At 42.4% G+C, this 288358-nt stretch overlaps 2 protein-coding genes across 3 annotated transcripts; one reads left to right on the top strand and one right to left on the bottom strand.

The window, feature by feature from the left end:
* Positions 1–106848: 106848 nt before the first annotated feature.
* RNLS (renalase, FAD dependent amine oxidase) lies at positions 106849–233063 on the bottom strand. Of its 2 annotated transcripts, none has more exons than XM_063132948.1 (7): positions 232926–233063; positions 231787–231892; positions 228171–228313; positions 220284–220445; positions 142963–143136; positions 124573–124748; positions 106849–107118 (listed from the first exon to the last, which is right to left on the bottom strand). In XM_063132948.1, the coding sequence occupies exons 1-7, from the start codon at positions 233044–233046 to the stop codon at positions 106966–106968; spliced, it is 1035 nt and encodes a 344-aa protein (XP_062989018.1). In that variant the 5' UTR covers positions 233047–233063; the 3' UTR covers positions 106849–106965. The 2 variants fall into 2 exon arrangements, with proteins under 2 accessions (XP_062989018.1, XP_062989019.1); XM_063132949.1 differs by having other exon boundaries at positions 220284–220442.
* Positions 233064–245597: 12534 nt separating this feature from the next.
* LOC134402968 (gastric triacylglycerol lipase-like) lies at positions 245598–283403 on the top strand. The gene is made up of 10 exons (XM_063132947.1): positions 245598–245607; positions 246776–246888; positions 251516–251633; positions 254148–254346; positions 275180–275289; positions 277873–278009; positions 278883–279029; positions 279344–279415; positions 281631–281699; positions 283170–283403. Exons 1-10 carry the CDS (start codon positions 245598–245600, stop codon positions 283401–283403), a joined length of 1209 nt encoding a protein of 402 aa, XP_062989017.1.
* Positions 283404–288358: the final 4955 nt, after the last annotated feature.

Here is a 288358-nt window from a genome sequence, read left to right as displayed (position 1 = left end):
ATTGCCATGCTGGATGAGAATTATAGGAGTTTCAGTCTGGAGGGAACCAGGTTCAAGAAAGCTGATTTAGGATTTAGGCTGAGCCTGAAAGTGAATTCATAGCTAACGAAAACGGTAGTGGAGCAATGTAATCCAAACTTAAGTCTCCAGTTCAAATTCTGACCACTGCATTTTTCACCTACTTCACTGAAGATTCCAGACTGCCTATGAAGGCAGCCCAAATTTGGATGTAAGTAACGCATGCGTGACAGAGGCCATTCTGGAATTTGCAGTAGTGCAAGATTGCACAGCTCTTTCTCTCACTGTGTGGCACCATCACATCCACACTATTTGCATGTACACACAAAGTAGAAGAGAAGTGATTCTTAGAAACGTAGTCCCATGGTGTCCGAAGAGCCATTGAGGACCACATGAAACTAGGGCATGGACCACAGGTTCTCTGCTCCCAGCTTAAACTAATGATGCCTTTCTGGTGCAAATCAGATGACTGCTCCTGGGGCTTAGCAATAACGTCCTTCACAACAGAAGACCCTTCTTGTGTGTGTGTTGGAGATAAAACTAGTTGCAACGCATGTTTGTGATCGGGTGGTCAACATGCAGGCTGCATGTGGCTTCTACCGCCACTGAGTTTTGCACCGGCCGCAGCAAAAATAATAATAAAAAAAATAGAGTTGGAAGAGGCCTATAAGGCCATCGAGTCCAACCTCCTCCTCAATGCAGGAATCCAACTCAAAGCATCCCTGACAGATGGTTGTCCAGCTGCCTCTTGAATACCTCTAGTGTGGGAGAGCCCACAACCTCCCTAGGTAACTGGTTCCATTGTCGTACTGCTCTAACAGTCAGGAAGCTTTTCCTGATGTCCAGCTGGAATCTGGCTTCCCATAACTTGAGCCCGTCATTCCGTGTCCTGCACTCTGGGAGGATCGAGAAGAGGTCCTGGCCCTCCTCTTCATGACAACCTTTTAAGTATTTGAAGAGTGCTATCATGTCTCCCTTCAGCCTTCCCTTCTCCAGGTCCCTCAACATTGCCCTAGATATTGCCATTAAGGATGTGTATTCAGTTAACCCACATTCTAAACATTTGGACCAGAATCCTGTTGTTTTGGAGCTCATTTAGTTGCAGCATTCTCCTTCTGCTCCTCTTCTTCCAGTTACGTGGATGGCATCAGCTTTTAAATCATCTTTAACTTTGAGCAGATTATTATCAATGATGTAGTTACCAGGATTGGAATACTTCTTTCTCCCATCCCTGTGATTTGCCTTTGAAAGCATCCTTTAATTCCCCCATTATCAATAAATACTTGGCATTCACTCCAATGGGAGAAAAAGGGAAATGCTACACTTGGGAATATGAAGTGGGCAATTCCAGCGCTACACCACAGATTCTGGGAGACCCAGCCCTCACTTATTGGGATCTGGCAGGGGAGTGCAATGCGTTCTATGCATGGAACATCTAGAGATGCACTATGCCCCATAGAAATACTTACAATATAAGAGCTTTCCTGCCACATGAATTTCAACCAACCTAATGACTAGCAATTTGCTTGCGGACTATGATCTCCAGATGGTCTTAGCTTTACACCGAGACCTCAGGAGGCAACCAGATGGAAGGGGAGTTGCGTTGGTCACCATAAAGGGTTACTTCTAGGCTGCTGCTGGTAGGTAGCTTGTTCCACTCTTGGGAGCAAGGAAAGAGAACACCCACTCACTTCCAAGGACTCCCTTCCTCTACCTGATCATGAATGAGATTGCTGCTCAAAGCGATTAGGCTGTCTGAATTCTAAACATAACCCCCAAACATGTTAGGATTTCATTTGCCTTTGTTCCTAGATTGATGTTGTAGTGCACAGTTTGGGAAAGCACAGGAAGGATATAAAAAAAAGGCAGATGTGTTCTCCATTCTCCCTCAGGACTCTCTTCCTCTTGTTATGGAAAGCCAGGTAGCCAGTACCTTACCTGGATGGACTGTATGAACTGGATGTGTTTAAACCACACATGTGATCCCTAAGGCAGTCACATCCACATCACCCACAAAGTGGACCAAAGAGAGCATAGATGTACACATTTTGCATATGCTCATTTGCATGTATAGATGAATAATTAGAAATAATTACTATAACTTAAATAGAAATATACTATATCTTGCCAATATGGAGGACTGTGATCTAGAGACCTGTGTTACTCCTCAGTCTGCTCTCCATGGGCTAACTCTTGATGGGCAGTTTCAAGGCTCCTGGGCTCTTCCTTCAGGTTATCATTATCTTTAACCCAGACTTGGACTCGACAGCCCAACAAACTGAGGACACCTTCCAGACAGAAGATGGTTCTGTGACAACCATTCAACTAAAATTCTGTAAAATTGTTTATTTTTCAAAGTTTTGCCCTGTGGCGTATATTTTGGGGGCTTCTTCAGGGGTTAAACTTAGCAAATAGCTTACAGCAATCTCTAAAAAGAGGTCAGGAAAAATCCATCCTGCGGCTGGTCTCGGAAAAGAGGTCTGGAAGAATAAAACCTGTGACTGGTCATTATTTTTCAAGACCTCTTTTCAGAGATCTCTGCAGGCTATTGACGAATGTGAACCCCTAAAGAAGGGCCAGAAATATATGCCACAGGACTGAAACAGATTGGGCTACTTGGAAGAATAAATCTTTCTTTTCCTACACCCTGAGGTGTGCTCTCTCTTTTCCATCGGGTATTTTGGATGTTCTCCAGTTTCTTTGGACCCTAGGATCCTCTTAGAGCCAGTCATGTGGATATATCCTTAATTAATCTCTCTCTCCCTGGCCTTTTTTTCCTTGCCCTTTTCAGCACCCGTTCCCAAGCTCTGGAATCAAGAGGCTTGTTCTCTGGAGAGTGTGTGATAGGGACAGATGTTTCTGTGATGGTCCAAATAAATATGAGGTGTGTGCCAATTCCAGATTTAGGACTAGTTTCCACAAGCCATGTGTGCACTTGGTGTGCTAATTTGTCTGACAGTGCATTTGTCTTAGCCTGTATTGGTTTAGGAACTGCCTGTCAAAGTAGCATGAGAGGGCAGAGAGCTCGCTGTTGCCAACTCCGCATGTGTAGGGCTGCATGGCATTTTAAAATACAGAGCTGGAGAACAACAAAATGTATAACTATATAGAACTGGAACCCACAGATCATGGCAGGACCCGTTAGGCTGTGGCTACATCGTACAATGCCCTAGGGTTTGTCTGTGCTGTGGTTTTGGGTTTGTGCTGCTTACAGCACCACTGATGCTACCACCACCACCATGGTCTGGCTTCTTACATATTTCCCCCCTTTGTCCTCCTAGCTTGTTGGTACTGTCAGTGCCTGGAATTGGGCAGTTACTGAATGAGCAAATGAGGTTCTCTTAATAGCTTGTATGCGTAAGGCAGAGCTCACTCCCAGAAGCTACTTTGCCTGTCAGTATTTCCCATCCTTCCTGCTGCCTCCCCCTGGTGTATCGTTTTTAAATCAAAACTATCTATTTCAACAGTCTGTGATCACTTTCAGCACAGTCACTCCATTGGTATATCCATCCAGGTGATAGTTTGTCCATTGTTGGTGATAGTTTGTCCAAACTAACCCACTGTTGTTGACACTGATTGGCATCAGCTCTCCAGCATTTCAGACAGGAGTTTCTCCAGCCATACCTGGAGGTGCCAGGGATTGAACCTGGGACCCTCTGTATGCAAAGCATGTGCCCTACCACTGAGCTACGCTCACCATGAGCCCACCTGGTGTTGTAAGGAGAGCCAGTCATCAGCTGGAGGCTCTCGCTATAAAGTGGGTCCAATTTTACAAAATTCCCTAGCCCCCTCCTCATCAGTCCTCAACCTTGCAGCTTCCCACACATGGTTGCAGTTACTTTGCAAGCAGCAACGAAAAGAGAAACGGTCACACGAAACTGTCTTATACCAAGTCAGACCTTTGGTCCATGAAGCCTAATACTGTCTAATTTGAGTGGCAGGAACACATCAAAGTCTCAAAGAGGGGTCTATCCCACCCATGATACTTTGACCCTTTTAAGAGGGGTGTGTGTGCTGGATGTATTGATCCTGGGTCCTTCTGCATTCAAAGCATGTCCATTTCTTTTAGGCCACTCTTCCCCAGCCTGGTGCTCACCAGATGTTTTGGACTGCAGCGCCCTTAAGAACATAAGCTGAGCCATGCTGGATCAGACCAAGGGTCCATCTAGTCCAGCATTCTGTTCACAGAGTGGCCAACCAGCTGCCCATGGCAAACCCACCAGCAGGACATGACTACCACAGCACCCTCCCACCAGGGTTCCCCAGCAACTAGTGTACTGCCTCTGATACTGGGGATCGCACATAGCCGTCAGGACTAGTAGTCATCAATAGCCTTATCCTCCATGAATTGGTCCAATCCTCTTTTGAAGCCATCTGAAGTGGTGATCATCACTACATCTTGGGAAAATGAATTCTATAGTTTAACTATGCGTTGTGTGAAGAAGTACTTTGTGAGAAGCGTTTCGTTTTATCTGTCCTGAATCTCCCACCAACCAGCTTCATGGGATGACCCCGGGTTCTAGTAGTATGAGAGACAGGCAGAAAAAAAGTCTCACTATCCACTTTTGTACACCTCTAGCATGTCTCCCTTTATTTGCCCTTTTTTCTAAGCTAAACAGTCCCAGGTTGCCCATGATGGCTTAAGCTGATGGGGTTTGTAGTCCAAAACATCTGGAGGACACCAGACTGGGGAAAGCTATATTGGACTATGGGTCATTTTGACCTAGGCATTGGCAGGCACAGAGAAGGAATTAAGAGCGAAAACTGACAAGCAGAAGCCAGATGTATCTGGTGCTGGGCTCTACCAGGGCTGCAAACTGATTTAAAGAAACTGGAACTGATTAATCATATAAGTGCTGAGTTTTTGCACATGGGCAAAACAGTGTTTCTGGAGCAAGCACAGTAGGCTTGTTGCTTAGATTATGCCCACATGTGTCATAGAAGGCATTGCCTTGAATGAGGCGTTCTTCTTGTGGGCCTCTTTAAAGGCCATGCTTCTTCCAAGACAGCACGTGCCACATGAGTTTATTTGTAATAAATATATATATGCTTATATAAATATTCCCTGATTAATGAAGCACATTGTTTTAGTTAAGATCGCAATCCTATGCATGTTCAGAAAAAAGTACTACAACTCTCAACATCCCTAAGCTAGAGTTATAGGACTTTTTTTCTGTCTAAACACGCATAGGATTTCACTCTTCTAAGTTTTAAATCAGGATGTGGAACCTCAGGCCTGTAGGCCAAATCCAACCCTCCTAGGATCCCAATCCATGCCCTTTCTCTGGCTCCACCCCTTCCCCTCAACTACCAACCATTTCCTAGAATCATAGAATCATACAATAGTAGAGTTGGAAGGGACCTAAAAGGTCATCAAGTCCAACCCCCTGCTCAATGCAGGAATCCACTCTACAGCATACTTGACAGATGGTTGTCCAGCTGCCTCTTGAATGCCTCTAGTGTGGGAGAGACCACAACCTCCCTAGGTAACTGGTTCCATTGTTGTACTGCTCTAACAGTCAGGAAGTTTTTCCTGATGTCCAGCCGGAATCTGACTTCTTGTAACTTGAGCCCGCTATTCCGTGTCCTGCACTCTGGGAGGATCGAGAAGAGATCCTGGCCCTTCTCTGTGTGACAACCTTTCAAGTATTTGAAGAGTGCTATCATGTCTCCCCTCAATCTTCTCTTCTCCAGACTAAACATCCCCAGTTGTTTCTGTCAGTCTTCATAGGGCTTTGTTTCTAGACCCCTGATCATTCTGGTTGCCCTCCTCTGAACACGTTCCAGTTTGTCTGTGTCCTTCTTGAAGTGTGGAGCCCAGAACTGGATGCAATACTCTAGATGAGGCCTAACCAGGGCCGAATAGAGAGGAACCAGTACCTCATGTGAGCTTTTCCTAGCTTTTCTGCTCTTTTTTTCCTGTTCTCAAAAGAATGAAATGACTCTCCTAAGGCTTAGGGCATGGCTAAATGAGGGGGATGATCTCGCGAGACTGTCCCTCTCATCTACATGTGGTGTGCAACATCTCAAGAGGAAGAGGACGTCACGGCCGCCACTTTGGTTTTTTTTTTTTTTAAATTGGAAAAGAGTGCAGGAGTGCTCCACCAAAAAAGTAAGTTTTTTTTTAAAAAAAATTCTCTTATTCCCGTTCCCCCCTCCCCACCCCTGATGGGCACAGTGCTCCTGCCTGGGTCCCAGCTCCTCACGGTAACTCAGGAGGAGCCGTGACAAAACTGTGACGGCGGGCCACATGTCCCGTGGTCTTGGGATCATCCTGGGACCGCGGGATGGAAAGGTAGGGCGATATCCCGGGGAAAGGGAGGGATCCTCCCTCCCTGCTCCTGGGATGCCCTGTGCCTCATGTGGACACACAGGGACGATCCCAGGATGATCCCCGGGATATTGCCTTGTCTAGACATGCCTTGAGTTACAGGCAATATGAGCTTTAACATATAACGTGCTGGTATTTTTTGCAGGTTTTGGTTCTCGCCCTTTTGCCTTTAGTATCCCTGGTGTGGGGTGTTGGCGAGCAATGCATATGGAGGAAGCAACACAGTCTTTTCAGTAGCCATTAGGCTTGCTGGGCCTACCCCCTGCCCAGGCAGTTGATGACCAATCAGGGGTCACCATCTGCCCAGCCACGCCTCTGGAATGAGAGGATAGATGGCGGATGCGCCTACTCACCTTGCTCTGGAGAAAAAAGTTGAGGTTAAGTCCCCGACTTTTTTCTATCGCAGCTTCGTGGAAAAGGCCCTCTGTGTGTGTGTGTGTGTGTGTGTGTGTGTGTGTGTGTGTGTGTGTTGGCTGCTGCATCATATAATCAATGCAGCGCCACCGTGCACCCACCCCGGGGGCTTTCCTTGTGTTTAGACAGGCCCCAGGACACCACTGGAATACGCCCACCTGAGGGCTTTTCTGAAAATGAATTTGGCCTTCAGTCTGAAAGAGGTTCAACAGCCCTGTTTTAAATGGATTAATTGAACCTTGCAGCATTTCACCCTGCAGGTGGCAAGTGAATGTTTGAATGCTCCTATTCTTTAGCCCATCTCGAGAGTTATGCCCGAACAGGGGGCGTGAGTGTGTGCTGTCCTCTTAGTCGCGGCTGAGTGGGAAAGTCTGAGGGAGGCTTCTTCTGTGTGCATTCACTTGAATGTGGGTAAAAGCCTCTGTGCAATCAGGAACTTTGATAAAGCAGGGTTCCTGATCATGCGGACTCTTCTACTCATGTTCTATGAATGGGCATGGAACCCATTTCAGATCTTTCCACTCAACATGGGAAGGTTGAGTAGGTGGGAAGGGGACGTTGGGAATGGGGGCAACACGCAGAGTTCCATGCCCCACACTTGTGTTGCTATTCCCTGTTCAGGCAGAATGCTGGAATTAGGGCTGTACAACACCAGCTTGATGGGCGAAAGTTCTAGACAAACTCTCTGATATTCAAGTTTTGAATACACAACAGGGGTAGCCAACCTGTGGCCCTCCAGAAGATTTGTCCTACAATTCCCACAAGCCCTAGCCAGCATAGCCAATGGTGAGGGACAACGGGAGTAATAGATCAAAGCAACTAGAGGGCTAGCAATAGTTCTTGGAGAGAATTTATGAGAGGGGCTGACCATTCCAACTTGATCCTCCACCTGCAATATGAAATGGTAAGCCCAACAACAAGTATTTCATTTCAGGCTGCTGTTTTAGTTTTAAATTCACAAATAATCAAGATGTACGCACATACTGCCCTAGCGAACACCAGCCCACAATTCTTATTCAGTCGCTGCTATCTAATTTTTAAGTCGGCCTTTGCCCAGGCAAAGCAAGCTTAGGTTATTTCACTCTACCCACGCTTGCTTGTGTACAGGGATGTTTTCCAGCTTCTCTATTATGCTTTAATGTTTATGAACCTTTCAGTGCTGTAAGCTTTTGGCGTGGGTCCGAGGACAAGAATAACACTTTGTTAAAGTGACAGTGTTCGTCTAAACCTTTCGCCTCTGAGTCTCCAAACAGTCACGTGTCCGCTTGACCATCTGCTGTTGGGAATCTTACTTTAACTTTGCTGTTTGTTCCTCATTGAAAACACACACGCACAATTTTCATCACGCTGTCTAGTCTCGGTTTTAGAAGGAAGGAAGGACAGAGAAACGTTCCGCAAGCTTCTAACGTTCTGACTGTAAAGGTGGTGGTGGTGGTGGTGGTGGGAGGGATGGAATCAACCATTCAGAAGGGCACAGCACTCTGGAATCTTGGTGATCCTGTTGAAGCCCCCATGGGTAGCGCTGTAGCCAGCTGTGGAGCCAAACAACAAGCCTGGGGAGAAGCCAACCAGATGCTGCTCTCGGAAAAATGCATGCCAGAATCTGACATCTGTTTGTGGTCTCGGTGGCTTGCTCTTAGGCTAGAGCAGACCCAGTGAGAGGAAGAAGAAAAAAATAAGGGCAGAATGTTCTTCCCGACAACTTACAGGCACCAATGTTTGCCTGCTTTGTGCCACTGAGTTTTAGGAATGTACTTTTATGGATTTTGCTGCCATTTTGTGCTGGGAGCTTCTAGCAGGGTTAAAGAAATGCCCCCCCCCCTCGCTCTGCCTCTTTTCTCTCTCTTGCTCTCTAGGTGGTTTTGTTTTAGGGTTATGCTTTGCCAAAAGAAGATTGTGCGTGGGGGGGGGGGAAAGAAAGAGCTGCACGATATAAATTAGGTAGGCTTTAAAGAGTGATTAGGGGATACATAAAACTTTACAAATACTGTGCTATCCATATCTTGGCCTAGTTGAAGACTGTTCTTGCCAGCACACCTTGGCTGTAAGGTCTCTTCACCGAGCTTTTCAATACTGTCCTAAGCAGTGATTGTAAAATAATTATGCAATAGGGACCATATTGATCTAACATGGTTGTTAATGTGATGCCAAAGCGATGTCTGTCGAATGCTTAATGGGTTCCTCTTTGTGTAGGGGGGGGCATGACCCCCCCAATACTGCATATACCATGTTCTGACTGGAGAGTATAATACACAGGTGTTTCATGCATTCTTTCACCACTTTTGAAGGAGTAGAATTGTACAAATGAGATCTTGTACAGCCCTACGTACGCATGCACAAGATCTCACTTGTTCAAGTCCTACAGAATGTAAGTGGTTGTGATCTGTCTCCGGAATGACCCCAGCCTGAAGCCGAAGCAAGGTCACCACCAACAGATGACCTCACAGCAAAGCAAAAAGTTGTAGCAAGCCCTCGACTTTTTAAATGGGCAGCTTTGGGGGAAAGCCCTGTGACGGCTGCAAGTTAACGGCTGTGTCATATAACTGACATAGCGCCACTGCGCAGCCACCATGGGGTAAAAACAGGGCATATAGGCAGCCCCTCTGTTTGCTTTTCTGTATTACTTTATGATGTCTTAAATATATTTACTTTAGCAATATGCCATATTTTGGCTAAGCAGTGTTTCCACTCTGGATTATCAGCACTTCACTGCTAACTAGCTATGATTATCTTTGCAGTAATCAGTACATTCCTGGCCGTTTCATGGTATAAGGAATACACCAATTGTTCTGTATAGTCCCAGAACAAATAGAAGGTCTAGACCAGCCTTCCTCAACCTCAAACCTTCCAGATGTGTCAGATTAGAACTGCCATCATACCTGGCCAGCATGGCCAATGCTGGCTGGGATTATGGGCATTGTAGTCCAAAACATCCGGAGGGCACCAGGTTGAGGAAGGCTAGTCTAGGGACACTGCATATCCTTCCATTTGACTAATAATGTGAACCGCCCAGAGAGCTTCGGCTATTGGGCGGTATAAAAATGTAATAAATAAATAAATAAAATAATGAATTCCCAGGGAAACATAACCTCAGATTATGTCTGACATCTACGCACAAAGTCTGCATTTGATTCAGTACATCTCTGCTGACTTTCACTAACATTAGTATAGATTTTGTTGAGAAATGCAGGTGTCATAAATTAGCTATATAGCACTTCATAGTGGCTGTCTCTGATATTCGAACATGGTGATTGTACTGGTCTCTCTTGTGGAGACACAATGCCAAATACTTCCAAAGATTAATATCCCTAGTATTTTTCCCCTATTGGGCCGTATTTTAAAGACTTATGTCCTGCTTCTAAATGATCCCTGAGGCAGCTTACAGCATAACATACAGTTCAGTGACCCTGTTCAGACAAAACGCTGAGCCACGGGGGTTAAGCATTTGGAGTTAAATGTTATGGCTTAGCATGTCGTGTGAACCATGCCTGCCCATAGTGGCTGCATAACTACAGTGTAAAGATGCTCATTAACCATTTGCTGCAAAAGGGTTAGCAGCCTAACCATGGCTTCATGCAGGTCTACATTGGGGAAGGCAATGATTCACCAGTTAACGCGGGCCAAAGTTATTCAGGGCTTTATATGCTAACATAGGGTGACCATATTTTGGAAACCAAAAAGGAGGACAACATGGTCGCCTCCCAAGGGGGCGTGTCCAGCACCAAGGGGGCATGCCCACCCGAACATAGCCTTGGTCGCATGTCTGATTTTACAGCACACATTTAAGACAAAACTGTTCTACATAACATCTTAATGTTAAAATCACTGAAATAAAGAACAAGTGAGAGATTCAGTGTATCTGAAATTAACTTCACTCACTCCTACTTTTGTAGGTTTTGCTGTACTTTGAAGCGTTTGCTATACTCTGTGTGTTACATTCTCCCCTTCCCTCAAATATCTTTTCTGACTGTATCTTCACTCATTGCAAGCTGCTGTCGTTGTTAACAGGGTTTGCTACTGGCCCCAGATCTGTTTCAAATTTGGTATGGCTAAAGCTCTACCTAAAAGCTATCATAGTGCCAACTTCAGCTCTTTATCTTTAAAAATGACAGTTTTAAAAATAATAATTTTAAAACCTCATTTTTTAAAAAATTCCTTAAAAATCAATAGATGAACGGATCTGTTTCAAATTTGGTATGACTAAAGCCCTTCCTAAGAGCTACCATTGTGCCAAGTTTCATGCCTTTATCTTAAAAAATGACAGAGTTATAAGCATTTATGTTAATTCCCATTAGAGCTGTTCTTTGGGAAAAATCCGGATTTCCCCTCCCCCTCCCGGATTCGCCATCAAAAAGCACGGGCAAATCCGGGCAAATCCGGTCATATGGTCACCCTAGCTAACAGCAAGACCTAGAACTTGGCTCAGTAGCTAATATGTTAACAGGGCAGTTGCTTCAGCACTGATATAATAAGTTCACAGCCAGATGCCCCATTTAGCATCCTGGATACTGCATTCTGCACCAACTACAGCTTGCCATCCAAGCACAAGGATAGTCCCACATAAAGCCATTACAGTAATTTAAACTCGAGATTACCAATCCATGGACTGCAGTGGCTACTTATATCTAATAATTATCTGGTTGCTGCCATTCTCTCCTCGAATATTCCTCATATCACTATTCAAAATACACTCCTGCAATGTTTCTCTAGTGCTTTCAAAAGTACACAATTCATTAACTTCCTCATGGGTCAAGCCAGGCATGGGTGTGCCATCACTGAAATACCGCATGTCTAAAAGCTCCAGGGGTCAGCGGATTTGTATTGGGACTGTGGCTTGGGGGAGAGGTCTAGCTCTTGTGCTCACATTGTGGTCCCAATCCAAATCCCCCCTCTATTCCCATGGCATTTCTATTAGCTGTGGTGTGTGTGTGTATGTATGTATATATATATATATATATATATATATATATATATATATATATAAGTGTAAAGGCATTAGGAGTTAACAGAGCTGTGTCTCCCATGTTTCTTGATGAGGGAGCAGCCAGTCTTTATATTCTGAGTTGCAGAACAGTTTAAAGGAGACTGGTGCAAGAATAAAGCTGAATGCTGTTTTCACACTGGGACACTCTCCCATAATTATGCCACAGCAGAAAGTTGGATTTGGCTTGGGCCTTCAGCTATAGCTTATTCAGCATTGTGGTTAATCCAGCCCTGTTGAAGAGCTGACATTATGAAACACGTTATGCATTTTCCTTAGCTGTTGGATGCCAAGACACTAGTCACTACAAGCCCTAATCACTTGGAACTGTCTACTTAATTATAATCAAGATCAAATGTAGCCCCTTTAAAAATACATTTACTTACATATTCAGTCATTTGGCAGGATTTATTTGGTGTAAGATGTGCAGCGTGTGTGAGTTAAACATGTTATTTGGGATAATAGATGCTGCATGGATGCAATAGACTTGGATTATGTTTCTACTGCAGCTATGTTCTTAAGCACTTAGTGTCTAAATGTATACTGCAGAACTTGAGCCAAAATAATAAAACAAATAAAACAAAATCCCCATTATGGAAATGAAGCACAGTGAAGTGGCCATACTTCTGTAGATACCCAAAATTGGTGTCAAATAGATGGGTGTTTTGCAACAGATAGAAAAGAATACCAGACGATGGTTTTGTCTGACGGTGGCAAACAACTTCTACTGGACAAATCTTGCAGCCTTAGGATTAATGAATAATACTTCATGTTTTGAAGCACTGATTCAAAAGCAGTCGTCAACCAACCATACTGCTCAAGGGACAATTTCAGTTCCCCCTGAATAGAGTCTCACCTCTAGTGAATTATTTCAAGCCAGAAGTATCTTTAGATAACTGCGGTAGTCACAGGCTGCAGTGTCTAGCAGAAGTGGGTGACATGTCTACCTCCAGAGATTTCGGCCTACAACTTCCATCACGTTTTACCATTAGATGGAATAGCTGGCAACAACAATACAAGGTGATTAATGGAATATTAACAACAAACAATCCTCAAATACCCTATTTTACAAATAGCATGAGTGAACAAGGGATGTACATGAATGAAAAACGGTTCAGTGAGCCTGCAATTTGATGCTCCACATTCAGGTGGGAGTAAACCGCATTGAACTCTATGGGGCTTTTATTCTGAGTAGACATGTATGGAATTGCACAGTGAGCCTTTCTAATGGGAGTAGAAAGCATAGTTCAACTTTAAAGCCTGGGGTTGTCTATATGACGACGCCTTGGAAGGGCATCAGCTCAAAAGCCTGCAGCCTCGCTGCTGCGAGGCTAAACCGATAAAGCTAGACGGGGCAGGAAGGCTATCTGGGTGGAATAGTTTGCCCCCTGGCCTGCATTCCTGCACTTGCTGGGTCATTTAAACCATGCATTGCCACTGCACAGCCACTATGGGGTTAATAGAGCATATAGATAACCCCCTGGTTCACACATTCAAAAGCAGTTTCTGAATTTCTTCTTGGGATGCTTTCAAGGAATGGAAGTAGGAAGATAGGACATATGAAGAAGAAAAACACACTGCGCAGAATGTAATGTTGTATAAGTGTAAGCACCATGTACATTGATGGTGCTATAATAATAATAATAATAATAATAATAATAATAATAATAATAATAATAATAAGTGGAATTCAATTCATGTAACAGGACTTTCTCCTCTTCTCTGCCCCGGAGCGTCTCCCACCCCTACTGAGAAGCTTTTGATAGCATGCAGGGGGGAAGGGGAATTTCCCTTTCCCCATGCCACTAGTGGAAACAATTCCATCTGTGGAAGGCTCGAATTAGATTCCACCCATAGGAAGAGCACTAAGAGAAATAGATAGGAAAAGAGCAGCGTCCTGAAAGCCTAATGAGGCAGAATGGAGAATTGAGTCTAAAGCAGCTGCCCAGGCTCTAAATCACTTTTTCCCCACCTGATGCTCTCCAGATGTGTTAGGCTTCAGCTTCCATTATTCCCAAGCTAGTATGGCCATTGGTCGTCCCGCCTGGGGATCCTGGCAGTTGTGGTCCAAGATATCTCGAGGGTGTCAGGTTGGGGAAAGCTTTCTAAGCAGTGGAATAGAAGATATTATCTGGTTACAAAAGGTCAATAGAAAAACATATGGAAAGCTCAGAAGAGTGGTATGCACAAAAGATTTATTGAGGGTATCAATAAGCACTTAGGAATATATAGGGCTTATTCACGTGTTTCTTTCTTTTTTTAAAAAAAGTGTACATCTAAAAATATAAAGCAACAAGTGTGTCAGAAAAACGTGTGTTATGCTGATAAGAGATCCATAGTTGGTTATGGCTCCAGCTCAGCTTGTTGATGTATAATGTGGGAAATGGCCCAAAATGAAACCTACAGGGCCGTAGGCCACATGGTTGATGTCCGAAGAAAAGAATATGGCAGTCCCAGATAAAATCTGATCTCGCTATTCAAACTTTGGCTAATCCTGATTGGACAAAGCATGGCCTTTGGATTGTGCCCTAGGCAATAAGCTAAATATCTAATTGCTCCTTTGTCTTCCTGGCTTGCTTGATACACTTGGCTCCAAAGATCCTGCTTTCTCCTGTGCCACTTCATCCCTGGTTGCATCCGGCCTCCTTTCAGCATAATATTGCCTACATCGTAGAGCGTCATCATATGGGGAGGGGGGAATCGTGTTTCCCTACTGCCCCCACCCCCGCTTCTGTCCCACAATATTTCCTCTTTCTTTACACGGGGATTTTCTGGTTCTTTTTTTGTGATGGGAAAATGAACAGAAGGGGTGAGAGAGGTTCGGGAGGCGGACATCGTCGTCAAAAGGACCCACAAAAAACTGTGAGTGGCCAGTAACGAGAGTGTGATAAAACATTCGTCTGATGACGCTCTTAGTCTTGCTCAGCTCTAGCTTTGAAAATCATGGTGGGGAGGATCAGGGCAGATTTCTGTTCTTGGTGAACTCTTTTAACATTACTCAAGGAACCCTGTGTGTTCCAGAGGATTCTGAGAAATGTTGCAGGGTGCACTGTCCAGAAAAAGTTACTGTTGTCCTACATCAAGGACAAGCATGGTAGTGCCCTCCAGATATTTTGGACTACAACTCTCATCAGCCCCAGCCAATGTGCCCAACGATCAGGAATTATAGGGCTTGTAGCCCAAAACATCTGGATGACACCAGGTTGCCTACTCTCTGTCCTACATGAACTTATAGTACACCTTAAAATATACACCAAGTTCTCATGTGTGCATTGCTGATGAAGACTAGTAATGGCAGAACCTAGTCAAGATGTCTTTCAGGGAGGATTGTCTGCCACTATTAACCTTTTCTTCAAGGAAACTTGGATAAGGTTCAGTGGAAGCCCGACCTTCCTTGAACCACAAGTGTGCACACAGTGTGCCCTTCAAGTTCATGTTCTGAGCTGGTTAAAGCCTACAGTTATTGTTGGCCACGATCCTTCAAAAGTCTGTCTACATTCTGTGCCTTTCGAATGGTAGATGGGAGTTGCTTGTGAATGATACTTCCTGTGTGTTTGTTGACATTTGTGCCAGATTTAGGTTGTGGTATCATGCTGTGTTCTTCTCGAATCCCCTCATGCCTATATAGGTCAGCCAAAATAATCTTGCGTCCAAGGCAAGATCTGTTTTAGTTTTAAAGCTGTTGCTTCTGCAGGTCATGCAAAGTTTGCAAAAAGCTAAAATTAGAATTATTTAAGATGTATTTTTATTTCTGATGTTCCTTTGGTAGTGCCTGCTTGTTATGGTGGTTCTGTTTCACGTGCAGCTTTATATCAAGGAAAGATATTTGCTAACTTCAAACTGGCTATGCAACTTAGCATGTTGTTGAGCAAAGGTGTGCTTCCTGATTAGAATGTAATCTTCCATTCGGAGATACTTTTTTAAAAAGATTTGGGTTCTTTTATCCTTTTAGCTTAAAGTAAACTATTCCGTACCAGCCTCTTAAGTACAGCCCTTCCTGTCATGAAGATGCAGTCATTAGGAAAGTTGCACCTGTTGGATTTCTGCATGCTATACTGCTGTTAAAGGCACAGGAGTCTTGTCAGAAAAAAGCATGAAACTCATACTGGTATTTACTTCATAGGTGGCACAACTCAAGGGAGTAATGCTATAATGAGTGAGCTGTAGGTCCCCATGTCCTGGATATGCACTTGAGCCTGTATGATAAATGTTAGTGAATGAGGTACCACACTCAGTATGGGTGGCACTTCTTTGTAGTATCTGTGGACTCCCACAGATGGTGATTGGGCATATGGACATCATGGAATCCTTCAGACCTTCTGAAAAGATGGTGCATTCTGAACGAATTCACACCACTGTTTACCAAATGGTAACGTACCACTTGAAGCTATTTGGTAAACAGTTAGCTCTATTGTTTAGCATGCTGGTGGGGAAAATATGTATTATTTTAGGAAGTTAGATCCCACAATTTATATCTTACCTCTTATGTACCTTTTATATCTTACCTAGGCAGGCAGCCAACGCAACAGGAATAACAATAACAACAACAACAATGACTCCACAGCTAAAATCCTTAAAAAGCAAAGGGAGACAGCAGTCTCGCCTGCATTGGGATCACTGGCAGGATCTACACTACTGCTTTAAAATGGTTTATAACAGTAGTGACAACTGCTGGGGCCCAGGACACACTCCATAGACAGTTTTCAAACTGTTTTCAAAGTGTCATATCCTGCTTGGTATAGATCTGGCAGGTTAACCCTCACTAGGCAATCCTGATCAGGAGATCACCCTTGATGCTGGAGGGGAGCAAGAGGCTTTAACCGATCCTGATGAAGATTGGTGGAGGAAGATGCATGTGTGTGTGTAACAACCCTGTAAGGTAAGTTAGGCTGAGAGTCAGTGACTGGCCCAAAGTCACCCAGTGAGCTGAATGGCCATATGGGGACTAGAACCTGAATAGCCCGACTCCCAGCCCAATACTCCAACCACTACACCACACTGGCTCCACACTGAATGAATAGGAACGCGTGTATGTGAGGGAGAAGAGGTATATGAATGGGCTGCTTCACACCACACAAATGTGGTTAATAAGCTGCCGTGGCTTGTTAACCACCCTACTCATGCTGGTCATGTGCTGGCACAATTTACTTCATCAACCTCACCATTCAGAACTCTTGACTTGTCATTTGTTAATCACCCCAACAAGCCACCCTTGCTGGGTTCAGATGACATGAGAAGTCGCAGCAGGGGCTTGAATTGGCAACCTGGCAGCTCACAGTAGCCTGTGGTGATCATGCAAACCGGGTCAACGTGTCTGTGTGTGTCCTGACCCCACCCGCCTGTTTATTATAGCCACATGTATGGTTGCATTCTTTTTACATAATGTGCTGCGTCCCCCGCTTTCTCCCCCCTCGCTCCACACACACTTTGATCCTAAGCACCTTGGAATCAAATCCTGCTGATATTCTGTTGAACTTACTTCCAAGTCAGAAATCGTAAGACTGCAGACTTAATTGACATTCATTGATCTGATCTGTATCATAAACTTTAGCAAAACAAATTCTTCCTGAGTTGGGGATTAAAGTTAAATCGAAATACATGCCATCCGAGGAACCATAAAGCAACCTGAATCAATGAGAGTAATAACAATCTACATTGTGAATGTTTTAAGGTTTGTCCTTGACTCCCCTTCTATTTTCCTTCTATTTAATGTTCTCGGTTTCCCTAACGCGTTGTAATAATAATCCCATTTCTATTCTCTTCAATTTATGCTGGAGTTGTTACTGCTTTAGCTGGTATTCGAAGGACCTACTCCTGCCAAATCTGCCCCACTGGTCCCAGTCCCACCTGAGAGACAAAGGGACCAGTGCTTGGAAACATGGGGAGATTTCAGGATCACAAGGCTACAATAATATGGAACTTGAGAAGCCATTTTCTTCCCTGCTCTTACTATAAAGAACACCCCTTTGCCATACCCAGAGCTGTACATATTTATTTATTTATTTTATTACACTTCTATACCGCTCCCATAGCCAGGGCTCTCTGGGCGGTTTACAGAAATTCTAAAATTAAGATAAAAACGAGTATACAAAATTTTAAATTCTAAAACACAGAACATACACGCATAAAGCATTAAAAACAGTTAAAAAAAACTAAACATGTGGGTGATTAAGATGTGCCGCCATATGCCTGAGCAAAGATGTGGTGGTGGATGATCTACCCAGTTTATAAACGATTTAAGTTTAACAACTGGCAGAAGTTGTAGAGCTGTAGGCTAGAAAGGAACACCAGCTCTTGAACCCCATGTTGATTTGGGAGGTCCATGAAATAGGTTTAACAGTCGTCATTCTGTATGCAGTTTTGAATACCTCATGGAAAGAAGGCATGGAAAAAGCTTTGAATCTTCTTAAACTCCTAGAAGCCACTCCCTAGAAATAGTACATGTATATTCCTTACTAATTATATTTATACCCTGCACACACATACACACACCAGCTCATAGGAGCATATACACTTCTTTCCCTTTCCTCCCATTTTATCCTCATCATAGCCCTTTGAGGTATGTTAGGCTAACAATAGTGAATGGCCCACGATCACTTAGTAAGTATCATGACTATGGGGATTTGAACCTGGGTCTGCACAGTCAAAGGCTAGTTCTATGCTACTGCTCTATACTATGCACTAACTACAGTTGGGGTGCATAGTGAGTATCCTCAAATGGGGGAAAATTGCATTTCCTTACTGTCGCTTTTCCTCCCACTTCTGTCCCATGATATTTCCTCTTTCTTCACGCAGGGAAGAAACAGGAAGTAAGCAATGACCACGTGGCCCTTTCAGTGGGCGATTTTATCGCAATGCTTTCCCTACACACAGCAGGAAATGGCAGCACATTTCGCTTCCTTCCCCCCCTCCAAAAATCGGATTTACCTGGGTCATGTTGTTGTGGAAAGCAGACCAGAAGGATCAGTAGACACACGGGAGTCAGACGCCATCGGCAAAAGGACCCGCAAAAAACCGTGAGTGCCCAGTAATGAGCGTGGGCTTGTCTGATGAAGCCGACTGTTATTTCCTGCTTTTTATTCCACATTATCCAAAACACCACAACAAATGTCATTGTGTGTCCTACGAAGTATAAATGTGCAAGAGGGCTATAGCGTTACCATGATGGGTTCGTAATGATTTGGCACAAAAGGTGTAGATCTGGCATAGTTCAGCCCTCACACATCATGGCACAATGGTGGTGCTAAATGGTGGTGCTATCTCTCCCACTTGCCTGAGTGGTAGGAGACGCTCCCAGGGTTGTCTTGTTTAGGGCTAGTGTCCTTGTGAGAAGAGAGCACCTGAGACTTAGGAGGTTTTTCTGATTTCTATTTATTTTCAAATATGCAGCATGGTGGAGCAGGTAAGCTCCCTAACCGACAGCGCTAGGGGTCGAAGCATCATCAGTTCCCCCAAAAGTAAACAGCATGCTTTTAGACACCTCCCCCTCTATCATTTGTGGCCAAGACACAGGTAACCAGAGAGTGCAGCACTTGGCAACTGGCAATGATAGGTATCAAATTGGACACCTGCCATCCCTCCTCTTCAGGCAGGTGATGTTCCTTTTTCTATATATTTTTTGTTGGAATAGTGATGGTGCCCCAAAAGCTGCAAGCTAAGGGTTATTTTTTTTAAGCCTTTAGCAGGTGGAGTGACTGGAGTCACTCAAGGTGCAGAGCTAATTAATAGGTCTGGAGGCATCAGAGAGCCTTGAGCGCAAACGAGTCATGAAGAGGGAGGGAATGTTGCTTAGCAGCCAGGTGGAGCCAAATAAGTTTTCTTTTTAGGCTGGCTTTTGTGTGTGTGTGTGTGTGTGTGTGTGTGTGTGTGTGTGTAAAAAGACTAGTACGTTCACTATGCAGTTAGAGGAATAATTCCATTTTGTAGGAAACCTGGGCCAATTTTCTCTGATTTAAAGTTCTGATTGCTTAACCAGAGGACTGTATGTCTGTGGCTCAATAAAGTTTGCCAAGCCCTCCACTTTCTGGATTCGGTCTGCTTTATTCAGCCACTTCAGCTAACATTTTGTACGTACCACATGTACATTTATTTCATGCTATCAATATGTGCACCAGTCAATATCATGCATGTGTGTCTTCTGCTGCAAACTTCTTTTTCCTCCCCTAGAGCTTAACCCTGGAGTGGAAAGGCATGTTTGGACTGAATGCAGTGAGGGCACTTATTTATTTGGAGTATTTATTATACCTCACTTACTAACTCAAGTTCAATCAGCCCCTCTGCTCTAAAAACATTATTCTTCATTCTCAGACATCTGCCATCTTTGCTGGTGATACATTCCATCTGCCAAACTGTTTCTCTCCAGAGTCCAGTCTCCACCAGTTGGGAGGTATGTCCAGTAAGAAAGAGTCACCAAAATCTGTTAGGATAACATCTTCTAACACTCAATGTCCCTATTGATATGTGGTTATGATAATTATGAAGAGTGGAGGGATAATAGAACCACTGCAAGCAGGCACACCACACCTGGAAACCATGTGGCATCATGTAATTCTGCTACACCCTTCCCATAGTTAGTGAACATACACACATGGTTTAATCATACATCCTGGCATCCTCTGCAGCGCAAATGAGTTCCCGATAGCTGCACCATTGGAAAAAGAGAAAAGGAAGTGGCAGTCACTCTTGCCAGCGGACTCTATGGTCACTTCCATTTTCTCCCTCCCTGGAAGGGCGAAAATAACCATAGAATTCCCGTCATGTGACACAGGAAACACCATGGAAGCCCGCTAATCCCACTGCAGCAGGTGGTTAGCGTGATGTCTGAACAGGCCTAATGGCTGGGTTTACACAATACAACACAAGAGTACAGGTTGAGTGTGGCTTGTTGAATCATGGGTTGATGTGTTGTGTGAACCCGGCTGTGTTAACCAACCATGAAGAGAATCCATAGTTTGTTGTTGGGTTATGAACTGTGGGTTGTTTTGGGTTAACAAACCATAGTTTGTTAGCTTAGCAGGATTCACACAACACAACAGTCCATGGTTCAACCCATACTCGACCCATAGTTTGGCTTGTCGTTTTGTGTGAACCAGATCACTAAGAAATCTTTAGTTGTTACTTAAACAAAAGCTTAGATATTATACTCTCTTCGCCTGGCACCAACCAATAGAATTCCAGTTACAATACTTTGATCCTAGCTACCGGTAGAGCTCTAGCTAAAAGCCCTAGCTGTGGTAGATACAGTACATTAGTTCTGGCAGAAAAGCAGTTTTGCTTTAAAAGAATACGAAAAATGTTTACTTATAAAAGGAACATTTGTATTCCACAGTAAAAGGATATTTACCTAGCACTTAATTAAAAAAAATGACAGCTATTCTACTTGGGTGTGTACAGTGAGTACTCTTTGGAAGAATTTTAAATCCAAAGGCTTATAAGTAAACGTTCCTTTGGTTTAGGTCTTTGCTCCCTATTCCCACTCTGATCTTTCTCTAGCACTCCGTTGGCTCTCTCTGTAATAGATTTGTTTTAGCACTGGGTATTGTTCAACGCCCACACAAAGTGTTATGGGGGCTGCATTCAGTAATGGCAATCCAGCGCTTTGATTTTTAAAACATCAAGGAAGCACTGATTCTGAAATTTTCAAAATATTCACATGGTGTTGACTCTTTAAAGACCTTCCAGGATGTTTATGAAAGAACCACATACACACACCTCTTACTGAATGTGCTCTGCTAGACATGCCTTCAAATTTGCGTACTTTCTATTTTCACTCCAAAAGTATAGTTGAACATTGGCAATAGAGCATTTGGCAATACCAAAATGACTGACACTCTCTCTCACTCTTCAGGGAAACACCTCTTGCCACATTTATTGATTACAACCATGAATTTTAAAATGCACAACTTGATTCTCAGGAGACTGTGAAGCCACGATGAGGTGTATAGACAAGCGCCTATTCATAAGACTTTGAAATATTGTTATTGTTGGACATCCAACTTGAGGAACAGTTGACGTTTAACACCTAGGACCTGGACCTCGCCAGAGTTGGAAGGATATAAGCACATGCCCATCTCTTCTCATTGAAATGTTAAACTTTAGTTTGTTCTGTTTTAAAAGATGGTTGCCACGGCTGTCGAAAGGCAAATCTGTGATGATCCAGTATCTAGATTTGTTGCTGATATATTAGTCCACCTTTGTGCCTAATTTGGCGCTTTTATAATAAATAAATAAAGTCCACAATTGTTTTGCTGCATTGCTTCACTACTAAATATGTCATTTGACTACAGCTATTTTTGGTCTGCATGAAAAACCAGGGCTTTTGCTAAACAGGACATTTTCTTCAGTGGTAAAAAGGAGTTAAACAAAACCACTGATTTCAGTAGGATTATGCTGGATTAAATTTAAGCATGTCAGATGAGTGTTTTGTTGATTGGGCTGGGTCACATTGCAGTGCTGGGTTATCTTGACCTCTTCCTATTTGCATGTTCAGTCATTTTGCTCCATTATATATCTAAATAGCTAAAGTGACTGGTGCCCCAGACCTAAGGAGCTTCATTAGCCTATCTGCTTGCAACTATGTTGTAATATCAAGGGAAGCTTCCAGGGAAGGGAAATCTCCTCTTGGTCCCAGATAATCCTGCTTTCATAAAAGGAAGACAATTATATGAACTACATAGCTTTAACAGGTTCCAGACTCTTCTCTCTCCGCCATGTGGGCTGTAGCTGCCAGCCTATGTATAGCATGGGGATCAGACTATTATTTTTTATTTTGTTGGAGTCAATTCTTTAGGGCCAGAGAGAGCAGACTTTTGGCTTGTGGGACCTACTTTTTTTCTCCTTTTTTTTGCCACGGCTTTGAAATTCACTATCCAGAGCCAGGGGCAGAATGGCAGCTTTGGGTGGTACTGGTCACAAAATGGCAACTTGGGAGCAAAGACCGTTGCTATTACCTGCTGCATTCCATGATGACTCATACACTTGAGTTGACGACAGTTTATATATGAGTTGCTACAGGTAAGTGTTTCAGGCACCCAAACCTCAAAATACTACAGAAATACCTGCTGATAGTGAACAACATTTAAGAGCATTGTTTCAAGGGCAACAACAACAACAAGTAGACCTCAGCAAGTCCATAATACTCACCGCCCCCCTCTGATTTTGACTGCATGTATAGAGCTTTGGATAGTAGTAGGAAATAGGAGAAGGAAAGAATTATTGGTTTTCTCAACTTGAAGACAAAAATCCATGTCCAGATAGAACTCTTGCGCCCCACCTCAAGCTCCATCAGATGGGGAGAAATCACACTTGTCTACCGTCGCTTCTCCACCCCTGCTTTTGTTGTTCAATACTTCCTCTTTCTCTCAGGGAGAGGAAGTAGGAAGTAAAAAGTGCATGTGGTCCATTCAGGGGTCATCTTTATCGCGCCACTTCTCTGGCACACAGCAGGAGGTTGCGGCAACTTCCACCTTTAAAAATAATTCGGACTTACCGGGGGCTATTTTTGTCATGCAAAGAAAGATAGAAGGGCTGCGGCAGGTGCGCAGGAGGCAGACGACATTGTGAGAAGGACCCACAAAAATCCGTGAGTGCCCAGTAATGAGCGTGTAATAAAACGCTCGTCTGATGATGCCCTTCATTTGCAAGTTGGTCTGTAATGCTGACAGCTAATCTCAAGCCAGCAGTCCAGGTGTTCATCTGTGAGATTGCACCAATACGTTGACTTTGTTATGTTCACTGAAATCTCATTTTCACTACTGCAATACTCTTCTGAAAAGAAAGATCCGGTTTTTGATCTGGTATCTTCATCTACGTTTCAAAGGCACAGCACATGGAAGCGATCACTTTCTCAAACCTTGTAAAAGCTTGGAAACGCCCCTGAACTTCAGTGGCAACACTTCCCCAGCTGTCCAGAGTATTGTTCCTTATTGTGGAGTTGTTTGGTTTTTGTCTGCTCTGCCAATGCATGGATCTAATTTAAAAAGTTATTGAGCTCTCGGTCTCTCTTTTGGAGCTAGGAAGCCAATATCTTCAATTTATTTTTAAAGCAGCACATAGATCCCATCATTACCACAACAAATTGTAAGTTAAATTCATTTGCAGTGCAATCCTATGCATGTCCACTCCAAGGTAAGTGTGTATAGGATTGGAGCCCTTCTAGTGGAGTCTAACAGCCATCACCACCATCAAACTGTGAATATTTGAGACAAAAAGAGCTCCTTGATTTCTGCTGGCAAGTCTTCAAAACTTCATTTTAAAAAAATGTCCCATGCTTAGCCACCTCAGTTATATTCAGCATTTTGTCATACAAAGCCTGCTGATGGATTATGCAGTGATAAGAGTGAAATTCAGGGAAATAATCACCACTTTGAGAACAAGAAACTCACTTTATCAGTCGGTCATGGAAGAAGCTCCTCTGTGACAGCCTTCTCCAACTTGGTGCTCTCCATATATTTTGGACTACAACTCCCAGAGTTCCTCACCATTGGCCATGCTGACTTGGGGTAGATGGGAGTTGCAATACAAAACATCTGGAGGGCACCAGGTTATTCTGTGGTGATAGAGACTAATTCATAGATGGACAATTTGCTTTCTTCTATCAACTGCTTAAAAGCATTATATTCCCAACCTGGTGTCAATCAGATGTTTTGAACTACAGCTTCAATGATCCCTCACCATTAGCCAAGATGGCTGGATCTGATAGGAGTTGTCTGATGAGCATGAAGGTGGGAAGAGGGCTTTGGAAGCAGCACCCTCACCCGAACTCACTAATCAAGCTCCCATGATTGGAAACTCTAATAAAACAGGGGTTCTAACCACAGGAGCATTTTGAGAACAAAGACCTCTTCAGACATTCATGCTCAATGGCAGCCAGGCATGTGAAAACATTGGTGGTGGGACTTACATGCACATCCATATCCCCCTTCCCATTTTAGCCCTATGTATGTGCAAGGCAACACCTGGACCCAGCTACATCCTTTCTATTTTCCCAGGTATTTTTCACACCTTAGTCTTTTACAGTCGTGTGAAAAAGAAAGTACACCTTCTTGGAATTGTATGATTTTACATATCAGGACGTAATAACAATCATCTGTTCCTTAGCAGGTCTAAAAATTAGGTAAATACAACCTCAGATGAACAACAACACATGACATATTACACTGTGTCATGATTTAACAGAAATAAAGCTAAAATGGAGAAGCCAGTACACCTTATGATTCAATAGCTTGTAGAACCACCTTTAGCAGCAATAACTTGAAGTAATTGTTTTCTGTATGACTTTATCAGTCTCTCACATCGTTGTGGAGGAATTTTGGCCCACTCTTCTTTACAACGTTGCTTCAGTTCATTGAGGTTTGAGGGCATTTGTTTATGCACAGCTCTCTTAAGTTCCGCCACAGCATTTCAATCGGGTTGAGGTCTGGACTTTGACTGGGCCATTGCAACACCTTGATTCTTTTCTTTTTCAGCCATTCTGTTGCAGATTTGCTGGTGTGCTTGGGATCATTGCCCTGTTCCATGACCCAATTTCGGCCAAGCTTTAGCTGTCAGACAGATGGCCTCACATTTGACTCTAGAATACGTTGGTATACAGAGGAGTTCATGGTCGACTTACTGACTGCAAGGGTCCCAGATCCTGCGGCTGCAAAACAAGCCCAAATCATCATCCCTCCACCACCGTGCTTGACAGTTGGTATGAGGTGTTTGTGCTGATATGCTGTGTTTGGTTTTTGCCAAACGTGGCGCTGAGCATTATGGCCAGACATCTCCACTTTGGTCTCGTCTGTCCAAAGGACATCGTTCCAGAAGTCTTGTGGTTTGTTCAGATGCAACTTTGCAAACCTAAGCCACGCTGCCATGTTCTTTTTAGAGAGAAGAGGCTTTCTCCTGGCAACCATTCTAAACAAACCATACTTGTTCAGTCTTTTTCTAATTGTACTGTCATGAACTTTAACATTTAACATGTTCACTGAGACCTGTAGAGTCTGAGATGTAACTCTTGGGTTTTTTGAAATTTCTCTGAGCATTGCATGGTCTGACCTTGGGGTGAGTTTGCTGGGACGTCCTCTCCTGCAAAGATTGGCAACAGTCTTGAATGTTTTCCACTTTTGAATCATCTTTCTCACTATAGAATGATGAACTTTAAATGGTTTGGAAATGGCCTTATAACCGTTCCCAAATTGATGGGCAGCAGCAATTGCTTCTCTAAGATCATTCTGATGTCTTTCCTCCTTGGCATTGTGTTAATACACACCTGGATGCTCCAGACCAGCAAACTGAAAAAACTTTGGCTTTTATAGAGGTGGTCATACTTGCTGATGATCAATTAATCACGGGCATTTGATTAGCAGCACCTGTCTGCTACTTAGCATCTTAATTCCTATGGAAGCAGTAAGGGTGTACTTACTTTTTCGCACATGGCTTCTCCATTTTGGCTTTATTTCTGTTAAATAAATCATGACACGGTGTAATACGTCATGTGTTGTTGTTCATCTGAGGTTGTATTTACCTAATTTTTAGACCTGCTAAGGAACAGATGATTGTTATTATGTCCTGATATGTAAAATCATACAATTCCAAGAGGGTGTACTTTCTTTTTCACACGACTGTAGCTCTGTTTTAAATCTGCTATTTTATTTTATATCTCTGCATTACTGCTGTGTTTTATTCTGGTTGCAGTTTTATGCTTTTCTATTTTATACTATATTTTGTGGTTTTTATTTTTGTGTGAACTCTTCACAGATACACTCCATCTCATTGTGCAGGGATTGGGAGGATTAGACCTCCCATCCCAGTGCAGAGATTCCTTTCTGCCTCACCTCTACTCAGCTGAGTGGCACTGGGAACAGCTGAGGAATGTGAGGACCGGTGTGCTCCTCAGTTGTTTCCAGCTCCAATCAACTGGGGAGTGGGGAGAGGTGCATGTTGGGATTGCTGAGGTCCCATCACACACCTGCTTCTTCCCTGTTGCTCAGGTAATTGGTGCTGGGAACAGGTGGGATGTTATTTCCAGTGCCAATCAACCATGGAACCAGAAGGGAGGAGGTGACGCAGCTGGGATGGGGATCTGCAAGCCACGTGGAAGTTGGCTGCAGGTTGCTCATGCACGCTTTAAAAGCTTATCCCCACGGACACAGGGCCTAGAACAAGTGCATTTCAGCTCCCGATGGGCTTATAGAGGTGCTGGAGCAAATCCCCCAGATTCCCTGCTTTTTGATATTGGTTAGTTTGATCTCTCTACCTCCCATGATGTGTTCACCTGGGTTCTGATGTTGGAATCAGAACCAGATTAGATAGTGCTTTAAATGTGGGAGTATTTAGGATGTCTGTTGTTTCTTTAAAAACAACACCACTGCTGTGGGAAGAGGAAGATCAGAAACATAACATAGGGGAGGTAGGTCAAGTCCCCTCCAGTGGCTGCTATCTTTAAGGAACCCCTCCCCTCCTCAAAAAAAAAAAAAAAAAAAAAAACACCATTTAATGCATTCACTTCCCTTGCCCTGATACATTATGTATCGTCTAGTTTGTCCCTTACACTGTGTGTACCACAATAAAAAGGAAGGGGATACAGTCATGTTTCAACCAATCTGGAAGCTTCTCCACCATCCCACCCTGGTTTACGCAAGGCTGTCTCTGTCAGTAATCTCTTTTCTTTTTGTGTGAGTGGCTAGGTTATATTTTAGCCTTGCCATGACTCTTTCACTTTCACGTATTGCTCATCTTGAAAAGCCACCATGAAGAGATGTCTTAAGAGCTTTTAACAAGACCATTTTTGATTGGGCGGATGAGGGGGGAGGCTATCTGCTTGTGAGAGCAGCTTTCTCCAAGTGAGAAGGCAGTGCAATGTCCAGAAATCACCTGGAACCAAACAGAGGTGTAGCCATGACTTTGCTCCCATCCTCTGTTGAGAGTCAACCTGTACAACTTGAAATAGCGAGTAACAGGGTCGTCTAGTGCTCTCAAAGCATTAATCTAGATTTACGTCTGTCTACCAAAGATCAAATGCCAGGGCGCTGATGAATACAAATCTTGCGGCTGGCTAGCGCTCTCTCTCTCTCTCTCTCTCTCTCTCTCTCTCTCATGCACATTATTATTAGTTCTGCCATGCTGCAAAATTTTATGGAGTACATCGAACTGTAAATACATTCTTTGTCTTGCACATAACTCTGCATGCTGTCTAAGTGCTGCTTTCTGTCAGGCAGATAACTAGGCAGAGTAGCAAAGCATCTGGTTTCCATGGCTCCAAGTGCTGACCGAAGGGGAATTGATTTCAAAGTACATAAAGTACTTTGGCATTCTAGACTCCGCCCTTTTGCTCCCCTCAAAGCCTGTAGTGATTTTTTTTAAGCAAGCGATGAAAATTTCAGTTTTTGTTTTGATATTGATATAGAAAATTCCTTGCTATCATTCCAGTTGAAGTTGGTGTGTAGTATTGGGTTCTAGAACTTCTGTTTCTCAGTTTTCCAATCTTAATTTCATTTTGGCCCATTTCTGCTTCATTTTGCAATATTAAAGTCTGCATGAAAATCATATGCATTTTTGTGTGTACTTCTCCAAATATATGCAATTTTGCCTAATGTGTGTGTTTTTGCAAGCAACATCAACTGATATGATGAATTTTTGTAGGTCATTTTCACTAACATGTGCTTTGTTCTGTGCACTTTCCCCTAATATACACATTTTGTACGCATTTTTTTAAATTGGAAAATGGTATTCCAAAGTGCAGAGAAGTGCAAATACCAGAGGACAACTGTGGTTTGGTTCAAGTTCTAGTCTGAGAAGTGCAAATTAGGTAAGTTCACATTAAAATTAGAGCTGAACCCATTTCTTCTCCATCCCCAATATGGACAGAAAAACTTAGGGCCTGTATTCACAGCGCTGAGATGGCATCACATTTTCCCCAAACCCCACCATTTTGCTTACTGGGTTGGCAGTGGATGATTGCTATGCCAAGGAGGGAGTGTGGGGTTCTCCGCACCAAGGAGGGAGCTGCCTCCCCAGCCTCTTCCTAGCCTCCAGCCATCCACTAGGACACACACACCCCTGGATTGGTCACAGAGAAGGTCTGATGGCAGCACAGTCAGAGCGACCTCGCTCCCACCGAAAAAGTCAGGGTAAGTCTTGGCCTTTTGTACTGTGCAGCTTCACAGAAAAGCCCCATGGTGGCTGCAAATCTGCAGCTGCGTCATATAGCTGATGCAACGCAGATTTGCAGCCACTGTAGGACTTTGAGTGCAATTAGACAGCTCTACAGTAAAGAGAGAACAGAAAGATAAAATGAGAGTAGGGAAAAATAACTATCATAGTTATTGCATCATAGATCTAGCTCTTGAAGAACTCAGTTTTAGGAGTGATTTCAAGGGCAAAAGGAAAATGGTTTAGTGAGTTAAGATCATTCTTCCCAAGCTGTCTGCATACAGGGCATTTGCTTTCTATATATTGGAGCTATGACAAAGTTAGCCCTTGAATTAACATGTCCTCCAGTTTGGGCCTACCTATTTACTTGGCTCCTCACTGAAGTTCCAGCTTTGTGTTCCTCTTCCTCTCATCTGAGGTAAGCCTGGTGGCCAGGCAGTCTAAGGCCTTTCTTGGAAGCCTGTTCACCCCTTCACTCATTTGTGAAGATTTTAAAAAATCTCCCAGAAACTGGATTTTGCTGAAATGAAAATGCCATGCTGCTGCACATCCCAATATTCTCCTTGCTGTATTTAATTTAATATATCTATTTCTTTAGGTATTTATATGCTGCTGTTCAGGTCTATCATCCCCCAAAGTATTTACAACATGTGAAATGATACAGCCTAAAGAAAGACTTCTCCAGCCAGGGCCACTGCCTTGTCTCCAGCATATAGGAATTGGGTATAAAATCTCTGCAGAAGCACCACAAAAAGACGTGGGAACTGATTTTGAGGGGGAGGAAGTGGAAGAGTTGGATGAAGCACCAAGATTGAAGAAGACTTAAGAGTCTCAGATTGGTGCAAACTAACCAGTTGGAAAGTAGCCAGCTGTGGGATTGCCAGAGTTTAAGGAGCAGGAGCAAAAATAACAGATCCCAGATCCCAGGGTGAGACATCATGCTAGGTGGGATGAGCAATACCAACTCATGAGGCATTCCAAAATGCTGGCCGTGCAAGGAAGGTCTCTCTGGAAAGACCCACCTTAAGGGAAAGGCTTAACTAGCCACTCAGGTTGTCAAAGAGATGACCAGTTTTCATGTCAACTATATAACGTAGTGCATTAACCCAAGGAAGTTGCTTGTAGCCTAAGAGGTCCTGTGTTATGCAAAGCTGCCTAGAGACTTAATGCTTAATTGTTGTTAATAGATTCTGATTGTAACTTGTAGCATTGTTGATTTGACTGCAGTTTGCATAATAAAAGCCATTGTTTTGCACGTCAACTTCTCTGGTTGATCATAAAGGAGACCTGAGCCGAAGCCCTTGACACAGCCCAATCAAAGAACATCATAGCAGAAGAGCACTTTAAAAGCCAGATAAACCTACCAATTATATCCTAAGAAGCCGGAATGAGTAGATTATACCAAGTAGATAATGGAGATCACACCAGGTGAGCTGCTCAGGGGAATGAGTTCCACAGAAAAATCCCATCCTTGTATCTGACCATCAGGATATTGACTGTTTTTAATATGTTTTTGTTATTATGATACTTTACTTCTGGGGGTGGGCTTTCTAAAAATTGCCACCATGAATATGTAAGGCTGCAATCCTTTGGTCCCTGGGATGGGATCTGCCCTTGGGATCCATTTCTAAACTGAATGCTGATCTACACCAGCCCTGGAGCTGGCATAGATCAATTTCCTCCCATTGATTTCAATGGGAGGGAATTTGTCTTTTAAAGATGGCCTTGGGTGGGGTGGAAAGTGGAACCACTGCTTTTCCTTCTCTTCTGCCCTGCTGGGCTTTCAAATCACCAGACGCTCAGACATCAGAGCTCCCCATGACGAATTGGATTGCTCTGTAAGTGACATAAGGCAGGATATTAAATTATTTTAATAAAATAAGAATAATATAGAAACATTACAAGTAGCTTGCACAGGGTTGACATTCAAGGGAAAATACAGACATAGTGACAAGGAGAAAAGATATTTACAGAACTGCTTTTACTTGTCTGAAATGACAAGATGGGACTTGACAGTGGTTTGGTTGTGGATGAACAGAAGAGGAAGGAATTGAGGACTTTGGGAAGGAGGAAAATGGGCTGAATCTCCAACAGGGTGAGAGAGGAGATCTATGCCAGAAACGAAGGCTGCGATCATAGCGCACACTTACTCGGGACTAAGCCCCATTGAAATCTGTGTGGCTTACTTCTGACTAAACATGCCTACAATTGCAGTGTTGGACTGGTTCTCTGTAACCCCAGGAAACCTTTGGAACTGTAGGAGAATGAGGCTGGAGTAGACCTTTCATATGGAGAACTCTCAACACCTCACCAGATGACACTTTGAAGCATTCTTTGGAGAGGGGCCATGGCAAAGAAGCATGTGTACAATTAATACCACTTTGTATGCCCAAAGAGTGGAAAGAGGCATGATTTGGGCTCAGAGGAAAAGCTCAAAGCCATCCACAATGCTGCACATCAAAGCTTATGTTGGAATCCAATCCTTTGTTACTTATGTCGAGATCCCAAAAGTATTCCTTCTGGAATAGTCCCGTTGAGATCCAGCCTGTTTGTTTGTTTTTCCTACAACCCCTGTTTCTTTTGTTGGAACTCTCTCCCACAAATGCAACATTTGACTTCATTCAATTGAACCCGTTTTAATTTGGCCAGGGTGTGAGAGGCTGTAATGGTAGTTTTGGAAGGGTGAGGGGCGTTTCCCTTCCATCTGTTATTTTTAATCCACTTGTCAGGCTCATATATATTTGTCACGGCTTTCCCCCCTTCTCTTTCTGTCCCCCCATGTCGAAACTAAAACAAAAACACAAAACAAAACTTGAAACGCTTTAATCTTCCACATTCCAAACTGAATACACAAACATCTAAAAGACTTGTGTCTCATACTCCAAGCAGTACCTTTTTAATTCTTCCTTCTCTTTTTGGCAAGGCAAGGCCCAGAAAAATCAGAGGCCCCATCATAGGAATCGTGAGTTTTTAGAGCACTGTTTGAATGGGCTAATACAGAAGTTTAGTTTTAATCCGACTGTGCAAAAGGAATGTACACTTTAACCTTCAGATTTCTAGCTGGCATGTTCCTCCCTGTCTCATACTGCACAAAGAGGGCTTTTGTTTATCATGAAATTTCATGGATCTGCCTCAGCAGAAAAAAGGATGTCCCTATCTTTGTGTAAGCTGCAGGAAAGGCCAAATTCTATGTATAAAATCTATTCTAGTAGGACTGGAGGGTCTTTAGAAGGCATTCTAATGACTTCACAGGGCCATGAATTTAGGTAGGAAAACAATCTCTCTCTGATATTTTAGTTTTGACCTTTGTTTCTAAGGTCTTTTGCCTTCTTCCTGTACTGTTGGTGTGACATGGGGTGGCCATGTATCCTCTTTTACAGTCCTCTATTTACAGGGCTACCAGAGGACCGTCCTTTATTTGAAGGCATCCTCTATTTGAAGGAAAGTCCTGTCCAATTCCAGTCCAAAGATGAAGAACCATAACAACTGTTGCCCATCAACAGGAAACACTTGGACAATGGATGGAGTAGGCAGGCACACAGGTTGCACTCTGCCACACTACAGTGGGATTTACTGTACTTCTATTTAAATAAAGATTTCTAAATTTGAACCTATGCATATAAATCAGGATATATAACTTTTATGCAAATTGCGTTCCTCTTTTGTCTTTATCTTTGGAACTCCATTCTTTTTTTTTAGCAGTTCTAAGCAGCCACTGTACATGAGAAATTCTGGACCACATGGGAAGAGCTTGCATTGGAGCTCATCCTTAGGCAGCAGCAGCAGCCTTTACTTAACAGGCTACCTGTGCTTTTTGAAACTAGCCTTGGGAAAGCCACACTTCAGATGTTACCTGGTGATACAGGAATGGGAAGTGTTGCAGTGGCTCCTAGGCAATTGAGCTAAGATAAGTGAGCCTGTATGCTTCTCTAAATAGATGTTTGGGATGAATCTGCTAATCTATAACACTTTCTAGTATTACTTAATTGGGTTACATCATAGAGGTACTTCACTATAAGCTAGGGCTGTGCTCCACTTTGGGACAACCTCCCGAATCCAAAGTGAGGTAGGCTGATTCGGCCTGCTTCAGCCCGAATACATGCTATTACTGGGTTGGCCCGAGGCACCCCGAGGTGTCATGCCCCAAAAGTAAGGATGGGGAAGGACATATAGGAGATAGTGTCTACAGGCCTGATCAGAAGACAACTTAAACCCTGCTGGTTAAAGATTTTGGTTAAGCAGCAGGGTTTAAGGTGTCTTGTGCAATGTGTTTTTCTAAATCCTGCTCATGCACTAACCCCAGTCGGCCTGTCTGCAGCAGGGTTAGTGGTTCTAACCATGGCTTAAAGTGTTTTGTGTGACAGCACAGTGCTAACCCCAGAGAACCACAGTTTTGCTAACCAAAGAGCCTGAAGTGTCATCTGAACAGGCCCACCTTAATCATGTTTGATTTCAAAAGAGGAAGCCTCAAAAATGAGGGGATTAGTTTAAAAAAATTGAAAGGCAAAGTCAGGAGGGTCAAATCTCTTTTGGGAGTGATGCAAAATCTCAAGAATAGGAGATCACCAAGAATGTATGAGGAAAGGTACTAACATGTCTAAGAGATCATCAGCATGGTTAATTAGTGCTGCCAATGAAGCTAGCAGAGAAAAGGAGCTTCATTCAGAAAATGGAAGTCTTGCCAAACTGAGAAGAGCAAAAAGGAACACACACTCGTACAAAAGAAATGTAAGCAGAGAATAAGGGATGACCAAAAAAAAAAAAAAAAAAAGATTTTGAGGGGCATATTGCTAAAAATATTAAGGCCAAAATTTAAAAAAAATGCTTGAGTAGTTGGACTACTGGATGGCTTCAACCTAGCTTCAGTTGTCCATACTCTGGTAACATCCAAATTAGATTACTGCAATGCCCTCTACGTGGGGCAGCCTTTGAAGATGGTTCGGAAGCTGCAGCTTGTGCAAAATGCAGCGGCCAGATTGATAACTGGAACAAGGAGGTTTGAACATATAACACCGATTCTTGCCTGCTTGCATTGGCTGCCTATACGTTTCCGAGCCCAGTTCAAGGTGCTGGTTTTAACCTATAAAGCTCTACATGGCTTGGGACCACAGTACCTGACGGAATGCCTCTCCTGACATGAACCTACCCGTACACTGCCCTCAACATCTGAGGCCCTACTTCGAGTGCCTGCTCCAATAGGCTGCCCAGACCCTCCGGGGAATTCCGGAAACCTCCAGAGAGATCTGGGGGACCGGAGGAACCGGAGTTAGGGCCCAAAGTACCGGGGTTGCAGTTACTGGGCCCACGGCAACCGCAACCCCAATGTACCAGGCCTAAATTTCCCCGGTGGGTGGCGGCAGCCATCTTGAATCTCACCAGAACTCATGCAAGATCTCGGGAGCTGGCTGGGAACTCTTGCGAGACTCAGCCTGCAGCCGAGATCACGCGTGAGTTCCGGCGAGATTCAAGATGGCCGCCATGAGGGGTGGGCGGCAAGAGCAAGGTGAGAGCTAAAGAAGAAGAAGAAAAAGAAGGAAGAAGCAGCAGCAAGAAGCAAGCAGCAGAAGGAGGAGAAGAAAAAAGAGAAGAAGCGAGTAGGAGGTAAGACTGAGGTGTGTGTGTGTGTGAGAGAGAGAGAGAGTGGGAGAGAATGTATGGGTGGAGGTCTTGGAGTGAATGCATGTCACATGTGTGCATGCATGTGTGCATGCGTGTGTTTGGAGTGAGTGATGCTGAGTGTGTGTGTGCGCGCACGTTTGCTGGCAGTGTATGAGTGTATTGATGTCTGAATGGGATGCGTGGTTTTACTATGAATGGATGCATGTGCATGTTTGCAGTGTGTGTGTGGGGAAGGGCTGTAGTTTTCTGTGTGTGAGTTGGGATGATTTGGAGTGATATTCCTATTAAATACTGCATTTTAAACCCATAGACCTTCCTTTCCAAGTTGTATGACTGCTTTCTGGATGTTGGCGTGCATGTATTTTGGTAGGCCTAATTTCTGAAGGTTTTCTGTAAAAACAAACAAACAATGTCATGCTGGTGACTGATGTGACTAACAAATAATTGTACGGTTTTCCTGTTGCCATAGTTCTTTAACATCCATAGCCAGTGGTGTATATTTTTCTCTGTATTCCTCTTCCTTTTCTGCAACCTTTTTGTCATTAGGTACTGCAATTTCAATGAAGTAGGTGTGTTTTTCTTGGTTGTTTTCGACTGTTATGTCTGGTTGAAGTTGAAACAAGTTAAGAGATGGTAGCCTTTAGCCCATTTTGTTCCACGGCTAACGTTTGCAGGCTAATAGTTTATACTCTTTCTGAATGCTTGGTTGTTGTACTAGATTTTTCTCTACTTGTCAACTGCTTCATTTGTTCAGTGGTAGCAATATGCAGTATAAGGTGATGGGGAAACAGTGTTAAATGTTAGGAAATGTTAGACTATGGTCATCCAGTGAAGGATTTGCAGTCAGAAAAGATATTTGAGGGAAGGGGAGACTGTATCACACACAAGGCTCATCTACACCAAGCACGATATTCCACTTTGAAGGCAGTATAGAAAAGGCAGGAGCCACACTCCTGCTTTATAGCAGTATTAAAGTGTACTGACAACTGTTGGGCCCCATGACACATACCATATACCACTTTCATACCACTTTCATAGTGTTATATCCTGCTTGGTGTAGATGTGTCATAGGCACCAACAGTTGTCAGTGCACTTCAGTACCACTAAAGCAGTAGTGTAGCTCCTGCAGTGCAGTTCAAATACTTCTATAAAGTAATAGTGTGGCTCCTGTCTTTTATATACCGCTTTCATAGTGGAATACCCTGCTTGGTGTAGCTGAGCACAAAGTATAGCAAAAGCTTCAACGTACAGCAAAAGCTACAGAAGTAGGAATGAGTGAAGTTAATTTCAGATACATTGAATGTCTCACTTATACTTTATTCCAGTGATTTTAACATTAAGATGTTATGTAGAACAGGTTTGTCTTAATTGTGTGCTGTGAAATCAGACCTGTGACCAAGGCCATGTTTGGGTGGGCACACCCCTTTGGGGGCTAGATATGCTGGTGAGCACGCCCCTTTGGGGGCCGGACATGCTGATGGGCACGCCCCCATGGGGCGGCCATGTTGTCCTCCTTTTTGGTTTCCAAAATATGGTCACCCTATACTCCGAGGGACGCTCGGAGGATGGCAACAAGGGAGACTGCCTTTTCGGTGGTGGCCCCCGACTGTGGAATGATCTCCCCGATGAGGCTCGCCTGGCGCTGACACTGTTATCTTTCAGGTGCCAGGTCAAGACTTTTCTTTTATCCCAGACATTTAATAGCATTTAACAATGCTAAGTTTGTTTTTTAACAGACCCCAGAACTGTTGTTTAAAAGGATACTTCTGTTTTTATACTGTTGTTTTTGATGGTGTTAAATTTTATATATTTTGAATGTTTACTGTTTTTAACTTTTGTAAACCGCCCAGAGAGCTTCAGCTATGGGGCGGTCTATAAATGTAATAAATAAATAAATGGCAAGGGAGTTGAAGGAGATTGCAGAGAAGCCCAAGATATTTGGCTTCATTGGCACCATTATCAAGTTTGTGGATACAACCAATCTTTTGAGTTGTTTCACAGCTAAGCTATCCTACACCAGTTTGGACCTCTGTTTTATTCAGCCCCCCTGAAGCCACAGTTGTGTATCTGCCAACATTTGGAGCTCAAGATTGTTGCCTTTTATCAAACTCACCCATCCCAGATTCACAACAGGATTATCATAAGGATTACAAGGATAACATATATAAAACATGTTAAACATTTTCTAATGCACTATGTAAATGCTATGTATTATTATAAGTATCTGTCGCCTCATCACTTGTAAGCTAAGCCATAGGCTCGATAAACAAGCTCTTTAGACTGGAACCATACTTGTCCTTCTCCTCTCCTGCTAGTTTTTTTTTAAATAGTTCTGTTCAGTGAGTAAGCTTGCTGTATTTAGTTGAATTAATCATTCTCAGATCTTCTTTTTCATACAGTGCAGCACTGAGAAGTCGTACACATCATGTTTTCTTTGTGTATCCATTTCATTATGGAAATTCTTTGTTCCCTTGAGATTTTCTTCACTTTCCAAACTACACTCATCATGTGTCAGGACTCACCAATCCCTGCCAAGAGTTTTGATGGTTTCAGTAGTGACTAATGTATCTTCCTGCTGTTCTATCCATGTGGTATCTTCCTTTACACACCTGTAACCTGCTTCTTATAGGATATCAATCTACTTCATGTACAACTATTGTAACATGGGCTTTTCTTTAAGCCAGTTGTTCCTGCTCATTATAATGCCAGAATACACACACACACACACACACACACACACACACATCTCTCACTGTGTTTCTGTTTGTCTGCCTGGGGCAACTTCCCTGTTTATTGAGCTATATGACCTTGAAAGTGCCAAGCCATCGTGGATCATCAGGAAATCTGCAGGGCTGACACCACCCACCTGAACATACTTGCATATTCAGATCAACATTGGAAGCCTGGCCATGTTTCTATCCCACCCCTGGCCATTGGACATGTAGTAGGCAGGTGCTGGAGGCAGGTTCTTCTGAGTCACAGAGCCTAAATGGTGGAATGTCCTCTTTTGAACGTTTTACCCTCATGTCCACTGCTCTAGAGTCTTGTCTTAGAAGTGGAGTGGCATAGCAATGTTGTTGTCAATAAATAAACAAATAATGAATTGGATCCAGACTTGGCAAAATCCCATTGATTTAAATAGATCTATTCGAAGGATGACTAAGGGTTGGACCCAGGACTTGCCTTCCGTGAGAGAAAGGGTTCTGCTTGTGAAAGAATCCTTCATGTGATTTTTGGGAATTCCCCCTTTCCCCTCACACCACAGCTCACCCCATTCAGCAAGGTTTTCTGACTCTGCATAGCGTTTTCAGGGGTTGGGGAGGCTGCTGTGGGAAGGAGGTTTCAGGGGAATCCACTTCTGTCAGTGCCATTGATCCAGCATAAATATGGATCCAATCCAATGATTGCAAAAGGCATTGGTGCCTAAAACCCATTCCCCTTTTAACTTTACATATCATATCCCAATACTAAATTAACATGAAGTTACCATGTATCTTGCTGAATGTGGTACAAATATCGGCTCCAGCTTTGTCCAAAACTGGGGTCAACACAGTGATGATTTGGGGCTATGACTACTGCGACTGTTGAAAGGAACATTATAGTAACAGAAAGTTTGAAAAATTAGCTATTAAATTTCAATGCAAGAGTTAAAACATGAACCAGAAATTCAGTAATCAAGCATGTCTGCTTTCTAAGAGTTTGTTAATCTCAGAGAATATATTGGTTTTGGTAAAATATATTATATATATTTAATTAATAATATATATATATTTAGCATTATAAATACCCAATTGTTTGTCATGCGCATGTTCAGATTCTCACATTTCAATAGACCCTGGACTAATAAAATACTATGTACTGAATGCAGTTGCCTCACATTCTTTCCATTCTTTCTTTTTCTTTCTTGTTTGGAGTGAGTCAGAGTGCAAAGATTCTTGGACAAGCTGAAAAGAAAGAGATCTGTCTAATTTCCATGGGCACACAGAGTACCCGCATCTGGACAAAGTTAACAACAGTCAGAAATTGCATGCAGCATTTAAATATCAGCACGTGGAGTCTCTGTTTCTTGACCATATGAGGCCTTGGGTAGTAGTTCTGTCAGTCCAAAATTGTAAAAAGTTCAGCTTATTATTAAATGAGGTTCTTTGGTGACAAGTTTTAGTTCTCTGGGAGGACGATAAAAGAAAACAACAACAATCCAGTCATCTGGCAGTTTCAGTAGCTGGAGTTTTTGTTGTCGAATGGAATTTTCTTTTGGGCCACAAAGATGTTCTCTGCGAGCTTGGAGGCATGCCTCCTAAAATCAAGGGGATTCCTTCTAGTCTTTTTGATGTTGAACCTCATGCACGATTGTCAATAACGACATAGTTTTTAGGATCTAAAATCCTAGCCATTTTAAGTCCCACTGATCCAAATGTATGACTTAGATCAGACTAGCAATTTAGAGATCCAACAGAATATCCTCGCCATTTTGGGCTTCCAATGATTAGTAGTGGTGCCTTTGGGGAGACATCCAGGGCCCCATTCAGCAGAACGAACAGGAGGCTTCCCAAGCAGGAGGCCTCTGGGAAGGGCTGGAGATGTGTTCCCGGAAGTGCAGGAACACGTCCTCCAGCCCCTCCTATTCAGTGATCCGGGGCTTTTTCTTGGTCCTGCACCATTGCGCAGGTCCAGAACAAGCCCTGGATGGCTCTGGGAAGGGCTGGAGGTGCGTTTCCATATTTCTGCAATTTTCCCAGACATTTGGGGTGGGTGGGATTTTGAAATCTCCCCCGGATCCCGGTTGGGGGAAGGATTTCTGGATATGTCTGGGCAAATCTGGGTGTATGGTCACTAGGGATGTGCTCCGCTCCGATTAGAAGCGGAGAATCAGAAGCGAATTGGCCTGCTCCGCCTTGCCAAGAGGCAGAGTAGAAGTGAACCGCGGACCCCTAGAAGCAAGGCGAAGAGAAGCGCCCATAGGCGGAGCGCTTCTCTTTCCGCGGAGCGCTTCGATCGCCATTTTGAAAAATTTCGCCCATAGGATTGCATCGCGGAATAAGAATAGGGGATAACTGTGTTGTTTTTAAAGCTATCTTTCTGAAACTTCTTGTGCTTAGTGAGTCATGGATGGGGGTCATTTTGAGCCTACTCTCAGCTCTCTGCGTGCTGCGGTTCGCTTGCTATAATTTTTGGAAAAATCGGGTAAACAAACCAGGACAGTGGATAAACCGGTGTTGTTGATTTTTTTTGTAGCGCTGACAGGCACATTCAACTCCCAATCCTGATGAGAATTGATCACCTCATGAAGCATCCTCCAATCCCAGCGTTGGAGGGGGGGACTAAGGCAGAGCCACCCTGAGAGCTTTGAGCTCTCAGCGTCTTTGTGGGTTTGGCGATCATGGGGAGAGGAGTTAGTTAGGTGCTGCCGCTGATGTGTTTGTTGGAGGAGATAGATTAGGATTTAGTGTTTTGTTTGCTTCTTTCTGACTTTTTGCTTAGTTTGCTCTGTGTTTTTCCCTTTCTTTGATTTAATATAAACTTTGTTTTTAAATTTTGGAGAGTTTGTTTGTTTGTTTGGTTCCCCCCCCCCGCTTCCCTCTCTTAAAGCCTGACTGTGTTTCATCTTCCTTCTTTGTTCTATATACAAAAAACCCCCCCAAAAATATTATTCTCTATTTCTTCTCTCTGTTACTTGGACTGTGTGTGTGACTGTGTTATTGTGTGAGTGTGCTGTGTGCACTGTTTGTGAAGTGCAACAGCCACAGATTGAGCATTTCAAATCGTGTTTGGGCAAAGCATACACACTTCTTGTCCCATTTCCCTACATACAGTATTAGTAATATTCTTATACATATTATTATTATTAGTAGTATTATATTCTTATACATATTATTATTAGTATTATATTCTTATACATATTATTATTAGTATTAGTATTATATTCTTATACATATTATTAGTATTAGTATTATATTCTTATACATATTATTAGTATTAGTGGGGTGAGTTAAAAGGTTTAAGCCCCGCCAAAAACCAGGGGATGATGGGATTTGCTTGAAACTTGGCATGATTGTGGATCTAGATGGCATCTGTGAGGGTGCCCACTTCAATTTTTTTTATCTGTCAAAATGCCGGAGAACAGTCCATGTCTGCAAATTGGGTGTCCGATTTTCATAAATTCCCCCAAAATCAGGGGATGATGGGATTGGCTTGAAACTTGGCGTCCATGTGGACACATGGATATACTGTCACAGGACTGAACGTGAGGTTTCTGACATGTAAATTGACGTAGTTGTAGCATGGGACTTGATTTGGGGTGAGTTGAAAGGTTTAAGCCCCGCCAAAAATCAGGGGATGAAGGGATTTGCTTGAAACTTGCCATGAATGTGGATCTAGATGGCATCTGTGGGGGTACCCACTTCAATTTTTTTTATCTGTCAAAACGTCGGAGAACGGTCCATGTCTGCAAATGGGGTATCCGATTTTCATAAATTCCCCAAAAATCAGGGGATGGTGGGATTGGCTTGAGGCTTGGCATGCATGTGTATCCCTGGATAATCTATCATGGTGCCAAGTTTGAGTTTTCGAACGTGAAAATTGATGGAGATATTGAAAGGGGTGTGAATTGGGGTTATGGGTGGTGGGTTAGAGGTTAGAGCCCCGCCAAAAATCAGGGGATGATGGGATTTGCTTGAAACTTGGCATGATTGTGGCTCTAGATGGCATCTGTGAGGTTGCCCACTTCAATTTTTTTTATCTGTCAAAATGTCGGAGAACAGTCCATGTCTGAAAATGGGGTGTCCGATTTTCATAAATTCCCCAAAAATCAGGGGAGGCTTGGATTGGCTTGAATCTTGGCATGCATGTGTATACGTCCATGAGGTGTCATGGTGCCAAACTTGAGGTTTCTAACTTTAACAGAAAAAAAGTTGTATACTTTTTTGACTTTCAATGCAACCGTATGGGGGAAAAGCGGAGCTCCGATCCGGATCTGGAGCTCCGCAGTGGAGCGGAGCGGACTATAGGCGGAGCAAAGTGGCCCGATCAGCAAATTGCGGATCTGGAAGAGAAGTGGATCGGGGGGTCCGTGCACACCCCTAATGGTCACCATAGCCAACCTACCTTTTCAAGTCCAGTCTCCCCCACCTACTCTTTAGAATTTATTTATTATTTATTATTTTATTTATTACATTTTTATACCGCCCAATAGCCAAAGCTCTCTGGGTGGTTCACAAAAATTAAAACCATAATAAAACAACCAACAGGTTAAAAACACAAATACAAAATACAGTATCAAAAGCACAACCAGGATAAAACCACGCAGGAAAATTGATATAAGATTAAAATACAGAATTAGAACAGTAAAATTTAAGTTTAAGTTAAAATTAAGTGTTAAAATACTGAGAAAATAAAAAGGTCTTCAGCTGGTGACGAAAAGAGTACAGTGTAGGCACCAGGCGGACCTCTCTGGGGAGCTCATTCCACAGCCGGGGTGCCACCGTGGAGAAAGCCCTCCTCCTAGTAGCCACCTGCCTCACTTCCTTTGGCAGGGGCTCACGGAGAAGGGCTCCTGTAGATGATCTTAAAGTCCAGGCAAGTACATGTCCGGGCAGACTTGTCAGAGCCCCTCTGCTTAAGCTAGTTGCTCCCTGGTATGAGCAGAGAGACTATAGTGGCTGTCATCGGACATAGGTGTGCAGACCCTAATGTGTCAAGCAATAAGCACCAAATTGTGAAGGCCATTGAATAGGGATCCATAGGGGCATCCAGACGCAATGAGAATAGTCTTCTGGCTGCCTTCTGGCTGCTCTGCCACTATGCCGAAGAACCACTGCCTCCAAGAGGACACTGTTGCTCCTGGCCTCAGAAGCAAAAACAAATCGCTCTGCTGGGAGCCTCCCCGCCAGGAGGCGCACTGCCTCGACCAGTAGGCCTCCGCTGGAGCAGCTGCGTTGACCAACCCCATGCCAACAGATGATACCGGGCACATGCCGTGCCAAAACTTATCCCACGTGGTGGGAACAGCCTTCTGGCTGCTCCACTGTCAACACCCCAACAGTGTGCCATTGCTTCCGGCAGCAGGAGTGAAAAGGAATTGCTCTGCTGGGAGCCTCTGTTCTAGGAGCCGCGTTTCAATGAGGCTAGGAGGAGCCCCCAACCCAAAGCCTAATATTGCCTTGTAAGCTTCTCCTCTGGCCAGGATCACCACAAAGCCCCACCAATGCTGAGGCTTGAGGAGCGTCTCCTCATTCCTCCCCCTCACCTGCAACGCCCCCCCCCGCGCCCCGTGTTCAGGCAAGCTGAATGAACCATGTGTGGGCAGTGAAATTGGAGAGGAGAAAAACATCATCTTCTTCATCCTGTACCTCTTTACAAACTACAAACATTTTTGCGGATTTACACTTGTTACTATTACATCCCAATTTTCCCCTCAAGTAGTCACATGGAAATTTAGCCGACGAGTTTTATGAATTGGCGCCTATTTTGCACCAGCGGAAATAAACTTAGGAAGGCATTTGTATACAACACATCCTTTAGTGAAAACAGAGTCAAAGCTCAGAGTAAACTCAAAAGTGAAAGTCTACATGCCGTGTTCCCATTAACTCTCTTTCATTTATGCAGTTGATTATCCTGTTTATAATATCTTATAAATAAAAAAACCCCTTTGATTGTATTTCACTATTTAAGCAATATGAGAAGCTGGAGCAGGCATAAAACTAAGGATGTTGACCCAGGTACTTGCACATTTCGTTTTTGCTCCTTTAATGATTAAAAAACCAAAACTCCCCTTCACGAATGGCTTAATATAGTCCTGTGAAGGAGATCCTTTGTAGAAAAAATCTTCCTTAATCATCATTGTTAGGATACCAACAGTTTGGTTCTGCCTATTCAGTATGTTTTATCATAGAACTGAGTCATCACAGGAAAGTTAGGTTAGGCAGAGACAGAGCGGTTCAATGGCTCAGTCAATTTTCTTGACTGATAGAACATGACAAAATGGCTGCCATCCTCAGAATGTGAAGCAATCCAGGAACAAAGAAATTAGCAACTGAATTTACTCAGTAGTTTTGCAAAGAATTGCATGCAGATAGCAGCCACCACCATGTGCAAATGATATAGGGGCCATGGCATGCTGCTAGGAGCAGAGTGCATATTTCTAATGAATTCAACAATTGTGCATATTTAAGGGAATGAGCTCATGGCAGACAACTGGGGGAAAGGAACTGGAAAAAAATTTTTTTTTTGAGAACATGGACTATGGCAAAATGTTCAAATTAACCTATTATATGAGGAATTGTAACAAAGCACAGAAAGATATATTTATAGAAAGCGGGATGGATTCATAATGGACTAGAATAGCAAGTTTCAGGATCCTGTTTGTCCTTTGTATTTTTCTCCTTATTTCTCTTATTCATGTTATCTTGACTTTTTGGACTTTTCTAAATTAGAACAAACAAAGCTCTTACAGAAAAAGCCCTACTCCAACTCTCAGTCAACTTGTCCTCTCATGGATGGATTCTGAACAACTCCTCCCTTCCAGAGCCTAGCATTTTGGAGACTTCACTGTAGACACTCAGGAAAGGGGGTGGGAGAGAGAGAGAGAGAGAGAGAGAGAGAGAGAGTGCTTACATGCATCCAGTGCTGTGAGATCATAATACTCTTCTACCGCTTTATCAGAATATTTTCACAGAGAGAGAGTTAACCTTTCTAAGAAACAGATCATAAAATGTCTTGCTCAACTCTGCATCTTTAAAATAGCCATGGTACAAATCATAACATATAAAGAACACAGGAGATAAGCAAACTGCTGAGGCTTCCAAGAAAGTCAGCTGGTGAAATGTGAAAACATGATGGTAGAATAGTTTAAACTAGGGAACAAAAGAGGTAAATTTCCAGGACAACCTTATCTCACCCTTCCCCAGTGGAGTTAGTGGATGACATGTTGGCCCCAGACTTAGGAATGGGACAGTTATCAAGTCTGCTAGAACATAGTATGGGCTACTATTCACAGATGTGGTATGTAGAAGAGAGTAATGAATAGGCGAAGAAGAAAGGGATCCAAAGCAAGAAGGGGAAGAAGGTTTCAGCAGAGAGGACAAAGGAAGTCTGAGCCCTTCTGGAGGGTATCTGCAATAGTTGCAGACCAGACTCGGGACATTTATATACCACTTCTAAGCCAATTAGAATGCTGGGCTAGATTCCAGTCAGGGCTCACAAAACCCCTGAATGAATGGATTTGCACAAAATTGAGAAAGCCATGCGCCAGGCTTTCTTCAACTGGTTTTCAGTTTCCTCACTTAGGATACATGTATTTTGTAAAAAAAATGTTCTGTCTGTATTTCGCAGATCATCAGGTGCCTTTTGTTCTGTTAGCTACCCATTGGCAGAATCAGATTTTTTTACCATTTCCCAAAGTTGCGTAAATTTGCATTTGCACAGATTCGCATTTGCACTGGCAAAAACATGCAAATCCCTCCCATGTGCATTTTCATACTTCAGACTATGAGGAAAATATGCATTTTCAGCCAGGTTTTTTTTTAAAAAAAAATTACATATTTTTCTATGACTAGATTTGTGTAAAATTCCCGAAAGTAAAACAAAACAAAAAACTGGTCATAAGTCTGAGGAATCTGTGTGACTCAGGAAAAACTTGTCTTCTGTGGAATCCATTCATCGCATTCATAGAGATCTAAACTCATTTGATTCCATCATGGCGGCCAGAATGGTAGGAAGGTACAGAATGCAAAAGCTAAATAGGCTGGAGCCAGCACTGGCACAAATTCTTCCCCCACCTGAGTGAGGAGAACACAAACGTGTCTTTGCTATTGCTGTTAATGATAAATTAACATGTAACATGGAAGTTAGAAGAGGAATGATAAAAACGAATGATTTTGAAGGAATATGGAAACAGTTCTTGGAATTTGTACTATTAAAGGGGAGAGGGAAAACACCTCCAGAGGAAGTAATGAGATTTTGGAAATATGAATAAGATCCCGCAGTTGGGGGGAGCACACTTTTGTTAATTATGATTATGTTAAATGGAATTAAGTTAGAAAATATGTTTATTAAATTGTTTACTTTATATTATTGTGAATTATGGGGTATTGTTTTATATTGTATTGTTGTATTGTTTGGATGTTTTTTAAAAATAAAAATTATTACAAAAAACAAAAACAAAGAAACGTGTCTTTGCTGCATATCAGTCCCCTTCCCCCACGCACCCCATTGTTGCCCCGTTCTCCCATCACCTCTGGTTCATTCTAAGGATCCTTTAAGGGCAAGTCAGAGGGAAAGCAGGCTGTCTGAACAGCCTCATCAGCCAGAAAAATCAGTTGGTGGAGCAGGCCCAAATGCCTGGCTCTTAGTGTGCGTGTGGGGGGGTCCTTCCTCCAAGCCAGGCATTGTGGGAGAGTTGTTCCAGGAGATTGTCTGTACCACAGAGACACAGGCCCAAATGAGGAAATTAAAACAAGCAACAAGAATAGCAATTCAAGCAGGTTTAAAATACTAACAGGTCATAGCAGAATGAATGATAAAACAGCTGAGCGTAGCCATTAAAAAAAGTCTCAGATGGCTGGTGACTTCTGGCTCATACAAAATTGGTCAGCTTTATCATCTCTGCAATTTGCCACATTCTTTGGAAGCACTCATAAAAAGGTGGTATCATTTCACTTCTCTAGTTGGTTGTGTTTGCCATTCTGATTGCATAACACATTTTAGATCATATTATTCCAGGACAGTGACCAGATCTAGGGGCAAACAAGATTCTGTCTTGCATAATCTTGATATTTATTCCCCAAATCACTAATTTATTAAATTAATTTTATAGTCTGATGCTTTATCTGAGTTGTCTATTGCTGACAGTTCTTTCAAAGACTTTTCAGGGTTACACCAATGTTGCAGGCAGTCATATTGGCTCTATTTGGAGGGTGGTGGTGGAATACAATCAAATACAACTCAAAAGCCATGTAGTAGCAAGCAAACTGTTCAAATGTTTGTACCCAGCATGATCTTATATAATTAAGTTTGTATAACCCCTCCTACATTCCCTCTTGAGTTTGTTACAGATGGCAGACTTTGGACTTTTTCCACCATGGCCAACTTTCTCCCCTCCCCTTATTTTTTGCTTAACGTTGAGCTAAATAATAGCACCAGGATCTTAACACCTTCGCTACTAATTTGTGATATTTCACTTGGTCTTAATAAAAGTATTACTCTACTATTTATTCTGGATTTTGGCACCATAAGTCTGGGCTAGGCCCAGAGTTATGGTCTTTTACAGAAGACAGTCCTCTACTTGAAGGACTCCCAGAGGACCATGCTCTATTTGAAAAGCTGTCCTATCCAATTCAGGGGGCTGTCTTGATGATGACACATTGGGGCTGCAAGCCCCCCAAACCCTGTGCTTGCGCTTCCATGGGGTTCTCCCCATGCGAAGGGGTGAGTGCGGGGTTTGCATTGGAGGATGAGTTTCCACCGCCCCATGCACCGTCATGCCACTTTGCATCGCTGCGCATCCCTCCACTTTTTAAAACACTTTCCCCCCACCTTGGCTTTCCCTGCCAAGCATTTCCTTCTCCCCATGCCGGAGAAGCAGAGAGGTGTTCCAGCAGCCATTCAGCTCGTTGGCCCACCCCCTCCCCCCTTTCTGGGAAGATGGCGACCAATCAGGGGTCGTCATCTGCCCGGCTATGCCTCCCCGCGAATCCAGAGCGGTGACAAATGGCAGATGACTGTCATTGTCTCGCTTCCGAGAAAAGAAGTCAGGGTAAGTCCCCAACTTTTTTATTTCGGAGCTTCAGGGGAAAGCCCTGGAATGGCTCCGCAGTGGCTTCTGCATCGTATAAACAACACAGCGGCACTGCAGAGCTACCCCGGGGCTTTCCCCATATATAGCCATCCTACTAGTTTAAAAATCAAGAACTTCAAGAACTGTTGCACATCAATAGTTAGCACCTGGACCTTAGTCTGAACAGGCAGGCACAAAGGTCACCTGTCATGGTCTTCTGCACTGTGTTGAGATTTACTGCATTTCCTTTTAAATTATAATAATAATTTCTAAATGTATATATAAATTAGATATAAATGAAATACATATAAATTAGCACGTGCAAATAGCAAGCACATTTGCATAATCTGTGGTCTGCTTTTTTTTAGTGATGCGTTTTCTCTTTCTTCGGGATTCATATGTGGCCACCCAACTTGGGGACACTGATGCTGAGTCAGATCATGTGACACTTGCAATTCATACTGGAGCTGTACTGATCCTGGCTAAAAAAATATTTGAAAGAGACTGAATGATATGCCTCCCATCATTATCAACTATTCTGTCTTCAGTCATAAAACGATGTGCCCTTGTTGTTATTTTAGTATAGCAGCCCACCCCACTTTCTTTTAGGGTTTGTGATACGCGTACGTGACCTAAATTTGACAAATTTAGGTGATGCTGATCTTTTTTAATACATGTTCCTTGGAGGAAAATAAAACTGGCTTTCCATTTTCAATAAATGTTATTTTCCTCCTTTTAGTTAGTGTCATTATTTTAACCATAAATATTTACTAATACCGTTTGTTTGGTATGCATCTTTGAGAAGTAGACGGGCCAAACAGAAGAGAAAAGGAATGAGTTTTTTTTGGGGGGGGGGAAATTGTGGAGGGGAGGGAGATGGATGGATTCCCCCATCCCATTTTGGATGAAAACAATGTTTTCTTCTCTCTCCAGGCTCTCCAGGATGCAGCTGAAATGCTTTTAATTAGTACTGAAATGCTTTCCCAGCTACATTTCTTTTTAAATGAAGGAGAGGTACAGCACTATAACTGCATAATGCTACAATGTTTTTCTTTAAATGATTTTAAAAAGTCCTTTCTAATCACCACCATTAATCATGGTGTTTTTTTTATAATGGCCATAACCTGAATGATTTTAAAATCATGTTTTAAAAATGAACAGCATTGTATTTTAGTTTTGTAGCAGTATATCAAAGTAATGCAAAATGAACATTATAGCATTATGGTGCTAAGGCACGATACCTGTCTATCATTAAAAAACACACAAAAGCAAAACAAATATCTGAAAAATCATTTTACAGTCATTAAACGAATGATAAAAAAAATAAACAGGGTAATAAAATGGTGCCCAGCACAAGGGTTATAATGGATGTGTGCTAAGCTACAAATTGCTCCACCTACAGCAGCTATGTCACACCACCAGTGTAGATGGAACATAGCAGGATGTATCTTTCCACTATTATTATTATTATTATTATTATTATTATTATTATTATTATTATTATTATTTATTTATTTATTTATATAGCACCATCAATGTACATGGTGCTGTACAGAGTAAAACAGTAAATAGCAAGACCCTGCCGCATAGGCTTACATTCTAGTGTGAGAAGTCAGTACATTTCTGCTTCTAACTTACAATGGAAAAGCAATGATTGGGAAGCAAGTGGGGCCACCCATCTGGAAGCAGTCAAAGTAGCCCTAACAATGGTAAGTAGGACCCCCCTGAATTTACTAGGATTTACTCCCATAAAGGTATGTCTAGGACTGCAGTGTAAGTCTCTTTCCAACTTAGTTGTATCTTGATTTTAAATAATAAACTATTGTTCTAAATGGAGGAAGGGTGAAATTTTGTTCCCATTCTTTCTTCATTTAAGTTTCTTTGTAAAAGAACTATGTAAAACTAGATTGTATTAGATTAAGATTATTACCTTTTTAAAATATGTGCCCTGCTGAGACATGTAATCCTGAAGATGAGCAAACAAGCTGAACGTTATGGGTGTGTGAAGTGAGGAAGAAGGGTTGCCTTCCTGCCAAAAGAGCTGTCTGGTAGTATGGTACCTCCCAAACTGTAGCTCAACAACAGCAACATCTGATGCAACCATGGCTTCACTGGAGCTTGTGTTTCTTGGAAAATAGGCCAGTTCTGTTGTACCGTATTTCTTCGATTCTAAGACGCACTTTTCCCCCCATATAAACATCTCTAAAAATGGGGTGCGTCTTAGAATCGCGGCTGCGTTTATTATTTCTTAGAATCAAAGCTTTTTTTTTCTGTTGGTGGTACTGAAATTAGTGTGCGTCTTAGAATTGATGGCGTCTTAGAATTGAAGAAATACGGGTAATTCTGTTCTCAAAAGAGGGTGGCTGGGAAAGGGCAGTTGTGATGGTTTACACCCAGCTATAGGTGTATATTTGTTTTCTCAGCCATAGAACCCACTCCATATACAGAAACTGACTGGACAGGCAGTTGACTCTTACTTGGCGAGCTTAGGGGGCACAGTGTAGGCCTTATGGTACACATACAACTATCGGTCTTCCAACATCTTATCTTTGTTCCATGTCAACCAGCATCTGCTGCCTGAATCATTCACCTTACTCTGCCTAATGGTAGGGCTGGCCCCATCTGAATCGAATATGCTTTCTCATAGAGACATGTTTATCCAGGAAATTGGAAGTATGATGTAAACAAAGCCCGGCTGGAAGTGACATGTTGCGTTAGTGCTGGTACAGTGGTGCCTTGACCAATGCTGCTGGACACAAGCTGCAGTTAAAGACTTCCCACAGGAAGGACATGAGGGAGACTCAGGAAACCTCAAAGGAAGGAGAAAGAGAGAAGAGTTTTTCCAGCCCCCATTGCAGTCAGTAACCTTGGCAACCGGCCCAGTTGCTACTGCTTCAGATACAGCCCCAGACAGAAGTTGAGTAGTCGGCCCAGTTAGAGTGAACTGTGGAATTAGGGCAGGGCCTGCTCCACCCCATGTGCTAGAGGAGACACTATTGTAGAGATTTTTCCTGCATCAACTAGATAAATTGCTCCTCACAACCAGTGGAGGCTGATGTCTCCGATGTCAGTGGGGCTGTGAATCCGCTCCAGGTTTCAGTGCTGAATTAGGGGTGCCACCTCTTTTTTATCTGGCAGGCTCCTTATCTTTAACAGCAACCAGGTAGAACATGTGTGCTCCAAGTTGGGAATAACGTAGCTATTGGATTTGGCCAATAGCTGGTAATGAGAATTTTGTTCAGGTAGTTTTTTTTTTCTTCTAAGAATTTTCTAAGATTTTCAAATTTTGTCATAAAAGGGACAGAAAGAACTTGAGATATTTTTTAAAATGAAGATGCTTGATTAATTGAATGTTCAGTCAGATCCAGCAGGTTCTTCTTATATTCAAATCAAACGACATAGAGGCCTTAGGTAGAGCTACCTGAAAGTCTGGGGCAGAGGAGGGGAGATCTCACGTTGTGATTAATGCAAGATCTCTGCCCTGTTTACACGTAAGGTGTGACAACCTCAGGAAGAGAGGTGTCACGCCCGCCATTTTTTATTTTTTAAAGAGGACGCAGCACACGAATGCTTGTGCACTAAAGGTAAGTCTTTTTTAAATTTAATTTGGTTTCCCTGCTCCCCCCACCCTAACCCCAATAATCGTGCGGAGTAATCGCGCGGAGTGGGGTCAAGCCACGGAAATGGGCAGAAAAAGTGGGCCCAAAGAGGAGGGCTATATCCCAGGGCAAGGGAGGGATGATCCCTCCCTGATCCTGGGATCCCCTGTGCATCATCTGGACGCACAGGGACAATCCTGGGGTTCATCCTGGGATATAGCCTGGTCTAGCTAAGGCCTCAGAGTAAGTTATTCCTGATTATAAAATAAGAATTGAAAAAGTAAAATAAAAATAAAAAACCCTTAAAAAATCAAACCCCACCAGTATTGATGTGCTTATTTCAAGCCTTGAATACAGCAAGGGTGTTTTGTTTTGTTTTCTCTTAAGGGTCTGAAACCAAATACTTCAAGCAAACTGAAACTTTGCTTTAAAATGTTTGTAGCCAATCCACCCTCACCAGCTATGAATAGAAAGCATTTGGACTAAAACTCACAGGAGGTGCTGCTATTTGGATGAGAATTGGTCTGCTAATATGAATATCTTCACATGATTCAGGCTGATGTTCTTATGCAAGTAAGGTAGGGTGACCATATTTCGGAAACCAAAAAGGAGGACAACATGGTCGGCCCCCAAGGGGGCGTATCCAGCACCAAGGTGGTGTGCCCACCCGAACATAGCCTTGGTCACATGTCTGATTTTACAGCACACATTTAAGACAAATCTGTTCTACATAGCATCTTAATGTTAAAATCACTGAAATAAAGAACAAGTGAGAGATTCAATGTATCTGAAATTAACTTCACTCACTCCTACTTTTGTAGGTTTTGCTGTACTTTGAAGCTTTTGCTATGCTTCTCAGTTGCTATGCTTCTCGGTTGGACTACTGCAACCTTCTTCTCACTGGCCTTCCTTCTTCTCACATCAGTCCGTTGGTTTCTGTTCACCACTCTGCTGCTAAGATCATCTTCTTGGCTCGCCACTCTGACCATGTTACTCCACTTCTGAAATCTCTTCATTGGCTTCCAATTCAAATCCAATATAAACTTCTCCTGTTGACCTACAAAGCTTTTCACTGTCTAGCTCCTTCCTATCTCACCTCTCTCATCTCACACTATTGCCCCGCTCGTGCTCTTCGCTCTTCTGATGTCATGTTTCTCGCCTGCCCAAGGGTCTCTACTTCCCTTGCTCGGCTTCGTCCATTTTCCTCTGCTGCCCCTTACGCCTGGAACGCTCTTCCAGAACATTTGAGAACTACAAGTTCAATCGCAGCTTTTAAAGCTCAGCTAAAAACTTTTCTTTTTCCTAAAGCTTTTAAAACTTGATTTTGTTCTGACTTTATACTGTTAGTTTTACCCTACCCAGTGCCTGTTTACCATACCCTGTGCCTGTTTGCATTCTCTTCCCCTCCTTATTGTTTTATTATGATTTTATTAGAATGTAAGCCTATGCAGCAGGGTCTTGCTATTTACTGTTTTACTCTGTACAGCACCATGTACATTGATGGTGCTATATAAATAATAATAATAATAATAATAATAATAATAATAATAATAATAATAATAATGCTTTGTGTGATACAGTCTCCCCTTCCCTCAAATATCTTTTCTGACTGTGTCTTCACTCATTGCAGGCTGCTGTTGTTAACAGGGTTTGCTACTGGCCGGTCGGATGGCTGGCTTTTTTTAATTTCATTTTTTTAAAAAAAGCTTGTTTATAATTGTCACAAGTTTCTCTACTCTAACATTAGGGTGGGTGTTGTGGCAGTTTACCTAAAGACTGGAGATCCACTTAATGCCAAGGGCTGAAACTGCTCAATATGCAATACCCCAAAGTTTGACAACCTGAGTTTGAAGGATATGGCTCCAGCAGTTTTAAAACACAATAATTGTAAAACTGAACTTTTAAAAAAATCCTAAAAAAAAATGGATGAACAGATCTGATTCAAACTTGGCATGGCTAAATCTCTCCTTAAGAGCTATCATGGTGCCAACTTTCAGCCCTTTATCTTTAAAAATGTCATTTTTAAAAAATAATTTTAAAACCTCAAACTTTAAAAAAAATCCTAAAACTCAATGGATGGGCAGAGCTGTTTCAAACTTGGCATAGCTAAAGTCCTTGTTAAGAGCAATCAAAGTGCCAAGTTTCATCTCTTTATCTTTAAAAATAACATTTTTAAAAAATTAAATCTTCGAATTTTTTTAAAAATCCTAAAAATCAATGGATGAACAGATCTGTTTCAAATTTGGTATGGCTAAAACTCTACCTAAAAGCTATCATGGTGCTAACTTTCAGCTCTTTATCTTTAAAAATGACGGTTTTAAAAATAATAATTTTAAAACCTCAATTTTTAAAAAATTCCTAAAAAATCAATGGATGAACGGATCTGTTTCAAATTTGGTATGACTAAAGCCCTTCCTAAGAGCTACCATCATGCCAAGTTTCATGTCTTTATCTTAAAAAATGATGGAGTTATAAACATTTTTGTTAATTCCCATTAGAGCTGCTCTTTGGAAAAATCCAGATTTCCCCTCCCCCTCCCGGATTTGTCATCAAAAACCCAGACAAATCCAGGCAAATCCAGTCATATGGTCACCCTAAAGTAAGGAAAGGAACATTCTTAGATGGTTCTATCTGTTTCGGTGAACTGGGACTATAACGTAGCTCAGCCTTCTCCAACCTGGCACCCTCCAGATGTGTTGGACTACAGTTGTAATCTAGCACAGCTGGGAGGTATCGGGTGGGGGAAGAATGATCAAACTCAAACTATATATTATTTTATTTATTTAATCAATTTATATATACCACTTAGTATAACCCCAAAAATCTGTGTTTACAAAATTAAACAAATTACAAAATTAGAATACATCATAATAAAGGCATAATTATGTAACATAATCAGTTACAATGTTTAAAATATTTGAAACGAAAACTAAAAACACAATGTCCTGGTTTGCACACAACGGCAATTCGTGGATTGCCAGGATACAGTGGTAGTGAGCGAGTTCATTGGTTCTGCTTTACATCTGGTTTTATGAACTACCCAGGAATGCCCTCTCCTGTTCCTGGGTTGTTGCTGTGACATATGAACCCAGCACTCTGGGTTGTTTAGGGTTAAATAACTGAGAATTTTAACCCAACAGCTAATCATGGGTGATAACGAGGTTAAAACGCTGGATTGTTTAACCCTAAACAACCCAGAGTGCCGGGTTCACGGGTCAAAACAACAAAGAAGGTTCAAACACTACAACAACAAAGCAGAAGCAGCGAGCGCTTAGGAGGCAACGTGCTTGCTTACTCTGGTGCAACCACAGCAAACTCTGTGTTGTTTAACCCATATTAAGTTGTGATGTGCAAACTGGGTCAATAAGAACTAAACAAACTAGCTGAGCAGCACAATCATTCAGGGAAAGCTAGGGTAAAGAGATGGGTCTTTAACTAGCATCGAAAATGCAACACAGTTGGTGCCTCCTGAATGGAGAGGGCATTCCATAAGATGGGCACTACTATGGAGAAGGATCACTTCCGGGTTTCTGCCAGATATCTCACTTGGTTTGAATAACTTCAATAGATATATCTGCAACATATTAAAAAGGCACCCTAAGAAAGTTCACACCATTTAACATCTTTGAAAACTCTTTCATTCATATGTGGCAATTATTTTATAACAAAAGCTTCTGTTAACCACAAAAGAACCTTTCCTTTCTGCTTTGCAAAAGCATCCAGAATGCCATGGACTTAGCTATTAAACCACTAGCATCTCTCTGCATTTTCAGACCAGTTTCACCCTTTTCTGCAGGATCTTCTCTCTCTGGCCGTTTCTAAACCAGCCCTATATCCCAGGATCGTCCCTGTGCATCCAAATGACACACAGGGGATCCCGGAAGCAGGCGAAGACGATCCCTCCATTTTCCTGGAATAATCCTTAGGTGTAGAAAGGGCCTCTCTCTCTCTCTCTCTCTCTCTCTCTCTCTCTCTCTCTCTCTCTCTCTCTTTGTGGAAAGTCGTAAGTGGCTTTCAGACTTCATGGGAAAGAGTATTGACTCTGTATTTCAGCATAATGAATCTTTAGAGGCAAGACACCAAAAAAACAAAACAAAAACAAAACTTTTAAAAATTCCCCAGCAGACTTCATGTCCTTGGCTAGATGACTGCAACCAAGCCTTAATAAAGTTAAATAAACAAACAAAAACTACATGGAATGATCCAAATGCAGGGAGCTTAAAAGAATGGCTGATTAGCATTTAGCTTTTGGAACCATTATTAAAGTTATGATTGGATTAATTTAATCCGCGCTTGTTGCGCCATTTTACTTGCGATCCAACCAATTACCAGTTGGACAATTTGGCTCCCAAGGCTGGAGCTAGATGTAATGGGAGTCATGAGTTGCAGCCGTCAGAAGAGCAGGCCCACATCTCATCTTCCTCTCTCACACAATAAATCTAGCAAAACAATGCATGACTTGGCTCAATTGTGTCCATTTCTCCTGTCCCTCCAAGAGGCAGATGATGAAGATGGGGTGGGTGCGTGAGGGCATGTGAAATTATACTGCAATGACAGCAGCCCCTGTGTTTTATTTTATTACTCTTTATAGGATAAAACGAGAAATCATAGGCCTGCTGTTTGGGATAGCAGCTATGTGCTACTATAATGCCTAGTTCTGGCCTGAGGTAGTTTTCTCCTTCCATGATGTGACATCGTAATTCTGTATTCCTTGCTTTCTTCCACTGAGTGCTTTCTGCATTCATCCTGGTTTTATGTGGCATGAGCCAATCTGGTGTAGTGGTTAGAGTTTTGGGATTAGGGCTAGAACTAGAGTGTCATCAGATGGAGGGGTCAGGTGGAATTGCGTTTCCCAGTCATCGCTTTGTCTTGTGCTTCTGTCCCACAATATGGACAAACAGCTTCCTCTTTCTTCACATAGGGGAAAAAAGAGGAAGCAAACAACAAGCGCATGGCCCATTCAGTGGGTGTTTTTAGCGCGCTGCTTCTCCTGCACACAGCAGGAAATGCTGGCAAGTTTAGTTAACAGCCCAAATAATTGGATTTTCCATGTCTTTTTCTGTGGTGGAAAAAAGAGCAGAAGGAGCAGCAGACAGTGGGAGGCGGACGGCATCATGAAAAGGACCCATGAAAATCCGTGACTGGCCACTAATGAGCGTGCTATAATATGCTTGTCTGATGACACTCTTATAGCATTGCTTTATGTCTGTATTGAAGTTCACAATAACTGTTGGGGCACAATCCACACTCCATATACCACTTTCATAGTGTTATATCCTGCTTTTTATTCCACATCTGTAATGGTTTTATACAAGGTGTAGATCTTGCCTAGGACTGGGGAGGTCTGGGTTCTAGTTCCCACTCTACTCACTGGGTGACTTTGGGCCAATCACTGACTCCTACCTCACAGGGTTGTTGTGAGGATAAAAAGAGAAGGAGGATCATGTATGCTCCCTTGGGGCCCTGGGGGAGAGGTGGAGTATGAATGTAATAAATAAATAAAAATAAATGTAAACTACATAATGGAGATGCTTAAGTGACCAAAGGATGAAAGCTATGAGACGAAAGGCCTGTTTTATGGCAGTGACTATGCACCCAAAGCCACTCATGGTGTGGCCTACTCTAGGGTGGTCAAAATGGTTTCCCAACTCATTAAAGTACAGTTGGTAAAGTTGATCATTTTTTAGAGACCCAAAGGTAGTATGGTCAAGCTGTTGTTTCCCATAGATAGGGATGTTAGTGAAATCAACAACAGATTCAGATGAGTTTGGATTTCTATGAATCTGATCTGCAATCCCTACTCAACCATGAAGCTCACTGGTTGACTTTGGGCCAGTCACTATCCTACTTCACAGGGTTATTGCAAGGATAAAGTGGAGATTACGGAAAAGAAGAAGGAAAATGAAAATAATTGCTACCTACCTGACCCAGAGATCTGAGGAAGAGGTTCCTATGCATCCAGGTGAAGATCAAAGGAGACCTCTCCATGGGTGTGAGCTGTAGGCACCAGCAAAATCCAGATATACTTAATCCAGGTAAGATGGGAAGGAAACATTTTAAAATGAAAAAGGTGGTGAAGTCTGAGTCACTTCACTAAGTGAAATAAAATAAAATTAAAAAAATAAAATACTGGACAAAAACTGAATCTGTTCCACGCTACTCAGGGGCCAAGCATCTAGCCCCCAAAGGCTAGTTCAGAAAAATATGGGCAGGAGCAGCCTTAAAAACTGAAAGAGGGTCATGGTCCAAGTTAGAATCCATCCTTCTTCTATTAAAAAGAAAACAGAAAATTGTTAACAAAAACTGGAACTGTGCAAAAAGGGGAAATTAAGTCAAATGAAAAGAAAGAAGTGAAACCCCTTTATTAGGGAGCAGTCATTTTTTGAACTACCAACAGCCCTAAACTTTCTTGCCTTCTGATTGGCCTTCTGTTCTCTTGCCTCAACTAGAATTTTGTTCTGGATTAGTGAATGACATTTGGAGGGGGAGGAGAGCAGGCAGACCTGGGGGTTGACATTTCCCTAGGCCTTATCAGGGTTCAGAGGAACACTTCTGAAGCAAAGTTTTATTCTCATTCTATTCTAGGACTTCTTTATAAAACCTCTGTCCCCAACTCCTGAACCGCCCCTCACCAAAAGAGACCTGATTATTCTTACCTGGTTTATGGTTGCAAATTTGGAACACTGTAACATGAATTGCTGCTGTAAGTTACTTACAATTTAGGAAAGTTATGTCAAGATTCTCTCAAAATGCTCAAATGGAATAACAGCTGTCAAATAGTATGTGTGTGTGTGTGTGTGTGTGTGTGTGTGTGTGCATGTGCATCCATATGTGCACACACGTCTGTATATTTGTATCTGTAATATTTATATGGAAGGCACTTTTTATAAAATCCCCTGAACACATAGGAACTGTGACGCTGTCTTTGGTATACCGTATTTCTTCGATTCTAAGATGCCATCGATTGTAAGACGCACACTAATTTCAGTACCACCAACAGAAAAAAAGCTTTGATTCTAAGGAATAATAAATGACCTGCGATTCTAAGACGCACCCCGTTTTTAGAGATGTTTATATGGGGGAAAAAGTGCGTCTTAGAATTGAAGAAATACAGTAAGTGTGTATATATGGCATGATTTCATCATAGGGTAGAGAAAATCTCTCGAGCAAAACTATGGTGACACGATATCAATGGTGATGCTATGAGGCAAAAAACAGGAACCATGTTGTTGTTAGTTAAAGAAACGTGTTAAGGGCTAGCAGTTGGGAAAGTCAAAGTAGTAGAATGTAAAAGTATAGCACTACCACATGCTATGCATCATTTTGAACAGTAATGATATCTGAACTGAAGGAGTATGATAAGTTACAATATGGATATATAGGGCTGGCTTTGGGAATTGAGATCTGTTCCATATGCTTGCCACATACAAAAGCTAAAAATAATATAGAAAACCTCATTGCTGACTCATCTGAATTACGCTTTGTGAAGGATGAAGGGATAGTTTTGCTTGTATTGCATGTTCTTTCTCAAGAGCTCAGGGAGCAAAACGGGTGAACTGTTTGTCATAGGCAGGTCCCTTTAATGAGGGCTAGAGGGTGACCTTCCAACCTCCCACCACCTGCAGGCAGACTCTTTAACCCCCCTGGCCATGGAATTTCCCAGAGTTCCTCTGAGTTACTTAGGGTAGGCCACTGGGAGAACGGCAATGTAGGGAAAGTGGCGAATCATGTTATCTTTTTCAACTAGCCTTGTCAATTTGGGGGCGTTTGTTTGCACAGCTTTAGTCTCCTGAGATTTCTGGGAAGAGGAAGTAGAGCTAAGAGATCAGCTGGAGTAATTAATGATGGCAGTGGGGGGAGGTGAAGCAAAGGATTAGTCTTTTGTAGTCATGGTACACTAAAAATACAGTTCTGACCTTTGATCTAGACGTTTCAGAAGCAAAAGTAGGGGGGGTAATCTGCCAATAACACCATGATGGCCTGATCCATACATGGCTTCATGCAGTTATTTACTTTTTAAAGCAAAGTCAATAGAAAGAGATCAAATCCCACTTGCTGTTAATACTTCTCCTACCCCATCACAAGTCCCATTAGGTTACAATCATTTTCTTCTATTCAGTTTTTCATCATCTGTCAAGCAAATGATTGAGACAAAGACCGTGGTAGATAATCAACTTCATTGATCAGGCAATCAACATAATCAGTTGTTAGGCAATCAGTGTTGAGTCAACATAGTACTAACTTCAGCAGCCTATGACAAGCATATTCAATTGGTTTTACTCACCACTGATCATGACTTGGACAAACCCATATAATATATAACATATAACAAATGTTGGAATATATACTGGGTTTTACACCAATGGTTGAAGGCTCAGACCAAAACTTATGGAGTTTTACCATAAACTTGAGGTTTTGAACATTAAAGAAATAATCTAGAAATAAGAAGGCAGAGCTGACAGCAGGAAAGGGGCTCTGATGCATTGGGGGAGGTTATTGGAAGAGAACTATTAATGACATTTGTGTCAAGCATAATAACATTATGCTCGAATTGCTCTGTTGATCCACAAGGATGAAAGTGCAGGATCAATAGCTCCACCCATCTGCCAGTGCCCTCTCCTAGCAAGAAGCTCATTGGTGATTTGAGGTTGTTGACAGCATAGCACAGCAACCAGGGGGCATACTTAATTTTAAAACATTTCTCATGGTGAGGTTAACTGTGTGGTTCCGAAGTTGCTTTAAAAATGCACACACTTTAGCCTGGTTCAAAACAACTGGGTTGCAGTCCAAGCATTAAGTGGAAAGGAGTTGGTTCATATAAACCATCATCAGAAGGTATTGTGCTAGTGTCTGCTGACTTCAGAACCAGGAGGTAGGCATACCAACCCTTGAAATAAAATGTTCTTGTTCCTGTTGTGGGAGTGGGTGCCATGGGGGTGTACTTCAGATGTGTTTGACTAGAACTCCCACCAGCCATAGTCAACACTGGCCATTCTGAGAGGGTGATGGGACTTGTAGTACAACACATCTGGAAAACACTGGGTTGGGGAAGGCTAATGGCCTCAAAGCAACATCCCACGTTACCCACCTCGACCCTGGCTAGGCGATTTCCCCCCTGCTTCATTCCCAATAAGAAGTTGATGAATCTGTCAATTTCACTTTCTTTCAGCTTCTCATTTTTCCAATTTTAAATTTAGTATGAAGTTTGAGATTTTTTCCATTTTTTTTTAAGTGTTCGTGAAAATTCATAAGTATTTTCGTGCATATTTCTCCTAATACATACATTTTTTCCTAATATGCACATTTTTTTCAAGCAGTTCTCCTTAAAAAAATGACTTTATGAACATTATTTTCCCTAAGATACATATTTTGAACACTTTTTTAAATTAGAGAACTCCATTGCAAAATTCAGAGAACTGCAAATTTTGAAGAATAACTCAGTTTTGGTGTGCATGATGGTTTGAAAGTGCAACATTTGGTAAGTTTGGATTAAAACATGAACTGAATGAATTTCTCCCCCATCGTGTTGTTAACCCTTATAAAGAAGGGCACCATGTGGCCTTATAGGCCCCTTCCAACTCTACTGTTCTATGAATCTATGATTCTATGTGATGTTGTAGAACTCTGTGAGAAACTTCCCATTTCTCACCTTGTTCATCTACTTCTTAGGTCAGCTTAACCTGGGCCAAAGTGTGGATTTTTACCAAGCACATATATTTTACCTGGTCTTTATTCTAATGATGAAAAAAGTGTGTCAAATTCTCCAAACACGTAAAATTATCTTGTCAACCGTTTCGTCTAGAAAGAAAATTAAAGGAATAAGTGAAGGAAGAATTCTTATCAAGACGTTGCACAAATTTTAGACAGGAGTAAATAAGTATTTCTAGGGATAGAAAAGTAACAATAAAACAAACAGCATTTTAGAAAGATCAACAACAACTGCCCCCATTTGTATTTAGTACATTATTTTCAGCAGAGCAAGAAGAGTACAGTTTCATTTCTCCTTAATAACAAAATATCTCATTGGTGAAACAACACGTTCATGATGTCGAGTGAGCACATCCATATTCTCATGCCTGTTTGTTTGAATACTTATGGTATCTTCTGCAGAACTTTGACCTTTTCCTTCTGCAGATCAGCCAGCCATTCTGTCCCTCTCCCACAGACTGACACAGCTGGAAATGCACCCAGAATAGAACAATCGTAACATTCTGCTTTTTTTCCTATTAAGGACCACATCGGCCCTAGCTTTAGGTCGCCTCTGGATCTAGGACCTTGGCTTAACAGATGGAGGTGGAATGATGCCGTCTATTTTTCTTTATTGCTCTTGTTCGTATCAAGGAAACATACAATCAAATACACATGGAACCAACCAGAAGATGCCACCTCCTTCCCATTTTTCCTAGCAGGCCTTGTAAGACAGCCCCAGAGACTATACATGTAACCAGCCCCAGAGATGACAGCAAGGAATACTTAGGGTAGGTGACTCCTAGATTGGACCTGTTCTTGAACCTCACCCAGGAAAAAATAATAACCTTGAAAGAGTAAAGAAATATTTCCATCTTTAATCAAGATGATACTTCCTATAATATTTGCAATTGCAAACAAAACAGAATTACTAGGCATTCCCACCATAGATGAGACAATATCCTTAATGGATGGAAAACTTTCCAGCAAAGAGGACTATGGTGAGGATGAATTGGATGGAAGATTTGACATACCAGTAACTAATAATGTTATATTCACCTGGTTCACATGAGACAGCGCGGCTCGTTGTGTGCTGGGTTCTAGGGTTATGCGAGGCTTAATGTAAATCCCACATAACCCACACTCTCTGGGTTTGTACAACATGACAATCTCCGAACAGAGGTTGGATATGCAAAATGGTGGCTGCACATACCCTGCGTGCGCTGCAGCCTGACCGTGGGTTAAACAACCCATGTTGGGCTATATCGTGTGATGTGAACAGGCCCATTGTGTAATTGGTTGAGTTCTATCAAAACACACTGCAAGGGCTTGGAATCTAAGCCTTAGATGGAACAATGCCCTGGACCATGAGAGGCCAAAGCCGACTCAGTGAAACCTATAGCTTGATTATCAACACAAGCTACAGTGGAACAAGTCATGTTATGCCAGCACAGCACTTTGGAGCCTGCAGTTTTTTCTCACATTCGCCTAATATGTACGGCCAATTCCACAGTGACATTTTATATATGGAATTTTGTTTTCCTTCCTATGCCAATTTGTATCTACACATTTTCCTTACTGCCAATCCTACAGCCACATCTCTCAGTTAATCGTGGGACGGTTTGACTGATTGCCATAAGATAATTTTAACCACCACTTCAGAGTGTGTATTGTCCATGAGAAAATGTTGACCCCTCTGCCAACCATTCCCAGCCCATGACAAGTCAGTCATGTGCACATTCCACCACATATGGGATTCTCTTTCTGTCACGCTACCGCAAACCACCCTAAATGTGGGCTATCGGTAGCATGACTAAAGCTGAATCCTGAGCGCAATAATAGGCTAGAAGTGGTTGAAATCATGTGGCAATTGTAATGAAACTGGGTCACCCACAGCTTGCTCATAAGATAATCCCAAGGATTTGGGATGGGTTCTAGAAAGTTTTGGTTTATCAGGTTCTTGACGAGCAAGCAGCACAGATGATCTACTGAAAGACATCTGCCACCACAGGAATGAATCCAGGCTGCTATTCTGGCATTGGTTCTTACAGAAGTGGATCCTAAAACTAACTGCGCCCTAACCCTTTAGGATTCCACATGAGCGAGATTTCAGGTTTGTGGTCTTATCTAGCATGGTAATTCTGTAATCATGGGTTTACTCCAGAGTATATAATTTATGGCTCATACCCTATGTTATTACCATGGTTTTGAATTATCTTTGGATTAGAAGAAAGAGCAAACCAAAAAAATAAAATAAAAATAAAATCCAAGCTTTGCAGTTTTCTTAGCAAGTTAGCACCTTTCTAGATCCAGGAGGCGTTTTCCTCCAGAGAACCAAATTGCTGATATTACAACGTGCAAGAACTGAACTATTGCATAATGACTTTAAAATAGTCCTATCTGTCTAGACTTTAGAAGCAGAATTAGTTCTCCTCACAGAAGGGCTGACTATACAGGTTAAAAGCCCTGTGGTGGTTGCACAGTGGTGCTGTATTGGTTATATGATGCGCAGCAGTCACCTCACAGCCACCGTGGGGCTTTCCTACGAAGCTGCACAGTAGAAAAGTTGGGGATTTACCCGACTTTTCCTGCCAGAACGGGGTCAATACAGCTCTTCCACCATCTGTCCTTCCTCTGGTGCCACACCCGGGGCATTCCCGGGAGAAAGGTGTCCTCCCATTGGTTGCCGGAAGCTGGGTGAGGAGGACGGGGCTGGGACAGCGAGCCTAATGGCTGCCAGAAACCTGTGCTCCCTCCTACGTTGGGATTACCTGACACCACCCCACAACAGCAAAAGCAGTATGTGTACGTCAGAAAGCGGAGGGAACCCGGCACCGTCAAGGCAGCCCCAGATTTTAGAGTGGCCACTTCCACAAAAGAGGACACAGCTTTGTATCATTTTTTCATAAGCTAATTTATATGTATTGACTCAAATTTAAAAATAATTACTAGAACTTCAATAAAAATACAACTCATCTTGGCAAACTGGGGAAGACTGCTGTCTGCTGTCCAGGGGCTAATTGTTAACTGGCAATTTCAAGGCCCCTGTTCTCCCTTCTGCTTGTGGTTTTTAAATCTTTAAACTGACTTTGGACAGGATATTGCTTCAAATAGAGGACATCTTCAAACTGATAACTGCCCTCTGTAAAATAGAACAAATGGCCACCTTATCACAGACCAATCCTATCTTTTTTTCTCCAATGTTCTGTTTTAATTAGTGGCCTTCAGATGCTTCTGAAAGCCCACAATAGGATATATAAAGGCAGGGCTGGCATTACCATTTGGCAGGGGTATGGTGTCAGATTTTGGGATACCATTAGAGGACCACCTGTTTCTAGGTTTTTACAAACATGGAAGGAGATGCCATTTAGAGAGAATAGAAGGGTGTGGCAGTTGGGAGCAGAAAGGAAGCAGTAGCCAGGCATCTCTCCATCGTGCCTGAGTCCAGCTCCAACTGAGAGCCCCCTCCCTCCTGCTACGTACTGTTGCTACTGAGGCCATTGGAGGGGAAGGAAGCAGCTGCTGAACTTTGCAACTAAGAATCAAGTGCCTGAATTTGCTTTTCCCCCCCTCCTACGTCCCAATCCCCTTCCATAGAATCATAGAATCATAGAATAACAGAGTTGGAAGGGGCCTACAAGGCCATCGAGTCCAACCCCCTGCTCAAGGCAGGAATCCACCTTAAAGCATCCCTGACAGATGGTTGTCCAGCTGCCTCCTGAATGCCTCTAGTGTGGGAGAACCCACAACCTCCCTAGGTAACTGATTCCATTGTCGTACTGATCTGACAGTCAGGAAGTTTTTCCTGACTTTCCTTTTGTGTCATTTTTTAAGATTGTAAGCCTGTGGGCAGGGACTGTCTTAAGAAATATTTTTGTAAGGTGCCTTAAGAGTCTTTTTTGCTAAAGGGTGGGATAAAAGTACTATAATAAATAAATATAAATAAATAAATTTGGATTTACCATTAGGCAAGGTTTGGTATCAGATTTTGGGATACAATTAAAGGACAAACTACTGGTCAGCTTGTTGTTTTTGAATTAGGGTTGGACTAAATTACTTCATAGGATCCCTTCCAACTCAGTGATTCTTCATTTTAAGAAAGAGGGTTAAGAGATGTAAAACCTGCCATACAGGTCTAGTCTAGCATATTTCATTGTTAGATAAATTAGTGGCAATACGTTGCCATGGGAGCTAAATAGTAGTCTGATGGCTTTTAATGGCCTGCAAAAATATGAATGGAATATGTCCCCACCTTCCAGCTAAGGAATGTTATAATGTAATAACCTGAGAGAGCACCTTCTCCAACCTGCCCTGCCACTGAGGTCATCCGAGGGCATGCTCCTAGATCCATCCTCCGATTGGAGTCCACCAGGAGAAGAGCCTTCCGCGTGGTAGCCCCCCTCCTATGGAATTCCCTGCTTCTGGAGGGCAGGCAGGCGCCAACTTTGAATTCCTTTTGGCACCTCCTGAAAACATCATTATTCAGGAAGACTTTCCTTAATGACCAGCCACAGTTCACTGTACATTTTGATTCTTTTAAAATCTATTTTAAAGTGTTTTATTCTGTTTTTATTTTATTTTTTCTTGTACATCGCTCCGAAACTTTCAATGGGGAGCGGTATATAAATATTGTAAACAAATAAATAAAATAATCCAAGCACCTATGAGTAAAAGAAAACCCATTGTTTGGAATTTTGGAGGCAGACTGAAGACAAGAGACAGAACTGAGCATGGAGTCTGGAGCATTGTAGGGCGCATGCTGTTCCCCTGGAAGAAATAGCATTGGAAGAGCAGATACTGGTTGTCTGTTGGTGAGTTAAGCTGTGCTTCTTCTTCTATGCTAAATTTATTTATTTACAATATTTATATACTGATCCATATATTAAATAGGTTATATGGAATAAAACTGTAAAAAGAAAGAAGACTAAAAAAGGCAAATTAAAATCATTCAATTATACATTACAAATTTATATATTTGTAAATAAATGCTAATATTAGAAATTGCCATATGCCCCCTGTACCCTCCTTTTAGTAAAGAAACTGAACTAAATGAAGCACCCTGGGAAATTCTCACCACTTGGAGAATTGGGGCACACACAATGGGCCAGTTCACATGCTCAAATGGCCTACCATGGCTTATGCAAAATGACTGCCAGATACTGCCACGGTGGGCTGTGGTGCATGCCTCTCTATGCAAGCAAGCATTTTGATATTCAATGTCCAGCCATGGCTTGTAGTGTCATGTGAACCTGGTGAGCATGGGCTATGTGAGGGATGTTGAATCTTCACATACCCCATGCCCACTGAGTTTGCAAGACATGACAATCCGTGGCTGGGCATTGCATGTGCAAATCCTGGCCATCTTGTGCTGCAGCCCACTGTGGCTTAAATAAACTACAGTGAGCTGCAGGGCATGCCAGCATGTGCCGGTGTCATGTTTCTCAGAAAACTCCTGCTTTCGATGGGAGGCAAATGACGAGGCTTGCTAAGTAATCCACAAAGCTTTTATTAATCCACAAAGTAATCCACAAAGCTTTTATTAAACGTCCCTTCTACCTGAAGAGAGCATAACTTCTTGGAAACGTCCACCTAGGCAAAACTATGCAAACTAAGCAAGAAATTGTCTACTCGAGAAGAATAGGAAGCAACTTCCCAAACGCCCATAACTTCTGAGAGCCTTGTGCGGAGGCAGGTTCTGGCATAATTGAACTGACTTTCTCAAGCCTTCCTTCCACCCCGTGCGTTTGAGCTTCTGGCAGACCCTAGCATCAGCTAGCTTGCCGGGATGCTCACCTCCAGAAGAAAGCTCACTTCCTACTGAGTGTGTAGGATTTGGCCTTAAGGAGATAAGCTCTGGAGAGGGCTGACTTCCAGCTGGGGAATCGCCTGTGAGAGCTTCCTCCCCCACTGGTACAGGCTGGCTGGTGTCTGGCGCTACGTCTTCTAGTTCTGAATCTGATTCTGATTGATTACCTGAAACATCTTCTCCCAAAACAGGGGCAGTAGGGTTAGACATGACACCTGGATGGGATTTAAATAAGTCCTGGTGGGATATTTGGATCAGGTGAACCAGGTCAATGGGTTGAAATGCTATCCAGAGAGCTGAGGGATCCTGCTAAATGAGGTGGGTTGTGATGTGGGGCAATTAGGGGATCTCCTTAAGTTGGAGCTCATGTAATTTTCCTCCACTTGATTTTTGGGGATGCCTGTCACTCCCCCATGGCAGCTCACCCCATTTAGGAGGGTCTCCTGACCCTTTGTGTAGTATGCTCCCCACACACACATTCTGTAGGGGCTGCTGTGGGGAAAGCGGGGTAGGGACATTTGTTTCAGTCAGCACAGTTACAAGTGTCCAAACCTGGATCCAACTGAACATTATTATGCTTTTACCTACACTGAGAGATATGCCACTTGGATTATCTTTCTCCAGCACTAAAATACTCACAGGCTTTGTATGAAGATGAATTGCCATTTCCTTTGGTTTTCTAATGCTATTTCCTAATCAAAAGTCCCTTTCTATAGAGCATCTCTAGATTAAGGGGGGGGAACTGCACCTTTACCAGGCTTTCTTCTTCTGGGGGTCTTTAGATGGCGAGCAATGGCAACCACATGATTTGTAATTGAAAACTTCTCCTTCTGGCAATGCTCCATAAAGTTCAATAAAACAGCACCATATAGCACGATGCTGACTTTACACACTGGACATATTCGATGATAATTTTAAATGGTGCATTATCTCGGATCTTTTTAAAAGCGAGATTACTGGGAGAAGACACAGAGGATGTCCGGGAGATTGACAACATCATGTAAAGGACCCACAAACTTCCATGAGTGGCCAATCATGAGCATGCAATAAATCACTCATGTAGAGAATCTCTTGTTCTGCATTGCATTCATGCAGAAAGACAATATTATTCATTCCCTAATTTTATGGCAAAATAATTCATATTACATGAGACTAGTATAATCTGACACGTTCCATGAGCACGTATGTGTGTTCTTGAGCAGAATCTCTTCAATGTATTTTAAGAAGCCTTTCCACCTTAATATAAGCTCAATAAATATGAAAAAAATAAAAGAAAAGTGGTGTTGTGCTACATCTAACAATTCAAGGCTCTTTGATGGGGAAAGACACTCTTTTTCATGTTATGCTCTTTTTGTTAATCCTTCAATTTCAGTAGCAACACTCAAGAGTTGAAATGATGGTACACAACAGAATTGGAGCTGTTATGTACAAGTTAGGAATACATCACACACATATGCATTTATCCCTCACAATTGCGCCAAAGCAAAGACATAATTGCTTTCTAGGAGAAAAACATTTTATAAAAGATTTTCTGTGGTTCAATACAAACAACTCCAAGACATTTCCTGACTGACCTGAAATTACTTCTGTCTTAACATTGACATATATGATGATCTACAAGTCAATCTGAAAAATATAATGAATCCTTTTAATACAGTTTATCACTGTATGGCAGGACTAGGGATTGAGTTATAGGATGGTAGATTTCAGTTGAACCTTAGAAAAAGCTTCTTGATGGTAAGAGCAGTGAAACCAATCAGTGGATCACAGCTTTGGTATCTATCAGTTCCATCTATGGATCATAGGCTGCATATTCAGCAAAAAATGTCCCCTCCTATACCTATTGGACACCACACAATGTCTCTTTAACCAGTGATTGTCTAATTCTGGCTGTGTAATGCTTCTTTTAAACATATATTTTGGCAATGTCCAGTAGTTGTTCCTTTTTGGGGGGAGATTGTTAGTCTCACAGATAAATTTTGTACTGTAGCAGTCTTTAATATAAACACACTTTTAAATTATTTACCTACTTTATGGAAATTAAAAAAAAACGTCAGTGCAAATGGATTCCCCACACCCCTTTTACAGCTAAACGACTGATAGTACAATATTGGAAGGATAAGCACTCACCTCCTATAACGTAATGGATTGAGGGCCTTACAACACTTTCAGTATTTGAACGGGTGGCATATAGACACCACCTTCAAATGGATACATATTTGGATATTTGGTCCACTTTGTTGTAGCCCTAGTATAATTGCTAGAAAGTTATATGCATTTCATACAAATCCATGTAGGTGGTTTTTAAAAATGGAATAAATAAATAAATAAACTTTTCCGGTGCCCTCATGCATCATGTTGGGGATCTCTTTGCAGGCACCATTGGAGGTGCCCATGGGCACCATGACACGCACAGGCGCTGCACTGGGGACAACTGGACTAGATGTCTGCAAGACATCAGTGCAGGAACACAGCTGACTCTGACAAGGGCTAGAAAGTTATGGTGAGATGGAGTCTCATTGGATTCTCAAACCTTTGTGTTTTATATTCGCTGTTGTTCCCTGCCTCGATCCAAGTGGAGAGGTGGGTTAGAATTTTTATTTATTTATTTATTATTATTAATTATTATTATTAATTATTATTATCCATCAGGAATAGTGATGAACCAAGTGGCAGACTGGCATGTCAGTTTTAAATAAAAGGCTGTAAGTGGGCATAGAAGGAAGCTGTTGGAACATGGTTTTTCTGTCCCCCTGGCTGCACCAGCCCGACCCCCATGAAACATCTTCTGAGGATTGGGAAATCCTCTGGAATGAGGGGGCAGGAGGGGAGAATCCCCCCAAATTGGGTGGAGTCACCTCCTGCGGGGATCCCAGCTCAGCCGCTCAGCACCACAATCCATCTCCTTCAACAGGTCCACTGACCTCAAAAGATTGTTTTCAAGGGGCTTTAAGGGAAGCTGCCAAGGGAGGAGGAAGGGACCCTTTCCTAATTTAATGTATTTAACTTCACCAATTTATATACCACTGATCAAAGTGGTAAACATTATAAGAATACTAATACTAAAATATAACAAGAAAATGCAATAAAGTAATCACTGATCAACAATTGTGTTGTTGTTGTTGTTATTATTATTCCATTCTCTAGGGAGGGCAGGCTCTACCATTAGGGAGGGTGAGGCAGCCACCTGAGGCAGCCAATTTGGGATGTCATGAAAGTGCAGCAAACAGAAAAAAGGCCTACAATCCTCAGTATGCTGGGAGTTGTAGGCCTTTTTTTCTGTCTAAACACGCATAGGATTGCACCCAAATTGATCTAACAGTTACAACATTCAAAGGCATAACTATGTGTATTAATCAGTAACTATAACTTTGATAATTCTTCAAGATCATTGGGCCACCAGAAAATTATGAGGCGTTATCTGCTATAAAATTTGCAGAATGATTGCAGAACTTTGACTGAAAAACACAGCTCTAAGCATGGAGACGGCCTTTCCCCACAAAAAATCACAGAATTCCACTGTGGCTTGGAAGACTTTGCGATCCTTTTTTCAAATCCCTGTTACCAGGGCATGACAGTATAAAAGTAATTTGACTAATGTATACTGTTGTCATTACAGTTCAATGCAATGGGAAAAGGCTCGTTAATTGCATAGTTTTACTCAAGACTGCTGGGTTGTTGGCATTTAACTTTGGGGGAAGAGAGAGAGAGAGAGAGGAGGGAGGGAGAATTTGGACAGGGACAATGAAGCTTTTTACAGCGTTGAAAATTACATGAATACAACAAATAGACATTTAAGAAATGCTCTAGTCCAAATTTGAGTCCTAGCTCACTATCTCCTCCAACTGTATTTTCAGGCTATTATCACACGTCACACGTTTCCCTCTTCGTCACAACAGTGGAGGTAGATTGGGGGAGGGCTTGGACTTGCAAGCCGATAGCCAATGGGAAGGAAATAATACATGTAAAGGGGGGGAACTGAAAAGGGAATAAAAGAGCAAAAATTGCCACTCTTCCCCCCTTCTTATAGTTCTTTATCATTAAAATGGACTTGGACTGGACAAACTTTCCAATAGAGGACACCTTTTCTCTGACAGTCCTTCAAATAGAGGGCTATCCTTTATAAAGTAGGGCACATGGCCAGCCTAACACCATTCTCTTTCAGAGCCTCTTGCTCAGGTTTCCCATAGTTCAATATATGATGGCTCTTTTCTCTCCCACTGAAAGGAAGCAAAAGCTATGTTTCTAGGTGTGGAGAAATTTAAAAACAATAGTGGCCTAAACAGAATAAGGAATGCAATGCTCAATCACTCTCTAAGAGCCTTCCTCAACCTGGTGCCATCCAGATGTATTGGACCACATCCCATTCTCCCCAACCAGCATGGCAGCTGTCCAGGGATGATAGGACATGTAGTCCAACACATCAGGAGGTTGCCAGTTTGGGGAGGGCTGCTCTAAAACATAGCAGATTTGATTCATCTATGAAACTGGAATAGAAAGGGTCCCCTACTACTTTTCCAATTGAACTCTGAATTACGAGTGAGGGAAAACTGTGGCCATGTTTCAAAGATAGGTTTGTTGCAAATAAGGAATGCAGTATTATATAAAAATAAAACTTTTATTGCTCTGGGGATAGGCTGGTGACGATGTCTGATGATCAAATTCCCACTGTGCTCTGAAGGCCCTAAATACAGCAGATTTCATAGGAGGAGCTTGGTATCTACAATCCTTTACTCACTAACCCAGGAGAAAATCCCATTAACCCAAATAAGTCTTGCATCAGAGGAGACATCTTTTAAGATAGTTAAAACTGCAATCCTATAGCAGCTTACCTGAAAGTAAATCACATTGAACTCAATGGGGCCTACTTCTGAATAGACATGCATAGTATTGCAATATTAGGCTTCAATCTTTTACACACTTTCCCAGGAGTAAGCACAGTTGAACTCAATGGGGCTTGCATCTGAGAAGACATGTGTAGGACTGAGATGTAGAGGAACCTATATTCAGATAATGAATATTCGAAAGTATGTTTGATTTTCTTACTTGTCGCCAAATAACTTCACACTGTCATCACCTGCTCCTAATATTGACTGGAGTCTATCAATCTAAGGGATGCCCATATTGTTAAGCTAGGGTGACTATATGAAAAGGAGGACAAGGCTCCTGCAGCTTTAACTGTTGTGACGAAGAGGGAATTTCAGCAGGTGCTGGAATTCCCTTTTCTGCTCAACTAGGGTGAGTTGTATTGAAACAGTTGTATTGAAAAGGGAATTTCAGCAGATGTCATTTGTATATATGGAGAACCTGGTGAAATTCCCTCTTCATCACAACAGTTAAAGTGCAGGAATTATACTAGAGTGACCAGATTTAAAAGAGGGCACAGCACCTGCAGCTTTAAGTGTTGTGATGAAGAGGGATTTTCACCAGGTTCTCCATATATACAAATGACACCTGCTGAAATTCCCTTTTCAATACAACTGTTAAAGATACTGCAGCCCTGTCCTCCTTTCCATATGGTCACATTAGTTAAGCCCTTTATTCTGGAACTTGTCAGTTGAATGACAGGTACATTTTATTTCATAACTCTACAGCTTCCTAGAATACAATATACACTTCCTTGCTGCCCCTTAAAAAATAACAACCAGACATTTGTACAGGTTCATTCTGTTCTCATCTACAGCTACCACCACTCACCCACATCCATGGCTGCATCGTCTCCCCGCCCCCTCTTCGCAGGATGGTATACTGGCAGTCCACTGTCAACTCCGGCTAAATCTGTGATGCTACATCTTCTACACAGCAGCAGCTGATAAATTGCAGTGACGTTTGCAAAATGGAGCAATTAACTCACAAAAATATAAGACTCTTCTGTGTCCACTCCTCTAGGCAAGTCTAGACAGCTTTTTAATCAGCTAAGTTTGGGTAAATGTTCCTTTGGTTCCCCCTACCCCCCCCCCCCAATTTATACCCAGAAATAATGTAACATCTGAAGCCTCGGTAGTATTTGAGGAGTGGCCATCAACCCAACACTGCTTCTCACTTGGTTTTATTACAACAGCTTGAGTAACCATCTGTCATCCTGGTTGTTGGAAATGTATATATTGCTGTACTAACACAACCTGCTTAAACATATATACACATGTGCAGACCTGTGAAAATATTTCTACGGGTTGTGTATTTTGCTCCCTCTTTTCTTTTCTTTTTCTTTTTTGTTGTTACATCCTACCCTCCCACTTTTTTTTAGGGGGTGTGTAACAAATTTCAAATTACATTCTTTTAATTAAAAAAACAGCTTTTAAAGACTTATTACAATTTTTTAAAAATCCATTTAATTTGTAAAGTTAAATAAATTTTAACTTAGTGTTTTAAATTTGTAATTTTGCATTGCTGTGGTTTTTATCTGGTTGAGCTTTTATATTGTTTTTTATATTATGGTTTTATACTGTTGTTTTATACTTTGAATGTTTTTAATTTTTGTGAACCGCCCAGAGAGCTCCAGCTATTGGGCGGTATAGAAATGTAATAAATAAATAAATAAATAAATAAATTAAAAAAATTGCTTTTCAGTGTTTAAACTTAACTACATATATAAATATAAACACACACACACATACCTCTCTCTCTCTCTGATTCACTAATAATATTTCCTTACAAAACCAGAAGAAGTAGGGTATTAACAATTACAAAGCTTCTAGACCACTTTTCAGCCTTCAAGGGAAGATTTTCTCCTCCTGGAACCCTCCTTTTTCAACCCGGCTACCCCACTGCCCATGCATCCTAGCTCTGGGGACTTTGCTGTAGCACTTTTGTTCAAGCTGGGAATGAAGCTGTGCATTTTCAATGTCCTGTTTTACCACGGGTTTTTACTTTGCACCAATGTCACCATGGTTGTTTGTGCGTGTGTCAGTGGTGGCTTCAGTCCGGGTTAAGAGTGTGGATGTAGTTAGGGGGTGGATCCCAGCACAGGGTAAGCGTGAGAATACAGGGCAAGGTCAGGCCCCAGGTGAATGTTTAGTAATGGCCACCATAGCGACATTAAAATAAGGACAGTTATTATGGAACGAAAGCAAGGACAGTTATTACGTATTCAATGAATGGTAGCTGCACAGCTACAGGCTTTCAAAGCTACAATGTTGCACAGTAGTCAGAAAACAACAACAGCAGCATGCTTTTGGAGGTTTTCAGTCACTAGGCTGTCTTTATCTCTTGATGACTGCTCCCAATGGCTTCATATAAATATTAAATAACATTGAGGAAAGGATAATGTCCTGTGGCACCCCACAGTTCAACTGCCATGAGGCAGAAGTACATTCCCCAAATGGTATTTTCTGGAACCAACTCCACAAATATGAGCTGAACCACTGTAAAACAGTGTTTCCAACCCCCAACTCATGGAAGCGTTCCACGAGGATACCATGGTCAATGGTATCAAAAGCCTCTGAGAGATCAAGGAGTAGTAACAGGGTTGCACTCCCTCTGTCTCTCTCCCAAAGAAGGTCATCCATCAGGGCTATCAAGGCCAGTTCCGTCCCAAAACCAGGCTTGGATCCAGACTGGAATGGATCCAGATAATCAGTTTCATCCAAGAGCGCCTGCAGCTGAGACACCACCACTTTCTCAAGCACCTTACTCAAAAATGGGGTATTGGTGACCAGATGATAGTTGCCATAAATCTCTGGGTCAAGGGAGGGTTTTTCCAGGAGTGGTTCGCACACTGCCTCCTTCAAGGCACACCGTCCTGCAGAGATTCATGCACTACTCCCCTGATCCATCTGGTCAGCCCCCCGCGGCCAGCTCGAATGAACCATGATGGGCAAGGGTCAAGAGAGTATGTGTAGGTCGAACAAATGCAAGCATATCTTCAGGCTCCAAGAACTGAAACTGATCCCACAAAACAGGATAAGACGATGCACTGGACACTGAATCAATAGTGGTGTTCAAGTCAGCATGAAGGTGAGAGATTTTATCCTCAAAGTGCCTTGCAAACTCCTCACAGCGAGCCTCCAAGGGTTCCAGTATTGGATAGGTGGGTTAGATGTAAGTAACTCCCCGGACCACCCAGAAAAGCTCAGCTGGACAACAGCTTGAGGATGCAATGGAGATGGCAAAGTAAGCCTTCTTTACTGCCTTCACTGCCACGCAGCAGGCATGATGTATACGCTCTTATGCATGTTCAGTTACCTTCAAGACAAGTCTTACGCCACTTATGCTCCAGCCATCTTCTGACCTGTTTCATTGCCCAGAGCTCCCCAGCAAACCAGGGAGCTTTCTGAGCTCCACAATGTGGAAGAGGTTGCTTGGGAGCAATTGTGTTGATGGCCCTTCACCCCTCACCATTCCATAGTGTGACAAGGACCTTGACAGAATTGCTGGCTCTGGCTACTGAAAATGTCCCCAGAGCATTCAGGAATCGCTCGGGTTCCATAAGTCTCTGGGGGCGGCCTGTCTTAATGGGTCCCCCACCTCTGCAGGGAAGGAACTGGCACTTTAAACCAAATTTCACTTCTGCAATGTGGATATGAAACATGGGCAGTGTCCATGATGGAAAGAGATGAAGGCTTGAGGAGGGAAAAAATGTGCCCTCTTTGGAAGCTACTGTCCCAGAGATGGCTTCATGGGTAAGGCTGGCCCTTCTAAGCTGCTGAGTTGAGGCAGTTTTGCTTCCTAGCTAGAAATCCGAGTTGGGAGGGCCCGTCAAGCATGGACACAGCCTTTGACCTTTTGAACAGAGGCCATGAAATCAGTTTCACCATAAATCACATCCAATCAGTCCAGGAGATGTGCAAATCTTGTTTCAAACAGATACACAAAGGAGCCATGTCAGTGCTCTTTGGCAGTAAGCAAGAATATCGTATTTGAACTCGTATCGCTTGAGCCTTTCGTCTCTGTCCCAATCGTTTTATCAAAACCAAATTAAAGGCAAAAGCACTGGCAGGCTGCCAGCAGAACAGAATCTGCAAGAAAGTGAAAAGCTATTCCTGAAAGATTAGACGACAATCAATCATTTTCTGCAACTATTTCCCCAAGACCCTTAATGTTAATTCATACATGAAGTAGTCCCAAAAAGCAACAGTGCCTCGAGGAAAAGTCTTTTGCACACTGTCATTTGCACATCTGCAGCAAACAACTGTTCCCCCCCCTTTCCCCAGCATCATTTTCTTTCTTCCTTTTGTTCCGAAGGGGGGAACGCTGGATAATGGTCAACTGTTCACCTTTTCCAAAATAAGAGTCTCAGCTCCCATTTGTCAAATGAAAAGAATAAAACTTGTAGATGCATTTTAATGAGGTGTATAAATAGCAACTAACAATCTATTATGCCCGTAAGGCTGAAGTACATCTAAGAAAAAATATATATACTAAAGCAGAGATGAACTCTGAGTCTTCTGCTAGTAATGGCCAATTGGGAATAAGAGTTATTTTTCTGTAACAGATGTGGAGATTAAAGTTCACTGGAAGAGCATTTCCATAGCGAGCTCAGCATGTATTATTCTGTAAGAAGACCAAGGCAAGTCCTTCAAGAGACTGTGGAACAACTAATTTCATTATTCAGAGGAAATAAGAGGGAGTAGGGCCGGGGGGTGGGGGGTGGAGAGGTAGAATTAACTCTTTCTGAGTTATTCTTTTCACTGAATTCTCTTTCTTTTCTTTTCTTTCTTTCTTTCGTTCTTTCTTGTCCTCTGGAGATCTGCTGTACATGTTTCTCATTAGAGGCAAGAGCGTGGTGCTCATATGGATGCACACTGAGGCAACACACATGTAAGGGCCTGCTCATGCACTTTTTGTCATCAGTATAAAAATTCATTTTAAACAGATGTCCTTTCTAAAATTACCCATTTTACTGTGCACAGAACTTGGCTTCCCAGGATCAAATCCTGTGGGCTGACAATAAATCAAGTGATGCCACTTTGGTCGCTGTCTGTAAACAATTACCACCAATCCATACCCCCCTATTCCCCCCAAACTTTGGAGCACTTTAGAATATACAGGCTCAGCCAGGACTATAAGTACATAGACTGTTAGGAGAGTGACTCCCCCGCCCCTTTGCTGCTGATGGTAAAGTTAACAAAGCAGATACAGAAGGATAAAGGCTTTATGTAAGCTATTTGTCCCTAAGGCTGCAATCCTATGTACGCTTACGATGTATGCTTACCAGGCACTTTAAATTCAGTGGGCCTTTGCTTAGGAGTAGACATGCCTAGGATTGCACTGCATGTGTGGTTCTATATCTGGCCAAGGATATCTACTAATAAGGCTTAAAATGGTTGCAATTATCAACAATAAGTACTATGAATGAAGCATGCATGAAACAAAAAATAAAATTTAAGAACTTAGCAAATAAATCCTTATTTTCATGGAATCATAGAATAGTAGAGATGAAAGGGGCCTATAAGGCCATTGAGTCCAACCTCCTGCTCAGTGCAGGAATCCACCTTAAAGCATACCCGGCTGAAGGCTGTCCAGCTGCCTCTTGAATGCCTCTAGTGTGGGAGAACCCATGACCTCCCTAGGGAATTGGTTCTAGTGTTGTACTGCTCTAACAGTCAGGAAGTTATTCCTGATGTCCTGCCAGAATCTGGCTTCATGTAACTTGAGCCCATTATTCCATGTCCTGCACTCTGGGATGATGGAGAAGACATCCTGGCCTTCCTCTGTGTGAAAGCCCTTCAAGTACATGAGGAGTGCTACCATGTCTCCTCTCAGTCTTCTCTTCTCAAGGCTAAACATGCCCAGTACTTTCAGTCTCTCCTCATGGGGCTTTGTTTCCAGATCCCCGATCATCCTCATTGCCCTCCTCTGAACCCCCTCCAGCTTGTTTGCATCCTTCTTGAAGTGTGGTGCCCAGAACTGGACACAGTACTCAAGATGAGGCTTAACCAGTGCCAAATAGAGAGGAACGATTTGGAAGCTATACTTCTATTAACGCAGCCCAAAATAGTATTTGCTTTTTTTGCAGCTACATCACACTATTGTCTCATATTCAGCTTGTGATCTACAACAATTACAAGATCCTTCTCGCTTGTAGTAAATGCTTACTTTCTTTGTACCATTTAATTTTAACAGCACAACCAGAGGCAAGTGTAATTGGGGAAGAAGCAAACAAATTGAATTTAAGGAGAAAGAAAAGTACTTAGTAAATAAATCTGCAATGCACAGTAACAGTGCTCTTTGCCCCCCTTTCCTTCCTCTAATAGCTGTACTGCAAATCCTTAAGTTTGTCTCCTTTTCCCTCACCAAATTTTGCATTCACACATAAACCCTATTCAGAGTCACAGTGGTTAAGGACTTTGAGCTAAACATTATAGCTTACTGTGTCATGTGTGAACCATTTCCAACCATGGTGGCTACATAACCACAGTTTAAACATGCTCACTAATCATTTGCTGCAAAAGGGTTAGCAGCCTAACCATGGCTTAGCGTGTTGTCTGAACAGGTCCCATGTCATTTGAATGCGCCCTATTTAATCTTTACTACTGCTTTTCAGTTGCTCTGTAATCTTGTTTTACTGCCCCAGCTTTGGCTTCACAGATTAATCCCAATTTCAAACGTATTCCTATTTCACTTTACATTTACATGTTTTAATGTCACCATGTATCCTATTTTACAAGGGACAGTCCTCTATTTGAAGACATCTTCTATTTGAAGACATGTCAGGTCCAAGACTACTTTAAAGATTAAAACAACAGCAAAAAACCTAAGGAAAGGGTTCAGAAGGGGCCTTGAAATTGCCCATCAAGATTTAGCACCTGGACAGGCACACAGGTCATCTGTTCATAGTCTTTCACTATCCTGAGATGTAGTTCATTTCTATTTTAATTATAGAAATTAGGGGGCACACGCTCCCAACAAAGGAAAATGCATTTAGGGAAAATAATCCAGACTTTAGGCGTTCTAGGAAAAGTTGGAAAAGGCTGGGGAAGAGGCGGGGTGTCAGCAAGACAGGAACGGCAGCAGGTGAGTATTGTGCTGCAAATCTGCACATCAGGCATGGCCAGAGTGCACTAAATCGCTGGTGTGATGGAGCTTTTTCTTTCTTTCTTTCTTTTATATGTCTCTCCATTCCTCTGCACTCTCCCAGGCCTGCACTTCCTGATCTGAAAAAGCTCTATGGGACCAATTACCTCATGACATCTTCCCCTGGGCAGGAAGTGCAGGAAGCCAAGGAGGCTGGTGGCTGCCTGGGAAACAATTCTACAATGAAAAACAGGACACTAGTGCACACTCCTCAGTCACCTCATGAGTAAGGTAAGCACAAGAAACCTGAACCAAATTCATGAGAATTTCTACATAACGAATTCTCCTTTGAATTTATTTTGGATCAAATTGAATGGGAATGGTGGAAAAATATGTGGAAGAAAGTTTCAGCACAGCACTATCGTATGTTGACCAAGGAGAAGCAGGCCTCCAATCCAATCCCTGCCTAATGTTTCCCAGCCCCAGCCCTTGAAGAGTTCAGAAACCTGTGTAAAGATCTTTAAATCCTCACAGATATTGGCTTTATTTTATGTGCCTATTCTGATTCAGGTGAAGCCGGGGGATGGAGTCAGACTTAATGCCACTTAAAATTTTATTTATTTATTTAAATTATTTATATCCCATCTTTCTGAATAAAATCCTACCAAGGTGGATTCTAAGTAAATTAACAATGCATTAATAAAACCATTATAAAACAATATTAAAAATAACAGCTTATAAGGATCCATCCTACATGACAGTTGAAGGTCAAAAGCCCTGTGGTGGGGAGGAAGGGACAATCCAGCTAGAATAGGCCCTGAAGTGATCTTCACCTGGCAGTGTTCCTCTCTTCAATTGGTCTGCACTATGCATAACTAAGAAAATGATCAAACAAGCATTTTATAGTATGCTTGTTACTGGGCCCTCATGGATTTTTGCAGGTCCTTTTAACGGCACCAATCACCTTCTGCGCACCTCCCACTCCTGGTCATTTTCCCATCCAAAAAAAAAAAAAAGACCCCTGAAAATCCGATTTTTCCTCCTACAGCGAAATGTGCTGCCATTTCCTGCTGTGTGCAGGAGAGCAGCACGATAAAACCACCCACTTCAATGAGCCATGTGGTCTTTGTTTACTTCCTCTTTCTTCATTGTGTGAAGGAAGAGGAAGCTGCTCATCCTTATTGTGAGATAGTGTTCTGAGTCAAAGCGCCGGGAGGGAAATGTGATTTCCCCCACCGTCTGAAGAAACTCTAAAAGCTCCATCACATTGGGGTGGGGTGGGGTGGTAACACGCTCCCTACCTTCATTTCTTTGCCCGTATTTTCGTTTGTTAGTTACTTCCTCTTTTCAAAAGAGGCCGTACGCAACGAGCACGAGGCCCATTGAGTCCGCTGCTCTAATGGTGCTGCTCTCTCCTGCACACAGCAGGAGAGAGCAGCAACTCCGAGTTTAAAAAAAAATTGGACAATGAGGTTTTTTTTGTTGTCCAAGGAAGGCCAGAAGGGGCGGAAAACACAGGGAGGCAGACGATGTCATGTGAGGGACCTGAGCAAACTCTGTGAATACTCAGTGACGAGCATGCAATAAAACACTCGTCGGATGGAGCTTTAAGTCTGGATCCAGCCAAATCTTTAATTTGAATCAATAGGCTGAATCCCCACTGCCTTGCAGTTTTGTTCTGGTTCAGGTTCCGCATATACATTTAGATAATAGTTCAGGTTCTGTTCCAGTACAGGAAAAAGAAAATATTCATTACAGTTTTGAGTTCAGGTTCGGGTTGACTCCCTGATCAAAACTGAAAGGAGTAAAGGAATGTACTGATGTTACTGATGGTTACCCAACCACATCAGTCACATAACCACCTCAGCACTAGTGGGCTGAATAATATTTTGCCAGCAATGCCAGTTTGTGGTTTGAATGCTGGTCAACCAGTTTGTCTAGTGATGGAGGCACAGCCTGAAAGGAAGCCATGCTCATCCTTTACAATTAAGAGGTTCCAAGGGCTCAGCATTTTCCAACCCTCCCCAAGGATATACAAGCTTCTGGAGATTTATTTATTTGCTTATTTAATGTATTTTTAAATCAGTTCTCCACTCATGTGTACTTGAAATGATTTATGATAAAACCATAAAAAGATAAAATGCAAAAATCACAAAAGCTAAAACAAGGCAGATAAAATACAGATATTAAAATAAAACAGGAGAATCCTTTAAATCAAGGAGGAGTGGCATTAATGACTGAAAGCTCGGCAAAACAGTGTTTTTTTTAATCAGCTACCTAAAAGCTAATACCGAGGAAGCCAACCTAATTTTCCCTCAGCGGGGAGTTCTGCAAACAGGGTGATGATACATAAAAGGTCCTGTCTTGAGTCCTCACCAACATTATCTCTTTAGGAGATGGGACATGCAACAGGGCCACAGAAGGTGAACGAAGGCTCCAGGCAGGTTCATTGCTGGAGGAGGCAGCCTTTCAGATACCCTGCCCCATGCCGGTCAGATGTCCAAAGAGACTTCTGCCCCCCACCCCCCGCTTAGCTCTCCTCTCTGGGTTTTTACCCTCGAGAAAAGTCCAAGAATTGTCTGGATACAAAATGCATACTCTGCTGTTAGAAGTGCAATTAATCTCTTGCTGTCGGATGACTCCTCCTTTCATCAGTGGAGTCTATGAGATTCCCCTCGGTTTGCAGGATGGAGCACATTTTCTTATATGTATAAAATAATTAGTGGCAGAAAGTGTTGCTATGGCAGCTGGATGCTTTTCTGCTGGAAGAGAACCCATGAGAGAAATTCTGACTGAGTCAGCAGCAACAGCAGGAATCCTTTCCTCCTGGGGCTGCTGTAGCCACACACACACACACACACACACACACACACACACACACACACACACACACACACAGCCTCCTTCTTCCTGTTTTCTCCTTGGTGAGACTGGGCTGCCCGGGGCCGTTTCTTCAATGTTCCAGTGTTTCCCAGCTTTGGGGGTTTCTGAGTCTTGGCAAAATCCCCTTTACTTTCTTTTCGTTGTTGTCATGGTGGCTGGAAATGCGAAGGGTTTCAAGTTTGGCAACAGAAGATGTTTGAGAATCACAATTAAAATGTGTGCAACTCAGCAATATGGACAAAAGTAGGAGGAGTTTCAAAAGTGTACATTCCGGAGGTGGTTTTTTTTTTTAATGATTGTAAATTTCCCCAAAGGAATGTGCAAGTTGAGAGTTACATAACTTTATTTTATAAATACATTATTCTCTAATACTAAAAACAACAATGACTTCTGTAATATCTCAAATATTTATTAGTTACATTTATATGGCATCCTTTCCATGATGGAGTCCAAGGTGGGCATACAAGACCCTCCACCTCTTCCGTTGATCCTCACCACAGCCTTGGGAAGCAGGCTAGGCTGAGAATCAGTGACTGGCCCAAAGTCACCCAATGGACTTCATGGCCGAGGGCGGATTTGAATCCGGGTCTACTCAGTCCTAGTCCAGCACCCTCACCACCTCACCATATGCCATTTGTTGTGGCGTGAACTACCTAAGGCAAGGTTCTACTGCATCTGATGCAGCAGGAGAAACAGGGGTCAAAATTAGTTTTTTTAAATTAATTTAAAATTAATTTAAAAGCTAATTAAATCTGGTGTGCATCTTAAAGGTTTTTTGTGTGACTACAGTGAACATTGTAGCATTCCTGAGTGCTTAACCATGGCTATTTTGCTGCCTGCACTAAGGACAAGTCCCCCCACCCCACCCTCCCTATATTCTATATATCGAAACCAACTGGACTAGCAGTTCAATCTTACCTCAAGAACTGATGATGTGTCAGCCTCAGCCAGCATACCTGAGGGCAGCAAGCTAAATTAGGGAGGCAGTGCAGGCCGCATGGCACAGAGAGGTGTTTTCTCTCTGCTACACACACACACACACCAGAATCTACTGCCTGAGGCAGTCTGCCTCACTCTGCATGCTGTTAAGGTCTGTGGGGTTGCCCAATCCCTCTCCCTCCCTCCTGCCTTCTACAGCATGGGTGTTGAGTCTCAGGCTCAAAGTCCCAATCTAGCCTTCTGGTGTACCCCAGATTGGCACACCCCCTTTCCAATGTCATCAGGTGGCTTTTGCTTCTCTTCCCCCCCCCCCCCATCATTTAGTAGTTCCCCCACCTTTTGCATGTTTTTTCTCTATTCTAAAGGGTTGAAATGGCTCTCCCAAGATTTAGTTACTGCCAGAAAGAATTTTAGGCTAAAATATTTTGGCCCCACCCCTTTTACCTCTGGTCCCACCCAGCACTGTCATGTGACCCCCGAGAGCTTCTTTGAAATTGATTTTGGCTCACAGGCTGAAAGAGATTCGGCACTCCTGTTCTAGTACATGAATCCCTGAAATGGCTCAAATAACGGTTAACTATTATTTATTTATTTATTACATTTATATACCGCCCCATTGCTGCTCTCTGGGTGGTTTACAAAAGTTAAAAACAATGAACATTAAAAACAGATATACAAAATTTAAAACCGCCAAAAGCATAAAAAGCAACAATATCCATTTAAAACAACTATTCTTGGGTCAGTTAAAAACTCAGCATATGCTGTTAAATGCTATTACATCTGCATCTATGGTTACCACTTGACTCAGGATCTAAAACTACATTTTAAAATTAGTTTCTGATCCCTGGTTAAGACTAAGAGAAGGAACCTCTAACCAGACTTAATGTCTCTGCAGATATAATGGTTAGACCTGGTGGGGGCATTCATGTTCCAGGAGGGAAGAGGTGGAAAGATGGTGGGTGTAATCATGCAGCCCACGTCCAACTGTTTAATCACGGTTATGCAGCCAGAAAGTTACAACTGCACATGCCTCAATGTTCTCCACATTTCTGTGCTGTAATAGAGGGGGAGCTGTCTATACAGAGGGTTGCCGCAGTGATGAGCTCAAACTCTGTGCTTTCGCTGCTGCGGGGCGGTTGACTATTCATGACACTGCAGCGAAAGTGTGGGGTTTCCAGTGCCAGGCCCACCCACTGTCCTCTGCCTCAGGGGTCGCCATCCACTTAGCCACACGTCTGCCGCAACTCTGGAGTGAGGCTAGACAGTGGATAGCTTCGCTCCAGACTTACCCCGACTTTTTTTCCTTGGAGTTCAGAGGGAAAGCCCCACAGCGGCTACAAATCTGCGTCTACATCATATAACTGTGTGGAAGATGTGTGCTTCAATCTCAACTTCCCTGAATGCAAGGCCGTACATTTCTTATTCCAACTCTTGTACAATTAATTCTATTGACTTTATTTTTAAATTTTATTTTAATGGGACTTCCTCCCTTAGGACACAATAGCAGTGTCCCCCCTGGGCCAAATAGCAGTTTCAAATGGGGACATTTGGGGGTGGGGGTGGACTGTGGTTCAGGGAGAAGGGTTCAATCCCCACCCCTTTTCTATATGTCAAAGAGCTTCATCCCACGTACCCGTTTCCCTCGAATTATCCCCATAGCGTAAAGCTGCTGCTGCTGTTGTTGTTAGCTAAATCACACCCCGGATGGCGGCGCTCCTAAGATCCTCTGCATACCAGGCATGACCCAATCCGATTCAAATTTGGTATGCTGAAAGCCCTCCTTAATATTTCTTACTGTGCCAATTTTGATGTCTTTATCTTTAAAACTCACGCAGATGTAAGCATTTGTTTAATTTGTACTTTAAACATATCAAATCATCCTCCTTCGCCCCCAGTGGCTGCTCAGAGAACAACAAAAGATTAGCTCCTAAAGGGGTAGTAAAATACGTCGGTTCTTTTGGCTAAGAAGCACAATTAAAGCAGGATGCATGGGAGTACTTCACAGCCAAAGCAGATTATAAACTGGAAAATTTCGGTGTCCTTTGCACGCAATTCGCAGTGATTGCACAGTATAATGCTGGTGTGCTGAAGCTAACAGTCCCAATTCTGGGCAGTTTCTCTTGGCTGATATTTAAATTTATGAAAAACAACAACACAGATATATGAAATGCAATCATCCATTTCATGCATTGGTCCTGAGTGAGTAAGTGAGTGAGGCCTGAGGATGCTTTTATTGCACCAAGGTCCTGCCTCATTCATGGAATTTGAGGGGAAGGGGGCGTCTGGTTGAGGTCTCCCTCTTGTACCCTCCCATGTTTTGCCACTGCTTCTTCCATCTTTTCTTGCTGCAGGAAATCTATTAAGGAGAAAGACAGAAAAGCTGCAGAATGCCATCCATCTAGAAGCACCCTGAGCGACTGAGCAGAACCAATACTGCTTCTCTTTCATCTCCTTGGCTAAATTAAAAATACGCCCTCTGTTCAAAACCAGTTGCCAAGCTGGAGTTTACAACCTAAACGTACGTTTGAGTTCTAGGTGTTATTCTTTGTGTTGGAAGAGCAATGAAGAAGGGGGTGGGGGCAGGAAAGCCACCGTGTTTTTTTTTTAATCTGTGACCCTGCAAAGGGTGGAGAGATTAGGGCTGATCCTCAACTCCCATAAAGCTTTGCGTTATTTGTCCTTGCCGTGGAGGGAAGGAGCAGCCGGGTCTTCGAGCCAAAGCAGTGGGAGTCGAAGTGATACGTGGAGTACGTCAGCTGCACAGCGACGTGGTGGGAATTTACAGAACACTCATGCTCAGCTAACAAAAATAACAGACAGCTTCCCAGACGTTATGAAAACAACAAGAATAGCAATAATTGAGAGCCCTACGAGCGAGGGATGACATCACTCAGCTGCAGTTGGAGAAATGCACGCAGGAGCAGGTTGTACTGGCGAGATGTCTGCTCCACAGCTGTAATTTTAGGAAAGGCTTCAAATCTGGGTTATGCGACTGTTGACTGATACCAACGCCTGCCCTTTCTCTTTATTAAGAACAAGCACCACCAACTTACACAACCAGCCTGAGGAAATCGACAGTAGGGACCCAAAGATTGTCCGTGTCGTTCCCCTTACCCCGCTATTTTTGATCAGGGTTTCCTGCAGCCTCAATGGTGTTGCAACTCATTGTGGGACAAACACTTGCTTTTTTCTTTTCCTTAAATGACTTGAAAAGGTTGGCTCCGCTGTGGTTAACCCATCCGAGGCCTCTTCCTGTAAGTCAGAGAACAGCAAGATTCAACATGTGCTGGCCGTTTGAAGAACAGATTTGTGCTGAAACTGATATAGCAGTTTGGAAGGCTAGGAAGATATTTTTTAAAAAGGTGATCGTCTGAAAATAATACAATTGCTTATCTTAAATTGATACACAGAACAAAATAGTTGTGTATTACTGAAACTGCAGGCACCTTGGACTATACGACATCTATTGAGTGGTTCAATAAAAGGCATACCTTTTAACTGTGGCACTTTATAAGGCTATGTAAGAAGTTGGATTATACAGAATCAAGCTAATCACCTATGTGCCAGGGGTGTATTTTCAGATTTCAGAAGTGAGGAAAGAGTGGCTGTAAGGTTTAAAGGCCCAGGGTTGGATCCCATTTAGTTAATGGGACTAAAGCTAGTAGTGTCTTCTGTGTCCCATTGATTTCAATGGGTTTCCTCTAAGCATGGCTAAGTCTGCTTAGAGGAACCTCCACTCTTTAATATACCCAAGAGTTAGGTTGCAATCCTTTACACACTAACCTGCAAGCAAGTCCTATTTAATTCAAAGAGATTTACTTCTGAGCAGACATATACAGCAATTCTCTGAAAGATTGCAATACTAAACGTACGTATTACTGAGTATAAGCCCCACAAAGCCATAAGTAAACATACATAGGATTCAACTGTAAATTGCGGAAGGAAAGAAAAATAATAGAACAGAACAAAATATAACAGAAAAAAGGATTGTATTATAAAAGCATTTTTGGTTACTTATTTATTCTCCAGAACAACTATAGCAGTGTTATTAACACAGGCCAAAGAGCAGCATCAGACAGGGGGGAAATCGCGTTTCCCAACTGTCACTTTGGCTTCCTGCTGCTGTCCCACAATAGCGACGAGCAGGTTCTTCCTTCTTTACAAAGGGAAGAAAAAGGAAGCAGCAACGACCACGTGGCCATTCAATGAACGTTTTTACTGCGCTTCTTCTCCTGCACAAAGCAGGAAATGGCAGCAAGTTTTGCTGCAATAATAATAATAATAAAAAATCAGGTTTTTGACAGAAAAAAGACCAGAAGGAGCGGGGTCCTTCTGACAACATCGTAAAAAGGACCCATGAAAAACCGTGAGTAACGAGCATGCAATAAAACACTCATCTGATGACGTGCAAAAATTTACAAATCCCCCCTTTTTTACGTAAAGAGATTTGTACCATTGAAATGTGTATCTAGAACAAAGGCCCATTAAATATATGAACCGCCCAGAGAGTTTGTGAACCACCCAGAGAGCTTCGGCTATTGGGCGGTATAAAAATGTAATAAATAAATAAATAAATAAATAATATAACCATAGTCACTCACTGAGGAAAACCATTATGCTGGCCAGCGAAAGAGGAGTTCCTGAAGAATATTCATATTTAGCCTTAAACATGAGGCAATGGTGTTGTTTAGTGGAAGACATCTCCTAGGTTCCCCAAATGACAACTCTAGATTATTAAGAAAGGGACTTAAAAAAAAAAAACTAAAAAAAGATGGCCAGGATCACAACGCTTTTATATAAACCTGTGATGCAGATGCCTTTGGCATAATGTGTGCATTTCTTGTGTATCCATCGATAACAAGGTTTCATGGAGCTGGTGCAGAAAAGAGCAACCAAAATTTCCAGTAAGCCTTGAAGCTCAGTGGAATCCTTTCAGCCAAACCTACCTTACATAGATGTTGTGAGTATAAAACGGGGTAAAGGAACTCTACAAGCATGGGGGAGAACCCCAGCTGCTGAAGAGTCTCAGCCCCAGTGCCAAAGCATCAAGGCAGTAAGAATTAAGGAGTCATAAAATCATAAGAACATAAGAAGAGCCACGCTGGATCAGGCCAAGGGTCCATCTAGTCCAGCACTCCGTTCACACAGTGGCCAACCAGCCATCGGCGAAGGATGAACAAGCAGGACTTGGTGCAAATAAGTTAAGCATCTGTACAAAGTTTAGCAACAAAGAAGGAGGCTAGGGCATTCCACCCTTCTCCCATACTTATAGTAAATAGCTTTCAGGGTGAAGAAACCCAGTTTAAAAACCCAGCTATTATGCTGGTGCATCTAATACAAAATGTTGGGGAAACCTTAATCTACAAGGTTTATATATTCATAGGTGGTAGCACTCTGCTATGTCACAGTTTTGGAACATGATATTTTCAGAAATGGCAAATATTACACATCAAACTATATCTGTCACACCAGCATTGACTTTATGAACAATATGGGAACAATAGCATGCATACGTGACATCTAAGGAACTGTGTTCATGCTGATGGCAACTCATAGGGTAATGGCAAAAAGGTGGAAAACTGCAGAACTTTTAACACTGTTGCAGAGACAAGACTGAAGTCTTGGTACATGATAGCTGTGGCAAATAGCCACGGCACCAAAAATGTGCTTCATCTTTTATTAGCTAAAGGGAAAGTTAAAATATATGATTTTTAGAAGACATGGCATGATTTTCTTTCATATACAAATCAGGGACATATGCAGCAATGTTTATCAAGGCCTTTCCTCAGATTATAGAAAAGAGACTAAATACAATGTGCTAATATGAAGAACATTAAAGTAGCCAATGGATTCCACTCACATTTTTGCTTGTAAAACAAAGGGAGAAATATGTTAAATGTACTACCCTCAGTCAATAACTAAAACTTGAAGTAATTTTCTTTTGTTTTCACATTTGTAAAACTAACAATTTAAAAAAAAAACAATTAACAATCCAGCTATTAAGGTAGAAAGTCAGCAGGGCTGTGGCTATCCAGTGTGTTGCACTGTGTAACATTTGCCTGCTGACACAGACGTCATATATCTGTGCTTGGTACAATGTGCTGCTGGCTTTTGGGGAACATGCAGAAAAGGGGAAACAACTCTTCTATCAGGAAAGGTTACAACATTTGAGGCTTTTTAGCTTAGAAAAATGGTGAGTAAGGAGGGACATGATAGAGGTGTTTAAAAGTATGTATAGTGGGAAGTTTTTCTTCCCTTCTCATAATACTAGAACCCAGGGTCATCTCATGAAGCTGAATAGACTTTCAGGGTAGATAAAAGTACTTCTTCACACAGCACATAGTTAAAATATGAAATGGCCATCAGTTTGGATGTTTTTAAAAGGGCATTGGATAAATTCATGGAGTACAAGTCTATCAATGGCTACTATTCATGATGGCTATATATTATTTCCAGTGTCAGAGACAGTGGGCATTGCAGGGTGAGGGGGTTGAGGATGATGATCTCGCGATTTTATGATCGTGAGATCACCCCCACTCAGTCTACATACAGTGCACGACGTCCCAGAAGGAAGAAGACGTCATGCCTGCCATTTTGTTTTTGTTTTAATCAGAGATGAGCTCACGAGCGCTCCTGTGCAAAAGATAAATTGTTGTTCTTTTTTTAAAAAAACCTCCCGCTCCCCCCACCCCACCCCCAATGGACAGAGAGCTCCTGAGGAGCTTCGTGCCCCACTCCTCGCGTTTACTTCTGAGTAGCTGGGACAAAACTGTGATGGTGGGCCACATGTCCTGCGGTCTCTGGATCATCCCGAGACTGCGGGAAAAATCGAAATTGAAGGCTGGGGCGATACCCTGGGGAAAGGGAGGGATTGTCCCTCCTTGTACCCGGGATGCCCTGTGCGTCATGTGGATGCACAGGGATGATCCTCGGGCAATCCCCGGGATATCGCTCTATCTAGACATGTCTAGTATGTATCTCAATACCAGTTGCTGGGGATCAAGAGCAGGAAGGTGCTCATGTCTTGCTCGTGGGCTTCCCTGAGGCAGCTGGTTGGCAACTCTATGAACAGAATGCTGGCCTAAATAGGCCTTTGGTCTGACTTTGTATTCTTCAATTCAGGACAGACCAAAGAAAGTACTTTGTCACAAAGTGCATAATTAAAGTATGGAATCTGCTGCCATAAGATGTGCTAAGATGTAATTAAGAGCAGGTTGGACCAATTCATGTTGGAAAGATCTATCAACAACTATTAATAATAAATTATAATAAATAAATTGAATCTTCATGGTCAGAGGCAATATACCTCTAAATACTAAATGCTGAAGGACAAACACTAGACAAAGATGTTGCTTTTATACCCACTTTGCTTGGTTGCTGTTGTCATTCACTGCTAGAAACAGACTGAATGCTGGACTAAATTGGCATGTGGTTCGATCCAACAGGTCTGCTATTTAATGTTCTAGTAGAGATAAGCTGAATTATCTAAGAAGATAGCCTAGTTTAAATGTTATGGGTTTACTCCAGCATAGCCTGGAACTGTAATCACAAGACTTCCCAATGCCATGACAAACGTGTTTACTGAATTACAGAGCTGTACTCCTTCCTTATATTAGCCAGAATAGCACAAGAATGAAAGGAAAGACGACCTTTTGCTGAATTGTATTTCCTACCACTTTTTCTGACAGTCTCTTTAGTTTTCTTCCTTTCCTTTTGAATTTCTTTCTCTTTCCCCCTCTTAATTACACTGAACTTCTGCTTTTGACGTTGCCGTTTTCTTAATATATATGACCACATCCTCTGTGTGCTGCATAGTTACATTTGTTCTGCTTTGAAAACCTTTATATTGTGCATATACACACACAGAGAGACTCTACACACATCCTTTGTAATTTAACCCCATTATCTCACATACACTATTGGCAAATTCAGCCACTTTCAATTTTTTATTTGTTTATTTACCGCATTTATTCCCCAAGCTTTAGACAAAAAGGCTCTCAGAGTTGCTTACAAAGATAGGTGGAATGACAGTCGTTGTTCTCTGGCTTACCATTTCAATTTAAGACATGTTACACAAGAAACAAGGGAGAACTGTCTGATTGCCCCCCCCCCCCCTCTTAGTTGTGTGCTATCAGAATGCACGCACATACTCTTAGGGCCAAACTACATGTGAGATCTACCATGCAATTTGCTCTTGAGTGCAAGCTTTTTCTTTCATGAATTGCCAATACAGGGGGCCTGATGAGGATCAGGACACTGGTGTGGCAGTAGGGGGGTCTTTAGCTTTTTGCACCCCACCCCCCCCATTGCAGTCATGATCTAGGTTGGGTCTCCATGCCTGAAATTTGCATGGGAAAAACATTCCCATTTGCTACACTGGGGAATATTTTTGAATGCTATTTGCAGGTCCAGCCCGCCCACCCTCAATACAGATCGGGACCACAGCAGATGGCTAAGAGTTAAAGCCCCTTGCTCCTCATGCCAGGGTCCTCATCCAGATCAGCCTCCCCCACCCCCTACACTTACGATTTGTGAAAGAAAGAGCCTGGACTGAAGGGCAAACCATGTGATTAATGTCAGATGTAGTAAGGTATCATGTGGGATCAGTGGCTTTTCATAGTGTATGAGAACACATGCACATTGTGCTGTTGTGTGGAGAGCCATCTTCCACCAAGGGATTTATGGAGGGCATTTTTGGCAAAACTGAGCATGCACGTGTCAGTCTTCTGGCTGCTCCCACCGAATTGAGACAGTCCACTCAAAGAGAGCCTGACTCTGATCTCAGCTGAGTAATGTCCTGCCATATTTTCTTTTTACCAGGCCGCCTCTCAGTTACTGGTTCACTGCTGTCTTAGGGTCAGGCAGCCTGGAAGCAGGGCACGTGACTCCAACATCTATGTCATGACTAGAAATCTCTGGACAACCTTTAAAAAGAATTACACACAGACATGGGCCAGCTCATAGAAGGGTTCCTCTAGCAATACACAGTAAGTTTCAGCTGCTTCATAAAGCAATACTGGTCCGAAATAACGTGGGGCAACTTTGCTTGTCCCAGGCACTCCATCCTCCCCATCTGGATTTGGGACCGAAAAGACCCAGGAAAAGTGTGGGTGCATGGAGGGTAAGTTGTAAACAACCACAATTTGTGGAATTGCATGACATCATTACTGATTATGGGGCACGTCTGTTAAGGCATCAGCCTAAGCTTCCAGTTTCTTGACTTTGTGGAACTTGAGCCCACATGGGATAGTTTAACTCTGGTCTTAAACCAGCAGGTTTTTTGATAATTGAATATATACTTAAATTTTTCAACAGAGTTACACCCAATTATTAATATGCCACTTACGGGCAAACTAGACCTGGCACCATTCACACCATTAACAATGGTTACCATCATCACATTAATAGCAATTGCAGGGGCCCCAATCCAGAATGGGATCCTAATGATAGCGGATTTGCTGATTGGCAGCACATAGTGAAAGTGGAGGCTGGTGGCTCTGATTTTGGTGGAGCTGTAAATCCATTCTGGGTTTCAGCCAGAACCAGCCAGAAATCTAAAGGAGCTATCCAGGATGCTGAGCCTACTTTGGGGATTAACAGCCCCACCAAAATCAGAGCCACCAGCCTCCACTGCGTAGTGATCACACTTAATTTGGCCTGAGAAATGTCCCACTAAAATCAATGCAATATGTTTTCCAGTACATGGGACTTAAATCATGGCTAATGTTCATCCCACTGATTTCCATGGGTCTATTCTAAGTACCTTTGTCTGGATCCCAAAATGTTTAGGATTCAGATATTAGTCACATTGACCACAATCATTTATTTTAATTCAGGCATTCCAGGTTATTCTTGGCTGTACGGCATTGTTCTGGGGCTTGGCTGCAAGGCAGATGACCCCAGCAAAAGCTGACCTATATATTCCAGTAAGAAGCGCTAGAGCTAAGCACTGCATAGATAAGTTGGCTAAGCTAGAAAGTGAACAGAACAACCAGCTTTGTATACCCGACTTGTCTGTATCCTGGATGATCAGTGCCTTGAATCAGATTGTGAGGAGTCCATTGCGGTGAAATATAACGCTGGGAGAAAGGTTGTAACATCGTTAGAGAGCTTGATTTGCTTTGCACTGTAAGCGCTGTAAATGGACAGGCAGAAAGTGGCATTTTTGAATGAATTAGGATTCTTTGTACCAAACACACACACTAACGAGTAATTCTTTAGATAATATAGCTTGACCAGGTATCCTCTCTTACAGAGAACAGTCCTCTGTTTGAAGGGCTGCCTGAGGACTGTCCTCTGTTTGAAGGGCTGCCCTGTCCAAGTCCAATTTAAAGCTAAAGAACTGCTGTCTGTCAACATTTAGGCTGAACAGGCAGGTAAACAGGCAACATGGCTAAAATCTTCCACATTATGGTGAGACCTACTTTATTTCTATATAAATTATTAAAATCTCTAAATTTGCCTCTTTCTCTAAAAATTAGTTAGCACAAAGGGAAAGATAAGGGGAGCAATGTTTATTGATCAGGTGAAACCCTATATCAATGTGAAGGATGAGATGAAACAGGCTATGATGTTTATTAAAGTGGTTTGGTCGGCTGTGGAATACAAGTGCTGATTGTTAATCTTTGTTTCTCCCTCTGAAGTTGGGCCTGTTCCCGACTGGCTCTGGCTCAGTTTATAAGTGGTTGTTGTAGTATATTCTTATTTGTGTCTGAAGCTGGGGTTTTATGCCAAAATGTTTTGCATTTGAAAATCTGTTTCTATATTTTTTAAAAATTATTCATTTATAAACTGGATATGTTATTGTCGGCCGTTTATTTTGATTTGGCAACAAGGGAGAGGCCCTTTTCAGTGATGGCCCCCCAATTATGGAATGTTCTCCCCAATGTGGCTCACCTGGCGCCAACATTGTTATCATTCGGAGCCAGGTTAAGACTTTTCTCTTTTCCCAGGCAGTTAACAACATATGCTGATTTTTTTTAACTGACCCCAGAATAGTTGTTTTAAAAGGATATTGTTGTTTTTATGCTTTTGATGGTTTTAAACTTCTGTATATTTGTTTTTAATGTTTACTGTTTTTAACTTTTGTAAACCGCCCAGAGAGCTTCGGCTATGGGCCGGTATATAAATGCAATAAATAAATGAATAAATATTTGGAGTTCTGTGTCATGAGCATTGCATCTCTAACATATCGGTTAAAAATTACCACGTGCACATTTTATACAAAGCGCTGTCCGCTTTTTTTTGGTGATGCATTTGCTCTTTTTGGCGATTCGTAATTAGCCACCCTAGAATGTGGGACTTGAATAGGGAAACTCTGAGTCAAGTCAGTGTCGGGGGCTGGCATCATCGGGTACCTGCTGAGGCCTACATCCTTGTAAGGGACCCATTGCTAACTTCCACAGCCTCCTGGCTCTTTGGGTCCTCCCCACCCCTTGTGGTCGCCACCTTTTTGCTTTCTTTCTCTGAGCCTGCAAGCAGTGACAAGAGCGGGGAGACCAAGCAGCCCCCCTCTGCTTGCTTTGCACTCTCCTCTCTGAGCAGTTGTGCAAACGGAGCCCAGAGGGAGAAGGCAAGAGAACAGGCAGTGGTGAAAAGAAGGAGGCGGGGCAACGAAGAGTGGGAGGATCCCACTGAGAGCATCTTGGCCAATCTAGCCCCCACCTCCGAAAAAACAACCACCACAACCTGGAGCAAGCACTGCTTCTGACAGTGATCCCTCGCCTAGGGATGTGTGAGGAGATGACTCCTTAAAACTGCAGGCAGGAGTCTCTGGATTGGCTAGGGCTGGTGTAAATATGGAAGGCTCGACATTTGGCCTTAGGGCAGTCCTGGGAGCAGACCGTTCTGCCTGCTGAACTTCAGGTCCAGTTCAAGCCATTAACTTCAGGGGCCGTGAGCTGGAGATCCTGCAGGTCTGTATTTGGGTGAGGCCACCCTCACTTTGGCCTGACCCAGACTGGGAGCTCCATCACACCAGTGTTTTATCACACTCTCGTCATGCCTGGTTCGTGGTTTTGCAATGTTGTACTCACATGATGTTGTTACTGTCCTGCACACATCTTGCCTCTTCCCCTCCTTATCTAATTGGAGCCAAAACTGTGGCATTATTATTATTATTATTATTATTATTATTATTATTATTATTATTATTATTATATCCCGCCTTTTTCCCTCCAAGGAACACAAGGCGGCATGCATAATCCTCCTCCTCTCCATTTTATCCTCACAACAACAACCCTGTGAGGTGGGTTGGGCTGAGAGTCTGTGACTGGCCCAAAGTCACCCAGTGGGTTTCCATGGCCAAGTGGGGACTAGAACCCAGATCTCCCGACTCCCAGTCCAACACTTTAGCCACTACACCACACTATCTTTCCCCTCATTTAATCAGTGTATTTTCTATATTTTTATTTGTAAGCTTTTTGTGTGTGTGGCTAACTTAGTTGTCCTTAATCATGCATGTAGTCCTGCTGAGATGCAATGTCTGCTCCTTAGTTCAGAGAGCGGCACATGTTTGTTGTAACAGTATTAGTGTGCAATCAGTTCTGGCAGTGATGTGAAGCAAAGATAAAAGATGAGGAAGTAAGGCTATGTCGGTGAAGGAGCAGGTGATGCAAGAGGTGCCATCCAGCCCCAACGGAACTGTGTTCTATAAAAGATATTTGAAGCTCAGCTGTGGTTTACCACAATGTTCTTCTGATCAGCTGAGTGGTCAGATGCATAGGGTGACTGAAAGTAAGTTTATTTTCCCACAGTCGGAGAAATGCACACATGGTGCATGTGCATATGTGTGCACACACAAAACCTTTGTGCATGTATGCAGAGGTCATTTGTGCATTACAGATGCTGGCCGCAGTGAGGCTTAGATACTCCCCTTCTTAACCCTTGGGACTTAGATTTAAGCCGAACTTCAGGATACAAACAAACGTCTGTCCTTTTAATTGCATCAGCCTAACCCTTTCTTCCTTTTAAAAAAATCACTTCTAAACATAAGCAGCCTTTTGAGTACATTATTGATGTATGTGCTCTCACAGTTCAAGAAGGCATGAGAGCCAAGCACGATCTTTTTTTCTGACAAAGAGCTGAGGCCAGAAATGAACAAAGACTCCTCCATCTTCAGGTCTTAGGACAATGGCACATTGTTATCTTTTAATACTTGAAGGAGCCAGTTCCTTATATAATAGTGAGAATCAAAGGAGCTCTGTTGGCTACTTAATGAAGGTTCCTTGTCCTCAGGAGGTCCAATCATGGTCTACCTGAAAGTAAAGCTTCCCAGTTTTATTATTGCACTGCAATAATACAATTCCTTTCCTCTGGAGATGTGGTGGGATACATCATCGTGCAATTATAGACAATTCGTTGAAACAGTCGTGTTGGTCTGGGCTTTTGTGGCTTAGGGATCGCCTCATTATTTGTTTTTCAGGGTGCATTTTCTGTGGGTGGATGTGCTCTGCTGCTTATGTGGCTGGCTGAATTTGTGTCTTACAGGGGTGGGTGACATGTGGCCCCTGCTGCTATTGCCACACCAAAAATCAGCCTGCTTAAAATCAAGCTAAATGTCACCATTTAACCCCTCTGTACCAGTTTTGCCACTCCCAAAGCAGTAGCAGCGTGGCCCACAGAAAGTGTGTGTGTGTGTGTGTGAAAAGTGGTGCCTGGAACCCTCCCTAAAGTTGCCCACCTCTGGATTTAAAAAATCTTTCTCATGGTCTGGTTTGTTATTTTATAGTTACGGTTTGTAATTGTCTCATTGCATATACCATTTTTGTCCTGCTTGCAAAAATAACACCATAAATCTGTGGGGGTGGGGGTGGAGGCATTGCAGGGCCCATCTGAACAACTTTTCACCCAAATTCATTACAGTTTCTCCTGCATGTTCTGCGTGCCACGGATAACAGCAGAGGGGTGTTTAAAACATTTAGGATGGGTGTGGAATACAAAGGGTTAAGGTATCATCTGTGATCGCAGAAATGGCTTTTAGCACTAATCCTCCTTGGGTGGGGGGTGCACGGGTTGTTTTAATGCAGTTCAATTTTCTTTTATGATGATATGCACTCCAGTCGTTCTACTCGTAATTTAATGATAACCCCGAATGGCTTATCAAGTGGGCCAGTTATCTCCTCTCTCCCAGTCAGATGTTTTGAGATGGGGAGCCCAGCAGGGAGCTCAAAATATAATGTCAAAAATAATCTTTTTTGCAGGCTTTACTCTGGCACAAGATGGATCGCAAGAGCCGTAGTCGACCGATAACCTTTTCTTCTGAGCCCTCGTCTATTTTCCGAACGCAGTGGCTGCAATCCTTCATGCTGCTATGTTTGCTCACAGATGTTGCCAATGAGCCAGCCCACGACCTCACCTTCTGACCATTGCTACCTTTGGTACCACTTAGGGTGAGACAAACTCTAATTAGGATTCTTGACAAGGTCTGGAGCTGCCGTGATAGGTCCGTGAGTCATGCTGAAATGGTGTGCACAAGAGCTCCAAAGGGAGAGAAACCAGGTGATAGCAGATCAGCATACTTGACTTCCCTGGGCTGCCATCCCATTGTCAGCCATTCATCTGAATTTGCCTGTGGCTAAATTTCTGCAGCTGCACTGCAGGGCCTCCCTATCCGTCTCCTGGAACTGCAAAGAGTTATGCATTTCTGTCACCTATTTTCAATCTCTAGCGGTCCAGACGGTGCCTCAGATCGTAATAACCATTCATCCTCCTGGATGATAACAGCCAACCCCATGGGCAGGCAACATCTTTAGGGCTGTGCATCTTTCACACTGCAAGGGTGCTTCACTGAGCACGTAAAGATCAGCCACTTTCTCCCACTCGGTACCATTCAGGGTACAGACTGATTCGACTGCAAGTGCAACCCCCAAACAAACAGCTATTATAAAACGAATACAATGTCTGGGCAGCGGCTGAAGGTGACATCATCAATGTCTCTGGATTTCAGCAAAGCAGCTTATCTACCGCACATCAGAACCTGGATTAGAAAGGGGGGAAAACACATTCCCCCATTTCTCATGAATGTCTGCTCGCCAGCTCAAAGCAAAAAGGCTCAGGGAGATCCCCTTTTCTCTCTCATCTGGGCCATCTGATCCACCAGACATAATCAATGTTCTTTAGCTCACTCACAAATATGTCTTAATGACATGATTTTGACCCTCATTTTTCGTTATTTCACTTCTGGTTTATGAGGTTAAATCCAGTGGGTGAGGAGTGTGCCATTCTATGAAGTGATGATGAGCAAACCTGAATGCTATTACACAGTAGTGTGGTATCAGCCCACTAGTTCTGCATTTTTTCAAACAGGAACTTGCTGGCTGCCATGATTTTAGGAACAATTGTTAAGAAATGTGTGTGCTTCTGAGAGCTGATGTTCAGCAAATATTTAAGAGAAGTGCAGAGATTGTGAGAAGTATTATCACTCCAATTTCATCAAAACCAAATTTCAAAATAAATTTTGCGGGTTCCTTCTTTGGTGAAACATGGAAGAATTTGGGCGAGGCTGGGTGAGTAGGTAAGAAACAAGAGTTTTTAAAAGAATGGTGAAATTTCTTGTGTGTTCATTCTGCATATCCTCAATTGCAGGCATGTATCAGACGCAGCCAAACCAACAACCCTTACATGGAAGTACCAGGATTTCATGATTTAGCTCTATTGATTTTAGAGCTATATTGTCTATAATTAGCCTTGATGGGCCTGGGTCCTAGCAAACGGATGGCCTCCTGGGCTCAACTTGACGCAACCAATGGCCACTCCTTTGTGGAATACACATAAAGATTTATCTCATGTATAAGAGAAAGCAGAGTCTTCTTGGTGGTGGTATCCCAACTGTGGAACCTCCTTCCAGAAGAGATTCAGCTATCCCCAGCACTATTGTCATTTAGGCACCAGTTAAAGACATATTCATTTATACAAGATTTGGGGGTATAAGCAAGTGTTTTACATGTTTTACTGATGGTTTTATTGTATTTTATTATGTATTTGTATTTTTAGAGTTATGATTGTAATGGTGTTTACATGTTATAAATTTTATATGTTCGCCACCCTGGGCTTCTGAAAAGTTAGAACGGAATGAAGATGATGATGATGATAACAACAACAACAACAACAAATGTATGCTGTGTAACAATCACTTGCCCACAGGAGCTATTTTGAACTAAACAATGATTTCAACCTATGTGCCCATCTGCTCCACGGCTCTAAACTAAAAACTATCACTCTACCACCTTGTACTATTGGGCTGTGAATTAAGGTAGCTGGGTACCCATCAAAAATACGCAGTATACTATTGTCAAAATGACTCAGGAAGTAGCCAGATACAGGGAACTTGTGGGAACTGTTTCATGGTCTACTTCTTCTTTCTATGAATTTGTTTCAGACTCAAAGAGTACTTATCAATGGAACCTTCTCAAACTGGGGAGAGGCAAAGAGTGGGGTACTGCAGGGCTCAGTCCTGGGCCCAGTGCTCTTCAACATTTTTATTAATGATTTGGATGAGGAGGTGCAGGGAACGCTTATCAAATTTGCAGATGACACCAAATTGGGTGGGATAGCTAATACCCTGGAAGACAGAAATAAACTTCAAAGTGATCTTGATAGGCTGGAGTGCTGGGCTGAAAACAACAGGATGAAATTTAATAGGGATAAACGCCAAGTTCTACATTTAGGAAATAGAAACCAAATGCACAGTTACAAAATGGGGGATACTTGGCTCAGCAATACTACAAACAAGAAGGATCTTGGAATTGTTGTAGATTGCAAGCTGAATATGAGCCAACAGTGCGATATGGCTGCAAGAAAGGGCAAATGCTATTTTGGGCTGCATTAATAGAAGTATAGCTTCCAAATCACGTGAGGTACTGGTTCCTCTCTATTCCTTTCTATTCATCTAGAGTATTGCGTCCAGTTCTGGGCTCCACAATTCAAGAAGGACGCAGACAAGCTGGAGCGTGTTCAGAGGAGGGCAACCAAGATGATCAGGGGTCTGGAAACAAAGCCCTATGAAGAGAGACTGAAAGAACTGGGCATGTTTAGCCTGGAGAAGAGAAGATTGAGGGGAGACATGATAGCACTCTTCAAATACTTAAAAGGTTGTCACACAGAGGAGGGCCAGGATCTCTTCTCGATCCTCCCAGAGTGCAGGACACGGAATAACAGGCTCAAGTTAAAGGAAGCCAGATTCCAGCTGGACATCAGGAAAAAATTCCTGACTGTTAGAGCAGTACGACAATGGAATCAGTTACCTAGGGAGGTTGTGGGCTCTCCCACACTAGAGGCCTTCAAGAGGCAGCTGGACAACCATCTGTCAGGGATGCTTTAGGGTGGATTCCTGCATTGAGCAGGGGGTTGGACTCGGCCTTGTAGGCCCCTTCCAACTCTGCTATTCTATGATTCTATAAGGGTGCAACATCTCACCTAAGCCTTAGTTACTGGCAGTTTACTGGCAGTAAGAGTTTTAAGCTACAATATGCTGTTCCTTTTTGTATTTTTGGCACCGCCTCTTTGCCTCTGGCCCCACCCACCACTGGAGTGAAGCCCTGGAGAGCTTCTCTGAAATTGAATTCGGCCTTTGGGCTGAAAGAGGTTCTTACAGCTTAAAATAAAGACAAAGGGTTGGTATCAAAGAGTTCCAGACACTCAATTAATATGGAGGTAGAAATGATAGTAACAGGGGAAAAGACAAAAATGGGTAGCAGGATTGGGGTTGCAATCTGACTATTCTTTAACACGGCGGTGGAGGGGACCTCTTTTAGCCAAGGGCCAAATTGAATGTTGGAGAAGATGCCTCCCAGTGATGGACAGGGCCAAAGGCAAAGGGGTGAGGCAAAACAACAACTCCCCCCCCCCCCCCGCCACCGCCAGCCTGTTGTAACTTAAAGCTCTTGTTGCCAGTAATGAAGCCTTAGGAGATGCATTCCAACTTTTTAGAAATGGGGAAAAAACTGCACAAAAGCAGGGAAACCGCCAAATGATCAGTGGTCATGGTAAAGGGGCATGGGCCTGGCTTTATGGGTCAGATTGGGACCCTAGGATGGCCAGATTTGGCCCCTGGGCCTGAGTTTACTTACCCCTGCTTTGGCCGATGGAAAGGTTAAACAGCAATGGAAATTTGGGGGTTGGGAGGTGAAAATGTGGAAGGTAAGTGAAGGTGTAGAGTAGACATATGGTGCCTAACATGAATAAAGGATAGTTCCTGATGACAAGGAAGCATAAAGGCCTCTGGTACACGTCTAAAGCCTCCTCCAATAGTGTTCTGGAGGCCCTCTTGCCTGGAACGCTCTTCCAGAACATTTGAGAACTACAAGTTCAATCGCAACTTTTAAAGCTCAGCTAAAAACTTTTCTTTTTCCTAAAGCTTTTAAAACTTGATTTTGTTCTGACTTTTATACTGCCTGTTTGGTGCATTCTCTTACCCTCCTTATTGCTTTATTATGATTTTATTAGAATGTAAGCCTATGCGGCAGGGTCTTGTTATTTATTGTTTTACTCTGTACAGCACCATGTACATTGATGGTGCTATATAAATAAATAATAATAATAAGAAGAAGCGAAAACCGATCCAATGGCCCCAGCAATACATTGAGCAGGTGAGTTGTTGGTGTAGAACAGCCTTACTGAACATTCATATCATGGTCTGCCAGTGGTTTCAACTGAGTATTTAGTTGGTTACGTGGAAGGAGCAACAGAGATAGTCAACCCAGCCAAGGCAGGGACAGGCATCTATGATGTGACCATGTCAGCAATGTCATCATTGACTAAATCTCATGCGTTGCCACCGATTGAATGGCAGCAAGGGGAAATGAAACTGATGATAGTGAAGATGATGACAAAGGAGAAAAATGGAGCCAGGGAACAAAAGGATGATAAGGAGCGTTAAAGTAACAAGAAGATGTTCACACGTCATACATCACTGAAAGGAAACACAACACTAGATAACTAGTTTCGGATCAGCCCTACTAAAGACTACTGCATTGAAAAGTTAATATATATTTGATAGGAGTTCCATTCTTGGGAATGGAATGCTTTAAAGCTGAGCGGTTTTGCTCTCTGCCATCTGGCAATGTACTTACTGAACCATTAATGGGACAGAGAGAACTGCCAGCACCAGGTGCGTGTTCAGGCAACGTCTGCCTGCTCCTTCTTTAAATGCTCTGGCCTGCATGACAGGCGAGATGCATGGTCTCTTAAAATGTCTGGTGGTGGTGCAGTAACATCTGTCCTGTAGTAACTCCATGTGTCAGCATTGGCACGCCTTACCAGTTCTGAGGTAGCTCTGTCTCTAGGGTGCTCAACTACTAGGTCTACTAGGAAGAGACTTCGTTTGGGACATTCACACCATCATGATTTGTTCAGCTTCCAAACAACAGAGGTATTTAAACAGGCATTTGAAACAACAACAACAAACCACTGGCCACTATTTGATCATGCATTTGGAAATGTATATGGAGACCATTTGGTCAAAGGTATCTGCGCCAGGTTTAGTGTTATTATCTATATAAGAACATGGTACTGCAAATCTCATTATTCGAGATCTACCAGACTGATTTTGCTCATTTTTTGTTATAAACTGAAGCTTGAGCAGTGTAGGCATGTAGAAAATTTTGAAAGTTCAAAAAAAGTTCAAAGCCCAAATTTTAATAGCAATTAATTTCCTCCAGGCAGGGCAGCCCCTCCACCAATGGGATGATGGACAGCCCCTGCTCAGCAAATCAGTGTGATGTGAAGGTGGGTCCTGGGCACAGCTGCAGTTAGGCTGTTGCTGCCAGCGTGGAGGGAGAAAAAGATGGAGGTGCCCAATCGGGGCACACGAGGGAGGGGTCTGCACAACATGCAAATTTCGGAGGGGGGATTTACCATCTGTGAGCCACGTCTGCATCAGTCATGAGCCCCTGTGGTGAGGGGACTGAGGAGCAAAAAACAAACAAACCCAGAAAGGAGCAGTACTACTAGCTCCCATGGCTACATAGGCTTTACGTTAGTAATAAAGAATGTTCTCAAGCGAAGATTTGTTGTATGAGACTCCTGCATCTCTATGAAATGAAGAAAGGACAATCACTTTTCTTCCTTTCTTTGCTACATAACAAACAAGTGTCAAACTTTTTGGGAAACCAACAATGCTGCTGTGTACACATCTAGATTTGGGGGGAAAGGAAGACATTTCTGGTTTGCTTGATTGTTTTCCAAAAGGCCAGCCAGAATCAGTTTTTTTCTTAGCCAATTCCCTGGCTACTGGGAAAAAAAATTAACTGTTGTTTCAATTCATCAGAAATCCTGTAATTGTGTGGGATAGTTTCTCAATCACTGTCTGGCCTAGATTTTGAGCTTGCTGAAACACCTTCTTCCTTCCCCTTATGTATGTCAGCATCATAAACATATGATATTTTGGTATTGCGAGACAGCTAGAATTTTATGTCATACTTTGAGGGTTTGGATGGCAGGACACTGTCTTACTGGTCAACTTTCAATGAATAGCACAAATTTTGTATCAGTTGTAACATTCTCATATGATATGAAACATTGTGGGGAGTCTGTCAGTTGGGGTCAAAATTGCCTCAAAAGAAGAATAAGTAAGTATTACTCAACATGAACCCTTCAAATAGGTATGAGGAAAAAGCTATTTTTCCCCTGAGTTCCAAGAAAGATTCTAACTGCAGGAAAATATGCTTTAAAATGCAGGTTTGTTAAGCAGTTTTGTAAATCTATAGGGTATTGTTGATCTTTAATGCCACCTGTGGTGATATGAAGAAAATTTAATAATTTGTCTATTATGAAAATAGACAAGATATTGGATTTTGACCCTTTCTGTTCCTTTCTCAGAAGAAATGGGGAAAAAATAACCACATACGGCTTTCTGATTCAAGCATTTGTCGACATGAAGACTAACTAAAAAATTAAACAGAATTTTGTAGGGTCACTTTGCTAGCACCTTATGTCCTAGCACCTTATGTGCATGGTTTCTCAGTTTTCCTCCCAGTCATTCCAACAGAGATAAAATTGACCTCAAAAGCTGTGAAAATACATTTCCACTAGGGGGGTGTTTTCACGGTGCTGGGTTGCCGCCTCCCTCCTCAACCGCACGCTTTCTATCTCCCGAGCCACCGCTGGGCTTTCCCTGCGTGTAGACAGCCCCTAGATTTGGGGGCTGGAACACCACATGGCAATTCAAACCATATAATGGCTGAGAAATACGTGGAAGATGGAATTGTGGAAGACTTGCATGAAAGTTTCCCTGCCTTCAAAGAAGATGGGAGGATCTGCTAGTTCAAACAGAGAGGAAGGAGAACTATGTTCGTACATGTGCAGAGCTCCTTCACATGTGGGAAGATCCGGATTGGACCAGGATCTCCCCCCGCCCCACCTTGTGTGGAGAAGCTATTCACACCTGCGTATGTACATATTCTGGGGCTCTTCACATGGCTGCTTGAATGAACAGCCAGAGGGAAATACGGCAGGCACAACACATATTTTAAAAGTCTCCGAAATACCTTAAGTAGTATTGCAGAGTGGCAGGAGGCAATCGTTATGAGCAGTTGGATGCACCTTATCCAATAGGTCAAACATGCACATTCTGAACAACAATCTCTTATAATCAAATCCACCAAATTTCAATTCATGGACTGGGAAAGTAAGATTCCTTTGCAGTGGATGTCTGATCCAGAGGGAACGCACCTATACCTCTTGCAACTAAAGAATTCATCTGCTGCCTTATTCTTTTTTATCATTTTTTTTAAAAAAAATATTTAAAACATTTCTTGGCCGCCTTTCAGGCCAGAAGTCCTCCCAAGGCGGCTTACAACAATAAAACACATAACCATTAAGATATTCAAAGCGAAAAAAACAAACGCAATAAAAACAGCACTAAACACCAATGATAAAAAAACAGCAGCAACAGCAACAACAAGCAATCATTTCAGGAAAAGGTCAAGGTAAAAAAAAAAAAGACCCTGTGCAGACAACACACTAAGCCATGGTTAGGCCACTAACCTTTTTGCAGCAAATGGTTAGTGAGTGTATTTAAACTGGGGTTATGTAACCACCACAGTTAGGAATGGTTCACATGACACAGTAAACCATAATGTTTAGCCCCAAATGCTTAACCATTGTGGCTTAGCATGTCATCTGAACAGTCAATATGTTTTCGAGGCCTTCTTAAAAGCCTGCAATGACAGAGCATGGCAGACCCCGATGGTAACTTATTCCAAAGGTGTGGAATTTTTTGTACAACCCATAGAGAAAATACACTGGATGGAGAATCTTTAGCTGGTAGACCTCTGGCCATTTTCTAGCGGACCATCTATCCAATTTCTAGTGGAGGATTCTTGCAAAGAATGCTGGGCAAGCAGACCATGGAAAGCCCCTTGCCAAGGTGCTTCTTAAATTATTAACAGGAAAGCATATTTAGGACTACATAATTCAGACTAATTGTACCGTTATCGTTAAAAGTTCTTTTGTAACTTCAACACACCTTGGTGGACCAGGATTCTAATTAAAACAAAATAAGGTCAGCTGCACAAGACTAAAGTTAGCCTACCTGAGGTGTGATGGATTTCCAAACTTGAACAAAGCAAGTTCTTGACCGGATCTTAATACTAGTCTGGAGATACCACAACGTAGCTTGCAGATGTCACTCACAATGGCTGTTGCATGAAAATGGAATAGCTGCTCAGTGAGACTTTGCCTCAGGCAAGTCTGTTGAAAGTATCAGTGAAGATTGCTTGTTCTAAGAAAGCAAGATTTGGGTACATGGATGGATACATTAGCAACACAGCACTGAATCAGTTATTTTCGATTAGCCAGGCATTGCAATCCACTGGTGGGTGGGCAGAACCTTTGACTTTGCAAGAACCAGCTATGTCCAACTCAAGCGGACTGTTCAGATCAGTCTCCTGGAATACATAAAGGGGAGATGGGCTACTAGACTAATGTAGATTCCTAATAATGTCCCCATGTAAATACAGAGAATAGATTATTTTCCATTGTGAGCTTCCTTCCACTGACCCCACGCCACCCCATTCCAATTCTCTGATCATAATGCAGATGCTGGTCTCAATGACACAATGCATACCTTCTCTCCCTTTATTTTTTATTTTTTGTTTGTTTTGCAAGGTAATTTTCTGCCTGCAGAAAACATTCAAGGTGGAAAAAAATTACTGCTCACTTGTGATCATTTGTCATCCTCAGCGCCTGAACAGGACATGTGGGTTGACAGTTTGTTAATTGAGCTTTTCCAACAAGGCATCGTAAAGTTTTATTTCATCAGTCTACGCTTACTAGCCAACCTGCATCATGTCAGGCAGCTACTAACCCCATTTCTCAGCTGAGCACACATATGCTTTAGGGTTGTTGTTTCGTTGTTGTTGTTTTAAATGTTCAACTACTGTCAACTTCCTATTTTTTTGTGAGGAAATGCGTTAACATTATGGTTTTCTTTCTCTCTCTCTCTCTCTCTCTCTCTCACACACACACACACACACACGTACGTGTTCCTGGGAAAGACCATAGCAGAACTTAACAGGGCTGAACCCAATGCACCCCAATTTTGCCTTCCTATTTTTGGCTGGTGATTGGAGGGGGGAAGGGTTTTCCAAGTTCTTTTTGGGGGTGGTTGTCAAGATCAGGTGGTGGCAGTTCACTGAAAGCAGCAGTGATGTGAATCTTCCTTTTTTCCCTTCCAAGGCATTGTGGGAGAAAAAATGGTGTGCCTTCTCCCTCTGCCATAATTTCTCCCTCACAATGTTCTGGAATGTTGCTATAACTGGGGCATTATGGGAAAAGCAAAATGGCAACCTGGCCACTAAAAAAAGAGGGTTGGTGTTACTGTGGCAACCTATGGTGGCAGAAAAGGAAAAGAGAGAAAAAAGGAAGACATCTGTCGCCACAACTAGAAGTGAAGTGCCCCCTGATCCTGATGGCGGATTTGTGTTCCCCTTGAAAAATCTGTACGTTTTTTTGGACGAGGGGTCACAACTTGTACTGCCTCTTCCCAAATCCAGCCAAATGTGTTCAAAGCATTTTCAGCCCAGTCTGGTTAATCTCTAAAATGTGAATGGCCAGGCTTAATGGAAATTACACTGAGGAAGCCTTATCTGTCCAAAGGAGGGAGAAAGGATACATTGGGATTCCTTAATGCTGTCCATGTTGTGTTTGTTAGGCACAGGGCAATCCCAGAAGCATCTCCATTCTGCAGAAAACATAACCCCACCCCCTATACAGGAAAAGGATGTGAGGTGACAATATTAATTGGGGTACCCTGCAAGTGGAAGGAGGGTGTCTGGAATTTTTTTTGGGAGATTTTACACACACACAGTTGAGTCCAAGAGTGAAGAGTAAAACATTAGTTTTAGTCCAGAAAAACAAAAACAAAACCCAGTCTCAGGTATCTTAGGTTTGATATGGATGGGAAAGCTATGCCAGCTTGGTTCTTCCACTATAGGGTTGGGCCATATAAGAATTCTTATAGGGTTGGACCATATAAATATTAAGTAAGTAATCAAAGATTTCTTCCCACTTCCCCAATTCTGGGTGTCAAACTTGCACCAGTTTCAGAGCTAATTTGGATAAAGACAGAAGGCATACAGCCATTCTTTATGTATTTCTGACACCCTGTGAAGCTAGAAGAACGATCACAGATCACGTCCTCAAGGCAGAGCAAACGAATAAGAAACATTCACCACTATTGCAATAAATCTGTGAAACGTTTGAAGACTTCTCATGATTTATTTCCTTTAAATAGAGGACAAGTAGGTTACATATACCAAGTTTTAGTAAATCAATGTATAAATCATTCTAGAAATAAGTTGATATTGGGGGGAACAATTACTAACAATCCTACAAACTGGACTTTAAAGCCTCCACAATAGTCATGGCTGATTCTATGCACCCATCGAAGTTGGAGTGAACGAATCCATCACCTCCACAGACAAGGAAAGGTTTCTTATGAAGAGTTATTTGTCCTGGACTTCCTGGGAAAGCTTTAGTAACCTGTAATAGAAAACATGTGGACATAAGAAGTAACTATTGGTGATACTGCATGACATATGAGCAACTTGTATCACATGGAAAGGTGTGTTAATTGGAAGGAACAGACCCTTTATTTAATAATAATTGGCATCTATCACAACAATGCTGTGCCATTATTCGGAAATGTGCTTCATGGCACGAGGAGGAAAAAGGATCTGAAATCACTATGACATTCATAAAAGCCACTTCTCTCAAATATATCTCAACCTTTGATGGGTCTGAATTTTGTGTGTCCTTGCCTGAAAATATGAATCTTAAGAACATAAGAAGTGCCCTGATGCTGGATCAGACCAAGGGTCCATCTAGTCCAGCACTCTGTTCACACAGTGGCCAACAAGGCAGGACATGGTGCAATAGCACCCTCCCACCCATGTTCCCCAGCAACTGGTGCACACAGGTTAGCAAGCCATAACACTTGTCTCTAATCAAATATAAAGAATTCCTCCCTTTCTGTCTCCAAACTCTCTCCCAGCACATCCACTAATCTTCCTTGCTACTTTGATGGCGGAATGGAAGGAGATCGCTAGCTCTCCCTGCCCCACTCTGGTACATGATGTGGTGCTGCAGCTGTGAGCCAGGCACACTGGGAAATGATGATGATGATGATGATGATGATGATGATGATTACATCCCACCTTTTCCCCAGTACTGGGACTCAAGGCAGTTTACAAGATTAAAACATGTACAATTAAAACATATAAATACAATTTAAACAAATACATTTCCCCCATTGTGGCACTTGTCACTGGAGTAGCAAGCCAAGTTGGTGGGTGAATGGGGCGATTTGCCTAACGCTCATTTCAGCAGGATCTGAGGGCACCTTGTTGAAGCTAAGCAGGTCTGGGTCCAGCCAGTGCTTGGAGGGGAGAACATCCAGGAGACTCACATATACTGCCTTGAGTTCCATGATGAAACAAAGGTGGCATAGACATGTACAAAATAAATAAATAGATTTATTCTTGAAAAAAACGGTTTGAATGGTCCACACCCTTGTCTTATACCAACTGCAGCTCTACTTACAGGTTTCTTAGTCTGTGGTAAAGTAGTCCCTGTTTAATTTTCAATGCCACTTGTTTTGGCTTGGGCAAACACCTCAAATTCCTTTGTCATGGCCATTGTTAATGTTGATGTTGCACAGTCATACCTAGGGCATGTCTACACTCTGTATATACTCCATTGTGGTTGCAAAGTGGCGCACCTTTGTTTACATGACGCAGCTGCCAATTTGCATCCACATCGTGAGTTTTGGCGCAAAGCTGCACATTTTTGAGGTCTTATTTTACTGTGTATTTTTACTTTGCTCTGCTGTCGCCACAGTTGTTTGTGTACGTGTCAGTGGTGTATTGAGTGCTGCTGAGGATGCCTCACCTGGGCACACCTCTGCACATGTGCAAAGCACCTCATGAGACAATTGTGGGATGAAAGCAAGGGCAGTATATATGTATCATGCAAAGAATCAATTAACTGTAGCTGCATTTGTCTGCAGATAGGGGTTTTCAATGCTAAAAAGTTGAGCAGAGTTTTCAAAAAATAATAATTACATAAGACAATTCCACTGTTACTTGATCTTTTCTGCGCATCACTGCCACGTGACACTGGTGCTGCAAATATTCTGGCCATGTAGCATTGTTATTACTGCTTCGTAGCTGCGATGCTGTGGGTTTTTGAGGGGATTGGCAGTGAAAGTGGTGCCACAGAGATACCTCCCTACTCAATATTTTTACAAGTCATTTTTTAAAGCAGAGTATGGAGGCGTGGGGGGGAGATTTGTTTATAATCTAGTACAATTATTTTATCACTGCAGCTCCACAGAACTATCTCAATTTCTCACCCCCCATCAGCCATAACACTGGTGTATACAGGTTTGTATATGCTGGATGATGATGATGATGATGATGATGATTTTAAAAGAACATCTTACGGTTCTCAAGAGGGGAAAGTGCATATGTAAAGAACATAGAAACAACAGTGGATATAATCCAGAACATTTAAAATATAAATGTACATCCAGCCTGTGGTAAAGTCCAGTCTACAATATCACTTATGATAAAAGAATTCTCTAAATAGCGAAAATGGCATTGTGTTTTTTCCAAGCAAAACAGGCTCTCCATATTTTTTCCCCTGACTTAATTTTGTTGGGAGAGAAAGGAAATAGATTCCTTTTAGCATTAATAGAGCTGTTTACAGAAGGAGAGTACAATATAAATAAAAAACGAACATAGACTGCAATTACTGCCGATGCAAATGGAAATAACTGTTTATATGTTTATAGATATGGAATTTGTCTAGGCTTTTTAAAAGGACAGATTAATGTCAACAGGGCAAAATGGCAACTATCACTTATCACTTCTCAGATGAAAGGAGTGAATTGGAGATACTTTATCCTGAACTAGGGATATGTCCACGAAATGGTGGGAATGTGTATGAAAACGTGGCTAGAAAAATGGACTACATCTGAGTAGGTGGGCAAATGCCAGTCCTACCTGGCTTTCCCTTCATCTCAGCTTTCCTTACCCTGCAACTTTAGCCTACCCGTTTCTCACTTCCTTCCTTTTCCTGCTCATCTTATCTTATCTGCCTCTTCCACCTAGGGATGGGTGAGAATTTAGTTTGCTTCACCCCCTTTTTTTATAAGTTACCACATTTTTCAAATTTCTTCATAAACCGGGTAGAAAGAATTTGAGATGGAGGCCTAATCTACACCAAGCAGGATATTGCATTATGAAAGTGGTATGAAAGTGGTATATAAAAGGCAGGAGCCACACCAAGCAGGATAAAGCACTATGAAAGTGGTATATGGTCAGTGTCAATGGGCCCCAACAGTTTTCAGTGCACTTCAATACCGCTATAAAGCAGTAGTGTGGCTCCTGCCTTTTATATAACACTTTCATAGTGCAATAATACTGCTTGGTGTAGATTAGGCCTAAGGAAAACTTGACTGTGGGAGAAAGTAGAACTCCTCGCTCTCCTTTATTCCTCATATTGAGGCAGTAGCTAAAGCTTGTCGATTTTTCCTGTATAATATTGCCAGGATTCGATCATTTTTGTCTGTCTCTTCTGCCAAAACGCTTGTTCATGCACTGGTTATTTCACGGTTGGACTACTGCAACCTTCTTCTCTCTGGCCTTCCTTCTTCTCACATCAGTCCGTTGGTTTCTGTTCACCACTCTGCCACAAAGATCATCTTCTTGGCTCGCCGCTCCGACCATGTTACTCCGCTTCTGAAATCTCTTCATTGGCTTCCAATTCACTTCAGAATCCAATATAAACTTCTCCTGTTAACCTTCAAAGCTTTTCACGGTCTAGCTCCTTCCTATCTCTCCTCTCTCATCTCACACTATTGCCCCGCTCGTGCTCTTCGCTCCTCTGATGCCATGTTTCTCGCCTGCCCAAGGGCCTCTACTTCCCTTGCTCGGCTTCGTCCATTCTCTTCTGCTGCCCCTTACGCCTGGAACGCTCTTCCAGAACTTTTGAGAACTACAAGTTCAACTGCAGCTTTTAAAGCTCAACTAAAAACTTTTCTTTTTCCTAAAGCTTTTAAAACTTGATGTTGTGCAGACTTCTACTGTTACTTTCTACTGTTAGTTTTACCCTACCCTGTACCTGTTTGCATTCTCTTCCCCTCCTTATTGTTTTACTATGATTTTATTAGATTGTAAGCCTATGCGGCAGGGTCTTGCTATTTACTGTTTTACTCTGTACAGCACCATGTACACTGATGGTGCTATATAAATAAATAATAATAATAATAATAATTCTTTGTTAGAGCTCCATCAGACAAGTGTTTTGTTGCATGCTCGTTACTGGGCACTCACAGATTTTTGCGGGCCCCTCTCATGACTTCCTCTGCCTCCCGTCCCTTCTAGCCTTCTTCGCACCACAAAAAACACCCCAGTAAGTCCAACTTATTTTTAAAGATAGAAGTCAAAATGGCCCACTGAATGGGCCATGTGCACGTTGTTGACTTCCTCTTTCAAAAGAGGAAGTAATGAGGGACAAACGCGTGGGCGGAGAAGCGACAGTAAGCAAACACGATTTCCCCCTGAGTGATGACGCTCTTAGGCGTTCCAACTGGTTTTGTCCTTTGCTTTCCATCTCTTAGACATGACTTCTTCCACACCTCTTTTCCTAAGCGGTCTGCTTTTCCCGTTCTTTGATTCCTTTGTGTCTCTGTTCACAGCCCATTCACTACAAGGCACCTAGGGGCTTTCTCCTAAGCAAAAGTCAGAATTATCAGACTTCGCATTCGTTTAGCATTTTTGAGCATTCAAAACATTAAATTTCTGTAAAATTTATAACAACCCTGTAACAGTTAAGTATTATTATGCCCCATTTTCCAGATTAAGGGATGGGGGCTGAGGCTGAGAAAGAGAGTCTTGCTTAAAGCCATATATACCACAATCCTATACATGTCAACTCAGAAATAGATCCAATGGGACTTATTCCTAGGTAAGTGGATACAGGGTTACAGCCTTAGTGATGCTGTGGCAGGGGCAAGATATGACATGGAGGCTTCCTGATTTTTAACTCAGGGCAAAGCTACAGCCAATGACAAATGCGTTCTTGGAAATTGTATGTTTTCTAAAACACTAATTGGCAGCTCCAAGGGTGATCAAAATGTGGGTGGTGGTTTGGAAGAAAATCTGAAAATGCTATTTGGCTTGGGAAGAAAAAATGTTGTTTGTATCCCACCTTTTCCCCAACACTGGGCTTCAAGCAGCTTTACAAAATTAAAACATATACAATTAAAACATATAATTAAAAATACACTAAAGTTAAAAATATAATTAAATGTGCTTTAATATTAAAACATTTAAAATACAAATAACAATTTTGAAAAAGCCCAATGTATAAACAGAGGTCCAAACTATTCACCAAAGGCCTGCTGCAACAAATTTTTTTTGCCTGCCTTCGAAAGCAAACTAAGGAGAGAGCCAGTCTAGCTTCCCTGGGAAGGGAATTCCAGAGCCCTGGAACAGCCACCGAAGAGTTCCCATTTCTGTCAATGCAAGTTTCTTTCCAGATGCTAATAGCATCTTTGAGGGGATTATTTTCGGCACTCTGAAAGGAAAAGGTCAAATTTGCTGGGCGCTGTAGTCTTAATCAGCACCCCCCACTGCTATTTAGATTTTAAACACACACACACATACACACACACACACATAAAAATAAACACAACTTTTGTTCGCACATTTAGCATCATATTTAATTTGGTTCTTTGTCTCCATTAACTGAGTCTTACTCTGGTCTTGACAGCTGGAGCTATCTTGAAATAACAGGACTCACAAGCAAAGGTGGTTGCATCACTATACGCCATTTCAACTTCGCCAATGGAGTGGTCAGTCACAAATTTAAAATTTCTGGGAAAATAATAAGGTACTACAATGACATCAATTTGGGTACCAGGCAGGTCTCTCTGGGGACAGCATTCAAAACGTGGGGAGCCATTATTGAAAAGGCTCTTTCTCAAGTCCTACCCACCAAATCTCAGAAGGATAAAGGTCTCAGATGATAATCTCAGTGAATGAGTGGGGTGATATGAAAAAAGATATAGGCCATAGCTAGACCTAAGGTTTATCCCTGGATCGTGCAGGAGTCAAACCTGTTCATCTAGGTGACACACAGGGGATCCAGTGCTCAGGCAGGGGCGAACTCTGGATGATCCCAGGATAAACCTTAGGTCTAGCTGTGGCCATAGTCCCAGTTATAGGAGTTCCTAGCCAAATAGGTTTTACTTCTGGTGTAATTATGTGCTTCTGGTAATTTATCTTGGTTTTTATCTCACTTTTTTTTTAATTTGACTTTTTTTTGCTGTTTGTGTATGTATGCTTTCAATCTGCACATCACCCAGGGTAATGAGGTTATTGCTTGGTTTTAAAATGTAATGAATAGATAGGTCAGGGGTGGGGAACCTGGTGCCCTTCAGATGTAGTTGGATTTGAACTCCCATCAGCCCCAGCCAGCACAGCCAATGGTTGAGAATGATGGAACTTGTATTCTAACAACATCTGAAGGGCCACAGGTTCCCCATACCTGATGTAGGGCTTCCGAAAGGGAAGCACTAGCATTTTGAATTAATTTCATTTCATTTATTTATTGAACTCGGAAATGAATTGGGAGCCAGAGAAGGTGTTCCTACATGGCCAAGATATGATCTTAAGGCAGAACTCTTAACTGCTAGGACATTGAGGGAGCGAATAATGTTTTGGTCAGCTGCAGTTAGTAAAAACTGTTTTCGCACTTCTTTTGTCTATAATTATTTTGTGTATTACTAAAACATGGAATGAGATCTTACATCTTTTTTCAAAGGTTTGCTTATAAGGATTTGCTTTTCCCAATAGAAGAATGGAGAAGTGCAGCCCAGTAACAAGTAATTTGAAACTGGACCATAAAAGATTTTCTCCCAAGGGCTTAAAATATATAGATATGGCCTTGATAAAGGCAATTTGCTGAAACACATTTTGACAGCCATTCTGTTGTTATCTACATATGTATTCATTCCTGTTGCTATACATTATTTGGCAATATTGTTGTGAACTGCATGTTTGGTTTTTTGGGATGTCAAGGTATGATATTGTCTTTCCACTTAGTATTTCAGAATTTGGTTGAACATCACCTGTTATGCCCATGGTCGACCAACCTATACTACTTATATTAAGTTCTGGACATACGTGAGACCTGAGCAGCATGATTGGATGACAATACCAGTTGATGTACATGTGTAGTGCAGTGATGAAAGCAGGCAACAGAAGGAAACCAGGCCATCGCCATGATACTATGCCGTGTTTCATGCGTGATGTGTGCCACATCCCTATACAGTCTCTGCAAACTTTCTTCCGTTTGGTGTCTGAACATGGTATATTTGACTGAAACGGAGAATATAACATTCGTGAGAGAAGGCTGAGCTCCTCCTCTCCCCTGCTGCTTCATGTGCATACTTTAAATGCTATGTTAAGTACAGCGTGTCTGGATCTTTTAAAAATTTAACTTTAGGCAGAATTATGCAAAAACAAAAGCTAAATGCATTCTTCATAGAGAGGAAAAAAGGCCCAGCTGACCCGTAACACAGAACAAACAGCTGAGTATATATAAAATACAAGGAGGAAAAGGGGAAGGTGGGGCATGAAAACAAAGTTGGGGGCGTGAGAGTGATGTGACCAAAAAAAAAGCCATCACGATGGCCCTTGGATCTGTTTCCCCCTTCAGTCACTCTGCATGCCCCCCATGCATTCCACACTTGTGGTTAAGAATCCTAAACTGAGAATTGACTGTCTAGTAAGCCAGAAAAGTTTTCTTTTCCCTGTGCATCAGCATCCTTTAGCCCTTAATGGGCACAATGGCTTCAGGGGAAAAAAAAGAAAAAGACAAGAAACTGTCTCCAGTCCCTGCAAGCCAGATGTCGTATGTGGGCCATTGAGCTTTCTTTAATAATGGAAGGGAGATGCTTTTAGGAAACGGTTCGAGACTTGACAGCCGCAGTAGCCTGCTTGATTCCATCTTCAGCAAATGAGCCCAAATGAAAAAAAAACCCAGCCTCTCTGGAGGACACAGAGTACAGTAGATGAGTCATGCAGAGTATTACAGTGACATCTGCTACCACGGCTAGCGTTATGGATCCATAAGCCTGCCTGCCTGTTTAAACCCCCTATTTTGAAATTGGCGTTGGGGTGGGGAGTAAATGGTTGCTGGGGGCAGGGAAGCGAAGTCTCTTCCCTGAAGTCCAATGCCATGCCAGAGTGTCGCTTTTAAAGCTGCAGCTGCTCAAAGGACATGCGGAGGGGCACGACATCCGTGGCAGTGCCTCGGAGCAATCTGTCTGCAAGAGGATGGCCGTGCAGGAGGGATCCAAGGGCAGACTACTGGGACCAACAATTCCAACTGCATAGTCACGGAAAAGAGGGCAGGGCAGGCTCTAGTGAAACAGCAGTGGTATCAGAATGCAGGGTTTGAGAACAAATACAAGGGAGGGGAAAAGAAAGAACAGGATCACAGCGGTGAAGGGGGCATTGAAGGCCATCAAACTGTCTTGCTCCAGGCAAGACGCCCAGAGTAAGAGCATCCCCAACAGATGGCTAACCAGCCTCTGAAGGAGGTCCACCAGTTAGTTCCTCTGCCTTTATGAAGTTTCTCCTACAGATCAACTGAAATCAACCCTCCTATAATGTAAGCCCAGTAGATCTAGTCCTGCCCTCTGGAGCAGCAGAGGACAAGGATGCTTCTAGATCGAGGGTGGGGAACCTCTTTTACTCCAAGGGTTGAATTCAATTTTGGAGAAGCTCTGGTGGTGGTGGGGACTGAGGAAAAAAGGACCAAAAACACAGAGAAAACCAGCACACTGTAGCTTAAAGCTCTTACTGCCAGCAACTGAGCATTACGAGAGGCATTCCAAACTTTTAGAATGGGGAAAGAACTGCAAAAAATGGGAAAACACAAAATGATCACTGGATGGAGGAAAGCAATGAGGCCAGGGAAGATGGCAGAGCCATTGGAGGAACCCAGGAGGTTGCACTGGGATTGCAGGAGACTTGGCCCCTACATCTGAGGTGCCTCACCTCTGTTCTAGATGGAGGATGCTATTGCTAGCTATCACAAGTGCAGCTATTCCGTCATTTGTTTCTTCATGGATTTTCTGCAGCAAGATGTAAGAAGTGGTGGGAAACCATGGGAAGGTTACATGTAGATGATGACATTGTTGGCTGGACCCTGGGGTAAAAATCCTGAATGAAGCAGGGCCAATATTCATTCCCTCCTCCCATTACCAATCTTCCTGCTTCTCCTTCTGGAGAAGCTAATGCTGGTCTTCTTCCTCTAGGGCCTAAACACTATCAGCATCATGCTCTAGAAACATCCAGACAAGATTACTGTAATGTGCTTTACTTGGGGATGCCTTTCAAGGGTTCTTGGGGGGAGAAACTATCAAAATTATTGCTAGATTGCCTTTAAGCGTGGAACCCTCCAACTAGCCCAAAATGTGGCTGCCAGGCTGTTAACTGGGTTGGACCACAGAGAACCTACGCCAATTCTGACGCAGCTCTACTGACTCCCGGTTCATTTCTGGGCCCAATTCCAAGTGCTGATGTTAACCTTTGAAGCCCTAAATGGTTTGAGCGCTGGGTATTTAAAGGACTACTTCCTCTCATCTAAACCTATCTGTTCCTTAAGATATTCTTCGAAGGCTTTGCTTCATTTGACATATGGCAGAGAGTAACCTGGGATTTCAATTGTTTATGGGGGCTTTGAGATTTTGGAACTCCTTCCCAGAGAAACTCTATGTTGGAGCTTTCTGAATGAGGAAGGCTGTGGTACTGGGTTTTGTTTTGTACTGCTTATTTCATTTCTATGTTTCTAATCATTCATTGTTATTATTATTATTATTATTTATTTATATAGCACCAAGCTGGTGGTGCAAAAGATGGGGGTATAAATATGTATAATAAACAGATGAAATAAAGTGCAACAGTGATCTTTGGAAGCAACTTCAGTATCACCAAAATGTCAAAATCTGGAACAGTCAGCTGAAAAATTTTGGTACATGGTAGAAATGAAGCAAACTATCCAGAACTTTTTTAAAGAAAACAACAACAGAGTCCTCTTTTCTTTTTAGTACATCAAAATAGGTACATGCATGTGTTAATGAGACCAAAGGGTAGTGATGTAGAAGATAGGAGAACAAATGAGAAGGGAACAAATAACAGATGGAAGGTTAGGAAAAAGGATGCCGAAAACGTTAAGTTTCCCGCTTGAATCTTCCTTGGATTATTGTTGTTGTTGTTTAGTTTTGCCTCTTCTGGATGAAAGATTTTTTTAGAAATGCAACTGAACTACAAATGTCAGGTTTACTGCTCTATTTCCCTTGTGTTATGCTTGCCACTAGGAACAGGAAAGCATCAAGCCTCACCCTTGGTAAGAGATAGACAATTCTGAGTAATAATAATAACTCTGATAAGATCACATTGCCTCTAACAGTAACAACAACAACACAAAAAGATTGTCCACAAGATAATAAACTATTTGCCTCCTGTGTTTGACTAGGACGTGGCGCTTATATGAATTTAACCAGTCAGAAGGCAATTCTACAGCCATAGGATATTTGGGATCCCCCCTCTGAGGTCACAGACAAAGCTAGAGGAAAGAAATCACCACTCAGAAAGCTCCGTGACGGATCTGTTTCCTGAGGTCATGACTTCAGGAGGGAAGAAATGGGCATGGGGGACAGGACTGTGGGCAGTGAGAATAGAAAATATTGGTTTGCTGGATCCACAAGCCTTTGGGCCTCTGCTGAAGCCCTCTACCTATTGAGCATCAATTTGGTAGGATTTTGCTCTTAGATGAGCTCAATGATGGGGATGAGACAATGATGGGGATGAGAATGTACAAGCCAAAATGGGTTACCTGGTAGGGAGTGGGGTGGAAATGGAGGGTGAACAATGGGTGAACCCAAGCTCATGTAGGTGGATTGAGCTGCTAGCCAACATACATATCCTGTGGCCAACATACATATCCTGCACACGAGACCCAAGATCATCATGAGCTCAGAGTTGGAAAATGGACTGTCCAAAACTCAGCACCCTTTATATAAAAATGGAAATTTTACAGGGCTATTGGATGGATAACTCAGTTAATATATGCGGTGAAATGCTTTGAGAACAGAAAGGTCCATTATTGTTATTAGCATGCAACAGTTTGGGAGATTGACTCATGTTGGCTGTTCCACTTCTGTCTTCAACCAAGTGCAAGCTGAAGTTCACTCTGTTAAATGCAGAGGTGGATTAACTGCCTGAGGTGGAAGTAATAATGTTCCATGACGACAGACAACCTCTGGGAATTAGCCCATGAACTTGTTATTTTTGATAAAAGAATTAAGAGATATGTTGTTATGGCCTTTTAAGGTCGTTTGTAATGTTTTACTATGTTTTCATTCGATTATGGTTTATATTTTTAAAATTTTTGTAAACTGCTTTGATTGGCTTCAGAAAGGCAGTATAGAAATACTATTATTCTCTCTCTTTTCTCGCTTGTGGCAGTTTTTCTAGATGGACATGACGGTCTTTGCCAGGGCCTTTTCGGTGGTGGCCTCCAGACTATGGAATGATCTCCCTGACGAGGCTCGCCTGGCACCAACGCTGCTATCTTTCCGGCTCCAGGTTAAGACTTTCATCTTTGCCCAGGCATATGGTGGCACATCTTAATCAACCACATGTTTAGTTCTTTTAAAAAAACAGTTTTAATGCTTTATGTGTGTATGTTCTGTGTTTTAGAATTTTAAATTTTGTATATTTGTTTATATCTCAATTTTAGAATTTCTGTAAACCGCCCAGAGAGCCCTGGCTAAGGGAGCGGTATATAAGTGCAATAAATAAATAAATAATAAATAAGTCATGCTGTCTTTTACTGACTATGGAACATGTTTTAAGTATGACTGCTTTCTGGATGTTGCTGTGGATGTATTTCAGTAGGCCCAGTTCCTGAAGGTTTTCTGTAAAAAAAAATTTGATGTGATGCTGGTGACTATGTGACTAATGGGATAATAGTAACCTTTTCCTGTTGCCATAGTTCTTTAACTACCACAGCTAGTAGTGTATATTGCTCTCTCTTTCCCTCTTTCTTTTCTACAACATTTTTGTCATTAGATATTGCTATGTCAATGAGGTAAGTGTGTTATTCTTTTTTGTCTATAACTGTTACATTTGGTCAGTTGCAAGATATTGTCTTGTCTGTATGAATTCTTCTGTCCCACTATATTTTAAGTCTTGCATTTTCCAAGATTGCTTCGGATGGGTATGTATAGTATGGTGTAGGTTGTTCGATGAGGTTGAATTTGATGGCCAGTGTTGGTGAATTATTTTTGCAGCTGTATAGTGTCTGTCCATACAGTCCATTCCTGCCAGAATTTTACATCTTCCTATTACAACATCTATTGTTTCTTGGAATTCCTGACATTTTACCTGAATCTGTTGTTACACTGTTATCTTTTATGATTATTTTTTTTGTAGTTGTTGGTTGCTATAATGTAATGACTATTAGGAATCCTTCTGTTTCAGGAAATAGCTTGCCCTTGCTTAGCCATTTGTACAATTGTTCTTTATTTGTGGGAAACAAGTTTCCATAAATATCCTCAAGCATGATCTAAACTTTAGCATCATTTCCCCTCAGTGGGTTGCAGGTAGGATGGCCACATCCGAAAAGAGGATAGGCTCCTGAACTTCTAATAGTTATGTGGAAGAGGGAATTTCAACAGGTATAGCTTTCATGACCCCCCGAATCTCCGGGCCCGGATAAAGTGTTCCCTTCCCACCCCTCAAATGCTTGGCCTCTGCATGTTAATACACGTTTGCATGCACAAACACAAGATGCAGGAAATTCTGCATGGGCGTATATGATTACTATAAACTGATAGTGGTTTACTTTCCAATGGTTTTGGTTGTGCATCCACTGTGGCAGACCACCCCGTTGTCCCTCTTGACCCTTTGCCCTTCAGAATGGGAGGCAGTTCTGTTTTTAATTAATGTTACCTCTCTGTTTTCACAGTGTGGGTTCCTGCAATATATTATTTTAAAGATGCTGAGATGCCAGTTATGAATAGGTATGATACAGCTACATTGCTTAGGCTGTACTCTTCTCCCACAACAACACAACATGACTGATGGAAGGACTTCTTGGCTTTGGAAGCCTTGATTGCTGATGCTAATGTTGTCTTATCATAATTAAACCATGGGTTAGAGTGCTGCAGCTGTGCCGTTAAGTAGTATCAATATAAGTTTGGGAGGACTAATCCCACGTCTTCCATGGATAATTGTAATGTCTGCATTTTAATCCTGGGATTGTATTTGGCCCACATGAAGGACATAATGGCTGTACTGAATTAACCAAAAAAAGAGAGGATAAATCCTGCTTGAAAGGCTCTGGGGGAGGGGTCCCTCTCCATTCTTAATTTTTCCTTGTGTTGCTGTGTCAATAGTTGATTGGAATTTTAAAGCGAAGATGGCTTTAAGGTAATTAGTGAGCATCACTGTATGGTACTTAAGTGTAGTCACTTCTTGTATGGAGCCTCCCTTCTGAGAACACAGCCTATATTACTTAATTTCAAACCTGAGAGATCTGGGATGGAGTAATAAGCTTCTTATGAATTGGCCACATCTACTGTACAATCCAGAGTCGAATAATGGGGCAGGTGAAGACCTCTGTCTTTATGACTTCAGCTGCAGAGGATGTTATGTGGCCTATGGGTCATTACAAGGAACTCAAATGTCACGGAGCATGTGCCTCTACGTCCTTTGATGCAGTGCAGCAAAAATGGCAATGACTAGACCAAGAGCAATTGTTATTTCCCATTTTTGTGCTACTGCACGACATCTGGATATTTCAGCTTCACCTTTTTGAATGACCATAGCTACATTACTGTTTGGTTGATCTAACTCTATATTAGATCAACCAAACAATATTTGGTTAATGTAATATACATACTTCATATATATATATAATGACAGAAGGGTATAAATACAAACACACACACACAAACCTGTAGATTTGATTTAGGTTGTCATGAGAAAGAAAAAACACTGCTCTATACTAGTGTCATCTGCTGCATCATCATTATTATTATTATTATTATTATTATTATTATTATTATTATTATCTACATAAATAAAAATGTAAATGTTCGTTCGAAACAGACGTTATATCTCCGAAAGTTCTTCACCGATTGCTTTGAAATTTTGACACAACGTTGCAGTCGAATGCGCGAGCGTTGTTATGTAACTATGTTCTATATGGGGACAAAAGTTTGTCTTAAAATCGAAGAAATAGGCCTCCTCAAAACCAGTCCTGCTGATCATTGTGACATCGCCAACCAGTAGGCCAATCCACTGCCTCTGCCTCCTCTCCTCTTTGCATGTTCTCTCCTATTTGCTCTTATAGGTCATTGTGACATCGCCAACCAATAGGCCAATCCACTGCCTCTGCCTTCTCTCCTATTTGCATGTTCTCTCCTATTTGCTCTTATAGGTCATTGTGACGTCGCCAACCAGTAGGCCAATCCACTGCCTCTGCCTCCTCTCCTCTTTGCATGTTCTCTCCTATTTGCTCTTATAGGTCATTGTGACATCGCCAACCAGTAGGCCAATCCACTGCCTCTACCTCCTCTCCTATTTGCGTGTTCTCTCACAATTGGCTGAGTGAATATAGATATCACACCTGTGACAGTTACACGTTCTGAAGAAAGGTAACTGCCAGGAGTTTCCACTAACCTCCTCACCGTAAAAACATACTTTTTAAAAACCCGAACAGTAGGCCAATCCACTGCCTCTGCCTCCTCTCCTATTTGCGTGTTCTCTCACAATTGGCTGAGTGAATATAGATGTCACACCTGTGACAGTTACACATTCTGAAGAAGCATTGTGAAATTAAACATATTGTAAACATCCGCTTTGTCTTTTCTTTCTTTTCAATTTAACCAGACTGAGCGACAGCAACGCGTGGCAGGGTACAGCTAGAAAATAATAATAATAATAACATTTTTTGGTGACATACAGTCCAAGAAGGGCCTCTTCACACATTAGAGTTTTAGCTTTGGTAACATAGGAAGTGTCCTTATACCATTGGTACACCCAGCTCAGCACAGTTTGGCAGTGGCTCTCCAAGGTATTGGAGAGTTGCCTTTCCCAGCCCTACCCGGTGATGCTGGTATTTGTACCTGGGACCCTCTTGCATGCAAAATGTCTGCTTCATCACTGAGGGACAAACCAGACATGTCATTAAATGCATCTTTGGATTTAATGAATGTAAGTATTATTATTTTTTTAAAAAATATGCAAATAAGTCACATATCTATCAGATTCGTATCAGGCAGGGAAGGGCGGGGGGAGGGGCCTAATCCTTTCTCATTTACTGCAGTGCTGGCAAAATGGCTCTTCTGACACAGTGCTCTGCTTTGGGAAGAAATCCTCCATTGGTGCCAATGGAGAATTTTCTTCCAATGCAAAGAGCTTCTTCAGAGGAGCCATTTTTGTCAGAAATGGAAAAAGGGCTGGATTTCCCCATCCCTGGCTGCTGTAATCTCGTTAATTATCAGCTGCCACTCCCATTGCTGCTGTTTCCATTTTTAAAAACAAACAAACAAATGTGAGTGTTATATCCAAAGACTGATTTTATATCAGTTCTTTGACTCTCAGCTGCACAGGTAAAACACCATGCAGCACAATCCTGTGCATGGTTCTCAACAGGGCTTCCTCTTCGGTAAGCATGGGTAGCATTTCATAGAATCATAGAATAGTAGAGTTGGAAGGGGCCTATAAGGCCATCAAGTCAACCCCCCTGCTCAATGCAGGAATCCACCCTAAAGCATCCCTGACAGATGACTGTCCAGCTGCCTCTTGAATGCCTCTAGTGTGGGAGAGCCCACAACTTCCCTAGGTAACTAGTTCCATTGTTGTACTGCTCTAACAGTCAGGAAGTTTTTCCTGATGTCCAGCCGGAATCTGACTTCTTGTAACTTGAGCCCGTTATTCTGTGTCCTGCACTCTGGGATGATTGAGAAGAGATTCTGGCCCTCCTCAATGTGACAACCTTTTAAGTATTTGAAGAGTGCTATCATGTCTCCCCCTCAATCTTCTCTTCTCCAGGCATGCACCTACAAGGTGACAAACTTGTGCTTCCAAATGCACTGATCGAGCAGGTACACTCATCAAGGAGCCAGAACTGGCTGACTCAGTGGTGGATCCAGGCATTTCTCCGTGGAATATGTGAAATGGCCCTGAGGTCCATGAATCCTGTGCACCTCAGGGGCAGTTGTTGTGCAGGTCTCTCTCAGACCTCCAGGGATTCTTAGCACCATGTCCCTAATTTCAACTAGCTATTACAGCGTAGGCACTGTGGACATTACAGTAGCACGAGTGATGAATTATAATAACCACAATAAACCTAATTAACAACCTGGTGTTTTTATCTTTGTAATTAAATCTAGCTGCCATAATGATAACCACTCTGGAAATCCTGCTGCTGCTGCTATTATATTATGATCAACACAGATTACCTTATGGTAGTATTTTTAACCTCTGGGCCTCAGACAGCTTCTTTCTGGCTTGCAGACTGCTTCCTTCCACTCTGCAGCAAGGGTAGCCTTTAAGCACCTGGCTGTTGAGGTGAAAGCTCCATTGCCCCCTTCCTCCAGCCACAGAGCAAGCCCCTATCTCCTGTAGCCAGAGTCAGGGCCTTCCACAGTGGTATGAGAGTGGTGAGCTGTGGGAGTGATAAGGTTTGCAGTGGCCATATGTGTTCACCTTTTCAAGGTGTGTGCGCGTGTGTATGTGTGGTGGCAGCCCCCTTTAAAAACAAGGGACAATCCCACCCCCACAATACTAATAGGAATCAAATATCTCAGGATATGGCTTCTAACTTACATTTTTACAAACAGTGTCAAAAACACACAGGTCCCAGGCCCAAGGCAGAAATAGGAAAACGATCTATTCATTTACTGAATGTATGTGCCACCATTCTGCCAATGCACACAAGGCAGCTTACAATTTAAATTAATGGCTTACAATTTTTCAGGCACAGTTCAAAATGTAAAAAAAAAAAAAGTGAGGGAAGAGGAAAATAAGTAAATTTCAGGGTGTATCCTTGCCTTGTGAGGCAAGCAGATGGCTGCTGGGAAGAGCACCCTTTTTGGGGTGGTGTCCAAATTATGGAACCCTAGATATACTGAAAACTTACAAGGTTTAGGGCTTTTTATTAAAAAAAAAGGGCAAGAAGGAGGGGGAAATCACAGAGGTGTATACAATATGCACAATGTGGAGAAAGTGGAAAGGAAGTTTTAAAAAAGAAAGGGGGAGGGAGAGAAAGAGAGGTGGACCCCCCCCCCCCCATGGAATTCATTTTGGTGTACACAGGGTTTGAAGGTGGTCAGTTAGTGGTCAGTCCCAGATCAGCTTAGCTTTAGTATGGTAACTGCATCATGTGCTGTTAAGACTGTGCACCTTGACCAGGTGTCCTACGACTGAGCTTCAGCTAGGGTGGTTACATGCAAAAGAGCAAAGGACTATAGTGCAGAAGAGTGAATTGTATAGAAGAGGGAATTTGTGTAGTTTAGAAGAGAAAATTACCAGAGGTATGGATTATCATATGATGACATAACTATTCTATACAGCTTTATCCTTTTGCATCTGGCCACCTTAGCTTCAGCAAGGTACTGAATCCTGGTAAGTCCTGGTACACTAGTAATTCCCAGAGGTCTCTATAGCAGCTTTCATTCAGATGCCTCCCAATGCTTTTAACAAATAACAGAGAATGGTTATTGAGATATTCAAGAATCAGTGTAACATACAGGTCCAAAGGAAGCCCCTCTCCTCGCCCTGAACAAGCTATAATTGGATAGTGGCTGACTCATATATTTTACTATCATCTATTATTAGAGGTTACCTGAGAATATCTCCATTTCTGGCACTTGATGCTTGATGGTTTAGGCAAATGAGGTATAGTATCTTTCAACTGGTCTAGGATCAACTGCTGCACCTTTTCCTTGTCCCACTCTAAATGTCCGGTTCCAAAGGACACACTGGTGTGGACAACAATGGACGGGCCAATGTCAGGTGATTCTGCAAGAGACACAGAGGAGGAAAGATTTCTACAGATGGCACAAGGCAAATTTCAGAGATTTTCGGAATTTCACTGTATTAATGACAGCTCTTCTAACTTCAAAATTAGAAGATTCAACCAAGGATGTCCACCTTCCAAGGAAGTGATGAAAACCTCATAGGCAGAAGTGGTGAGAACTAAGAAGAACCTATGGCATCTTAAATGTGCCTGTGATTGGAATCCACAAGTAACAAGCTGAGGAGTAGTTGACTTCTTCCTTAGCAGTCTGCCTGGTCACTGCCTGGTCATTGGAGGAGGTGCTCCTGGTGGTTCTGCATGGACCTCAGGTCTGCTTAGAATCCTCTCTGAGTAGAGCTCTCAGTGTAATGACTCCCTCTCTGTGGAACACCTTGCCGGTTGATGTCAGGTAGGCGCCAAAGCTCTGTTTTTGGTGTCAGCTAAAGGCATTTTAATTAAACAAGCTCTTCCTGAATGACAAGCCACAGTTTTACTGGTATAACGTGCTTTAAAATATTTTGATTCTTTTGTATTTTGATTCTTTTTCTTTACTGTTTAGCACTTGGGAATCTTTTTTAGATATAGAGTGGTTTATATATAAATGTGGCCACTCTGCAAAGTAAAGGTTCTAATTTGTTTTCTCCCCTGAGAGCATTTAATTCTTCACCTAGTCTAGTCAAAATTTCAGAGATTTCCAAATCCATTTAAACATATCCCAGCACAAGGCTCAAATTCAGCCTCATGTAGAATTACCACCAGGTGCAACAGAGGATGGTTGGTAGTTCTGCAAAAGATACATTTGGCAGGTGCTACCTTTCTCACCCCAGCGCCACTGGGACATGATTAGCAGCATCTGCCGAAATCCCTTCTTTGGCACAGAAGGAGCCCTGTCTTCTGTTGCATCCGGTTCCTCCAGCTTTTCGTTTCCTCCAAAAGCAGTACTAGTCTGAACAAATTTACAATCACTTTTCCAAAAGTCTTTATTGGTAACATAGGCTATAGCTGGGTTACTGTTTTTCAGAGACATGCAACTGGCATGATGGGCAGCTGTCATTGTCCCAAGATATGCACACTCATTTCTTTTCTCAGTTCAGAATATGGAATAGCGGTTAGACTAGGACCAGGGAGACCCAGGCTCAAATCACTGCTCAGCCATGAAGCTCACTGGCAGCCACTGGGACAGCCATACTCCCTCAATTCAACCTACCTTCCAGGGTTGTTGCTAAGATAAAACAGGTGAGGGGAGAGTCCTGTGGGCCACCCTGAGCCCCTTGGAAGAAGGGTGGGATATAAATGCAATAAAATGGACAAGTGATTGTGTTTGTCACTGATGCAGAAGACATGGCAGTGGTGGGTCCTCCTGACCATTTCCTCACTGGTCTTGCCAACTTCTTGTCCCTTTCCATGCTGCTCAAAACACCAGGGTCCCTGCTCATCATGGTACGTGAAGGAGTGTGTGTGTGTTTTGGAGGATTGGGATGTGGGTGTGTGATAAGAATCCCAGCAGGTTGAATTATGAATGCTTTCTCCTCCTGCACTGGAAGATTTTAAAGAAGTGGTCCCCAGGTGTTGTTGGACTGCAACTCCCATCACCCCAACACACACGGTCAGTGGTCAGGGATTATGGGAACTGTAGTCAAATTACATCTGGGGACTGACTCAAGGTTGGTAATCACTGAATTTAAAAGGTACATACCTAGTTGTAAAGGGGTAGTACAAGGCCAAATGATAGCTCTTATACTGACGTCAAGTCTTTGAGAAACTATCACATTTGCCTAGTTTCAGTCATACCTTCTTTTTGGACATCTGGCTCCACTGAAACCTAGAATCCTTCAAACCACCTGAGAATGCTTTGGCCCTAACTTTATGCAATGCATAAGTGATTTCTTTGCCAGAACAAACTTTTCTTAGTTGTCTCCAAAGGGGTCCTGGCAGGGTTGTGTTGCCCAGGAGCAATGAACCATCGTGAAGATGGGAATTTTCCCAGTGAAATAAATGAAAGGATGGCTGAGAGGGACACTGTGCTCACTCAGCAATAAGGAATAGCAATCAAGAAGCTATTTTTGTTGGGATGGCAGCAGAGAACTTTGTGTGACTTAGACTGAAACCTAAACTGCTATGGATTTAACACTGAGGTTATTGGAGCAAGACCGTTCTTAAAATTAAGGGTTATTCTTGGAAGCGGACATTCAAAAACACACTGAGCAAAATCAGATTTTGAAGGCAACGACAACGTTTTTGGAAAAACATCACAGCTAAATTCTGTGAAAACAGTCGTGTGGTGAAGTGTGGAAGTTACCCAAAAAGTAAAAAGTGATATAATAGGATTACGTCTTCCTGTACTTTGTGTATTTGGTGCTCTTTCTACACTTCGCTTAACATGTGTCTCATCTGATTGCAGGCACACAACTCGTTTATCACTAGGAAATGTCAAACATGCTTGTATTTCTGGACTTATTTTGGAGCCAAAATGTAAACAGGGCTCAAACATTTGGTACAGCACCAGTTCTGTTGTGTATGACCACCACAATATACTAGAAGTGAACCTAACAAATGTGTTACCGCTCAAAGGCGGGGGAGGAGGATTTATCAGGAATCAGATGCTTATGAAGCTGAAGTAACACTGCCCACTCTAAAAAGATGGCAGATGCCAAATGGAAAATAAGCAAATAGAATCAGCAAGTCTAACTCAGGCAATCAGAAACAGCAACAATGAAGAAAGTGAGGAGAGAGAGCGAGAGAGCAAAGAGGATGAAACACTAGAAGAACTCCTGGAACCAACAGACTTCCACCTGTTTATTGCCAACCAAGGGATGACCCAGTAACATTCTAGGAATTGGAGCAAAACAACTAAATTTGGTTAGATGTTCCTAAATCTATAAATGAGTTAGCCATCCCTCTTTTCAACCACATGCAAGGACATCTGAGTTGTGCTGATGCTCCTGTTACTCTTTCTCCTCCTCTTCTGTTGAATTTCTGCCGCAAATCTCTTGTAAATTTATAGGCATAGATTTCTTTCTCTCTTTTTTTCCTGTTAAGCTGTGATTTTCTTCTTTCCCATATGTTCTTTCCCCTCTTTCTGACTGAGCAATCTGAAGCTACTTCTTCAGGAGGCATTTTCACATGGTATACCTGCACTGACTATGGGACATTATGACCTGAGCTGCATGGGTTAATAGGTTTCTTCTGTGTCTCAGGTGGGCCAGTGAAAGGGTCTTTAGACCCTTCCAACTTCCAAAGAGATTCTGTTACTACTGTTTTCTTTCTGCTCTTCCTTTATTCCTCTTCCTTCTACAGCCTCCATATACACCCCCATGGTCTCTGAGAAGTCAATCTCTTTGATGTTTACATCTGTCTCATGCACAAAAATGCTTTTTCTAAAGTGGGGTTGGAGTTGGCTGTGACATGTGCTTACATCATCTAAAAATGAACATTTTTAAAAAACTCTTTGCTTTGTTTTATTCATATGCAAATCCATGCAGTTTCATTCAGTCCATCAACAATCAATTAAAACGCTTATGATTAATCAGCTAAGGTTTTTTTTTTAAAGGTCAGGCAACATTTAAGGACCCTGTGCTGAAACACAAAGAAGGGAGACAGGGCCTGGATACATAAACATAGATTATTTCTTTTTTAAATCCCCCAAAATCTGATTTTTAAAATTTATATTTGATTTGTAAAAATAAAGTGTTGTTGTTTTTATAAAAATGGTAAATGCTACGTTTCTCTTAGAAAATGTTTGTTAATTTTAAATAATTTCAATGTACATGTTAACCCTACAATTAGTCTCTAAACTGAACCAGTGCCTTCTAACAGATACAGTGAGCTAAAGGAGGCATTCATATATAAACAAAGAACAAATTTGATAATTTCTCAAATATGAATATTTACACTCTACATATCAAACATAGGCGGTTCATTTTTACCTCATGGTAATTTAATTGCTCTACTTTGCCCAGTAACTATCAGCCCTTGCTTAGACCAATCAGTCATGGGTATTTCATTTCTGTTTGCTATTTTATTTTTGTGAGGATAGTGCACAAAAGTGAAGCAGGAAGGTGCAACTCTAGAAAGAAGAGAAGGCAAAATTGTCCTGTGTGGAGGCTCCTGTATTTCATACTTCACCTCTCAAACTGTCATGGCTGCTGGCACTAAGTAGGAATATTTTAAAGGCATTCCCAGTATATGGTAAAAAGGAAAGTGTACAAAATGTACACTTTATGATGAGGTCTGGTTGCAAGAGTGAATCAACGTTGTAAATAATATTCTATTTCAGTTGTAAATTAATATGGGTTAGTTGGTCAGATTTACACTGTCATTTAGGAATATATGAAGAAATATCAAAGGGAAACTTGACTTAAATCAATGATTTAAACTGGCCTTTTTTCCTTGCTGATTTAAGTCACTCATCTAAATTGTCTTGTTTTACATCAATCTGCCTTGCAACAAGCCAAAGTGAAATATGAGGAACGATAAAAGACAAGCAAAACCAAATTTGTTTTCCGAAAGCTCAGATGCAGAACCTAGCATATACCAATAACTTGTACATAGCAAAATATGACCGATATTATGAAATGGGGCAGAATAAGTCTTAATATTTAGAGAGAGAGAGAGAGAAAAAAAAAAAACACCCCTCAATGCAGTTATGTCACATACAAGTAGTACCTTAAATATGAATTGCTTTAAATTTCCATATGGTCAGCTATAATCAGTGGTCTTCTACTAGTCCAGACCTAAGACCCAACTCAGACTCCCAACCTGCAACATGGGACTCATTTCCACAATTTCTCAATTGCCCAACGTTGCGGCAACAGCTTTGCCACAACCCATCTGGACTGATCTTGCGACCCACTTTGATTTGCGACCTGCTGGTTGAAGACCACTGAGCTATATCATATAAAGACTACAACACATCAACAAACCGGGCAGTTCTATTATTAGGGAGCATGAAGTGATTGCCTCAGGTAGCAAACGCTGAGGGGTTCGGAGGGGATACAGCTGTGTGTGCCATGTGGCCCAAACTAAAGTGCTATTTCATCCTTTGCCTCAGGCAGTAAAATGTCTTGAGCCAGCCCTGTCTATGAATGCCCGTAATGAAATCTCAGCTGAACAGTTCAGTTGAATGCTATCATTGTTGCTTGCTAAGTTTTTGCTACTTGCTTCTGGGTGTTTTGGTTTTTTTTGTTTTTTTGGTTTTTTTTTTTTAAAAAGGACTTTGGAATGGACAGAAATGAATCTTATATGGTCTCCCAGATTTCATACAGAAGTGATTTTGTCCACAGATATTTCTCCTATGGTAAAGAAGAAAAGCAAGTGTCACATTTCTAAAAAGGAAATAAAGCTCTGGTTGAAAACAAAAAGTCTGTCAACATCAGAGTAAATAACAGACAATGTTTAAATGTTTAAAAGTTGTCTCAATCTACAATCAGTACAGATTATCTTTTTAAAAATTGTATTTATATACTCGTATGCTGATTATTAAATGTGCTTGTGATTTCAATGAATTTTGAAGACAAGAACTCTCCAAGAAATGTATGTACAGTAGTTAAGCTACAACACTGATTCTATAAGATCTAAATTGTCTTAACAGATTGTAAATCATGGGGGGAAAAAAGGTTTAAATTTGATTGAGTGATCTCACATGCTGAAACAACCCAAGATCTATTAACCATGGGGTTGTTTGGGAGTGAGTGGAAATGAGTGAGTGTCCTAGCTCCCACCTGCTTTCGGTGTGCTAAACAACCCAGCCCTATCCTTGGGTTGTTCCGCATGACATCTGAACCCCAAATACTGCTTGGTTTCCCCCCCAACAAACCAGAATTCTCGAATCAGAGCATCCCTGGTTTGTTTAGTGCACCAGAAGCAGGTGAGCAGTTGGGAACCAGCATGCTTGCTTGCTCCTGAACAACCAATGGTTAACAAACCATAGGTTGTTTCATTGTGCAAACTGTGTCAGTTTCTCTCTCAATATATTCTCTGCAGTATATTCCACAATATGAAAATGCAGGCTTGCAGAGTCGGCCAAGCGATCTATTAAATGGAAAAACAATATAAATATATAAGTTTTAGAAAGTGGCAAAGTCTGAAGGCAAAATGGTAGGGATTCCTGGTGTCTTTAAATAAGAAGCTTGTTTTGTCAAATCCATCACTGTGTGCCAGCTACCTTTCTATTTACACAATTTCTTAGGAAGGAATAAGAGGTCTTTGCTCCTTTAAGGTTGCAATCTTATGTGCGCATTTACTCCTGGGTAAGATTGAGTTTAACGGGACTTAGGGCCTTCCTAGACGAGGCCTTAACGCGCTTTGTGGGCCAGTTTCCCTGCTGTGCGTCCACATGACGCAGAGGGGAATCCGGCGGCAGGCCGCGCTGAGGCCTGGTCTAACGCGCTATAAGCGAATTCGCTTATGGCATGCCTTTTCCCCAGCTCCGGCCTCAGGCCGGGGCTGGGGGAAGTCTAGTGACTTCCGCGGCTTTCTGCGGCTACTCGCTTACTCACGAGTAGCCACGAAAAGCAGCGGACCTGGCACAGCGCTCATACGAGCGCTGTGCCCATCGGCCCGTGGGGGGGGGGAAGAGAGGGGAGGGGGAAGGATGGCAGGGGGGTGGCAATGGGGCGTGGGGCAGGGGGGTGGCAATTGAGTGAGATCACTCAATCACTCACCTGACATGCGGCGGCATTGCCCGGGCAAGCGCCGCTCGCCTGCTTGCTTGGGCGACGGCGGCGCGCCCTCTGTCACCCGCCCTCCCCCCTTGCCACCCCCCTTGCCATCCTTCCCCCCCCCCGTTAAAAAAAACACCCACTTACCTTCTCCGGCTTTGGGGCGCACGCGGCCCCTTTAAAACAAAACAAAAAAAATGGCGGACGCTGCAGGGACCCGACGACCCTGCGCGTCCGACATCTGGAAGCCTGGGTGAGGCGCGCTAACATTAGCGCGCCTTGGCCCAGCCTCCCTGCCGGCATAAGCCGGCACGTCTAGCAAGGGCCCTAGTTTTGAGTAGGCATGTATAAGATCAGGCTGTTTCTTCACTTACAAGACAATGTCACAGAAAGGAGAGTAAATAGAAAAATCCCACAGTTTCTTTCAGCTGGTGTTTCGACAAGTACCAAGTAGTTCTCACAGAAGCTGACATTTTTATAATAAAAAAGCTCTGAAATCTTTGATTTCAAAAACCTGTATTTTGCTCAAGTATAATTATGTTATGTGCAAATTGAGTTGGCGAAATATTACCCAGTCCTGATCTTAAAAGAATTTGTGCCAAAGTCACTACCATAAATGACACCTTTGTTCACAGTCTCCACAGGGATGTGAAGAACAGAATGTGCAGAGAAACGAAACCACATTTCTTTTAGAAGTGGCTGCTCTGATTTGTGATTGAAGTGATGCTTATAGGGCAAACTGAGAAAACATGTGCTTGCTTTCATATACTCATCTGCCCCATGGTTCACAGAAAAGTTTTTACTTTATTTAGGTGTAAAGAAAGAGTAGGCACTTAAGACATTTCAGGCCTGGTTTATATATTTAGTCTCACATGTTGTGTGGTCTTGAATTGGAAACAGTATCAAACCTTGGGAACTTGCAAGCCCAGGACCACTTGAATGACACCTTAACATGACAAGGGCTCCGCTAGATCAGACCAAAGGCCTATCTAATCATTCATCCTGTTTCCCACAGTGCCCAATCAGATGCCTCTAAGAAGCCCACAACCAGGTGATGAGGGCAATTGGTATTTCAGAGACATTCTGTCTCTGAAATTGGAGGCAGTACATGGCCATCATAACACTGATAGACTTATCTTCCATGAAAGGTGTCTGCTCTCTCCCCAAAAGGGTCCCTTACTGGTCCACAGCAAGCCTATATACAGCAGTTGCTAGGGAACATTAAAATGTATTTTTAATGTGCTTTTATTCTGTTTTTATTCTTCTATTCTATTGTTCACCACACCAAAATTCTTGAACGGGGAGAAGTATATATTGTAAATAAATAAATAAACAAATGTGGGTGCGAGGCTGCTGTTGTGCTGTGTCCTGCTTGTGGGTCCCTGATCAACTGGTCTGCCACTGTGTGAACAAAGTGCTGGACTGGATGGACCGTTGGTCTGATCCAGCATGACTCTTTTTTGCACTTATGTTCCCATCAGGTGACTACTATTGCCAAAGCACAATATTTCAGTTGAATTGGGAGAGGCAGTGCATGTCCTGAACCAGTGCTTGGATACAGTTATGACTTCAATGAGGGCTAATAAACTGAAGTTCAATCCCAAAAGACAGAGACCCTATGGATTGATATTTCCCAGGTTCATGTTCTGGATGGGGTTGCATTCCATCTGAAAGAGCAGGTACGTAAGTTTGGGGTTGCTCCTGGATCCATCTTTGTCCCTGGATCCCAGGTGACAATGGTTGCCTAGAGCACCTATTACCAACTTCAGTTGGTACGCCAACTATGTCCGTTCCAGGGTGGGGATAGCCTAGCCATGGTAATCCCTGTACTGGCAACTTCCATGATTAGACAACTGTAATGTGCTGTATATGGAGCTGCCCTTGTGCCTGGTTCAGATGGTGCAACTTGTGCAGAATGCAGCAACTGGGGAGCAAATTCTGCGTTAAAAGAATTACGCTGGCTGCCTATTAACTACTAAGCCATGTTCAAGGTTATGTCATACAAAGCCCTGAACAAGTTGGGACCGGGATATCTAGCAGACCAGCTGACCTTTAAGATCATCAGAGGACGTCTTGCTGGTAATTCCGATATTAATGGAATATCACCATACTGTATAATACCTTGATGGGCGGGCCTTCTCTGTAGGGGCATCCATCTTTTGGAAAACCCTCCCCAGTGCAGTTTGGGAGGCAGAAAATGTGGCATCTTTCAAACACCTCCTGAAAATGCGCTTGTTCATCCAGGGTTTCCTTGGCTTGTAAATTAATCATGCCTTTCTATCTTACTTCTCCTTGTACTGCTCTTATTGTAATTCAAATTGATTTTAATATTGTATCTTAAATGTAATTTTAATATATATATGTACACCTAGAGATTTAATTATATTTAGCGGTATATAAATATCACAAACAAACAAATAAAATAATTGTATAGAGAGAACAGAAGGGGAAATTACATTGCTGATGGCTTTCCCTTCCCCCCAATCTAAGGATTTAAGATCTGAATGGCAATCTGTAAAGCAAAATGCAACAAAAAATGAAACCCGTATGACCAGGAGAGTAAGAGAATCTAGAGGAGAGTGGGTGATCAATTTCTTGAGTGGTGCGGATGCCTCTAAAATGTCTCAGTAGTTTTCTGTAGAGAAAAATAGTCTCTGATTTAATAAGATGTATCTAGCTATGAATAATGAATAAAAATAAATTCCTTCGAATCTAAAAATAAACTTGGAATTTCCTCTGAAATGTCAGTACTGACGTTAATGTACTACTTTGCAAACGGATGGGCTGCTCTTGATTTTTCTATTAAAAATTCACATGGCTTGCCGAGTTTCTTCTATTCCTCATGGAACCACTGTAATGTATAGACCACATATTAGAGGGACCCGTGTGAAGAGAATGCTGGATAACTTATTCAGTCTTTCATTATCTTCGTGAATAATTTCTCAGTGGCCTTGTAAGGAACTATTAAAGAGGCAAACTGATAAGTGAAGAGGAGTTGAATGTATTGGTAGAGTGACATGGTGAGGAAGACAGAAAAAAAGGCCTTCCTGTAACAAAAGAATATATATGCTGAGCTGAAGAAACTTGAAAAACATTTTTTTCCTAAATTTCATAGCTGCAAAGCCACAGGAGAAATGACATATTTCAATGGTATCAGGATGTAACAGTCCCACAGAATGTAAAGATAGGCTGTATTTCTGCAGTCCCACACATATGAATTGGGGTAAAAAATTATGCCAACAAACTTCCACTGATCCACAGACCTGTTTATCAATACTGATACTATATATATATATATATATATATATCAGTCTATGCTACAACTATTTAACATTCAAGTAGGCTATGAAAAGACATCAGTACCTCCAAAACACAGGTGCTAGTCTTGAGCACAATACAGCCGTGGGTGAACAGTTCTTACTGGCAGAGGGCTGGATTTTCAGTGGGTGACGTCTGGCTTTGAATCATATAATTTTTTTTAAGAAGTGGCCATGTTCCACTCCTTTAAAAGGCAATGCTTTTGACAGTTTGGTTATAAAAACACATTGGGAACATGTAATACTATCATCCATAATGGGGCTGGGATTTTTTAATTTTTTTTTTAAATAAAAGTTTAGATTAATATTGGTTTGACAGAGGCAGGCAACTTATTCAGCCCCAAATTCAAGAAAGAAAATTGACCAGGAAGCTCATTTTGTCCTTATGTGAATGAAACATTCATATAGTCCTTGATATATTTTACTGCACAATTTGTATGTTTATTCACAAAATCATTTCAATTTATTTCTATATGAGTTTTAAATGGGTTTATTTATAAAATCTAGTTTTTGGTCCCCAAAAGGTAAACCAAGATGATGGCTTATTTCACTAATTAAAAACATAATATAATCTAAACTATGAAATGAACAAATTCCCCCCCCCCGCCCCCCCCCCCAAAAAACACACACACACAGAGGTAACTAAAAATGGGGAAAGGTGTGTGTTTAAAACCATCTATATACAGTACTTGGCAAAATAGAATGTTCTTCACCAGATACCCCAAAAAATGCAGAAGGAAGGGGCCAACTGGACTTCTCAAGGTAGAGAGTTTCATAATTGGTGCTGCAACCAAATAGCCCCTGTCACATATTCCTGCCAGTTGTTCAAAATATAATAATAATAATAACCTCTGATGGTAGTGGGGTGTGGAGCAAGGCCTCGGATGAAGAGCACAGTGGGAAGGCTGACTCATGTAAGAGAAGGAAGTCTTTCAAATATCTCGGGGTTGTTTAGGGCTTTATAGATAATAACCAACATGATGAATTGGGCTTTCATCATACTATGAAAACTGGTATTGGTATTATTTCCCTTGACATCGAGGAAGCTTCTCGGATCATACAGTGGCTGCTCCATGGTTCGGCTAAAACACCTTGAGCCGTTTCCTGTAAGTATCCTTTTGATTATGTGGAATGATTCCACACCAGTTCCAGCTAGAACAGAACACATCAACTACTTGATGCTCTAGCCATTATAGCCAGAGTAAGGAGCATCTGGCAAATGCAAGTAGCCTCCATAGGGAGCAGATAGATAACTTGATTGGTGGTTTAATTTGTTTTTAAGCTGTGTATATATATTGTTTTATATTGTATGATTTTATCTGTATGCTGCCCTGAGATCCTAGTGATATAGGGCAGGATCCAAATGTTTTAAATAAATAAATAATAAATAAATTGAATGTAGACCAGTCGTAAGTAAATGCCATAACCCCTTTAAGATAGACGGGGAGTCTCACACCCGGTGTGTGTGTGTGTGTGTGTGTGTGTGTGTGAGACCCTCCTGGGGTCCCAATCTACCCCTCTGGGAATTCTCAGATAGCCATGTCCCCTTCTCATGGTTCCACCCCCTTTCCCCCTGGCTTTTGTGCAGTCCCCCGCCCCCATTCTAAAAGGTCGAAATGGCAATAAGAGCTTTAAACTAAAATATGTTGCCATTTTGGGCTCCACTCCTTGCGCTTTCAGCCCACAAGAGCTTCTCCAAAATTGAATCCAGTCTTCGGGCTCAAAGAGTTCCCCACCCCTGCTTTAAGATATACAAAGCTATTTTGTGCTTGCTTTGCTCTCTCCGTCTTGACTTTTCTTTGGTCAACAGGACACTTCATTGTTTTTGTTGAAATATATCCACTAAACTGGATGATTAGCTGCACAGCAGTCAAAACCCCGGCACTGATGCTGATTGTGAGATTACAGCAACAGATCTCAGCACCCTTGTGTTGGGATGAGGTCCTATCCTGAGTCCTGACATATGAGTGGTATCGCTGGCCATTTGGCCACTTGTTGTTTCTCTGCATCCACAAGGTGGTGACAATGAAGAAAAAACTGTGCAGAACTAATTTCCCACCCCAAACCTGAAGGCTAGTTAACACACCCATCGCTGGGCAGCCCATGCTTGCAATGTAAAAGAACTAACGAGGAGGCTGCCTAATGCAGAAGGAACCCACGTATCAAAGCTAAAGCTTTGCCCCTTCAATACACACAGGCCTGAAGCTGGGAATGAAGCCAGAACTCTTTGATTAGACTGGTCTATAAAGGCTCAGTCTATTTATTTGCTATTCTTCTTATATAGTCTAGCTCTGACCTTTGCAGATGCGATGCCTCAGCTGACGTCAGTTGCTAGCCCTTCCCTAGCAACTGTTTGCACCTCCTAAGGTACAAGAAATCTGGAACTATGGGGATTCCTATGGCGAAGCTCCCCTTCTGCTGTTTTCAACCGTCTCTATTGGCTTGATCACTTCCAGCATTCTTGTCTTACTAACTGGATACTGAATTTCCTGCAAGGAGCTCAGTGGTCTACATAATTGCCATCTTGTGAATCTGTTCCAGCCTCCAAAACATTCCTCCGCTGAGTCTCACAAGGCGAGATGGAGCCTGACAAGCTAAGAAACATCATTTTTTTGCTGCCTTTGGTGTGTGTTGGTGTGATGCAACTGGCACCATGACAGGATGCCCACGCAAAGCATGTAGGCAAGACAAAGAAGAATGACGCCTTCTGTCTGAGCACCCTACGACTCGCTTCTTCTTTTGGCAAAGCCCACTCTCTGTAGGTTCCAAGCATCAGAGTGGCCAAACAAGCCACGCATCGAAAAGTGAGAACAATGCATGTGATTTACGTTCTAACATGCATGCACATGCAAAGCATCAATAATGCTTGCATAATGGCCATTAAGATTAGAGTCTGTGTGTTTACTACTTGGCAAAAACTATCTGCACCACTGGCTAGAAAGTCTTCATTATGAGCATCCTGGGCTGGAAATAAAAGCCCTTAAAAATGGGGAACGGAGTATGTGCTTAAGGACAAAATTCTCTCCCCTCTTACTGTTCTTCATATTCAGCTATTTTATAGTTATTTTTAATAGAGAATAAGGAACCATCTTACAAAACCTCTGAGATTAAATAGAAGCACCCACCATCACAACTATTTCTGTTTTGCTGCTAATAAGCACTATTGTCCTACTACTTTTCTTGGAACAGAGTTGCAATTTGCAAAATTCAACCAAGTTAACAAGGGACAACTGAGTACAAAAGAGAAGGAGGACCATATGTCATAATGAGGTCTTGTGGGAAGCAATTCATCTGCAATTGCTGGTCTTCAGTATTTTTTTTTAACCTTACAACACTGATATAGCTCACTTCCCTTGAGAAAGCTGGTTTTCTTAAACAAATTACTGCCAACAAAGATCCCCCTTCCCAACCCTCATTTTAAAAATCTGTGTCATGTAGGATGAGCATGCTTTGATACACTGTAGCATTCTTTAATCCATCAGGAGCAGCTGGTTCAATCAAGCTTACAATATACAGACACAATGGTATGATATTTCAATCAGCAGAGAAAAGATCTAGACATTTTGATGCACGATCTAACCTGTGTTACAGAGAGCTGTGTGTAGGAAAAGGACCATGGGAGCAGTGGCGTAGCGTGGGTTGCCGGCGCCCGGGGAAAGGCAAGTATTGCGCCCCTAATCCATGGACCTTTAGCACTCCCTGAGTCCTTTCCACCAGTCCAGTATTGAACCACTTACCCCACCCCCCAAACACATGTATTATATTTTAAGAAAATACTGGTCTATTTAAAGTAAAAATAATTTAATATTAGTATAGTGGTACTTACATTTATTTAAAATCGCCTGGTTTTAATATGTGCAAATTTTCCAATAACAATATTGAAATCTACAGTAGTACTTTCAGCAGTGTTCACAAGAAACCTGTCAAGGCTTCCAGCTAGCTTAGCTTGTTGCTCCTGCTCTATCTTCCTCCTCTTCCTGCATTGTGCACCTGATTCTTTTTATTTAGCACCATGGCTTCTTTTTATTTAGCATCATTTAGCATATGATGACCTTGATATGATAACCGATCACCTTGCAGGATGCATTTCCTCCCAAACGGGCCTCTCTAGCACCCCGTCGCTGCTCTATCCTCCTCCTGGATGACTTAGAAGATAGCCAGAGCAGCAACGCGTGTGCTAGAGAGGCCCGTTTGGGAGGAAATGCAGCCTGCAAGGCCTTCCTGACCTGTGCGCAACAAGAAAAATGCTGTAAAATGTTATGTGGCAACGTTTATTTGCCCCGTCTACACAGTTGGATCTACACAGATTTTAATTTTTTAATTTATTATTACTACTTTTTTTGTGTGTGAAATTTTTGCGCCGCTAAGAATTTTGCACCCAGGGCAACCGCCCCTGAGCCCCCCCTCCCACGCTACGTCACTGCATGGGAGATAGTGAGGTGGACGATGGGAACACTGAGTAACTTTTTTTGTGAACCGCCCAGAGAGCTTCGGCTATTGGGCGGTGTAAAAATGTAATAAAATAAAATAAATAAATAAATAAATAAATAAGTGTAGTCCAGGTAGAAGGAGGCCATATGTCTAAACTGCTATATAACATGCAAGGCTGAGATCAGCCCAGCAATAATGCTTCTGATACTGAGAATCTTTCAAGATTGTGGGATTTCAAGGATGCTGGTTGATCTGTCCAAGTACAACTGCCATGTCCATAGGACCTACATTAGCCAATGGTAAAGAGAAAGCAATAGATGGGAAGATGGAGAAGAAGATAAAGGACGAAACAAGAAGCTAGCTGAGGAAGGTTCCATGGCAAACCCTAAAGGTTTGAACAAGGGATGAGGAGGATTCAAGTGAAAAGTGACTCCTTTCCCCTCTAGTAAGGCCACTGGAAAAAGATGCCCTTATAAGGGTTAATTCCAATGTTATATTTTAATAGCATATGTGTAATATTTTAATGTAATTTTGTGAACCGCCCAGAGAGCTTTGGCTGTGGGGAGGTATATAAATGTAATAAAAATTAATAAATAAAAATAAAATACATGTTTCATGTGGGAATGAACATGGCACATGTGACCTAATGCTAAATACAAAAGAAAAGAGATGGAATGCTAAACCCCACACCCACACAATAAATATATATTATTAATCCAACTAGAGAGAGGCCCAGAAAGGGGAAGTGGACTAAGAGGTGCTGAATGAAGTGAAAACTGGGAAGACACCTTTGGAATTTTATTGAAAGGCAAGATACACAGCAATAAAATAAAGACAAGGTAATTTGATAGAGAATGGAGAGATAGAAGTAGTTTACAATTACTTAATTAATTGTATTTTTAAACTGCCCAATAACTAATGTGCTGTAGTTGCGCTTTATTGGAGAACTTCCCCCACCATTAGAGATGTGAGGTCCCTCATCTTTGTTCCATGAAGAAGGCAAAGGCACTGGCTACTGCTGGAGTTGAAAACAGCAGGATTACAAAGTAAACTCTTTTACAGTGCATTACTATGGACATCTGCTCAGAAGTAAGCCCAGTGAGTTCAATGGCCTTAGTCCCAGGTTGATGTATGTTAGGATTACACCCTTAGTAACCGAGCAGGGCACTGCATTCTTTTCTGCACAGCTAAGGTAAATCCATGTATTTTTTTGTTTAGCGTACATCTGAGGACAGAGGTGATGGCTGGGAAGCATGTGAGTCAGACATCTATGAAAGAAGATGAACGTCGAAGCCATCCGTTTATGAAACAGCAGGCTGCAACTGAAAGCACAATACTCCGGTGCTCCTCATGCTTCATTGCCTTTTGTTCAAAACCGGATTTAGGTCAAGGTCCAGATCTTGACCTTCTATGCCCCTGGTAAGCTGCACCTCCAATGGCCTCCCGAGATGACCTACATGGCAGTTGCATTCATTAGGGATGCTGCAGTTACCGGGCCACGGGGAGGAGCAAAGGAACAGGCTTCTCTGGCAGATGGCCCACAGCTGTGCCCTTAAACAGCAGAGGCTCGAATGACCACAGATCTTAGCCTAACCTTTTTTAGTGTGAATTGCTGCAGCTGCAACAGCTGCTCTGCGGAAGCGCTTAGCACAGTTTACCTGAAAGAACCATTCTTGGACACAACATAGAGCCTGTGTATTGAAACAAGGCAATTGTCCATTCAGCCATTCAGAGAGAAGAGCTTTGCAATACAGAGTTCAGGTAGAGATCTATTGAAGGGGGTATGAGAAATATAGAAAAGTGTGAACTCCGGCAAATATGCACAACAAAATATGCTGCACAAGCACAACTGGTATAGAAGATGCTGGTGTGGGTGAGGGGGGATATGATCATGTTAAGGAAGTTGTGATTTTGCTCACCAAATTAATAGGTACTCTTTTAGAGGCAATTATAAGGGCAGATTTTGAAAACCTTCATTCACTAAATTCATGGAGTCAACAGCACATTTCAGCACAGAGGATTAAATCTGTTGTTAAAAGCATGGATGGATACATCTCTCAATTTTATCTTCTTTCCGTTTCTAATTTTTCCAGTCTTAAAATTCAGTTCATCTCAAACTTTGAGCATGTTCCTGATTTTAAGTTCAGTTCGTCTTGAACTTTGAGGTTATGTTTGAAAGTTTTATGAACATTTGTACATGTTTTTCTGCATATTTTCTCTCATACATATATTTTTGTATAAAGTTTTACCCAATATACATATTTTTGCAAACATTCTTCCTAATATAATGTCTTTTAAATGTTATTTTCAATAATGTATGCATTTTTTGTGCAACTTTTCCTAATATATACATTTTTATATGCATTGTTAATTGAAAAACTCCATTGTAAAATTCAGAGAAGGCAGGATATAAACGCAATAAATAAATAAATAAATAAATAAATAGATGTGTGTGTTAGCTCAGGGGTATGTAGGGAACTGGTGCCCTCCAGTTGTTTTGGAACATAATTCCCATAATCCCTGACTGCTGGTCATGATGGCTGGGGATCATGGGAGTTGTAGTCCAAAATAACTGGTGGGAGTCAGGTTGCCTGACCCTGGGTTAGCTGTTTGTCTTCTAGGAGGTCCTTTTGGAGCAGAGGCTCTATGCACTTTCTACTGAGTTCAAACAGGGATGAGAGGGGAAGTGTCTAAAGTTCCAGGCAACCTGAAAGTCCAAGCAGTATCATTTGCACATGTATCTAGCTGGCATGTTATTGGATCTATGACAAAATATTACACTGTGGAGTCTTGGGGCCAAACCACATGCTATGTTAAACGTGTGGTTCGCACTTGTGTCTAAAAAAGAATTAGGAGCAGCAGAGTGGGAGTCCAGACTGCGAAGGGGCAAAGAGGGTGTGAGCTTAATCCTTTTCCTGTGTGCTACAATCCCAATGAAAATCTCTCCCACACCCCCTTGACCAAAGTGCTATTTGGCCTGGGAGGCCAGGTGACACCAACAGCCCAGGTGTTTGATACAGGCCATTTCTACACCTGCCTTTTTTCCAGGGATCATCCCTGTGCATGCAAATGATGCACAGGGGATCCCGGGAGCAGGCAGGGACGATCCCCCCATTTTCCTGGGATAATCCTTAGGTGTAGAAAGGGCCACAGTGAATATCTGTGGCCCAATCTACTGCCCTCCACATGTTTTGGACTACAACTCCAAGCATTCGTGGACATTGGCCATACAATTTAGGGCTGACAGCAGTTGAAGTCCAATGCATCTAGAGGGAACCAGTTTGGAGAAAGATGCTGTAGCCTCATGGTAAAAGCACACACTTGATGACACCCAGTTGAGCTCAACAGCTGGGACTACAATTTCTGGATCTGAGCATGCTCAGTGGGGAAGGGGAATGAAGATTTGTAAAGCTGTGGATATATGGAGGAATAAATTGGTATGTGCATGAATTAAACATTGAACTAACAGAACCAGGGCACTTCTTGGAATTGCAGCGTTTTGATGTTTGCTTGGTTCTTTATAATAATTATAAAAATAAATAAATCTCTGGCACTATTTTCATAAAATGCTGTAATGTAAACCATGTGCTGGGTGACTGTTTTTCTGAAAACCTCCCCGCGTTTCATTATGCATTGTATTATGGGGCCAAATATGACATTACATTTTTTATCCCTTACGGAATGGAGTTAAATACTTGCTCTGTTCAGAATAGCAACACTCAATTAAGTAGCATCCACCCCCTCCCGCCCCGCCATGATCTACACCCTTCATTGTTACTGTGTTTAAAGGGAATAATGGGAGCACTGACCTATATTGCGCTTCTTATTATCGATGGAGATGAAGCGTATGCAGGGATTATTGGAGATGTACTGTGCTGCCCAAGGGACATCAATCTGTGTGCCAGCTTCATAAAAAAGGCCCAGAGCGTAGCGAGAGGAGTAGCTCACAGATTCTAGTTGCTGCCTTTGACTTTTGTTAATTACTGTGGAAAAAAAAGGAATTAGACAATTACTTTTCTCTCAGAGCATTAAACCTGCAAATAATACTACAGCTAATCCGCTTAATCTTTTCCTAAAACAGCACTCATATGTGCCTAGAAAAAGGCCATGCACCATTTCATAGCTTTGAATAAAACAACATGAACCCAGCCCTGGGTCTTTTGTTATTGCTACACAGACCTTTATCAGAGAATTTTAGGAAATTTGAGAGTCTGCACCCTTGACATGAAATACATTTCTCTGTGCACTAAGTTGTGTGAGAAGGTGGTAGGTAAATGCGGAAAAACAAAACAAAACATAGCAGGGTGGGGAACTCAATAAACCAACTGAACAAACCAAAAAGGAAAGCGGTTACCACAATAGAATCTTGAGAAGACATTATGACTAAAAGCAAAGTATTGTGCTATAAAGTGACATCATATATAAAATACATGTAATTGTACTGCAAATTAATGGCTACAATAAGAAAAAAAAATCATCTCACAAAAGGTATCATATCACAAATTGAATACATTTAGTTTATAACATTTCAGAATTGTTACAGTTCTAAAAACTCACTCTCAAGTACTGAGATCTACTGAAACTCCAGTCAGATCTCCATTCCAGCAATGTTATTAGGTGATGGAAATCAGTGCCATGACCACTTCCTTGGCCACAAGAAAAGGCATACAACTCTGAGAGCAGCAGGCAATGTTCCTGAGTGGACATCCAGAGCTGACGGCAATAACTGTGATTTTTCATATGTTCTTATTCAAAATCCAAGAAATGTGATCAAATTTGTTAATGATGCTCCATTACCAAATCTTCTTTTTGGTTGTTGAAAATTCTTCTGTTTTTGTAACAAAGATGATACCTCAGAAACCTCACGTTGCTGTTTATGAAAGTACATGGCACAAAAGAATCTTGGTCTCTGGAATGCCATTATAGTAGGGATGTGCATTACCTCTAGTCTGAATCTGGATCCTGAACCGAAGTGGGTCAATTCAGCCCACCTCAGTTGGAATCTGGATTGGGTCCAGGCTGGGTTGAGGCGTTCTGGAGCGGATTGGACTAGGCCTGAAGTGCTTCGACCTGAACTAGAGCAATGGTGAGCTGCTACCCCTACCTGCACACAGGACTTAACCTGACTCATCTGGCAGCAGCCTGTCCTCAATGAGAGTTGCTATTTTTAAAGAAGATGGCAGCTCTAGCATTTTCTTAGATATATTCTTCAAACTCCGGTAGCCATAAAGGGCTAGATTCAGAGGGTGAACAGGGAGAAGATGGGCAAGCTAGGAGCAGGGGGGAGCAAGTGGGAAGGGTGGTGAGCAAGGAGTCCAATGGATTCCTGGTCAGCCCCGTGCCCAGGAACCTGCAACATCCAATCAACTTAGGATGTCCGGATCTTGCTTTGGATCCAGAGTCTATGCAGATCGGACTGGGCCTGAGGCAGATTGGGGCTAATTCAGAAGCTCTGAATTGGCCTCCGAAGCAGATCGGGGTGTCCCTTCACACTGGGATTGGGAGGAAATCTGATAAGTCCAGGAGGACCTTCCTATACATCTCAATGATGGGGTCAGTGTCAGTTTCCTGTGAAAGCAAATACCAAATTTGTGCATGGCGGTCCCTTTATACAGAACTGAACCAGTAAGGAGCACTGTATGTGTACCAGAGAACCTGCAGTGCTTAGGGACTGTGACTTTGTCCTCTTTATTATAATGCTGATATTAATTTTAAAATGTCATTCTTCCCCAACCTGGTGTGCTCCCGATGTGTTGGATTACAATCCCAGCATGCCCCAGCCAGACCAACAAATCAGGAGGACAGCATGCCCCAGCCAGACCAACACATAATAATAAATAATAATCCAGCCTGGGACAATAACAAACACCATACTCAGTAGAGTTGCCTACATAAGTAGATTCTTCTGATTTCAGAATTACTCAAATTTTGGCACTGAAGAAAGACATGCATGTGTGTGCTTAGAATGTACCAGAATAGCCGAAAACAGCAATCTTATGTATCGAGTCATCTTTTCATTGCTAACGAGCAACATTCTTAACATGGACTCAGTTCTTAGTGACCTCAAGATCTGGGAGCTCATGAGTGCAAAACATAGCTCTGTGCTATGAATACAGATAAGATTGTGACTCATGGACAAGAACCATTCATGATCTAAGGTTAAAAGTGCCAATTCATTTCAATATGGCTCCGGAGTGATTCTGCTGACTGAACACACATGGAGCCATTTCTTTCTTGCTGGCTAGAGACCCCCTACAGTGTGCAAGTTGGCAAAGTGAAGGTGATGTTTCCTTGAAATTGTGGGAATCACTGATGTCTTCAGCAAGCAGTCACAGCTTGGCATCACCCAGTGGCAGTTCTAAAGTGAATTCCAGAGCCACAAGTCCCTCAGGGCAATAGGAAGGGCTGCTAATCCAGAACTGTCATATACTTCAACTGCATCCAGAGCCTCCGCCCTCACCACTTGGCTCACCCATTCATCAGTGCCTAATTCACCCGTGGGCACCGAGGTTCAATTACTCTTTAAAACAGAACACATTTCTCTGCATGTGGTTCTCTGTACTTCTCGCTTGCTAGCCTGCACGGTCTGTCTGTTCTTAAAGAACATGTAACATCTTGCACTGCGGCCTGCATTTCAGTTTTAATTACATCTATGGAACTAAACTTACCTCAATAAGAATGGCTTTAGGAAAAGCTAGGCCTTCTGGGTGGTAATGCAGAGATTCACTCTGTACGTTTACCAATGAAGTGGGAGAAGAAGCAACCAGGACTGTCTGCTCCCACCCACCCATTCAGTTGCCCCTCCCATTCCCACTTCCTGTGTAGCACACTTGGGAGTCCTATTTGCTACAGGCATGCTGGACTTAGAGGGAACCTATGGTAACTCTATGAAAGCAGGACATAAAATCAGAGAGTTGGAGGAAGGCTTGAAGGCTGCCCAGTTGAATTTGTTGCTTAATGCTGGAAATCCAGAGCTATATCATCCCTGGTGGATGGTTGTCCACTTCTGCTTGAAGATCTCCTGCAAGGAAGAGTTCACCAGCTCTTAGGTAATCTGCTCTATAGTTGAACACCTCTTACTGTCAAGAACTTTCTCCTAATGTTCAACCAAAACCTACCCCCCTATAGCTTAAACCCAATAGTCTTGCTCTCTGTACTACAGTGGTTCTCAACCTTCCTAATACCGCAACCCTTTAATACAGTTCCTCATGTTGTGGTGACCCCCAACCATAAAATTATTTTCGTTGCTACTTCATAACTGTAATTTTGCTACTGTTATGAATCGTAATGTAAATATCTGATATGCAGGATGTATTTTCATTGTTACAAATTGAACATAATTAAAGCATAGTGATTAAGCACAAAAACAATATGTAATTATATATTGTGAAATATTTATTTTTAATTACAAATAAATTACCATCGGAAATATGTGTTTTCTGATGGTCTTAGGTGACCCCTGTGAAAGGGTCGTTCGACCCCCAAAGGGGTCATGACCCACAGGTTGAGATCCGCTGCTGTAGCAGCAGAACTTTCTCTTCTCCAGGATAAACAGACTCAGTTCCTTCAACCTTTCCTCATAGGACTTGTTTTGCATACTCCTAACCGTCTTTGTTGCCTTCCTCTGATTCCATCACAACACAGTGCTCCAGATCAGGTCTACGAGTGAGGAATAAAACAGAACCATTACTTCTGATGACTTGGAAACTCTAGTTCAATTAATTCAACCTAATATTGCATTAGTCATTTTTGCAACTGCATCACATGCTTGACTCACGTTCAGTGTGTGATCAGCGACAATTCCGAGATTCTTTTCACATGTAATACTGCCAGACCAGCTATCCTCCATCCTATGCCTGTGTGCTTGATTTTTTGTCTTTGTTTTGGATAAATACAGAACTTCAAAACATGAAAAGACGATGGTCATTGTTATAAGTGATGTTAAGAACTCCAGTTCACTTTGATCATAGCTCTTGTGAACTATTTAGATACAGTATTTCATGTATCAGATATTCACTCAGCTGGCATGTTGAATTTTACTGCACATTCACATGCAATATTTGGTGTATGTGCTTGATTGTCTATTAATGGGTATGATATGTATCTTAAGGAGTCCCCTGTTTGCTTAGATCACTGAATGAAGCTTCACTGCTCCATGCTCCTGTTACCTCTAAACACCCATTTCTGAACAGTAATCAAGAGCATGATTTCAACCTCAAGGTGAAGCACCAGTATGGTGAATGTGCTAAAAGAACTTATAAACCACACATTTCCCTTAAGAGGGCTTGTGCCAAGGAAAACAACTCTCAACTAGTTAATCTTTAAAAATAAGTTTTGAGCTAAATATTATCGCTTAGCGTGTCATGTAAACCATGACTTAGCGTGTCGTATGAACTAGGGCTGTGCACTGCCTCGGGTCCGAACCCTGAATCCGAAGCGGATCGGGGTGATTTGGACCCTCCCAAACCGGATCTGAATGTCCGAGGCAGCCCGAAGCCGAAGTCAATTGGCTCCGAAGCTTCGGGCTGCCTCGGTCTTATGCGTCGGCAGCAGTGGAAGCCACCAGACGCAAGGGTGGCAGCGAACAGCGGAGGCAGGTAAGGGGGGAAGGGGGGCTTACCTGCTCCACTGGATGCAAAGTGGAAGCTGTCAGATGCAAGGGTGGACGGCGGAGCAGGTAAGTGGGGAAGGGGGGCTTATCTGGTGCCTCCGCCATCTGTGGTGGCGGACAGCGGAGGCACCAGGTAAGTGGGGACAGTTTTCTGGGTGCTGGCTGCATAGCCGGCACCCAGAAAACTCCGAGTTGCCTCGGAGGGGTCGAATTTCGGCTCGGCTTCAGTGCCAAGGCGGGTCGGGAACCCCCGAGGGGGATGGGCTGCTTTGGGGGCTCCGAATTGGCTTCTGAGGCGGATCAGGGGGTCTCTGCACAGCACTAGTATGAACCATTCCTAACTGTGGTGGCTACATAACCACAATTTAAACACACTCACTAACCATTTGCTGCAAAAGGGTTAGCAACTTAACCATGGCTTAGTGTGTTGTCTGAACAAGCCCAATACAGGCAATACTGAGCGAAACTGATCAGTGGTCTGTTTTGGTACAAGGCAGCTCCTATGTTCTTATGACAGCCAATCATAGGAAAGATTATATGGGCAATAAGTTATGAATACAATAGATGAACAATGCTTTGATGGCTTTTTAGCAGATAAGATGGTATTTAAATGTTAATAATCAATCATTAAGTTGAAATGCTATTTACACACCTGCCCCATTATACAGTCCAAACAGGCATTTTTACCAATGGGCTGACAAAGTATATGAATTTAATATATGGTTAAACCATATATGAAAACCTAACAATGATTTTTGTTAATTGGACCACTACATTTTTTTAAGTGGCTGTGATAACTCATAAGGAATGCTCGACAAAATCCCACGTAAACACATCTATATATTTGGAATGTACATCTCTAATATCTGTCCTGCGTCTACACCTGAATGATTCTGATAATACACTTCTTCCTCTCAATAATGAACACAAATACTTTGATGCTGTCAAATCACATTGGCCCAAAAACAAACACAAAACCACCTTTCAACATATAAAAATCAGTTGCAACCTAAGAAATCATTCTGGGTTGCAATGTAACTCTCCACAACCTTAAAACATGAAAGGGTTTTGAGACGTTCTAAGTTAAAACATCAAAGCAACAGGAACCTCTTAACGTTTTATCTACATGCAATAGTCACAACCGTGGACAACAGAAGTACAGGATAAGAAAATCAAAATGATAGCCAATTTAAAATATAAATATATATGCAAAATGAACACAGAGAATCCTGTCTTAAACAGAATAATAGGTAGCATGTGGAGTTAAGTAGCAACCAAGAGTGGCTTGTTAGGGTGCATTTTTGTTTGTTTGTTCCAAAAAGGATTTCAAGGTATATCTTTGGACTTTATATTAAATTCTGAACCAACAGGTTTTTTCTATTATGTATTTATTGCTTACATTTTTATCCCATCATTCTTCTAAGGAGTGCAGCTTCCCTCCTTTATATTTTATCCTCACAACCATCCTGTGAGGTAGGTTAGCTTGAAACACGGAGTCTGGTCCAAGTTTGCCTTCATGGACCATGGGGACTTGAAAATGGGTCTCCACTATGCTGGTTACTTACTAATAAAACATGGGAATGTTTAATGGGAAGAGGCAGAGTGTCATGTCTAGCATGGCTCCCCCTGTTTTGGGAGAAGGTAATCAATCAGAATCAGACTCTGAAGTAGAGGAGTCAGCACCAGACACAGGCCAGCATGTACTAGAGGGGGAGAAAGCTCTCATGGGCTCTTCACCAGCTGGGAGTGAACCTTCTCTAGAGCTTATCTCCTCAAGGGCAAATACTACACACTCAGTGTGAAGTAATCTTTCTTCTGGAGAAGAGCGACCTGACAGGCTGGCTGATATTAGGGTGCGCCGCAGGCTAAAACGCACGGAGTGAAAGGAAGGCGTGAGAAAATCAGTCCGGCTCGCATTACGCCAGAAACCGCTTCCGAAACAGCCTCTCTGAAGTAACGGGCATTGGGAAAAAAGCTTTCTGTTCTCCTTGATAGGACAAGTGTCTCGTTTAGTTTGCATAGTTTTGCATAGGGGGAAGTTTCCAAGAGGCTAGACTCTCTTCAGGTGGGAAGAGATGTTTGTTGCTTAATAAAAGCTTTGTGGATTACCTAGCAGGCCTCGTCATTTGTCTCCTATCGAAAGCAGGAGTTTCCTGAGAAACACGACACAGAACTGGATTGCTCTTCCCCATTTGACAGGGAAAGGATGATGGCACAAGTTGTCTTGCACAAATGTACAGATGCAGGATGTTAGGGAAAAGCAATACATGGTGGCATTTTGCACTACTTTTCAGCCTCTGTCCATTCCCCTTTAGACTATGGGATCAATAGTAGCAACGTACCTTACATGCCTGATAGAAGGATTAGTGGAATAATATGTACAAAGCACATTGAACACTTGAAATGTGTCATTCTTAAGATGAAGATTTCTAAAAAAATTCCACCAGTTACTTTTTTTTGGTTAACTTTGCTATCCTTTACATATCAGCTCAGAAACAGGGCCCACTGCGTTCCATGGGGCTTAATGACCAGAAGTGGGTATAGGATTGCAGTCTAATTTTAGTACATGGTGACTTTCCTTCCATGTGTCTGTATCATGTGCATCGGCGTGTAAAAATATATATTATTTTTTCTTCCTTCAACAGATTGTTTTGTTTAAGATGATTTTATTTGTAGTGTCTGACTAAACTGTACTTTGGCAAAGAATCTAAAACTAGTCAATTAGATGCAGATTGTCTGAACAAGCTGTAGTATTTTGAAGCTGCTGCTGATTGCTGTTTTAAGTTAAAAAGGAAATTGTGGTTAAACTGTAACATAGGTATTTTTAGCGAGGGCATTGTGTTAACAGAATTCAGAAGAACACTGCCCTGGCAGATTATGTAGCCAGATCTACCCCCATCCCCGTTCCCCCACACTTTTTTTAAAAAAATTGGGAGTTTATGTTTGCCAAGACAAAATTCCAAGAAGAAAGGATACTAGAAAGATGGAGTTGGAATGCTTCAAAACAAGGAACAGTCCTACCGATAGGACTGTTGAGGTTGCGCCCAATTAAATGTTCTTTTGGGATGACTCATTAGATGGGATCAGACTGATCAACAGGCTTCAGGCTGGGAAGGAATCCTCCTTCCTACCCCCTGGCTAAATTGGCTGGAGACATGGGAATTTTATGCCTCCCCTCCCCTCCATTGTGCAGTTGGGTTTCCTGCCTGAATCATCATCAGCTATTTTGTCTTGTTGCTGCACTGCACCTGCTCCCTGGCCGATATGGACCGTGAAGGCTCTTGGATGCACAGATGGCCCTAGCTTTTCCCAGGGGGTTGAACCAGCTCATGTTTGGTCCCTTCTACATTCCATGAGAGCGATGATGCCCTGGAATAAGGAAAAAATCTCTGGAAAGAAAGGCCCCATTTTGATGAAGTGTATTCAACTCACGCACTTAATGTTTGAAGATATGTACAAAGGCAACTGGGGGTGGGGGTGGGGAATTAACACATGTGCAACAGTTGCTAAGTGGAGAACTACGCAAAGCAATGCTCAAGAACCCTGCAGTTCCCACCTCATTTGTAAATCACAGCATCAGTTAGGGACACTTCACATGGGAACAAGCTTAGTGCGACGTGCGTTTATATCTCACATTTGTTCCATCGTGAAACCCAGGGCAGGAGACATGGGGCATGTCTACACCTGCCAGATATCCTGGATCGTCTTTAGGTCATCCCTGTGCGTCCATATGATGCACAGGGGATCGGGGGGCAACTTGGGACGACAAGGGATATTTGGGACTGCAGATGTAGTGATATTTCTGCGGTCCCGGGACCATCCCGAAGAGCACGGGCAGTGTGGCCGCCACTCCTGGGTCATTCCTTCTTCCCCGTGAGTAACCAGGGCCAGGCACAGAGCTGCACAGGAAGGCTCTGTGCCCATGAGGGTGCGGTGGGGGCAGCAATTTCACCAACCCTGGGATAGCAGGGGTGGGGGTTGGGTGTGTGGACTTTTTTTTTACTTATCTTTTTTGCCATATGCGATTGAGGCTCCTCTTCTCAAAAAAAAAGAAGAAAAAAGGCGGCTGTGACGTCCCTCTTCCTTTCCGTGACATCCCATGGCTGTCTAGATGCTGGGGGAGGATCGTGGAAGCAAATAAGTTTGTGATCCTCCCCCTTCCCTCCCTCTACACCCTTAGGTGTAGACATGCCCATGGATCTCCCAGGCTGCCTTACACCTAGGCACTGTCGAGACCCAGAACTGCTTAGCTTCATATGCCATCCAGACCAGATCCTGGGTGTCAATAACTTGAATCCTTCATCTGGACTGGCATATATAAAACGCACAGGTGTGATGAGGAACAATGATTGGCTGCAGCCAGATGCTAGTGATATGCACCGTTAAAGGGAATCTTGCATTCTAATAACTATCAAAATCAATTCAGTGTGCTTGCCATACCCCAACTAAAATAATTCAGAATTGTTGACTCAAGTTAACACTTAGCATGCAACAACCTATAATACAAGCAGAGAGTTCCGCCTATTAGTTACAATAATGAATGTATTGTTATAACATTAACTAAGTAGTAACAAAAAATATTTCATGTCTGGAAACGCAATCCTAAGCGTGCCTACTCAGAACTAAGCCCCACTGAGTTGTCACAACTTGGAGGCACCCACAACATGCTACATCACTTCATGAATAAATAATTCCATATCAGTTGACTAAATTCTCTCGGACAATGGTACCATACAGCCATGCACATTTACCTTACAACTAGAGGTTTATTTAAATAATTTGTTTTCTGCTTTTCTCTAAAAAAAAAAAAAAAAGGACCTTTAAAGCTGGTCAAGTTTAAAGAAAATGGCTTCTAAAGTGTTAAATTTGTGTCCACAGGTCTACAGGGCTTTCTCAGTGGTGGTCCTCCAATTATGGAATGAACTCCCCACTCAGGCCTGCCTGGCACCAACACTGTCTTTTCAGAGCCAGGTTAAGACTGCCCTCTACTCCCAGGCATGTAATGTCATATGATGAGGCATTTATGCCAATCATTTAAACAGTTCTAGTATTTCACTGAAACTTTTAACTGTCTATATTGTTTTAAATTTTGTATCTCTAGTTTTTTATGCTGTATTTAATAATGTATTTTTTATGAATTGTTATAAACCGCCCAAAGAGTTTTGGCTATTGGGCGATACAGAAATGAAATAAATAATAATAATACAGAACAACCCTTTGTGTTATGGAGGCATCTTTTAGAAACACTTCTGAGAACTAAACCCATGTAGGAGGCTGCCCTTAAATGTTGCAACTTGTAAGGGTAAGGTGTATCTTTAAAATGTGATGTGAGAATGAGACTGAAAGGTTTCTCCTTTGAAATAAGGGACATTTCACAATCAGAACTGACACTGTTCCAACCTGACAGGCCTTAACGCTATACAGCTTTATGTTTGAGGCCTTGAATTATACAAAATTACACATTACATCAAAAGTTGATGAAGTCAGCATGCAAGACAACCATTCCTTCCTTTGTGGGATTTCTCTACCAGAAAATCAGAAGCTGCTTATTAAGATGCTATCTGTGAGGAGGCTATAAAGAAGAGACTCTTAAAGAAAAAAAGCCATTTGTTAATCATTAAGATTTTTTTTTTAACTGACACAGTGAAATGAGGCTGGCTTGGTGCCACTGTATAGGCCATTTCCAGCTGTAGAGCATTTGACTGTTTTTATACTTATGTAGAAGGTAGCAAAGGTTATGAGAAAGACATGGTCCTCTAGCTGTGTTTCCTTATCATGTCTTCAGATTATAAAGACATGATTTAAAGCACTGCAAATAAATTCAGCAACATTCAGGCTTGCACGACAATGGCAGTAAAATATGCAAAATATAAGCATCAATTGAATATGCTGAATTTCTATTTGATCTAAGTGAGAACTTCAGCATAACAGTTACCGCTGCAAGAGCACAATGTTTAGAAACTTTATGGCAATTGTCTATTAACGAGCGGCATTTCTAAATCACTGTCGTCATGAATGGTTTCCCATAAAGTTTATTGCCTAAAGTTTGTGATACGTGAAAGATGTGGAAAGGGTACATTTATGGAGTTATATAATCAAAGTAGGGGAAAAGACACTAAAGCAGAATTACATTACAATGAATTTTATGAAGTATTGTAATGGCTTATGACAACTTACTGTATGCATGTATCAATCCAAAAAATTAATGAACAACATTTAATTCTGGGTTACATTATAAGAAATGTAAGTGGTTATTCACATATGAAGCCTTAACTTACTATCCTAGAACACAGTTCTAGGATATAGGGCTGATCCTAGAGTGGCCATGTGTCCTCTTTTACAGACGGCACGGCAGCCCTCTAGTTGAAGAGCTGCCAGAGGACTGTCCTCTGTTTGAAGTCATCTTCTATTTGAAAAGCTATCCTGTCCAATTCTGGTTTAAAGATAAAGAACTGTTTCCTACTAACAGTTAGTGTCTGAACAGCAGACCGAACAGGCAGGCATACAGGTCACTGGGTGACCAAACTATGGTGAGAGGTCCTGTATTTCTATTTAAATTCTAATGATGATTTCTAAATTTGCATCTATCCGTGAACATCAGCATATGCAAAATGCATGCAAATCACCATCCTCGTGTTTGCTGATTCATAAATGGCCATCCTCGCCAATCCTCAAAACATCACATGGATATATGTCTCAATGGTGACAACGCAAAATAGTTCCAGATCATGGGCATGATTAGCTGAAGTTAAACGCTTAGGTCCCACTGTTTTCATTGGGAAAGAGTTGCATACACCCTATGAAAAATGCTGCAAAAGAACAAAAGCTGTCTAAGCTTGTGTGGATGAAGATTATGAATCATCTTCTTAAGGAAGGAAGGGAAGAGAAAGCAAAGACACCCAATCTAATTTCTCGTAACCTTGGATTTAATCATAATAAAAATTCTTCCAAATTTAATTCTCAGTATCTGGATGACCCTGCTCATACATACATTGTTCTGCTACGCAAAGTGGAGAAATGGTTCTTCATTTAGACTTGACATAGTCACTGATGGAACAATTGAGAGTTGGCTGTTCTGAGTACTTGGAATGCAAGTTATACATCCACCTGCCGTGCTGTACCCAGAGAGTACAGAGAGCTTCGGCTATTGGGCGGTATAAAAATGTAATAAATAAATAAATACCCTACTACTTCCTTAATAGTTGCCTAATGGAACTGTGTACAGAGATTTCTGCACAAAAGGACTGTAACCCAGGTTTTAGCATTTCCGTAAATGGTCTGCCAATACACCTAATTTTAGTCCTTAAAGTGGAAATCTCCAAATCATTCAGTAAATATAAAAAAGCCAAAAATCTTGCTTGCACTAAATAAAAACAAAATACTGAGTGCAACAGTTAGATTTAACATTTGCATCTAAATTGGCATATGCACACAACTCTTGGTATGGTCTTGAGAAACCAGAGTGCGGCCATGCCAGGTCTTCTTTCTTTCTCTCTGTTTTTCATTCAACTATTTATATACTGCTTGATATAATAAGACTTTGTGCTAAAAGGGTTTTGCTAAGGCTTCAAAGACATGATGGACGGATGGTTAATGAGCTGACAGTATAACAGTGTGAGTCCTGCAACAAAAAGTACTCCTGTTCAAGGTTCCAACCAGCATACTGTGCCTTCCTCTAGAGTCTAGGAGCTCAAACAGGGCATTTCACTCACCTCCTCAGCCAGTTTTGCATTTTTCTTTCCCAACTTACACTCAGCAGTCCATAGGTACTGCCTATCCTCAAATATCTTTGGAAACTGGGAGGGGGGAGGGCTGTCCCACTAGGGGTGTGTGTGTGTGCGTGTGTGTGTGTGAGAGAGAATTTGTGCAAGCGTTGGTGTTCTCCTGATCATGCTAATATTTCCCTCTTGTTTCACAGTAGCCCTGTTTGGTAGAGCTGTGGAAGCTTCAGATTCAGAATTCCGAAGAATAGTGGCTACTCTGTGTGCAATCTGCACTTTGTGGACAGCCCTAGTGTGAAGAGAGAGAAAAAGTCCTATTACTCCAAGCAGACATTACAGCCTACCACTCCCAGTATGCACAGCAAATTTCACTTCCCTTTTTCTCCTCCCCAGCCTATTTGATTGCACCTACACAGGGCCAGTGCCAGCCTATTTTGTGCCCTAGGCAAGGCGAGCTACTTGCACACGCACACACACACACACACACACACACACCAAATTCCCAACTTCGATTTTTAGAACAGATGTTTTGTAGAAAAAATAAAAAGCACAAAACTTGAAACTGCTAAATTTATTTTAAATTGCAAGAATAAGTAATAAGCATTTTTTGATTATCTTTTGCAAATCCAGCGAGGAGGGGGCACCCACCATCTCCCGCGGAGACTGAAGGTGCCCGGAGGGGTGCAATTGGGGTGAAGAAGCCCATGATTTCACTAGGTGGCCTTAAACAAGCTACTTTTTCTCAAACTCAGCTCTCACCTACTAGACCTCTAGCAAATATGGGGATAATACAGGTCGACACTACAGAGTTGTTGTAAGGCTTACAACAAAATGATGCATGTGAAACACAATAAGTTAAATACTAGGTGTTATTAGGGAATTCTGCAAACAACAGTTGTAATAGTAACAACCAGCAAGGCTTTCTTTGTAGAACATGGGGGGGGGGGGGGGCAATCTAAGGCATATTTAGATAGACTAGTCCTACAACCCCCAGCATTCCCCAATCAGCATGCTGGGAGTTGTAGGACTTTTTTCTGTCTAAACATGCATAGGATTGCACTCTAAGGGTACAATGTTTAGAGGGAGGGGATAGTCCTACACTCCCAGCGTTCCCCAGCCAGCCATGCTGTAGGGCTCTTTTTCTGTCAACATACACAGGATTGCGTCTTCAGAGCTTCAATCCTAGACACATCTGAATTGAATGGGACTAGTCCCGATTTACACGTGCCTAGGATGAGACTGCTCTGTTCTCCCAGAGATGAAGGTTGTTTCCTAATAAAGTAACCCTATGCACATCTACTCGGAAGTCAACTCCATTAAGTTCAATGGGACTTACTCCCAGGTAAGTATGGGTACAAGATTGCAACCCTAACCTTTTATTTATATTTTATTTTCTCACTTGGCAGATGTGATTGCTTCCTCTGCCTTTATTGTGTGTCCCCCATCCGACCCACTCCAAAAAGACAAAGACATCATAACAAACAAACAAACACACACACACACACAGAGGGGCTCCACTCGATCGTCTCCGTTTACGATCTGCACCACCTTCCCTTTTGCAGCCTTCCCTTACCCCACCACGCCACACCCACCATCACCTCCATTTCTCCCTCCTCGGCGCATAAACAAAGCGCCCCTAAACAGCCTGCTGTTCTCTTAATGGCAGAGCATGGCGCGGGAAGGGCCAAGGGCACACGCGGATGACAGTGGACGCGTGCTGGGCTGCAGCCAATCAGCGACTCAAAGTGTTTTCTCCTGTTAGGCTATTAAGTCACCAGGTCCTTTCTGCACCAAGAGAAGAATTACTACTCACGCACACACGCGAGGAAAGCCTGAACTGTTGCTTCCACCTGCATCATGATCACACACAGTACTGCGCCCCTCTGAGGTCTGCGCCCTAGGCGGTTGCCTTACTCGCCTAATGGTAGCGCCGGCCCTGCACCAACAATTCCTTCCCACAGAGCAACCTATCAGGAGGCAGAAATTAGCATACAGCAAAGCAGGGCCAGGGGAGGGGTTGGCTGGGGGTGGGATTATCTATGGGTGGGGGCTTAAGAACATATATAGACACCCCCTTCGACCAGCCCCTTTCCTGCATATGCTAATTGCTCTCTCCTGATTGGTTGCTCCACAGGAGAGAAGTATAGGTGTAATCAAATGTGTGGCTGGGCAGAGGAAAAGGGGAAGTGCAACTTACAATGTATGCTGGAAGTGATAGGCTGCAATGTATGCTGGAGTGATAGGACTTTTCTTTCGCTTCACACTCGTTGCACAAAATGGTGGATTGCACACAAAATGCCTGCCAAGCTTTGGAATTCTGAATCCGAATCTTGCACTGCTCTACTGTTGGACTACCATCCTGTCAGCATTCCCCACATGAGTTCACTATTACAAGGAGCGATATTCAATTTGGATTTTTGTTTTCAGTAGTTCATGTCTGAATAACAACCCCAGATTTCTCTGAAGTACATGGAATCTTCATCCTGCTCTGTGCATTTTAAAAATGACGTAGCTCCCTATCATATGATAAAATTATAAATTCCATTATCTCTGCCTTTAAGGTCATAAAGTTGCAAAGGGTGTGTAGTACAGCACCAGCGTTTTCCCTCATGGATGTATTTATTAATCAAGCTGGAATCACTCAATGACCTTTGTAATAATTTAGAACGCGCTATAGATGTTTTGTTTCCTACTTTGAAGTGCGGAGCTTTAGACAATGAACCTTCTCATGGTACATGCCATAAATGTAAAAATCTCATTGCTTACATAATCGTAATTACAAAGCACTTAGCAAATAACTTTTGCATAAAGCATAGCATGCCTCAAGCAGTTGAGGTGAACAATGAAACAAGAGCATTCATTTTCTTCATGCATGACACTATTTGCCAAAATGGCACTAAAAGCCTTTCAAGTCACACACAAGAGAATTTGGGTTTCCCAGATAACCCCTCCTTCACCAGCAAACAAAGGCATGTCTAGTCATCTTGATTGACCTGTTTATTTCCTCTACACCTATGATGGATTTTTTAAAAAAAACTCTTTGGTTTAAGAGAAGAGCGTGAAGGTGCTTACAAATTCATTCATTGGCCAAAAATCATGGAAATGGTAAGTTAAGGCACATAAGCAGCAAACCCATTCTACAGCAACTTTCCCCAACATGGTGCCCTCCAGGTGTTTTAGACTACAACCTCCCTCAGCCCCAACCATTGGCCACGCTGGCTGAGACTGATGGGAGCTGTCATCCAAAAGAGCTGGAGGACACTAGGTTGGGGAAGGCTGTTTATAGTCTTGCGTACTGTGCTCTCTTCTAAATTAGGCTCCAGATACCCACACTTTCCCTTGGTCTTTTCACCTACCCCCAGCCCAATCCACTTCCTTTGTTCTTAATGCTGATAACTAACCTCTTCCATACCTTGAGCAGTTTGGGACACCCTAGTTGATGATCTTTACCTGGAGAGAGGTAACACTGAAAATGTCTCTGTTGATTCTCTTGGGACTCTCAGCAGCTTTCAATGACATTGGCTAGTCTCACTGACCTTTTAGAATTCTTTGAGATTGTAACAAATATGAATACTCATTATTACACGCTAGCCGAACAGGCTTTGGAACACAGCCATGAGAAACAAGTCAAACACGTGATTAAAATAAGGTGAAATAAACCAATATTATCAACATATAAACTTGCTATAGAGCTAATTAAAATACCTCTAGGGATACATACACTAATACGAAATAAAGGCTGGGCTCCCAGGAGCGAGAGACTCTCAAGGGAAGCAGGAGGCTGTGGTGCGCTCGCAGAATGCACAGTGACCCCTACAGGGACTTGTACATCATGGATGACACGGCTGGGTGGGCGATCACACCGGTGGGTGGGAGATTGAGGTGGTGAGGCCACATGTGCCTGCCATTCCTGGGCCTGGTAAGTCCCTCCCAAGCAATGCATGTTGGGAGTTGTAGGCTCTTTCCATGTGGCAGGGTCCTAGAGCTGTGCACTAAAATGGCGGTTTAATCATAAAATGGTCGCCGAGGCTTCGGAGATCCAAGGCCAAAGCCGAGGCTTGCACTGCTCTAGTATCTCTAACATCATCAATAAGGGGGTGGAGATATTGAGTTCTTAAATCTGAATACAAGGAGCATTCTAGAAAAAAATGGGGTAAACAAGCATGTGGATAGGGGTGATCCAGCAGACACTGTGTACTTGGACATTCAAAAAACTTTTTACCAAGTCCCTCACCAAAGACCCCTGCGTAAACGTAGCGGTCATGAGCCAAGAGAAAAGATCCTCTTATTGATGGGTAATTGGTTAAAGAACACAAAACAGAGAGTAATGGTCCTGTAAGGATCTGCACTGGGACCAGTACTTTTGAAATTGTTCATGAAAACCAAGAGTTAGGGATGAGCAGTGAGGTGGCCAAGCTTTCCAATGACATTAAATTATTTAGGGTGAATAAAATAAAAATGGATCATGAAGAACTCCAAAAGGATTACTTTGAACTGGTGAAATGGGCATTCAAATGGCAAATGCAGTTCGGGATAAACAATTATAAAGTGATGCACATTGGGGCCGGGGCGGGCGGGGGGGAAGTAACTTCATATACATGCTGATGAGATTTGAGCTAGTGGTGACTGCCCAGGAAAGGGATCGTGAACTTTGGTGGACAACTCGAGGAAAACATCAACCATTTTGCACAAATGATGGCCATAAAGAGGCCCATTTACACAACATAGCAGGTCTGTAATGTTGTATATGTGGGCCTCTTTACGACCATCATTTGAGCAAACGGGCCCTTTGGGCTGCCATTTCCTGCAAAATGGGACCTCAGTGGAGGAGTGGGATGCCATGCATGGTAAACAGGAGCAGCTGGTGTGAGCCTGTGTAGTCATGATATCTAGGTTCTAGTCCCCACTCAGCCATGGAAGCTCACTGGAGGGCTGTCTATATGTTGTCTTTGCCCCAGAGTGGTTCTGAAGCGGTGCCTGTGCCAGTGTGCCAGTTATATGACACAGCCACTGATTCGGAGCCACCCCAGGGCAAAGAGCCGAGGATTCGCAGCTGAAAAGTCGGGGACTTACCCGAACTTTTCCTGCCCGAGGGAGGTCAGCGTGGCTCTTCCGACATCTGACTTCACTACATGGCTGATCCAGGGGGTAAGCCTGATGGATGGCGACTGGCAATTGGTTGCTGAAAGCAAGGAAGAGGGTGGGGTGTGTGTGCTCCAGTACCCGGATGACCGTTGGAAACCCCATGCTCCCTCCTTGGCTTGAGGATTAGAAAACGCAACCTCGCAGGAGGGAAACCACAGGGTTTCGGGTGAGTGCAGTGCCAAGGCAGCCCCTGGGTGACTTTGGGCCAGTCACAGACTCTCAGCCCATCCTAGGGTTGTTGTTGTGAGAATAAAATGGAGAGGATGAGGATTATGTAAACTGCTTTGGATTCCTCGGGAGAAAAAAGGTGGGATATAAATGTAACAAATAAATAAACCCAGTGTGCAATTGCTATGAAAACGGCAAATCCCACATTTGAGATCATTAGAAAAGGAACAGAACTGCCAGTATTACAATTCCTTTATACAAATCTATGGTGCGAGAACATGTAGAATATTGTGTACAGTGCCCATCACAGCACCTCAAAAAGCATATTGTAGAGCTGGAAAAAGTGCAAAGGGCGTCAATTACAACGACTAAGAGGCTGACGGAAAGATGACAAAGTTTGGGATTTATAAAATTATGCATGGTATTTCTCCCTTTCTTCATAGAATAAGAATCAGGAGTCATCCAAGGAAGCTGATTGATGGGAGATTCAGGACAAATAGAAGGAAGTACTTTTTGGACAGTACATAGTTCAACAGTTCCCTTCATGTCCTGTTTGTGGATTCCCACCTGGTTAGCCACTTTGGAAAGATAGTGCTGGACTAAATAGACCTTTGGTCTGATCCAGCATGAATCTTATTTTCTTTCTTTTGGATTAACTGTGTGGGCTAACCAAGGGATTCCAGAAGGTTACATCCTATTTTCCCCATGCATATTAACATCTACATGGAACTGTTGGGAAAGACTATCCAGCATTTTGATGTGGGCTGTCATCAGTATGCTGACGATACCCAGATCTATTTCTCTTTTCCCACTCACCCAGATGGGGTATATGCACATCATGCAGCTATGGAATATAGCTGCAAAATCTGCAACGTTCCTTGAACGCTCACACAGCATATTGTCCCTCAAAAACAGCAGCTCTTTGCACCAAATTTTCCAAAATTGAGCTGTAGTCATCTGCTCAGTCATGCTGCTGGTACTGCCAGAGATTAAACAAGATTCTCAGCAGCATCGCATTGTTGCTAAAATAAAAACATGGGCTTGGTAACTCCAGCGGATTGAAAATAATCTCCATTTACGCCTTTTGGGGCCCCTGTTGCTTGATAGGGAAAGCTGTTTGAGTAGAACCTCACACGTGAAAGTACCCAAAGTTAATTTTTTTAAAAAAATGGACTGGGCCTATCCTTCTGGGACCTCTCCTAGAGAAAATAATGAAACAAGTACAAAGAACTGACATCTACTCCCACTTGAGTCCTCAAGTGAGTCAGCAAAACCACATCAAAACACTATTGGAAGCAGCTGATGGGCTGAACAGCACAAAAGACAAAATATAAGCATAAAACAAATCTTTCTCCATGGCTATTAATGTGCCGTCAGCTTGTTAAGCCCTGAGCTTTTCTGGTCATACCTTTTTTCTTTCCGTTAAAAAAAAGACTCTTACAACACATACCATTTAATTCCATCCTCTTGATATACTTTGCCCTTTCACATTATTCTTACAGCCCGCCCTGTTAATTCTTGCTCTATTGCAATTTTCCTCTATTTTAATTCTCCCTAACATATACAATGCATACGAGGATCAAATGTAACGCAAGACAATGACCTAATGATCATACATGCTTAATATTTCAGCTGGGCAGTTTTACTTCCATTGATTCAGCTCTCTGCGTCCCCCCCTCATTTGGCATTTCTCTTCAAAACAACTTAATTTCTGCTTGCTTTTCAAAGCAACATCCATGAGAAGTTGTGGAAGTATTTTTCTTACTAGGCCTGCTTCACATTTGGATGATGGGCTTCCTTTCTCTTCCATCTCCATACCATGCATCTTGGGAAGTAACTTCTATTCTATGAAAGCTTATGCCACAGTAAACCAGTTCATTTCTGGGACACTGAAGTACTGTTTGTCTTCAGGAAGAGATTAAACCAAGTAGGGTTTAAAAAAAAAAAACTAGGCCACAGCTTGAAATCCTACCTTCCAGATGTCTTTCGCCTCCCCAAGGCAGTTGCAAAAGCTCACTACTTTATGCAGGCTGAAGCCATCATGGTAGTCCCTGCAGCCGTAGCTACCATTAAGAAAAAAATCCATTACAGATGTATAATCAAATAATGATTAGCACTTCTGAAAAATCAAGATAGCAAACAAAATGGGGATTGTTTTAATCCTGCATAAAAACAGCATTTAAAAATCACGCATGTGCTTGCAATTCACTTGCACGGAGGGGGAAAAAAAAAGCTCTCCAGCTGTATTTGTTGGTGGGTGGGTGGGGAGTGGCTTTCCCTATTGAAGCCAATGGAGTGATTGTCCATTGGCTCTAATAGGGAAGGAAAAGCCCCCCTGTCCTGTTGAAAAGAGGCTGGGGCAACCTGCACTGAGGCAACTGGGTCCTTGGCAGGAGGTACTCTTGGCCTTCCTCCAGCCGATTTTTGGCAGAGGGCTTTTCCTGTCTCTATTGAAACCAATGGACAAATTGTTCCATTGGCTTTAACTGGGAGTTAAGAGAGAGAGAAGCAGATGGATAGAAGGAAGGAAGGACCAGAGAGAGAGAGAGAGAAAGGGAGAGGGAGAGAGAGAAGGAAGGAAGGAACATAGGGATATAGGAAGCTGCCTTATACTGAGTCAGGCCATTGGTAAATCTAGCCCAGTACTGTCGACACTGACTGGCTCAAGGTTTTCAGGCGGGATTCTTTCCTCACCCCACTGGAGAAACCAGGGAATTGAATCTGGGACCTTTTGTATGTAAAGCTGCACTGAGCTACGGCCAGAGAGAGAGAGAGAGAGAGAGAAGCCAGATGGATGAATGGAAGGACCAGAGAGAGAGAGAGAGAGAGAGACCAGATGGAAGGATCAGAGAGAGAGAAAGAGAGGAAAGGGAAGGGAGGAAGATCAGACAGAGAGAGAGAGGAGCCAGAGAAACAAAAGGAAGGAAAGAAACAAAGAAAATAAGAAAGAAAGAATTAAAGAGGAGCCAGCGAAAGAAAGAAAGAGAGAGAGAGAAGAGCCAGAGAAAAATAGAGATGAAAAAGAGGAGTGAGATGGAGAGGAGAGGAGGGGAGAGAGAAGCCAGGCTGAACAGCACACGCACAGGGTGCATATTCATACACACACACAAACACAGATGGGGAGGCACAGATGGGGAGGCAACGTTTTTGTAATTGACTGTCCACCCAACTACAGCAGTTAGTTTGTGGTGGTGCTCAAGGCATGTGTTGTTGTTTTTAAAACAATGCCAAATGTGCCCAGTGGCCCCAAAAGGTTGGAGACCCCTGATCTATTTAATCAATCCATCCTTATTCCAGCATATGTCTACTGAGCCAGTTGGATTTAACTGGATCAGTCTATTAGTGACAGAAAATAATTCTCACCATCCTGCCCAAAAGTCAATAAGGAAATTAAACCCGTTGCTTTCTCCTCAAATTTCATATCACACTGATTGGATATAAAGCAATTTGATCAGATAAGTGGAAGTAATTGGCATCACTCAAAACATGTATTAAGTTACCTGTGACTGAAATGTATCAAGTTATCTAAACTGATCTATTATGAATTAATGAAGGAGATGCAAAATTTGATAGTGAGGTTACTCGATTTTTTTTCCAGACATAAACATCTTAGGGCTGTAGCACCCGAGAGCTGTCATTGTTTTCTCATCCTAGTACCAAATAACCTTCAAGGCTCTGTCCTCACATGTGACATAAGGCTCGTGGAACCATCTCCTCCAAAATTTCACAAGTGAAAATTGGGTCATTCCTGTGCATGACTACCTGGATGGGCTCAGGTACAAGGCCTGATGGGCAATGATGGATTAAAGGCTGAGGACTGAGGACTCAGGAGGCAGACACACAACAGGAGCAAAAGACAGGGTTGGGGAAATCACTCAATGACCACTTTGACAGAAAATTTGACATAGGTAGACAAAATGTTCTGGAGAAACCACTGCACCTTACGAACACAGAGTGTGCAAGACTACACTCCATATTCCAGATCATCTTGTATTCCAGTCCATCTCAGATCCCAGCCTGGCACAATTGTTGATGATGAGAGATTGCAAAGTTGCATTGTACATCATCAGATTACTTATTTGTGGAAGTAGTATTCTGTGCAGACTTTTTAGCTATGCAGAATTCTTCGCAACATGGCACAGACTGTGATGAACACTTCTGTGACACTGATGATTGTACCCTGCAGCCCTTGCAAAACTTGAACTTGGCTATATAGGGTTGCATCCAGACTAAGGGGTCCATCACACCTACTTTGTCCCCCAAGTACGATCTGCAGTTTCCACCTCTGTTTCATTAGTGAGTCAAGCACTGGTCCCTTTCATGTGTGTTCCTGGTATCACCACTGTATCGGCGAAATCACTTTTCATTTGTTCGCTCTTTCACTATTGCCCCACTCTACCTCATCCCCTTCTCCTTCCCCCTCCAATTCACTGGTTCTTGTGGTTGATGGACATGGTAATGGGTGTGGGCGCCTCCCCCCCCTCTGGTTTTCTTGTCTAACGTTTTAGCGATTTATTGTTTCATTGGCTGGGCGCCATTTCTGCCTTCAGAGGTTAGATGATGCTCCCTTCTGTGCAGAGCCGTCACACACCCTCTCTCCCTCCAACCCCCTTCCCAGTTGAGCAGTTCTACGGACTGGAGAACTGCCCTCTGCCCTCCTCTTTCATCAGCAAGACTGCCCTTCAACACACATGCCCCCAGGAAGGGACATTCTGTAACATAGCGCGAGGACAGAAATACATGGGGACGGAAGGGCGGTTTTATCTAGTGTGGAGGGGCAAAAAGCACTTTCCCTGCTCCAGAAAAACACAGAAAATGGAGGGGAAGAGGTGAGATGATTGCAGGAGAGGGACGACGACGTGTGAGGGTCATGGGGCAAAATGGTAAGCAAGGCAGGATGAAATTGCAATAAAACACTGGTGTGATGGACCTATAAGTTAGTTGCACTTAGTTCCGACTGAGGGAAATGGCACATACAGTTAGTCAACGTGTTAGTGTAACTAACTTAGTCTGGATCCGACCCATTATGTTTTTTGGGTGTTTTTTTTAAATAAATGATCAATCTGTAAGGTATTTCCATAACAGAGAGTTTCACTAGGCAAAGCCACTGGTATCTGTCGTTCTGCAGAACAGAGAATACAGCCTTTTTACTCTTGCCTTTCCTTGCTGGGACCGGGCTGTGTGAGGAAATGGGGGAAATGCCATAGCAAGTACTGTGTAAGTGTATAGTTGCTGACTGGAGAGTTTCCTCATTGCAGGATGCTGATGCCATTGCACAGTGTAGGCTGCAACACCCCCCCCTCTCCACCACAACCTCCTGGTAATGAATATAAGACTCTCTCTACTCTATCATTGGTGGTTTCAACTAGCGAACAGCTTCAGTGGAGGCCCTGAGCACTGGGGAGCGGGGGGTGTCCATGCAAAATTTAAAAAATGTCAAATGTGCAACACCCCTCTGGAACTGGGAACTTGGAAAAGGAAGTTTCCCCTTTAAGGCTACATAAGATTCTAAGCAAAATTTCTTTGAAGTAAATCCTATTTAAATCAATGGGACTTACTTCTGAATAAATGTAGTCAGCACAAATATAGTCAGTGCAATCCTATACGTGCCTACTCAAAAGTAAAACTGAACACGTTCAATGGGATTTACACCCCGGTAAGTGAGTACAGAATTTCAGCCTCACTGACTTGCCCAGCTTTCTCACTTTAGGAGGATAATGTAATCTGGACACTTGCTTGCTCTGCCCCAAGCTGTTTGTGCCTACTGCTGCAAAGAAGACTCCCAAAGCCACCAACATGAACTAGAGCTGTGGGACGGAGGGTGTATGCTTAATTAAATCTGCTCTCTATAGGCTAAATCAGCTTTCCTGAACCTGGTCCCCTCCAGATGCTTTTGGACTACAACTTTACTCTTGCCATTCATTGCCGGGAACCGGCTGTGTGTGATATCTGGTAAATACCAGAGCAAGCACTGTGTAAGTGTGTAGTTGCTGACTAGGGAGTCTCCTCATTCCAGGCTGCTGATGCCATTGCACAGTGTAGGCTGCAGCATCCCTTCCATCTCCAACACAACCTCCTGATAATGCCCCCATCTATACGACAACAGGATTGCTCCTCATTGAATATAAACCCAAATTTTTGTGGATTCAAATCTAGGCAAAGAGTGTCACACTGCAGCAGCAACAGCGATATATCTTCTGAATTTACTGCTCAGAATATGCAGTCATAGGAGAGCCCTTGCAGAGCCAAGTTGCTTCAGTGGGCGTGAACCTTTTTTTCTTTTTTGGTAGTGTTATTAATGCACACATACGAAGCTACGGAACCCTAACGTTTTATCTACGGAGATTCATATAAGAGAAAAACCGAGGGCGGCGGGCGGAAGGAACGATGCAGCAGAAGAGGATGCGAGAGAGGGACTGAGCACGTCTCCTCCCTCTGGCTGCCCTTTCCCCCTCTTTGTTTTAATTTTATAAGCTCTATCTGCGGAGCTCTGCAGATTCATATAATTAAAAATGAAAACAGCGGGAAGGAACGAGGCAGTCATAGGTGGAAGGCCGGAAAATGGCCAATCACTTTGTCCTGCCTTCAAAGCTACACCCACATTTCAAAATTCGATTTAACTCCGCCAACGACACATAACTATAATGCAGTGCATATTCGAAGGTTGATCCAAAAGCCGCAGTAAATCGAAACTACAAATCTGCGCATTATCCAATTAAAAACCCGGCGAATGGACGGCTGCGCCATGTGTCCTGAAACGTGAATCTGTGCGTTTAGGTCAGGGTAAAGAAGCCGTATAGACATTCCCATAAGGGCATGAAAGACCTCCCCACTTTATCACTAGAGGGTTAATGGCCATTTCAAAAATTGGCTAGATTTAAGAGACCTCCTCATGGCTTGCATCTCTCACCCTGCAAATCAGGTGAAGTTCCATAACTAGTGGCTTTTGTTTTCTATCCCCACTTTCTCCAGGTCCATGTCTATATGATGTTGCTTTGCCTCCTGATTCCCCCAAAACCTGCAGCAACACTGCACACAGGAGTGAGGGTGGACTCTCCAGCCCAGGAAAAATCGCAGGGCTGGTTAAAAAACAGCTCCATTCTTGCTATCTTAAAATAATAATAATAATAATAATAATAATAATAATAATAATAATAATAATGGGAGAGGAAGACAGGGTGGAAGAGGAAACAGCAGAGTCATCTTCCAGAGAAACGAAAAAGCCTGATTTGGTTGCGAGTTGGAGGTTGTGTCATATGAACAATGCAGTGCCACTATGCAGCCATGATGGAGAGTATACTGGGCATATTGACTAGTCCCAGGTCTTGGTTTCCATATTGTTTGAGCATCAGTGAGTAATTCAGTAATTATATCCTTAAGCATTATCCTGCAGTGAATTAGTCAACATTTCAAAAGACAACTGTTATCTATCCCTAGAGTTCTGTAGCTAAGATACTCGCGTGCAGTGCTAAAAGAAACTAGCTGCTTCTTTAAAATGAAGAATGATTAGAGGATGAGATTTTTCCCCTTCACAGGGGTCTATAATTGGGGCTGTCCTGGACAAATTTGGACCATTGACAAGAATGGATCTAGAAGGCAAGGAAAGAATTTAATCTACATTACTCTCTCTCAGCAGTGGTCATAGTAATTATTATCAACACTAAGAATCACAGGTTGTTTTCTTTTAGCTCACTTCTATTCTATAAAGTGTATTGGCTGGAATGCTTCAGAACGTTCTAATCAAGTATATTAATTCGACAAATTCATTGACCGATTCCAGTTACTAAGGAGAGTCAACATTAGGCACACCAAAACTCTATGCTTGCATTTGTTATAATATGGCTCCGGCTAGATTATTATTTATACAGTGGCAATTTATACGTAATACCTTACGTAGAGTTTTATAAGCAAAGGATACACATCCATGTTCACCAAGGAGCTTACAATCTAAAATCAGACAATGGAGAAGAGACAACAGAAGGTGAGACGAAGACAGAAGGTACATAACAGGAGTGGGCATTGTGGGTCCTCCAGATGTTCTTGTACTGCATCTCCCTTTTCCCATGAAAAGGGCTGGGGAAAAGGTGGGGTGTCAGCAAGACAGGCATGGCGTCATGTGAGTACGGTGCTGCAAATCAGCACACCAGGCATGGCAAGAGTGCACTAAATTGCTGGTATGATGGACCTCTTATGCCTGTGGAACTTTCCATTGGCATACTGGAGCCTCTGTGGCGGACATGCCATCTACTGACAGAGCTTTTCCTACCCGCCCTTGGACAGCCAATAAAGTAAACTCAGTTCCACTTAGGCGTTAAGATTAAGGAGTTAGCAAAAAGGAGGAGGGATTTGAAAGAAGGAACAGATGGTGTCTTTCTTATGCTTCTCTTTCTCATTTTCATTGGCAAAATATGGCTTGCCACTGCCTGTGTTGCAGCAGGGCTGTGAAAATTATTGTGTTATTAATTGCTTCTGCTGCCCTTTTAAGATACAACTTCTACAAATAGTAACATACATTAAACAACAGGGGAATATGCTAAAGCTAGGGTTGAAGTATATTTTAAGGGGGAATATCAAGCAAATGTGTTCCTAGCTTTGGGCTTGTTTATATTTTCTAAATAGATTTTTTCAACATTCGCAGTCATGGATGCTTTTGGATTTAGAGATAAAAAGTTCATGATATAAATATGTGGAATTGATTAAGTTGATATTTAAAACATTATTGCCTTAAAATTAATCTGCAAGGATTATGATTTTAGAATTAATCTTCAAAAAGCAAATTTTAATATATATTTTTCAATATTTCATGTGTGGAATTCTGATATTTTGCCAAATTGTGATTCTCATTAAAAATTTGGTTCGGCTCTACTTAGAGCAGAACGTTTCCCACCAACTCTCTCATTTGGAGCCCAAAGCTGGTATGCTTTTATCTCTACTGAACTGATGAGGCTAAGGCATTTTGAAGTGAAGCTATTTCCCAGTGTAATCATATGGACACTAATGCTTAGCCACTGAAAAAGGGAAGTAAATACCAGCAGTAAATTCCAGAATTCTCTTCCTCTGAATTTAAAATCACTCAAATCTTGGAATTTCAAATGTTCTGCATTGCTTCCAGAGAGAGGGTTCCTAGTGCCTACAATCAAATACCTACAATCAGGTATTCTATCTTTTCATCATTAATAGATTTCGGGAAAACATAAGAGAGTAGAAATTGAAGATGACGCTGTCAGGACCCTGTTCCCTCCCATTAGAATTCCATGAATGAGGCAGGGAGACTGCAAAACAGAAGCCTAGTCTTGAAGCGCCACTGGTCATGAAACTGTACTGATGGTTAGATTCCCATAATTCTTTTCTCTTGGATTTCAAGACTTTGTAAAAGCAATTGTGTATGCAGTTTTCTCTTGCTGTAGCTTCCATTCCTGACGTGTGTGTGTGTGTGTGTGTGTGTGTATTACTTTAAGCCGTGCGGACAAGCCATTGTTCACATTAACACACTGTTTTGTTTTGGATAATGGAAAATGCAGGAGCTTAAATTTAAGCTCCTTTTCTGTCCTTGAAATTGTCCCAGGGAGAAATGCTGTTTTCCCCCTATAAACATTGATGTAATTAATGCCAGAAAAGGCCAGGCTGGTTTCATAATTTCATCCATATCTGGATAAGATCTGCCTCTGAGTTCATGTGGAAGATCAGCTATAGAGACCTGGTTAACCAGTTGGAGAGAGAAAAAACTACAAGTGATTTGTGTATCTGTAAATCTGCAAAACAAAAGGTGCACATTAGGGAATATAGTGTGTGCACATGAAATCATACAATCTTATGCATAATTAGTGCACCATGTGCATGATCTGTTCACTAGTTCTAGTGCTAGAACTATAGATTAGCTTGGGGACCTGTTTATGTGGACTAAACAAATGGACACTGCCATTTTAACCAACTTCAGTTGAACAAAGAGGGTTATCACACGGGGAAACCGTGTTTCCTTACTGTCACTTCTCCACACACGCTTTTGTCCCTCATTACTTCCTCTTTCTCAGGGAGAGGAAAGAGGAAGAAAACAACATGCGTGTGGTCCATTCAGTGGACTGTTTTGATCAAGCTGCTTCTCCTGCACACAGCAGGAAATAGCGGCAAGGGTTTTTTTTGTTGCACAAAGAAGGCTAGAAGGAGCGGGAAGCAGACAGCATCATGAATAGAGCCACTTCAAAATCCTTGAGTGCCCAGTAACAAGTGTGCAATAAAATGCTTGTCTGACAACAGTCAAATTCTCCAGCTAATCTTATTCATGTCTATTCACAAGTAAATCCAAGGTAAGTGTGTATAGGATTGCAGCCTAAATGGTTTACATCACATAATCATTCATGTGCATGCCTTACGTGTAAAGAAAAAAAATGGAATGAATGGAAGAAACTGTTAACATACAAATCCTGCAATTAATTCTATAGATTCTCAAAGAAAATCAGATGGTGGGAAGAGGCAGTACACGGGACACTGCTAATCCATGAAAGACAAAGGAAACGGAACCTGGGAGATCACCCCTAAACCAATCCTTATTCTGAAACAAAAATTATAAATACTGAAAATTACAATACCTGATATCATGCAACCACTTTTACTTGTTGCCAAGATTTAAATAAGACAACACAATGAACCAGGAAAGGTTTATATTTAGCTCTCAGGCTCATTCCTTACTCATTCTTCTACAGGGTTTGCTTTTGAAAAGTAACATTTGTGCAATAAAGACCCAGTCACACTTACCAACACTTGCTTTGTGTAAAGACTATTTAAAATGTTTGTTGAATGGCTAAATACTGCCATGGTTAATTACTAAGTATGGTGTAACACTGCAGATCATGTTCATTAGATATATTCTATTTATATATTTATTTATAAAACATTTGTATCAGATAAACAAAGCTTCTCAACTCCTCCTCCTGGTTCATGCATGTCTTGCCAAACCATAGATTAGAATGACATCCAAATGCAGCCACTGTGTTCAGTAGGGCTTACTCCCACATACGTGTACATAGGATTGCAACCAAGGCAGTGAATTGTGAATCTTGATAGTGGAGGCTCACTATGTATCTGAAATTAGAGGTACAAACCTGAAAAGGTTTACTTTACTTTTTGATGGTGAAAGAGTAACATGTACCCATTGCATTCGGCCTCCAATGTAAAAATGCCTCCTTATTAGAAGATCCAGAGCAGAGCTCCATGAAGAGATGCAACAGGATATTTCTGCTACCCAAGGAAGGACAATTCTGCTGAGGGGCAAAACAACCATTGCTTTAAATTCATATTTAGCAGCTGTGTCTTTCCTCCCTCTTCTTTCCATTTTACTCCGAAATAGGCACATGGCTTCTGATCCAGATCGGTCTTATAGTAGGGGGAGGAGAAGGGTTAAAGCCCCTGCCTTGGAGGGGCTTTAACCCTGTTTCCTGACTTGGAGCTAAGCAGAAGCAGGGAAGAGCAGCTGGCCCAGCTCAAGTAGAAGCTATAAAAGTAAGCCAGTTCCCAGAGAGCGAGCGAACAGGAAGAGCAAACAGGAGTTTGACAGTGTAGGGGAAGAGGAGACCAAGGAAAGGGGAAGAAGAGAAGCCTCAAGGAAATCCAGGAGGCTGCCAATTCAAAGAGGCTGTGTGCTTGCCATGTGCTCCTGAGTGCTGAGTGAAGAGGGTCGGTGTGGAGAGTTGCTGCAGGACCTGAAGGGGGTGTGGCCTGATTGCTGATTGTACTCTGTACTCAGCAATCAGTGGCCTGATTGCTGTTGATTGTTGTTGGCCTCCCAGTGACCTCATTCTGTTTCCTGACTTGGAGCTGAGCAGAAGCAGGGAAGAGCAGCTGGCCCAGCTCAAGTAGAAGCTATAAAAGTAAGCCAGTTCCCAGAGAGCGAGCGAATGAACAGGAAGAGCAAACAGGAGTTTGACAGGGGGAGCTGCGCAGCAAAGAGAAGCTGAGGTTCCCTCTCTCCCTGTAAACAGTGTGGGCTTGCTGGTTGCCATTTGGGGTTGAGTAGGAATTTTTTTACTCATGTACTGATTTGTGCTTAAGTTTTTTGCCTACTCCACACTGTAAGACAGCTTGGAAGTAATAAATAGGTTAATCTGATTCAATTTGGTCACATTTTATTTGGCGCTAGGTATGGGCATCCAGAGGGATTGCGAGTTGGTGAGCATTCACAGGTGCTGTTCAAGGTGACTGGTAAGATCTGAGGCTCTTACCTTTGGGGCCAACCCTACTCACCCACTCTGAGCTGGGCGGCCTGAGTTAGGGTGTGACAAAGGAAGGTCTCCCTATCCCATAAGGGGCAGGCCCGTGGGAAGGCGAATGGTCCAGTGCCTGCCCACGGGCTACAAATGGCTCGCCCGACTTGACGGGCCTGCAAGCAGGCCATACTGAATGCCCGATAGGATTTCCACCCCTTTGCATATCGTTAAATAAATGTGGCCCTGTTTAAACCCAGCTATTGTAGTCCATCTCATTATTTCTCGACCTACGCACCACAAAGTGATTCTTACATAATTGTTATGAATCAAATAACCGTTTAATAGGGGAAGCTAGAAAACTAGTTCTAATGAATTTTTCCATATTTATCATCCCCCCCCTATATAACATTAATATAAGCCAGGTGTGTGTGTCAGTGAAAACAGATTGTAGTTTAGAGTGGTGGGCTAGATCCTTATGCTGCATTCTGGAAGAGTCAAAGGAGGACTCTTGCTAAATGAAACATATCTACAGTAAATGAGCTGAGCATAGATCAGGAAAGGCAAAAGAAGCTATGGCCCAATCTGAAAAGCAAACACATTAAAAAAAATGGTAATCCAATCTTTGGTTGATTACCTGGGTTTCAACTCATCTCTAGGGAACATTTTTATTGTGCTGTGAGAATTCTATTTCTGAAGCTCCACTCACCCTGCCTTTATTACATACGACAACCCTCCTCCTTTTTTAATATCTTCTCTGGTTCAGTTGTCTATTTCAGACAGTGTATAATCAGGAAAACTTTTCTTGCCCTTATAGCGGGAATTGGAACTTTCTGGAGATCATAATGCATCATTATATAAAGTACCATCCAATCTTGCTAGGAACTCTTTTGTTGAGGATCACTACATTAGTATGTATAATTTAAGAGTTTTGGGGGTCTGAAGTTTTCAAGGACCCAAATATTGATATAAATTTGCATAATATTGAAATTCCATGATTTATTGATGAGTAAGCCTATTAAATAATAGAGGTGATGCTTGCAGCAGTTAGAAAGCTAATGTATAATTTACAAATCAAAACATAGGTGGAATTCCAGTTTACTTGCACAGAAGTACTATGTATACTGTACATTAAAAAGCCAGCTTCTAGTTTCTATTTCCACAATATGTTTTTTCAGGAACTTAAGGCCTGAAGAAGCTCTATTTGATAAACAGTAAAAGAAAGATAATTATGTGAGTGAAAATCTTTCTCAATATTAAATATTCCTATTAGTCTAAGACTGCCCATTCAACACCCTGTTGCCTACTCCAGACACCATCAGGGCTGGGTGAGGTAGAGTGTTTGGGGTTACGCTTAAAGGGATGCAAATCGCCTTTCTCTGTGTGTTCCTGCCCACAAAAGTTTTGTTTTATTTATTTATTTATTAACTTTTTATACCGCCCAAGAGCCAAAGCAGTTTTAGCAGCTAACTGCTGGACAGACAGACTTTTCTGTGGTGGCACCATTGCCACGTACTATTATTATAGTATTTTAGGTATCAAAGTCTTATCTATTCCCTGTGCTTTTCAACAGTGCATGGCTTTTCCTTTTAAAACTCCTGCTGGAATTGATTTATTGATTTGCAGTTTCTGCTTCTATATTTTTATGGTACTTGTATTGTTGATTTTTATTTATTTTTTAAGTTGTCTTGAACACTATTTTAGGGGAAAGACTGGTAATAAATTTTGTAAGTAAATAGTTCTGTAAGTAAACAGAAGAGCTCTTCTGGATCAGACCTAAGGCCTATCTAGTCCAGCAAGAAGCCACTTAGGGCTCAATCCTATGTATGTTTAAACAGAAAAAAGTGCTACAGTTCCCAATATTCCCCAGTCGGCTGGCTTGGGAGTGCCGGGAGTTAGAGGCCTTTTTTCTGTGTAAACAGGCAACAGCTTAAGCACTTCTGCAAGCAAGGAAAAGCCAAATGGATCATTCCCTCTTCCCAGGGTGCTTTACCTGCAGAAAGAGCAGCTACTGTCGGTTACTGCAAGTTTATTTATTTATTTATTTATTTCTAGGTTGCTTTTTCACGTCTAGGAAAAGCTAGCACTTTTTTTCCATTTACAGAAAAATAGAAATCTAAAATACTAAACTGGTTCATCCTAAAACCAGCAAGCAAGAAAAACAACTAAAAATAAGGCCACCAGATTAGAACTTAGAAAAAGGCAGTCTTCAACAGATGCCAAACAGCTACAGTAGAGCACCTCCAGCAAGTCTCTCTGGGGCGGGAGTTTCACCATCTCCAAAGACCTATTTCTGGTGAATTCTCACCTTGGATGATGGTGGCAACCCAGAGCAACACCTTGCCTGTTGAACATAACAGAAAGGGGCATCTACAGCTTTATAGCGGTATTGAAGTGCACAGATAACTGTTGGGGCAAAATTCCATATCCTGCTTTCATAGTGTTATATCCTGGTTTTTAATCCACATTCTTAATGATTTGACACAAGGTGTGTATCTACCCAAACCAATGCACAGGTTGAAGAGCAGGAAATATATTTATAAAAGAAGTAAGTAATTGTATAATAGCTTCCTATCATGCCTCTGCATGATTATCCGTTCTTGTCTTGTCTTCTGTCAACTACCCAGCCAGACTCCACTAGGAAGTGGGTAATCCAGCCACTTCTCTGCATTGGATATGATTGGATCACGGAATCATTCACGATGCAGAAAGCTGCTAGAACTGCTGTCCTTCAGAGGAAGCTGCTATTGCAAGCTGCCACTGCCACGACACAAGCTCTTTACAACAGGCCTGTCCGCGGACACTCCCTGCTCAAGCTTATCGCCATCACTTTATGAGCCTGAGGTGAGGGACAAACACCACCTTTCTACAAACTATGTGGAGAAAGAGGTTAAACAGGAATAATTTCAAGAATAAAATAATGCACTGTGAATTATATGTGCTGATGGTGAATTAATGTCAGAACGGGTGTTATATGTATATAACTGCAGATGATAAATGCCAAGGAGACACGTGGGATTTTTGTGGTAGTAAAACAAACTGAATAAAAAATTATTTCAATGTTCACAAACTTTGTTTCATAATAAAACTTTTCAGACCTTCATTAAAACTTCTCATCCAATCCTTTCTCTCTTCTCATACACGCTTTCCTTTCTCTCACACCTTCACTCTTGAACTTTCTTTATTATCAGGAATGTTTAATATACACTAACTGACTATCTGCACACTACACTCAAAAGACAACCCTCTTTACCCTGATCCTCTAATTCTCCCTCGAACCCAAGTACTTTTTAAAAAAACCTACCCTATCACCTCAGTCATTCCCTTATATATCCTCCTTCTCCCTCCTAAGATATTCAATCGCCACCCACTCAGGTCGACATTCTAAACACAATAGACTTACAGATCCTAGACATACATTAGGGAACTGACTTGTGGGGTGTAACGCCACAGCCACTTCTTCATGAAGCTCAGCCCTGGGCCTTCCAATCAGGAGGCATCATCACGCAGACAGACCCAAAGGAGAGGGCTCAGCTCCTCCAAGAGTAGGTAAATCATACTCTCATTATATATAAAAGTAAAGTTTTAAAGTGTAAGAGTGGAAAATGAAATGGAACTGTGTCCCAAATTCATGAAATGTTGCAGAGTCCTCTCCCTCCCACCCCACGGTGAGAACCATAAGATGATCACATTTTTAAACTTTTGGTTTGACTAAGGAATGCTTGAGATATAGCAATTCAAAGAACTTCACTTGTTTGGTCCATTTTTTGCATACCTATAATATTATCCCCAACCTTCCATTTATCAGTTTAGATTCTATCAAAACAGCTGTTAAAAAGCTAGCTGTTACCGTAGCCAGGTGCGCCGCTGGCTCTTCGGGTTAAATCTGCTGTGGGTAAGTGAGTAATTGGGAGGCCATAGCCATGATTTGCCGCTCCTCCGACTCTGCTACCTGAGCACGTTGCCTCAGTCTGCCTAATGAGAGGGCCGGTCCTGCTACCATTTTGTAATTTTTCAACCTAGGTTTCTAAAAACCATTTGGGATGAATATTAGGCCTAAGATTAGCTTGCCCTCAAAATTTAATTAAAAGTGGTTAAACAGGGTGGTTCCAAAGACATCAATATGCCTTTTAATAGTTGGCGGCCAGATATCTTGGTTGCCATCATTGGTAGTCAATGCTAAAGTGTATGAATTAGCTACAGATAGATTTGGATGCAGCAGATTAGAAACATAAAACAGAGTCTAGCAAACAAATTCCCCTCAAATAGCTTCAAAAGTTGGGAAATAGCCCTGACTGCTACTGTTTATAATTAGCATGAGTTCTGAGTCATGGAAAGTTCCCCACAGGCTTGTTTTGGGAAGGGTCGAGGGAGACAGATTACAAATCCCACCATTTGTTCCTTCATTTTTTATTTGCAGTCTGCTGCAAAAAAGACTAATTTTAACACACACACACACACACAGAGGATCTGCAGTGGCACCTTCTCTCAGCAACACCTTAGAGTCAGCAAACTCTCACAGAAAAGGAAGAGACATTGCAGAGTGGCACTGTAAACAGAAAATGGTAGCCCCCCTAGCATGGGTGATTCCAGAGAGGCAGCTCTTATTACTACCAAAGGGTAGTATCCAATGTAGAATATTATTACTATTATTGAAATAAGTGAGACAAGTAAGCCTTGACTAATTTAAGTACCATTCATTTCAATGGGTCTACTCTACATAGGACTAACATTGGATATTATCCAAAGGCATTAGATACAGAAGCAGCTGTGGAAAAGCAGAGGAACGTTAGAAATGGAAGGCAATGTTGTCAGGACCCCCATAAAATTCTGCAAATGAGGCAGGATGACTGTACATGAAAAGCTTCATCAGGAAGCACCCCTTAGTTCCTCAATTGCACTTTTTCCTTATCGACACACCTCTGCACAGCACACTACTGTTCCAATCCTTGTAACAACGCTGGATTTTCAATTGAGATGGAAAAAAAACAACAAGAAAAAACTGGGAGGAGGAGGATGGCTATTCCAGAGTAAATGCCTTGTTTGGAAGCTCCCTAATCCCTCCTCCAGCCATTATATTCCTTACCACTAAAAGCCTGACCAAACCAAAAAGATCCATCAACACTACTGGAAAGTGGTTAGGCTCAGGCTTTAGGGATGAAAGCTCTAGTTGATCTCATGGGGCTTATGACAAAGGGACATATCAAGACATAGGGTATAAGCTGCTTCTTTAAAGTATGGAGATCAAGACACTTTATAAAGGCAAGTCTTGTGTTAAACAGCTGACATTGTCATTTCAATCACATCTCATTCCAGAGCATGAAACACAAGATAGATCTCACATATAAAAACTGATTAAGTTGCATGCAACAGAAAAAAATAGCATCTTTGAAGCCCGACTTGCATAACTTTTTGAAGCTAATTTGTTTTATTTTTTTCAAAATTTGAGAAAATGTTTGCAGGCTGAGACAGTCCGCCTGGAGCAATTTTTTTTTTACAGCTGAGCAATAAACCTCTTAAAACATGGCTTATAATGGAAATCCTGTCAGGCCCTTAATTAAAGTAGGCGCCACAACAGAGCAACCACTTAGACAACAAATGGATTTTGCTGAGAACACTGGGCATCTGCTGACCCATCTACCTAAAATGCTCCCATTTCTATTGAATTCCCATCCTTTCAAACTACAGTTGTGATAAGCTGTCTGTGAATTGGATCTCTTGTTCATCCTGGAGTGAAATCCATATGACACTCTACAAAGACATAGAGTTTTTCTACATGGGGTTTATATTGTGCGATCAAGACTGGTTGCTTACGGAAGCTTGCAGGTCCTTTAAATGACATCGTCAACCTCCAGGGCCCCTCTCACATTTTATGATCATTATCCTGTTTTCCAAAAGATCGGAGATAGCGCGCTAAGGGACATTAATCTGATCTATCAGCTGTGTGAAATGACAGTGTTGTGATATAATCAGTGACTGTAAAACGAAACATATAAAAACATATAGAACTTGCCAAAATTCAAACCACATATCCACCCATGTAAATTTTAATCCTACAAAGAATCCGGAAGCAGAAAGCCCCAGTAAGGATGCGGGGTTTCACTTGTAAGTGTTTTAAGGATAACGAAGGACACTAGTGCTAACATTTAGAAAGGAAAGCACAAAAATGCCTTTAAGGGAACTCATCCTATATCAACTTGCCTGCCTAGCAACATCTGTGCATTTGCCATACATACCTTGGACACTGCAGGGAATTGTGTGGATTTTTCTAGGATGCATAGTCAAGTCTATATGGACTGCTGGCTGAAAATTAAATCCTTCTTCATTTGTCCCCATTGGCAATACAGTGTAACCAGAGATTAACCCAGGGTATTGACAGATGCAATATTTCAGAAAGATTTATTTAAATTATATGGGGCAGCATGTAGATGAGCCACAGGGAGAGGGATGGGAAGGGAAAAAGACACACCTAGATGGGTTAACATCATTCAACACAACTTTATGGGCTTCAACTTGCAGTAGCATTTGGCAAGGGCACTGGGCATGTATCCGGCCACCGGGCAGCCTGGCTGCTGGCCAATCCTGCCATCCTGGCCGGTGTTTCAAGAGGATTAGTGGTAGAGGCAGGAGTCCTGGGCTTACCACAAGGCAAACTGCTATTGTGAGCCTCTTTTTGCTTTCCTGGGTGTAGCAGGTTGCAGGCCCCTGTGCTGGGCTGGGCCTTGAAGCCATTCACCCAAGATGATGATGATGATGATGATAATAAATTTGTTACCCGCCTCTCCCTTTGGATCGAAGCGGGATACAACACAAATAAAAACATGGAGGGAAGCAGGAAGCCCAATCCCAGAGAAGGTTATCCATGGTTATAGATTATTTTCAGTATCAGAGACAGTAAGCCTATGTAGACCATTTGTTGGGGAACATGGGTGGGAGGGTCCTGTTGCACTCAAGTCCTGCTTGTTGGTTCCTGGTCAACAGCTGACCGGTTGCTGTGTGAACAGAGTGCTGGACTAGATGAATCTTGGTCTGATCTAGCATGGATATGTTCTTAGTTTATTTATACACAACAGAAATAATCTTGCCCTTGGGAAGGTGAAATCCCTACACTGTGGTGCCAATCTGTATGCAGATGAAATTCCTTCCTAGCCCCATTAAGTGGTGACTAATTCCTGTCTATAGCAGGAAATGCAATTGGTTTGGCAATGCTGCAGGAGGAGCCTAAAATTATAAGCCCAGGGTGGACCAGAAGGAGGAAGTGCTCCCTTTGTTCCACATATAAGCCCTTCCCCCATCAAACCAATCAGGGCTATGATTGGCTCTCCTGACATCCCCATATCAGCCAGAAGGGACCGTGTACCCCTGCAATTCCGCCCTCCAGGTAAACAGTGAGCTGTGCATATGGAAAGTAAATAGAAAATCAAATTGATGACATGCAGGCACAATACACAAGAAATTTCACAGGAAGTATAATGTAATGATTAAATGAAAAGTACAATGTGGAACAACTTCTATTAAAGCATAAAATGAAGCCAGTATCTACACTACTGCTTTAAAGCGCTTTATAACAGTTTTGACAACTGTTGGGGCCCAGGACACATTGCATGTACAGTTGTCAAAACTGTTATAAAGCCCTTTAAAGCAGTAGTGTAGATCTGGTCAGAGTGACTCATACAATAGAGCTAAAAATTCTGTCATTTTTGCTGGCTGCGCCTGTTTGTTCTCATCGTTTCCCCAAATGAACCTAAGACACTCCAAACATCCCCCCTGTGTGTATATGTTGCTAGGGTAGATTGGTGATGGCAGACTGTATCAAGGTAGATAGAACTAAGTAAGAGAGTTAAGAAAGCAGAAAAGAGAAATAGCACAGTGACACAGAAGTCACAGACTGAAGGAAAAGGATCTAGAACATGAGTCAGCTTGACAACAAAGAGAGAGAAAGAGAATGTGCATAATGCAGGACAGAAACGGAGTAAAAAAGGCTTGGAAGGGGTGTTTAATTAAAAACTAGGTGGTTTTATATAGGTCCTGGTTGACTTGCAAGGGCCTGCCTTTCTTTCTTTCTTTCTTTCTTGTTATTACAAGCTGTCAGGGAAGCTTGTCCATCTTTACTGAATTTCTGATGGAACTTCCCCTGATATGCTCTAGTTACGATTTTAAAACGACACGGAGGGTGGGAGTTGGCACCGCAAATGGACGCAGCCCATTTATGTGGGTTGTTTCCTTTTATGTGGAATTGGGTTGACTGCTTGAGACTAACCTTAGGAGTCGGGGTTGGGAAAGTGGCAACAGCAACCCGCCCATGCACTCACAATGGCCTCCAAAGACCAGTAAGTCTGGCCTCCTGCCCAAGGCATGCTGGACATTCTGCCCAAGGCATGCTAGGAGTTGTAGGCATAAGCCTTGGTTTTTATTAAATTCTTTAAAAATAGTTAAAACCCAACGTTCAGTGTTTTTAGATTTTTCTGGTACATTGTACAGCCAGACCTATCACCATGCCAACTTTCAAGTTTCTAACTCATCTGGAAGTGGGTAAACATTTCCGGAAATACATTGACACACATACTTTCTGCTTTATAGGTAGTGATATGCTGTCTGCAAATGGCTAGAATCCTGGACCTATCCCAGGGAGACCTGGGTTCAAATCTCTTCCTGCTGAACCATAAATATCACCAGGTGACCTTGGTCAAATCACTGGCTATTAGTCTACCTTATCTTACAGGGTTGTTGTGATGACAAAATGGAATAAAATTATACACTAATTTGAGCTTTCAGGAGAATAAATACAGCATCTCTGTCCATATAACCCCATCAATAGAGAGCTCTAATTGCACCATGACCTGCAACAACCCCCTTATTTCCATCTCACTGGAGCTTGTAGGGTCCAATCTTAGTAATAACCTTGACCAAATATGAGTATTAATTTTAGCTTGCTTGCCATAAGGTAGAAAGAGGTCATGATGCCTGCAAAATGTTTTGCACATTAGATGTGCTATAAACATTTCTTGGCAAAGAGGAACACTTGATATTTCAGAAAAAAGAATCTGTGTTTCAAATAATGTCCGTTGTTTGTACTTCCTACAGGGACCACAAAGGCACTACTCTTTAAATGTTAAATATGGCATGCATGCTTGCATCCAACTATATATAAACACCGAAATGCATTTGGGAATCCTATTACTTCCCACCTCAACCTGGGAAGCCCTTAGAGTAAGGTTGATGGAAATGTACTTCACTGTGACAATTCTCTGAGTAGAAAGCTATTTCTTTCCACTCTGTAGGCTTAGAAATACAATCACCATATAGTAGGATCCACAACGATCAAGGCCTCCTGCTTTTTGTAAGTCAGAAACTTGAAGCTTGTTCATAACTGATTGTGTTCAACTTCTGAAAATCACTACATGGTGTGAAAAAAGGTCACCTGTCTCGACCCACCATATGTTAATCAAGAGGCACAGCAAGTAGAGAAAATACTCTTTTCAGCTGTTCCAATTCTAAGCCTCTCATTCCCTTCTTTATTTCCTTTTACAGAATAGACTTTTTTTCTTTCCTAAAGTGGAATTCGAACATTATTGGTTAATAGCATGGTAATTTTCATACTTGATAGAAAATCATGGGAAAAGGTCACTCTTTAGAGTTCACTGACAGGCTTGGAATAAAACAAGCTGAACCACAAAAGAGTCGAATGAGTCACTATGTTAAATGAATGTAAGGAAAATGAAAGAAAGTCCTAGAAGTCTCTTGTGAATTTCTGAGACAAGAGAAACTAGTGGATTTTGGACATTTGTTCCCCTGATACACCAGGTAACATAATTTGAGAATAACTGAAAAGTGGGCAAAACGAAAAGAAAATTTAGGGTTTGGGGTTGAAGGGAAAAACTTAAACATATATACACAACCCAAATTATTAGGTACAGTGAACACCCCACCCCCTCAATGGCTTATAAGGAAACATAATGTACAGTTATGTAACTGCCATTCTCAATGCATGGTATTACCTTCCCAGGTGTTTTACAAATACATGTTATTATATTTATTCCATTGTTACCCCACCCTTCCTTCAAGGAATCCAGCAAAGCATAAATGATTGTCCCCAACACAAACATTTTATCTTCACAACAACTTGAGGTAGGTTAGGTTGAAAGATTGTGACTGTGAACTTCAAACTTGGGTCTCCTTTAGTCCTAGTCTGACATACTGTCTTCCACAATCTGATGCCTTCTACTGGACTGCAACTTCCATTATCCTCAGGCAGCAGGATAGGAGTTGCAGTCCAAAACATCTGGGAAAGGCTGTGCTACGCATGACACTACATTACACAAATTTCCAGTACTGCGATACTTTTAAAAAATGAAAATCATGCCTCCAGGCTCTGCATACTTGGGTCAGGTCTCATGGCACCCCATTTAATGCGTATGTGAGGGACAATCTAGAATCTAGATGTTTCATAGCAGATGTCCAAAACAGACTTCTTATTTTTAAGCAAAGTAACTGCCATAAAGGCAGAAAGTCTGAGTGGATTTTTTTCCTGCTTAAAATCACCCTGGCGGCTGATTTTCCACCTTCAGTAGGAAAAGATACAGATCTGTATCGTTTCTCTACAGATTGGAAAAAAGGGTGCATGTGTGTATAGAATGTGTGGGTGCTATATTTGGCAGAAAAACAGGTAGAGGGAAAGGGGTTAAGCAGCCTCTCTCACCAGGCCTTCCTCAAACAAATGTGGTTGTTTGTAATTAAACAAACAAAACCTTTGGGAGACTGTACTGAGGTATACCATCAAGCAGTGGTGTTAGAGTCAATGGTCTTAGCACCTGCACTTTTTTATTCGCGCCCAAGCGTCCTCTCCCTCTGAGCAGAGCCCGGTCAGCTCCTTGGTATACACCTGAGCTCAGGGCGATGAAGCAAGAGGGGAGACGGCTAGAACGCAGGTGGAGGAAAACTCGTGCTGGGTCTGATCGAACACGGGTTAGAGCTCACTATCGAGCCTACTCTGTGGCGGTGAGGGTGGCAAAGAGGCAGTTCTTTTCCACCAGCATTGCGTCTTCTCAGTGTCGTCCGGTGGAGCTTTTCCGAGTGGTTCGTGGCCTGTTACACTTTGGGCCAGGGCGTGAGATAGTCGAACCCTCGGTAGCACGCTGTGACGAGTTTGCACAGCACTTTGAAGATAAAGTCGCTCAGATTCGTCATGAATTGGACACCACACTTAATGCAGCACCACTAGTAGAGGCGTTCAGAGCGCCGTCCGGCTCAGTTTTATTGGATGAGTTTCAGTTATTGAGGCCCGAGGATGTGGACAAGGTGCTTGGCCAAGTCCGGTCGACCACCTGTGTGCTTGACCCTTGCCCTTCGTGGCTCATTACATCAAATAAGGAGGGGATCGCCGGCTGGGTCCAGGAGGTTGTAAATGCCTCCTTGAGAGAGGGAGTGGTGCCGGCCTCTTTAAAAGAGGCGGTAATTAGACCACTCCTGAAGAAGCCTAATCTGGACCCAGAGGATGTTAACAACTACAGGCCGGTGGCTAATATCCCCTTCCTGGGCAAGGTGCTTGAGCGGGTGGTTGCAGGACAACTCCAGGCACTCTTGAATGAAACGAATTATCTAGATCCATTTCAATCGGGTTTCAGGCCTGGTTTTGGAACGGAAACTGCCTTGGTCGCCCTGTGGGATGACCTCTGTCGGGAGAGAGATAGGGGGAGTGCGACCCTGTTGGTTCTCCTGGACCTCTCAGTGGCCTTCGATACCCTCGACCATGGTATCCTTCTGGATAGGTTGTCTGAGCTGGGAGTTGGAGGTACTGCGCTGCAGTGGTTCCGCTCCTACTTGGATGGCCGATTCCAGAAGGTGGTACTGGGGGATTATTGCTCTGTGCCGTGGCTCCTAAGCCATGGGGTTCCGCAGGGCTCTATTTTATCCCCTATGCTGTTTAACATATACATGAAACCGCTGGGGGAGGTTATCCGGAGATGTGGACTGAGGTGTCATCAATATGCGGATGATACCCAGCTCTACCTTTCCTTTTCATCAAACCCAGGTGAGGCAGTGACTGTTCTGAACCAGTGCCTGGGCACGATAATGGACTGGATGAGGGCTAACAAACTGAGACTCAATCCAGACAAGACGGAGGTACTGTTAGCGGGTGGTTCATTTGTCCGGCGAGGTGATGTTTGCCCTGTCCTGGACGGGGTTGCACTCTCCCTAAAGGATCGGGTCCATAGTTTGGGGGTGCTCTTCGATCCAGAACTGTCACTTGAGGCACAGGTGAACTCAGTGGCAAAGAGCACCTTTTATCAGCTTAGGCTGATATACCAACTGCGCCCTTATCTGGACAGTGATAGCCTAGCTACAGTTATCCATGCTCTGATAACCTCTCGTTTGGATTACTGCAATGCGTTATACGTGGGGCTGCCTTTGAAAATGGTCCGGAAGCTTCAGCTGGTACAAAACAGAGCAGCCAGTTTACTAACAGGGACTGGCTGGCGAGATCACATTACGCCAGTCCTTTTACAACTTCATTGGCTGCCAGTCCAGTTCCGGGCCCGATTCAAAGTGCTGGTATTAACATTTAAAGCCCTAAACGGTTTGGGGCCAGGTTATTTGAAGGAACGCCTCCTCCCATATGTACCTTCCCGGACCTTAAGATCATCTACAGGGGCCCTTCTCCGTGAGCCCCTGCCAAAGGAAGTGAGGCAGGTGGCTACTAGGAGGAGGGCTTTCTCCGCTGTGGCACCCCGGTTGTGGAATGAGCTCCCCAGAGAGGTCCGCCTGGCGCCTACACTGTACTCCTTTCGTCGCCAGCTGAAGACCTTTTTATTCACTCAGTATTTTAACACTTAATTTTTAACTTAAATTTAAATTTTACTGTTTTAACTCTGTATTTTAATCTTATATCAACTTTGCTGTGTGGTTTTATCCTGGTTGCGCTTTTTATATTGTATTTCGTAATTGTGTTTTAACCTGTTGGGTGTTTTACTGTGGTTTTAATTTTTGTGAACCGCCCAGAGAGCTTCAGCTATTGGGCGGTATAAAAATGTAATAAATAAAATAAAATAAATAAATGATCAGGATGCAAATTGCCCACTGCTGCTTATTTCCCCTCCATGATCGTGTGAACCTTTCCCTTAAATGGGGGGAAATGAATTTTCCTGGCAAGACTGTATTCTTCCCTGTATTTTGGAGTAGCCTAGGCCTCATCTACACCAAGCAGGATATTGTATTATGAAAGCGGTATATAAAAGGCAGGAGTGACACTACTGCTGTATAGTGGTACTGAAGTGCACCAGTTGACAACTGTTGGGGCCCATTGACACATATCATATACCGCTTTCATACCACTATATCCTGCTCGGTGTGGCTCCTGCCTTTTATATACCACTTTCATACTGCTTTCATAGTGCAATATCCTGCTTGGTGTAGATGAGGCCCTAGTCTTGAATGGGCAGTTCAGTCCTTTTAGATTTACAAAAGACCTGATCCTTCTTGGGGATTTGGCAATGGGAACTGTCACGATGAGTGCCTATACTTTAAAATTTACCACTACACCACTGACATCAGCTGACATCAGTATACCGATACACAGATGCTCCTCTCATCATTTACAATCTACCCAATGCTTTTTTTTCCCCTTAGGGACATTTTCACAGATGAGGTTTAAAGCAACTTGCACTTTAACTGGGCTTGCAATACTCATGCAAAATCTATATGAGATGGAAGGAGAATGCTCAGTCAAATGGGAAGTGCTTGTCCTCTGCTTTATCAGAACATTAACACAGATTATAATTGTGCTAACCGAAGGAGATAAGCCAAATTGCAGCTGGCTCCAGGTTTGAGGGGTCCCTGGGCAAAGTGTCCTCTGGTGCACCCCCCTTCCTTTAACAGGGGATCCTGACGGACTTACCTGCTGAGGTGGTCGCAATCCAAGCAATTCCTAACAATTCCCCTTGGTGACATTAGGTCAGAGGCATTGTGGGAAATTAAAAGGGTGACTAGATCCAGCTATTTGGCATTGCTTGAAATGACAGGCCAAAATAAAAAAAATATAAGGGGAGAGGAGTGTATGGTTAGAGTCAGCAATAGGCCCAGCTAGAGTGCAGGGGCCAACCCTAAGCCAAATGAAAACGATATGGATGAAGTAATTATTTCAGCAGAACTTGCAACATGGTTGGAAAGTGGGGAGAAGGAATAAGGATGGCCATATGAGCTTGTAATAAGCAGTGCCTCAGGTTTGCATGCTTCAAGTAATCCTAGATCCATTTGCTGCTTTTGGAAATTCAAGTTGTTACAGTGATTAGCTTCATACCTTTGTAGCTGCAAGGCTAGATTCCTGTAGTATGTTCTACTTGGGGCTTCCCTTCTTGATTGACCAGACATTTCAGCTGCAAAATGTAATGGTCTTATCTCTTAATGGGAGTGGGTTGCTTTATTCACTAAAGTTTAGTGCTTCAACAACAACACTGGCTCTTTGTAATCTTTGGGAATCAATTTGTGCTGGTTTTGACCTATAAAGATCTGAATGGGTTGAGGTCCTTGATAGGGATGTGTGAATCAGCAAAACTTGAACTTGTCAACATTCTGCGAATTCCACCTTGAAGCTTGTTGTGACTAATGTCTATATATCAAACTGAGAGCATTGGGGTTACACACACACACACACACACTGTTGCACATTTTCATTTATTTATTTATTTATTATTTATTTGTTTATTACATTTTTATACCGCCTAATAGCCGAAGTTCTCTGGGCAGTTCACAAAAATTAAAACCATGAAGAGCGTAAAAACAATCAACAAATTTAAAACACATACAAAATACAATATAAACAGCACAACCAGAATAGAACCACACAGCAAAAATTAATATAGATTAAAATATTAGGTTAAAACAGCAAAGTTTAAATTTAAGTTAAATTTGGTGTTAAAATACTGAGAAAATAAAAAGGTCTTCAGCTGGCGATGGAAAGAAAACAATGTAGGTGCCAAGCGAACCTCTCTGGGGAGCTCGTTCTTCCTTGGCAGGGGTTCACAGAGAAGGATCCCTGTGGGGATATATATATATATATATATATATATATATATATCTCCAATTTACTCATCAATTGTGTCCATTTTTGAAGGGTACACATTTTTCTCCTGTCGATTTAAGTGTGTTTGTGTGCATTTTCTAAAAGTACAATTTTTCATGCACATTTTCTAAACACTTTTGTTTAATTATTTTTATTTATTTATTTAAAATATTTATATCCCGCCCTATATCACTAAGATCTCAGGGCGGCGTACAGATAAAAACATACATTATAAAACAATAAATATACACAGTTAAAAACAAATTAAACCATGATCCAAGTTAAAACAGTATATAATTTAAATGGACTTTGACGGCAGATTGTCTTTCGGCTTATGTTTGGTTCCTGGTTGTGCAAACTGGGTCAATTCTGGTCAAAAACTGAAACGAATTTCTCAAACATCCCTAGTCCTACGAACATTAGTTACCACCTTCTTTTCTGCATTTCAAATAAGATATTTAAAATCAACTGACAGTGTCTCCTAGCTGTGGAATGAGTGCCGTACAGAGGTTCGTCTGGCACCTACGTTGTACTCCTTTCGGAACCAGGTGAAGACCTTATTATTTTCCCAGTATTTTAGCATTCTAGTCTTTTAGCTCTGTTGTTTTAAATCTGTATTTTAAATCTCTGCATTGCTGTTTGGTTTTATTCTGGTTTTATTCTTTATATTATGGTTTTATGCTTCCATGTTTTATATTTTATGCTGTATCTTATAGTTTTAATTTTTGTGAACTCCCAGAGTTTTAGCGGCATAAAAACAAAACAAACAAATAAATAGTCTAAAACTATACCAATTGTGTTTAACGTCTGTAACGCTAAGGAAAAGCAAGAAGTCCTCTTGGGGTGCAATGCTATGCATGCTTACACAGAAAAAAATCCTACAACTCCCAGCATTCCCCAGCCAATATGGCTGCCTGCGAAATGTTGGGAGTTGTAGGACTTTTTTCTATCTAATGTGGGAGTTGTAGGACTTTTTTCTGTCTAAACTTTTTTCTGCCCTCAGTAGGTCAATGTTGAGATCCAATTTAGAGAGAAGGCTGACACAATAGATAAAGAGATTCACAAAGCACTGAGCCTGCCTTTAACACTGAACTGACTGGAGACTACACAAAAATACTGGACAGGTTGAAGTCTGTCTTTCTTCTCCACGGGAACTGCCTTTTTACTACCTCCTCATCCCACTGCTTTGGCTGTGGAAGGTTTATTAAGTCCCCTGCACCTGAGTGCTTCAGAGAGGCACTTTTTACATTTCCCCCCAGCTGGAGCAGGAGTAGGCAGTGAAGAAATGAGTCAGACAACGGGACGTGGGCAGAGACGAGCAATTCTAACAGGGTTTAACCATCATTTGAGATGCAGGATATACAGAGTTTTTTAAAGCAGGATATATAGTGGGTTTTGAAGCAAAAGAGGAATGTTTAAAATAAAATTATTGTTAGTATTAATTTATACAGAACCACAGATGGGAATGGCGTTGTGCTAGAACTAACATAAAAGCAAGCAGATCCTCTGGAGATATTGTGGTCTTAAACAGGGAAGTAAAGAGGGACAGGAAGAGAAAGGAAAATAAATCCAGAAAATATCCTGGGAAATATAGTTTGTGAGAGTGCTATGAATTCTCTGTAATAGATCCCTAGGCCTGGGATTACAGAGCTATAATTTATTTATTACATTTTTTAAATCCTGAAAAAATAAAATACAGTGCTAACAAACTTTTTTACAATAAAATATCCCAGGGTCTTCCAAAAAGAGGAAATTAAGTTTGTAGTGTAAATTTGATTTAAGGAGATGGGGGCTACTTTTCAAGAACATGCATATTTGTCTGCATAAGTGAATTGCACTGTGGGTAACAGAATGACAAAAATGCTCTGAGGATGAAATGTGCTTCCAGATGGACTGCTTCTAGCACTACCAATCAAAACACATTATGCCGCTATTCCATCTTTTCCTTCATAATTGATTTTCTGCAGCAAGAAAAACCCATGGAAGAAATGGTGGGAAAACTTGGGAGGTTGCAAGTGGAAAACAATATCTACATTCACACAAAAATTCTATGAAAGAGGCAGGGCAATGGCATGATAAAAGCTTCATCTGGAAACACCTAGTATTGGAATGCAATATAAACAGTACCAGTGCTGCAAAACATGAAATCTCAATCAGAGATGGCAGGGACACTTCCTGGAGCATCCAAAGTGAAACGATTATGAAGATGAGCTCATAGACAGGAGTATCCTACTGCATTGGGAATCCGATGAATGAAAAGTAGCACAAACATTTTCTTCGCCAGGCAAGTCTACTATAAATCTGAAAGTCAGCTGTTGTAATCACTTGTAACTATCCAAAAGTACAATATGATTAAGCTTTTAATGGACAAACAGTAAACCTTAACAGATGCACTGAAATATCTGAAAGAGGCTTATGACCTACTTCTAATTCCATTGTTTCACCCCTCTAATAATGTGCAGAATTACACTATAACCACTTAAATGCTGCTGCTTCTGATAAGGCTGGGAAACTCTCAGATTGTTATTACTGTTAGGAATTCCTTTCTGGAATTATGTTGGAATTATGTTCTTAAAACATCCATTTCAAAATTATGTCTTTAAAATGCCATGATGATGATGATGATGATGATGATGATAATAATAATAATAGAAAACCCCACACATTCAGCATTTCCATGTTGCTATTTAGTGACTGAACAAATAAATCTGCTGAACCAAGAACAATCTTTGTTCCTTTATTAATTTAATTTTAAGAAATAAAAGATAAGATCTTGCTATGCTGTTTTGAAGCTTTCATCCCAGTCTTTGTAGGATCTGAGTTTCAAGCCAAAAACCTTCTGGGAAAATACCGCTAAACATCATCATAGACTTTAAACAGATAAACTAGCTACATTAAATTTACCAATGGGTGTTTAAAGACAAATAACTAAATGGCAAAAAGCCAAGTGTAATCTACAATACAATGGTTATAGGTTGTTAAGAGTTCCTTTAAGTACTTCACCCACAAAGAAAAAGTCTGAATCTGGGGAGATCTTTTCATTGAAAGAAAGAAAAATCACAGCAGTTTAACTGAGACATTAATTCTTAACCTGTTCCAGAGATATTTAATTATAATCTCTCCACACCTTTTCTATAGGAAACTCAAGTTTCACATGTTCATTTGGCATTCATCCTGTTCAATGTACTTTGAAACATAAGAAAATAGTGCAGTCTTTCAAGGTGCACTAGCATCATATTTCTCATGAGCCTCAACACACCATGAGATGTGCTATTTATCTACCTATATTTGAACTCTGCCCTTCTTCCAAGGTACTCAGAGAGATGTAACATAGGGTCATCTTGCAAGAATTTTGTGAGGTAGTTTAGATTGAGAAATAGTGACCTGCTCAATGCCACCCAGTCAATTTAATTGTGGATTTCAAGCCAGTTAGCATTTTCTTTCACTCAGTTTGGAAGCAAAACAGGGCTGCCAAATAAGTGCTTTCTGAACCCTCACGGGACTCCCCACCCAGAACTTCGTTAATTTGCAATTAAAAGAAAATACATTTTTAAACCACCTACCCCAATGGCCCAACAACCCATGCCTTTTAGTTCCAGGACAAATGGAATGCTGAGGAGTGTTAAGCCACAGAATGTTGAGGGTGTTAATTAGGGGAAAGAAAGGGGAAAATGGGAGAAAGGGAAGGAAAAGGAATTGTCCTGGGCAGGATCTATACTACTGCTTTATAACAGTTTATAACTAAATTGGCTAGATCTACACTACTACTTTATAGCGGCATTGAAGTGCACTGATAACTGTTGGGACACAATCCATATTCCATATACCGCTTTCATGGTGTTATTTCCTGCTTTTTATTCCACATTCGTAATGATTTGACACAAGGTGAAGATCTGGCCATTGACAACTGTTCGGGGCCAGGACACATTCCATATACCATTTTCAATCCGTTTTCAAAGTGTTACATCCTGCTTGGTATAGAACTGGCCCTGGTTGAGCCTTTAATAGTTTATGGTATCCTGGAAGCAGAGATCAAGTCAAATGGTTATGCACCATGAGGTCAAAAAAGTTATCGCCCTTTACTATAGGGGAACGTTTCAAGAAAAAAGTAAAGGAAAAAGGATACCCTTTCCCATTCCCTAGTCACCTACACACCCACGCAAGCACACACACATACATGTGCATGCGCGCACACACTGTGGGCCTGTTCAGACAACACGCTAAGCCATGATTAGGCCACTAACCCTTTTGCTGCAAATGGCTAGTGAGCATGTTTAAACCATTGTTATGTAGCCACCAAGGTTAGGAATGGTTCGCACAACACACTAAGCCAAAATGTTAAGCTCAAAATGCTTAATTACCACAGCTTAGCATGTCATCTGAACAGGGTCTACAGCAACAAAGTGTTCAGGTTTGGGCTGAGCCAGCCTTTTAACACTATTCATCAAGGGAAGGTTCTAGGAGAATGGTGGAACTTGCCCTGTCCTCGTTTCTGAAACCTCCTCTTCTCCCTTCTCCCTGTACGTTCCAAATAGCACTGACAACTTTGAGGGTGACGAAAAGTTGTGTTCACTCTAAATACTATATATTATATGTATGGATGTGCACATGCAAAAATTAACTTGGGAATTGTAAAACTATCGCCTCACTTTGCATTGGCAAGTACCTGTGATGTCTCAGAACTTGTTCACATTAATGGTTATTTCATGTTAACAAGGCCTTAACCCACTTTACACAAAGCAAGTATTGCATAACCAGGAAATTAATAATAATGGCTACCCTTAAGAAAACTCCAAAACAACTTAAAGTAGGACAATTCACAGATAAAATTTAAAATCACTTCAAATATATTAGGTTCATTGACAAGGCTATGAAAACTGTTAATCATCAGTTCAAATCTCTCCTTATCCATGAAGTCACTAGATGGGCTTAAGCAAACACCATCTCAGAGACCCATCCACAATATGGGAAATAATTATAATTCTAGCTTTGTACTCATTGTGAGTCTTATAGAAAAGATAAATTTTATTAAACAGAATTTATATCCAACTGTGTTTCTTGGTGCTTTTTGTTGGAAATGTTGCATGTAATAAAATAGAATTTTGTGATGCTTTATTGATATTATTTGTACAGGACATGAGGTTTGAGACTAGCGACTAAGGACCCATGTGGACAGTCCAATCTGCATAAGAGAATGCATAAGAGAATGCAGCATTGCCTCCAACACTGCTGTGAACTGAGAAGCACATGATTGTCTAGAGCTGCATGTATGCATCAGAGCATCTGTGGAGGAGAAGAATCCGGCTCCTTGTCTAAAGAAATGGATGTAAGTTTTGTGGCAAGTAAAACACACACCAAGCAAACAGAATGTTCTCCAAATTCTGGAAACCAAACAAATCAGAACTGCTGTTAATGCTCCCACTTATTTTTACATGATAAGTAAAACCTCTGTTCATTAAATATCAGACAGCCAATTTTCTTTCTACAGAAGATGACTGTTTGGGCAGAAAGAAATTCTTTTAATCTAGGGATGTCTGGACATTCTGTGTTTATGAGTGGGAGCTCCCTTTAAAATGAACATGAAAGAACAATGCTTACACAAGAAGCCCATCTACAGTCAAGCAAACAATAAATAGCAGTCTAAGATCAGACAGATAATGCAACAAAACTTTACACCTCCTTTTTTAAGTTCAAAGGTCCCATTTCTTCTTAAAAACATGAAAACGCCTTACATATTGTAACAATCATATAATTAAGATTTCAGAAGAACTATGGGGAAAAAAGCTATGATAACAAACGCCTACTTTTAACATATTTGAGCTGTAAGGCCCACACAGCTCTCTGAGAATGCAATCGTCTCCATACATGCTGGGATTCCCAGAAACTAAAGAGAACTTCTTTTTTACTGTGGGTTCCCGTTTTCCTATAAAAAACTGCCAAGGTTAAGAAAGCTAAAAATAAAATGCACAAATAAAATAATGGTAAAACCAAATCCAAACAAAAGTTATGTTTGGGTTTGGTTAACAGTAAGTAAAAAAAAGAAAGATGAAAGAAAGCAATGGCATAAATAACAATTGGAGATGGATAAGCATCCATGACCTATCAATGACTTAATCCGCCTGCCCAAGACTTGAGATCTGTTGGAGGAGCCCTCCTCCGGATTCCACAGAAGCGAGACATATGCTATGTTGGGACATGGGAGAGGGCTTCTTCTGTTGTGGTACCTCAGCTGTGGAATGCCCTCCCCTTGGAGGCCCGACTGGTGTCGACACTAGCTTCATTTCTGCGCCAAGTTAAGACATGGCTTTTTAACAAAGCCTTTGATCGCTAAATTCACCAAGCCTGTACATAGTTTTAATTAGTTTAATTGGTTTACTGTTTTAAAATTCTATACTGGTTTTAGTTTATTAATGGTTTAATTTGTTTTTAGCTGTGTATATTTATTGTTTCATAATGTTTGTGTGATTTTACCTGTACACTGCCCTGAGATCCTTGTGATACAAATGTTTTAATAAATAAAATTAATTGCAGGTTGGAAAGTTGGATTGACCAAGAAGACCTTCTAAGTCAGCTGAGAGCAGACACAACAGGAGAAGGGTTAACTCATGCTATTTAAGAAGGCAGGGCCAACAGAACTACTTCTGCCCTGAGAGGAGGAAGCTCCCCTCAGTTGCAGGCTTGATGTCAGTAGTGGAGCTCAAACTGAAACTTAGAACAATAACTTAAATAAACACCAATTGAGGGAACATGGTCTTTAAAACAAACAAACAGAGGATGGGATGGAAGTTGGGGGCCTTATGTGAAGTAGGGGGAACCATGTGAATGTGGGTGCTAACCTCACCATGCAGTACCAGTCACCTGAACAAAAGGGTGGGGCTGTTGGTCCACTCTCCACTGACCAGAAGGACACTTCATGATACATCCAACTTCCACTCTTGGTTAAAAGAAGAGTGAAGCTAACAGAAAAGGGATGTCAAGAAGAAGATGGAATCAGGTGACAATACCTTCTACAGTACATGACAACTGAAAGATGCTGAGGCTGAGGTGTACTTACTGATCTTGTAACTGCCTAACTCCTCAAATGACTAACCAGTACCCAAGAATGTGGAAGAGGACATTTGTAATTCACTGCAAAGTGAGAAAAGCATACAGAAATCCTATGCAGGTGTTCCTATTCTGAGTGCATGCTCTGAAGACTGCACAGGCTGCCCCTGCCCCTTGGGAAGTCCATGGGCTGAACTTCAAGTTTGCATAGAGGGCCTATACATTGTCAGGTCTCCCGGTGCCTCAGTCAAGCACACATTCTGGCAAACTTACACAGGACACCCAAATCAGTGAGACGTCTTTATTGCAGGAAATCTTATGGCAAATCTTAACCGTTACATACTTCAGAAATCATGTAGCTGATGGTCAGTAGCTATAGGCTCCAAGAAATTCCAGAAAAATCAAAAGCTAATCACTACTGCCGTGACAAGATCCCCGTCAACGTAGTTTTTCCATTGCCATCTCCATGGTTCTGAACACAAGGGAAGGTCAATCCATACACAGGTTCCAAACCCGGACAAGGGAGGGGGATGGTTCCTGACATGATCTCTCAGGCAATCAAATTCCTGAAAGGCCAAACAAACCACCCAAAGAGAGGTAGTCCAACCTCGGATCATACATTGGTAAGTCAAAGAGAACATGGTCCAGGCCTACACAAGGATGGTAAACCCTCAAACATAGGGAGTTCTGGGCCACAGCTTTCGCATGGCCAAACCCTCACCGCATGAGTCCAGGCAGAGGAGAGAAAAGGTCCAACAATCGATGATCAAACCCATCCTACCAGTGCATTGAGCTGACGACAAAAAAAGACACACAATCCACAGCAAACGAGAGTTCAAATCTATGAAAAGCCTCACAATACTTTTCATGGCAGGTTCTTAATATTCCGAAGTTCCACTTAGAAGGGTGCATGTACATAGTGCCCCCAGAGTCTCCTGAGGGCATGAGTCTCTACTGTCTTAGGAGGAGGAACCTGAAATATCCTATGTCCTGGGATGCTCTCCCAGGGACCATAGCACTGCTCTGTTAGTTGTCCTTTACACAGAGAAGATTCAGATAATCTATTTGTGCATTCATAGTAATGGGGAGCTCAAGGAAGTTTTACTTTTGGAAATTAAAACTAAGGCTACTATATCCTATGCACGTTGACTTGGAAATAAACCCGAATGAACTCAGTAGAACTTACTTCCAAGTAAACATGCCCAGAAATAGACTTCACATTACTTAATGTTTTAAGGCCGACCAAAAAGATTATTCTTCTGAGAAGAGCTTTATAATTGAATGGCTGAATACAAAATATTACGTGGTTTCTACAAGCTAAACGCAACTCTAAGCTACAAAACCTATCTATCTAATGTGACGTTGGTTCAGGTTACTTAAAAAGCCACAGTGTCTGCCCAGACATATTGCCCTTGCAATTAACACAAGTGTTCAATTGGCAAAACATGAAGTTAATGGGTTGAACTTGAAGAACTCTGAGCAGAAGGAAAATATAATAGGTTGGATCCAGAATTAATTAGAGTAGGCCAAAGAAAATCAATGAGACAAGCTAGTCCCATTAGTTGATTTCAATGGGCTTACTCGAAGTATGATTAAAGCTGGATCCCATCCACTGTTCAATAATTATTGATTCTCACCAAGGGGGAAAAGGTGACTTTTAGGAAAGTCAATAACTGGGTTCAGTCAACACAATAACCAATAGCAGTTTAAATAGTTGATGGTTGGTTATTTAACCCATCATGGGTTACTGTCAGGGTGGATAAAAATCAATGATTAAAATTTTTTTTAAAAAAAAATCTGATTTTTTAAATTTAAATTGAATTTTTTAAAAAATAAAATGCTTTTTGAGGAAAAATCTCTCTAAAGATAGTTTTCTATTTAAGATACATTATAGCCCAAAGGTTATTCATCATGAAATAAGGATTAGTTTTTAATTATGTAGCATGAGGCTGTTTAATTTTTTTGGTAAATGAATTCCATTAATCCATTCACAATGTCATGCTCTTCCAGAGGTTTCTGTAAGATTATTTTTCTCCTTCCAATAAAGTACAGCAGAAAAGTTGTCCAAGTATGAATGATTAACCTATTAAACTGGAGATAGTTCACCTCACAATAATTTCATAATTATCTATGATGTGTTTCTAATAGTATAACCAAATCAGCATTTTTTGATATAACTGTAAAACTAATCTGAAAAGTTGCTATTCTAAAAATGAAACCTTCATCTGGCTGTAAATATTAAGATTATACCAGCAAGAATGAGTCTTTGATAACTCTGAGTTGTGTAAAATATAGCGAGGAAGAGTGCAATTGGGGGGGGGGGGGGGAGTCACCTGATTAAATCAAGTCTTTCTGAGTAGTGATTTAAATCATGATTTAAATCAAATTGATTAAAATCAAATCCACCCTGGTTACTGTGTTGTATGGAGGGAGTTTTTTAACCAACCATTGGTTATGTGGCCAAAATAACCAAAGCAAATAACCAACACTGTACAGAGTTGACGTTTGAGCCACCATTGGATATTTTGTTGTGTGGAAGGGACTGTTGGTTATTTCCTCAGCCGCTGTTGGTTATTTTGTCAGCCACAGAGTCGCAAGGCAAGAGTGCACAAAGCGGTGGCTGCCGCTCTAGTCCAAGTGGCAGGATAGATTTTCAGCAGCAATGGCTGATGGGATACTAGTGGGAGGACTGAGTGGCGAGAAGGCAAGGGATGAGTGAGTCAACTCAGCGTGGACTAATAGTCAACTCAATGCTGATCCTAGCCCACACCACAGTTGATTATTATCATGTTGTGTGGGGAGTACCTCCTAGATAAACAACTGCCGAGTTGATTTTTACCCCACCGTTGACTACTGTGTTGTCTGGAGGCAGCCAATGTGTGTTTTAATATCAGGGCTCTGTGCTTTGAGTCACAATTCTAGAGAAAATAGCATTGCTCTTATCTGAAGGTGACACATTCTCCTTTAACTCATGCAATGTTTATAAATACCACCCTCTCCCAATATATGAGCAATATGATAAGAAGAAACCAAGAAGAACCAGACTAAGGCTGCAATGCTATACGGTATTACTTGGAAGTAAGCACCACTGAACTCAATAAGATTTACTTCTATTAGGGATTGTGCTGTGTTAGTTGAACATAACTCCCATTGAAAGCAATTTAATTTAAGCCAGGACTAAGTTGCCCCATTAATTAAATGGAACCTAAATTCAACTAACTTATTCTGGATCCAATCCAACCCAATGTGCGGGTAAGTTTCTTTAGTAGGAACTGTAACACATTCTGATCCGAGACTAAAGGCAAATTCAGAACTGTGGAAGGGCCCCCTCATTGGAGGTCTCAGTGATGAGGGGGCGAACAAATTTCAATCATTCAGATGTAACTACACAATGAAGCATAGTTGAAGCTAAGCAGCTGTAGCAAGCAATCAGTGCTTGCATGAGAGAAGAACCACAAAGAGAAAAGTTGCTTTGCACTTTGTGAAACAAGGGTGGGCAACTTATGGCCCTACAAATGTTTTGTCCCACAACTTCCATCAGCCCTAGCCAGCATAGCCAATGGTGAGGGGAGTTGTAGGCCCAAACATCTGGAGAGCCACAAGTTGCCCACTCCTGTTCTAAATGGATACAAGCCAAACACATGAATAATTGATAGAAGTATCTTTAAAAAAAAAATCAAAGCAAGAGATACAAGGATAGAAACTGGAGAAGGCAACACAAAGAAGCATGTTTATATGTCAGTGCAAATCATGACACTGCTCTTCCTCCACATCTGCAAGAGGGTCACGGAACATCATTCAGTGAAGGTATTAAGAATCATTGTTTCCCTATGCGACACAATTGCCCACAGGAAACTAACATGACCCCGAGAGGCTTTGAGACATGCTGTAGAAATGTAATTCTGCTTTTTTTCCATCAGATTTGCAGATTTTGTCTTTAATATATCTGAGAAGGATCCAGGGCTTTCCTTCTCACTCCCCCTTCCTTTATCCAATTGCTGGGAAAAGGCTGAAAGAATGATCATCTTCATCAAGAACAAGATTTTTTAAATGTCATGAGCAAGGTTTTGCAATCCTAAAACTGATGAATCATGACTCATACTCTCAGAAGGTAAAACTGACTGACAACCAAATTGTTGCCAAGAGCTTACTTACAGGAAAGATTAATTACACGTCTTTTACTTCTAGCCAGCCATCTTCTACAGGTATGAATGGAAATGCAACATCTAACTTCAACTGACAAATAATCCTATTTTTGGAAAACAGAGAGCCCCCTCTTCAAAAAAATAATAATTCTGCTCACAGATTTGTTTTCTGCCATGTAATAACACCCCCCCTTTTTTTTCTTGGGAAACATCAGTGAAAACTGATTTTGGTAATACAATGCAAGCAATTCTTTGCAACTCAATCCAATACAAACATGATTCTGTTACAGCAGGTCAGGGAACTGGCTATCAAAGGATCAGTGTTGGATCAAGAGACACCTCACTCTTTCTGGTGGTGCTAAGACCCAACCCAGCACTGATGCAGCAGCTGCTATAAATACTTTTATAAATCAGAACTTTTTCCAAACCTTTTTACACTGATTGGCTGGGCTCCAGATGACATATTTGCCAGTCAACAGCAGATAGACCAGTGGTTGCCATAGGACCGTGTCTCCAGCATGGAGCGTATGGACACCAACTTGCCCACAGACACTTCTCTTGGTGCTCACAAGGTTCTTGCCTCCTCCTAATTTTTATTTTATTTCTAAAGATTGTTCAAAATAAAAGCATTTTTTTCAATTGGGAGGCTGTTATGCTGTAAAGCGAAGTGCTGTCCTCCAGTGCCATCTTTATAATACTTACAGGCTGGTTCTCAATCTGCCTAACACCACATATTAAGATCGCCAGGTTGCTATCTGGGAAATGAGCATTACAGATGAAGAATGAAAGACCACAGCTACTCCAATTCATTCCTCCACTGTGGAATTCCATTCTTCCCCACCAGCAGTGCCTGGAAACACGCAGGAAGCCAGTGAAGTTGCATTAAAAAGGCAAGATCTGTTCTATAGTCTTTTCTAATAATCTAGCTGCATCATATTGGACAAATTGGAAGTTCCAGTGCAGTCTCCAAAAGTCAGCCCCAAGCACAGTGCATTGCAGCAGTCTAATATGGATGCTATCTAGACTGGATAACTGTGGTCAGGCTATATTTGTGCAGTGACAGAAAACATTCCTACAACTTAATCAAACAAAGAGGAGCAATGTCAGATTTGACAACCAATTCCAGAGAAGCAGCTTCACTCAGAATTCTAACATGACGACTTAACCACAATAAAAGCAAATGCGGAAAGAAAGCCCACGCAATTTCAAAACTGAAACCTACTCTGCTTTTATATGTCCCAGGGCTGGATTGAATCTTCGTAACATGTGTTTCCAGGACCAATACATCATATTATGAAATAGTTCAAGAAGAGAGCAGCTGGATGGTTAAAATTGTAGGCATGATTTACCACTGTTTATTGCGCCCCAGTGTCATTCAAGCATCAACTTCCTTATTGGTTTTAATCGGGACTAGTATGAAGTTTTGTTGCCTAAGTGAGGCAGGGCATTCCACAATGGAATGGCCTATTGTGTCTCTGCAAAGTTGCAAAGGATTCTGGGATCCACTCTTCATATAGGGGAGGAGTTAAGGAAAGATTGCAACCTGGGAAACCTCCCAGGGGCCACATGCCAGCAGTGTGCATGGCCAGAGCCCAAAGTGAGTGAAACTACCCAAATGTCATGCACATACCCATCCACACTGAGACATACACACATCTGCAAACACCACCCATCTTCCCAGCCTACCCAACTCTTCTCAGCTGATGGATGCAGATCAGCTGAGGATGGGGACATTTTCATCCCCATCCTCAGTGTGCTGGGTGGAGAGGCTTAGAACTTCCCACCCAGTGCACCATAATGGGCATGAAATCAGGACTTCTCCACTCCTCAGATCTGCAGCAGTCAGTTGAGGAATATAGAGGGCCTGACCCTTATCTGGCTCCCAAATGAGCCACTGGTTTGAGGAGCGTTCCTCATATCAGCAACTTGGTCTGAAACCAGTTTCACACCCTACCCTCACCTTTCACAATTGGCTCGTTAAGGATGCAGCTCAATTGTGAGCTGCTTTCCTGCTGTCCCTCCTGTGGGGCTAGGGCTGGCCTGGCAGTCCGAATTTAGCTGTGGGCCAGAAGCTCCCCATTTGTGTGATGGGGGGCTGCCCATATTAGAAGCAGTACAAGATGCACTGCTTCTGATTTGGCAGGTGCACACCAGATGTGCCGCCAGAAGTAGATGCCTAGTTTGTATGGCGAAGTTGGCCTTGGTTTTAGGAAATATGTTCCCTGGGCAAAAAGACTTGAAGGCCCTAAAAATCAAAGTGTTGATGCAAATCCATTTACGTTCATAAAGGAATCCAATCACTGGAAAGCAAGATCAATAGAAGAACAATATTTGTCTTATTATTGTAGGTTTTGTTTCCTATTAATTTGTTCCTGCCAACCACTCTTGAAACCACAGAAACTCGGTTTCTCTCCTTTAATTGGAGCATATGATTTACAGCTTTCTTCTGTAGCTTTTATGAAAGACATTTTTAGCTGTCCCGCGTGAGTTGCTAACATCTGCACTGATGAAGAAATTGCAAAAAGAAAAAAAAAACATCTCACAAAGGATTACAACTATCAGATTTTTTAAAGAGCAGTTATATATTATAATTTGATGGGCTGATAGTTTTTGAAGTACAGTCCAATGTAAACTTCAAAAGATAATGAATATTTCATTACCATGGAGCTGACAGAAAAAGTTCAAAATTAGGACAGTTAGACTATATATAACCATTTAAACTGCCTCAACCATATTTAAAGGCTACAATTGTATTTTCTGATTGGTTATGAATTGTCCTTTTCTGCCCTGCAGTACTCGAAGATGTTGGTGAAAAAACTGCCAATGGATCAAGATCTACCAAGGAGGGCACACCAGGAAGGCTCTATGGAGTTGGGTTTTTTAAGCAACCAACTTCCCACATGCCTTGTTTCCTCTGCCCCATGACAACATGCATTCTTCTGATCTCCAAAACAAATACTTCACTCTTTTCCTGTTCTCACTATCCTGAAAATTGCTTATTTATTTATTTTTTTGCTGCCGTTCCACTCTGGGTGGGCTTGTAAATGAAACAATGTTGAACCGAGGCATACTTTCTCAACTGGTGACTTCAAAAGCAGTTAATCCTATGAACCCAGGCTAAGCTAGTTTTGGACAAGGCCCGGGTCTAAAACTCCAGCGTGCAGTGGAAAGAGAGAACTCCCAAAGATCTCGTTGCCAGTTTCATATAGAGCAATGTGGCACCCTCCAGATGTTTCAGACTACAAATCCCACCAGCTTCAGCAGGCACACTCAATGAGTAAGAGTGATGGGAGTTGTAGTCCAAAACATATGGAAGGCATGATGTTAGGGGAAGGCTGATGGACTATGTGCAATCAGAGGTTGAAAGAGGAGTTAACTGAAGATCGCAGTAGCATCTGAAGAGTTCATCAGTGATTAAGCCCCACTTTATTGGATCCTATTAAAGGAACAGTAGGCTCATTTTATTTTGATCATCAGTTTGCATCATATACTGAACCTATCCGATTCTGTGCTCTCTCTCCTGCTTTGAATCACAATACAAAATCCAGTTTTTCTTAAAGACCCACCCCACTCCATCTTATTAATTTTTTAATTATTTTTTTACATTTCCATGTCTTTTACAAGTTAAACAATAGAAGACGAAAAAATATAATGGCAAAAACAACAACAGCAATGTATACAACAGAAGATTAAAAACTAGCAGCAACAACATCATCACAATTTAACTAGTCGAACAGCCTGGGAGAATATGAAAGGCCTTCACCTGATCCCAGCACATGGTTTAATCCTTCAGTTCTGATTGACAACTGAAACAAGGGCCTAATCTACATCAAGCAGAATATTGCACTATGAAAGCAGTATATAAAAGGAAGAAGCCACACTACCACTTTATAGCAGTTTTGAAGTGCACTGACAACTGTTGGGGGCCATTGTCACATACCATATACCACTCTCATAATGCTATACCCTGCTTGGTGTGGCTCATGCCTTTTATATACTTCTTTTAGAGTGCAATATCCTGCTGGGTGTAGATTAGGCCAAGGTCTAAGGGCTTCTCCTTAGAAGAAGCCCTTTTTTATATCGCAACTTTATAGGGGCTTCTGATTCTGATTCTTTGCCGAATTAAGATCTATTCCTTCACACACACTTACTCTTTTTCTTCTTCTTCTGAGTCTTTCCTTTATCTGCAAGTTCTATGTATTTCGTTAGACAGCCACTAGATGACACTACAGTTATAACACAACTTCTTTACACGGACACACTGTATTTTATTACCTCATTATCTCCGCTTCAAATAAAGCTGTGGAAATGGCCAGAAAGCATGGGAGAGGCACTGGAAATTGACAACAACATGTAAAGGACCCACAAATGTCCATGAGCAACCAATCTCAATCGCAGGATAAAAGTCCCATGCGGAGAAGCCATAAGTATGTGCGACTGCATTTAATGACATTTATTCCTGGCTGGTTAGCCTCGCCTCTCCCTTCCTTTTCTGTCTTAATTCCACTTCTCTTGCCCTGCCTAAACAAAGGGGTCAATCCCTGACCACATCCTTACTTCCCCTATCCTGTGCTGCTTCATATGCCAGCGACTCACACAGTCAGAGAGAGCTTTGTGTAATGATGCATTGTAGGGGAGGGACCCTCAGGCTCAAATTTCACATGCTGGCAGCAGGCCTGCATCTATAGGAACACATGTCAGAGAGCTTAACCATTCCATGGTTTGCCTTCTCACAATCCATCACCAGAACTCCATTTCTCCCAGCTGTGCTCCACTACTGGTGCCTGCTAAGGATAAATGCCTGGCGTTAAGAAAGGGCCTTACAGGAAGGGAAAGTGTTCAACTTCCCTCAGCCTCGTGCCCCTTTTAATATTAAAATTGGTATTTATGTCCAGTTTTTAACAAACACATCTTCCACTTCATCTATTTTTTCACCCTGTGATTGGAAGCTTCTCAGGTATGTTATTCTGTAAAGAGCTAGATACAATGATGGCATGACATTATACTATCATCATCATCATTCATGCTGGAAATATTTATACTGGAGAGCAGGTTACAAATACATCTCTCTCTCTCTCTCTCTCTCTCACACACACACACACACACACTCACTCACACACACACACACACACACACACACACACACACACACATCATTGCGCCTCTACCTCAGCGCTGGTCAGTGTGCTTCACTTCTCCTTCCTGCTGTCACAGGAGTGGTGTTTTTGAAATCAGAAGTGGATAGCCCTATGACACCATATACTAGTCTTTTGAAAGTGTTTTCAAAAATCCTTTTTTGCTGTCCTCACTGGGTGAAAACAATGTGCTGCATTGGAAATGCATGCGACGACCCTTTTCAGTGAGGAAAAGCTGCTATCTGTGAGGCACTCAGAGCAAGCAGGCAGGCAGGATTAGGAAGAGAGACTGCTTAACGGTTCCCCTGCACACTGTACTCCTGCTCTAAATTCCCTCCTATTCCATGCAGCTTTCTTGTTGGGAATTTAATGAAGGAAATTCACATTTAAAAGCTTGTGGAATGGGAAAATCAAGGAGGCAAGGGGGACACTAGGATGGACAAACAGCAGGTAAAATGGTTGTCATTCCTCCAGAATTCTACTCCCATTTTTTTCCTCAAAGAACACTGCATTTCCTTATCTAGAAGCAGTCGTTGGGGTACCGTTACTCATATCTAAATGACAGATGTAGTTTAGATCTAAGAATAGAAATCAACATTAGTAAGGAAAAAATAGGAAGTGCAGCAATCCGTTGCAGTGTGGAATGCTCCTATTCAGGGTTCAGGTCTGCCAGAGTAATGGCCATTGAACATGTTCAGTCCTCAATGGGCTGTTTTGGGGGTGGGTATCACCCTCTTAAGTTTTTTTTCCTGTTCAAGTTTGTACTTCTGAAAACCTTGGGGTTCTCCCAAACATGCTGATACCTTCCCTCATGCTTTTCAGTGACCCCATTTCAGCTACCGTCCTGTCAGCACTCAGCAGCTGAGTTTGCTTTTATTGATTGATTGATTGATTGATTGCATTTTTATACTGCCCAATAGCTGAAGCTCCCCGGGCAGTTCACAAAAATTAAAACCATTCAAAGTATAAAACAAGCAGTATAAAAACATGACATAAAATACAATATAAAAGCATAACCAGGATAAAATCAGCAGCGGTGCAGAAATACAATTTTAAAATACAAATTTAAAACAGCAAAGTTAAAACTAAATTTATAGACAGTTAAAATGCTGAGAGAATAAAAAGGTCTTCACCTGGCGTCTGAAAGAATATAGTGTAGGTGCCAGGCAAACCTCCTTAGGGAGCTCATGCCACAGCCGAGGTGCCACAGCAGAGAAGGCCCTCCTCCTGGTAGCCACCTGCCTTACTTCCTTTGGCAGGGGCTCATGGAGAAGGACCCCTGAGGATGACCTTAGGGTCCAGGCAGGTACATATAGGAGGAGGCGTTCCTTCAGATAGCCTGGGCCCAAACCATTTAGGGCTTTAAGGAGTATTGCCTTTTTCATATGTAAACTGTGGAAGTTGGAGGGTGGCACTTCCCAAGGAGAATAAGCAATCAGGTGGGGGAAGGCTTAAATGTTACCTCTGCCCTCCAAGTCTCGCTGTGAATGTTCTCCCAGACTGCTTAATATTCATTTTATTAGACATATGTGCAATTTAAACATAATACAATATCCTAGCAAACCAAGAACCAGAAGAACTCCATTCATTCCAAAAGAAAACAGGAAAATATAATCAAATATGCAATAGCTCAGCATCATTTTAAAATAGCTCTCAAAGTTGTAATTGGTTGAATTGAATCCTGCACCTTCAAAGTTCGTGAACATGCAAAACTGTCCAATTCTCAATGAACTGTTACCTATTATTGACCTTGTCAAACCCTAATAAAATTTGTTACTTTAACCATGCAGACGATGTCCCAAATCTTTCATAACCATTCTGTTATTAATGGTCCACTCCATCCACCCACCCATGCCGATTATTGTTAATACTCTTTCTTGCCACAGTGAGACAGTGAATAACATTTCCCCGGTCTTCTGCTGGAATTAGTGATCCAACATGACAAAATAATACCATTAAAGGATCCAGAAGTCATATATTTATATACATAAATAACCTGTCATTTCTTTTATACAGATGAAGATAGGCTTCCAGTACGCAGGCTGTTTAGTAATCACCCACCCACACTCTGAAACTGGAAAGCCTGGTTGGGTTGGGGAAAGCATTTTTAAGGAAGAATCAGAGGGCACAGAAGGGATTAAGTACCCCCTCCCATCTGCCAACTCCCTCTTCCCTCACTGGTCCTGGGAATTATTCCATGCTACACCTGCACTAGTGTTATTTCAGCACAGAGGCTTGGGAACATGCAGCTGCCAGGATAACTTGTAGTTCTATCCTGCGTTTCCATATAGTTCAAGCATAAAACTTCCTTCTGTCAGCACGCAGGTCTCATTACTTCCCAAGGTCTTAAAAAGGGGAGCAGCAGCCAACGGTGTTTATAAAAATGTGACGAAAGCACACAGATTAATGTAGTACCAGAGGGCAGAATCAGTTCCATAAATATTAATCTAGAAGCAGAAAGTGTAGGAGTATCAACCACGGGATGGAAGAACCCCCCACAAATCATTTACAACAGAGTACCTAGATTTAAAGCCAGTTTGCTCCCACTGATAGCAATGGGGCTAAATTAGCTCACGTTCAAGTACTCTAACTTAACAGGCTGTAGAAGATTTTTTTTTCAAAAAAAACCCCACCTTCATTAAGACATAGTAAAAACAATATCAATTAAATACCCTGAAAGTGAATTTGTGGGCTTGGATGACAATCGGTGTTCCATCCAGAATGAGCTTAAAAGCTCAAACAAGACAAGATATGGCTGGGGATTGGATCTGCTGACTGTCTTCTTTGGCTAAGAGCAGCTGCATGGTTTGGATAAGAACACAATAAGAACTCTGCAGACAGGTCAAAGGCCTATTTTGTCCAGAATCCTATTTCTAGTAGCAGGAAGCCCATAAGCAGGACATGAGGACAATCAATAGTCTTCCCCCACTGTTGTTCCCAGAGAATGGTTTTAAATGGGCCAGATTAATCTTGTTCTACGCAGATGTCTGGCTCACATGCAACATCATTCATACAATGAAGGATGTGATCAATTCCTGAAGCACAGGCCTGCTTCTCCTTCTATGTAGAAGTTCACTCTTCGCCCAAATGTCTGAACTGGCCCAATACTTTTCAAGGCCATCAAGTAATAACAGAGGAAATGATAAGACAACACATGCATGTAGGTTAGACTTAATAAAATCAGTGTCCTGTGTTAGTCACAGCATGTGGTTTGGTTACAAGTTGCCAGCTGGGAAACGATATGGTTAATTTCTCTAGCAGACTATAAAAATCACTAGGCTGAAAGTAGTGACTAGTATAAGTAATTAATTAATCAAGGAGATAACCTTTGAATGCTTTGCTCCTTTCAGAAATATGGCAGCTAGTTAAATATGAACATCTGGGAAGCCATTATGAATTCATTGTGCATAAAAATACTGACCTGTACATAGAGCTCAAGATTTTTATGATGAAGAAATTAAGCATAATAAAGAATGAAACAACAGAAACGTGCTTTCTTTGCACAGCACTCATCTGCATGCTCCCACCCTCCAATTACAAAAGACAGCAACACCTTGGCTAAAGCTTGAGACATGCTCTCTAGATATCATTGATAAGAGATTCATTGTTCAGCAACCAAGTATCGGATCTTATTTATCTGGACAATCTCAAGGTTTATAGAATTCCTGTGTGCAGCCATTCATTGATGTTTGGTGAAATGAAACGGGCAAGATTCCAAAAGTACAACCAGAAGATCATGAATTTTACCGGGGTTCAAAATAGCAATATTGCTAAAATTTGGGACTAGGGTCTATTGTGATTTAAACCCAAACCCTCAGACATTCAGAGACAGTAAAGGTTTTAATCCATCATGAATCCTGCTGCTGCTTCCATTGCCCCCTTCCTTTTCCCACCCAAGCTTACCTGAGCTAAATGGGAAGCAATCATGTTGGAGCCATCACTGGGCTCTAAAATTTAACATGAAATGTTCAGGACCACTGGGAACCAAGGAAGGTCTACACCTTCCCGTTTTCTCTGATATTCTTATTAGGAAAATCTGAGACCAGGGAAACAACATCTCCCATAGTTCCTGGTAGCCCCTGATGTTATGCACCTCTAGAGATGCCCTAACCCTCACCCCACTACACTCAAGTTCCATCATGTTGCTAATTAGGTGCAGGAAAGTTAAGAAAGTGAGGATACACATGGGTATCAGTAGAGAGGACAAGAAGTTTCCCATGCCTAATTTGAATCAGACCAAACTTAAATGTGTTAATATGGGGCAAATCCAAATGGAGTCTAAGAGAGATTGCCTATCACAAAGACATTTTGTAGGGCCTATTCAGACAACGCTTCAGGCTCTGTGGTTAGCGAAACTGGTTCTCTGGGGTTAGCACTAACCACAAGCCGTGCTGTCACACACAACACTTTAAGCCACGGTTAGAGGCCCTAACACTGCTGCAGATGGTCCAGCTGTGGTTAGTGAGTGAGCAAGGTTTAAGCAAAACACATTGCACAAGACACCTTAAACCCTGCTGCTTAACCAAAAGCCTTAACCAGCAGGGTTTAAGGTGTCTTCTGAACAGGCCCATAGTCTCTATTTGCTCCCAAAATTAGCTACGGTCAGGCTATCAAGAAGCCATTCAAGCAGAACATGAAGGGGAGTTAGCGGAAATTGTCCCCGGCCCTTGTGTGAAGAGAAGAGCAACTTAAGATCCATGCCACAGTCAGAGAATTCTACCACAGATATCTATAAACTTAGGCCATTGCTAGACCAAAGGTTTATCCCTGGATCGTTCAGGGGTCAAACCTGTTAATCTAGGTGACACACAGGGGATCCAGTGCTCAGGCAGGGGCGAACCCTGGATGATCCCAGGATAAACCTTAGGTCTAGCTGTGGCCTTAGATTCTGACCTCAGAGGAATCTGCAAGACTTCATCTCTAATCCTTTTTTCTTTAAAAGGCTCTAGCTATTACCTTAGGAAGGGAACTAAGCAGTAAATAGACCTTTATACTACTTGTCTATAAAAATGTTATATTCAAATCAATTTACAAATCCAACTTTTCCCAAAACCCAGTCACTAAAAAGATAAAATACAATTAAAACACAAAATGAAAAGCGCGGTGCATGATCAAAAACAGTGTAACTCAGAACACGCAAAATTGATACAGAAACCGCTGATCACTTTAAAATTAAAAGCCTGTTTGAACAGGTAGGTTTTAAGAATCCTTCTAAAATGGGACCAGAGGGAGAATGATAGATTTCCCTAAGAAGGGAGTTCCTCAATTATGGCACAGCAAACAAAAAAGGCTTATCTTTTGTGCCTACCCATTGAATGGCTGAATGCAACAGGACACAGAGCAAGGCCTCTCTGAGGCCAATTTTAGGATATAGACAGGTTCATAAAACGGCAGATATGGTAAATCAAGATAGAGAGATCATACATACAATTCAGGCTTCCACAATTCATTCTACTCTTAGATTTATTTTTGACTTCTCAGGTATTATTTCATATATATGGCAGCAAAATTTATGCTTACAACACTCTCATAATCATTGAATGCATTTTGAAATCATGCAATTACAAGGAAATGTTGAACAATAATCTGCTACAATAAAGAGAAGCTGAAGTTAAAGGGGAAAGGAGGACGATTCATTCCTTTTTGGACGTATTTGAACTGTGAGCCTGGTTCATGTTTCCAATCTATTTTTTAATCATTCTTCCTAATGTAAAAACAACTACTTTTCTTTAAAGGTTTGCAATGACTTTTCTATTTTGAAACACCTGTATATATTTTCTATAACTTTATAAACACATTTCCTAAGCCTTAGGACTTAAATCATTCAAAAGGTATTTACAACTCTTTCCCCCCACTTTTTCTTTTTGCTCGAATCGTTTTAAGATCCTAAAAATATTTCCTACTTGTTCACTACTCTGTTTTATTTACAGCGCTTTTGTACATTTGTTTAAAATAGGTTTTTAAAATACATTTAAAAAGAAATTTGCTAAAATTATCTAGCATGCAGGGCAATCCTATACATGTACATTCTGTTGAGTTCAATCAATAGTATACCTGCTTACATGGCACTAAGTCTCATTCAACTCAATGGAACTGACTTGTGAGAAGATGCATAGGATTGCACTGTTAACTGGGATAAAATGTAGTATCGAAGCTATAGGTGATACTTGGTTATAATACTGAACTGCAACTTTCTACCATTTGCTCAAGGCTTCCAGCTATTTTTGTCAAAGGTTTCTGTCACCAGACTTTTTTTTTCCCCCTTTCACTCTCTCATACACCATTTCCCAGGATGGAAATTTGGAAATATGCACGAAAAAGCTTTGATAGAAGCAATATTCAGGGAAGGACAAAACCATGCAAGTAATTCTCCGGTTATCCATTTCTGGCACTTTACGTGAAAATAAAACGAAATTGAAATACAGTTCTCTGCTGTGAAAAGACTTCCTTCCTTCTTGGCTTGTTTTACGAGACTGTGTGTGCGCTGAAGGGAACGGAGAGGTGGAAAGGAAAGCCTGCACGCATGAGCAGCCTGGACGGTTTGGAGGAATTGGTTTATAATGCTAAATAATGGAATAATTTTCCTAGCAACGGCCTTGGTAAGCACACGGCGCGTGGCACGCTAACATTAATTATACAGTCCATTTTCATCTCCGGTTGCCCGAGTTTAGCAGTTGTGAATTGGCGAATCTGGCTCATCGAGAGGGAGTCCTTCCCAAGTGTCAGAAAAAGAAGCTCTATCTCTGCTAGTGACATTGCATAACAGATGTTCCTCCTTTTTCATGTTAAAAAACAATCCAAGAAGAGTAAATACTGGCTGCACGCAACACTGATGGAAAAATTCCACAACTTTATATTCAAATTAAAAATTCAACAGATGGGAGGCATATCCCTCCCCTCAACAGTCTGGGTGCTTTTATTAATGTGGTCAGCATGGCTACTGACATGCACCACTGACGTCATTTGATAATTGTGTAACCAACCAGTTTTGCTTTAAAGGCAGACTTCACTCGAACACACACAGACCCTGTTGCACTTCTTCTGATTTTCCTACATTTAGGAAACACGCTTTGGTTAAAGGGCAAGAAGATCAGACAGCACAAAAGACAGCCATGCCGTCGCGCGCTTCTTCTTTGTCTCAAGGCGCCCCCAAAGAATTGCCCAGATTGTCCTCGGCTTGTCTCCTTATACCCTGATTCAACTCAAGACCAGCTGACCCAAGCGGCAACCTAGCACATTATATAACTGCACAGCATAATGTAGGAGGTTAACTGAGTCAGTGCTTATTCTTAATAACCATTGAGAATGGCACAAGAATGATATATGCTGCAAGAAGCGTGCCTGAATAATTCCCTACATTTAATGTTCCACAATCCACTAAAATCAAGATGAACCACACTGAACTGCCACATAAGTATGCTCAGTATCCCTACCCCTCAACCCCTGGTAGTGTACAAAGGAATTACAGTCTGTGTGTTCAACTCCTTTGTCCACATGCCCCCCACAGCAAGCTGTTTTCGTGATCCTGTACTGAATATGAGTGGGTATGGAAAAGCGGTCAATTGTGTTCCATGCCATGTACGCAGATCCTAATGGTTATTTTTAATTGTATATAAAGCACCTAATGTTGCACTAGTCACAATCTATTGCAACATCTGGAGCACTTTTGTGGCATTTACAGTGGTATGCTATACTGAGATCCTGACCCGGAGGAAATGATCAGGCAATCACTTAACCAGAGCTGTAGTCCACGTAGGCAGATTGATACAAGATACCATATTAGATCCACCAAAATGGTTGTGTGAATTGTCCCCATGAGTTTGATTTCCAGGGAAGAATCACCGACAAAAGAGTAGAAAGCAACAAGGTAAGAAATGTAATGACAGTTAATCACAGAATGTAAATATGTCATTGTAAAAAGTTTTACAAATGGAAGAAATTCAGAAACATGTTCCTATTTCATGTTGCATGTGTATGAATTGTCTTGGAATACAACAGACCAAAATCAAGAGGAGGAAGACCATGTAAGACACCTTGGGTTTCTTACAAAGGGAGAAAATGGTGGGATAGAAATATAACAATAATAAATAAAATCATTATATACTAGAAAAATAGTGTGTTGCACTATATTCATAATAGCCTTCGTAGCATGTAAAATGGCCATCTGTGCATTGCATTATTGTGTGTACTCGTTTACATGGATATGCAGAAGAGACCAGATGTAATCAAGTACCTTGCTTGGACATTTATCTTATGGAGACCCTAGGGAAGGAGCCTGAAGATTGACGCCCCTCTTGTAACTTTTATTAATCATTAAAAATTTGAAAAACAAAACAAAAACAGGCTCTTGCTTCTCATATGGCCCAACAATGCACGCCTCCATCTTCTGCAACATCAACTCAAAGAAACTTTATTAAGCCAAAACGGTGAAGTGTCTGGTGTGGTAGTGAATTGTAAACAGTGAAGTAAGAAGTAAATTAAATGCAGAAAATATTTAATGAAGAAAAGGAACCTTCTTTTCCCTAAATACTTCAGTCCCTCCTGGCTTCATTCCCTGCCCCCCAACACACAAAACCAAAACATGCTCCCTGGCTAAGGGAGGCTAAGTTGGCTTCCTCTCTGTTGTCCTTCCACTGGACAGCAAATACTTTTTTTATTCAAGTGGGCCTATGGTGTGCAAGCAGGTGATTTGGGTTGGATTCTGTTTTTACTCTTTTTGCTGTGTTTTAAATTGTGTTTTAATGTATTTGTTTTATTATTGTTTTAGCAAGTTTTATTTGAGATTGTAAGATGCTCCACATGCCACTTTTCAGGGTAGAAATGCAGGGTACAAATCAATCAAACAAACAAACAAACAAACCCACCAGTAGACTAGATAACAACGATGGACTACTTTGCAGTGTGGACATAACCCATAGTTAGTGTGACCACATGAAAAGGAGGACAGGGCTCCTGTATCTTTAACAGTTATTTCAGCAGGTCTCATTTGTATGCATGCAGCACTTGGTGAAATTCCCTCTTCATCACAACAGTTAAAGCTGCAGAAACCCTGTCACTGAACAGATACAAAAGTTAATTTATTATTTATTTTATTTTATTACATTTCTATACCGCCCAATAGCCGGAGCTCTCTGGGCGGTTCATAAACATAACTTAGCATTTATTATGTTTAACATAAGTTAAACATAACTTAGCATAAACTCTCTTTTTATTTAGTGTTGGATGTTTTAATATTGGTGTCCTAGGATTTTGTTTTATGAAGGGGGAGACATAAATTGACATAAATAAATGAATATATGCACAGGTAGGAGATAGCTTTGCCTCCCCATCCACCCTACTATTACATGTATAAGCCACCTTTTTCTCCTCTTGCAAGAAACCCAAGTTGGCTTACATGGCCCTCTGCCTCTCCATTTAATCCTCACAACTACCCTGTGAGCTAGTTTAGGCTGAAAACCAATGACTCGCCCAAAGACACCCAGGCCACAGCTAGACCTAAGGTTTATCCTGGGATCATCCAGGGTTCGCCCCTGCCTGAGCACTGGATCCCCTGTGTGTCACCTAGATGAACAGGTTTGACCCCTGGACGATCCACGGGTAAACCTTAGGTCTAGCTATGGCCCCAGTGAACTTCATGGCTGAGTGGGGACTAAAACTGGGATCTCTGAACCCCAGTCCAATACTAACCACTACAAAACACTTATACGGCAGAGTGGGACAAGAGCAAGGTGCAATGTAAAACAGAAAATATTGGCTTATTTCTTCCATTACCCAGCTTCAGTATCTCTCCTTTTCCTCAATGAACAACTGAATACTCCACTTCATTCTCAACCATACATTAAAATGGAAAAGGAAAATAATTGACTGAAGATTCTACAAGTAACTGACTGTGCTATAGAACAATTGTGTTGTGTTACAGTATGGAAAAAAAGCCATGGGGAATTGTTCTAAGAGACATCTGAGAACAAATGTGAAAGATCATGCCTATTGGCACTTTCATTAATGCAAAGTAAGTAAACAATGTGAAAATTAATCAAGGAGAAATCTGGAGTTTTGCTTTAGCATCCTAAATTTTCCAGTCCCAACAAATTGTTCAAATACTATGTTTGCTCAATTTTCAACACTCCAACGACAAATGTTGGAAGACACACCGAATTTGGAAGATTTTTTTTTTTTTTACAGAGATTTGGATGGGGGGGAAAAGAGAGGGGATGCTTTGAAAATGGGAAGGTAGCATTGTATGAGAAATGGGCATGAAGATATTCATTCACATCATGCCACAGACTCCAACCACAATACAATGGCTTTCATTTCCTACTTGTCCACCACTACATTGAGGCTTATTTCTTACTATTCCACCTCTCACTAAAGATACCACTCGAAATGCCAAAAAGGTAGAGGCGAAGTGGAAAAGAGTTTTTGAAGTGGGAAACGTCAGTGAAAGAGCTAAAAAGGCGGTAAACTTTAAGGTAGGGGGCTGCATATGGAGCCGAATTAACTCCATACCACCAACAACACTAAAATTACAGAAAGGACATGCCTACCATCAAAGCATTTTAGTTCAGAGGAGGCTTAACATTGGGAGGTCAACGTTTATAATTTGGGATGGGCAAATATGCAATTTGCTAAAGTTCTCTGAATTTTTCCTTGAAGAGATTTCATCTCTTTTGCATTCCCAAAACGCAAGTGTCATTTTCTTCCGATCAGGAAAAGTGCACATTTTTCAAGCGTGGAAAATCTGCAATGTTAAGTGTGCACATTTTTTTCCCCAACTGGAAAAACACACATTTTTAAAAAATGTGCATTTCTCCCATCGAAAAACACACATTTCCTTCTTAGGCTAAAGCATGAAAATGCAAATTTGGGGGTGGGGAGGGAGGCATACTTTCTGAAGCTGTGCAAGAGCAGATTTTTGAATGCAATCGTGGGAAATTGTAAACAAAATATATCTGAGAATTGTGTTCTTGCTCACTTTTTTTTTAACAAACCTTATAAAGTTAGCAAAATAATTTTTTATCTCGTATTTTCATTACAGAAAATAATAAATTAGAGGACAACAATCAGTTTCAAATAATATCTAAGATTTATTCACATCATCCTGAACCTAGGTTAAATTTTTAGGACCTTTTGATTTAGCCATTTCCAAAAATCATAGACTGCTGCCATCCACTGTCTCTTTAAAATACTGCAACTAAGAATAGAATTGCCTCATCTACTACGAGATTGGTTCCAGAGCAACCTGTAAAGCACTTCCAGGTTCATTAATGGCTAACCCTTCCAGTGCCAAACATTTCTCACACAGGGGAAATACAATGCAACGAAGGAATATGTCTGAAACATAGAACAGTTTGAGAAAGATTTCACAAAAGCATTTATTTTACATAATTTTGACAAGGTTAAATTTTATTATTTATTAATAATTATTATTTCTACACCGCCCAATAGCCGAAGCTCTCTGGGCGGTTCACAATTGCTAAATATTAGGTGGGGAAACCAGCTTAAGAGATGTGAGAGATGTTTTTGCAAAGCTCTACTCATTTAGATATCTTTGTGCAATCGGGAGAAAGTGTTCCTAAATATTGGGCTCCAGAATGTAAAAGATGTTTGAGCTCCAGTGAAATCCTCATCACTGGTAAAATCATAGCTGCAAGAGAAGCAGCATTAAAGCGGCATGTAAAACAAAAAGGAGCATAGATGATTAATATCAAAACGTTAATGCCCCAAATAAGAGTTCACTTCCAGGCAAATCCAAAGTGCTGGCTTGGACTTATAAACCTTTTAACAATTTAGTGCCCTCCAATATCTGATGGAACCTATCTTCCCCTATATTTCTACCTAAAGATGTGAAGAAAAAACCTGGAAGAATTTGCAGGGGTGGGTGGGGTGGGGCGTTCTCCAAGGACTGTTTCTGTTTCGTTTTTCTGAAAAAATAAAAAAATTGAACAACTTTGAAATATGAAATATTTTCTTTTAGAATTTAAAATAAAGTATTTATATATTGTTACCCAGGCTTTACTCCCCCTCAGTCATGATTTCTAGAAACTATGCAACAAGAACTCTTTTACAAAATGACTAGAGATGTAAAATATCTGGAAATAATGAAGCCATGGGGGAAAATGTTTTTTTAATCCTCTCTGTGAGATTCCCAGCATAGCTAGTTCTTTCATTTCATATTAAAATTATTGATCAAAAGTATATTTTACTGATAGAAATTCATGCTCCGTTTCACAGCATGTGACAGTTTGGATTTTGTTCTATAAAGGCCTGTGCTTCTGATGCAGTAGCAGTAATTTAATGCCATTCTGATCTATTCAGACAATAATTAAAAATTTACTGAGTAATCATTTTGGGGGGGAATAAAGGCTGGGTAACAATATATAAATACTTTATTTTAAATTCTAAAAGAAAATATTTCATAATCCAAAGCTGTTAAATTTTTCCAATTATGATAATTTTATAAGCAAACTAGGTTATAAATAAAATAACTTTAGCAACAGAAAGGCTGCTTTAGCTTCCTAAAGCAGCTGTCCTGGGCCAAGAGCCCTCCATATGTTTTGGACTACAGTGCCCAGCATTCCCTGCAACTGTGGCTAGAACTACATGTTACATTAAACATACGGCTGCTGCCAAAAATATGAGCAGTAGATCTAATTTCCCTTTCTCTCTCTATGAAATCTAAGCAAACTTACCGTACCTGTGTCCTGATATCAACATTTCCCAGCCTCTTCAGACAATTAAATGACTGGGGAAAATGAACGTTACGACATTAATGAGGCCTAGTTCTCAATGTGGTAAAGCTGTGACTGCAGGGCTGGTGCCAGACTATTTTGTGCCCTAGGCAAGGCGACCTTCTTGCACACACACAAAAATTGCCAACTTCGATTTTTAAGAACAGATGTTTTGTAGAAAAAATAAAAAGCACAAAACTTGAACATATTATGTTTTTTCCTAAAACAGCTAATTTGTATAAAACTGTGACCCTTAAAGGTCAGTACTACGCCCCTCTGACGTCTGCACCTTAGGTAGGGTGACCATATGACCGGATTTGCCCGGATTTGTCTGGGTTTTTGATGGCAAATCCAGGAGGGAGAGGGGAAATCCGGATTTTTTTCCAAAGAGCAGCTCTAATGGGAATTAACAAAAATGCTTATAACTCCGTCATTTTTTAAGATAAAGACATGAAACTTGGCACCACGAAAGGATTTAGGTAGAGCTTTAGCCACACCAAATTTGAAACAGATCCGTTCATCCATTGATTTTTTAGGAATTTTTTAAAAATTGAGGTTTTAAAATTATTATTTTTTTAAATCGTCATTTTTAAAGATAAAGAGATGAAACTTTGTACCATGATAGGATTTAGGTAGCGCTTTAGCCACACCAAATTTGAAACAGATCTGTTTATCCATTGATTTTTTAGGAATTTTTTTAAAAAATGAGGTTTTAAAATTATTATTTTTTAAACTGTCATTTTTAAAGATAAAGAGCTGAAAGTTGGCACCATGATAGCTTTTAGGTAGAGCTTTAGCCATACCAAATTTGAAACAAATCTGGGGCCAGTAGCAAACCCTGTTAACAACAACAGCAGCTTGCAATGAGTGAAGATACAGTCAGAAAAGATATTTGAGGGAAGGGGAGAATGTAACACACAGAGTATAGCAAAAGCTTCAAAGTACAGCAAAACCTACAAAAGTAGGAGTGAGTGAAGTTAATTTCAGATGCATTGAATCTCTCACTTGTTCTTTATTTCAGTGATTTTAACATTAAGATGTTATGTAGAACAGATTTGTCTTAAATGTGTGCTGCAAAATCAGACATGTGACCAAGACTATGTTCAGGTGGGCACGCCCCCTTGGTACTGGACACGCCCCCTTGGGGCGACCATGTTGTCCTCCTTTTTGGTTTCCAAAATATGGTCACCCTACCTTAGGCAGCTGCCTAGTTGGCCTAATGGTAGCACCGGTCCTGTGTGACTGGGCTTTAACCATTTCAGGCTGCAAGTGGGAGTTCACATGAAGAAATACTGTTCCATACAGCTGAGGAAATCCCCATGTTAAAAATGTGCACACCATGAAACAGGCTAAGCTAGAATCCTTATCCCCAATGTTGAATTGTTTGTCTGCTAAGATTTTTAATTCTATATGCCGAGTTGCATGATTTAGGTTTCCCACTTAAGTCTTGAAGAAGCACAGCCCACAGATGGACTGCCTTAGTGAGTAACAACTAGGCCTCTTAATTATCACTAGGACGGTAAACCTACCTTTAGGCAAAGTAAAGTGGCTGGCCTCAGGAAGCAATTGCTGTGGGGCTGGGTGTAGGACAGAGCTGTGTGTGTCATGCGGCCTGGCCTGCACCCTTAAGCCACCTTGCTGCCCACAGGTGTGGAAAAGGACACGGTCCCATTATTAGCGTTGAAGAAGGTTCAAGATTTTATAATGTTAAAAATATTATCTAAGTGTTGTTAATAAGTAAGATAAAAATAAATAAAACTTCCAGCCTCTGTACATGAAAGGGGGTAGGCATCTTGACTTAGAATTCAGGCAGAAAAATACCTTTTGCCCACCATGACTAAGAACAAGAATGCAATCCTATGCATTGTTAGACATAAAAAGTTGATTGGGTGTCCGCACTAAGTTCGGCATCTCTACAACTTCCAGCATCCCCTAAACAGCTATGCTGACTGGGGAATGATGGGAATTGTGATTCTTTTTCTGTCTAAATGTGCACCGGACTGCGCCTTAGATGTTATGGAGAAAAAGCTTATTCATCCCTTTATTTAGAGAATTGCTAGTCCCCCCTTCAGTAAAAGATCTCAGCTTATAAAACAGTGATAAAGAAATAAATATACAAAACTACAACAACACAAAATAACAGAAGCAAACAAAACCACTGCAAAAACTATAAAACCATTATCAAATCCAGCCAATACCATATGCTGAAACGCCAGGCAAATAAAAAATTGACAAGGTGAACCTCACTGGAGAGGGCATTATACAGACCGATAATCACAACCAAAACGGCTCTCTCTGGTCACCACCCAACTAGCTTCAAACAATTGGGGGGGGGGGAGGGCGCTGACACAGACATGTAGGAGGGATTCTAATCACGGCTGCAGAGTTAAGGCATGCTCCAGTGGTGGAAGACAGTCCTCCAGGCATCTGGATCACAAGCTGCTTTGCATGTGATCAACAACGCTTTGAACTGTAATTAAACGTGCGGTTGCCATTTTCAGTAGCTATATGCCAGCCCCTCCCTAATCAAGGCTGCGGAAGGAAGCAGGAAACATCCACGCATTCAAAGTTTCAGCTTGCGAAGGACCCTCTCATTTTTCTGTTTTCAATTCAAAATAGGCAAGCTCTATTTTGCCATAAAAGCAAAGCTTAACCCATTGAGAAACAATTACTTTCTCTCCAGTCAACAGACTTTCAATTGCTACAACTTTACTGAGCTAGCAAAACACCAGATGAAAGTTTTCAACTGCGTAAGTTGAGCACTGTGTTACACTTTCAGACCACAATTATTTTCTTTTTTAATGAGTCAGAAATAGGGCATCTCAATCAAAGCGGTTTTTTTTTAAAGAACGTATAAATTAAGCACAAAACAGATCATGGTGGCCTTCACAAGTCCAGTGTGAATTGATAGACAACCAGTGTGATGCAATGGTTGAAGTACTGGACTGGGGGCAGGAAGAACCAGGGTTTAATTCTTCCTTTGGCTATGAATTTCACTGAGTGACATTGAGCCAGTCTTTATCTCTCAGCCTCACCTACCTCACAGGGTTGTTGTGAGGATAAAACAGAGGGGGGGAGAACCACATAATGGTTCCTTAAGCTCCTTGGAGGAAAGATGGGGTACAAACATAGCAAGAAAAATTAAATAAATCAAGCAAAACTGCATGGGGAAACTTACTGTTCACAATGTCACCTTGAAGCTGAAGAATCTGTGGGACAGGCATTGTGAGAACAACCACATCAAACTGGTCTGAAGAACCTGTATTGATGCAGACTTCCCATTTCCCATCTTTGAGGTTGATTTGAGTGACATGGTGGTCATAGAAGACATCTGCATCTGCTTCAAAAGAAAGAGACAAGCTCACATATGGTCTGTGCCAAAATTTCTAGTGCTGTGCCCAAAATTTGGATTATTCCATTTTTGTCATTTTGTGGGTGGTGGAGGGGAATGAAAACTCAGGTGAAAGAGGTGGAAAGAGGTAAGAATTTTCTCCTTGGGAAGGGGGACAGTGTTTCTACATACTTTTTTAAATGTAGGAAGTTTTGAGGGGGTATTCTTTCTATTTTTTAAATATTTTTAAAAACACCCCTGGCACTTGGAGGAGCCCAGAAGTTCTTCCTGAATGCCTATTGGTGAGGGCAAGGCCACATGGTCTCTAATAGGCATTCAGGAAGAACTGCTGGGGGATTTTTAAAAATAAAATAAAATAAAAAACAGAAAGAAGACCCCAAACAACTGGCTATACTTTAAAAAGGTATGTGCAAACCTTTCTCCCTACCCACCAGGAGAAAATTCTCTAAAATCTCCCCCATTCCACAAAAGAGGCAGAAAAAAATTGCCTCTTTTGCAGGGAGAGAAAAAGTTCCCAAAAATAGTGGGCGGGATTCGGCACAGCACTAAAAATTTATTCCACTTTTTTTTTTTTTTTTACACTACCCATACAAGTTAATACAAAAGAAATTGATTTCAAAACAAATGCTCAAAGGAAAACAAAATGTTGCTTAAATTCTCATGAGTGGTATGTGCAGGTGTTGCGCTTGCCTTACTTATGAGGTGGCCAAGGAATGTGTGTGTGTGAGTGAGTGCATTGTCTTCCACTGTGCTATCATCTCTCCCCAGCTCATGCGGTTCATTTAAAGCCCTGGGAAGATGTCATGAATTAACTCTTCTTCCTAATATTCACATCAGGAAATGTGGGCAGTCGTGGGGGCTGCAGGGTGAAGGAGAGCTGTGCAGCAGACAGAAAAATCATAAACAGCACCCTAGGCCACCTCACAATGTTAAAGTAAGTAAGTTCAAAAACACCACCAAATGAAATTCTACAGCACCCTTCCAATGAGGCAGAAGCTTCTTTTTCAGGTGGAAATAAAAGTTCCAGGAACTGGAGGACAGATTTTGGCATAGCATTAACACTCCCTCTTCCCCCGAGCTGGACACAACACTTCCCCCACTCTAAAACACACCCATACAAACACACATGCTACAGGGTTTTGCCAGGAAGATGCAGTATTATAAGCAACTACATTAGAGACAAGTTGTATCCACAATCACCTCTCAGAAATTTAATGTTTGATAGATCCTCGGTAAGGTGTTTAACCAAGTAGAAGAATGACAACTTCCTTAGAGGACATTTTTCTAAGAAAGTTTCTAAGATATATTTTTTCTTCCCTCCTCACCTGCCCCCAGAAAAAGAAAGCCACTTTGCAGTCCCCTGGAATTACATTAGGTATAGGGCATTGTGGAGGATCCAAAACAGTGGCCAGGCTACCAACACTGTTGCTACTTGCAGCAGCAGTCCAAAAACAAAAACCCTTGGGGGGGGGGAGCAAAAATTGTACTACAACCATTGCTAATGGTGAGCCACACCTCCAATAACTGGTTGGAAAATCCCCCCACCCACCCTTGGAGATATTCTGTAAAATGGTCCCCACAATTTTGCTGCACACAAACAGGGTTGAGAATTTTGAGAGGCCATTTGTGCACAGCTCCCGTTTGAACTAATCCTAAGCATGTTTAGACATTATAGCTGGGGAATGCTGGGAGTTGTAGGGCTTTTTTCTGTCGAAACATGCATATATTTCACCCTTAATGATCATGAATCAACAGGACCAGAAGAGGGCAAGCAGAACTATCAGGGCGGAGCATGTCCCTATGAGGAAAGCTTACATCATTCGGGGCTTTTTGGCTTAGAAAAAAGACAAGTAAGTGAGAACATGATAGAGGTGAATGGAATTATTCATGGCATAGAGAAAGAATCTCCCATAGTACTGGAACCCCAAGTCATCCAGTGAAACTGAATGGCAGAAGACCTTTAACAAAAAAGGTACTACCGCACAGAGTACATAGTCAAACTATGGGATTCCCTACCATAAGACCTAGTGTGTGTGTCATCAATTTGAACAGCTTCAAAAGTGGATTGGACAAATTCATGGAGGATAAGGCTATCAACGGCTACTAGTACTGATGGCTATGTATTAGCTCCATTACCAGAGATACTATGCCTCTGAATAACAATTGCTGGGAAACACGAGGAGAGGACTACTACACTTACATCCTGCTTGCGGGCATCCTATGGGTATGTGGTTGGGCACTGTGCGAACAGGATGCTGGACTAGACTGGCCTTTGGTCTGATTCAGTAGGACTATTCTTATGTTCTTCAGATCACATATGCTTATATCGACCCTGGTCAGACGACACGCTACGCCACAATGATTAAGCGTTTAAGCTAAACATTATGGCTTAGCGTGCCATTTGAACCATGACTTAACGTGTCATGTGAACCATTCCTAACCATGGTGGTTACATAACCACAGTTTAAACTTGCTCACTAACCATTTGCTGCAAAAGGGTTAGTGGTCTAACCATGGTTCAGCATGTTGTCTGAACAGGCCCAGCCTCAGCCCCTACAGAGGTGCTCATGGGCACCACTGTGTCCACAGGCACCTCTCTTGCATATATCTTGAAGGCTGGCATGCTGCAAAGCAAAGCTGGGATTGGAGGCCGGTGTTTCCTTTCCCAAAATGCCCCCATGCACCACACAGGGCCCCAAAGGCATGCTTAGAAAATAATGATAGCCCCAAAAGCTCAGGGCAACTTGTCATATTAAGGTTGGGTTATTTATTTATTTATTTAAAACATTTGTATCCCGCCCTATATCACTAGGATCTCAGGGCGGCATAGATAAAATCAATATAAAACAATAAATATACACAGCTAAAAACAAATTAAACCATGAATCAAGTTAAAACCAGTATATAATTTTAAAGCAATAAAAATAATTAAGACAGTTAATTGTGCAAACTTGGTGAATTTAACCAATAAAGGCTTTGTTAAAAAGCCAAGTTTTCACTTGGCACCGGAATAAAATCAGTGTTGGTACCAGTCGGGCCCCCAAGGGGAGGGCATTCCACAGTCGGAATGTGCCACAACAGAGAAAGCCCTCTCCCATGTCCCACCATAATGTATGTGTTGCGCTGGTGGGATGTGGAGAAGGGCTCCTCCAACAGATCTCAAGTCTTGGGCAGGCTTATATAAGGAGAACCGGTCCCTCAAGTATCGAGGTCCCAAGCTGTTTAGGGCTTTAAATGTCATCACCAACACCTTGAATTCCGACTGGGTTACCAAGCACGCTCTATGTGGAGATGACTCTGAAAACCAGCTGGAAACTTCAGATGGTGCAGAACGTTGAAAGGATTCTGTCCGAACCCTATGATGTAGAGTGTACTTTTCTATTATCTCCACTGGCTTCCAGCTTGTTTCCAGGACCACATCAACCTGCCAGTGCACTCAGAGAGGCCCTCCTTCAGGTGTCCCTACCTTCTTAAGTGAAGCACTTTGCTACAGGGGAAAAGGCCATTTCTCAATTGTAGCACCCTGCTTATGTAGTAGTGTCCTCAAATAGGCTTGGCTGGTACCTAGTCAAGAATGAGGGGTAAGTCCCCAAATTTTGTTCTCCACAGCTTTGCTGGAAAGTCTCGGGGTGGGTGTGCGGTGGCTGCTGCATCATATAATCAAGCAGCAGCAGCAGCACTTTCCGTGCATTTAGACAGCCCCCTGGTGGCATTCTGGTCCAAACTGCTGCTTACTGTAGTTTGTAATATCTGCTTTCTCCTGTTGGTTGTTTATGGATTTTATTGTGGCTTATTTATCATTATTGATTGCTTTATGTTGCAAGTTGCCTCAGGTGTCTCATCTGAAGAATACAGAATGGGTCGAACTGTTTTTAATAATGTAATAAAACCTAGGATATTCGCTCCTCTTGAACTGCAGAAATTCCTGTTATTCTCAACCTCCTCCATCCTAAACATATTATGTGGAAGCAACTGCACTGGAACCAATGGACCTAATTTTTGCATTGGCACAGGTGATAATGGAACTACAATAAATCAGTTGCAGATTTCATCTGTCCTTGACCCGAACCCACACTGGATCACAAGGGACCTGTTCCTCTCTGCTCCACGACAAGAGATAGCAAGAAACATCAAACGACCAACATTTATTTGTCAACCTGTTAGCCTCTCAGCCCTGCAGCACCAGTTATGGCAAGTGACATCTTTGCTTTCTGGGCCGAGTGCATTTTCTTGGTAGACAAGCCAGGTGCAAATAAAATAAATAAATTAGATCTCTTCCAATATGGAGTACTGTATACAGAGGAGAGCTGGGAGACTAAAAAACTGGCTCTCTGATACAGATAAAGGTACAGCAGGGTAGGTATGGTAGTAACGGGAAGAGAAGGGTCTACCAACTTGAGGTGCAATATCTCTCAGCACTATCTTGATGTTGTTAGTTAATGCCAGGTCAGCGATAAGGAAACATCCGTCATGCAAGATGGTGTTTAGAGGCAGAAGCCAACCTGGCATGTATAACTGACACCTGGCTGGATGAGACGGCCAAATCTGATCTTGGTCCACCTGACTTGAGCAGGTACTCAGGTGACCACTGATTTTGGGACAGATATCAGGGAGGTAGAGTAGCAAAGCCCTGGTAGCATTTAGGATGGGCTGCAAGACCCACTTATTCAGAGTGGAGGTCAGTTTAGCTGGATGCTTAAATCATTGCTGGTGTGGATGTTTTGCTTGTTTGGAATTTTCTTTTATTAATAAGTGGGAGTTGCAACTTTAACGAGGACTGAATAGTGCGAAGTTTGTAGAATTGTCCCAAGATGTCCTTTAACCAGGTTGGAAGTCCAAATATAAAGGGGTCAGGGAAGAATACTTTCCCTATTTGTACCTGAAATTGCTTTGCCACTGTACATTTTATAACATGCCGACTCAAGCACAGCATGGGGATATACATATTTTAACTAAATAAATGAAATAAAGCATACACAGGGGCAAATCCAATAGTTGTGTTTCTGTTTCGCCATGCATTGGGGAGCAGCATACATTTATAAGAACAAATAAAAATGGATGGTAGGGTGTGTGTTTCTCCTGGTTAGATATCCTCTGTAAAAATTGATTTTAGAAATACCCTAAGACTGTAATTTTATATACAGAGCTCCATCGCACCAGTGATTTATTGCACAGTGATTTATTACAGCCCGGTATTCACTTGATGTAGTCCATGTCCTGCACTCATTTTTCCTCTTCCCCTCCGTGTTTTGTTTCTTTTTGGAGGAGGGAAAGTCTGGTTTTTTCCCCCTCCATGTGAAATAAATGCGCTCCTCCCTCCCATGTATTGCTGTGGTTGCGTTCGATCCGACCATCTTGTTCTTTGTTGGGGGCATGTGTGTCTAAGGGCAGACTCACTAACAAAACAGGGCAGTGGGGTTCTCTGCTCAACTGTGAAGGGGGAGGGAAAGAAGTCCCATTTAACTCTATGTTCTTACTCTGAGTAGCTATGACCAGGAGTACGTTTTCACCTGAAAAGAAATGTGGAAAATGCACTAGGACCGGGGTGATGGTGGTTCACCCCCATACTTCCCTAGAACTGCGAAGCTTCACAGTTAAAGACTTGTGTTTTTTTTTAAGAAATGGAGCGAGGCACCGGTGTGCACGGTACCAAGCTGCAGTGCATGTTCGCTCCATCTCCCCTGTAGTTCGCTGAGTCGGTCCATCGTACTTTTAGTCTTCCAACTTGGTTTATAAGGATCGTAGGGAAAGCATTATGTGTTCTTTTTCTCCCCCTACCTTTCTCCTAAGTGTTACAGTGCAACAATACTTCATTGAAGGTAGACCAGTCCGTGGACATGCAAGGGGTTGACTTTCCCAAATCCCTTAAATACACCATTGCATCATTACACCATTTCAGCCTGCCAGAATGGGGTTTAATAGGGTTTACTCAAAGAAAAGCATGCATCCGATTTTAGTATGACTTGGATGTAAATACAGTTGAAATCAATGGGATTGTCTCTTGAGTAAGGGAACCAACAGATCTCTATTTTATGAACTGGAGATGCACTGCTTCGCATGATCAAAGTAAAGGAAAATAGATCCTTCACAGTTGCAAACAGGTGGACTTTTGCACTGGTCGACTATAAGGGAAAGGGTTTAAGGGGGGAAATTTAAAAAAAAATCTTTAAAAATCAAGGGATCAACCAATCTGATTCAAACTTAGCATGCTGAAAGCTCTACTTAAGAGTTCTCAAGGTCCCAAGTTTGATCTCTTTATCTTTAAAAATTATACAGATGTAAGCATTTTTGTTAATTTCCATTTTTAAAAAATCCTTAAAATCAATTCATGAATGGATCTGATTCAAACTGGGCATGGCTAAAGCCCTCCTTAAGAGCTATCACCATGACAAGTTTGATCTCTTTATCTTTAAAAATTACACAGATGTAAGCATTTTGGTTACCTTGGAGCAAAGGAGGGGACCTGACCACCTTTAGAAAAGAAATTAGTTAAAATGATTGCTCATCTAGCTACCCTTTGAAACGAGCAAAACAAACCTTCGCTCCTTTCCCCCGTAAACCTTTCCCAAGCCAAGGGGCATTAACAGTCTCGGCCCATGGGCTCCCTCCTGCTTCCTACAAATGGCTTCTTTTCCTTGGAGTTTGTGTAATATGATCTTAGGGGAAGGTATGGTGTGTTGTTTTACTGTAATTGCGCAGTTTCAGGCTGCTGTACTATTGTATTTGGCAGAAATAAAGAAATATTTTTTAAAATTAAAAAATTAACTGCAGGGGAAAGGAGAACGTAGGGGAGTGGGATGGGAGATTTTGCCAGCATAGTAGTGCTCCAGGTGAAAAGATACTTGAGCTGAAATAGCGCAACAATGCACAGATGTGAAAGTGCCCAGAGTTTGACTCAATAAGGAAACAGAGGGGGAAACGTTGTATAAAAACCGGATTTTAAAAGTAGGTGTGATGGAGCTCACACTTACCTGGGAGTAAATTCCATCGGACTTTCATACACAAAGATTCATGGTTGGCTCTGCCCCCGCACCAATCTTTATTCATTGCAGCAGCATAATTGGGAGGGGGGATTTAGTTGTTCCTATTGTTTAACAACTGAAATTTTAAAAAACTCTTTCTGATGTACTACAAATCACCAGTAGTTCCCTATCTACCGTCTACCCACTTCTGATGTACAGAACAGCACTGCTAAGTTTCACTTTTAAGTGTAGGGACACATAAGAAGAGCCATGCTGGATTAGACCAAGGGTCCATCTAGTCAGGCATCCTGTTCACACAGTGGCCGATCAGCTGTCATTGGGAAATCCACAAGCAGGTGGAGGTGCAACAGCAACTTCCCATCCATGTTCCCCAGCAGCTGGTGTGCATAGGCATACTGTCTCTGATACTAGAGGTAGCACATAGTAATCAGAACTGGTAGCCGTTGATAGCCTTCTCTGCCAGGAACTTGTCTAACCCCCTTTTAAAGCCATCTAAATTGGTGGCCACCACTACATCTTGTGAAAGTGAATTCCATAGTTTCACTATGTGCTGTGTGAATCTCCTACCAATCAGCTTCATGGGCACTTTCCCACAATAATATCATTAGGAACTGTGTTCCAAAAATCTTTGCCAGCTACTACTTCAAGGCCCATGCATTTTCAATGAGTAGCAGTTATTCCAAAAACAAAGTCAAGAGAGTACGTCCTTCACAATACACCTGGAAATTACCTGACTCCTTTAAATAGTGCTTGGGAATTGATGAAATTCCCTGAGGTGTTACAAAATTCTCAGCTCCTTCCTTCATTACTATTCCATCTACCGGGGCAGTCAACGGCCTCAGCACTTCATGGGTCAGCAGATCTTCATAAAAGCTAAAAAACACAAGCATCGTTAAAATGTTAAGCAGCCCGTTGGGCATCTATGTCCCAAAATGGAACACTGGCCTTTTCCTGAAGGAGTGATCCAGTCCACATCCATTAAAATCAATCGAAAAATGTCCACATGCACGGCAACAGAACGGACCTTAAGATTCAATGGGAGAATCTTATTGCTCTCCTGGATAAAGCCGTGGGGACTGACACCAGAGCTTGACAGCCCACTTCAAAGATTTGCTAAGCCAGCTCATGTGCATTCAAAGGGGCAATTATCAGCCCCTCCACCAGCAGTATGACAGAAGACGTGACAGCTTTGAGATATTGCTGTTGTCACAGATAGGGCTATGTGAATGCACAGAACATGGTAATGGGTGCAGGCCTCAGCCTCCTGAAAAAGCCTTGGAAACGTGTGAGCAATGCCTGCTGAAATCTCAAGAAGCCAGAGAGCCAGGCAGGGTCTGTTTAGAACATATACTTCACATACAGAAGGTCCCAGGTTCAATGCCCAGCATTTCCAGGTATGGCTGGGGAAGACCCCTCTCAAAACTCTGGAGAGCTGCTGCCAGTCAGTGTTAACTATCTTGAGATATACCAAGACCATACTGGTCTATCTAAGGCAGCCTCATATTTTACATTTAGGGATTAATGGGTAAGACTTTCGGTAACTGATGTGGGGAATCATTGTTTATTCACAACTAATGAAATCAGACTAAAGTTTCACAAAATAGCAAAAACGGCAGTAGAAATTACCCAGAGAACAATAAATTAATGTACCTTTTTGACGCAGGAATCTGGCTTGTCTAGCCACAGAATTGTAATTTTATTTTATTCGGCATGAATTGTTCCCAGCCCTGTTCAAAGAATTCTTTTCTACATTTCAGCTAGCCAAAGGCCATTGTTCTGTGGGGGAGGGAGTGGTGTGCATATGAAGGATGCATGAACTGAGCTTCCAAATGGACTCACAGAACACCTTATATGCTGGATGGGGAGAACATAAGAACAACTGTGCTGGATCAGGCCAAAGTCCATCCAGTCCAACTCAGAGGCCAACCAGCTGCCTGAGAAAAACTCACAAGCAGGACATGAGTGCAACAGCACCCTCCTGCCCAAATTCCCCAACAACTGGTGTACATGGGCATACTGCCTCTGATACTGGAGGTAGCAGAGTCATTAGGACTAGTAGCCATTGATAGCCTTCTCCTCCAGGAATTTGTCCAATCCCCTATCGAAGCCATCCGAATTGGTGGCCATCACTACATCTTGTGGAAGTGAATTCCAGTTTAACTATGTGCTGTGTGAAGACGTACTTCCTTTTATCTGTTCTGAATCTCCCACCAATCAGCTTCATGGAATGACGTTCTCTCTTACCACAGAGCAGTGATCCTCAGTTGGATGCATGTCTGAATCTGGCCAGCACCCTTTGTCTTTATGGTGAAAGATGTACTACTATAGCTCAACACATTCTAAATCTTTTATTTATTTAAATATTTATGAGCTGCCTTTCTGGACCAGGTCTACCCAAGGAAGCAATATATTATCACAATATGATGTGATACTATTACCCTACAATATAATGTTGTAAGAAAACTTTAAAATAAATACAAAACACCAAATGTAATTAAGCCAGCATAAACATGATTTCCAGAGCCACACAAATAAAACATCAATAAAACATCAGTTTAAACCAAAAGCCATTAAAACAGGTGATTTTTCAGAGTCTTTTGAAATACTGCAAATGAGGACACCAAGACCACACCTCTACATAGCGTTACAGAAGGTAGGGGCTACTGCAGAGAAGGCCCTGTCCCTAGCAGCCACCAATCTGACTAAGTTTAAAGGCAGGGCTAATGAATAGGGTTTTCGATACCTATGAGTAGGGCTTTCAAGCCTGAATAGGCAGGTTCATAGAAGCACAGCTGCTCATCAAGCTCACCAAGAATTTGCCAAAGCTCCCCAGGTTCTCACTCTGCAGTGTAGTATTCACAGGCAAACACACACACAAATCCCTACCAAACAGAAACAACATGACATGATAGAACTTGGAGACGAAATTATGCCTCTACTTCATAAAGACTTTGACATTCGATTCAGGTAAGATAAATGAAAGTACATTTTTCAAACAGTGCGTAATTAACTTATGGAATCTGTAAAATGTAGTGAGATAACTTTAAAAAGTCTGAGTCAAAACCATGGGCTACCAGTTGCTGCTAGTCTCCATGCACGGAAACGTTAAAATTTGGGGGCAAACTTCGCATTACATCAGACCAGTGTGGTTGGAGATCCCGACATGACTTTCTTTTTATAAAAGTGGATTCAGCAGGGCCCCCAGATTTTTATCAGAGGTGGTGGTGGGGGGTCAGGAGGAAGTCTGACCCCTTGTGCCATGATATTGGGAGCTCCAAGGAGAATTGGCATCCTTGAGCAGGTGCTGAGGCCCCAGAGTCTCCCTGGCCAGGTTGTGGGATGCTATGAGCATCATTTTAAATTTCTCATACTACCCGGATGTGCCTAGCATCACATTGCTCCTGATTATTGTGCGAAATTTAAAAATGCTGCCCCCTGGAACATCCCCACTGAGTAAAACTGTCTAAAGGAGGCCATAGATATCGCTGAGGGTACTCAGAAGACACTTTGTCAAGGGACCCCTCAAGCTTGTAGCCCGCCCTGAGAGAATAGCCCTCTCCAGCAGACTCCATTTGTGAGTTTCCAGAACCACTGGGTTAGCATAGCATAGCATTGCCAACTGACCAGGACAAACCCAACCTGGCCTGCTCTTGTGCCCCTTGCAATAGCCTGATGTGCAGAAATTCATGAAAATAGTGTCACTGGCTAATGTTTTCACATAAGAGTTGCTGTTAAAATCATAGCTACAATGGCTGTTTGAGAAGCTGGCAATCCTAGGCCAGCCGCTGTTGAAAACTAATCTCATCAGATCAGAGGCAATTCTGATGTTAACTCGGATTTGCAATTTGTACCTCAAGCTGTTTTATACATATAAAAAACTGTTATATTTTTGACAAAATCCAAAGTGAGATACTCCGATTTGCAGAATGATCCAGCCCAGTCTCTCTCTCTCTCTCTCACACACACCCCACTCTTACTCCACATTCACACAGGATGGTCAAATACAAGCAAGTGAATGCAAAATTAAAACAATTTCATATATATATATATATATATATATATATATCGCAGAAATCGCAGGAAAAAGCTGTGCAAGAAAAATTCTATTTCAAAGTTCCAGTAAGGTCTAATTACCAAAATACCAAACTGAGTTATTTTCGTGAAGTCGTTTTTCTCCTTCTTAAAAAGTCTGTTAACCAAATGTGATTGACATTTCATTCATTGACGTTCAGCAGCAGCCTTAAAGGTCAGCCATAAGTGCCACCTGTTCTTACAAAAGCATCGGGGCATCTCTTTCTCCATCTACCAAAAAAACCCAAAAAACAACCACCCCAACCCAGGCTCACCTTTGATGCTTCTTGGCGTACTCGGGCATTCGCGTGACGTACTGGGCTCCTAGATCTGCCGTGCATTTCGGATCGTGAGAGCTGCGGCTTGTAGCCATTCTTCCCCCTTAAAATCACGTGCGTGGAGACAAGAAGTTTTTTAAAGCACAACAACCGCGCGTGTCCAATCAGCTTCCTCCGTGGGGCAAACCGGCGCCTAGTAACTGGGAAGAAGCACGGACCGCTCGAGCCCTTTAGCGCAGGCTGCGGGATTTGTCGCTTGCGCGCGCTCAGCAACACAACCCTCTGCATGGCTACTCAGAAGCCCCGTTGAGTTTGAACAGGATTAGCGTGAACAGGATTCCTGCCTAAAGCTGCCAGCTCAGGGATTGGATCACATACAGAGAACCAATGTCAGTCTCCGTTGGAGAGATTTTTTTTCTTTTCTTGCACTGATGTCCTATGAACGTGTACTCCGAAAGAAGTCCCATCAAGGGCTGTCTTAAACCTGGGGCCTGATCCAGCCACATTAAACAGATTCGATGGTACCAATATGACTCATGTCCACTTGTGTACAAGAATGGGAGGGAGGTGCCAAACGTCTCAATGTCCAGCTTGACATTGTTTGAAAGCTTGTGTCTCTCTTCTGTTTTTTCATTTTTACTCTAGAGTAGGTGCAGGATTTCCGATCCAGATCTTAAACGCCACCCCAATTCCACGCTAGGGTCGCACTCTAAATCGGGCCTCCTACGGCTACTCGAGAGTAAATATATATGAAAAAAGACGTCGCTGCTCGGCACGGATTAAAAACCATGACTGCTTTTAGCCCTTGAGTCCAAATAGAATTTATTATTCTAAAGTAGTGCGCAATATGTACACTTACTACCAGGGAGGAAGAAGTGCCCTTCAACTAACTAACTTCGGAGTAAAGCAATTTGAGGATCTGGCTGCACGGCGGCCATCGGCTCACTTCCTCCATGGCTCTTAGGCAACGGGTCCTGCTTCTGAGCAAACCTGCACACGCCAGCCCACGCTCCCCGTAGCGTGTATGTGTGGGCGGTCCCTTTCTCCCAGGCGCCGCCTGTCAGCCTTCCCTTCCCAGACCCCGCAGCCGGCCCTTTCTCCCGACGGGATCTGCGGCCTGGGGGCGAGACACCCACCTGCGCCCCGCGCCTTGTCCCACACGACGACGCGCAGGAGGCGCTGCGACAGCTCCCGGCGTAAAAGCGCAGCGCACAAGCTGCCCACCAGTCCCGCGCCCACGATCAGAACACGCGCCATGGCTGAACCGGCAGGCGGACGGGGCGGGTACACCGGATCCTCCCTCCCCTTCTTCCTGGGGCTCCTCCGGCCGGCCGAGCCGCGTTGCTCTGCTCCGCCGGCAGAGGGAGAGGGCACAGCGGCCGGTGTTTGGTGAAGGCGGCAGCTGCTTATTTGCGTCTTCTGCGAGCGCGGAGGGGCGGCAAAGCTGGCACTTCGAGCGGAGCAGGCTGCTGGGACGTTGCAAAGGCGAGGGAGCCCCCACCCCCATGCATCCTCTATTTCCCCTCGTTGAAAGGGGGCAATTAACAGAGGGGAAAGCTGCAACCCGATATGCACCTTATCTGGGAGAAAGCCGCATTAAACGCAACAGGACCGACATCAAAGTGCTTATGATTAATAAAAGAAAAGTGCCTGCCGGAGTTCAGCCTTTGCTGAAAGCCCGCTTCACCTGGAAATCTTGCAGTGCAGTCTTATATCTGCCTATTCAAAAGTAAGCCCTGCTCAGCCTAATAGGATTTATTCCTGTTAGGGTGCAACCCTGAGCATGTTTAGATAGAAAAACGTCCTACAACTCCCAGCATTCCTCAGCCAGCCATGCTCGGAATTGTAGGACTTTTTTCCTGTCTAAACATACATAGGTTTGCGCCTAGGATTGCAGCCTTAATCAATGAGCTCCATCAAACGGAGAACATACTCTCTCTACCTACCGTTGCTTCTCCGACCCTGTTTTCGTCCCTCAGTTACTTCCTCTTTTCAAAAGATGAAGTACCCATCCAGCAGGAGGCCCATTGAGTCCACTGTTCTAATGGCGCTTCTCCTGCACACAGCAAGAGAGAACAGCAATAACGAGGTAAAAAAAATTCCGGACTTAACAAGGGTTTCTTATGCTGCAAAAGGAAGGCCAGAAGGGGCGGAAGCAGGGCCAGCACTACCATTAGGCCAACTAGGCAGCTGCCTAGGGCGCAGACCTCAGAGCGACGTAGTACTGCCCTTTAAGGGTCACAGTTTTATACAAATTAGCTGTTTTAAGAAAAAACATAATAAAAGGAAAATACAGTAGTTCAGAAACTCTTCTTGAACAGCTGAATCAAAGTTGGGAATGCTTTTGGGGGTGTGTGCAAGTAGCCCGCCATGCCTAGGGTGCAAAGTAGTCTGGCACCAGCCCTGGGTGGAAGGCGCGCGGGAGGCAGACGACGTCACGTGAAGGACCTGAGCAAACTCCGTGCAATAAAGCGCTCGTTGGATGGAGCTTAATGTCTGCTCCCGATTTTTGAGGCGAGACACCCTCGACAGTTCCCCTCCCTCAGTAAATCTACCTTTTCATGGCCATTGTCACCAACTGCTATTGCTCCTCATCCTCTCCCATCGTTGCCATCACTTGCTTGCTTTATTTATTTTATTTATTACATTTCTATACCTGCCAATAGCCAAAGCTGTCTAGGCAGTTCACGAGAGAGCCAGTCATCAAACAGGCAGTGGCATCTGCTGCATTCCTTCTCACCACCACCACCATTGTCCGGACCAGAACAAAAGGCAGGAGAACAGGCAGGTTGCAGTGGTCAGCTTGTGGAGTATACTACGTTGCATAAAATATTGCTTAAAATATTTGAGAGAACAGGGACCTTTCCTTTGTTGGTTAAGAGAGAAAGGAGTTCCTATTGGGCACTTGTGTGCTCTCCTTAGGGTTCCTGAGTCTCGATCTTGTGTAAGAAATAAATTTATTATTATTATATGGCATTTTTTTTTGGCTAGATGGTAATTTAGTTGGCAGTTTGTAAATCATTTGCCTGGGCTATTAGATGTTGGTAGGTGGTGGTCATAGGGCCTTCAGGCATTGCTACGCCATCAAACTACAGGAGAAGAAGGTTGCAGTGGTGAAGTGGAGCAGCAACTCCAGGGAACTCTTGTCAGTGAGCCCCTGCAGGGGTGTGGGCCCTTGGCAAGTGCCTGACCATGTCTAGTGTTGACGCCGGCCCTTGCCTTAATCTCCAGTGGGTGACTGCTTTTTTATTACCTAGTGGTATTACAGTAGCCATTCCCCCTTTCCCGTGGCTTCCTTTGGTGCCTTCAACAGGTACCCGACACAAAAGTATTACTATATCAAGCCTTTTCTTGTAGGTTGATAAAGAGATAATTTTTCAAAGTGCAGTGGGTTTGAAGGCCTGGTTGGAGTAAGGCTGAGTTGAGTTAATAAATGTACTTTGAATGTGTCCAAAGGCTTTCACATATTTTAGTTCACTCAAAATATGAAGTTGCAGGGCTTTGTTCCGGTTCAAATTAAGCAATGTGGACATGCCAGCGGCTAGCAACTCTTAACACTTCAGGCTCCAGAACTCATGTTTTAGTAGAGTTTTCATGATGACTGTCAACCGATTAAAACAATTTTTAGTTGGTTAATTGCTTGTTTTTTAATTGATTCATCGCTTACACTTAAATACATTTTCCCATCACTAAATTCTCAGTATTCATGTATCTAGAAGTTGAGAATAACCAAGGCTGCAATCCTATCCAGAAGACCATAACTCTCCAGATCTGGAGGCTGACGGCCATCCTCTGAATGTCCTCCTAAATTACCTACTGACTTCTTGGAAATTAACATGTGGTCAGTGCAGAAGAATCTTCAGAGCCCTTATGAAAGCCAAAAGTCTTCACATTGGAAGGACAAATCCACACCTCCCGTAATGCAGTGGATTGAGGACTTAATAACATTATCAACTTTTAAACAGGTGTTATATAGACACAACTTGCAAGTGGATAAATACACGGATATCTGGTCTGCTTTTCTTGAAACCTTTGTATAACTCTCTACCTTTTTTATGAATGGTGCACATGATAGAAATGGACGATAGTCCTATATACGTAATGTATGTTTTCCCCCCACACCATTTTCACAGTGTATTTTCTGTTCTATTTTGTTAATATTCACAATATAAAAAAAGAATTGGTTTATGCTAGTGCAATAACATTAGCACCAGCAGTGTAACAGCATTAGATCCTAACTTACATCTTTTTTCACAGTGCGAAGTAAAATGGACCCACATTCTCACACACATTAAGAGGGTGTGTGAGAAGTTCCAAGTGACAGGTAGGAAGAGGAATAAAACAACACACAGTTGTTTACACTGGTACTATGAACATCCAGTAGAGGGGAGCATTGTTCTATGGAACGGCTCTTCCCAGGAGCAAGAGCACTTTAGTTTATGCAGTTTAGCCACAACTCAGTAAAAGATTAATTTTGCCGAATGATAAAATTAATACACATAGGTTCTTAGTTTCCCATCCTTCCGAGATCATATTTCAAACCAAGATGACTTGTTAATTGGCTTGTTTGCTGGCTGTCATAAAAAAATAAATTCATTTTGCAGAATTGTTTTGAAAAGATATTTATTGTGTGGACGCTTCCTTTACTACACAAACTCTTTAATCAAATAAAGCATGGAGATACTGTAAGGATTCCAGCAAGCTGACTTTTAGCTTTATATTTATCTAGTTGAAAATCTATCCAAGTATGTCAATTGAAAAAAACAAACGTTGCATAATGTACAATTATATAAACAATTCTTTATATTCACCAAGTGTTTAGGGCCTTTCTGAAATCCAACATTGCACAAGTGGACATCTGCTTGCATAATGGAACTTTCTTCCCTCCTATGCAGCTCCTTATGTTCTTGCAATAGCTGCCTTAACTAGCGGGTGTCATTTGTACATATGGGGCACCTGGTGAAATTCCCTCTTCATCACAACCGTTAAAGCTGCAGGAGCCCTGCCCCCTTTTGTATCTGGTCACTGTAGTATAGCTCCTGCAGCTTTAACGGTTGTGATGAAGAGGGAATTTCACCAGGTGCTGTATGCATACAAATGACACCTGCTGAAATTCTCTTTGTTTACACTGATACTATGAACAGCCAATAGAAGGGAGCATTGTTCTATGGAACTGCCCTTCCCAGAAGCAAGAGCACTTAAGTTGATGCAGTTTAGCCAAAACTCAGTAAAATATGAATTTTGCTGAAGGGTAAAATTAATACAATAGGTTCTTAGTTTCCCATCCTTTTGAGATCATATTTCAAACCAAGATGACTTGTTAATTGGCTTGTTTGCTGTCTGTCATAAAAAAATTCAATTTGCAGAATTGTTTTGGAAAGATATTTATTGTAGAGGCTGTTTCATTGTGTGGATGCTTCCTTTACTATGCAAACTCTTTAATCAAATAAAGCATGGAGATACTGTAAGGATTCCAGCAAGCTGACTTTTAACTTTATATTTATCTAGTTGAAACTCTATCCAATACGTCACCTGAAAAAAACAAATGTTGCATAATGTACAATTATATAAACAATTCTTTATATTCACCAAGTGTTTAGGGCCTTTCTGAAATCCAAATTTGCACAAGTGGACATCTGCTTGCATAATGGAACTTTTCCCCCTCCTATGCGGGTCCTTATGCTCCTGCAATAGCTGCCTTAAGTAGGGCGACCATATGGAAAGGAGGACAGGGCTCTTGGATCTTTAACAGTTGTATAGAAAAGGGAATTTCAGCAGGTGTCATTTGTATGTATGGAGCACCTGGTGAAATTCCCTCTTCATCACAACTGTTAAAGCTGCAGGAGCCCTGCCCTCTTTTGTATCTGGTCACTCTAGTATAGCTCCTGCAGCAGTTGATGTCCCCCTCTCTGCAAGTCCAACTATAAGATGAGTTGAACAGTACAGCAATTCATTAGAAAATTTCTAAAGCTAGAAGTCTTATTTGGCCGTGTGATGTGGATGTGTAAGGAAGCATATGTCCGGAATTGGATCCACCTCTGAGCAGATTGACAGAAGGAAGGTCTGGGAGGTTTGCATTCCCATACCCCTCCAATCTTTTGGTGTTCCTTTTAGTGCTGTGTAGCCACTACAGACACCTTTTTTCTTAATAATTGGAGGGGGGCTGTCTATCTGGGGGGAGAGACCCATGGTGGCTCTGAGTTTGTGTTGTGTCAGTTCTATAACGCAGCTGTAGCTTTGTAGACATCATGGGGCTTTCCTGCAAAGCTGCACATTTTTTATTGGGAGCATGGTCAGTATGGCGCTTCTACCATCTGATCTTGTTCTGGGGCAAATCTCGGGGGGGGGGGATTCTGGTGGAAGATGACCAGCAATTAGTCACCAGGAAGAGGGCGTTGCTGGTGGCTCCATTACCTGGAGCCACCAAACCATGTCATGTGACTCTAAGTACTCCATTCCAGAATGTTTGCTCCTGCTTACTTGAATGCTCACACCCCCAAACTTCATGGAGGGTTTTGGTGCCCACCTCAATTGTGTGTGGGGAAAAGCTGGACCAAATGCTTAGGGCCAGCCTTAGTACTTATAGACAAAGATCCCATGCAATCCAATCTATGTGTGTGTAGTACAAAATCAGTAAAGTAGCAGCTTCTCCTCATGACAGCTTTCACAAGTGGCTTGACCAAGATGTTTGAGCAGGTCCAACCATCCTTGTTACTTCAGACACAACTCTTGGAGCTCCTTGCTTTCTCTATATGTTGCATCAAGCTGAGCAGCTATTATTTTGAGCATTCACCAAACCAAGTTGCTATTAATTTCTTATTTTCAAGGTGTTTCCTGTTAAAGGCCCCCAATAGCTAATTTCAACTAGTTTAAACCACAAATTAGCAAATTTAGTCTAGCTCCATTCTCTTACCTTCAGTCCAGCATCTTACGACATCTTCTGCTAGAAATTTCCCATTTCAGAGTCTCCCGGACATGACCATTTTCTCAGATCTTGCGCTATGTTACTAGATCTTGGGGATTTGTTCTAGGTCCAAGGTTTTTGGAATTCCTCCATTGCAATCAGCTTCTTGAGAACTCACTGAGAAAAATGGTCATTTGTCATCATTGCTAAGGACAGGTAAATCTGTCAATTTTGGTTTCCTTTGTTTCTCATTTTACTGATGGCAAGTCCATTTTGGCCGATTTTTGCATCAGGATGTGAATTCGGGGGAGTGGGGAGGGAAGGTCTGCATGAAAATTCATATTCATTTTGTGTGCATTCCTCCCAATATAGGGTATAACATTTTGTAATAACTTCCTAGTATGCACACTTTTTGCAAGTGTATCCCCCCCTCCCAATATGATGCGTCTTTGTGGGTAGTTTTCCCTAATATACACATTTATGTGCGTGTTTTTCCTTAATATATGCATTTTTGGAGTTGCAAGCTGTATTGCAAAATTCTGGAAAGCAGAGATTTTGGTGCACAGGTCCGTTCTGGGTTGTATATAGGTTTGGGAGGGGCTAATTGGGCACAATCATACAAAAATTTGGACTGAATAATTTTTTCCTCCATCCTTATTTACCACAAGTTGGGTAACATACTTAGGGCTGTGTGCTATTGTATTTTTTGTGTCTGCCTCTTGACACAGCAACATACAGCCAGAGTGAGACAAAGAGCTAACATCTGGATTCCTCTTGTCACCTTGTTGTATAGAAAAAAGGGAATTTCAGCAGGGGTTATTTGTATACATGCAGTACCTGGTGAAATTCCCTCTACATCACAACAGTTAAAGCTGCAGGAGCTAGAGTGACCAGATACAACAGAGGGCAGGGCTCCTGCAGCTTTATCTGTTGTGGTGAGGAGGAAATTTCACCAGCTATTGCATACATAAAATGACACTTGCTGAAATTCCCTTTGTTTACACTGGTACTATGAACAGCCAGTAGAAGGGAGCATTGTTCTATGGAACTGCTCTTCCCAGAAGCAAGAGCACTTTAGTTGATGTAGTTTAGTCACAACTCAGTAAAAGACTAATTTTGCCAAAGGGTAAAATGAATACACATAAATTCTTAGCTTCCCATTTTTCCGAGATCATATTTCAAACCAAGATGACTTGTTAATTGGCTTGTTTGCTGGTTGTCATAAAACAATAAGTTGAATTTGCAGAATTGTTTTGGAAAGATATTTATTGTAGTGGCAGTTTCATTGTGTGGACGTTTCCTTTACTATGCAAACTCTTTAATCAATAAAGTATGTTGATACTGTAAGGATTCCAGCAAGCTGACTTTTAGCTTTGTATTTATCTGGTTGAAAATTTATCCAAGTATGTCACCTGAAAAAAACAAACGTTGCATAATGTACAATTATATAAACAATTCTTTATATTCACCAAGTGTTTAGGGCCTTTCTGAGATCCAACATTGTACAAGTGGACATCTGCTTGCATAATGGAACTTTCTCCCCTCCTATGCAGCTCCTTATGCTCCTGCATTAGCTGCCTTAAGTAGGGTGACCATATGGAAAGGAGAAGAGGGCTCCTGTATCTTTAACAGTTGCACAGAAAAGGGAATTTCAGCAGGTGTCATTTGTATGTATGGAGCACCTGATTTCCCTCTTCATCACAACTGTTAAAGCTGCAGAAGCCTTGCCCTCTTTTGTATCTGGTCACTCTTGTACAGCTCCTGCAGCTTTAACAGTTGTGATGAGGGGGCGTTTCACGGGTGCTGCATGCACACAAATGACACCTGCTGAAATTCCCTTTTCTATTCAACTGTTAGATACAGGAGCCCTGTCCTCCTTTCCATGTGGTCACTCTATTGTCACCACAATGAGCTACATGGCCAGATTAAGCAAAAGGAGTTGACTAAAAGGAGTTGATCCCATTAGTTTTCCCCACCAAGATCTTGTCCAGTTATATTCCAAACTATGGTTATATAGCTGTGTTTATTTATTTTACATCTGTCCCCTAAAAAGAAATAATTTCTTATTAATGTCTGCTTTTACCTATACTAAAAGTGAGAGATAGAAAAAACAAGTTATTCATATACCAGTTGTAACTATACATGATCATAACAGTAACGGACTATCATTCATAGCTCAGAAATATATCTTGCCATTGCTTGCTTGCATCCAATTCTGTGACTTCAAAATTTACACAACATGTTTAGTTTTTACCTGCGTTTTTCTGAAACAGCTGATTTTCTCAGGAGTTCCCTCCAAGAGAGTGCAAACAAGAACAAATGAAGTGTAATCAAAACTTTATTAAATTGTACTGTAAAGTAAATGTACCCAGTGCACTCTCTCTCTCTCAGTGTGTATGTGTGTGTGTTTGTGTTTGAACTCTACCAATATAGTACAGTCCTGACCATTTGTCATGAACAGAAATTGGGTTTATTTTATAATTAATAGGATCAATCAATTCAGGGTGAATGAGGAATATGAAAAAGACTCAGTATTACAGGGGAGGGCAACATTTTGAGCTCTGAGGGTCACATGTAATGCTGAGTGGTGGTGACTGTGTGTACCTGCCGCCAGCACTCAGGGATGGGGTGGTTTAAACCTCCCCTCCGTACCCACTGAGATTGAGAGGTGATGTTTCCATCCTTGATTTATTTATTTATGATTTATGATTTATTTATTTATTACATTTATATCCCGCCTTTTCCCCTCCAAGGAACCTAAGGCGGCATACATAATCCTCCTCCTCTTCTCCATGTTATCCTCACAACAACCCTGTGAGGGAGGTTGGGCTGAGAGTATGCAACTAGCCCAAAGTCACCCAGTGGGTTTCCATGGCTGAGGGGGGAGTAGAACCCGGATCTCCAAGTCCAACACCTTAGCCACTACACCACACTGGCTCTTAAGTGCTTATCTGCATCTGCATCCTTCTGAGCATTAAACATTGGGCCTGGTCAGAAGACACCTTAAACCCTGCTGGTTAAAGCTTTTGGTTAAGCAGCAGGGTTTAAGGTGTCTTGTGCAATGCGTTTTGCTAAAACCTGCCCACTCACTAACCACAGTCGGAATGGTCTGCAGCAGGGTTAGCGGCTCTAACCGTGGCTTAAAGTGTTATGTGCAGCAACATGGTTTGTGGTTAGTGCTAACCCCAGAGAACCATAGTTTCACTGACCACAGAGCCAAAGTGTTGTCTGAACAGGCCCAGTGTGTGTGCGTGTGTGCGTGTGTGTGTGTAATTAAAGTTCAGTGGTTAATTGTGGGAATTGTGGTCCAAAACATCTGGAGGGTACCAGGTTGCCTAGAGCTGGCATAGAGCACGTCTTCCTTTCCTTTGATAGGGCTCCACACAGCCTAGTGCGTTTTTGGACACTCCTTGGAGGTGTGACTACGGAGGGCTGTCACAGTGTGCTCCTGCCCTAGAAAATTGACCGGTGCCGTATTAGGTATAAAAGTGCATTTCTGAAGGAAGGATGGTGGACTGCCTGCAGTCATTGTCCCCTTCGCTGTACAACCTGCATTTCCCCCTTTCTATTCCCTTTCAAACCATAAACGCCAAGCTAAATCTCCATAGGTAAGCAAACCCTTTTAATATTTTTCTTAGTACATTCTAGGCTCACCTGGCCTATGTGGGAGTCTTTCGGGTGCCAGGTGAAAAGCTTTTTATTTCCCCAGGCTTCTTAGCCCTTCAGGTAGTGTGAGTCCATGTTTTTAGATCTTTGCACTGCTGCTGGCTTCTATCTTTGTTACTACCTCGGTTTTATTTTGTTTTAAACTTAAGGTTCTATATGTTATTACATTTCATGGTTTTAAGCTTTGTTTTATAAACTGTCCAGAGAGCATCAGTTAAAGGGTGTATAGAAATTCAATAAATAAAATAAAATGAATATATTAAGGGCTCAATTCTATGCATGCTAGCTGGGAAATGATGGGGATTGTAGGCTCCTTTCTGCCTAAACATGCATAGGATTGCACCCTAAATTAATTCATTATGCCATTCATGCTGTTTTTAAAATATTCCCTGTAGTTCCATGTCTCTCATTACATTGGGAGAGACAGTGTTGTGTAGTGATTATAGTGCTGGACTGTGACTCGGGGTTCTAATCCCCACTCAGCCATGAAGCTCACTGGATGACTTTGGGCCAAGCAATGACTCTCAGCCTAACCTACCTCACATGATTGTTGTGAGAATACAATGGGGAGGAGGGGGACTATGGCTAGAGCTACACTACTGCTTTATAGCTGTATGTAAGTGCACTGATAACGGTTGGGGCACAATCCACATTCCATATACCGCTTTCATAGTGTTATATAGTCTCACCATCATGAGACATACATTATGGTGGGACATGTGAGAGGGCTTTCTCTGTTGTGGCACCCTGGTTGTGGAATATCCTCCCCTTGGAAGCCCGACTGAAACTGACGCTGGCTTCATTTTGGCACCAAGTTAAAACCTGGCTTTTCATCAAGGCCCTTGACAGCGAAATTCTCCACAGTTGCTATTTTGGCTAATGTTTGCAGGGTAATAGTAGTTTATACCCTTTCTGAATGCTTGTTTGTTGTACTAGATTTTTCTGTGCTTGCTTCATTTGTTCAGTGATACTAGTATGCTAAATCTGTGAGTATGGATATGAGAAAGGTGATGAGGAAAGAGTGTTAAATGTTAAGAAAAGTGAGATTAGGGTCATCCAATGAAGGAATTGCAGTCAGAAAAGATATTTGAGGGAAGGGAAGACTGTATCACACAGAGTTTAGCAAAAGCTTCAAAGTACAGCAAAAGCTACAAAAGTAAGAATGAGTGAAGTTAATTTCAGATACATTGAATGTCTCACTTGTTCTTTATTAGGTTGACCATATTTTGGAAACCAAAAAGGAGGACCAAAAAGGGGGCGTGCCCACGAACATATCCAGCCCCCAAGAGGGCATGCCCACGAACATGCCCAGCCCACAGTCCTTTACTGGATGACCATAGTCTCACCTTTCCTAACATTTAACACTCTTTGCCCATCACCTTTCTCGTATCCATACTCACAGATTCAGCATACTGGTATCACTGAACAAATGAAGCAAGTACAGAAAAATCTAGTGCAACAAACAAGCATTCAGAAAGTGAAAGCTACTATCCCCCTGCAAACATTAGCCATAGAACAAAATGCTTACGGAAGCCATTCCTTAAGTGGGAGGGGTTATTTATTTATTTAATTATTTATTATTTATTTATTTATAAATTATTTTATTTATTTATTTATTTATTTAATTATTAATTACATATTTATACTGCCCAACAGCCTAGACTCTCTGGGCAGTTTACAACTTGTGTGCTGTGAAATAGCACTTGGTTTTATTGGTACCATCTCTCAATTAATATTTATTTTTTCTTTTACACCTGGGTTTCTTTTTTAGAATTACTTTTATATAATCCCATGGCATCTTGATCTGCACGTGTGTGAATTCTCCTTTCAGGGCCTGTTTCTCCATTCACAAGTAGGCTAATTATTTTTTGTGCCAACATGCTTGTTATTTTTAAATCTCCATGCTTCAAATTTCCTATTGACCAAGACCATCCATAATTACTCCAAACACTGCCCCAAACCACATAAAGACTGGAATCCTGCCAACAGTACACCAATTTTGTAATGCTGAATAGTCCACTTTAGGCCACAGTTCTGTTCTGATTCCAGGTGCAGAGACAGCACAACGCAATGCTATAACAAGAGTTCACAAATTAATTGGTTTATTTAAGTGCATGGGCTTAACATATTTTAGCAGCTTCCAGGTTACCTGAGCAACTGAGCATTAGAAGTGTCCTGCTGGATCTGACCAAGGTCCATTTATTCTAGTATCCAGTTACTGACAGTGGTCAGCCAGATGCTTACAGAGTCAGGGCATGAAAAAAGCAGTCTTACCAGATGAGGTACCCCAGTGAGCAACCCCTCCCTTACTAAATGTGCACAGAGCTTGGCTTGGCTTGATGAGGCTGGGCCTTCAGATCGCTTTCTCTTTGGCATTACTCCTCTGTCAGCTGGCCTCTGTGGCTTATTCACCCTTCCCAGCACAAGGCTTAAAAGGCCAAAGAGAAGGATTTGCTCAGCAGGGTCACCTGTTGGCTGCTTTGGGTGAACCTTGGCTCTTTTTCTTTAAAAAGAGTTGCTTACTGCAAGGGTGAAATATGCAATTCCAAGCCTAGTCAAGTTTGGGGGCTCGGCTAGGCAATGGATTCCATGTTGATGCGTGGGTCTGGAGAGATGCCTGACCATTGCCAGCCATATGGTCAAATCATAAACTAGAAGGGGCAACCCCTCTTCCTACCCAAGGTTCACTAGGATATGATTTCGAAATAGCCAACGTAGACTGACCGATTTGTTCATTTTCTTATTTAAAGAAAACGAGAGAGAGAGAGATTTTTCAAACACCCTGTGTGGGTGGGAACATTATTGGTGGCCTTATAACAATGTGGAAAACAGTTCCATGACGGCATGCTTTGACCTATGTGCTAACAAGATTACCTGGGCCCCTTTAAAAATGTCATTCTAGGAAATCTTTAAAACAAATGTAGATAATTCTGGATGAGGACGTCAAAACTTAATGAAACTGACATTTCTGCTATGCCCAGATAATATCTCAAGCAGCTTGTTACTTTTAATAGCAAAATAAGTAATACACTGGCACTACCATTAGACCTCCCTTACAGTTTATATCTGAGAAAGGGCTGGTTCACAAGAAGCAGTTTGTGCCAAACTATCATTGTAGAAGAACTGTATGTCCTCTTTATTTTCTGTAGGCTTTTTACTCTATCTTCATCTTGCTTACCTTTTCAACTTATTTAGGTGTCTTTGTGGGTTTTACAAGCAATCTTCTCCAAAGCAGCTGATGTCCTGTGGTGAGTTTCTTTGAACTGTCCTGGATGAGTACAAGTGCAACATACTGTTCTATTTTAAATGTATTTTATACTATATTTATCTTTCATTTATGATGTATAGCAGCTTCCATAACCTGGTACCCTCCAGATGTTTAGGACTACAACTCCTATCAGCCCCAGCCAGCACAGACAGGGGTCAGGAGTTGTAATCCAAAACATCCCTAGGACACTAAGTGGAGGAAAGCCAATTTACAGTATATTTGCAGACTGAGTAGCACTGATCCCCCCACTCACTCACTCTATCTATATACAGACCTGCAGGCCAGACTGAGAGATCAACAAGACACAAGTCACCATTCATACAATTAGCAATTGCACAGAATATTTCTTAAACTGCAGGCTCAGAGATCCTGAAAATGAGTTGAATCATACGCCTGGTGTTGACTGAGAGCAGTGAATTGGGGTCCCTGCAATTTATTTATAAAAAGCAATTTACACTGTTACTAATTGCATGGATGTCATTTCTTTTCTTTTTTTTAAATTATCCCTCACTTACTCAGTGGGATGGACAAATGGACAGAAAACAGATTGTTGCTGGCTACTTGTAACAGAGACCTTTGATATATTGTGGACCACGCATACAAATTGGGCTGCATCAGTCCTCATGCATTCCAAGGGAAGCTATATTTTTGTTATTGCAGAAGGGGACCAAATTGGAACCCGAATGCACTACATCTGTTCACTATTGCAAAGATTTTCCTGTATCTAAAAGCAGTTGCTTTGTGATGCTTCTTATATACTGAGTGTTGATTTATGTCCAGAATAAAGTCAATTCACTTTTGTTGAACTATGGCTGTTTCTGCACCAGCCTTTCTCCCTGGGATCATCCCTATATGTCCAAATGACACCCAGGGTATCCCGGGAGCAGGCAGGGATGATCCCTCCATTTTCCTGGGATAACCCTTAGGTGTAGAAAGGGCCTATGTCAACATGCTGTCCAACTTGGTTGTTGATTTAACTGAACCAATCATGACCCAATGCAAGACGGGCTTAATGTTGCTAGGTTGACCCTATTAGAATTACTTCCAAAGAAGATGAATATCAATACATGAATTACTTCCAAAGAAGATGAACATAAATGGAGATGTTCAGAGAATCAAACTGGTGTGCTAATATGGAATCTTTACAGGCAAACCAAAGATGTGGTTGGTTCCTGTTCTGACGTGCTTGCTTTATTGCTCTGTGTTAATTCATGGAGAAATTCTGGGTGGAGATGTTGATCCTGAAGCCACTCTGGATGCCGTAAGTAATGTGAAAAAGGAAAACATCCCCAAGGAACAAGAATAAAACAACAAAATGGGAAGGTTCTACCAGGGAGCCATATGTTAAATTGTTACAATGAGAAGTGGAGATCCATGAAATGCCTTAAGTCCTTCTACCTACCAACATGTTCTCTTCCCCACACCATTTGAAGGCAGAACTAGGGATGTCCTGATTTTGTGGATTGTCAGATGTCTTTTGTTCCATTGTCCGCTCATTGACAGAATCAGATTTTTAAAGGGATGTAGGAGAATTTCATTTTACTTGCATAAGTGTGCATTAGCACGAGTGCAAATTTGTGCAAATCCCCCCTCCCCAAGTTAAAAGAACAGTCTGCAGAATCAGAACAACTCGGAAAAAAACAGTCTACCACAGGATCTGCTGGTCTGAATGTGTAGCAGATTGCTTCGACATCTCTGAGGAAGAACTACACTTTATTTGGTAGTTTGGTGATTCTTTGTAGAGAGTGTCTCTGACTCTACATATAATACAGACAAAATGAGGCTGCAATTCGGAGGAGAGACCAATGTGGAGGGACAGGGGCTATTCCTCTCCTTTCCCTCATGCCATCTCACCACTGAAAATCGCTCTCTAAGCTGCTTTTATTATTGCCATATTGGTGAGGTGGCCACTTATGAATCACTAAAAAGGATCTCGGCCTGTCTCACCCATGTCTCAGCCTGGATGCTTCGGTGTCACCTGAAACTAAACATGGCAAAAACAGAACTGCTAGATTTTCCTCCTAAACCCTCTCCTCTTCTCTCATTTTCTATCACTGTTAATAATGTTATACTCTATCCTGTTGAGGAAGCTCATAGTCTTGGTTTTATTTTTAACTCTTCACTTTCTTTTTCCTCCCATATTGAGGCTGTAGCTAAGTCTTGTCGTTTCTTCTTGTATAACACCTCTAGAATTCGCCCATTCTTATCGGTCTCTTCCACCAAGACTCTCATTCATGCCTTGGTTATTCCCCGCTTGGACTATTGTAATCTCCTGTTGACTGGTCTTCCTTCTTCTCATCTTTCCCCATTGGTTTCCATTCATCATTCTGCAGCTAAGATTATTTTTCTAGCTTGTCGTTTTGATCACGTCACCCCGCTTCTAAAATCCCTTCACTGGCTCCCTATCTCCTACAGAATTCAGTACAAGCTTCTCCCTTTGCCTTTTAAACCTTGTCATGGTCTGACTCCTCCCTATCTCTTATCTCTTATTTCACCTTACTGTCCTGCTCGCACCCTTCGCTCTCATAACACTATGTCTCTTACTCACCCAAGAGTTTCTACATCTCTCGCTCGTCTTCACCCATTTTCGCTCGCTGCCCCCTATGCCTGGAATTCTCTTCCAGTGCATCTGCAAACCATGACGTCGATTTTTAAATCCTACTTGAAAACGTTTCTTTTCTCAAAAGCTTATAATCCATAGTGTGACAATACTAGTTTTTATTATTTGTTTTATTGTCCCCCATGCTGGTTGGCCTTTCCCCTCCCTGTTTGTTTGTTACTGTGATTTTAGAATGTAAGCCATATGGCAGGGTGTTTTGTATTCTGTTTTATTTTGTTCTGTACAGCACCATGAAAATTGATGGTGCTATATTATTATTATTATTATTATTATTATTATTATTATTATTATTATTAATAATAATAATAATAATAATAATAATAATAATAAAATGCAGCACCAAAAAAGAGGACAGTGATTTGCATAAGACTGGCATACGCTAATTTGAATGCATAGATGCAAACTTGGTAATGATTGTTATAATTAAATAGAAATACATTAAGTGCCACCATAGTGTGGAAGACTGTAGCCAGGTGACCCACGTGCCTGACTTTTTAGCCTGCTCACTGTTGATGGGCAATAGAATCATAGAATAACAGAGTTGGAAGGGGCCTATAAGGCCATCGAGTCCAACCCCCTGCAGGAATCCACCCTAAAGCATCCTTGACAGATGGTTGTCCAGCTGCCTCTTGAATGCCTCTAGTGTGGAAGAGCCAACGACCTCCCTAGGTACCTGGTTCCATTGTCGTACTGCTCTAAACAGTCAGGAAGTTTTTCCTGATGTCCAGCCAGAATCTGGCTTCCTTTAACTTGAGCCCGTTATTCCGTGTCCTGCACTCTGGAAGGATCGAGAAGAGATCCTGGCCCTCCTCTGTGTGACAACCTTTTAAGTATTTGAAGAGTGCTATCATGTCTGCCCTCAATCTTCTCTTCTCCAGGCTAAACATACCCAGTTCTTTCAGTCTCTCTTCATAGGGCTTTGTTTCCAGACCCCTGATCATCCTGGTTGCCCTCCTCTGAACACGCTCCAGTTCCTATGATTCTTTTATATTCAAAATGACTTCAAAATGGACAGGGCATCCCTTCAAATAGAGGACTGTGCTCTGCAAAAGAGGACAGCTGTCCTCTTTGAATTATGAATGAATGAAATCTTTATTGCTAAAAGCGATACGCCGTCACAATTTGACATAGTTAAAAATACAAGTGAAAAAGATGAGCTGATATAAATGGGATAAAAATAGATAATTTAAAATACAATAAAAAGCTAAACAAAAATACAAGAGTGTAGAAATACAAAATCACATTAACATAAATTAAGAGCTCCCCAGTGGGGTACTAGAACAACACATTTACTAAGGGCAAAATCTTCAGCTCCTCTTTACCATACTTGTAAATGGTCTTGATGCCTAGATCTCAACTTACTTGAAGCCAGAGCAAATTTTGCGACCAGAGCAGTAATAAATACATTATTGCCTGTCAGCAAGATACAGATTTGCTCAAGGGAAGGTTGGTTAGAAAGGTAGCAAAGAATGTAATTAAGACATTTTTGTTTAGGGGATGTATATAAAGGGCATCGCAACAAATTATGTTCAATTATGTTAATAAAAAACAGCTGAGGGGCAGTTTTCACTGTGGAATAACTAGGCCAGGTGTAGCAGGTACCCAGGAAATGTGTTATGTGGGACACTTTGAAAGCCCTCCCCAGTGAATTTATTGGGTAGTAGGGGTAGGCACTTGAAGAAATTTTCAACAGAGGGAGACTGCTGTTGCTGCCTGTCCCAATGCTTTTTGCCATCAGTCCAAACCTGACTCATCTGCCCTATATTTGAGCTTACATTTTATCTATGGTTCCAAAATCTACTGGATGGTCTTCGCAAGGGATGTATGAGATTTTCATTTTTGCCCTGTTCAAAGCTCCTAACACAAGCATGAGCGCGTGTCCACCAAAACATTCGCCAATTGTTGAATACAGTCACATTCCTGATTCCCAATTTGATTGGTACAAATTTCCTCAGTAGACTGAATCAGTCCCACTTTAGTATATGGAGGAAATGGATGCAAATTAGAAAAAACTGCACAAATTTGGGGAGATTTAGCAAATCTCCCATTAGGTTGCTGTGCCATTTGCCGGAAATCGGGCACAAGACGAAGCAAGATGATGTCCAGAGAATCCTAGTGATTTCAAATATCGCTCGTTTGCCCACCCCTAGTCTAGACTCCATTACAGGCAAGTAAAACTACACATTCTGTGGGCCCTAATCCCCTCTTTTACTTTTCTAGCTGCTAAAGTTGTGATGTGTATAAACTGCTTCATTTTAATTACAAACACCTGAGGTGATACAAGTGGCATGAATAGAAGTCCACCAACAGGACTTCTCCCTCTTTCTTCCCCCCTCCACCTGCGCACCCCAGCATGATTCAACAGTGCCTGTAAAATAAACCAAAGTTTTTGGCCTAGTCACACACCAAGATTCTTCCCACCTCTTTCTTCTAAATCACAATAAAATAATGGCATCATCAACTGTTCCCATCTCATGCAGCACTTGCTGGATCCTGCTGCCTCCCTGCCTGGAAATCTATGTATATGTAAAAAAAAATATGAAGGAAAACATCCACATAAAGAATCGTTTTGGGAGACAGGACTGGGAAAGGCTCTCACAGATGGAGGAATATATAAACAACCTGAGGCACTCAACCTCCTCTCATGCACATAATATAATCCAATAATAATAATAATAATAATAATAATAATAATAATAATAATAATAATAATAATAATAATAATAATATAACAACAATAATTATTTATTTATTACCCACCTCTCCCTCTGGATCCAGGCAAGGTACAACACAAATGCAAAACACCATAAAATACATATAATTGATTAAAAACATAAAACTAATACGTTATTTAGAGGCATCTTAAAATTCAACTGTGTTGGCCTGCTGGAAGAGATCAGCCTTTATGGCTTTCTTAAATTCCGGAAGACTGTTAAGTTGATGAATCTCTCCCGGCAGGCCATTCCACAGTCTGGTAGCAGCAGAAGAGAAGGTCCTCTGGGTAACAGTGGTCCTATCATCATCATCATCATCATCATCTATTACCAAAGACATTTGGGGGAATGTTTTGTTCCAAACCACCAGAAATGCGAGGGCAAAAAGGAATGGGAGGGAGGAGAGGAAGAGAGATGTGCATGAACAATAGGGCCACATTCACATGGTTCTGTCTGGATTTCACTGCTATTCTAGCGCCACCAAACCATGTAGGAAAATATGTACAGGCTTTTAACCCTTTTTAAACTGGTGTGTTATTGTTTTTCCTCTGTAGAAACAGCTCATCACATACTGGAACTACCCCTATGAGGAGCATGACATAGTGACAAAGGATGGCTATATTCTTACCTTATTCAGAATTCCACATGGCAGAGGAAACAATATGACCACAAGTATGAGTTTGTACTCTTAAGTTGGCATCAGCCTGATTTCTTTAAAACCTTGTGACGTTTAAGAAAGAATATGCCTTTCAGTGGAGAATGTTATTTTTTTGCTGTTGTTCAGGTAGCAACCTCTGAATGAATATGTAGTTGCAGAGGCATTGCTGGGCATGGAACAAATTCAGCTCCCCAGGCCCATAGGGTGCACATCTGCATAAAATTTATTTATTTTATTTATTTATTACATTTATATACCTCCCCATAGCCGAAGCTCTCTGGCAATTTATATTGGTATATGCCAATTTAGAAATACTGGGATTTATTTGAATTTCACAGAAGGCCAAGCCAGCCAATTGATTTCTCATCCAAATCACTTCACATAAAAATTACCATTAATTTGCACCCTGCCCCAGACCATCCCAAATTACGAGTTCCTCTTGAATTAAAATTAATTTGCAATGGTGTGAGGGGGGAAATGCAAAGAAGTGAATGGCTGGTAGGTTTTGATCATAAGCCTTCTCTCTCTCTCTCTCTCTCTCTCACACACACACACACACACACTGCAAATTTTGCACCAAATTGGAGTTTCAAAAATGTGACAAATTTGCTAACCTGAAAGCAAGCCAAGGGCAAATCAGGGGTTCAAACCCACCCACCCCCATCAATTTCCCAATGCCCACCAAGCTCCTGGTCTAAAATCTGATAAATTCCCCTTCAGTTACTTACATTATTCATTATTCATCAATCATCATTACTGTTATAAATTAAACTCAAAATAAAACGAAGTGGTGCACTGGGTGGGTGGTAGGAGGGCTGGAGAGAAAGGCAGGGGGAGGAAAGGAAAGAGGAGAAGGAAGAAAAGTAGGAAGGAAAGGCTGGAAGGAAGGAACAGGCAGGTTTGAGGGTGGGAAACAGAAGAAGACGAAGGGTGGAGCTAGGACAGGACAGCATGGAGGAGACAGAGAGAGCCTAGACAGGGGAAGGGGAAGAGGCGGAAGAGGCAGGGAGGGGATGGAAGAATGGCTCTCCCTTTCTTTGTTCTGTAGTTTCTGATGTTGTCTCTTCTGAGCTTAATTGCCATGTGAAGGGGGTTGGCAGGGGGTCACAGCACCAGGAAGGGGAAAGTCAACCCTCCCTTTCCCAGCTGTCAATTGTTTGTCAGTTAAGCTGAGGGGAAAATGTTTCATTGGCACCAATTGACACTTAGGGTCCTGGGAAGTAGACCCAGGGTCTATTTCCATCACATGGGGGAAAGTCGCGTTTCCTTACCCTTGTGTCTCCGGCCACATGTTTGTCCCTCATTACTTCCTCTTTTGAAAGAGGAAGTAAATAACCTGCACGTGGCCCATTCAGTGAGCCATTTTGATCCTGCTGCTTCTCCTGAAGACAGCAGGAGATAGCGGCAACTTCCGTCTTTAATAAGTCAGACTTACTGGGTGTTTTTATGTTGTGCGAAGAAGGCTAGAAGGGGTGGGAGGCACATGGGAGGCAGATGACTTTGTGAGAGGAACCTGTGAAAACCTGTGAGTGCCCAGTAATGAGTGTGCAATACAACACTCGTCTGATGGAGCTCTGTAGCAGCACCCACCATCTGGAAAATGCTCCTTCATGTGGTTTGGGAGGTGGAAAAAGTAACATCCTTTAAACACCTCCTGAAAACATATCTTTTCACACAGGTTTTCCCTGGGCTGTAACTTATTTTGGTTTTATATGGTATTCTTTAAAACTTTATTTATTTATTTATTTATTTATTTATTGCATTTTTATACTGCCCAATAGCCAAAGCTCCCTGGGCGGTTCACAAAAATTAAAACCATTCCAAGTATAAAACAAACAGTATAAAAACATGATATAAAATACAATATAAAAGCACAACCAGGATAAAATCGGCAGCAGTGCAGAATTACAAATTTAAAATAGAAATTTAAAACAGCGAAATTAAAATTAAATTTATAGACTGTTAAAATGCTGAGAGAATAGAAACATCTTCACCTGGCGTCTGAAAGAATATAGTGTAGGTGCCAGGTGAACCTCCTTAGGGAGCTCATTCCACAGATGAGGTGCACTTCCTTTGGCAGGGGCTCACGGAGAAGGACCCCTGAGGATAACCTTAGGGTCCAGGCAGGTACATATGGGAGGAGGTGTTCCGTTTAAAGCTTTATATTATGTTCTATCTTGTTGCATTTTATGGTTTTAATTATGAACTGACCTGGGAACCTCGGCTATTGGGCAGTTATAAAAATGCAACAATTAATTAATTAATAGTTGGAATCTTTTTAATGGCAGTATTTGAAATCTTAAAATAGCCACAATAATTGTTCGAAATTGTTTAATAGTTATTAAGAACACATCTGAATACAGGCATGGCACATAACTCAATCATAAACTCAATCAAAAGCACCAGCACTTTGAAGATAACAATGGGGAGCAGGTAAATCTCCTTGAAATATCCGCAGCATCGTTAGCAACATGTATGAACAAAGTCCTGAACTTGACATGTGAAATCTCTGTACATCTTTCTTTCAGGTGCAAAGCCAGTAGTATTTCTGCAGCATGGTATCCTTGTTGATGCTGCTAACTGGTACCAAAATCTTCCTCATAACAGCCTGGCTTTCATGCTAGCAGATGCTGGCTTTGATGTCTGGCTAGGAAACAGCCGTGGAACTATTTGGTCCAGAAAACATGTCTCTCTTTCGCCCACATCACAGGAGTTCTGGGCTTTCAGGTAACCTGGTGGGAATCTACACTGGTGTTATTCTAACGTTTTGAATGGGTTACTGTGACGCATAGCGTCACGTGACCCTGGGTCTCCAACGTTGTAAATGAGTCGTTCTTACAGGTTCTGTTTCTTAGTTCCAGCGTGGCTGCAGATTCATGTGCCTCCTTATACCGGTAATTCTCCTCTCGCAACCCAGAGCTGCTGAGTTTGCTCTGCCCACTTCCTGTTCTCTTTCCTTCGCCCCGTTTGCTATCTTATCTGCTACAGCAGATAAATCACACCAGCCTTATACTGTGCAATCACTGACAATTGTATGCAAAGGACTCAGAAGTTTTCCACCTTAGAATCTGCTTTTATTGTGAAGTACTCCCATGCATCCTGCCTTAAAATTTGAATCAAATTGGGTCATCGGTTGATTTTTTATGATTTTTTTTTTTAACATTTCCCCCCTCTTTGCAAAGGAGCTGAGGAGCGCTCAAAGGATCGCTGTAGCTCCGTGCAGGAAAATTAACAAGGGTCCAAAGTCCAAAACTCATGACCAGCGGGGCTTAAATGCGGCTGCTGCTAAAACTTTTCAATTTGGTCTCCCATCCCAACCCTGACCAGTCCTGACCCTACTTAGTTTCAGCAAAGTGGCTGGCTCCTGTGCGTTCAGGCAATTCCCTGGGACTTGGGTTAAGATGTTTTGGGAGGGAGGGAGTTTGTGTGTGCTTATGACTTGCCCTGCTCTGCTGGCTAGGAATGAGGCAGGCAGTGGGCAGAGCAAACCCAGCAACGAAAGGATTTAACAATGTGCCCTGCAGTAACGTTACAGCTACGGAGAACCGATACAGAGAACCACGTTAGAAAGCGACACTAGCAACGTTATAAGACTAGTGTAGATCCAGCCCTGGATTTATTTTTATTGCACAGCAAATGTATGTAGTCTGAAGCAGCAGTGTTTGAGCACCTTTTTAAGCCAGGCCCCACACTGGAGCATGCATTGATGGCCTCAGCATCAGTTGTGCCAAAACTTTTATAATGCTTAGCTGTGTTATCTCAATCTGTCTACTTACATTGATTGAGTACAGTACAGATGTGCGCCCAGTAGTCCTGAACGTCTGTGGTGTAGTTGTAGATCTTGAAGTGCAGGTGCTCCTCATGACAGTCCCCAGAGCCACACCCCCAAGGAGAGTCCAAGAAGCCAGGTGGCTATGTTGATTCATATCAATAAACTTCTTCTATCAGTTTTCTATCAGCTGTTCTTTTGCAAAATGAATGGGTCTGAAATGCCCATTGATCACGAAGCCATCGCAAAATATTATTTATTTATTGCATTTTTATACCGCCCAACAGCTGAAGCTCCCTGGGCGGTTCACAAAAACTAAAACCATTCAAAGTATAAAATACGTTGCATTCCAGCAGGGAACAGCATATTATTACTTGGAAATTTAATTCCCCCCGCCCCCGTGAGGATTGCAGCTAAACTCAGAGGGAACAGGGAAGTGTGTGAGCAGTGTGTGTGTGTGTGTGTGTGTGTGTGTGTGTGTGTGTGTGTGCATGTGTGCAGATGATGTGTCAGCATCCCTACTGGAAAAAAGTGCCTCCACTGCATTCGTGTGAGCTCTGGCTCCACTACATCACTGCTGACAGCAGTCTCCCACTGAGACCTGGGATTGCTGCAATCCGGAAGAGCTTTCACAGAGACTCAGGAACGGATTGTTTCAACAGACATTAGTGGTTGTGTTTTGCACTCATTGTTTTGGTATTCCCCTTTCCCTTCTTGTCGATCCCAGAAAGTAAACAATGGGGCCCATTCAGAAGTCACCTTAAACCATGGCTTTTACCATGGTGGTTAAGCCAGAAAGCCAGACCATGTTCAGAAGGCACCTTAAACCACAGCTTTAACTATGGTGAATAAGGCTTTTTGCTTTATTCACTATGGTTAAAGCCATGATTTAAGGTGTCTTCTGAATGGGGCCAGTATATATTTGAAAGAGCCCCCAAGTACAGACCTGTTTGTTAGGTTCTATCCTAATTCAACTTAGTAGAGTTGAATATTGTATACTTGTGGTGGCCACTACATATTTTGTATGGGTTTTATAGTTATATTCTTTTATTCAATTAAGGTCTTCTATTAGGATTACTGTATTTATTGTAAAAAAAAATGTGTAAACTGCTGGCCTACTTTATTTTATGTACAGCGCTTTGTAATAAAGTGCTACATAAATATTTTTTAAAATAATTATTATTATTCAAGTATGAAGTAGAGAGGAGCAGTCTGATTTTTTGAGCAAAAGCAGCACATGGGTAAGGGTAGCAAAACCTTTCCCCTGCCTGTGTGCAGTGTCGGCGTGGTGCAATATTTCAGCCACTAGGTGGTGGTGTCTAATGAAAAACATAGGAGAGAATTGAAATTGAAAGTTTCAGTTCAAATCACATGGTTGCCCATGTCTGCCTGTGTAATGGAGCCTATCACAATCCCACAAAGAATGCAGAAGCAGCAAGCCCCAGTAAGGCAGCAGGATTTCCCCTTAATATAGAGAAGCTCTATGACAGGGGTTAGACTGGAGCTCTGAGGAGTAGCCAGGACAGGAGGTACTTGGTGCAGGGACAAAGAAGAAAACAAAATGGGCTTCCTTCCTACGCCCGTAAAAACAGGGCGAGAAGAGAGAGAACCTAAAAGGGATCAGATTTGTTTTCAGCACTGGCTTCTTAAAAGGGGAAAGCCTGCTACGCCATGGTCAGTGATTTGTATGGCACTCTGAAAAGACAGTCAATGCCAGAAGAGTGTTTTTCCAGTGAAATCCACAGCAAGTCCCTAGGCCCAGGTTCTATCCCCTGCCCTTCATTTGAGCCCAGAGCCCAAAGCACCACTTGTCCCTGGTGTAGCTTCCTTCCGAATAAACACGCTTAAATTTCTGGCCCGCAAGCATTCTCCTTACGCGCACTGACCTGAGTGTGAGCTCTACTGAACATAATGGGATTTGCTTTTGAGTACAAATAAATATCGAATTATGCTGTAAAGGCATTTCATGAGATGTTCTTGATTTTGTTTGCATTGAAGTGTATAGATCAAGCATTAATTTGGGCACATATTTAGCTGCCAAATGTTTTACGAAAAGGGTGAAGAGTGTTAAGGCCTCAATCCTATGCTGATGGAGCCCATAAGCCTCTGAACTTCAAGGCTTACAGGCATCCTATGCAGAGCGGTGAAGGTGATCTTCACCAATGTACTCCTCCAGCTCTGCATTTTGGCTAGATGGGCTTTTTTGCCCTCTTAACTGGAGCTGGGAGGGAAGGAGGCTGGGGAGGCCCCGAGATACAGTCGTGTGAAAAAGAAAGTACACCCTCTTGGAATTGTATGATTTTACATATCAGGACATAATAACAATCATCTGTTCCTTAGCAGGTCTAAAAATTAGGTAAATACAACCTCAGATGAACAACAACACATGACATATTATACCGTGTCATGATTTATTTAACAGAAATAAAGCCAAAATGGAGAAGCCATGTGTGAAAAAGTAAGTACACCCTTACTGCTTCCATAGGAATTAAGATGTTAAGTAGCAGACAGGTGCTGCTAATAAATGCCCGTGATTAATTGATCATCAGCAAGTATGACCACCTCTATAAAAGTTGAAGTTTTTTCAGTTTGCTGGTCTGGAGCATTAAAGTGTGTGTTAACACAGTTCCAAGGAGGAAAGACATCAGCAATGATCTTAGAGAAGCAACTGCTGCTGCCCATCAATCTGGGAAGGGTTATAAGGCCATTTCCAAACCATTTAAAGTCCATCATTCTACAGTGAGAAAGATGATTCAAAAGTGGAAAACATTCAAGACTGTTGCCAATCTTCCCAGGAGAGGACGTCCCAGCAAAATCACCCCAAGGTCAGACCGTGCAATGCTCAGAGAAATGGCAAAAAACCCAAGAGTTACATCTCAGACTCTACAGGCCTCAGTGAACATGTTAAATGTTAAAGTTCATGACAGTACAATTAGAAAAAGACTGAACAAGTATGGTTTGTTTGGAAGGGTTGCCAGGAGAAAGCCTCTTCTCTCTAAAAAGAACGTGGCAGCACAGCTTAGGTTTGCAAAGTTGCATCTGAACAAATCACAAGACTTCTGGAACGATGTCCTTTGGACAGACAAGACCAAAGTTGAGAAGTTTGGCCATAATGCACAGCGCCACGTTTGGCGAAAACCAAACACAGCATATCAGCTCAAACACCTCATCCCAACTGTCAAGCACGGTGGTGGAGGGATGATGATTTGGGCTTGTTTTGCAGCCACAGGACCTGGGAACCTTGCTGTCATTGAGTCGACCATGAACTCCTCTGTATACCAAAGTATCCTAGAGTCAAATGTGAAGCCATCTGTCCGACAGCTAAAGCCTGGCCGAAATTGGATCATGCAACAGGATAATGATCCCAAGCACACCAGCAAATCTACAACAGAATGGCTGAAAAAGAAAAGAATCAAGATGTTGCAATGGCCCAGTCAAAGTCCAGACCTCAACCCGATTGAAATGCTGTGGCGGAACTTAAGAGAGCTGTGCATAAACAAATGCCCTCGAACCTCAATGAACTGAAGCAACGTTGTAAAGAAGAGTGGGCCAAAATTCCTCCAAAACGATGTGAGAGACTGATAAAGTCATACAGAAAACGATTACTTCAAGTTATTGCTGCTAAAGGTGGTTCTACAAGCTAAGGTGTACTTACTTTTTCACACATGGCTTCTCCATTTTGGCTTTATTTCTGTTAAATAAATCATGACACGGTGTAATATGTCATGTGTTGTTGTTCATCTGAGGTTGTATTTACCTAATTTTTAGACCTGCTAAGGAACAGATTATTGTTATTATGTCCTGATATGTAAAATCATACAATTCCAAGAGGGTGTGCTTTCTTTTTCACATGACTGTATGTTATATCCTGGCTTCTCCACTCTCTCTCCTCCCTGCCCACCAGCATGCCCCCTTTACCCCCTATCCAAGGTTGCCTTTGCTACCTTGGAGAGGCAGCTGGTGCAGTTATCTCCATGTCAACTGCAAGGGAGTGGGGTGGGGAGCCTGAATCCATGGTCGGAGCGCTGTCTCGGACCATGGATCCAGGAATCTGAATTATCCTATGGACTCTGTTTGGGGTATGTGTGTGCGTGTCATAGGATTGTTCCCTCCACCACTCACATTACGTGAAAGATATTACCTTCAGATGTTGCTATCTAAACTTATACCTTTGCTTATTGGCATACTGAATTGAAGGTCTCCCCTTTAATATGGGTGCCTCTAAGCAAGTTCAGAGTACCTTTTCTTCTGTCACAAATGAGTGCAATTTCAACCTATGTTGATGCTCATTTCATACTTGATTTTAAAAATATAACCAGCCTTACCAAACTGTGTAGTTTGGTGCTGATGGAGGTGGAGGCTGAGATGTGGGGTGGCGACTGTTCACTCTGTGCTTCACAACGAGGTAATACACACAATACTTTACATTTACATGGCACATTTTAAATGTTCAGAGTGCTTCATTTACAATATTTTTGTAATCCTTACAACAGCGCTGCATGGTAGGCCAGCAATAATAATAATAATAATAATAATAATAATAATAATAATAATAATAATAATAATTTTATTTCTTACCCGCCTCTCCATTCCAATCGAGGCGGGGAACAACAGTAAATATAAAATATTATTATTAACTACATAAGCAGTGAAACAGAGGGCTCAATCCACCTACAGTGTATTAGGGCTAGATAATTTAATCCCCAGGCTGCTGCTGCTTTAGCTGATGAGTCTCAGGTTGAATGCGTCAGGTAGAAATTGGTGTAAGGGCCAAACTACATATATTTTGTCCATGTATCTGCCTCACAATAAATGTGTATGTGTGTATACTCAACTAGAGTATGCTAAGAAAAGAAAAGAAAAGAAAAAAGGCATAGGGATTTCAAACATCCTTGCCCTCAGCTATAGGACCCCCTAGATTGCATCTCATTATTTTTTAACCTGCATTTTCCGTGATTCGCTTCTGCTCAAAGAGTGTTGCACTGCAGCAGCCCGCCCTCGTCTCAGCCCCTCCACTCACCACCTCCCCTGCCTGTTCTGAGGCGTTTGTTTAAGGTACTCTGACACGGGGAGGAATAAATGCAGGCAGGGAGATGTGTTTACTCAGAAGTAAGTTCTCCCTGTGAAGGGAGGGTACATCTCCACTCCCTCCCACCTCCACTTCTGCAAGGCAGACGCACCCTGGGGGGATGGCGTGAAGTATATATCCTTCTTCGCACCTCCACACATACAAAGGAACATAGCCTCATCCGTGTGGATTCATGAAAATATAATTTAAACTTCACATTCAGAGATTGGATAGGTGGTCATTTTATTAAAGAAGTAAGGTAGAGAAAATTGTGAGGTTAAAGTTCCACCAATGATGTTGGAGAAGGTGGGAAATTGGCAAGCCGATGAGGTGTCCTGCTCTGAAAGCTACGCCCACGTTTCAAAATGTGCTTTTAGTCCCCCAATGATACATTAGCACATTGGCGTGCAGACAGGGGGTTCAGGGGGTTCAGCTGAACCTCCTAATCTGCCGCTGTCGCCATGTTTGCCCTGCCTACGCCACAGCAGAGGCTGCAAAGGCCATTTCAGGAAGCCCAGAAATGAGGGCCTCTCTAGGCACTTCCAGGGCTTGTCTGCACTTCTTCTGTGTCGTCGCTATGGCGATGACCCAGGAGGAGCCTGAATCACTGAGCAGCAGTGCCTAGAGAGGCCTCTCCAGGCTCTCCCTGGGCTCCTAGAGGCTTCTCCTTGGGCAGCAAAATGGCGCCGGCCATGCAAAGGCCTGGATCAGCACATGAGATGGGCTGGTTGGAAGGGCTTGTTTCTGGAGCCCCCGCCCCAACTTGAATGTTCTGGTACCTCAAAATGAATTCCTGAATCAGAGGAGAATCAGAGGAGAAAATCCCCTCCTTCTCCCTTTGCCTTGGAACAAGTAATATTTGTGTTTCCGCCCTTCTTTCCTTCTCTCCACAAATGCCAATAACTTGACCAGGAGAAGCAAGGATAAACCATCTGCCTTTATTTTACATTTTTTTACTATCCTGTAGCAAACATGTAATATTAATGATTTTTAAAAATTAATAATCTTCTGAAACCTGTTCATGATTTAGCTTCTCTCAATTTGTTAATGAATTCCAATATACTTTCCATTTTTATAGCTTGATATTTTGTGTTGCATCATTTAGAAGAAATAAAGAATGAACAATGAAGGGCAGGGATGTGAACATTTTATTTTAATGTTTCAGTTCAATAGGAGTCCTTTTTAAATTTAACTAGGAGGAACGAAGAGTTAACAAATGTTGTAAGGAATCCTTTTGCTTTGTTTCATCTATCCATTGATGTTGGTTCATTAAAAAAATCTGTTGCATTTGCAGTTTCATTTCATTTCATTTTTGTTTAAAATGCATGTAAGTTAATAGTCAGTGTGGTGTAGTGGCTGAAGTGTTGGACTGGGAGTCAGGAGATCCAGGTTCTAGTCCCCACTCAGCCATGGAAACTCACTGGGTGACTTTGGGCCAGTCACAGACTCTCAGCCCAACCTACCTCACAGGGTGGTTGTTGTGAGGATAAAGTGGAGAGGAGTATTATGCATGCCACCTTGGGTTCCTCAGAAGAAAGAAGGTGGTATATAAATGTAATAAATAATAATAAAAATTAGGGATGTGCTCCGCTCCGATTAGGAGCGTAGAAGCAGTAGCGGATTGGCCTGCTCCGCCTTACCCAGAGGCGGAGTAGGAGCGGACCGCGGACCCCCTAGAAGCAAGGCGAAGAGAAGCGACCATTTTTCGGAGCTCCGAGTTCAGGCGGAGCGCTCCGGTCGCCATCTTGAAAACATTTCGCCATAGGATTGCATTGCGGCAAATAATCGCGCATAACTACGTTGTTTTTGAAGCTATCGTTCTGGAAATTCTTGTGCACAGAGAGTCGTGGATGGGGGTCATTTTGAGACCACTCTCACCTCTCTGCGTGCTGTGGTTCACGTGCAATATTTTTTTAAAAATCGGGTCAACCGCGGGGCTCAAACTGCGTTTCGGCTTTTCGCCCATAGGATTGCATTGAGGGAAAGAATCGGGGATAACTGGGGGGGGGTTTAAGCTATCGTTCTGAAAATTCTTGTGCACAGAGAGTCGTGGATGGGGGTCATTTTGAGACCACTCTCAACTTTCTGCGTGCTGTGGTTCACGTGCAATATTTTTTTAAAAATCGGGTCAACCGCGGGGCTCCGTTTCGGCTTTTCGCCCATAGGATTGCATTGAGGGAAAGAATCGGGGATAACTGGGGGGGGGTTTAAGCTATCGTTCTGAAAATTCTTGTGCACAGAGAGTCGTGGATGGGGGTCATTTTGAGACCACTCTCAACTTTCTGCGTGCTGTGGTTCACGTGCAATATTTTTTTAAAAATCGGGTCAACCGCGGGGCTCCGTTTCGGCTTTTCGCCCATAGGATTGCATTGAGGGAAAGAATCGGGGATAACTGGGGGGGGGTTTAAGCTATCGTTCTGAAAATTCTTGTGCACAGAGAGTCGTGGATGGGGGTCATTTTGAGACCACTCTCAACTTTCTGCGTGCTGTGGTTCACGTGCAATATTTTTTTAAAAATCGGGGTTTGGGTTTTTTTTATTTTTTTTTTTTTATTTTTTTGGAAGCGATGACAGGCACATTCAACTCCCAATCCTGATGAGAATTGATCTCCTCAGAAAGCATCCTCCTCCAATCCCAGCGTTGGAGGGGGGACTAAGGCAGACCCACCCTGAGAACTTTCTGTTTTGTGTCTCTTTGTGGGTTGGCGTTCGTGGAGGGAACACTTACTTAGCTAGTGCTCCTGCTTTGGAGATAGATTAATTTAATATAGGTTTAGTTTGGCGCGTGTGTGTGTTTGTTTGCTTCTTTCTGACTTGTAGCTTAGTTTGCCCTGTGTTTTCCCCTTACTTTGATTTAATATAAACTTTATTTTTGAATTTTGGAGTGTGTGGTTGGGTTGGTTGCCCCCCCCTTCCCTGTATTAAAGCCTGACTGTTCTGCTTTTGTGAAAGCTTTCTTTTGAAAGCATACACACACTTTTTGTCCCATTTCCCTACATTTATATTCTTAAACATATTTTATTATATTCTTTCACATAGTCCATTAGTATATATTCTCATACATATTATATTAGTATTCATATTTTGTTCTTCTTATAGTAGTGGTTGGTTCTTTTTCCCCCTCCCCTCTCTTAAATCCTGATTGTGTTTCCTTCTATCTTCTATATACCAAATATACCAAAAAAATTGGATTCTCTTTTTCTTCTCTGTGTAACTTCGACGGAGTGGGCTGCTTTTGTCAAGTTCAACAGGCAGCCACAGATTGAGCATTTTGGGGAAAGCATACGCACACCATTTCCCTATTCTTAAACATATTATTATTATATTCTTTGACATAGTCTTAGTAGTCTATTAGTATACATTCTCATACATATTATAGTAGTGGTTGGTTCTTTTCCCCCCTCCCCTCTCTTAAATCCTGATTGTGTTTCCTTCTATCTTCTATATACCAAATATACCAAAAAAATTGGATTCTCTTTTTCTTCTCTGTGTAACTTCGACGGAGTGGGCTGCTTTTGTCAAGTTCAACAGGCAGCCACAGATTGAGCATTTTGGGGAAAGCATACGCACACCATTTCCCTATTCTTAAACATATTATATTATATTCTTTGACATAGTCTTAGTAGTCTATTAGTATACATTCTCATACATATTAGTAGTAGTAGTATTCATATTTTGTTCTTGTTATAGTAGTGGTTGTCCCATTTCTTGTCCCATTTCCCTACATTTATTAGTAATATTCTTAAACATATTATTATATTCTTGTAGATATTCTTAGTAGTAGATATATATATATATATTAGTATATTCTCATACATATTAGTAGTAGTATATTTTATTGTTCTTGTCCCATTTCCCTACATTTAAACATATTATATCTTCTTATACATATTCTTAGTAGTACCTTATACATAGTATTAGTAGTATTAATATTTTGTTAGTCATCATGAAAAGAGGAAGCAGGCGTGCTGAAAGCAGCAAGGCTCAGTCTGCCAGCAGTAAGCAGGCTTCCTCTCCTCCTGTGAAACTCAAACGGGCAACTCCTTGGCTGACTGCTCCAAAACAGAAGCAGGACAAGCAGCAGGCAGAGCCACTCTCTTCTGCAACTTGTGCCCGGCGTTCTCTTTTTGAGGGTGGGAATGGGAAAAGTGCCCGTTTGCAAGAGGCACGTGGCAGCAGTGCCATTAGAGGAGGAGGAGTATCCCCAACTCCTTCATTCTCCTTTCAGCCCACGAGCCCGATGATGGACCTAGACGAGGTCCTCAGCACAGTGGAGGGGGGGGAGGAGGAGGAGGAGGCGGTGGGCCTCCAGGATGTGGGGGCTGAGGAGGAGCAGCAGCAGGCCGAGGCTCTCTCCCCAGTCTCATCCCACACCCCTGTTTCTGTGGCAACACCAGAGAGCTCAGGCGGGCAATTGGTGGTGTCACCACGGAAACGAAAGACAAGCATCGTGTGGGACCACTTTGAGTTGGGAGCGGATCCCCGCTTTGCTGTCTGTCGCCACTGCAAACTCAGCCTAAGCAGGGGTTCATCGACAGGGCATTATGGAACCAGCAGCATGAAGATGCATCTTAAGAGGCAGCACCAGTCGGTCTTGCTGGGGAAAGAGGCGGGCAAGGCGACTGGTTCCAGGGGAAAGCCGAAGGCGGCGGCTGCTGCTGCTGCTGCTGCTGCTGCTGCTGCTGGCACTTCCAGTCTCAGCTCTCCATCTCCCATCCCCACAAGGGTTAGGCAGGCAACCCTGCCGGAAATGGGGTGGGGGAAGTATGGAACCACAAGATGGCGTTTTCCAACGCCCTCCCAGATCACCACGTCAATCGGTGAGATGGTGGCGTTGGACGACCAGCCATTCAGCCTCGTCGACAACGCAGGCTTCAAGAGGCTGATGGCGCTTGTGGTGCCATACTACAAGCTGCCGTGTCGCACCACCCTGAGCAGGCGGGTGGTGCCTTCCCTGTACCGTTCCTGCAGGGAGTTAGTGCTGGGTCGTCTGTGCCAGGCAGAGGCACGGATGGTGCACTTCACCTCGGACATTTGGTCCAGCGAGGGCGGAGTGCACGCTTACCTGTCCCTGACGGCACACTGGTGGGCAGCCGTGGGGCAGGAAGGATCCAGCACTACAGGGACTGGCAAGGAGGGCTACTGCTGGGCCCTCCTCCACACGCAAGTGATGGACCAGTCCCACACGGCAGGGGAGATTACGGAGGCCATGAACCGCATGGTGGATGGGTGGCTAGCTGGGCAGAAGGTCACCCGCGGTTACATGGTCACGGACGGGGGAGCCAACATGGTGAAGGCGGTGCGCGACGGCGGATTCGAGGGCGTCCGCTGCATCGCGCACGTCTTGAACCTGGTGGTGAGGGATGGCCTTGGGATGGGCAGCAGCAAGCCCAACCTCGGTCCCCTGTCCGGGATCCGTAACCTCCTGGAGAGCTGCAGAAAGGTGGCAGGCCATTTCCACCACAGCGTCAAGGGCAGTCGCTTGCTGCGGGAGAAGCAGGAGGAGTTGAATCTCCCGCAGCACAGGCTAGTGCAGGATGTGGTGACACGCTGGAACTCCACCTACCTGATGCTGGAGCGGATGGTGGAGCAACAGCGTGCCATCCACGACTTGTTCAGGGTCAGGGACATGGGCGTCCACCACCTGGGCAAGCAGCAGTGGGACGCCATGTCCCAGCTGGTGGCGGTCCTCAAGCCGTTCCTGAACGCCACCGAGACCCTGAGCAAAAGCTCTGCCCTCCTCAGCCAGGTGATCCCTGTATGCAGGCATCTCCAGAAACAGATGGGCGACTTTCTGGAGTACAGGGATCCCGTCACCGGCAGGCGCTTCGAGCCCGAGGTCCGCGAAGCGGTGACTAGGCTGAGGGACGGCGTGACGCGGAGGCTGGAGCCCATCCAAACCGACAGGGTCCACATGTTGGCAGCCATGTGCGACCCTCGTGTGAAGGATGGGCTTTGTGGGCCAAATAGCAGGCAGCACTGGGTGGAAACGCTGGTGGGCGAAGTGCGGGCGGCATGGGCCAAGAGGGTGGGGCAGAGTGAGGCAGAGGAGCAGGCCACCCCTCCCCGCAGCAGCACCAGCAGCACCAGCAGCAGCCTCACCTGCATCCCTCCCAGCAGCAGCACAGGCGAGGGGTATTGGGAAGAGGCTCTGCACACCGTGTTTGGGCAGAGACCCTCCCCAGCCACCAGCCAGGATGACGCTGCAACCACCGTGCAGCGTTACCTGTCAGAGCCCATCGAGGACTCCTCCATGGACCCCCTGGCCTACTGGTCATCCCGTTTTCAGATTTGGCCGGACCTGGCGCGGGTGGCCATGGATCGACTCAGCTGCCCACCCACCAGTGTTCCAAGCGAGAGGGTGTTCTCTATGGCGGGCGACATAGTGACCCCTCACCGCTCTCGCTTGGAGCCGGACTTGGTGGAGCAGCTGGTCTTTCTGAAGGGCAATCTCCCCCTGCTGGGATACCCCACCCTCAAGCCCTCGTGGGAGTGACAGGCAGGCTCCCTTTAATTCCACCCCTCCTTGGGTTGGCAGGCACACTACAGTTCAGGCAGGCTGGTTTTTTCTCTGTAGGCACTAGGCAGAGTTTGTCACCGTGCGTGTGTGTGACTGACTGTGAGGGCAAAGCACCGCACTTGAGTTCATTTCATTTCTGTGGCGTCCGGTACAGCTTAGTCAACTCATCCGGATAGTTTTCCACCCAGTTCCAAAAGACTCCATTTATTTATTTATTTATTTATTTATTTATTTAATTAATTACATTTATATACCGCCCCACAGCCAAAGCTCTCTGGGCGGTTTACAACCGTTTGTCCATGATTGACTGCACGTTTAGGTGAGGTGCAAGCAGGGGGCAAGGCAATGCCTGGCACCACCACCACCACTAGCCAGGCTGCCTCTCTCCAGCAGTCCACGGGTCGCCCTTTGGAGTGCCCTGGGAGTGGAAGACGTACTCCCTGATCCAGAAGTATGTTTTTTTGAGAAGCAAACAGGCGAGTCCTCGCCTTTGAGAAGCAACCTTTCACTTGAACTCATGGAAGTCATTGACTTCAGCACAGCCACTACATAGAGGCTGTGGACCTCTGGGTGACTCCATCAGTGTGCTGATTTTGAGAAGCAACCTTTCACTGAAACTCATTCACTTCCCCAATTGAGGGTGAGGGAGGTTACACTCCAGCAGTCCACGGGTCGCCCTTTAGATAGCTCGGGGATCAAATGGAGTCCTTGATCTGTGTGCTGATTTTGAGAAGCAACCTTTCACTGAAACTCATTCACTTCCCCAATTGCGGCTGGTACTCCAACAGTCCACCGAACGCCCATAGCACAGCCACTTAGTGCATAGGGACAGTTTAAGTTTCCTCCTGAGAAGTGAGCACTCACTTCAACTCATGACAGCCATTGACTTCACCACAGCCACTACTGCGGATGCTGTGGTCCTCCAGGATGTGGGGATAAGTAGCAGTCGCTGGTCGAGCTTCTCTCCCCAGTCTCATATGGAGCAATTTTGAGCTCTCACTTCGACTTCAAGTTCAGACACTTGAGCACAGCCCCTACGGTGGAGGCACAGCTGGCCGTGCCTCTCTCCCCAACCACTGACTGCACAGGGACAGTTTAAGTTTCCTCCTGAGAAGTGAGCACTCACTTCAACTCATGACAGCCATTGACTTCACCACAGCCACTACTGCGGATGCTGTGGTCCTCCAGGATGTGGGGATAAGTAGCAGTCGCTGGTCGAGCTTCTCTCCCCAGTCTCATATGGAGCAATTTTGAGCTCTCACTTCGACTTCAAGTTCAGACACTTGAGCACAGCCCCTACGGTGGAGGCACAGCTGGCCGTGCCTCTCTCCCCAACCACTGACTGCACAGGGACAGTTTAAGTTTCCTCCTGAGAAGTGAGCACTCACTTCGACTCATGACAGCCGTTGACTTTACCACAGCCACTTCCTGGTGGATACTTTGTTCCACCACGATGTGGGTGAGGAGGATTAGTTGCAGCAGCTGGCCGTGCCTCTCTCCCCAACTACTGACTGCATAGGGACAGTTTAAGTTTCCTCCTGAGAATTGAGCACTCACTTCAACTCATGACAGCCATTGACTTCACCACAGCCACTACTGCGGATGCTGTGGTCCTCCAGGATGTGGGGATAAGTAGCAGTCGCTGGTCGAGCTTCTCTCCCCAGTCTCATATGGAGCAATTTTGAGCTCTCACTTCGACTTCAAGTTCAGACACTTGAGCACAGCCCCTACGGTGGAGGCACAGCTGGCCGTGCCTCTCTCCCCAACCACTGACTGCACAGGGACAGTTTAAGTTTCCTCCTGAGAAGTGAGCACTCACTTCAACTCATGACAGCCATTGACTTCACCACAGCCACTACTGTGGATGCTGTGGTCCTCCAGGATGTGGGGATAAGTAACAGTCGCTGGTCGAGCTTCTCTCCCCGGTCTCGTCCCACCCCTCTTCCGCTGTAACCCTGTCTTTGAGAAGCAAGCTGTCACTTCAACTCATGGACTTCCCCTATGTGCGGGTGGTACTCCAGTAGTCGACCGATCGCCCATAGCACAGCCACTTAGTGCGTAGGGACAGTTTAAGTTTCCTCCTGAGAAGCAAGCTGTCACTTCAACTCATGGACTTCCCCTATGTGCGGGTGGTACTCCAGGTGTCCACCGATCGCCCATACCACAGCCACTTTGTGTGTACGGACAGTTTAATTTTCCTGAGAAGTGAGCACTCACTTCAACTCATGGACTTCCCCAATTGCGGCTGGTACTCCAACAGTCCACCGAACGCCCATATCACAGCCACTTAGTGCATAGGGACAGTTTAAGTTTCCTCCTGAGAAGTGAGCTTTCACTTCGACTCATGACAGCCATTGACTTCACCACAGCCACTTCTCGGTGGATGCTTTGTTCCACCAGGATGTGGGTGAGGAGGATTAGTTGCAGCAGCTGGCCGAGCGTCTCTCCCCAGTCTCGCAATTCAAGTTATCTGAGAAGTGAGCTTTCACTTCGACTCATGGACTTCCCCTATGTGTGGGAGGTACTCCAGCAGTCGACCGATCGCCCATAGAACAGCCACTTAGTGTGTACGGACAGTTTAATTTTCCTGAGAAGTGAGCACTCACTTCAACTCATGAAACTCATGAAAGCCATAGACTTCCGAAGCAACCTCTCTCTCCTCAGTCTCATCCTCTTCCTCTTCCCCTTCTGCTGTAACCCGTCTTTGAGAAGCAAGCTTTCACTTAAACTCATCATTCACTTCCCCAACTGAGGGAGGTAAAGTCCAGCAGTCCACGGGTCGCCCTTTGGAGTGCCCTGGGAGTGGAAGACGTACTCCCTGATCCCGAAGTATGGTTTTGAGAAGTAAGCTGTCACTTGAACTCATGAGCCTCTGTGCAAAAGCTGTCCTTGTGTGTGTGGTTGTGAGTGTTACTGCAGCTGCCTGTCTCGCTGCGAAAATGAAACAGGCAAGTCCTCGCCTTTGAGAAGCAACCTTTCACTTAAACTCATGGAAGTCATTGACTTCAGCACAGCCACTACGTAGAGGCTGTGGACCTCTGGGTGACCCGATCAGTGTGCTGATTTTGAGAAGCAACCTTTCACTGAAACTCATTCACTTCCCCAATTGCGGCTGGTACTCCAGTAGTCCACCGAACTCCCATAGCACAGCCACTTAGTGCATAGGGACAGTTTAAGTTTCCTCCTGAGAAGTGAGCACTCACTTCAACTCATGACAGCCATTGACTTCACCACAGCCACTACTGCGGATGCTGTGGTCCTCCAGGATGTGGGTGAGGATTAGTCGCAGCAGCTGGTCGAGCTCCTCTCCCTGGTCTCGTCCCACCCCTCTTCCGCTGTAACGCCCTCTTTGAGAAGCAAGCTGTCACTGAAACTCATGAAAGCCATAGACTTCCGAAGCAACCTTTCACTTCAACTCATTGACTTCCCCTTTGAGAAAAAGCTAAGCTCCAGTAATGCACCGTTTTTCCGTGGGACAGCTCTCTTTCGAGAAGCTGCACTGCATATGCAGCAGTGCCATGGCTTTGAGAAGCCGAGACCCATCCCAGCCACCGGGAACCGGAGGAAAACTCCAGCAGTCCACGGGTCACCCTTTAGATAGCTCGGGGATCAAATGGAGTCCTTGATCTGTGTGCTGATTTTGAGAAGCAACCTTTCACTGAAACTCATTCACTTCCCCAATTGCGGCTGGTACTCCAACAGTCCACCGAACTCCCATAGCACAGCCACTTAGTGCATACTAGGGACAGTTTAAGTTTCCTCCTGAGAAGTCAGCACTCACTTCGACTCATGACAGCCATTGACTTCACCACAGCCACTTTGTGTGGGATGCTGTGGTCCTCCAGGATGTGGGGATTAGTAGTAGTCACTGGTCGAGCTTGTCTCCCCGGTCTCGTCCCACCCCTCTTCCGCTGTAACCCTGTCTTTGAGAAGCAAGCTGTCACTTCAACTCATGGACTTCCCCTCAGAGAAAAAGCTAAGCTCCAGCAGTCCACCGATCTCCCGTAGCACAGCCACTACGTTTCCTGAGAAGTGAGCTCTCACTTCAACTCGTCTTGTAGTGCGCCCGCCGAGTTGAGCACAGCCACTACAGTGGAGGCGCCTGCCCGCCTGCCTGGGAGCCATCCTTGTGAGGTAGCTGGATCTGCTGGGACTGACTCCCCCACAGATCTATGGCTTACTTGTGCAAGGTACCAGCTTTTCTGGGCCCGCCAACCCATGCCTGCCTGCCTGTCTGCCCGCCTCCCCCGGGGTGCTGCTGTGGTGGGGCATCTGCCAGGACTGACTCCTCGCCTACTCTGCCTGCCTCTCTGCCCGCCTGGTGCCTGGTTTGCTCCCAATCGTCCTCCTCTGTGCCCCTCAAGGCGTAACTGCTGGCTTAGAAAGAAAGAACCAGCCATCTTTGCCTCACTTTGCGCCCACTTATGGGTTGGTTTGCTATGCGTTAGTGCTCAAGCCATCCTTGCGGCACTACAATGCATGCTGCCTGCCTGCTTTCCCTCCCTTCTCCCCTTCCCGCCTTGCAGCGATGGTGTATGTGTCTTGCTTTGACTAAGGGGAGAAGTCCTTCCTGCGCTCACTTAGACTTTATCAAATTCAATAATCCCTTTTTCAAATGTGCCAGAAGATTTAGGGTTATCTCGTGGCATGTTGGGATTGCCTTGGAACTGGCCCCATTGAGCTGTCTGCAATTGCAACTTTAAATCCCTGACATACTGGAGTGTTCAAATTTCAAAAGTTCCCCTAACATCAGGGGATGATGGGATTGCCTTGAAACTTGGTGTCCATGGGGACACATGGGTAAGCTGTCATGGGACCAAAGGATAGGTTTCTAACGTGCAAATTGACGTAGTTGTAGAATGGGACTTGATTTGGGGTGAGTTAAAAAGTTTAAGCCGCGCCAAAAATCAGGGGATGATGGGATTTGCTTGCAACTTGGCGTGCATGTGGACACATGGATAAGCTGCCCTGGTGCCGAGTTTGAGGTTTCTAACATGCAAATTGACGGAGCTATCCCAAGGGGTGTGAATGGGGTGCCCGATTTTCATAAATTCCCCAAAAATCAGGGGATGATGGGATTGCCTTGAAACTTGGCGTGCATGTGGACACGTGGATAAGCTATCATGGTGCTGAGTTTGAGGTTTCTAACGTGCAAATTGACGTAGTTGTAGAATGGGACAATTTGGGGTGAGTTAAGCCATGCCAAAAATCAGGGGATGATGGGATTTGCTTGCAACTTGGCGTGCATGTGGACACATGGATAAGCTGCCCTGGTGCCGAGTTTGAGGTTTCTAACATGCAAATTGACGGAGCTATCCCAAGGGGTGTGAATGGGGTGCCCGATTTTCATAAATTCCCCAAAAATCAGGGGATGATGGGATTGCCTTGAAACTTGGCGTGCATGTGGACACGTGGATAAGCTATCATGGTGCTGAGTTTGAGGTTTCTAACGTGCAAATTGACGGAGCTATCTAAAGGGGTGTGAATTAGGGTTATGGGAGGTGCGTTAGAGGGTAGAGCCGCGCCAAAAATCAGGGGATGATGGGATTTGCTTGCAACTTGGCGTGCATGTGGACACATGGATAAGCTGCCCTGGTGCCGAGTTTGAGGTTTCTAACATGCAAATTGACGGAGCTATCCCAAGGGGTGTGAATGGGGTGCCCGATTTTCAAAAATTCGCCAAAAATCAGGGGATGATGGGATTGCCTTGAAACTTGGCGTGTGTGTGTATACGCCCATGAGGTGTCATGGTGCCAAACGTGAGGTTTCTAACTTCAACGGAAAAAAAGTTGTTTACTTTTTTAGCTTTCAATGCAACCCTATGGGGGGGCAAAAACGGAGCTCCGGATCCGGATCCGGAGCTCCGAGCGGAGCGGAGCGGAAGTGGGCGGAGCGGGGGCGGGGCGGAGCGACCCGCTCCGAAAAATGGCGGATCTGCAAGTGAAGCGGAGCGGGGGGTCCGTGCACACCCCTAATAAAAATAGTCTTTCTAGGCTGTCAGATGGTAGAACTCATGAATGAAACATTTTATATTATGACATAATCCATGATACAGTCTTTCCCCAACCTGGTTGGATTTGTTGGATTCCAACTCCCATGATGGGAGTTGTAGTCCAACAGGTTTTGAAGGCCACAGTTAGTGGAAGGTTGCAATAGTACATTTGTTGCTGTCATGTGCTTGATTGATTTTCAGTTTCAGTGTTTTTATGTTTCATTGTAAACTGCCCTAGGAACTTTCCTGTAGGGTGCGTGAACCTTTCCAGAGGAGTAACTGTCTTAATCTGTTGTAGCTTCCAAATTTCTGCTGTGAAACATTCCCTACCCTCCATGCACCAGGAGTTAATTCTGGCAGTTCACTATAAATGGTAATACTTCCTGTTGAATTCTAAGGAGGTTATAGGTTATCTCTTAGGAACAGAGAATGCTGTGGTCAGGTGTAAATTAATTTTCTAGGATGCTACAGTAATTTTTTCTTGTAATGGAAACTTTCTAATTGGAGCTCTTTAGGAAAAAAAATACTGAAAACTGGACAGATATTTTCTTTTCATGATCCCATCTCTCTTCTTGCTTTAATTCCTTTCTGGGTTTTTTGGAGGGACACTGGCAAGTTTGCAATGTTTAGGAGAAAATCACATTTTATTCCTGTAGTCATGCCGGTGTGATAAGTTAAAGGCACAATCTTCTGCATATTTAGACGAGAAAAAGTCCCACAACTCCCAGAATCCCCTAGCATAGCTGGCTAGAGAATACTGGGAGTTTTAGGGCTTTTTTCTGTCTAAACATGCATAGGATTTACCTTGAGTGAGTTTAGAATGGGAAACTCTGCACATATATGGAAACATGAAAAAAATTAACAGGGTTGCCATTATTATATTATTATTGCTGTAGCATCAGAAATATAGCAGCTGTGCAATGTGGAAGTGAAATGATGCATTTTAAGATATAAAGGGGACTATAAGACCATTACATCCAGCATCCAAAATTGCTTAACAATACCATTGTAAGCTGGTGCCTGTCAGGGCAGAGAGGTGCCCACCAGTCAAACACTGCATTTTGCCATTGTAGGCAGTGAGGCTGCTTGCAAGGGGTGAGCAGGTACCCTGGCTGCTGACATGTTCAATAGAGTGCCAGAGGCCTTCCTCACCTGTTGCTTCTTCCAAGCTAGCTCAGGTTTTGCTGCCCAAAAGGGATTTGAGCACTGATGTTTGGACTAGAGGGCAAGGTAATATGTGAGTGCATAGTGTAGCTTGGCTTGGCTTGTTTGAGTGTGTCTGGGTCTCCTCGGTTCTAACAGCATCTTTCTGGAGTGCACCTGCTAGTTGCATGATCCATGAGGCCAGGCTCTGGTGAGTGCATAGTCCTCCTTGACAGAAGGGGTTTGCACTTGCTAAAGTAATGCGAACAGATGTGAAGAAGCAGAGGCACACCTTGTGCTTTTGTGTTCAAAAGCCATCAAGTGTCCTGTGGCACCTTGAAGACTTGCAAACTATGTTCATCTTGTGTGTGACTGACAACGTGCTCCACAATTGTAGAAACCTCCCCCTCTTAACAACTTCCCCCCTTCTCTGTCAATGATCCGGTTTTGTGTTTCTAATTATGTTTATGTTAACACTTTGGGATTGCAGGCCCTATTGCTGTCTTTATATGTGCCTGTTTATTACTTCAGCCAAAAAGTAATATTCAGAGTCTCCGTTTTAAAATGTGTATTTTTAAAGTACAGATTACTTGTTAATTAAAAAAATACAGTTTACTTCAGTTTTCGTTTATTTCGTTTGTTTGATGAATGAAAAAAAGTCCTTTATTACTGTATATTCAATCAATGTTTACCTTAAATGTTCACCTTAAAAAATGTTTACCTTAAAAAAAATATCCCTGGTCGAACCACCTAATGAAATGTGCTGCGCACGCCTATGCATTAGCATGATGTGATTTAGAAGTCACCAAAGGCACGATAAATCACAAAAGTCATGGCAAATCGGCACCTACGAATATGCACATTTTAGGAGATTTAAGCTAGTGGAGCGGCGAATGGACGGCTGCATCATGTGACGAGCAATGTGGAAATGCTCAGCTCATGCGAGTTATAGAGCCCGTATAGATGTACCCCCTGTTATCCCTGCACGGAATGTCGCATTTTAACTCAGGGCCACATGCTTTCTCATCCTCATACATCCATCTTAACAAACTTTCTTCTTCTTTTGCAGCTTTGATCAAATGGCTAAATATGACCTTCCAGCATGTATAGATTTTGTTCTGCAGAAAACTGACCAACAACAGTTGACTTACATTGGTTACTCACAAGGAACCACAATAGGTAAGTTCACAGGCTTGCAGCTTGACAAACTGGTGCTCCTGTATTTAAGGATACAAATTCCGTACATGCTTACATAAAAGTAAGTCCCATTGAACAATATTAATCTATGTTTATTTATTTATTGCATTTTTATACCTCCCAATAACTGAAGCTTTCCGGGGAGTTTACAGAAATTAAATCCATGAAAAGCAGTCAAAATCTAAAACAAACAGGATAATATAAAAAACAGTAAAAATAAAATATAAAAACACAACCAGGATAAAACTGAGCAGCAATGCAGAAATTAATACAGATTTAAAATACAAATTTAAAACAGCAAAGCTAAAATTAAGTTGATAGACTGTTAAATGCAGGGAAAATAAAAAGGTCTTCACCTGGTGCCTAAAAGAGTATAGTGTAGGTGCTGGGCAAACCTCTTTAGGGAGCTCATTCCACAGCCGAGGTGCCACAGCAGAGAAGGCCTTCCTCCTGGTAGCCACCTGCCTCACTTCCTTTTGGTAGGGGCTCAAGAAGAAGGACGCGTGAGGATGATCTTAGGGTTTGGGCAGGGAAGTCCCATTCATTTCAATGGTTCTATACTAAGTAGGACTGACCTACTTCTGAGTAAGTCAGCCTATATTAAAGGTTTGTATTTCCAGTCACTCCGCACATCCAAAAAGCAAGTGGGATATGAAGTTGTAGGGAATAATTTTACTAATCTAATTTGTTCGTAGTTTGGGTTTGTATCTCTACTCAGCCTTTTCCCTAGATGTTCAGGTGGTGGCTGTGAAGTACCTTTGCTCAGCTTAGGCTGCTACTCCAGCTATGTCCGTTCCTGGAGAACTGGCCAAAACGACACATGGCTTAATTCCATTGCCTTTGGTTTTGCTCTATTGCACTTGATGTGGGGCTGTCTTTGAGAAGTGCCTGGAGACTTCAGTTGGTCCAGAAAGCAATGACCAGGTTGTAGGGTAGCCGCTTCCTCATCCCCAATGAAGACAACAAACGAGACACAGATTTATATGAAATTTGCCTGGGTTAGTTTATATGGATGGATGCAAATAATATATAGAAATAATTTCTATAATTTTAAGTAGAAATACACTACCTCTTATTATAGTAGAAAGACTCCAATCAGGTGACATGGCCAGCCATGCCTGGTGGAAGGGAAGCTGCGATTAGTGGCCTCCCACCAGGAAGAGGGCGGGGACAGCTCTGGTCCCAGGATGGCCACTCAGAAGCCCCACACTCCCTCCTCGGCATCAGGATTACCCACTGCCACCCTGGGGAAAAGAAAGGGCAGGGTTTGAAAGGGAGGCAGTGTCAACCTGGTACTGTGAAGAAACCCCTCAGGTGCTAACTCTTGATGGGTGATTTCAAAGCTCCTGATCTCCCTCTTTCTCATGATTTTTACTTTTAAACTGGCCTTGGACTGGACATCCCTTCAAAGAGAAGATATCTTCAAACAGAGGACTAGCCCTCCAAATAAAGGACTGTCTTCTGTAAAATAGAACACATTGCTACCTTACCAGATTGCAAACTGGAGATGACTCTCAGGAACAGATTCCTCCCCTTGAACAATTATTGATTCATATTAATATTGTAAAGTAAATATACTGAAATAAAATATTTTAAAAATCCACTTTGAGACAGTATGGTGTAGTGATTAGAGTGTTGGACTGGGACTCAGGAGATCTGGCTTCTAGTGCCCCACTCAGCCATGAAGCTCACAGTGTAATTTACCTCACCAAGTTGGACAACCACCTGTCAGGTATGCTTTAGGGTGGATTCCTGCATTGAGCAGGGGGTTGGACTCGATGGCCTTATAGGCCCCTTCCAACTCTACTATTCTATGATTCTATGAAGTTGTTGTGAGTATAAAATGGAGAGCAGGAGCATCATGTAAGCTGCTGCAATTTCCTTGGAGGAAAAAATGCAGGTTTTAAATGTAATCAGTCAGGTCTTGACATCTGTGCTGGTTCTGCAGAAGAAGAAATGCAGATGATGGGATGTGTTTCTATATTCATATCCTGTGTACTTTCTTTTTTAAAAAATAGCACTAGTGTTCATTAGCACAAGTAGAACCGCCCAGAGAGCTTCGGCTATTGGGCGGTATAAAAATGTAATAAATAAATAAAATAAATAAACAATCCCGTTCTTCTGTAGAACTGGTTAAAGAAATCCAATCCAATGAGCAGATGATGGAACAAAAGATGGCTGATAGTCCGTGAACACAGGTGAACATGGGTGCAATGGTTTAAACAAAATCTGTACTTCCCCTAACTGCCGTTATCATAATTCCCAGGCAACATGGCTATTGGCCATGCTGGCTGGGAATGATAGAACACATCTGGAAGACACCAGGTTGCAGGGAAGGCTGGAATATATTGGAGATAGATAGATAGATAGATAGATAGATAGATAGATAGATAGATAGATATCAGGAGAAATTCTCGATTTGAAGTTGGGCTTTAACCTGATTTTCTATTAAACTTAACAAGTCAACACAGCCCTCCTGCTAATATTAAGATTTCCCATAATAAATGACACCTTGCTTCATTTGAAGTTAAAAACCTGTTTGCCTCTTCTTTTTCTACCCCTCAGGCTTTGTTGCTTTTTCTTCCAATCCTAAATTGGCTGCAAAAATCAAACTATACCTTGCCTTAGCTCCGGTCGACACCATTAAACATTCCAAAACACCTCTAGCAAAACTTGCATTACTTCCCGATGTACTACTCAAGGTATGTGCCTGGGGTTGCTTTACCTTGTGAGTGTTCACCATACAAAGTTGCTAGATTCAGAGCTTGATCGTTGTGGAAGCAGAAGACAGGTGCTGGGAGCTCTGGGCCTCACTTGGGATGGTAGTCATCTTCTGGTGCTGCTGCAGCTTGATGTACACTGGTGGAGGCTGGCGGCTCCACTTTTGATGGGGCTATGAATCCATTCTAGGTTTCACTCAGAACCAGCTGGAACTCATAAAGAAGCTATCGAAGGTTCGGTACCCTCACCCCAAAATATGTTCAGCACCATGGATAGCTCCTTCAGAGCCCTGGCTGGTTCTGACTGAAACCCAGAATGGTTTCGCCACCCCATCAAAACCTTAGCCACCAGCCTCCACTGCTAGTAGACAACTTTGTCCTGCTTATGCAGGTTGCAAAAAAAGGGAAGATAAAACCCCTACTGTGAGAGCACAAAGGAAACAAAGGGAAGAATCTCCACATAGTTTTCAAATAGTAAAAAAGAGAGTTCTACTGTGATGTAAATGCCTCTACAATCACCACAGTTTTGTTGCAAATCATCTATTTTACACAAATAATCAGGGTGATATAAGCATAACAACGGCTATACCAGTTTAACTATAGCCCTGGATAGGACTGGATGCACAAAGAGGTAAATGTTGTATGATCTAACTAATGTCAAAGTTTTCCCATAGTCCCAAATGCTATTTCATTGTAATGGTACTTCAATTGGAGATCTTTGCTGGCTATTGTGCACTGCATAACTTATGTAATTGCTGACAATAATTTGTAAATTCTAAAGAAAAAAAATCCATCTGCAAAAATGATGATAATGTGATTCTGTATACTTAATATATACTTCTCTGAAATTTACAGATCTTGTTTGGAGTTAAGGAGTTTTTGCCAAGAACATATTTTGGTTCTTTGGTTATTCCTAAGATTTGCAGCCTCAATGTATTGGCACCGATTTGTGGTAACCTCCTGTTCGTATTGTGTGGATTTAATGAGAACAACTTAAATATGGTGAGTACAAACTTTGCATATGCAATTCGACTTCTTAAAGAAATAAAATGTAACTGTGGGGTTGGATCCAGATCTCACAAAATCAGGAAGGACCTTCTGAAAGTGGAGCCCTTCCTTTCACAGAAGATCTCTTCTCCTGGCAAAAGACAGGTCCTGGATCCAACTCTTAGCCTAACCTAAATCACAGGGTTGTTGCAAGGAAGACCATGTAACCCACCTTTGGTTCTTTGCCAGAGGAAATGAGGTGGGATATAAATGTAATGAATAAATAACAAAAACAACTTTAAAAAAGTATCCACATTTTATTACTTCAGAGCCGAGTACATGTGTATGCACATTATGCCCCAGCTGGAACATCTGTACAGAATATGATCCATTGGAAACAGGTAAACATCCTAAAACAAAAGGCAACTATAGGATATAATATAATATGTTCTGAACAACTATAGGTGATGGTAGATGACTTTTCTTAACAACTAAGAGTTGGTGTTGAACATAGGGTCTTTCAGACTTCAAGAAGCCCAGGTCCAGATAGGTGAAATCTGCTCTACACTGTAGTAGAGAGATATCATCTATTATAGATATATTAGCCTATGAGCTTAACTTTTGAAATCAGCTCTTAAAAACCTTCATCTACCACCAATTCCACTTCTCATAACGATATCTCAACTGGACTCTGCATAGATTTGTTACCCTTGTATCTGTATAGAGTAAGGGAAACAACAAGGACCCAAACAGAAAGCATATATTTGGATCAGAGCATGTTGCACTGGCATCAGCCATGACTGAGCTTTTGTATGATTATCGTCAGACTTCGTGTCAGCACCAGGCACACTTGGGCAGTTGTCAGGATCCCTAAGAAGTCCAGCGCTTCACATCTGTGAGCCACCTACATGGTTTGGGGATTGATCATGCTCATTGTCTAGTTGTTTAAATGGTTATAGCTTCACTGTGCCATGCTCTTTGGCAGTACTTATGCGAAAGCCTTAACATTTGAACCAGCCCTAAACGTTTTAATGAATGAGCCCCAAAAGCATCAGCAACCCATGCCCACAAATGCAACTTGAGTCACTTCTGATGTTTTCAGTAGCTGCTGGGTCAACTAGAAATGAAGCGCTTGTAGTTTGTAGAAAAACTCTTAACTTTGGCAACCAATTTAAAGTAAACCCAGAGGCAGCTGTTGTAACGCCTTGAAAACCACATATTTACTAGGCCAGTCTCAAGGAATGCCAGATGTGGTGGTTACCTCTCCTGAAAACATACAATAAGCAATCCCGTTTCTCTCCAAGGCACCCGCTTTCCATAAAAGAACTGGCTAGGGCCAGTACATTCACTGTTCTCAAATCCCAATCTGTTGAAAAACCAGCTTTTCCAATGGAAACTAAGCAACAAAGGCTGAAGAGCGACAGATGTTGGAAATTGGTATAGGTACACATTCTCTCTTCCCTGTCCTAAAAACAAATGCCTTGGGCCTCAGCTAGACCAGGGTGGGTGGGTTACGACAATGATCTCATAATTTTATGATCGCGAGATCGTTGCCCTGGTCTACATGTGGCATGCGACATCACACCTGCCATTTTGGGTTTTTTGTTAAAGCGGACAGAGTTCACGAGCACTTGTACAATTTTTTTTTAAAAAAAAAACACTTTCCCCGCTCCCCCCACCCCACCCTGATGGGCACAGAGCTCCCGAGGAGCTCTGTGCCCCATGCGTGGTTCCCGGCTTCTTGCGTTTACTTGTGAGGAGCTGGGACAAACCGTGACACCCGCCCACACATTCTGAGGTCTTGGGATCAGCCCGAGACCACAGAAAAAGCGGGCTAGAAGTGTAGGGTGAAATCCTGGGGAAAGGGGGGATCATCCCTCCCTGCTTCCAGGATCCCCTGTGCATCATGTGGACACAAAGGGATGATCCTGGGGTGATCCCCGCGATATCGCCCCATCTAGTTATGGCCTTGGAGTGCTATAAATGTGCGTTCAAGCCACTTTCCTTTTCACGCATTCCTTGTCTAGCCCTTTTCATGCATTCAACATGAGAAGGGCTCTATGAGTATAAGGGGCAGTAGGGGCCAGCTCTGGCCCTCATGCCAAGATCACATGCTTTCCTTGCCCCTGAGTGTCAACTTTTTCAAGAGAGAAACAGGCCTGCGTGGGATTGGGAAGCCCAATAGTGTCTGGATGTCAGGCTTGGAGCCCTCTACACTCTATACTAGACTGACCAGATACCAAAGAGGTCAGGGCTCCTGCAGCTGTCACTGTTGTGATGAAGAGGGAATTTCACCAGGTGCTGCATGCATACAAATGACACCTGCTGAAATCCCCTTTTCTATGCAACTGTTGAAGATACAGGAGCCCTGTCCTCTTTTCCATATGGTCGCCCTAGTTTTTGTCTGCTGAGTAATCCCGAACAGCACTATTCAACACTGTAGAAATCTATGGACTACACAGGGTACACTATTTATTTGTATAAAGCAGGGGGAACATCACCTGCTACTAGGAAACAAATGAAAAATATTTGCTGTTTACCTCCATACCCCACTCTAGGATTGGTACTTCTAGCAAGATATACATGTATACATTTGAGATTCTTTTGTATTTCCAGGCTATCAAGAGTGGTAAACTGAGAGCTTTTGATTATGGACAGTTAGAAAACCAAAATCGTTACAACCAGGTATTTTATTCTGATATAGTATTATAGCGTTAGAAATTGCTGGGATGCTAGGGTGAGAAACAGACACACTCAAATGCTGAATGCAATTTTTAGAAGACCTTTATTTAGAAAAAATGAAAGTAGAGTCGATTCATTCACACTTGTCACATTCACTCAAGTAGATACCAATATCAGAGAAACAGAGCCTGGTGGCCAACCCAGGTTGTATACTCAGAGGCAGGAGGTATGCCAGCATGCTAGCTGATTTTCTGGTGCTCATGTCTTTCTCAGAGTTCTGATGACTTTGGCATATCTTAGATACTCTTCCCCCAATTCTCTCTCTCCCCCCGCCCCCCAATGTGGAAAAACATGTATTTTGGCTATGTATCCTGTTTCTTTCGGAAATTCTCTTTTTTGAGTGTTAAAGGATATCACTTTTCGCTCAGAGGCCTGTGCTGCCATTTCATTTGGAGGCAACATTCCTGAATTAAATACTGTACGACTGTTCCTCAGGTTTTGGGCTTGGAAGTTTCCTGTCCAGTTCTTTTCTAAACTCAGCTAATTTACCACACTTCATTGTTCATGTTCCACAGTCAGTTTTGCACATAGGCACACCTGCTTTCCCAATACTTCAGCCTTCATTTTCTGGTAACTTGGCATATTTCCTTTCCTAAATTTCCTCCATTCAAAAGTCAGGAGCCCTTCTACCTCAAAGGATATGATTAAATGTGAAAGCAGTTCCTCTTTTATGCAATGATATAGATAGCAGGGCATAACCTTTTCCAGCCCATGGCCCAAATTCCATTTTGCAGTGGTCAGTGGAGCCAAGGAAAAAAGGCCTGGCAGCAAAAGTGGTGAATACCACTATATCTCTCACAGCTAGCAACTATGCATTAGGAGAAGCGTTTCAACCTTTTAAGAATGGTGCAGGGGGAAACTGCACAAAAGTCAGAAAAGCCACCTGGTTGGTGGGTAATGGGCATGATCATCAGGTGAAATTCAGAGGCCTAGACAGAGATTTCACACCCTGGCAAGAGATTCTGCATCCCTGATATAAATCACAGAAGACTTTGGGAATTGGACATTAGGTAACCTTCTGAAACAGTATAGGCTGTACTGTCCTACCTAGTTGAGATGCCTGAATAGCTGATGTGCTGGAAAGCTACAGTTAAAGACAAATGTAATGTGTTAACAGTGGAAGACAAATGTAATGTGTTAACATGCCACATAGGCTTACATTCTTACATTCTTAGAATGCAAGCCTATGTGGCAGCGTGTTGCTGTTTTATTCTTTTACTATGTACAGCACCATGTACACTGATGGTGCTATATAAATAAAGAAAGGATTTTTCACATGTGATCTTGGTTTTGAAATTTGCTTATGCACATACACACCAGCAGGTCAAACCCTAGTTCAGCTGTAGTCTTCCCCATTTTCCTATTGTATTTGGACTCATTTTCTCTCTCCCCCCACCCCACCATTTTATAAAGACTCAGCCTCCTGAATACAACATAATGGACATGAATGTACCAACTGCAATCTGGAGTGGTGGAAAAGATTTGTTTTCTGTCCCTGCTGATGTTGACGTCTTAATCCCCAAGATAAAAAATCTCCACTACATCAAGTTTATTCCTGACTGGAATCATCTGGATTTTGTGTTTGGTCTTAATGCACCTGATGTAATGTATTATGACATAATTAATATGATAAAGGAGAACCGTTAATGGTGTGCCACTTAAAATAAGGAGTTCATGCACTATTTTTTCTGCTTTGTACTTGCTCTTTTTGTTTTAACGTTTCAGATTGCTAAGAATATTGTATGCCTCACTCAATGCTGAATAAATTCAGATTCCAAGCATATCAGTCCAGTTGGCTTTGATGCATAATTACTATATTGCACATTATGTGGAGTGACATAGTTGCTCTCGCCTCAATGGTTTCTTTGACACAGCATAACATTTCACTCACGATTGTGATGGATCATCACATCATTGCGTGTCACACTGGAAATGGACAACCTATTGCTGGCATGGTTCATATACTTGCCATCTGCTTTAAACATGTGGGTACAAGACGTAGATGGCATCTAGAGCAGTGTAGTGGCAACCACAAAGGAACTGTTTCAGTTAACATATTCTCTCAAAATGCACAAAAATAATGGGCAGACATGTTGATCCATTAGGGGGGGAAATATCCAAAATCCACAGTACAGTAATTCATTTATTAGGACCAGTTAAAATATCACAATAGTGTGAGCCTGCTTTTGAATTCTTCTTTTGAGTTCTTTCTTTGAGCTTGCTTTTGAGTGCCCTGAGCAGTAGCCAAGACTCTATCACAGCATGGACAAGGTACCAACTAGGGCTGTGCACGCCTCCCAATTCAACTTGGAGGCCAATTCAGAGCTTCCAAATTGGCCTAATTTGACTTGGGGTGCCTTGGTACCACTCTGACCCACTTCAGATTCGGCTCCAAATCTGAAGCAGGGTGTTGCTGGGTACGAGCTTGGGCATGAGTCCATAGGACTTCACTCTCCTCCTGCCTGCCACCATAGTGGCTCTCATGGAAGATGGGCAGCTCGCCACAGTGTGGAGCCTTCAGGTAAGTCCGTGGGCAGGCAGGAGGGAAGGGGAGCAATGGCTGGCCATTGAGCTGAATTGGCCCAAAGTGCTTTGTCTGCTTTGGGCCGAGGTGGCCCAGTCTGGTCCCAAACTGTGACTTGGATTCAGGGTTTGGGACTGAGGTGAAGCACACCCCTAGAACCAAGTGGATCAGGAAGTCCAAAGGTGGTAGGTGCTGAATCCAGATACAGCTGTTGATGCTGATCCCGAAGAGTCCTTTGAGCCTGACCTCTCCTAATTGAGACCTCCACAAACAACACTCCCACTCCACTTTTACACCAGGAGCTCACTCTTGCCACTGACTGCTCACCATCACAGGCAATGGACAAGGTGGGAGCTCAACTCAGAGGCAGTGATGTGCTAGGCATCAGGCCAGAGGTGTATCCCTTTAAAACTTTCCATTTTTTATTAAGGGGGTGGAGCCTGGTAAGGATAGTCTGGTCCTAGAGAGCTAAAAAGCCTCAGTTGAGCTCCAGACCATATTATGGCAAATTGTACGCTTGGAACTACTGTATGTTGTGGCAAGTTGTATGTGCCACCCTCAGTCATCCTTTGTACTCTGTGTCTACACTACGTGTTCAGCACATGGATTGAGAAAATGATAATGTTTCAGTGCTGTATGAGCTAGGGAGATGCAGGTGTCTTTGAGAAGTACTTGCTGGTTCACTTGCTTGCCAGAAGCAGACTAGATTTAGCAAGAAATCTGAGGTTGGAGGACCTCTGTCCCAGCAAGCCCTCATTCTCCTTTCTCTGATAGTGGCTATTATTCTTCCATTTTGATTTGTCTTTCTTATATGATTTTTTGTTTTAAACTTTAGCTGAAATACTGTCCCTTTGGAATATATATCTATATCTTGTTAATATTTGTAAGTCCTGTAAATTCCAATATATACCAAGAGTAAAATGACTAGTGATTCTGCGTATCAAGTAGTGGAGTCTTTGTCACCTGTAGGTATTGCAAGAACAACTATAGCCTTCCCCAGCCTGGTGCCCTCCAGATGTGTGAGACTTCATAAGAACATAAGAGCCATGTTGGATTAGACCAAGGGTCCATTTAGTCCAGCACTCTGTTCACACAGTGGCCAACCAGTTGTCGACCAGAGACCAACAAAGCAGGACATAGTGCAACAGCACCCTCCCACCCCAGCAACTGGTGCACACAGGCCTTGGATACTGGAGGTAGTACATAAGCATCAGGGCTAGTACCCATTGACAGCCTTCTCTTCCAGGAATTTATCCAACCCCCTTTTAAAGCCACCCAAATTGGTGGTCTTTACTACATCTTGTGGTAGTGAATTCCTTAATTTAACTATGTGCTGTGAGAAGAGGTACTTCCTTTTATTTGTCCTAAATCTCCCATCAATCAGCTTCATGGGATGACCCTGGATTCTAACATTTTGAGGGAGGGAGAAAAATGTCTCCCTATTCACTTTTTCCACACCACGCATAATTCTGTACACCTCTAACAGGTCTCCCCTTAGCCTCCCTTTTCACTTCCTTTCCCAACATCGCTAGCCTGTCCACATGGCTTCTGCTTAGGGACAATTAGCATTTCACTTGCAATTTCTGCCTCCTAGGATGTGGTGTTAAGGCTCATGAGCTTTAGCTCACAAATTCCTTATTTTTTGGTGCTTAGCTGAAAACTATATAACCTTAACTTTTTTTCCTGTTTTGGTAAACCACAGTTTTTTTGTTTATTGAATTCTATGGGTTTGTTTAACGGAAGAACTGAACTGCAGATATTATTCAGTTGGCAACTCTGGCCATGGCTAGACCTGGCCTATATCCCGGGATCATCCCTGTGCATCCAAATGACACACAGGGGATCCTGGGAGCAGGCACCCCTCCATTTGCCTGGGATAATCCTTAGGTCTAGCTAAGGCCCAAGCCTCTTGTAGCTTGGCTCTTACACCATGTCTACATCTGAAATATAATCAAAGCCATGGTTATGTGTTCAAACCCATTTTCAAATTAATAAATGGGCCTCAGAATAGATGCTCTCTCTGATAACAATATACCAAGGCTGAAACCCTAAACCAACTTACTTGAGAGTGTGTTCCATTGTACTCAGTGGGTCTTCGTTCTGAGTAGACACATATATTGTACTGTAAATGAAAGGAGAGCCCATTATAATCAACAACATTTTAAACATATATTTAGCACTGGGATTTACATCAATATAATAAAGTATTAATTGTTAATTAATAACATAATTTAAATATTTCCTTTATGATTTAACATTCCATTTTACCCCCAATTATGGGTGGTGTACATCTCAGTTTCAGGTAAATCTGCTTTCCAAAATTACTAGCTTCCTTGAACTTCTTTTTAATTTAGGCTGCAATCCTACACTTACTTACCTTGGAGTGAGCTACTTAAGGCATCTTACAACAGGGATTAAAACATACAAACATTTAAAATGATTTTTAACAGCTAAATATAATTGAAAATGCATACTTGTCACCATGTTTGAAAATGCATTTCTCTTTCTTCTTCTTCTTCGCACACTTTTCATAAATATACACAGAAATGCACACTTCCCCCAAGTGAAATGTTCCCTTTCCCCATTTTAACAAAATGAAAAACAGGTCACAAACAAAAACAGGAGCGAGGAGAACTAAGCTTCAAAGTGGAGTTCAGAGAATCTCGGCAAACTCAAACATTCCTGGTTCTCCCAGAACTTTTCTACACACAGGAAAAACCGCACAGTCTTACTGGTTTTTTCATTCTCTGCAATCTTCTCACCATCACAACATGCTACTTTACACGCGACCACATGATTTTGGATTGAAAACTTCCCTTCTTGGAAATGCTCCATTGTGTTCATTGAGGCAGCACCATCTTGTGGTGGAATTATAGCACAATGCCAACTTTACACACTGAGAGATCCTGTGATATCCCAGATAATAGCACATTATCTCATTATTATTATTATTATTATTATTATTATTATTATTATTATTTAAAAATGAGATTCCTGGGGGATAGTGCAGAAGATGTCCTGGATGTTGATGACATTGTGTAACGGACCCGCAAACTTCCATGAGTGGCCAATAAATAAATCACTTTTTAGAGAAGCTTTTAGTCATATCCAGCTGGTCTTTCCATGTATCCCAGAGTCAAGAGTGTGTGATGGTATGTGTACATTTTATTTTCTGAAATATGTGACTACATGTAGAGAACAGAGTTTAGTTGGTAATAAAATGTGTGGAAATATGTCTTCATCCACTATTGTGGTGTCCTGATCAAATGGGCAACAACACACAAAACCCTTTGGATTCATAGTGTACTTTTAAAGTATTTTAAAAAGTATCTTGAAAACATGGCTACTTATTGGATAAACATGCCAGGTTAACAAAAGAGTGCAACCTCTTTATGAATGATGCATATGAACTGTTGGGGTAAGGTCCACCATGTGAAGGAAGGTGGGGGTCCACCTGTCCTCCCTACAAGGTAGGCTCTGGACCAACAGTCCAGTTACCCAGATACCCACCTCCCTTGTCCCATGCCAAGATGGCAGAAGCCAGCCTCTGGGACAATAACGACACAACAAAATAAGGACTGAAGCAGTTTATTAAAACTCTAAAACTAGTCATGTAAGGCTCCAGTCAAACACACAACTTAAAAGCACAGACAAGGGAAAGAAGGGGAAAGGAGGGAAAGGAATGAAGTAGATCGCAGCACTAAAACTATTAACCACTGTAAATCACGCCTGAAGGTGACAAGCCGTTCCTTGCAGCAGCCAGGAATAAACAGAAGACCTTTTCAAACTGAAATATATCACCAACAAAAATCTTACTTAAATATCCATAAAGGTTTCTGCTCAGGCAAAAAGAAAGAGATATTTCTGTTTCAATAAAATGTTTTAAAAAGGGAATACACACACACTTTTTGTTATTTGTAATATAGTTACATTCCCCTTACGTTTCTCTCTTTCTGCCCTCCCCCACAAGGTGGAGGCAACTCCGCCAGATTTAATGAAGAAAGAAAGGTGCTGTGCCTTCTTTTAAACATGCCATTCTTCCTCCTAAACCTCTCAGTGTGTACAGGTTAGAGCTGCT

Source organism: Elgaria multicarinata, chromosome 8 (assembly GCF_023053635.1).
Source record: "Elgaria multicarinata webbii isolate HBS135686 ecotype San Diego chromosome 8, rElgMul1.1.pri, whole genome shotgun sequence".
Classification (NCBI taxonomy): Eukaryota; Metazoa; Chordata; class Lepidosauria; order Squamata; family Anguidae; genus Elgaria; species Elgaria multicarinata.
The sequence above is the reverse complement of the archived record's forward strand: the minus strand, read 5'-3'. Positions and strand labels throughout refer to the sequence as shown.

Excerpts from the sequence above, each read along its gene's own strand:
- LOC134402968 (XM_063132947.1), top strand. Across the intron at positions 251,634-254,147 it reads AGGAAACAATATGACCACAA|GTGCAAAGCCAGTAGTATTT; the intron begins GTATGAGTTTGT and ends TCTTTCTTTCAG. Across the intron at positions 279,030-279,343 it reads ATGAGAACAACTTAAATATG|AGCCGAGTACATGTGTATGC; the intron begins GTGAGTACAAAC and ends TTATTACTTCAG.
- RNLS (XM_063132948.1), bottom strand. The coding sequence starts at position 233,046 with ATGGCGCGTGTTCTGATCGTGGGCGCGGGACTGGTGGGCAGCTTGTGC. Across the intron at positions 228,314-231,786 it reads TACGCCAAGAAGCATCAAAG|CTTTTATGAAGATCTGCTGA; the intron begins GTGAGCCTGGGT and ends TGTGTTTTTTAG. Across the intron at positions 124,749-142,962 it reads TAATAAGAAGCGCAATATAG|AATCACCTGACATTGGCCCG; the intron begins GTCAGTGCTCCC and ends TGTCTCTTGCAG.